This window comes from Sciurus carolinensis, chromosome 7, assembly GCF_902686445.1.
Source record: "Sciurus carolinensis chromosome 7, mSciCar1.2, whole genome shotgun sequence".
NCBI classification, from domain to species: domain Eukaryota; kingdom Metazoa; phylum Chordata; class Mammalia; order Rodentia; family Sciuridae; genus Sciurus; species Sciurus carolinensis.
Genome location: NC_062219.1, coordinates 100,820,287 through 101,108,644, shown reverse-complemented (window position 1 = coordinate 101,108,644; position 288,358 = coordinate 100,820,287). Strand labels below are relative to the sequence as shown.

The 288,358-nt window shown below is 34.8% G+C and overlaps 1 protein-coding gene across 1 annotated transcript; it reads left to right on the top strand.

Annotated features, from left to right (window-relative positions):
• Positions 1 to 180,527: 180,527 nt before the first annotated feature.
• On the top strand, positions 180,528 to 287,079 carry Hcrtr2 (hypocretin receptor 2). The gene is made up of 8 exons (XM_047559034.1): positions 180,528 to 180,750; positions 252,725 to 252,903; positions 258,486 to 258,729; positions 265,280 to 265,395; positions 280,357 to 280,577; positions 283,186 to 283,307; positions 284,665 to 284,890; positions 287,025 to 287,079. The coding sequence occupies exons 1-8, from the start codon at positions 180,528 to 180,530 to the stop codon at positions 287,077 to 287,079; spliced, it is 1,386 nt and encodes a 461-aa protein (XP_047414990.1).
• The last annotated feature ends 1,279 nt before the right edge of the window (positions 287,080 to 288,358 follow it).

The window sequence follows — 288,358 nt, the reverse complement described above, 5'->3', positions numbered from 1 at the left end:
GTGTATATGGAGAAGTGCTGGGAATGTGGCCTGATATCCAGCTTGAATATTACACTCTGTCCACTGATGGTGAAACAGGGACTGAGGACTGGCCAATAGGTCAATGACTTTACCTCCAACAATAAAATCCAGGCCAGATAGACATCATCACTCACCTGGACCCAAATTTTGACCTAAAGAAGAAGAAACTGATTCAGAGTTTGCTTCCTGTCTTCTTGTCTGGAAGTTATTAAGACCAAGCTCTTTCTACACCTCATGCTCTCCACACTAATGGTCCAGTGAGAACTGGTCTGGAAAGGTCTGGGGAGGATATCGCCAAGTTAAACCAGTTGCGCTCATGGCAGTTCTCAAAAAACTTGTCCTTTAACAAAAATGCACTCTGAGAACATGTGGCATTATCTGTAGAGAAATATCACACAGAAAGACACTTTTGAGTCAATCATTTTTAAAAATATTCAAGTTTCCATTCAATACGCTAGAAGAGATATTGAACATTACATTTCTATCCTCTTTTTGGAAAATTACATTACAAAGTTGTCATGGGAAGAGGACTTTAGAGTATGCATCCAAAGTTCAGGAAGTAAAGTTACTGATTGGTGTATCAGTTTTTGATGAATAACAATGATGCTATTTTTCTGCATTTTGTAATACTTGTGACACTTACTGGTTTAAATTCTTTTAACTTGATGAGATTTCTTGTTCCTAACACATCTGCACTTCCATTTTTTATTTCTATATATACTTTTATAATCTTTTCCTTAGAGGGTAGTCTTCCAAATCAAATATACCTTAGGCATCACACACTGGAATTAGTTTGCATCTAAGGTTGGTACCTATCTTTTGACTTGCAGTGGCATCTGGTTCAATCCTGCTTCTTTTGTAGAGAACTGGGGAAATTACATCTTCTCCATTGAAAACTCTTGCTTGTCAACTTTTCTGCCATAAATCTTTCTCACTCTGTGTTGTTAGTGATATATCTATGCCTTGTCACTTATCAATGTGTCCCTGTCTTGTTCAGAAATGACTGTGAAATGAATAATGTCAAGCTTGTATATGGAGAACATTTTACTAGCTGAGACCACAGCACCAGATCTCTCCATAGCTCATTTACAAATTATTATATGTAGATGATAATGTTTGCTAGTCCATAGAATTATGTTTAGCATTACATGAAATTATGCAAATCGAAGGCTTAGAATAGTTTCTGGTTTGTGGGAATTTTTTAGTAAAATGATATTGTGCTTGTGAGCATCAATTTTGTTGTATAGACAATGAAAGCAGGACCTGGTTTATCATTCTTTGCATATTTACAGTGCTGACAAAATCTTCATCATTGGGGATAAGTTGATAGAAGGAAACCAGAGAAACAAAAGTAAGTTGGAGTCGTGTTTGAGGAGAAAGGAATGTGTTCAGAGTGATGGTGGCACTAGAGTGGTCCCTCAACTGACTCTGAAGGCAACTCTACCTTCCATCAAGGAGGCACTCAATACATTCTGCAAAATAACAGCTTCCTGAAAGTTGGACCTTTCAAGATGACTACCTGGATAGCAGTCTACAAGCATGATTCCATATAGGGATGTGCAAGTTACACTGCCTTCCCAGGGTAAATCAGATTATAACTCACACAGCCTTATGTTTCTGCTCAGCATCCTTAACTAAAAGGTGGGAGGGATTGGTACTCATTCTTCCAGCTGCATCTGAGTGCACAAAACATAATAAAGACTGGCAGCTGGACAGGCATTGTGGAAGAATAAATGCAAGTGATTCTGAGCTCCTGGCATGAAAACAATTTTATAAATTCAAGGCAGTCTTATATCTAACTTCCTTCCTGATGTTTCTCTGTTAAAACTAGACTTGAAATATAAGAGAACAAATAATTTCTATCTGCATTATATGCAGAGGAAGTCATGGTTAATTGAATTATGTTTTGTTTAAAATTATGTCTTAATTCATAGTTATTGATAAAATGAAAAACAAATTTTTCACATGGTTGAATAAAATACTGGTAGTGGCATTAATACAGACTTTAAAAAAATCTTAGAACTCTTAGTGATGTTTGTATTATTTATTTGAATGCTTTTTTTTTCCTGTAGTATATAACTAGTAGCTACTAGTAGTAGTATTTTAGTATATCTAATTAGTATATCCTTGCTTTTTAGAAGTTACATATCTTATAGCAGGTACACTATTTGCCACATATTTTCTTCAATAAATTAAAAAATGGACAGAGACATAGCTTTCATATTTTTATGGCATAATTGTTCACATTGAACAGCATCAACATAGAATTCCAATACTGAAGTACATTGAAAACATTCAACTCACTGGGCATTTCCATCTTCCTTTTTATAAAAAGCAATTCAATTTCCAAAGAAAGAGATAATTGTTTCTTTGCAAAGCAGAATAATTTAAAATTACAGTACAGCATTTAAAATAATTTTCATAATTTCTTCCAAACATAGTTTATACTTGATATTCATAATTAAGTCCCTTAAAATCAAAGAGGGAAACTATCCCCCCCCATAACCCCATAAGGTAATTTTCTAAATTAAATAAATCTGCTATTTTCAAACCATGTTATGACTCAATAGAGGCATTTTCAGGTGATTCTTATATAACTACATGATGAGAAACTTTTGTACTATGTTAACTGCCAGATTACAGCTGGTACCCACCGTGGTTTCTTTCTTCTTCTGGTATTTTATTTGACAATAAAGTATACCTACTTTTCCTTCACAGATTAATATCTACATCATGTCATTTACCTTATTGACCTTGTTTCAATAGTTGGAACAAAATTACAAAGCAGGCACAATCTTCTAAGAGATAAATTCAAATTATTTGAACATATTTCCAACCCTCTTTTACATAAAAACATGTTCCATTACACATGGTAATTTCTTGGATTGGATTTGTTATTTATAAACTGCTTTCTTTAAAACCATACCTGCATAAGAATAAAGAGAAACCAAAAAAGATTTTGAAAGAAATATTCCTATACTGGCAAGAGTAGATATACTGAGTGGCTTGAAATATGTAGAAAAAAAAATGTTTGTTTGGAACCTTTCTACCACACAAGCACAAAAACAGTGAAGACCCTATAGAGTAGTTACTCCCAGTTTAGTCTGTGGGTACTGAATACCCTGGAGAACTGGAGAACTCAGAAAAGTGTAAATTTTCTCAATGTTAGTAGCATTCTCAGGGCTAGGGTTGACCCAGAGCCCTATGTCAAATCCCCAATCCTGCAGGCCAGCAGGAGGCAAAAGGCAAAGGGTACTTGGGAGAAAATGGGACTATGTTGAACTGGTCATGGGGCAGTAATCTTTAGTACTGAAGCCAGGATTTGATATGCTCAGTTCACAAAACTTCTACTTTACTCTATTCTCCCTAACCAGATTTTCCCGGTTTCTGTTACACCCTTTGAACTCAATTTCTTCTTCACACACCCATTTTTCCACACCTTTGCAGTCTCATTTCCTCAGTAGGCTCAGTTCTCACCTCACTGACACTTGATACTGTCCAGGAGCTATGTACTATGCCCTTTATAGAAATCACTGCAGGACTCCACAAGAAACATGAACCAGGTGCCCAGCATTTGCATAACCATATGTAATTTTCTGTGTTGGGATTTGAACTGCTGGGCTCCAGTTGCCAAATCGGTTCCCATGAAAATGGACCGGGTTAAGCCTGGGTTCCACTTGACCTTCTATATGTTGCAATTTAATTCTTAGGTTCTGACTAAGCCAGGGTCAGCAGTCAATTTTATAACACAGTTGGACAATTCCTTGCCTTGTTTCTTACTGAGATTCCAGCACACCTGAGTCATGTCTATGTAAGTTGAACATGTAACCATATTGATCATGTAAAGACTATCAGCTTAATCTTGGCAAATGCTTTGCCTCTCTTCACTCTTTCTCTGAAGCCTATGAAAAAGATCAAAAATTGATTTCAAAACTCTTTCTAAGCCTGACACATCCTTATAACTCTTCTTAACTAACTGCTACAGCAAACTACTACCAATAAATCAAAAGAGGGAAAAAAATTAAACCTTAAAAACCTATTTTCCACATGAAGAAACTTTTATCCAAAGGGCTCTTTAAGAAGCTTGTAGACCCTTCTTATAGAGTCTTGAAAATGCTGGAGGGATTAGGGAAGATGGAAAGGGACAAGAACAGACTTTTAATAAAGTGATGCAATTTAAGGCAATTCAATGATCAAAAGACTTGCAGTGTGAATCAGAATATCAATCCACTTTTAAGAAAATTAAGGATGATTCCCTTCTCTGAGCTTGAGAATAAAGAGGTGGGCAGGGTGGGGGACTGTCAGATAATGGGAGATACAGATTGGCCAAAAGGGATATCTTGTCCCTTAATACCCTATTGAATATGATGCTAAGCAATATGAATCTACTAGTACTGCTTCCAGTTCTGGCCTGGTTTGGGATTAGTTCTTGTCCCATTAGTTCAGAGCCTGGGGCTCATGCTGCTCTCACTGTATTGGAATGGAAGACAGAGACGTGCTTGGGCTTTGCAGCTGTCTGGATGCCAAGTTTGACCTGTGTGGCCAGCAGGAGCTCCTGTTGAAGTAGGAAGCCTTCTGGAGTTCTTCCATGACCTTCATTTGGCAAATGTAGACTTTGGTGACTTTTTAGTCAGCTCCCTTAATTGATACTACTGAGGATCAAGTTACTGTCTAATACTAATGAAAATATATTAAGCAAACACAAACTTTTAAATAATGGAGAGATATTATAAGATTATGTAATACCATCTTTTGCTTTATATGCCATCTAGGTCTTGAAAGGGGTATCAGGTAACTACTTCTTTCCTTACAACCAAAACTCAAAGTTTGTAACTCTTTGAATTCAATAAGGGGAGATCATTACATGACAGAGACCTCAGGGCCCATTTAGATTATATAAGGATGTCCCCAAACAAATGTCTTTCCTTGTAGCTCTTTAACCTTTTAGGACTCTTTAATCTTACTTTGCTTTCTTCTAAATCATAATAACTTGTTTTAAGCAAAGTACCTAAGCCGAGTCAGAATCTCTGCATACTGTACTTGATTATGGTGCAGTTTAGAATATCAGGGTTTTAGGGACCAACAGTGGCCCAAGTCTTTGAGGGGCGCCAGGTAATAGTGGCACACGATGCAGCCAACTGAAGCAAGAGAGGGTATCTCACCAAGTGATTGGTCCAAAAAGAAATTTGTGACTAAAATTTGACTTGAGGGGTACCACATGTCCACCTCTGTAGTAGTTCCTATGGCAATGTACTTGAATTTTGTTCTGCATTTGGGTTTTGGGTCCTATTATTGTTAGCTATGAATCAATTCCCTATTTCTCTGAGTTTGAGGAAAATAATTTTATTTGGCACAGTTGACTCTGCTTGTTTGTAAAGTTTTTATTTATTATTATTATTATTGTATGTGTGTGTGTGTGTGTGTGTGTGCACGTGTAAAAGCACATCGTGATCCATTAAAAGTATAAGGCAGATTATAACTTTGTCAACAACCATATGTCAGTTTGCTACATACTAAAATTAATGATGCTACATAAACATAAAAAATGTAAAAGTTATGGTTCTTGTTCTCAGGGAGATAATAAACTGCTTGAAAAAATAAAATTACAATATAACTATACAGAAATGATCTACAAAATATGCAAAGACATATTATTATTATAAACATAACTGGTATGCTACATTTATCCATGGGAGTAGAAAGTAATATTTATTTTCATACATTTATTTTCAAATGATAAGAGCTCCAAGAAGCAATGCTTCTTACTCTAGGATTAGACTTGACTCTTAATAAACAGTTTTTGTACTCATATCTGTAACCTCCATTCCTAAGGCATCTCTACCCGTTCTATATAAAATAGCCTGGGAGACGTGATTAGAGCATCAGTCACGCAGTGATCAGAACTGGGCCTCCTCCATGGCGACAATGGGTCATGGGTCAGATTCCCCTCTCAAGAATTTTCTCTTCAGGTACCTGGTCTCAGTTCATGTGGGAAACCCAAATCCATACAACCTGTTCTAAACACTCATACTTCAAAAGGATCAAGTATATGTTTTACTCCAGATCCTTTCTGATTTCTCCCTTATATCTAAGTAAATTACTGGATAAAAAGATGTATAGCAAGCAAAGCAAATAATACACCATCACCCAACACCAGCACCTAAGTTATAAGTCTTTGTCAAGACAAAACATATCACCTCCTTGGTGATTTATTTATTTTGCATTAGGGTAAACACTGGGATGATATTCTGGTGAAACCTACAGAATTAGGACTTGTTATCTTTATCATAAGAAAAACCTGCCAACAATACTTAAAGAACTTTTATTTCAGATAAAAATAAAATTCTGCATTCTTATTTACCCCAATAATAATCTAGTACTGAGAAATTCAAGCTAGGCAATAGTTCACGCGGAGTAAAGATTACCCGGAAAATAATCTTGGAGGAAGCCAGACCTATAGACCAGCAGATGCTTGACTGGGTTTTTAAGAAACAAACATTACAATAAACTCATGCATTTGGAATCTTGCAGCATTTCTCTGAATTCAGTATCATAAAGACTGAGACTTATATGGAGTAAGAAAGAAAAAATGGATGCTATGGGGCAGTAACACAGTACTAATGATTGCCTTGCAGTATTAATGACTGCATGCATATGAATTTCAGAGACCACCTATTTGGAATGGCAATTTTACTTGAATTGCACTTAGATCTAAGATTTTTTGATATTAAATCTTCATTTCACTCAGAGTAAATCAACTACAAAAAATGATGGTTTAATACAATCTAGGCCTGAATATAATAATAGTACTTGGATTTGTCTGTAAGAAATTTCAAGTATATGCTTTTCACTTGGAAGAGCAGTAGTATTTACACAGACCAGATGCAAGTCTGTAATTTGGGACTGGCTATGAATAATGTTCATTATGTCAAAGGCACACATTTTACTATAGTGAATCTGAATGGACAGGAGAAAAAGAATCACTACCCCTAAAAGAAATGGCATTTTCTCTCAGTATGGTGCCATAAAGTAATACCGAGGTGATGGTTTAGACTGATTCAGTAGGAGGGCTGCCTCTAGTATTCATTCTTGCAAGTCTGCCTATAGATGCAGCACCCTGCAGCATGCACATTTTAAATGTAGAAAATAACTAGAATAATTTACCATGCAATTTATTATATAGATCTAAATAATATACTTTGACACTGGGTCCAAAACAGCTCTAAGATCAAAAGACTCTCTGAATGTAATTCACAATGCGTAGCAGAATGCTACTTTTTATATGACTGCCAAAGGAACAAGGGTTTGTGGGTCCAAAAAGTATTAATAGTTCACTGCTCTCAGATTTCCCACTTACAGTCTTCACAATTAAAGATTTACTTTGAAGATTAAATCCATAACTCCTTCTGTGAGTAAATAATGCTTAGTATCTCTTTAGTAATTAATCGATACCTGATTCAGTTCTTATGGAGAATTTCCAAGACCACCCAAATGACCATATTTATTATGTATTTTTTTCTTTTTACATTTTGAATGCAGACTTTGGAAAGAGGGCAAGGAAACTAATTAGCTTCATGCTATTAGTTCTGCTTTGAAACTAATACTATGGCTTCCAAGAGAGGTTTCTCTAAGTAAAATACCACTATATGAAATTAAGGAAGAAATTTATAGGGTCACTAGTCATATTATCCAACATGACATTTCTGCAGTTTCTCAATGATCATCAGTCTTTTCTTTCTTATTGCCTCCAGCAAGCCAGGGTGGTAACAACTGCCTGATTCTGCTTCCCCTGTGTTAGATAGTTTGTCACACCTTCTGTAGGATATGATTAGAGAGGAGCTGAAAACTATCTTTCAGTTTGTTAGTACTGTCTGAACCCATAAGGCATGACTAAACATTAATCATCTACCCTAATCAAACCCTTTGCTATAAGGTCATTTCCAACTAGTTGAGAAAGCACCTCTGAGTAATGGCATAAGAATGCAGTATATTTTGATACTGAGAGGACTAAGAGAGATATTTGAAATCATCAGTTTCTTTGAAGACAGAAATAGATATGGCATCCTAATTTGAGCAGCAGGAATATTATGGTTTGAATCATGTCCCTTCAAAAAGAAATGTTGAAGTCCTAATTCCAGTACCTCTGAATGTGACCTTATCCAAATAACGGTATCTTTACAGAGATAATCAGGTTAAAATAAAACTATTAAGGTGGGCCCTAATCCAGAATGAATTGGGCGCTTGTAAAAAACAGAAACTTGGACCTAGAAACAGACATTCACAGGAAGATTAGAGTAGTACTGTCACTAGTCAGAGCATCAGGGATCCAGGCCACCTCCAGAAGCCAGAAAGAGGCATGGTAACATTTCTCTCTCCAGTTTTTGGAAGAACCACAGACCTGCCAACACCGCAGTCTCTGAAACAGTCTTCCAATAAATTCCTGTTATTTAATACCAGATATTGGTATTTTGTTAACAGCGGACCTAAAAAGAGGGAGAAAATTCCCTAATAAGAGGGAGAAAAATATCAGACATGGGGAAAAGTGAAAGGATGCTGGAAACTAAAATAAAATTTTTTTCTGATGACTAATTTTTAAAACAGCTTCTCTCTCTATTCATCTTCACTGAAGATGCTGTAGAAAAATAAATAAAATATTTTAAAATTTTAAATGAATTTATCAAAGAAAATATTCTTTGATAACTCAAAAATTTCCTTATAGTTTTTGTTTGTTCATTTTTGACATTAAAAGTTAACTATATACATAATTATATTTTGCCTGTAAGTCTTTGTCAACAGCAATTTTAGTTCTTAAATAATTGTCTATCGTGTGATTGAACTATAGGACACTTAACTGTTATTAGGGACTTTGTTTTTCTTCCATTTTAAAGTTTTCCTCATATTAAAATATGTATAAACATCTTGCCTCATATTTGGATCAAATATATAAAAATTGTAAGGCATTTGGAATTTATTGGTCAATAGCCCAATTCCAGTATATGCCCACAGAATATAATGTTTATTTTACCATACAATAGCTAGCATTAAGTGTCCTTTTTATTACTATAATTAGCACATATTAATTATACAAGTTGATGTGATTCATTGTGATATTTACATATATACATACATCATGCATTGATCATGTCTTTATTAAAATTTATTTTTATGGGCTGGGGAGATAGCTCAGCTGGTAGAGTGCTTGCCTCACAGTCACAAGGCCCTGAGTTCCATCCCCAGTACCGCAAAAAAAAAAAAAAAAAAATTCATTTTTATGAATTTGGAAAATGTAAAAATTTCTCAGTTTCAACTGGCTCAGTAGCACATGCCTGTAATCCCAGTGGCTTGGGTGACTGAGACAGGAGGATCACAAATTTAAAACCAGCCTCAGCAACTTAGTAAGGCGCTAAGCAACTTAGCGAGATCCTGTCTCAAATTAAAAAATAAAAAGGGCTGGGGATGTGACTCTGTGGTTAAGTGCCCCTAGGTGTAATCCTTGGAAAAAAAACAACAAAAACTCTCAGTGTGAAAATCGTTTGCAAATAATATCAACCATATAGAAAATTTGTAAGAATATAATTAATATAAAGAACACATATATAACTTTTATTTAAATCCATCAATGGTTATTATCCTCATTTGCTTTATAATTAGCTTGTAGAATCATTTGAGGCTAAAGAACATTAATCATAACACTTTAGACCTTGCTAGATTTAGATACGTGGTATCCCCCAAAAGCTCATATGTGAGACAATACAAAAATGTTCAGAAGTGAAATAATTAGATTTTGGGAGCTGTAGCCTAATCAGTGGATTAGGTCACTGAGACATGCCTTTGGGTTTAGATTTTGTCTCTGATGAGTAGAGTTCTTTTTCTGCTTCCTAGCTGTCATATTCTGAGATGCTTTCCTCCACTACACCCTTCTGCCATGATGTTCTGCCTCACCTTGGGTTCAGAGCTATGGAACTGGCGGCTGACCACGGACTGAACCTCTGAAACTGTGAGCCAAGATAAAGTTTTCCTCCTTTAAGTTGTTCTCTGTGAGCCTTTTGGTCCCAACAATGAAAAGCTGACTAAAACAGACCTGAACACTTTAGTGTATATTTCCATGAATAGGGACCTTGTTTTAGGTATCCACAGTCAGTGAAATTAGCCTTGGTGCAATCATTTTTAGCTAATCTATCACTAATTTTATCACTTAATTGGCTTAATAGTTTTTTACATTGGTTTCTACCTCTTCAATACAGGGTCATGTCTAAATTCCTATTGCATTTAGGGGTCATCTCTTTAACTTCTTTGAATCTGGATCATTTTAGTTGCACAAGTTTGTCTTTTATGACCTTGGCATCTTCAAATAATAGAATTTCTCCTTTTTTGAATTGAACATCTCCAAATTTTGTGTTTGTCTTATGTTCCTCATTCTGATTTCAAATTGTCTGCTGAGATGATTTTTGTGTGATGTTGTATCCTCAGAGTATCACAGTTGAAGGCAGATGATGTTTATCTGACTTTCATCAACAATGTTGATTCTGTATACCTGATCAAGGATGATCCGACTTCTTCACTGAGTAATTACTTTTCTTCTGTGTGAAAATTTTAATATCATACAAATATTCTACTCATATTTATGAAGTACTAACCATGTGGGGTTTTAATACATGGAAACATCATGTAATATTTAAGTCAGGTTAAAAGCAACTATCTCCTCATTTATCTTCATGGTGAAGACTTTGAAAATCCTTTCTTCTAGATTTTTGAAATGTGCATCATTTTTTCCTATAGTCATCCTCCTGTGCACTAGCAAACCAGAATTCTTATTCCTCTAATTATAATATATCCATTGATTAACTTCTCCCCAAAGCACCCCTACCCCTGCTCTCCCGACCTCTGGTATTGACCACTGTAGTCTCTATTTCTGTGAGATCAACTTTGTTGTTGTTGTTGTGGCAGTGCCAGCAATGGAAACCAGGGCCTTGTGCCGCCAGGTAAGTGCTGTACAACTGAACTCCATCACCAGTTTGAGATAACTTTTTCAGATTTCACATATGAATGAGATCCTAGAGTACTCTTCTTTTTGTGCCTAGTTTACTTCACATAAAAAGATGATCTCTAGTTCCATCCATGTTGTCCCAGATGTCAGGATTTCACTTTTTTTTTGTAATGGCTAAGTAGTTTACCATTGTGAATATGTCCGTGTTTTCTTTATCCTTTCATCAGCTGATGGACACAGTTATTTCCATTTCTTGCTATTTTGTGTAGTGCTGCAATGAACACAGTACTGCAGAGGTCTTGCCAACCTGTTGATTTCACTTTCTTTTGACATATATCAAGTAATGGGCTTGTTCAATCATACGGTAATTCTATTTTTTTTCTTTAAGAGAGAAGGTCTCTCTGTTGCCCAGGTTGATCCCAAACTCTTGGGTTCAAGGTAATGTTATTGCTTCTACCTTCAAAATAGATTGAACTACACATATGCATCATTGCACTTGACTTTTACTTTTTGCAGTGCTGGGTTTACACTTCCTGGGCAAGCACTTTATCACTGAGCTATGTCCCCAAGCCCAATTTTTTTGAGGAAGCTTCATAGTGTCTTCCATAATGGCTGCTCTAATTTACAATACCCACAACAGTGTACAAATGTTCTTTTTTCTCTACATCCTTGTCAGCACTTACTATTCTTTAGTCATTTTGATAACAGTCATTCTTACTGGGATTGAGGTGATATCTCATTTATTTGTATTTACCTGATGATTAGTCATGTTCATTGTCTTCTTTTGAGGAATACTTATTTAGTTCTATAGCCTATGTAAAATCACGTATATGGGGTTTTGCTATTGAGATTTTGGAGTTCTTATATATTCTGGATATTAACCCCTTATATGATCTGTAGTTTGTGAGTTTTTTCCCATTCTATAGATTGTGTTGTGTTTCACTCTTATTTCCTTTGCTGTGCAGAAGATTTTTTTGTCTGATATAATCCCATTTGTCTATTTTTGCTATTGTTTTCTGCGATTTTGGAGCCTCAACAAAAATAATCCTTGCCCATTTCAATGTTTTGCAATATTTCCTTTATGCTTTCTTCTAAAAGTTTCAGTGTCTAGTCTTGCATTTAAGTGTTGGATCAATTTTGAGTTGATTTTTGTAAATGGTAAGAGGGATATAGTTTTACTGTTCTATATGTGGATATGCAATTTTCCCAATAAATTTTATTTAAAAGACTTTTCTTTCTCCAATGCATGTTCTTAGAACTTTTGTTGAAAATCAGTTGGCCATCAATGTATAGGTTGACTTACAGGCTTTCTATCCCTATCCATTGATCTGTATGTCTGTACTTATGTCATGCCATGCTGTTTTGTTATAGATTTATTGTATATTTTGAAGACAAGTAATATAATAATCTTTTTTCTTGTCCTTTCTATTCAAGAAGACTTTGACTATTCAGAGCTTTTTGTGTTTTCATGTAAATTTTATGATAATTGTTTCTACTTCTCTGAAGAATGTTATTGATATTTTAAAAGTTATTACACTGAATCTGGACATTTTAATAATATTAATTCTTCCAATCCATAAACACAGTATCTCTTTCCATTTTTTTTTGTCCTCTTCCATTTCTTTCATAAATACTTTATTCTTTTCATTGCAGAGATATTTCACTCTTTGGTTAAATTTATTCCTATCTATTTTATTTGCTGTAGCTGTTAAAAATGATATTGCTTTAGTGATTTGCATTTCAGATATTTCCCTATTAGTATATTGCAACACCATTGATTTTTGTGTTGGCTTGGTATCCTGGGTTTTTTTTATGTTTCTAAGAATTTTTTTGGTGAAGTCTTTCTGTATATAAGATCTTGTTATCTGCAAATAGTGACAACCTGACTTGCCCTTCCTTTTGCCTCATTTTTCTGACTAGTTCTATCAGTACTATGTTGAATAAAAATGGTAAAAGTGGCCATACTTTTTCCAGATAGTAGAAAGCTTTCAACTTTTCTCCACTCAGTATAATGTTAGTTGTTTGATTTTTATAAATGGCTTCTTAGGTTAAGTATGTTCCTGCATACCTATTTGGTTCAGTACTTTTATGATGAAGAGAAATTGAATTTTATCAAATGGAATTTCTCTATCTATTAAGATGAATATGGTGTTTATCCTTCATTCTATGATGTGAATAAATGTGTTGTGTCACATTTATTAATCTGCATATGTTGAACCACCTTTGCATCTTTGGGATAAATTCTATGTGATAATGGTGAATAATTGCTTTAATATGCTGTTGGATTTGGTTTGCTACTGTTTACTTGAGGATTTTTGCATCTATGTTCAGCGAGCTTATTGGTCTGTCATTTTCTTTTTATTGTTGCTGTTGTATCCTGATCTAGTTTTGGTATCAGATAATACTGGCCTCACGAAATGTGTTTGGAAGAAACGCTTCCTCTTTTGATATTGGGAAAAATCTAAGGGGAAAACATATTAGTTCTCTAAATTTTTGGTAGAATTTAGGAGTGAAACCTTTGAGTTCTGGGTGTTTCTTTGATGGGGGACTTTTTATTCCCCATTCAATCTTGTTACTCATTATTGGTTTGTTCTGATTTTCTATTTCTTCATGATTCAATCTTGATAAAGGTGTATATATCCAGGAATTTTTCCATTACTTCTAGGTTATTGAATTCTTTGTGTAATTGTTCATAATAATCCTTAATGATCCTTGTATTTCTATGCTGTCAGTTGTAATGTCTCCTTTTTCATCTCTGATTTTATTGGTGTGAATTTTCTCTCTTTTTTTCTTAGTCTAAATAAATTTTGTCTCCTTAATCTTTTTAAAGAAACAAATTTTTTTGTACTATTTATTCAACTATTTGTTTCTGCTCTGATCCTTCTTATTTCTTTCCCTGATTTGGGGTTTAATTTGATTCTGCTATTCTAGTTCCTTGAGAGGCAGTGATAAGTTGTTTATTTGAGATCTTTCTCCTTCTCTGATGTGGACATTGATTTCTGTAAACTCCCCTCAGTAATAATTTTACTGAATCCCATAGGTTTTAATATGTTATGTCCCAAATTTCATTTGTTCAAGAAATGTTTAAATTTCTTTTTTAATTTCTTCCATGATCCATTGGTTCAAAAGTAAGTAATTTCATTATGATGTACTTGTATAGTTTCCTAAGTTTTTATTGTTATTGATTTCTAGCTTTATTGCATTATGTTTTAAAAAGTGCTAGATGTGATTTTAGTATGATTGTGATCATATTTGACATGATTTCTAAAAATTTTTGCAACTTTTTTGTTCTTCAGCATGTGGTCTATTTGACCCACCAGGACTAACACAGCACTGGGGAAAGACTAAGGACCACATTTCTGTGGACTGCCTTTGGCTAAGGTAGACTAATGGCTCAAGATTGCTATAACTAACCTGGTGCTGTTAGACTGAATAAAAGTCTCATAGACTAGGGCCATATGTCTCCCCATGGCACCAGTGCTGTTTGAGAGGCTCTGTCTACAAGCAAGCCTGAGGATGGGGGCCATTAGTAGATGGGGTTTCACCAGTACAGCACTAAATTCAAGGTCAAAGTCCCAAGTGCACTAGCCAGTGCTACCCCCAATGAATGGGGTCTTCTTTGATCTTTGCTGAGGTTGGGGTAGTATTGGTAAAGGCAACTCCTTGGCCGCTTAGGCTGAACTGTATAGCTACAAGGACCTGCACATTCTCAGGTACATACCAAGGCCCCTATCATAGCTGGCAGTAATGTAGGATGAAATTTACATTCAGTCCCCTTGGGCTGGCAGTGACTCAGGTCAGAACTGAGTGTGCAAGTTTCCACTCAATGCTGGGGTAAGACTAAAGGGTCCATTTCTGAACTCTGGCCTATCTATGGGTTCCTGGGTTTTACCCAGTGCTGCTTCTCACTGTGGTTTGTTTGGAAATGAATTCCAGGAAAAAAGTCCTGTGCTAACTTTTGCTTCCTGCTCCCTGCTATGCCACTAAAGGTTGGGAAAAGGAGTTGGTGTCAGTGCCTGAGTTGCCTGACTAATGTGCTTCCAGGACCTCAGTCATAGTAGGGGTGACGGGATTTGCCCAGTGCCAGGTTTCACCATGTTAGGCTTGGTACTGGGTTTCAAGTTGAAGGCCTGGGTTTGATTCTTCTATCCCAAGAGGGATGCATTCTAGCTGAAATGAGCTGAGGAGAGGTGGTGTGTGCGACTGTTTTCCTCCTGCTTTCTTCAGTGTCCTATGGTCTTTCAGTGGTTTCTTTAGCTCTTGTGAAGGTGTTTTGGAGAAAAACTAGCTGTTCAACTTGATGTGTCTGTGGAAAGAAGATAGCTAGAGAATCTTACTTCACCAAAATCTTCTTCCACTCTTTCAGTTTTTAAATGTATATATTATTTACTATTGACGCTATATTCCTTTTTTTTTTTTTTTTTTGTCATTTAAGTTCCTAGTCAATACATTGCTTTTCTACTTATCTACTGGAAATTTAAGAACTTTCTTACAGGTCTATAATAGCTCTCCTTGTCATGTTCATTTCAAATGTTTCAATTTATCGATTTGATTCAATTATTAATTTTTTAATGTAGAGCAGCCTTACACTCTGTGACGATGTCAAATCTAAAGATGATTTTATTTGATTTTTTTTTCAGTTGGTTTTAAACTTGATGTGTTGATTCAAGATTACTTTAAGATGTTGGTTGAGTACATAAGCTAGACAACCTTCCCTCATTAAATGCATATATATAAACATATGCTTTAAATATATATATATATATATATATAAATATACATATGAATAAACAAACAAAATTGCATATATTTGTGGGTTGTCATTTGCTTTTTTGACCATGTATTCATTGTGTAATGTTCCAATCACAGTCAAGATATCTGTCCCTTCGGCATCATTTCTTTGTGGTGAAAACATTCAAAATCCTTTTTTCTAGAAAATTTGAAATAGGTAGTACATCATCATTATCTATAGCCACCCTACTGTGAAATAGAGCACCATAACTTATTTTTTCAATCTAACTAGCAACTGTATATTTTTAAAAACCTAGGAAAGGATTGGAAATAGAAAAGTCACCCTTTCAGTGGACCAGAATGAATCACCGGAAGGTGGCAGACTGTAGAATCAGATTAAAAGAGAGAATCACAGCTCAAAAGCTATATATAAGAAAATTTCTGATGGGTAAAATCAGATGATGTGGGGACAAGGGGAAGGACTCATTTCAAGCTTAGGTGTGATGCATGTATTAAAGAGGAAGAGACTATGAGTCAATGAAGAGGAAGAGACCATGAGTCAATCTCTTGGGGAGATAGGACTTCGAAGAAAAGTCACACAAGCCTTCCATCCTCTTTCCCTTAGACCAAGTACAGGGTTTTAAGGTCAAAGTCAACAAGAACAATAGGATTGATCATGTGGGTCAGAGGGTCATGGCAAGGTAATGGAGAGATGGAGATAGCCAGGAGGAAATGGAAAACTCTATGATCAGAAATTAGCTCTTGAAGAAGACTTTCCTACAGCATCTGCCTCCCATGAGTCTGCCCAGTAAAATGAACACAGAAGAAAAAGTCTCCAGACCTGGGGAAGAGCAACTCTGTGAAAAGAGGTCTGAATGTCAAGGAAGAGAGCTAATACTTAATGGGACAGAATAAGTAGAGCAAAATGCACAACTGTAAAATTCAACAGATTATCAGAAGGGATTCAAAAGATGAATGAATTAGGTGATAAGTGAATTAGTGAATTAAAAGATCAAATTTAAAAATCCTCCCAATTCTAACCATAAAGGACAGAAAGTGAAATGCATGAAAATAAAGGTTAGGAAATAAGGAGGATGAATCTGAAAGTTCCACTATCTATTCAAAGAAATTTTAGAACACATAGGATACTCAAAATAGAAAAGAAGAAATTGAAGAAAGGCTTGCATTAATCTGATTATTTAACAGGTTGGAAAAAACTTAAGACTTTGAGATGTTGTGGTAACATTTTAGAAGGCATAGGATACAGTGAAAAGTACCATGAACTTCCAGGTGAAAGACATTAAAGACTAAAGGACAAAGCATTACATTGATATCAGAATTCTAGATAAAAACTCTGACTGCATTGGATCACACCTTTATGATCTGATAAAAAGGGATTTCAAGTTTAAATTTTCTAAACTCAGATGAATTATGTTCAAGAACTATATAACCCATTTAAAATCATTTAGAATTCAAAAAGCCTACCCCAAAATATCTTACCTAAAGAAATATTGCAGGAAAATTTAAAATTAATTCAAAAGGAAGACAAACAAAGCAAGGAGCATAAGTGAGTGAAAAAACGATAGGTGATTGAATTAGTCCATAAAACTGACAGTTCAGTTGGAAGTTTCACAAGAACAATTTTATGAAAAAATATGGGAAACATTAAAACAAACTTAAGAGTGCCTCAATATAGTCCAACCAATAAAAGAGAATCACAAGATTTTAGAGAAGGTGGATTTTGCTTGATTGAAAATGTAAATCAAAACAAAAAATGTGCCTTTTTGTCTACCCATGTGGAAAGATAAAAAATGTTATCATATGGGGAAATTGGAAGTCTTGAATATTGATTAAAGCTGATAAAGTTTTTTGGTTGGTCAGCCATATTCAGAGTGCTTAAAGTTTAATCATACATCCAGTCTATTGCTATATTCACAGGATTATCTATCTATCATCTAACTATCATCTATATAATCACTTATTATTCATGATTATGCCCTACAAAGTCACTGTGAACATTGATTTGGCAAACACTGAATTCCAAGGGGAAATACAGTCACGTTGCTGTGAGTCTGTGGTCATAACATTTTTGTTAATCCAAATGCCATTTGCATTTATCTTGATTTGTTTGCAACTGTCCTTGTTAAAAAAAAAAGTCATTGTCATTGAAATTCTGCTTTTTCACACACCCCTCTTTCTGTATAACAGTTAGCAAGCATGTTTTAATTGTCTTTCCTGTTAATTTAACATTTTCCACAAAGTATTGCAGTTTGAAATGTGTGAGTCAGCCAAGAATAGAAGGGTTTAACATTTTCTTGACTTCGGGCAATGTGAAATGTGACCATCATTTCCTTGGCTTTCAGCTTTACAGTCATGTTGACTATTACGCATTTTTCAAAAAACCATATTCATCTCCTGAATTCACATATTTAACCACTTTCCCAACTTTTGCATAGTTTCATTGTAATACAAAGCTCCTCCCCCACCCTTTCCGTTGCATCACAACCTAGCTTGTCAGTCTGAAAGCTGCTCTCCCTGCCCTTTCCGGTGCAGCCATTTTCCTTGCCTCCCAACTACTGTCAGTCTGTGAACATCCTAGCTAGCTATTGGTTCATCAGTCAGCTCAGCTTGCAAGTATCCTTCTCCATTATTGGTCCCCTGTTAGCCCTCCCCCAGGGGGGGATTCTTAAAGATAGCTTCACTGCCATCTTTTCTCTCTTACTTTTCTCTCCCCCTGACTCACTTTCTTTCTCCTCCTCGCTTTCCACTCTTTCTAGCATGCACCCTTTTTCTCTTTCCTTTCTCTTTTCCTCTCATTTTCTCTCTTACCCTGCAGGGAGACACTTGTTTGCTTAATAAAGTCCCTTAGTTGATTTCCTGTGTCTGGGGTGGTTTCTGTGGGATTCCTTACATTCATCATGTTCTATTAGAACAGCCTCATGTACACATCAGTGAATGTCCTCTTGCTCTTTCTGAACTTACTAAACTGTTGATTCATAACACTGAACTCTAAGGCTGCAACTCTGTAACTCATGCCTGAACAAAGGTTACCTAGCATACATATTTCTCCTTTAGGAGTATCACAGCTTTCTTGTGCTAATTTTAAACAGCACTTCAACCTAACACTTGGAGACATTGAACTCACTTAAAGAAAACAAAATCACAAAAATGTAAAAACATGGCAGTAAATAGATTGTGAAAGAGATTGTGAGAGATGAGACAAGAAGCTGAAACAAGAAGGCAGAGTGCTGACTTTTTTCACCTCATCTGGGGATGTGTGGGTTCAATGCTCTACACTTACCTGCAAATGGCCGCAAAAATGTGGTATTGATTTTGGGAATGCAAATAAATTTTAGTTAGTAGGTAAATTTGCAAATATGAATTCCATGAATAATAAAGATGACTCTGTGTGTGTGTGTGTGTGTGTGTGTGTGTGTGCCCATGCATGCATCCAAATGTGGAGAGATTTGGAGGATATAAGCACTCATGGAATCAAAGAAAAAGGTGAACAATGAGGAGTAAGGAAGGATATGAAACATGGCACATGGAGTCCTAGTTAGGAGAGTATCAGCAGATGTCACCATAAGTGTGAAACACTTCTATTTGTTTTTCAGTGCCGCTCTTTTTGTGATTCAAATTCCAAGAAAAGAGTCCTGTTAGTTTTATTTGGTCATGTGATTTCCTTCAGGTCAGGCAAGGGTACCTGGGCCAACAGTTCCATCAAGAATGAGACTGCAAGTGTTGACAATTGAGTCACTATTTTTAAAATAAGATGCCATAAGACTGAAAAAAGCAGCAAATAACATATGTACTACTATTTCCTTACATTTATACCAAGGGAAGAATTGAACATTTAGACTTATAGAAAATACTTATACTTAAATATTTCTGTTTGATCTATCAGATATTCGTGCCATGATTTGAAAATATGTTATTACTTTGTTTTCTGTTGCCTGCATAAAAGAGTGCCGAAACAGTAGCTTAAAACAGCGCTGATTAATTTTCTCAGGATTTCAGTGGGTGGGGAGTCCAAGGGCGGCTTGATGGGATCTACTTCTCAGCTTATCACAAGGTTGTAATCAAGGTGTTGGCTGGGGAGCATTCTTTTCTCAAGGTTCTCCTCCAAGGTTGTGTGGTAGTCAGCAGAACTCTTATTCTGTGATTACAGGAATGTTGTATATTGTTGACCTTCCACCAGGGGTGGCTTTCTGCTCCCAGAGGTCACTTGCAGTTAGTTCTGTACTATACTCTCTCTCAGTGTGGCTTATTTCTTCAAGACTTGCAGTAGAGTGTCTTTCTTCAGGGAAGGTCACACCTCTCTTTTAAAAGGACTCTCTGCTTACTTCACACTAGTTCAGAATGTTTCTTCTGATGAACTCAGTGGACTTTAATTGCATTTTAAAAATACCTCCACCCGCTATTTAATACAATTGTGGTCTTGGCATCTCATTCCTTTGTCATGTTCAAATGACTAGAATCAAACCAAAGGTTATGCCACCTACAAAGGCGACAGGGGAATATGAGGTATAATTCCAGGGACCAAGATCATGAGAGACATCTTCTAATTTTTCTACCACTTTGAAGGATATTTAATTCCTGAAATAAAGTTCAATATATAATATTTAATTTAAGAAGAATCAAAACAGCTCATAGCATATCAAAGAAGAGTAACTGTTAAAAGACAATGTAGAAATAAATATAACCTATGGTCTTTTCTTGAGTTGTGTGATTAAGAGTAATTTTATTTTCTGTTCCCAGTTAATTGCATATTCTATATTTTCTGTAGTTAGCAAATACTACTTTTATAAGAAGAAAAATTTTATCTGAGTTAAAGCATGGATGCTGGAACCAACGGGCTGAGTTTTAATCTTCAATTTTCAGACTCTCTGGTGAGGATAAATTAACCACATTGAACCTAAGTTTATTTTTGCAACAAAGAATATCATTCCATTCCTCTTTTTTGACTACTACCAGCTTTCAAGGCCATCCTTCTTTATTTCCCTCATGTCCCATAAAAAAGGAATGTGATAAGGAAGTGTGAGTGCTCCCTTCTTTGGATCTGGTGGAAAGTTCAAACTCTGGGTAAGGATGCTCACACCATGACAATCTCCTCATCACCAAAATCTGAATCTATCTCCTTTCCCAAACGTATCTTTTGTGCACATGCAGTGACATCATTCTCAATCTCTGAATCATCCCAATTGGAGGGATTCATCCTGATTCTTCAAGGTGTCCACAATTCTTTGTATTGAACTGGAGTTAATAATAGAATCTACAGAGTTATTGTAAGAAATACACTTATTAATGTATATAAGAGTACTTAGAAGATTACTTGCACATGTTATATATCATATGTGTTAAGTGTGGTCTAAATATAACTCTTTTATTTTAATGACTTATTTCTACACAAGGAAAAAGTACATGCCAATGATTATATGAGTAAATGAATTTTCCTTTTTGCTTTACTTTTTACAAAACTTAAATAACTCAGGTATAAGTTGTTTTCCTCCTTTGTGTAATGATTTTAGAACTTACAGCATCTGAAGGGAACTTTTGTGCAAATCTTTAATTTTAAGGAAAGAAGGATAGTAAATGTGAGTAATTTATTCAGATTATTTAAAAAATATATCATCCATTTAATTGAATTTTATTCAACATTAATGGGAGTCATAAATATATTGCACAAAATATTTTTTAAAGATATTAATATAGAAATAAAAATAATAAATGTTAACTATTTAATAGTAATGAGCATAGTAGAATTGTTCTTCAATAATTTAAAGAAAATTCAGTATTATTGACACTAGTAATGTCATGTCATCACACTCGAACATATTTTCATTTTAAATAATTTTAAGTTTACAGAAAAATTGAGTAGAAAATGTGAAGAGTTCTTATACATTACTTCAACATTTGTTCCCTAGATTTCCCCTTTATTAACCTCTTATAACAGTGTTGTATATTTGTTACAATTGATAAGCCAATGTTGGTACATTTATTTTTTGCTGAAGTCTGTATTTTAAAGAAGGCTAGAACTTTCTACTGATGTGTGTGGTGACATGTGTCCACTATCACAGCATCATGCAGATAGCTTCGATGCTCTAAATCTGTGCTCCAATCTGTTCATCCTTACCTCCTTCCCTCTAAATCTAGGCAACCACAGATTTTTTTTATTTTGTCCATGGTTTTGTCTTTTCCTGAATGTCATATTGTTGGAGATATACAGTTTATTGACTTTCCCAATTGTATTCATTCATTTATCAATGTGCAGTCAAGTTTTTTATGGTTTATTTTTTTCCACACAGGATTTCTGTTGTGTGTATGTACTACACCTTGCTTGTCTATGCACCTGTTGAAAAACAACTTGGTTGCTTCCATGTTTGGCAACCATGAATACATCTTCTACAAAAATCCCTAATGCCCTACATTATTTTTCTAGAATATTTCCATGATACAGTCCTGAAGAAATATGCACAAGATGATTAACAGATCTCTGTGAATAAATAAACCCTAGAAGCTGGTTAAAATGAACAAATACTTGTTTTTTAAACATGTTATTTATTTCCCAATAAAGTGAGGAAAAGTGTTTGTACAAGCATTCTGTAACTTTAAATAACAGAAAATGCATGTTTTATAATTACATAATGTTAAAAGGCTAAAGCCAAAATAATTTAAACAATAATAAATACATTTCATTTTCCTTAATTTAGGAAACCACTGAAAACACACTTTGGTTTCTAAATTAGTTTGCACTATATGGCTGTAAATGTTTCTTTATATAAAAGACATTTTAAATTTTGTTATGCCATACCATGTTACATACATTTTATTTTTTTCAATTTTTAAGTTTGTTCTACTTAGTTATACATGACAGTAGAATACATTTATGCATTTTGATAAATCATACATAGATGGAGTATAATTTCTCATTTTTCTGATTATATACATAAGATCACATTGGTCATGTAGTCATGTATGTACATGAGGTATACATTTTCTTTTGTGAAATAAATGATGACTTCCAGAATAAGCAAAATAAAGCACATGATTAGATCATCAATATTTTCATAGATGCCCACACTTGACACATGATATATACCATGTGCAAATAATCTTGTATGTACTCTTATATACATTAATTAGTGTACTTTTTACAATAACTCTAGTGATTCTATTATTAACTCCAGTTCACATATAAAGTATTGCAGTAAAAAAATTAACTCATCTGTTTCTCCAACAATATTGACTCTGTCCTTGAATTTTAGTAAATGAGGTATATTTTCTCCTTTCCCAACTTACTATGTAAATTATTTGTCTTTCGTTCAAATAATTTCAAATAGAAATGATTTATTTCTTAATTAATTTCTTCCCTGCTATAAATATGATTAACATGTCTGAAAGCTCATTTAGGAACAAAGAAACTTGGAGATGGGTATCTACATAGTGTGGGATATGTCATGGAGTACTTATGGTCAAGGACTTTAAAAAACATCACATGTGTCTTGCATGGCTGGCTTTGTGCCTTGTGTACAGCAGAAGCTTAAAAAATATTTGCTGTACATGTTGCATAACAGTAAACAGCATTCTCAGAGCTAAACCAACCTATGTGCCATATTTGCTCTGCTAATTATTATTTGCTCCATTAAATCTTTGAATAAGTCATATCACAACTCTGAGCTCAGTTTCCTCATATGCAAAATGAAAATAATAAGACCTACTTATTGGAGTTGAAATGAGACAGTATTAAAATGTAAGTTCCACAATGTCTAGAGGTTTTATTCTATCTGATTAATTTCTACAAGTCTAAGGCTTATAAAATGATTCATAGGTATTTGGTATTAAATATATTATGTATATAAATATATATAGGCTTAATGAATTAAATTTGCTTTTATCTGTTGGATCATAGACTGTTATAATAGTTTACTTTTTAGGAATCCTAAAAGGATGGTGCTATCATTATTTTATTGTGATGAAGAAACAAGGCAAAAATCAGTTAAATAATTTGCTATAATATGACATATATAGACTTCCAACCCAATGAACCAGTTTTGGTGGTCTGTACTCCAAATATGTCAACTATATTCCAGTGGTAGCATAGGTACACCACCTGGAATACAGCAATTGCTTAATAAATGATCATACTAATTATTAGATGATATCACTGAAATGAAATTTCCAATTTAACAATGCTGTATTGTTTAAAAAAGAACAAGTAAAACAAAACTTAAGATTTCCCGGATGTTCATTATTGGTTTAAACTATATGTTTTTCTGTTTTGTATTCTTGTTTATATTTTGTAACAAAAAAACTAGGCAAAGTTCTGATTCATATAAACACAACTTTTATTCTTAGGAAAAGGAGACCAACTAAAAAATATTTAATAAAATTTTATACTTTAATGGGCTGTATACAGTCAATTTTGTCATATATAGGTCATAATGTTAAATGTTATCTCCCTTAATTTTAAAATAGGAAAACAGATTCTAGTTTACAGGTAACATAAATACAGGTATACACTGACTTATATTTTGTGCATTTTTTTTCTAGATGTGGTTCCAAAGGTTTAATTTCCTGATAAGCTAAGCCTATCCCAAGTTTTATTGTTGAGGAGTTTATAGTCATTCTCACCCCATCTACCACCTTGGGCTTTGAAAATTTATGAGCTAAAGTTTATAAGTTGTTATTGGAAAATAAGGTGAAAGAAAAATAAATACATAAAGGTATTTCATGTAAATAAATTTCAAAATCAAAAACAACTTAATGATTACTTCTAGAAGAAACATTACCATATGCAGACTCATTTCCTAGGAAGAGACTCAGAACCTGAATCTGTAAAAAGGATCAAACAATAGTTAGGACTGTTTGCAGATTTTACCTAAGGTCAACTGCTATGATTTCCTATTGTTTTTTTCTTCTTTCTCCAATCCTGGGTTGGTTATAAAATATTTAAATTATAGATTAAAATTTCCAGCATTCCTTGCAGATAAATGAGGTGATTAGGAAATGAGATATGAATAGATGTAATGTGTACAACTACATTTTAAATTATTAAAAAATGTGTATATCCACTTTTTATTCTATTTATTTCTTTCAGACTAGGACATACAAGTAAAGCTGAGGATGATTTGGCTATGAAGAAGTTAAGAACTCTTAGGGATAGCAGAGTAATAATCTGAAAGGTACCTGGGTCCCTGAGTGACTGCATGGAGCAGATTTTTGTAACCTCTTTGGACTACTACCTATTTCTGAACTTGGACATTTGAGAGAAAAAGTAACTGCTACCTGTTTGAATCATGAAATATTGAGGTAGGTTTTCCCCAAGAGCTACAGATAATATGTTCCCTGGACTACACAGTGTGGATAACAACATCAACATAACTGTAACCAACAAGAAGAATAACAATTTATTGAGTATGTCATTTATGCTTAGCATTGTGCAATATATTTTGAATACATGGTTTCATTTTTTACCCAAAAACAATTAAGTGATGTGTGTGTGTGTGTGTGTGTGTGTGTGTGTGTGTTTCATGTACTATTCTGAAATTTTTCTTAAACAATTTGATTTTTTAGATATAATAAGTCAGGAACCAAGAAAACTAGGATTAAAACTCGGCTTGGTATGACTCAAAACTTTTGTGAACTTTGAGGCAAATGAATTCCACTTTCAACATTCCCAACCATTCTTTTAGTGCCTTGTCATGAAATGAAATATTCTACACAAAATCCATGACATCTTTAATGAGATTTAACTGAAAACAAAGTGTTTCTGTGTTTTTAGGATATTGAATTAACGTGTTAATTTTACTATTTTCCATTTTTGTTTCATTTATTCACAAAATATTAAATACTAATTTTGCAAAGTCTGGTGCTATCTTTTAAAAAATAAACTAGCATGGTAGGGGAAAAATGTAAATCTTTGCATAATACAGCAATATCCAATTATATGATCATAGGGTAGGGATTAGGGAGATGGTCTAAGGTTGCTGAAAAAGAACTTTGCAGAGTATGAAAATTTGATTACTTATATATTACTTTTTAAAATTTATACATAAAATTTGTGTATATATATGTACACACACATTTATGTGTATATACATGTACACACAAATGATACCATTTGATGTTTCAATATATGTACACATTGTGAAAGAGTATGGAAATTTTAAATGCCCATAAAAAATAATAAGATTTGATAAGATGAGAGAGAAGGGAATTTCAAGTTGGAGATAAACAGTATAAACAACAATTTGGAACTAAAACTAAGCCTGATATAATATAAAAATTCTGAGAAATCAGCTCAGTAGAACTGAAGATTGCCACTGAGAGAAACACAATAAAGAGTAGTCAATATAAGTTGAATCTAGAAGGTGGAGAAACTGGTGTATCAATATAGAATACTTGATTTTCAAAAAATCTTGAGTAAGGATGTCTTAAGGTCACAAGACTAAATTGGTATTTTAGAGAGACTAATCAATCTGATGTATGGAACATATTCAAAAGGAAGAACTGGAAACAGGAAAAATAGTTAAAATATTGAAGCCATTCAGGAGTGAGATGGACATATAAGTACTAATTTGCCGATGGGGTAAAAATGGAAAAAATTTAAAACATTATCAATACTACAAAGAAGGACTATGTGAGAGTTGAAAACCAATTAGTAAAAGGGATATTGCAAGCACTCTCTCTAGATCACTATTTATTACTTCTATTTTGAAATTCATGGAGCAAGGGGCAGCTCTTATTGGGTACCATTATATTTTGTGTGTGTGCTGAGAATCAAAGCCAGGGATTTCTGCATGTGAGTGGTAATTGTTCTAACACTGAGCCACATACCAGCCTGGACCAATTTTTGAAAGATTAGGAGGGCTGAGGGCTCATGGTGAGGAGTGTTGAAAGAAAGTAGGGAATAACCTTGAGGGTTAGGAGATGTGGGCATGTGGCTAAGAAGACTGGTCTTTCCTTTTTCACTTCTTTCACATTTTGTGGATGTTTGTCTCCTTTCGTAATTTCAAAAACAAATGGGAAGCTAAAACAAGATTGAGAATGGTTCTCAACCACACGTATCTAAGTTATCTTAAAATACTTAATAACTGGGTTATTTTAGTAACTAAATTCCTGACCAGTTTTTATGCACATATAGTACCTTCATTGCTTAAATGTCAGTTTAAACGTTAGAATCCTAGATGATTTTTTTTTCTGCCCTATAATTGTCTTGCCCTCATGCCAAAATAATCCATTAGCATAAATAAAAATGTTCTCCAATGCAATGTATGATTGGGTTACATAATTATCTATATTTTACTCTTTTCAAAGATTTATATATATATATATATATATATATATAATATGTACCATTGTGTACGTATTTTAACCTAATATGAAAGAAATTAAATATCTTAACCAAATATTTGCAAGTTTTCACTGTAAATTTTATTTTTGACTGCAGACATACTATGATTTTTGATGCCATTTATCAGTTGAATGCATTCAAATTTTCAACCTCTATTATCTCCATAACATATAACTAGAAATTTCATTTGCGTATTAATGTTTTTCTTAAAGTCTTCTTTCCTACTGAAAAAGTATAGTGAAAATTTCTGAAAATTCCTTCAAATCGAGATACAAGACTAATGTACCACCTTACAGGTGATACTTATTCAAATCTCTGATGTGATGGTAACATTGGGCAACAAAATCTCAGATCTCTCATTTTAAAAATAAAATGCATATTCAGAGCACTATAAACACTTTGCGTTTTTTCTTAAGTTTTGATTATTCTTCCATATGCCTATATTTGTCAAGAAGTCAAGTGTAATACTAATGAAAAACATACAGTATTGTACTCATGTGTGATTAGAAGTGAAACTGCAGAGTTGGTGAATTAAAAATAAATTTTATTTGTTTTCCTGTCTGTCCCTCCATCCCTCTCCTTCCAAATGAACCAGATTTTATGTAGCTGTGCAAATGCTCAGGATCATTGTGTCAATCCAATGCAGCAAAGAAAGTTGGAAGAAGTTTTGAAAGTCAAAGGTTTCACAGGGAGAAGGATATTGCCCTTTCTCAGGCCAGCTTGTTGAAATTTGTGCCTCCTTATCAAAAATGATAGAGGCAATAAAAATATATACTTCTTGATTATGAAGACAACGTCCTCAATTGTAAGCAGAATACAGTGGGTGCTTATTATTGAAATGTAGCTGGTGACTTTATGATAACAGTTGTTGAAATTAAATGACTTTCTTAGAAATTACTTGGAACAGAAAGAATAAAGCTAGTACCAAGTATGAGACTTGGGCATTCAGTGTGTGACACTGAATATTATAATCATAGTAACTGATTTGGTCAACTTGACAAAATAAATAAAATACATGGAAAAAGTGATAATGTGAATGATGACATTGTTGGACCAGGAAAACAGGTGCAAAGAGTAAACAAAGGACATTCAAAACCTGAGGTTGGTGGAGCATAACATATCCCCCAGATCTTTGCAAATAATCCTCAATGAAGACTATGTGTTGACAGGAATACTAGACACAATTGTGTGGTGAAAGCAAATAAGAGAATGAGAAGAATATACAAGAAATATGGAAGCCCACACATCAGGTGGGCAGGGATTCATAAGAAAGCCAAGAAATTCAAACCACAGGACAAAGAAAAAAAAATTGAGGTAGCACTAAGGTGGAAATTTTGTCATAGACACCTGTGAAAAAAGAACTCGTCCATCCTTTACCATGGAAGAATTAGTGATCTATCAGTACTTCAACTGTATTCTACCCATGGTAATTCTGTGTACATATACTTTTTAGGTAATTGTTACGCAGTCTATTAAATAACACAAAGTGATTTCTTTCCACATAATTCTTTCTGGTTTCTAATGTTCATGGTTTAAAAATCATCCTGGCATTGTAAATGAGCCATGTTTAAAATAAATTGGGCAGTTGGATGTATCTTCATTATCTTGGGGTTGAGGCAGGGGCTATTTAATGTAGGTCTTCAGAATCACCATACTGATAGATTCATATTAGACCAGGGGCACTTGCAAAAGTGTTCTCCTTGATCATCATGAATATGTGTGATTCTGAAAAAGGAAATAGGGTTATTTGCCATTTTGATGAGCTCATTCTAGCACTTGATATAACCTTTCTCAGTTTTTTCATCGACTTTGTGCTTCATTCTCAAGAAAGTATAAATTATCCTAAGTGTATATTACAATAAATGTCAAAAATTAAAGAAAAAGCCATGGTAGGTGTAAGGGAATAAAGAGGAAGAGCTATTTCCCACCTATTCCTGGCAGCATGACTTTTTTCCTCCTATTGTCTCAGTCTACTCAGGCTGTTATAAAAAATTACCAGTGGCAGGGTGGCTAAAAAAAGCAGACATTTATTTCTCACAGTACTGGAGGTTGAGAGTCTGGGTCAAGATGCTCATGGAGTTGATTTTTGGTGAAGGTCTACACCCTGGCTTGCTGATGGTCACCTTCTCCCTGTGTTCTGTGTGTTCCTGGGGTCTTCCTTGTGTGTGCTTGCGGAAGAGAGATTGTTCTGTCTTCTTATCTTACAAAGGCATTAATTTAATCATGAGGTGGGAGCCCTTGTGAATCTCCCCAAAGATCCAGTTTCAAATATCATCACATGGCGGGTGATAGGGTTTTAACGTATAAATTTTGGGGGAACACTAATCTTCCCCAATTTTTTCATCTTTTTCTAATATTTTACTTTCTACCATTTTGGTCTTATGCATGACTGTTCTGACATGCCTACATTTTGAAATGAAGAAAGATGTTTTACCCTCCTCTTTACTTTAAATTCAAACTTCAGGTTACCATTCTATAACCACAAATATTATCTGTCTCCTATTCTATTTCTTATCATTGTTTTAAAAGGTATTAAAAAGTGACTTATATCTTCTAAGATTTTCTTTAATTTCTTTCTTTAGTGTTCTGTAGTTCTCATTGCAGAGGTCTTTCACCTCTTTTGTTAGATTCATTCCCAAGTATTTTATTTTTTTCGAGGCTATTTTGAATGGGGTAGTTTTCCTAACTTCTCTTTCTGAAGATTCATCACTTATGTATAAAAATGCATTGGATTTATGAGCATTGATCTTGTAATCTGCTACTTTACTGAATTCACTTATGAGTTCTAAAACTTTTCTGGTGGAATTTCCGGGTTCCTCTAAATATATAATCATGTCATCAGCAAATGGGTATAGTTTGAGTTCTTTTCCTATTCATATCCCTTTAATTTCTTTGGTCTGTCTAATTCCTCTGGCTAGAGTTTCAAGGAGGATATTGAAAAGAAGTGGTGAAAGAGGGCATCCCTGCCTGAAAGGATAAAGAAACTGTGGTATATTTATACAATGGAATATTACTCAGACATAAAGAATAATAAAATTATGGCATTTGCAGGCAAATGGATGAAACTGGAGAATATCATGCTAAGTGAGATAAGCCAATCTCAAAAAAACCAAAGGAAGAATGATCTCGCTGATAAGCGGATGATGACACATAATGGGGGGGAGGGGGAAAGAATGGAGGAAGGAGGGACTGTATAGAGGGAAAGGAGGGATGAGAGGGATGGGAGGGTAGGGAAAAAATAACAGAATGAATCAAACAATATTACCCTATGTAAATGTATGATTACACAAATGGTATGCCTTTACTCCATGTACAGAGAATCAACATGTATCCCATTTGTTTACAATAAAAATAAATTTTAAAAAAAGTGACTTACAGAAACCTATCACTGTTTCTTTTTAAAGGACCTCTCCTGCAGACTGCAGAGAGACTGAAGCTCTTTGCAAATAAAGTTGTAAAGGAAATGTTCAATATATTGAAGCCAGATTTCTCTTTAAAATTTTATGGTAAACAGATTACTGTCATTTTCTAAATGAGACCATTACAGAAAACATGATCAGCTTTACACACATCCCTTACCCATATCTTTTCAGGCAATGACACCCTTACTTCAAACTTCTACCATCTAATAGTATCTGCTTGTAGTGCTGTAGGAACCTACTCTTCCTGAGTCCACCTCTCACAACATGCAGGAGCTTGATGACATACTGGGATCATCTTCCTCTTCTCTAAGTAATTTTTTAACACTGGCTCTCAAAATTCCCCAGAAAAATCAGAATCCAATTGTTCATAGTAGCAGTGTACTTGATAACATGACAGTTAATATCCTCTTCCTCTTTTCTGTCTTACTTCTCCACACCCTTGTATTTCTTTTTTTTTTTTTTTTTTTGCGGTGCTAGGGATTGAACTCAGGGCCTTATGCTTGTGAGGCAAGCACTCTACTAACTGAGCTATCTCCCCAGCCCTTGTATTTCTTGAGAATTCCTCCAGAATAAACTGCATCCACTCAAATTTTAGGGTCTATGTCAGAGAAATTTAAACTAAAAATGCTCTCCATATCACTTTATCCCAAGAATTTGTGGAAGTGGTGAGACAGTAACTTTGTTAGTAAAAAGAGATTCAGAAAAAAAGTGAAAGAACTCTTTATGTAAATATTCTCATATGAACATGAAAAGAGTGACTCAAAACAAGGAGAATGTTTCTATTAAACTGAGCAGAAGTAGTGATATCTTATAGTCTAAATCCTGTTATTTTCAATTGGGTTTTAAAACAATGCTCTTATTAAATTGTTCATGAGATTTCTCTGATTCTATTGATTTTTTTTTTAAGGGGAAGTTACTGGGTATTGAACGTAGGGCGTGCTCTATTTCTTCACTACACTCCCAGCCCTTTTTATTTTTTATTTAAGAATAGGGTCTTGCTAGATAGCTGGGGCTGACCTCAAACCTGTGATCCTCCTGACTCAGAGTTGGTGGTATTACCAGCATGTGCCACCAAACATGGTGTGACTTCTTTTTTTTTTTTTTTCCTTCTTTTTTCTGGTGTGACTTTTTATTTTAGTTCACTTGAATTCACTTCATTTCAGATATTCATTCAATCCATGCATAACGGACAATATCAAAACAATAACCGGCTACAAGTCACTTCCCTCAAAGAGATTATTAAGGAGTTGGAGAATAAATATCTAAATGAAACAAATTAATTATCATGAATATCATGCCCAGCCTATGAAATAATTGGAATTAAATGAAACCATAATTTTAAAACTGGGAAAACTGAGAAATTATACTTTTGGGAACCTTATTTAGGGTCATATTATCTCTCAATGTTAGGTATGATAGATTCAGTTTCCATTCAATTTCTAATGTCTTCTAAATTTATTTATCTAGCTTTGATTATGCTTCTGAAATTTAGAGTTTCATATCCTATTTTTTGCTTCCTGTCTCTACCTTGATTTATATAAGACATCATTATCCTCCTGTTTTATTTATTTTTTCTTCTGTAAAGGGATTTTTACCACTGAGCTACATACTTAGTCCTTTTACTTTTAATTTTTAGACAGAATTTTGCTAAGTTACTGAGGCTGGCCTGAAACATGATCCTCCTACCTCAGCCTCCTAAGTAGGGTTAGGGTTATAGGAATGCCTGGTCTTGCCTGGTACCCCCCAGTCTTTTCTGAAATTCTGGAAATAATCCATATATACCTCTACTTGTTAAAAAACCCATGTCTTAACTAAATGCAGCAATTTGTCCTGTAGTCTGTATGTTTGACCAATATTGTGAATGGTCTCTTTCCGTCTTCTATTGTTCCCTGACAATATAAGCCTGTATCATTCTATTATTGCTTTCTTATATGTCAGTCTCCAATGATCTTTTTAAAAGAAAGCTTAGATCATGCTTTTTCCCTTTTGAAATTTCTCCAGTCTTCCAGTACAATTAATATAAAAAACCCATAAGATTACTTCTGTCTCCAACCCCTTTTCTACTTCTGTTTTCCCCACTTACCATGGTCCAGCCATAAGGGATTTTTAATGTATCTCCAACACACCAAGTTCCTTCTTTTAAAATTGACATCTCTAATATTTCCCTCTTATCTCCAGAGGTTGACTTTTTCTCACTATGTATGTCTCATTTCAAACAACTCCTCCTTATTTAAGCTCTCTCAGAATCTAGTCTAAAAGAGTCATTTGGGTTCTCTTCATGGTCATAGATGGAGGAACACCTTGTATATTAGCTATCAAATCACTCTGTAAGTTTCACAAGTACAGAAACCTTACTGTTGTTCACCACTGTATTGTCCAGCAGCTATGTTACTACCAGGTGTCATTTAAGTCAGATAAGTGTGCAAGAAGTATCTATGGAATGAATACATTGTTAAGTAATAAGTCATCTGGCCATGAGGGTGTGTGTGTGAGAGAGATCTTTAGTAATACTGAGAAAAATAAATAAAAGCAGAAGCAAAGATAATTTGAAACAAATTAGTTAGGTAGGGCTTTCCAAATGTGATTCACATGTGAACTTGAAAAAGCATGGACTTTGTCCTAGGAAGGAAAAAACAATTTATGCATCAGACTCACCTTACAAGTATATTTAGAGATGAGCAGAAATGTTTCAAGAATACCAGAAGAGAAATATTTACTGGAGCACAGAGGACTACTATTGAACAGAAGTGAAAAGGATAGGTTGAGTACAGAAGAAACCATTATTTGTACTGATGAATGAATGGAATAAAAGTACCTGAATAACCTAGAGTCTCAACTCAGAATATAAGCCTCAGGATAGTGTTTGGCATCCCATGTGTTTTTCCAAATTGGTCCCTGGAACAAGATGTTAAAAGAAAGAGCTCTGGAGTCAAACAGATGTGAGACTGTCTGAAGGCAGCAATTTGCTAGCTGTCTGACCTTGAACACTTACTTAATCTCTCCTCCTCAACTCCAAATTGCAGTGCTTTTGGTAGGATTAATTTTAAGAATGTACATAAATCACTCAATGGCATGCTCGACACAGGAAGGATTAATAAATGTGTGATCATTATTATTAATATGTTAAGCCATAGTATCTGATGTGAGCTCCAACCCTGATGCTTAGATTGCTCATTTCACTTCAGCAGTGCCAGCCAGCTCGTTATCTTGTCTCTCCACCCACCTTCTGGATGCCGAGAAATGGTGTATCAGTGATAAAATGGTAGATTGTTACATTTAGTTTTAGAAATGCTTTCTGATGGAGAAAAATACATAGAATTATCTTGTAGGTGACAAAGTAGTGATATTTTGCATGTCACATTTTGGCATGTGGCTAAATCCTAAATAAAATGAAAAATTTAAAACTGAACCATATTGATTTTATGGTTAAGCATATTAAATGTAACATTTTAGTCATATCTTTGCACTCAACAAATAATGAAATGAATGTATTCTTGAAAAGTTTACTTATTCACTCACAAAATCTCACTGAGCACTGACATTGTGGCATCCGATGGTCTATATTCTGAGGAAAATGGTGTAGAAAAGCATAAATGATCTCAGTTCTGAGAGAGTTTATGGCATAATAGAAGGCAAAAACATTAATGAACAATTTTTAAAAATACTACATAGTGACAATCCTGTAAAAGAGTGTTACGTGATTCCATAGGATTCCATAATAAAGAAAGGTTAGTGGAAACTTAGAGTTCTGTAAAAATATTTATAAGTCCCACTAACTTGAATCATGTTTATAGACATCCCCTATAATGTCCCCATAGTAAATTAAGAACAAGGATCTGTTATAGACCAAGTTGAATTTTTAATGAGAAGCTAATAAGACTATATTTAGTTGTTTTCATATTGAACTTAATAAAACAAATTAAATATGGTAATTCATTCTTCATTTATCATTTACAGGTATATGCATGTGCATATATGTGTATGGGTGTTAGCACATTTTTGTGCTGCTAGAAGAGAGTACCTGAAAATAAGTAATTTATAATAAACAGAAATTGATTGACTGGCAAGTCCAAAATCAAGGAGCTGACATCTGGCAGGGGTATTCTTGCTGCATTCTCCCATGACAAGAGATGAGAGGCAACAGGCATCCAGATTCATCTTTCTCGAAGGCACTCACTCCGGAGAAACAAACCTACACCAGGGATAGCAGCAGTAATTCATTTACAAGAACAGAGCCCTTGTGGCTGAACAACCTCCAAAAGGTGCTACCTCTTGATACTGTTGCAATGGCAATTAAGTTTCAACATGAATCTGGGAGGATGAACATTCAAACCATAATAGTGTGTATGAATGCATTTTGTCCACATGCATTTAGTGATGTTTCATTCACTCCAAGACTTCTCACTTTACTTCCTCCAACCTACCCTTTACCTCAGTAAGAATTTTGTAAAATCCTTAATCCTTCTACAACATAGGCACTCCTGTCTCTGTTCAATTGACACTTTTGAGAACTTTCTTGTGGAGTGGATTGTCCTCTTCAGACTTTTTCAGACTTTAACTCCATTTCTTCTTCTTCTTCTTCTTCTTTTTTTTTTTTTTTTTTTGATTCATTGTACACAAATGGGGTACAACCTTTCATTTCTATAATTGTACTTGATGTAGATTCACACCATTTGTGTAATCATACATGTTCATAGGGTAATGATGTCTATCTCAGTCCATTTTTCCTTCCCCCTCTTCCCCCCCATTTCCCTCTACACAATCCAAAGTTCCTCCATTCTTTTCTTACTCCCCACTCCCATGTGTTATAATTCATTTATCAGAGAAAACATTCAGCCTTTGGTTTTTTGGGATTGGCTTATTTCACTTAGTATGATATTCTACAACTCCATCTATTTATCTGCAAATGCCATAATTTTATTCTTCTTTATGACTGAATAATATTCCATTGTGTGTATACCATAGTTTCTTTATCCATTCATCAATTGAAGGACATCTAGGTTGGTTCCACAATATAGCTATTGTGAATTTAGCTACTATGAACACATTGATGTGGCTGTGTCACTGTAGTATGCTGACTTTAAATCTTTGGGGTATAAACTAAGGAGTGGGATAACTGATTCAAATGGTGGGTCTATTCCAAGTTTTCTGAGGAATCTCCATACTGCTTTCCAGAGTGGCTGCACCAATTTCTCAACTCCACCAGCAATGTATGAGTGTGCCTTTTCCCCACATCCATGCCAACATTTTTTGTTCCCTGTGTTCTTGATAATAGCCATCTAATTGAGGTGAGATGAAATCTTAGGGTGGTTTTGATTTGCATTTCTCTAATTACTAGAAATGATTAGCACATTTTCATATATATGTTGATCGCCTGTATATCTTCTGTGAAGTGTCTACCCTGTTCCTTAGCTCATTTATTGATTGGGTTCTTTGTATTTTTGGTGTAAAGTTTTTTAAGTTCTTTATAAATTTTGAAGATTAGTGCTCTATGTGAAGTACAGGTGGAAAATATTTTCTCCCACTCTGTAGGCATTCTTTTTCACATTTTTTATTGTTTCCTTTGCTGAGAAAAATCTATTTAGTTTGAATCCATCCCATTTATTGATTCTTGCTTTTATTTCTTGCGCCCTGGGAATCTTGTCAAGGAAGTCTGGTCCTAAGCCAACATAATGAAGATTCGGGCCTACTTTTTCTTCTATTTCGTGCGGGGTTTCAGGTCTAATACCTAGGTCCTTGATCCATTTTGAGGTGAGCTTTGTGCAAGATGAGAGATAGGGGTTTAATTTCATTTTACGGCATATGGATTTCCAGTTTTCCCAGCAGCATTTGTTGAACAATATATATTTTTAAAAGAAAAACATACCATAGGTTTATGTTGCTATTTCCAATTCATATTTAAGAATATATTGTTTCTTGACTTTCAAAATTTATACTTCTTCATTAACATAATTCTTTGTCAAAAATGCTTGTGTTAGTGAGGTTTTTGTTTCTACAACTAAAACCTGAGAAAACAACTTAAGAGGAAAAAATATTGGCTTTGACTCATGGTTTCAGATGTGTTAGTCCATGGTCAGCTGGCTCGTTTGCTTTGGGAATGACGCAGAAACATCATGGCAGAAAGGCATGGTGGAAGAATGCTTCTTAGCTCATGGAAACCAGGAAGCAGAGAGAAAGGGTGAGAGGGAGGTGGAGACAAGAAACATCCTCCCAGAGCATGCTTCCAGCGACCTACTTTCTCCAATGTGCCCAACCTGCCTACAGTTTCCAACACTTCCCAGTAGTCCATCCAGCTATTAATGGAGTAATCCACTCATGAGGTCAGAGCCCTCATGATTCAACAACTTCCCCAAAGCACCACCTCTGAACATTGCTATCCTAGGACCAAGTTTTCGACACACGAGACTCTAGGGGACATTGCAGATCTAAACTAAAACCATGTTCCTATGGTAATTTCTTTTTTTTGGAGGGTGGGGGGTACCAGGGATTGAACTCAGGGGCACTTGACCACTGAGCCACATCCCCAGAACTTTTTTGTATTTTATTTAGAGACAGGGTCTCACTGAGTTGCTTAGTGCCTCACTTTTGCTGAGACTGGCTTTGAATTTGCAATCCTCCTGGCTCAGTCTCCCAAGCATCTGGGATCATAATTTCAAATAACAATATCATTAATACTAGAAAACAATGAAACTTTAAATATAATATTTATTCACATTTATTTTTTGTTTTTAGCATATATCTCCTTGAAGACATTATGATCTGTCACATAGAATTTTTCTTTCTTTTTTTTTCCTCCTCTCAGACATATTTTAATAGAGGGATAGAGGGACATTTTGAACTATACCTGACCAGTATCCAAAACTGTTAAGGTCATCAAAAGCAAGGAAATTTTGAGAAACTGTCACAGTTAAGACAGGTCTAAGGGTCTAAGAAGACCTGGTGACTAAATGTAATGGAAAGGGGTCCCATAACACAGGCACAGAAGAGAAAATAGGTAAGAACTAAGGATTTTTAATGAACTATAGATATTTAATAAGACTATCAATATAGGTTAGTTAGAATGTCAATATTGGTTGTTGTAGCAAATGTACCATACATATGCAATACCAGATTGTGTGTGCGTGAAAGAGGCACATATGGAAACTCTGTGCTGTTATCCAATTCTGCAATTCCAAATGATTCTAAACAATGTCTACTCAATTTTTTTAAATAATTTTAAAACTTAGTAGCTGTTAGTAGTAGTGAACCTGTTTTCCTTTACCTTGCATAAAAATTTTATTGCTCCATTTGAAGTTTTGTTTTTTTATAATTTGTTTAATTTGCTTGAGATGGGGTCTCATTATTTTATTCAGGTCGACTTTGAATTCCTGGGCTCAAGCATTCCTTCCACTTTGGCCTCCCAAATGCTGGGACTTCAGATGTGTGCTACCATGTCCAATCCTTTTATTGTAACTTAAATAAATAGAATATATATATAAGATATATATACATATACACACACACGCACATACATATACGAATGTATTCTAACATATATATTCACAAAAACAAATCTGAGTGAAATTGTTTTTCTCCAAATATGTTATTACTGTTTTGAAATATTAAGAAAATCATTTAAAGTGTAATAATTATTAATTAAGGCATTTAAAGTATAAGAAAATATCATAGTTCCTTCACTGAGATACCAGTTTTTTTGAAATGTCAAATGTTTAACATAAAAATTTCCATGTGTTCTTGTGTATATCTTGATTTTTAAATTCTGTTCTATTTACTACTTCTATTCATCTGCCAAGATCACCCTGCTTTAATTACAGAGACTTCGTATTATGGATTGCAATATCTTTATATATCGATGTGTTCTTACAAACCAGGATGTCATATACTTTACTCAAGTAGAACTGACAGTTACGAAGGAGTCAACATTGTAGAAAAAATAATATTTCTTTCTAAAATTTGGCACATATTTCTATGACCCACTTATTACTAAAGATTTTCGACAAAATATTCACAATGGCTATATTTAGATTTTCTGAAATACAAACTTAGGCTTTCATTTGTTCACTTATATATTTAACTTTTTAAAAAATCCCACTATCCCATTTTTTTGGTTTAGATATTAGGTGTGAGCAAATACGTGAGACAATGCAAGGACATTCAGAGGTGAAATGATTTGATTATGAGAGCTGTTATCTAATAGTGAATTAATCCACTAATATGGATTAACTGGGTGGCAATGTAGGTAGGTAGGGTGTGACTAAAAGACATAGGTCACTGGGGCCGTGTTTTGTGATATATATTTTGTCCCTGGTGACTAAATCTTTTCCTCTCTCTGCTTCTTGTTTGCCATCTTCTGAGCTGCTTTCCTCTGCCATTCCCTTCTGCCATGATGTTCTGCCTCACCTCAGGCCCAGAGCTATGGATTTAGTTGACCATGGATTGCACCTCTGAAATCATGAGCCAAAATAAACTTTGCCTCTTCTGTGTAGTTCTTGTCAGGTCTTTTGATGACAGGGATGAAAAGTTGACTAAAACACCCATCTTGAGTAAATGTGTAAAAATGCAACTTACTTTAGAAAAAAAAAATGTCTAATTGGATGTGTAGTATAATTTTAAATTACAAAATGAAGTATTAAACTCAGAAAAGGCTCTACTGATCCTCAAATTGAATAAATTAAATAATATTAACTTAATTTCTCATGTTATTAATTTGCCTTCTGTGAGGCTTAACTCTCATACCCTTTGCAGACTATGTGCTTAGAAAAAGTCTAATCTAGACCACATAAAAGCATAGAGTCTCTGAAGTAAAAAGTAATTTGAAGGAATAATTCTCTGACTTGTGGATAAATGGATTCATAGCAGCTGTTGATGTCCATTCAAAATGTCAACAGTGCCTTTTGAATGTTGGAGAACAAGCGTCATATTCATGATGTTAAAAGTATGTAAGTAAATTAAAGGTGTGCATGTGTTTAGCAATTAGCAGTGTTGTGAACACATATTATTGGTTTAAGTTTCTCCAGTATCATGTATTTTATCTAAAGTTTTACATTTTACTATTGATGTTATTCATCTTTTAATTTGCCTAAGGTAGACTTTGGAATGCATATTCTCCTTCTCATTATGTCATAATCTTTGATGTCAACCAAGCTGGAGTTTTACAAACTCATATAATTTCAGGAACCTAAGGTCATGGCATGGCATGTTCATTTTTTAAAATTTTATATATATTGGCCTTCCAGTATTTAATTTAATGAAAACATAAGCCAGCTGGAAGTCCTTAGTGTTTTTCAGTCAGAAAAGTCAGCATCCTGGGCAGAGTTTTATGGAAAAGAGTATGTTCTTGCAGCACTATCCCAGAGTATCTTGAAGTCCTATCCCTAGACTGTAATCTAGTATAAGAAATTGGCACCTGATCTAATCTATTAATAAACAGAAAGACCCAAGTCACTTATGGAGTGGAAGAACATGAAGCACAGAGAAGGTGACAAAAAAATGGGTATGAGAAGAATGCATTAAAAAGACACTCCTGTCCTCCTCAACCCCACTTATTCCTAAGGTGTGCCTTTTTCTGCTCCTAGAGCAGGCACTAAACTCATTATCTTGCTCAGGGTTGCTGTAATGAGTCAGTGAGGTGACAAGACAGCAGATGGAATGAATAAACAATTACACAGCTCCTTAGCAAATGTGTCCCCTCTGCCTCTTGAGTGAAAGGAAATTTAGTCAGGGTGAGATAATGATTTAAGGTGGAAAGATGTTGCTAGATAGCATCTGTATTCATCACTTGCTGGTCCCTGACGCCACCCAGGTACAAACACAGAAACTCTGCTCTCTTTTCTCCAGCATGAAATAAAACTTAATTACAAACCTTTATTGTTTTTCACTTTGTGACTTGGATGCAAAAGAATTTTGCAGGACTTTTTTGGTATTGACAAATGTAGAAAAGAGCATTAAATGTTTCATACATGTGAATTTTGATAGTTTATTTAAAGCATCAGTGTATGTTCACTACAAAGACGTGTATTAAAAATAGTTACTACAAAAGAAAATTTGGTTTATTTTCGAGATTTGTCAGAAAATTGTTTTAATATCCAAGTCAGTTAACATTTGGGTTCCTATTTAAATAAATAGTTACATTTAAATATTTAAATAAATATGCAAATTAATAGTTTATTTAAATAAATATGTATTTGAATAAGTATTTTGATAAATGCCTACTTAATTGACTAGAACAACATTCAATTATAGAGTGAATTAAGTGTCTCCTGATGATATTTGTCTGAAGGTGTGAAGTTGGCATATGTGAACAGATACCAGGAGTAATTAACACTGCCTTCATCCTATGAAAATTGCAGATATTAATCCATTGAAAATGTGTTGCATTTTAACCAGCAACAGATATTTGGGTCCATTTTAATACCTGATTCTAAAAAAAAATCTAAAGCATTATATTTTCTTAAATCTGGTGTACAATTTTTTAAAAATATTACTTTGTATGTATTACTTTTCCTTATATATTTATACTAAAGTTTCCATACAGTCAGTGTAAGGAAGAAAATTTGTTATGGACCAAATAAAACATTTTACTGTAAATTGAATGCTGGTTAGCTGATAAATAATACATGTATTTATATCAAGTCACTGTGGAGTCATTATGATTTTGCCCTCTTGCACTGTGAAAGACAAATCAAATGTTGACATTATTTCTCTGAAATACATTTACTTGCCTTTTGTAATTTTAATTCATTTAAATATATATAAACAACAATTATACACCTTTATTGAATACCATGTGACATTTCAATCTGCATTGATAAAAATTTGAAGGAAAAAATTAGGAGGTTTTGATTCCTCTCAGAAATTATGGCAACGCCATTGATGTTCCCTGTATATAAACCTCTGGTGCAGGAGATAAAGACCTTCTCCTTGGCCCAAGGTATCAACAGTTTTTGGAACAAATCCTTCTAGGCTCTCTGGCACATTCCACACCCCAAACTGGAAAATGCTCAGAATTACAAAGGTCAGTGCACTCTGAGGCTTTGAATATTCTTTAATTAGATGAAAGTAGAAAAATCAAAAGCAGATTAAACATACTGTCATGGAACCAATTTTCTTTGTGAAACAATGGTGATCCAGACCTTTAAATTCATCTGAGAAGCACTTTCTATATGCAGTTCAGACTGATAAAAACTAACTAGATTTTCCTCTCCAGAGGTTAAAATCCGTTGGCAGACAGAGTGTATCTCACACTTGAATCCTCCTATTCACTTGTTAAGCACTCCAAAATGAATATCTCCAGTCTGGAAATCTTCCCTGAACTTTAGACTCAATATCCAGCTATCTATTTGACATTTAAAAATTTAATAGCCTCAATTAGTATTTTTTCATATTGCCCCCAAATTTTGTTCACCTTTGAACTTCCCCATTCTGGTGATGGCAACTCCATACTTCTGGCTGGCTCAGGCCAAGAACTTTGGAATCACCCCTTGGTCCTTGCTTTCTCTCATTCTGCACACTTGTTCTATCAAACATCTTGTTGGCATCATTATCTCTCACCTAGCTCTTCTGAAAGCTTCCTGGTAGCATTATTGCTTCCCTACCCCAACAATCCTTCTCTGATTATGTCATTCCATATTCAAGACTCTCCACTAACTCTCATAGAACTAGGAACAAATGGCACACTGCTTAAAATGGCCATGACTTAATAAGGTGACTCCTCATTTCCTCTCTTAACTTGGGAAGATAGTATAGCTTCCCTAGGCCTCACACTCAGTTTTCCTTATTGTTAATATCATACATTACTATGATACATTCAATAAAATTAATTTATAAATATTGATAGAGTTATTCACTATGATTCATATTTTACTCACATTTTCTACATTTTGACCTTGCACTCTTTTTCTGTTTCAGGATCCCATCCAGCATACCACATTACATTTACTTGGCATGTTTTATTGTATGGATATACTATAGTTTTTATATTCTCCTCTAAAGGACAATTTTTGCTGCCTGCAGTTAGGGTGATAATGAAGAAAGCTCCTGTAAACATTCACATGCATATTTCCTATGGATATAAGTGTTCATACCAGTTAGAAAAAAACATAGTATTATGATTGCTAGACCATATTGTGAAATTATGTTTAGAAATAAGTTGCCAAATTGGCTATGACATTTTGTGTTCCCACCAGCAATAAATGAGACATCTTATTACCCCACACTCACAGCAGTGATTGGTATTATAAGGTGTTTTTGTGCCTTTATCATTCTGGTAGGTGTGTAGAGGTATCTTGTTTTAATTTGCAGCTCCTTAGTTGCAAATGATTTTTGTTCATCTTTTTTATATGCTTATTTGCCATTTGTTTATCTTTTTTGGTGAGGTACCTATGGAGATTTTTTTTTTTTTGCTACTTTAAAAAACTGGTGTGTCAGGTGTAGTGCCCTGCCTGTAATCCCAGTCACTCAGAAAGCTGATGCAGGAGAACTGCAAGTTCAAGACCAGGGTGAGCTACTCATAAGACCTGACTCAAGGTAAAAATTTTGAAAAAAACTAGGGATGTAGTTCCAGGGTAGAGCACTTTTTCTAGCACATGTGAGGCTGAGAGTTCAGTCCTCAATACTAGAAACAAATCTATTTTTAAGTGGTTTTTTTTTTTCCTTTTTAGGTATATTTTGGATACAAGTACTTTATTAGATATATGATTCACAAATATTTTTTCTCAATCCATGACTTGGTTTCTCTTGTCTTAAAATTGTTCTAACAGAATCAAAATTTCAATTTAAATCAAGCTAAATTATCATTTTTCTTTCTTCTGTCATCCTAATATTTTATCTAAAAACTAATCCTCAAGCCCAAGCTCACATAGGTTTTCTCCAGTGTCTTTTATGGTTTTGCATTTTACATTTATGTCAACAGTGGGTATTGTCAACAATGTCTCTAAGGGGTAAGTGGATAATGTTTTGCTTTATAGTAGTCAAGTGGCGCAAGTGTAAGCAGTTTACATATATTCCCACATTTGTGTTTAAGTTATACAAGAATAAAATGTAATTGGACATTGGAGTTTTATATAGTTTTTCCCCTGTTAAAACAGATGCATGCATCATTTGAATTTGAGAAATATGATCCTGAGAGTTTTGAGGAGCAGTTCTAAATCCACTCATGTAGTATATTTTTTGCTTTGTAAATGGTATATTTTTCTAATCATATCACCTGGTTCTGCACATCCCCAAAACAGAGTCATGGTCCAGTGCTTTGCTTTAAGGACTTCCATTCTCTAGCATAAGGACCACTGTGCACCCTGTTCCTTCAATTCCAGTTTTCTGACTTTAGCATTTTTCTAGGATCCCCATGACTGAAAAATTGTCAAAAGGGAGATGAGGAGGAGGAGGAAGGAAGGAGTGAGGAAGTACAGGAACAGTGGCAAGATAATCTTCCTGTTTCCTAATTAATGCATGCATCTGGGTCAATGGGTCAAGAGGCAAGACAAAAACAACTTCCTTTCAATTAATTGACTTTTTTTGTGAAAATATTTAATTAGTCCTCTTAATTATATGCAGATTTTTCAACTTGTTTGCTTGATAAAATTGGGTTTTATTATATATGTGTGTGTGTGTGAAAGATAACTTTCACAAACTGAATACAAGTGTACCTATAGGTTGCAACGTTTTCATACAGATGCATATATGTACAAACAAATATATTCATTGTTAAGTAGGTAAAGACTTTTAAGGGTAGATAGCATGTTAGAACCTACCAATAAAAGGCTGGGTCACACTCTAATTCATGAAAAAAAAAAAAAAAAAAAAAGGAATCAGAACAGAGAGAAGACCTCCCATAAACTAGACAATTTCCCAACAACAACAAAAAAAAAAAACCAAACAACAAAACTTGTAGTGGATGAGGTGAAAAAGGGATGACCATTGTTGAATCCAAAATTCACAGCATGGAAGTTCAAGTAGAAGGAATATTTTCTTATAAACAGAGAAAAATAAGATGAGAGAAAAATATAGGAAGCTTATTAAATAACTGTATCTAGAAGAATCAAAAGGTAAATAACAGAGGCTGGGGCTGTAGCTCAGTGGCAGAGTACTTGCCTAGCACATGTGAGGCACTGGGTTTAATCCTCAGCACCACATAAAAACAAACAAATAAAATAAAGTATTGTGTCCATCTACAAGTACAAAAAAAATAAAAAGGAAAATAACAAAGTTCAAAAACTGAGTATATTATATATTAAAAAAGGATCCAAAGGCAAATTAAAGCAATAATGAGACAAGAAAGAAATACAGAAAGAAAGAAAAAAATAAATATTTCTGAGATAAATAAAACCAGAATTTGGAGGCTGAAAGGACTTGCCAAGTTCCAGGCAAATTTGTGATTAAATCACTGTGTGGAGTGAGAAATCCTTTGCTCCCTTACAGGAAACATGTATTAGGGAGTATACTTATTAACATGACATTTAGAATATTAATTCTGATTGTAGGTATAAAACAAAAAAATTGAACACTGAATACATATATCAAACATCACACTGTATCCTATAAATATAATGAAATTTTGATGAGACATTTAAACAACATTAATAGTAAAACGAAAAAAGATACTTTAGGCCATATTTTAAAGTAATTATTCAGAAATAATTTAGAAATAATATTAAAGTAATAAAATTTAGAAATACTTTTAAAGTAATAAAATAATACAGTAAAATAATAATCATAAATTTTATAATGTAAGAAAAAATGACCAACTGGTAAATTAGAAAGCAATATCTTAAACTATTAACTAAAAAAGAAATAAAATAAAAGTAGCATATTTTGTAAAAATGAGAATGAAAAACCCAATAACTTCCATATCATAGATTTTTATGTTATTGTATAAGTTCAAATGCTTTGAATCTTAAGTAAGCCTTAAATATTTTAATATGAGAAGACTGATAAGATTAAAAAGTTTAGTATCCATTACAGAAATTTTTTAAAAACTAAAAATAAATAAATGAAAACACAAGAGCTGAATTGAATGAAACAGATAACAAGAGTAAATAATTCCAAATGTGGTATTTTTGCAAAGAATAAAAATTATCTTTTGATTTCATATACATATATATACATATATAGGGAGTATATATTTATATGTGGTCTTGATTTAATATATAGAAAGAAAATAAATGGAAAATATTTCATTTGGAAGAGTGATGATACCTGTGAAAACCTTAGGAATAACTTTAACAAAAATAACAAGCTTTATAAGAAGAAACTGATAAATCAATAGAAAGTATATTAGGTTATTAGATATAAAGGCTTAGTGGCAAAAAATAAATAATTTTCTATTACTTTTGGGAAAGGTGGACAATGTTAACTTACAATTCTTATGAAAACATCATGAGAATAGCATAAAAATCTGTAAACCTACAAATAAAACAAGCATAATATTGTCCTATGAATAGATATACCTTGCATTAGAACAGTACATAGAATACAGATTTGGAAGTCTTAAGGGAATCAAATATATAAACACATACATATGCTTTTTTTACTTCAATAATAAAGGGATGAAATATGCAATAAATCATCTTGGTAAAGCTCTTTTTCTATATGAAATAAAATTAAATAATTTGTATACCATATAAAAAATTGATTCCATGTTAGCTAAGATTTAAATAAACAATGCAGCTTTGGTAATAAAATTCCAGAGACTAGACTGAAGCACACAAATGCCATAAAACTGCACTTATTAACTGTATGAAAGTTACCATAATTCAGGTAGTATGAAAAAAATATTTGGGATGTAATTCCTGATATACAGAAGACAGACAGAGGGCTAATAGTTATACTATACTATAAAAAAGAAAAGATGTTAAGATATGCTAATTTCACAAAAGTTTCATGGAAGAACAATGGGCCATGAACACAAGAGGATCACACTCAGTAGGGTAAAGGAAGTGAACATTAACATAATTACGAAGCATTATTTTATGAGACAAATTTAAAAGACTAATATTGATTTCTTCAGGAAATGTGGGAGAAAAGTGTATTGGAGCACTTGTGATACAAATATAAATTATTGCAGTTAGTTTTGTTTGTTTTTGAAGGTAGGGTATTGGGGATTGAACTTGGGGGTGCTTTACCACTGAGGTACATACCAGCCATTTTTACCTTTTATTTTGAGACAGGATCTCCCTAAGTTGCCGAGGATGATCTTGAACTTGAAAATCTCTGCCTAACTCCAAATCATTGAAATCCTCTGTGCCTGGTTGTTGCAGTCTTTTCTAAAACCTCTCAACTATGTGCTGAAATTAATAATACATATATATTAAGAAGTCCCACATTTGGGAATCCACATACATGTATAACACTTAGAATAATGACTGACATATGGAAAATCTACTGCAATATTATGATTATTATTGTCATGGTTTATGTTGGCTAAACTTGGAGCAAAACAAGAACTATCAGAGGACGGATAATAAATTATGATACACCCACAACATGGAATATAATGCTGTCATTAAAAAAAAAAGCTTTTCCAGATGACATTGTACAATTTCTAGAAAGTACTATTGAGTGACAAAAATAAGATTCAGAGCAGTGTGTATAATGTAATTATAGCTTATCAATTAAACAAGGGTGGAAACCTTCACATGACAGATAAATATTAGACTGTTAAATTGCAAGTTAGAGGAGACAAGAAGGAGTAGGAAAGAGAAAACATGGGAGAAAAAGAAAAAGAACTCTCTTATAAAGATAATTCATGGTATGATATGATCAGGTTTAAACTATTGTGTTTCAGAATTTTACAGCTGAAATAGAAAAATGAATAATATACAGTCTTGACCTAACTTGAGGAATGGTAGAACTGTAGAAAATAGATAGTACAAAACTGGGAGGACAGTTTAGTTCCTCAGAAAGGCCTTTCTCTAGGACTTGGGAGTTAAACTGGGTTTTGAAGAACTAATCGGAGTTTAGCAGGTAAACAGGTGGAAGAAGGTCTTTTGATGATATGAAGAACTACACACAAACCACATGATGGAATATATTATGAGCATCAACTTCCAAAAGCACCTTTTAAAGGCTGACTGTGGTGGGAGATGAGATTTGTTTTGATAATACACAGCTGTCAAATTACAAATAAGTCCCATGTTGGTGCTTTTTTTCAAGAAGATAGAAATTCAAGTCATGTAATTTTATAATTTTATAGTAAGAAACATGAAGTGTTTTTGTATTTATCCAGTATTCCTCATCCATTCACCTTCTAACATGGAAATCTGACACATTTTTTTGGCCTTAAGGTCTTCCCCATTGTATGCCTATGATGTTTTGCTGAGAAAGTTTACAATTGAGTCACATAAAGTTTAATATAAGATATTTCTTACAAAATAATTTTGAATTTAATAAAGTTGTCTTTAATAGAACTCTGCCATCACAGATGTATGTTGGGAAGGGAAGAGCTTATTTCCTGTTAGCAAGTAGGATATCATAACTTTGGAGAACTTATTATTAAAATAATTTTATAAAGAATGCCACATAGATGTGATTTCACAAATTGTCTTTGCATCTTATTTTATAAGACTTTGTGCCATGCTGACAGAAGTGTTTAAATGGTAGGTAACTTGCCTTAAGGAATTAATTCTTTCAGAAAACTTCTCTTCATACCAAAGTTAAAATTCTTAAAAGAATTAAAAATAGAAAGATTTTGCTCAAGATGTTGATTTTAGAGTCCTTCCTTTATACAAGGTAAAGAATTGTCAGTGACTTGCCCTTCTACCCACGCCTGCCTTGCTTTGCACTGTTTAATTTGGATTTTCACTTATTTGTTCATTAATAACAGTCATTCCAGACTCGTGCATCATTGACTAGAATAAACAGGCATAAACAAGAAAGAAGTGGTCCCTGCTTTCAGAGTAAATAGAATGTACAGTGCCTGCCAGCACTTGCAGATGTGTTGGAGTTATGCAAGGAAGGCTGAACTTCTGACACACAAATGGAGATTGCTGGGATATGCTCCAGTCTAATCTTCTGAGTCACATTCCATCTCTTGAACTATTATTCTATTTCCATCTTTCACCTACCTATTTGTTTTTGTTGTAGAATAAAAAGATACTATAGATGAGACTTCAGGTTTTGTAATTTTCAAAGTTAAATTCAGGCATTTATCTAATTGGAGGAACTTCTGGGTTATTCTGATGGTGAGTGTACACTTTAGGGCTCTCCAGCCTAGATATTCTTCTTAGGCAATGAGATGCTCCCCAAAGAGAAAGATAGTTCGTTGCAATATCTTGTTCTTTTAAGAGTAAGGATGGATATTTGCTTTATTCTCCTCAAAAAGAATCTTTGAATATAATTTACAGAGTGTTCACCAGAAAACCTTCTCCAATACCTGTAGATCACTTGTAGTTCAAAGGCCAAAGACTGCCTCTCAATTGCAGTTGGGTTCTTCTTGTGCCCAAGCTTCAGACACACACAAACACACACACACACACACACACACACACACACACACACGAGGACTAGAAATGGGGGGAAGTTCAAAGGAGCACTTCTAGTTACTGACTGAGCAACTCTTCAGGTAAGAACATGGGTTGCTTTCGCTGTGGTTGTGGATATGGTCCAGTCAGGTGTCTGATCTTGGTATTAGGTGCAGCGTAGTAGGGCAAGCAGCAGTAGAGGTCCTACTAGAATTGCCATTTTGAGGTTGGGCACTTCTGTCTACATAACTGCACTATGCAGTCCCTGTGCTTGATTTCTCAGTATTCCATGAAATTCTATAAACTTTCTAAAACCGTGTCACAAATCTCTTCCTCTTTAAACCAGTTATTGATTCTGTTACCTACAACTGGGTGTTCCACAAATAAAATTATTGTGGAGTATTTTGCAGAACAGCTACTTAGTATCTAAAAGAATTTTAATTCACTGGTCAGAGTCGCCTAATGAGAAGGAGGAAAAATACTCCAGTTATTTTAGGGACTTCTAACCCAGACCATTGTGGGCCAGAAAAGATTGGCATCAGAACGACATTTTAAGTCTTTTGAAGAACTTATTAGGGTATTTAGTTTCTGGAAAATCTATGGATTAGGTAGCCATTGGTAATTGCTTTTCTGCTTAACTACTAGACAGAAGACTTTTCTGAGGAACTATCTCATTAATTTAATATGTGTAATTTCCACATTTTTAATGTATTAATTTAAATAAAAACATCTAAAAAATTTTTTGCATTTTTTTAAATTGTAAACAAATGGGATACATGTTGTTTCACTGTACATGGAGTAAAGGCATACCATTTGTGTAATCATAAAGTTACATAGGGTAATGTTATTTGATTCATTCTGTTATTTTTTCTGTTAGCATGATATTCTCCAATTGCATCCATTTGCCTGCAAATGCCATAATTTTATCATTCTTTATGGCTAAGTAATATTCCATTGTATATATATACCACAGTTTCTTTATCCATTCCTCAATTGAGGGGCACCTAGGTTGGTTCCACAATCTCTCTATTGTAAATAGAGCAGTTATGAACATTGATGTGGCTGCATCTCTGTTAAAATCTGCTGATTTTAAGTCCTTTGGGTATACACCAAGGAGTGGGATAGCTGGGTCAAATGGTGGTTCCATTCCAAGCTTTCTGAGGACTCTCCATACTTCTTTCCAGAGTGGTCGCACTAATTTGCAACCCCACCAGCAATGTATGAGTGTACCTTTTTCCCCACATCCTCTCCAACACCTATTGTTGCTTAGGTTCTTGATAATTGCCATTCTAATTGGGGTGAGATGGAATCTTAGGGTAGTTTTGACTTGCATTTCAATTATTACTAGAGATGTTGAACATTTTTTCATGTATCTATTGATTGCTTGTAGATCTTCTTCAGTGAATTGTCTGTTCATTTCCATAGCCCATCTGTTGATTGGATTATTTGTATTCTTGGTGTAGTGTTTTTTGAGTTCTTTATATATTCTGGATATTAGTGCTCTATCTGAAGTATGAGTGGCAAAGATTTTCTCCCACTCTGTAGGCTCTCTCTTCACATTACTGATAGTTCCCTTTGCTGAAGAAAGCTTTGTAGTTTGAATCTATCCCAGTTGTTGATTCTTGCTTTTATATCTTGTACTATGGGAGTCCTGTTGAGGAAGTCTGATGCTAAGCTGACATATTGAAAATTTGGACATACTTTTTCTTCTATAAGATGAAGGGTCTCTGGTCTGATTTCAAGGTCCTTGATCCATTTTGAGTTGATTTTTGTGCAAGGTGAGAGATAGGGGTTTAGTTTCATTCTGTTGCATATGGATTTCCAGTTTTCCCAGCACATTTGTTGAAGAGGCTATCTTTTCTCCTTTGCATATTTTTGGCTCTTTTGTCTAGTATGAGAAAATTGTATTTATTTGGGTTTGTGTCTGTGTCCTCTATTCTGTACCATTGATCTACCTGTCTATTTTGGTACAAATACCATGCTGTTTTTGTTACTATTGCTTTGTAGAATAGTTGAAGTTCTGGTATTGTGATACCTCCTGCTTCACTCTTCCTGCTAAGGATTGCTTTAGCTATTCTGGGTTTCTTATTCTTCCAGATAAATTTCATGATTACTTGCTGTATTTCTGTAAGGTACATCATTGGAATTTTAGTGGAATTGCATTGAATCTGTATAGCACTTTGATAGTATGGCCATTTTGACAATATTAATTCTGCCTCTCCAAGAGCATGGGAGATCTTTCCATCTTTTAAGGTTTTCTTTAATTTCTTTCTTTAGTGTTCTGTAGTTCTCATTGTAGAGGTTGTTCACCTCTTTTGTGAGATTGATTCCCAAGTATTTTATTTTTTTCGAGGCTATTGTGAATGGGGTAGTATTCATAACTTCTTCTGAAGATTCATGACTTATGTATAAAAATGCATAAGATTTATGAGCGTTGATCTTGTAACCTGCTACTTTACTGAATTCACTTATGAGTTCTAAAAGTTTTCTGGTGGAATTTCCCAGTTCCTCTAAATATATAATCATGTCATCAGCAAATAAGGATAATTTGAGTTCTTCTTTTCCTATTCGTATTCCTTTAATTTCTTTGGTCTGTCTAATTGCTCTGGCGAGAGTTTCAAGGAAAATGTTGAACAGAAGTGGTGAAAGAGGGCATCCCTGCCTTGTTCCAGTTTTTAGGGGGAATGCTTTCCGTTTTTCACCATTTAGAATATTAGCCTTGGGCTTAGCATAGATGGCCTTTACAATGTTAAGGAATGTTCCCACTATTTTTTTTTTTCTAGTGTTTTGAGCATGAAGGGATGCTGTATTTTACTGAATGCTTTTTCTGCATCTATTGAAATAATCATGTGATTCTTGACTTTAAGTCTGTTGATATGGTGAATGACATTTACTGATTTCCGGATGTTGAACCAACCTTGCATCCCTGGGATAAAACCCATTTGATTGTGGTGCACTAGCTTTTTAATATATTTTTGTATGCAATTTGCTAAAATTTTGTTGAGAATTTTTGCGTCGATGTTCATTAAGGATATTGGTCTGAAATTTTCTTTCCTCGATGTGTCTCTGTCTGGTTTAGGTATCAGGGTGATATTGGCTTCATAGAATGAGTTTGGGAGGGTTCCCTCCTCTTCTATTTCATGGAATACTTTGAGGAGTATTGGAATGAACTCTTCTTTAAAGATTTTGTAGAACTCAGCTGAGAACCCATGTGGTCCTGAACTTTTCTTTGTTGGTAGGCTTTTGATGACTTCTTCTATTTCATTACTTGAAATTGATTGATTTAAATTGTGTATGTCCTCCTGGTTCAGTTTAGGTAATTCATATGTCTCTAGAAACTTGTTAATGTCTTCGAGATTTTCTGATTTGTTGAAGTATAGATTTTCAAAATAGTTTCTAATTATGTTTTGTATTTCAATTGTGTCTGTTGTGATATTTCCTTGTTCATTCCGAATTTTAGTAATTTGTGTTTTCTCCCTCTTTCTCTTTGTTAGTGTGGCTAAGGGTTTATCAATTTTGTTTATTTTTTCAAAGAATCAACTACTTATTTTGTTAATTTTTTCTATTGTTTCTTTTGTTTCATTTTTGTTGATTTCAGCTCTGATTTTACCTATTTTCTGTCTTCTACTACTTTTGGTGTTGGTCTGTTCTTCTTTCTCCAGGGCTTTGAGCTGTAGTGTTAAGTTGTTTATTTGTTGATTTTTTCTTCTTTTGTTGAATGCACTCCATGAAATAAATCTTCCTCTAAGTACTGCTTTCATAGTGTCCCAGAGATTTTGATATGATGTATCTTTGTTCTTGTTTACTACTAATAATTTTTTTATTTCCTTCCTGATGTCTTCTGTTGTCCATTCATCATACAATAGTGTATTATTTAATCTCCAGGTGTTGGAGAAGTTTCTGTTTTTTATTCTGTCATTAATTTCTAATTTCAATCCATTATGATCTGATAGAATACAAGGTAGTATCTCTATCTTCTTGTATTTGCTAACAGTAGCTTTGTGGCATAAAATATGGTCTATTTTAGAGAAGGAGTCATGTGCTGCTGAGAAGAAAGTGTATTTGCTCTTTGTTGGATGGTATATTCTATATATCTCAGTTAAGTCTAAATTGTTGATTGTGTAATTGAGATCTATGGTTTCTTTATTCAATTTTTTTTGGAAGTTCTATCCAGTGGTAAGAGAAGTGGGTTAAAATCACCTAGTATTATTGTGTTGTGGTGTATTTGATTTCTGGAATTGAGAAGAATTTATTTGACGTACATGGATGAGTCAATGTTTGGGGCATATATATTTATGACTGTTATGTCTTGCTGATTTATGCTTCCCTTACGCAGTATGAAATGTCCTTCTTTATCCCTTCTGACTCATTTTGGCTTGAAGTCCATATTATCTGAAATGAGGATGGATACTCCAGTTTTTTGCTGTGTCCATGTGCATGGTATGTTTTTCCCCATCCTTTCACCTTTAGTCTGTGGGTATCTCTTTCTATGAGATGAGTCTCTTGCAGGCAGCATATTGTTGAATCTTTCTTTTTAATCCAATCTGCCAGTCTATGTCCTTAGGTTGATGAGTTCAGGCCACTAACATTCAGGGTTATTATGGTGATATGATATGCATTACCATTCATTTGACTCATTTTTTTTACATGACTTGGTTTCTCCTTTATTTAGCTATTCCTTTAGGCTAGTTCCTCCCTTTACTGATCTACATCATTGTTTTTCATCTCTTCCTCATGGAATATTTTACTGATAATGTTTTGTAATGTCAGCTTTCTTTTTGTAAATTCTTTTAGCTTTTGTTTATCATGGAAGGATTTTATTTCGCCATCAAATATGAAGGTAAGTTTTGCTGGATATAAGAATCTTGGTTGGCATCCGTTTTCTTTCAGGGCTTGGTAAATGTTGTTCCAGGCCCTTCTAGCTTTTAAGGTCTGGGTTGAAAAATCTTCTGATATTCTTATTGGTTTCCCCTGAATGTAATTTGATTCTTTTCTCTTGCAGCCTTTAATATTCTGTCTTTATTTTGTATGTTAGGTATTTTCATAATAATGTGCCTTGTTGTGGGTCTGTTGTAATTTTGTGTATTTGGATCCCGTAAGCCTCTTGTACTTGTTTTTCCATTTCAGTCTTCAGATTTGGGAAATTTTCTGATATTATTTCATTGAATAGATTATTCATTCCTTTGGTTTGTTTCTCTAAGCCTTCCTCAATCCCAATAATTCTCAAATTTGGCCTTTTCGTGTTATCCCATGATTCTTGTAGATTCTGTTCATGATTTCTTACCATCTCCTCTGTTTGGTCAACTTTGTTTTCAAGATTAAATATTTTATCTTCAATATCTTAGGTTCTGTCTTCCAGGTGTTCTGTCCTGTTGGTTATACTCTTTATGGAGTTTTTAATTTGGTTTATTGTTTCCTTCATTTCAAGGATTTCTGTTTTTTTTTTTTTTTCAGTATCTCTAACTATTGAAATGATCTTTTGCTTCCCGTATTTGCTCTTTTAACTGTTGATTGGTGCAATCATTTAATGCCTGCATTTGCTCTTTCATCTCCTCCTTCAATGCCTGCATTTGCTCTTTCATCTCCTCATTTGCTTCTCTGATTGTTTTAATTATGTACATTCTGAACTCCCTTTCTGACATTTCTTCTGCTGTGCTGTCATTGGGTTTTATTGATGTAGTATCTAGGTTTGTTTGGGACATTTTCTTCCCTTGTTTTCTCATATTGGCCAGATATCATTGGGACTCTGAGATATTGCAGATTTCCTCTATTGGCTTATAGTGTCCCTGTAGATTTCCAGTATATCACCTCCCACTTCAGTAGCCTGTAGTCTTGGAGGAACTTGATAATGTAGTGCTTCTGAAGAAAGCTGCCCCTAGCCCACTGCTGGGTGCAGGGTTTGGTGTTGGCTCTGTGTGGAAAAACTCTCACTGGGCGTGCCTGCTCAGAGAAGCTGGCTGTGGACCGGCCCTGCTGCTGGAGGGAGCCGGGCTACTCCGGGAAGTCTCTCACTGCTCTGTCCTGGTCTAAGAAGCTGCCTGTGGGCCGGGCACATCGCTGGGCCCAAGGCTGGGGGCTAGTTTTGCGCGGGGACAACCTCTCACTGGGCGGACCTGCTCTGAGAATCTGGCAGTGGACCGGGGCTGACACCAGAGGGAGCAGGGCTGCTTAGGGAAATCATTCGCTGCCCTGCCCTGCTCCAAGAAGCTGCCCAGTTCCCGGCCTGCTGCCCGGGGGGATCTTCACCCAGTGGGAGAGACTCACCCAGTGGCTCTGTGTTGGTCAGAGTCTCTCAGTACCTCCCTTCTTGAATCCTGAGTTCTGGAGCGACGGGAGATGCAGTCACCCTCTAGTCTGCCATCTTGAATTCCCCCTAAAATTTGTTTTAAATATGGTTTTTAATGTGGAGCAGTGGCAGGGTGGAAAAGATACTAAACCAAGTGGAGATCAAAAGGGATGTAGTCGCCAAAGATGCTGAGAAATGAGAAAGGGCAGGTGACCAAAATAAGTTTTGTATATACCAAAACTTTACCCAGAACAGATGTCCAGGGGGCGAAGAAGAGCATATCTCTTGCTCCAGCTATGGTTTTGCAGTATATCTGAGCTCAGTGACAGTTTTTATCATGTATAATTTGAATATTAAAAAGTACAGTAGTAACAACACTACATTTATTGAGTGCCTGCTATTTAGCAATCCCTGTTCTAACCACCTTTTAATATATTATATTTTATCAGAATAATAAGTACACGTAGTAGGAACTACTATCCCTATTTGTGAAAAAAAAAAAAATGAAAATCAGAAAGGAGAAGTAACTTGCCATAAATTGCCTAGCTAACAAACTGTCCTACTACAGTTTTATCTCAGGTCCATCCCGTTTCAATATCTCCCATTCATTACTAATATTACTTAAAACAATCTAGCAAGGTGACAGCTGAGGAGGCTGCAGTATGAATGTGGTTACTACACAAGATCAGGATAGTAAGGAAGAAAGTCAGGGTTTGAATTTTGTCTGTCTAATCCCCAAGCCCATGCTGCCTCTCAGGATGTGCCAAAGTATCAAAGAGTTGAATCAAGAAGAACACAATTATATACAACAAAGGAAATAGAATGAAGAGAAAAATCTATGAAATGGGAGCAAAAACTTAGAAACCAGGCAACTTATAAGGAATTAATATACAAATATATGTGAGGAATTTATAATAAGGAGATAGGTACTACAATTAAAGAATAGACAAAGAATCTGAGTAGGTATGTCTCAAAAGAAGACATAAGAATAGTCAGCAGATTGATGAAAAGATGCTCAACTTTCACTAAATTTCAGGAAAATGCAATTTAATACAATAGTGGCTAGATTTGGTGATTCATACCTGTGATCCTAGGCACACATGAGGCTGAGTCCAGAGGATTCTAAGTTTCAGGCCAATCTCAGCAACTTAATAAAATAAATAAATAAAATGATAAAAGCTGGGGATGTATCTCAGTGGTAGAGAGATTTTCTAATTTGTATAAGGTCTTGGATTCAATCCCCAGTACTACACCTATATAAAAAATGAGATGTAACCTCTCATGGACATTATAAAAAAGATAACAAAATAAAAGATAAAAATGTTAGTGAGGATATCAGGTAAAGGGGAACACTTGTGTATTCTTCTTGGAAATATAAGTTAGTGTACACATTTTGGAAAACAGTCTAGTGGTTCCCCAAAAATTTAAAAATAAAACCACCATACCATCCAGAAATCCCACTAATAGGCACACATCCAATAGAAGTAAAATCATTATGTTGAAAAAATATCTGCACTCTCATATTTATTAAAGCATCATTCACAATATCCAAAATACGCTGTAACAGTACTTATCAATGGAAATATAAAAGCAAAAAATGTAGTATATATACAGACTGAGTAATACCTTTTAAGAAGAAGGAAATTCTGTAGTGTATGATATGAATGAACTTGGAGGACATTAAGTGAATGAAAGAGGTCACACATAGAAAAGTAAATACCACATGATCATACTTACACACATAATCTAAAATAGCTAACTTGTCAAATCAGAGAGTAGAATAGTGGCTACCAGGACCTGAAACTGGGGTTGTGGAACTTGGGGAGATGTCAGCCAAAGAATTCAAAATTTCAGTTGGATTGGAAAAAGAAGCTCATGGAATCTATGGTATAACATGGTGACTATTTTTTAATTTTTTTTACTTTTACAGACTGTATGTTGATTCATTGTACACAAATAGGGTACATCTTTTCATGTCTATGGTTGTTCACGATGTAGATTCATATCATTTGTGTAATCATACATGAACATAGGGTAGTGATGTCTGTCTCATTCCACCATTTTTCATACCTCCCCTCTCATTTCCCTCTATGTAATCTAATGGTGACTATTGTTAATGTATAATGTGTATTTATTGAAAACCACAACTATTAATACAGTAGATTTTAAGAGTTCTCACAAAATTTTTAAGTGTGTGAGGTATTGCATATTAATTAGTCATTCCACAGTGTATATATGTGTTTTGAAACATTGTGTTCTATATGATCTATATACACAATATTTATTTGTCAATTGAAAAAACAATTTAAAAAGAACAGAGGCATGTCCAGCAGAAGTCTCAGCCAACTCTAATCTGCTCTGGGTAGAAGAGGATGCTTTCAAGTATCTATGATGCTGTTGTTCTTGGCTCTCTCACACCCAGCTCTGTTGCAACTCTTGGATGTCCCACTAAGACACAGCAGCATGGCTAAATCACTAACGATGAGGTGCTGTGAGGCAGTCTTGTCACCACTGAGGCTGTGAATGTAGCCTCAGAGTTCTGCCATCTGGGGTATGTAGGATGGGTGAAAGTAAGAACAGGCAGCCCAGCAACCATTGCTACTAAAGCTAAAGTGAATTGGCCCCACTAGGTGAGACCACAGACCATCTATTGTGACAGCTTTGTCAAGAGTAGAACTGTCAATGTCAGGAAGAAAATAGGACCAGAGGCCAGACTGAGGTGTGGCACAATCAGATCAGGATTTATCTACATGGTTTAATATGGGGTTGCAACCACAAAGTATTTTCAGCACTTTGTGCTCTTGGCAGTATCCATATTTTTGTTATTTCAATTAATATGTACATAAAAGCACTAATTTGTCTGAGAAACTGGGTACTCAGTCAGGATAATGCCACTTTAGAGATTAGAATATCAAAAGTAAAAATCACTGTGAATAGGAAAGAGATGGTTAGTTAATGACCTGCTGTATAGACTCAGGAAACATTTAATCAAATTAGATTCAGTGGAAGGTCAATACAGAAAGGAAACTTAAGATAGATTTACATGAAATCATTGTACTCTGCCTTTCTGAAGGAAGAATGTTTGGTGTTTTCTGCAGAAAGTAGAGGAAAGAAAATAACTTTTAAAGGGTTACTTCATTTTTAAGACAATGAGAGAAAGATACCCTGAAAAACAAACATAAGGTATACATTGTTCATGTTTTATGTTAGTAGGGCAGAGTGATAACAATGAGCTAAATTCATATTAAAGATTTCAGTTTTCTGTTCGTTTAGTTTTTAAATCAATTAAATGAAAATATAATTTTTGTATAATAAAATGCACTTGCTTTAAGTGTAGAATGTGATGAGTTCTGATGAATGCATTATTTTTGTAGCTAATGCAACAATAAAAATATAGAACATTCTGCCAGGTGTGGTGGCACATGTCTATAATCCCAGAGACTTGGGAGGCTGAGGCAGGAGGATGTACAGTTCAAAACCAGCCCCACCAACTTAGTGAGGCACTTAGCAACTTAGTGAGACCCTGTCTCTAAATAAAATACAAGAAAGGGCTGGGATGTGGCCCAGTGGTTAAGTGCCCCTGGGTTCAATCCCTGATACCAAATTAAAAAAAAAAAAAAGATAAAGAATATATCACTCCCAAAATTCCTGTGTCCCTTCAGTCAGTACCCACCACCAGTCCTACCCCAAGAAACCACTGACCTGCTTTCTGTTACTAAATGTTAGGATTGTCATTTTTAGGGTTTCAGATTTAGTATCATATGTGAAGTTAGTAGTTTAGTATAAGTATCCACTAAATAATAATGTGTGTTTACTTCTCAGTGTATTTGATACATTGGCATACTAATCAAACAACCAGTCTCATATGAGTTTAAAAAATCTGAATCTGTCCCTCTGTACTTGATCACTTTAAAGGAGTTCTATTATCAGTCTTTTAAGAAACACTGTGCATATCATGTATTCATTCATTTGCTCAATAAATCATTCGGCACATATTTATAGAACACCTATATGTGTCAGGAGCATTTAATTGTTAAGACAAATGAATGAAGAAGAAAGCTTTCCAGATCTTTTAGTGAGCTTGCATCAAAATGTGGTAAATAGATAACAAGCATGATAAGAACAAAAAACTATGAGAATTTAGAAGGTGATGAATGCTATAGAAAATCAGAGCAAATGAAAAGGCATTGAGAGTGGTGGTGGGGAGTTAGATTTTAAATAGGGTAGTTAGGATAGTTCTCGCTTAGAAGGCGACATTTGTGCAAATCCTGAAGGCTTTGAGGAAGGGTGGATTAGAAGATCTGGGTGGAATTTGTTCCAAGAAGAAGAAAAATTTGATACAAAAACGCAAGAATGAATGAGAAAACATAACTCATAATGCATACTGACTCACAAAATACAAGAGAAGGGAGAGACTGACACACAATACAAATTAAATTCCAATTGTTTGAACATCAACCAGTTCAGACTTGCATATTCCGAGATAAAATCGAAGACAAGCTGAGTTAATAGGACTCGTGGGTTCCAAAGGCCACTGACTGGTTGAACAACTCACTTCATTTATAAACTCACCAATTTCTGCTCAGACCTCGCTTACTAACTTTTGCCCTAAGACAACTCTATGTGCCTAACTCCAGCCTTCAAATCCTTGACTTCCCACCTTGAAGACACTACTGAGATTTTAACAAATCAGTGCTATCCTACATTTACAAGGATTAACAAATTCAGCTTCAGATCAAAACAGGTGAAAGTGGTGGTACTTGTATGGAGGAGGCATGAAACCTGAGGCCTTATTGGCCTTTGAAAGATTGGATGTTAGCTTAAGTGAAAAGTGAAGCACTGGAAGATTTTGGTAAGAGGAGCTATGCACTCACTCTGTTTAACCAGCATCATTCTAGCTGTTCATTTAGGAACAGCGTAAAGGAAGACAAAGGTAAGAGAACTGGACAATTAGGAAACTACTGAAATAATCAAGGTAAGAAATAATGATAGCTTGATCAATGTAAAAACATAGAGATGGTGAGAAAAGATTAAATTCCGGATTATTTTGCAGTGAGCCAATGGTACTTGCTAATAGATTAGAGGTGAGGATAAAAGAGAGAGAAGTGTCAGGGATGATTCCAAAGTACATAACCAAAGCAATGAGAAGAATGGAACTGCCACTTTCTAATTAGGAAAGAGAGACACGATGCAAGTTTATAGGAGAAACTGAGTAATTTAGTTTTAGATTTTACTATGGGATGAATTGTGTCCTTTCAAATTTATATCTTGAAACTCTGAACCCCAGTACCTGTGATTGTGTTTGAAGAAAGGATTTTACAGAGGTTAATTAAATGAGGTCATTAGAATGGGCCTCAACACAATGGGTTATGACCTAAGAAGAGGATATTAGTCCACAGACATAAACAGAAGGAAATCATGTGAAGATACAAGGAGAAGATAGTCATCTACAAGGCAAAGAGAGAGGTCTTAGAAGAAATGAATCCTGTTGACAGGTTGATGTCAGACTTCTGGTTTTCAGAATATAAGGAAATAAATTAGTATTATTTAATCTATCCAGTCTGAGGCATATTGGTATATTATATGACAGACCTAGCAGACTAGGGATTCGTTGTCATAGAAGGTATTTAAGGATATTCCATTGGGGGAGATCACAAAGAGAATGACTGCAGATAAATAATAGAAGAGATCCAAGAACAATCCATGGAGAAGTTCACTTTTAGAGGCTGGACATGGGCGGGACTGAAGCATATCAACCAAAGACACTGAGAGTGAGCAGTCAGGAAATTTAGAGTGTGTGAAATCCTGGACAACATGTCAAGAAACTGTTTCCTATACAAGGCAGTAGAATGGTTTCAGATGATCCTGAAGGTTCAGAAGTTTGAAGATTGAGAATCAGCTATTGCGTTTAGCAATGTAGAGATAATTTGTGACATCATCCAGAACACTTTTGATGAAAGGGGGAAAGAACATAAAAATATAGTTGGAAAAGGCTTAACTGCGAAAATGAGATGGGGAATTGAGAGGAATTTTTCTTTTGTTCTGTGCCTAGTACAGAAATCATATATAATCTGCTTATGAGATCTTTGTTAAATAAAAGGATGATCCAACCCTATTTCCAAGTCTGCAAAACTAAAGCACAAAACTTTCATGGAACTCATTCCTTGAAGTACCTTGAGAAGTTTCCTACTGTTCTTCTTGGAAATTTCTCAAAGCAGTAGTCATTCTGTGATTCTATAGGAAGATTCATGAGTAGAAAAGCCCCAGTAATAATGCAATCTGAAGGCATGCCTCTAAAGTTTTACATACTAAGTTCTTCAGAGAGTTAACTACTGTTTTTTATTTGATAGCATAACAGGTCTCCTAAATATACAAGAAATTGCATTAAGTATTTCAACTAGAGGATTATTTTTATAAATTAAATTTCCTGATGAAACCTATTAATAAACCCTTTTATAACAAGACATAAGGGGATTATTTTAGAGATACAGTCTTTCTTAGGAATGCAAATGTATTTAATGGCACATAGAATTTTTCCTTGATCAGGTTGATTTAGAGATATGTTAGTTTATAATATTTGGTTATTTAGGACATATGAATACCAGACACTGAACATTGAAGCTTTGGTGAATGCAATTTTCAATTAACAACACAGCTATTCATTGATTATTTGTAGTTTTTTTCTTAGAAGTTATAATTCAGGAGAATTGTGAGTTCAAAGCCAGCCTCAGCAACTTAGTGAGGCCCTAAGCAACTAAGTGAGATCCTGTCTCATAATAAATAAAAAGGGCTGGGGATGTGACTTAGTCGTTAAATGCCCCAGGGTTCAGTCCCTGGTACCAAAAAAAAAAAAAAAAAAAAAAAAAAAATAGAAAGAAATTAACTCTTAAGAGATGGATAAAAAGAGAGGAGAGGATTATTTAGGGTATTTAGGGAGGAATGAGGCATCCATGGTAGATAGTATTAATTTATATTCAAGATTATTCCTTCACTAAACATGTTTTATAGGTGTCTGTTTTGGCACTACACTATACAAGCTGCTGTAGGTAAACCAGTGAACAAAAGTTATGGTCTCTGCCTCTCAGATCTTATATTCTAATGAAAGAGACAACTAACAAGTAAGCCAACAAAAATAAAATTTGAAATGGCCATGGTAATGGTATGAGGAGTGTGACTTCTAAGATCAAATTTGAAAAGGTAATTGCTACCAGGAATGCATTTTATGAAAAAGAGACTAAAGAAAAAATCAATAATACTGTATAGAATGTAAAGGAGAACACTTTAGACAGAGTGACCTAGAAGTGAAAGATGATAACTGATTTGAGAGGTGAATGATAAGAACATCTCTGAGCAGAAAACGGAAGACAAAGTACTCCTAGCAGAAGTCTTGAGTCAGAAAAGAGAAACTGAAAAGAGGACGGGGTGGGGGAGCTTACTCAGTGAGGGCTTAATCAGGTATGAAATAAAATTATAGATAGGGAGAAAGATCTTTCTTGGCCTTGTAGGAGTTTGTGCTAAATGCAGTAGGAGACCACATTAGTGTTTTAAGGAAAGGAAAGAATATTTTAGAAAGGTCACTCTGCTTTCGGTGTGGAAGAAGAATTAAAAGACTGTAGCTACAGGGACCAGTTAAAAAGGTGTTTCTAAATATTCTAAAGGTAAAAAAATCATGTGGAGAAAATACTGATAAACTTAATAGTGGATTCAACCATTTTGGGAGATAGATTTGAAAGGACTACTGATAAATTAGATATGGGGCATGTGGAAATAAAATTACATTAGAAATTGACAAATCTTCCACTGAAGAACCCCATATTTTATGTGCCTCTCCAGTTCCTTGTTCTCCTGGAATCTTTCCAAATAAGTGAAAACGCTATTTATGATGTTGGTGGCTTGATCCCCAAATGCTACATTCTCACATTCAAAACTCCTTGGAACATAAGGAATAGAATTCAATACAACTGAGAAATAAGGGTACATCCTATTAGTGAAAACAGTAAAGGATGCTGAATAAGGGCACTATTTAAAAACAGTGCACACACACACACACACACACACACACACACAGTCCTTTAAAATTTTATTTTCAATCATAAGAAAAATATAAATTTCTATTTTAAAATATATATATTTCTATATTAAATTTCTAGTGTATTGTCTGGTTCAATCATGGTGCTCCAAATGGAAGTCATAGCTGAATCATAAATAGCAGCATTATTAAAAACTCTCTTGTTGGATTTCAGTTGTGCCTATTTAGTTTAAATATTATTAAAAACTTAGATCCATCTTGCTGTATTATGATGAGAAACTATATTCCTTATCTACATAATTTGGATTTCACTCTAGTTTAACAGATTGTAATTGTAAAACTGCATTTTAGCTTCTTTCTTAAGATCTTCTTTTTCCCACCAAAGTCTGAAAATAATAAATCAATTCTCTCATTTTTCCCATCTTAGAAAGAAAATTAAAATTGGCACCTTCTGAGAAAAGGCTGTGGAAAAAGCAGAATGGATAACACTGATGTTCTCTCTGCCTTCAAGTTGATCTCTTACCCAATTCAAGGGAAGAACAACTGTGTGGAAATCTGGACATCACACGAATACCATTTCCCTACAGTTTATATGACTTCTTTTACATGCTACAACCCCATGGAAAAATCTAGTTATGTCTTTCTTCTAAAAATATATTTATTGTTGGGCTGGAGTTGTGGTTCAGTGGTAGAGTGCTTGTCTAGCATATGTGAGGCACTGGGTTCAATTCTCAGCACCACATATAAATAAATGAATAAAATAGAGGGTCTATCAATATCTAAAAAAATGTATTTATTGAAGTTAGTTTTAAATTTTTCATCGGTTGAGTAATAATGTAGAACAGTGGAAGATGTAAGAGATTTTAAAATGGCAGAGAAATTAGTGTTTGCTCTAGAAAACCTGATACACATTTCAAAATACCAGGAACAGTTTGTGGGAAAAGTGAAAAAAGAAAAAAAAATGTTGGTGGTGCTGGCAATTGAATACAAGGCCTTGTGCATGGAAAATGTTGTATAAGTTTCCTGATTATAGAAATACTAAAGTTTTCATAAAGATAGACATCAAATTGTAATTACTTTTTTACTATTTTAAATTTAACTAGAAAATAAAGAAAAAAAAAAACCAATATATTTTTAGAAATGCCAGAGAGTAGATTTATTAAGAATCGATGATTTGTCATTTTTTAAATAATATTTTAAAAGATAGCTACCATTCTTTCACCATGGTGAGAGGAGAGGTAGTTAAAGTCTCAAGTAGAGGAAAGACAGTCAGAATGTTTTGTGACAAAACTTGTCTGAAACTCTAACCTCATATCTCTAGGTCATGGGAAAGCAGAACTTGGTGGCGCTAACCTGCCTGAATTTCCAATAGGACTACCAATGCAGAGTAAATAACACCAAGCTGACAGTGAGTTGAAAACTTGGTCTTATGAGAAGATAGTTAATCACAGGACAAGGTAGGATATTGAAAGAAGTCAGGGTTTAGCCACTGTCTAACATACTATGTACATAGTCCCAAGTTCTGCAGGGCTCCCAAAGCATCCAGGTGAAATTCTAGGCCAGCTCAAGAGTAAGACCATCTCAATTTCAATGTGATTACTTCTAACAGTGACTCTGGTTCACCAAAATCAGAGGCCAATTATTAGTGTATACTAATTTTACCAAATAATGGATTTCATTGTGGAATATTCTTACATGCATATAATAAATTTTGAAAATTTCCACCCACCCATTTCTTCCTTTCCTGACCCTCCCCTTGACCCTCTTCCTCTTTAGAGGTCAAATTTTTATCATGTACACCACCTGATCACCAATTGTAACACCCCCTTGGCACTCGTAAGAAATATAAACTCTTGGATCCCAGTCCAGACCTCAGTCAGAAACTTGGGGTTCAGGGTCCAGCAATTGCATTTCAACAAACCTTGAGTGATTCTAATGCAAGATAGCATTTGAGAAATGCTTATACAGAAATAGTTTATGACCTCTGCAGCTTCAAATAATATTAATTCATGGGTCTCACTTTCAGACAATTTGATTTTGTTGTTCTTACGTGCATTCGGGGCTTTGAGATTTCAAAACTAACCTGAAAGTTTTCTCATTTTTAAGAAAGTTGGAGATCACTGAATAAAGGACAATTTGAATATTATAAGGAACACTTCAACTGGATGGGTCTGTTCCCGTAGGTAACTACAGTTAAGTTTTTCTCTACACACACTATTTTCACTTCCAGTCTGGAAACCTACTGGTGCAAAACTGTGCAGAATGAGCTCCTGGGAAATGATGTGTAATTTCTCACAGATTCAAAAAGGAAGGTGGCAGCAAATTTTACAGGTCCTCAGAACTCTTTCCGGATTAAGACTTTCCCTTATTCTTAGAGCTTTTTTTTTCATCCCAAGTTGAAGTGACTCAGAGCTGAATCAATTGCTGGAATCTTAGTTCAAGTGCATTAACGGGTTCTCTCATATGAAGGTTGTGTGAACTTCAGGGAGTCACCTTTCAGTGATATTCTATTATGTATCTAGGAAATCTGGCACTAGATAAAATGATTCATCCTTCTAAATTTTTACTTAAAATATTAAATTACACCACAGTCTGTGGTGTTCTGTGGCATGCTTTTCTTCTCAGAGGTGACTGCTAGCTTTTATATCCCTTATCTTTGACATATTATTTTTATATTCTTTTAAATTGTCCTTGGTTCTACATCCAATGCTTCTTTCAGTTCATGAAAATTACCAGGTTTTATTGATCATTTCTATTATGAATGACTCAGCTATTCAAACAAATGTGATTGCTTTGTTTCAAAGACACTTGTAAAAATGACATTTTGAGATAATGAAATACGAGTAGATAGATGGAGGTGTAATAGTGTGTACATATTGCAGTGACCTCTCTTTTCCCCTTTGCACCTTCCAGGAAAGATTTTGAGAATGTATAGAGGATCTACGATTAACTGGAAGATTGATTTCCTTAAAAAGTCAGTTATCGTAAAAAAAAAAAAAAGTAGATAGTTTAGGGATTCAGAGTGAAGAACATGGAGCCAACCCAGGGAGTGAGAAGCCCAGCTTTGTCCTCCACTGATGTGTGACCTTTGATAACCTCTTAATCTTTTAGTGCCTCTATTTCTAGTCTTTAAACCAGGGATGAAATTATATTGTTCCTTATGTCAATCTTACAGTTTAAGTCATTAAAATGGGTAAAGAACTTAAAACAAGGCTTTTCACATACTGAGATCTCAAAAAATCTGATTATGTGCATAAAGATCTTGCTATTCTTAAAATCAGATTTATGAATCCAATGTCTTAAAAATTGTAATTGTTGAATGAGACTACACGTGAACTCAAATTATTTTGCAATCTTTTTTTATGACTTTGATATCTTAAAAAAAGTAATTGAAAATCTTGATTTTCACTGATGTAAGCTTGACTTTCTTGATCCTGCAGCAGGCTGGCCAGTGTGATTTCCTCTGTGCTCATCCTGAATTCCTAGACAGATGTGAGCCTCCTGTGAGGTGACAGGGAGAGAGCTAATAAGAGTACACAGTTCTGCCTCAGATTTTAAGCACTGGTTATGGACAGTCATTACAATAATGGAAATTTAAATGCCAACAGTAATAATTGAGAATCACCTGTCCAACAAGAACAGAAATTCATAGTTGAAATTATATCCAAAGCATTAAGCTCATTTATAGTTATATGAAATGCTGAAAAATGATAATGCATTTCTTATGAGGCTTCTAGCTCCTAATATATTCTTTTTATAATAATAATAATACATTTTATTTCTAGAGAATATTATGGTTTATAAGTTATTTTACATATTATTTTATTTAATCCACTTGACAGCAATGTGAAGGTAAAAAAAAAATGTATCATACCTAGGTCAAAGGGTGGTACCAGGATGGGACATCAGCTCCTGTGGATCTCAGCTGCCTTCTTCAGCTGAGTACATGAGAGCCATCAGTATGGTGGTCCATGGAATACTGGTCCTACACATATGTAACAAAAAAAAAATTGGAGGTAATTGATCAACATTAACATTACAGATTTGTATTATACAATATATCTTTTCTTATTATTTATAATCTGTTTTTAAATGTATGTATGTAGTATTTGTTGGTATGAACTGTTCTTTAAAGAAAGTAAGAAGAAATTTAAAAATTTTTGTTTCTACCATCTTAAAAGTATCTTTATTAGTCTTGCAGTTTTTCAGGAGAAGTCATTGATCTTGGGAAAAATAACAGAAACTTACAAAGGACAACAAAAACCAGTGACTACACATTGGCTCCAGAGTAACCAAATCTCTATCTTCATATATATCTTTAGGTATTTCTTAGATGTTAAATTTGATAGTTATTGCTTCAGTTTACTGCTTGAACTACTGAATTTCTCCTCTGCTACCCACCTCTTTCCAGTACAGGGATTGAACCCAGTGACATTTTCATGCTAAACAACTATAACCACTGAGCTACATCCCCGACCCTTTTGAAATTTTATTTTGTCATAGGTTTTTGCTGAAGTTCAAGGCTGTCCTTGAACTTGTGACCTTCTTGTAACAGACTCCCAAGTTGCTGGAAACTTCACAAGTGTGTGAATCATGTCCAGTCAGCAGTTTACTTCTTTAAAAGAAGGGATCTTGTGGCAACAGCTAGTTGGATTTTCAGTAGATTTTTTAAATTGGCTGTTGAATCAAGTAACTAAAGTATTTGGAGGGTGGGGAGAGAGAGAAGAGAGAGAGAGAGAGAGAGAGAGAGAGAGAGAGAGAGAGAGAGAGAGAGAGAGAAGGTAGTTGTTTCTTTCATAAACATGTGGATGAAAATGCAAAGGTATATGAAAAGGCGATCATATAAACAACTAGGGACATGCTTTATGTTAAGCTATCCTGTGACTTTCTGGTTGGTACCAAAGAATCAGATCCATCCATGTGGATGTGGGAGGGAGATTGAGCTACCACAAAGAAAACAGATGCTTTCATTTTCACTCCTACTGGGAAGAGGTTGGCAGTAAGGAAGAATTAAGTAGGCAGAATTAAACTGTGACAGTTAAGTGAAGAAATGGAGCTTGAACTCAGTGTCTTTGGGCAGTGTTATCTGACTTTGGGAGCAGAAAGACCTAATGTCCTTGGAGATGATAGTGATTGCCACCAGCTATGCAGCCAGACCAGGAACCAGGCCGGGTTCTGTGCAGGGGAACAGGGGAACCTGTGCAGTGATGGTCACAGATAGAAAGAACTTTGACCAACAGAAACAAAGTCAGCATATTAGCAAGACATAGAAATGAGTCTTAAACACCAAGAGTCTTATTTCAAACTCATAAAAGAAGAGAACCTGGGGCAACTCCAGAAGTAGCTTAATTAAGCATATTTTGATGGGAACTAAATTTTGTCTTTACCGTTTCATTTGTCTTTACCATGTTTCAATGATCATTTGGGTATATAAACAAAAATGAGATCTGACAGGTTTGTGGTCCTGTGTCACAGGAATTCTAACCCATTCAAGTTCAAGTGAGCTTTGCAAATCTAGTAGAACAAACAGTACCTTTTAGGTTAGTTTCATTTTAGGTTAGTATGTAAAGCTCTGGCTGTACATGATTATTTCATACATTACTAGAATAATTAGCAAAAGATACAGCATTTATACACCCCTCTTCAACTGGTGTTTAATATGTATGTGTATTTGCTATTAAAAAAAAAGAATCTAAGAGATGAAAATTCAAGGCCTAGAGGGGTTAGATTATTTACTCAATTTCAAGTCAATTAAACTAAATATTAACCAAAATACTCACTCAGGGAAAGAGGAATAAAGAATTTGTTGCCTGCTGAGCTTGGTGGATACACCTGTATCCCAGTGGCTTGGGAAGCCAAAGCATGAAGATCATGAGTTCAAAGCCAGGCTCAGCAAAACTGAGGTGCTAAGCAACTCAGTGAGGCCCTGTCTCTAAATAAAATTCAAAATAGGGCTGGGTTGGTGTCCCAGTGGTCGAGTGCCCCTGAGTTCAATCCCTGGTACTGCCTCCCCCAAAAAAGAATTTGTGGCCTGATTTTTCTTTTCCAATATTATATAATGTTATTAATTGGTCCCTAGGACATTGTTTCACTTTTGAAAGAAATAATTATTGAAACCTACAGTATTTTCCAGAAAACAAATCTTCTAAATAGACCTTAGATTTATTTTCTTAGTCATTAGGTAGTGAAAAAGGAAGGTTAAATAGGCTATTATTAGCTGGGTAGGCAGGAAGATGACTGACCTGGATTTGAACTGATAAGTTTCAATTTCTTGTAAGAGTCCCTCAGGTATCTTAGGGCCTTATATGGGATATTCTCAGGAGACATGAGTCACATTGAATTTTAAAGTATAATTCTTCAGAGAAACTCAACCATAAGATGATTGGTCTCTTGGCTTCATTTCACAATCTCTTCTGCTTGTAAACTAAAATGCTAGAAAAATCTGATATACACTAGAATAATCTTTCTTCCCCTCTTCTCCATCCCTCCTTCCTTCCTGGTTTCCTCCCTCCTTCCTTCTTTTCTTCCTTGCTTTGGCTCTCTCTCTCTCTCTCTCTCCTGTTCTTCTTTTCTTCCATCTGAAAGACTGTTGGGTAGTTATAATGTCCCTATACTGCTTTAGATGGAAACAAACAAACAAATGACAGTGATAGTGTTATCAAGATAGGAGAATGATATATAATGGGGATGAGGGGTGGGGAGTTACAGAAGAATAGGGGAACTTTAGATTATGTAAAAGGAAATGAGAGGGAGGGGGATATGAAAAATTATGGAATGAGACAGACATCATTACCCTATGTACATGTATAATTACATGAATGGTATGAGTCTACATAGCATACAACCATAGAAATGAAATGATATATCCCACTTGTGTACAATGAATCAAAATGCAGTCTATAAAAAATTAAAAACTACAAAAATAATTTTTAAAAAGATGCATGAATTATTACACTAAACAATATTATAATACAAAACTATGAAAGTATATATTAAAAGAACATTGAGTGACACATACAGTGACCTCTGAAGTCTTCCATTTTTCCTTCAGCTGTATTACACATCTTAATTTACAGCAGTATCATCTCTCACATATAATTCTTCAAATAGTCCCTTAATCATTAAGTCTACCATATTTTCTGCTCTCCTATCAAACTGACTTTATAAATACTTAAATAACAACAGTTAGAATTTATTCTGTACTCATCTTGGACCAGATAAATAGCTTGAAAAATACCCTATGAAGAAGTAGTATTTGCTCTTTTAGATGGAGAGCATGTCATGTGGAGAAATTCAACATTTTCCCAATGTCACCCAAGAACTGAGGCAGATAGGAACAAGTCCAATTTATGGAATTTAGAGTTACTTACTGATCTCTAAGGATCCTTTAGACCCTTTCTAAATATTGCTTTGACCTTAATTTGAAGTTATGATGCTTCAAATACAAACATCTGGACTTACAGAATGGCTCCCACTGTACATGTTTAAAGGCCCAACTTGTCTTTATGGTTCACAATTCACTGACCCCTGCCTTGCCCATGACTTACATGTCCTCTTCCTAGCTTTATTCCCAAGTCTCTTCTCTTTCTTTTCTCTCTCATAGTCTAACTCCATTCACCAAGTGCATATCTACATGCTACCTCCTGCCTGGGAGAGATTTGACAGTGCTGTCTGCTCTGGTTAGAGCATCCTATTGTCATCTCACTCTGGCTAACGGACATGTGAGCTCAGCTAGAATGTACATCCTTCTCTGGAGCTCTTTCCCTTCTTCTAGAGAGCATATTCTGACCAGGGTTTAGCAGAGTCTTCCTATAGTATCACCATGCCCTGTGTCTGCCCTGTCGTACCACTTAATTTACCTTACTGTGCTATTAATATTAAGCTCAATATCTGTCTTTACCACCAGACTGTGGGTTCATGGACACTGAGATGCAAAGAGAATTGGAAACTAATCTTAAAGCAATATATAAACTATGTAGATCACAAAGGAAGTATTTTTACCAAGTGGATTTTCAACTGTGGTTCTTAAAATTCTCTGGCTTCCTTCAGAGATCTCTGAGAATCCATGAAGAAGAGTTTAAGTTACAGAAGGAATCAAATGAAGGAAATTGTGTATTTAATATGATTAAATCTCTTTTTAAATTATAATTTTAAAAATAGAGTATCAAAAATAATTTTAAGAAAAAATGTGCCCAACCTGGTGGCACACAACTACAACTCCAATAACTAGTTGGGAGGCTGAGGCAGGAGGATCATAAGTTTCAGGCCAGCTTCAGTAACTCTGTGAGACCTTTAGACCCTTTCTAAATATTAAAAAATAAATAAATAAATAAAAAGAACTAGAGATGTAGCTCAGGGATAAAGTACCCCTAGTTGAATCCCGGGAGAGAAAGAGAGAGAGAGAGAGAGAGAGAGAAGAAAAAAGAGAGAAGAGAGAGAGGGAGAAAGAGAGGTGCACACAATTACCTTAACTCTCTAGGATTAAATTATTAGAAAAAATTATATTTGGAAGAAAGTAAGACAAATTTTTGTCCTGTTCCCTCTTTGCCCATCATAGTTTTGATGACAAGAGTACTCTATTATAGGTCATAGAGATTTAGGAAAAAGACAATTTCTGGTGAGTAACACTTGAAGAAGCAAAAGCTACAAATGAGAAGATCAGAATAGCATTTACTAGTATGGTACTTAACTTTAACTTAATTCTGTACAACTCCCTTCTATTGTGACTACCTTCTCATATCTGGGTTAGGGCTCACTTTACAAGTCTGTACCTTCTGGAAAGATCTAAACTTAAACATGATGCTAAGATATCCTGGAATTCCTGCAAGAAGTATTAGGAAAGCCATGACAAAATACCAGACTGGTGGTTTAAATGACAAAAATTTAATTTCTCATATTCTGGAGGCTGAAGTTCAAGATCAAGGTGCTAACAGGTTTGGTTTGCCCTGTTTCTCCCCTTGGAGTGCAGATGGCTATCTTCTGGTGTACTTGCCCTCAATATCCCTTCTTCTTTTAAGAACCACAGTGAGATGAGAGAGATCCAAGATGGCGGATTAGAGGGTGACTGCATCATCTCCCGTCGCTCCAGAACTCAGGATTCAAAAAGGGGAGGTATTGAGAGACTCGGACCAACATAGAGCTGCAGGGTGAGTCTCTCCCACCGGGTGAAGCTCGGCCAGGGCGGCAGGCCCGGACAGTGGGCAGCTTCTTGGAGCAGGGCAGGGCAGTGAGGGTCTTCCCCAAGCAGCCCTGCTCCCTCGGGCGGCAGTCGCAATCCACAGCCAGCTTCTCAGAGCAGGCCCGCCCGGTGAGAGCTTTTCTGCACAGAGCCAACCCCAAACCCTGAACCCAGCAGTGGGCCCGGGCCAGCAGGCAGCTTCTGGGACCAGGGCAGGACAGCAAGAGGCTTTCCCGAACAGCCCAGCTCCCTCTAGCAGCAGCAGGCCCTGTCTACAGCAAACTTCTTGGAGCAGGCCTGCCAAGTGAGAGGATTTCCACGAAGAACCAGCCCCCAGCCCTGGACCCAGTAGCAGGCTAGGGGCAGTTTTCTTCGAAGGCACTGCATTATCAAGTTCCTCCAAGACTTCAGACTACTGAGGGCTGGGAGGTGATATACTGGTAATCTACAGGGACACTATAAGCCAATAGAGGAAATCTGCAATATCTCAGAGTCCCACTGATATCTAACCAATATAAGAAATCAAGGGAAGAAAATGTCCCAAACAAACCTAGATACTATATCAATCAAACCCAATGACAGCACAACAGAAGAAATGTCAGAAAGGGAGTTCAGAATGCACATAAATAACAATTAGGGAAGCAAACAAGGAGATGAAAGAGCAAATGCAGGCATTGAAGCAGGAGATGAAAGAGCAAATGCAGGTATTAAATGATTGCAGGAATCAATAGTTAAAAGAGAAAATACAGGAGGTAAAAGATCATTTCAATAAAGAGTTAGAGATACTGAAAAAAAAAAAAAAACAGAAATCCTTGAAATGAAGGAAACAATAAACCAAGTTAAAAACTCCATAGAAAGCATAACCAATAGGATAGAACACCTGGAAGACAGAACCTCAGACATTGAAGATAAAATATTTAATCTTGAAAACAAAAGATGGTAAGAAATCATGAACAGAATCTACAAGAATTATGCGATATAATGAAAAGACCAAATTTAAGAATTATTGGGATTGAGGAAGGCTTAGAGAAACAAACCAAAGAATGAACAATCTATCCAATGAAATAATATCAGAAAATTTCCAAATTCTGAAGAATGAAATGAAAAACCAGGTACAAGAGACTTATAGGACTCCCAATATACAAAATTACAACAGACACACACCAAGGCACATTTTTATGAAAATACCTAACATACAAAAAAGGAATTTTAAAGGCTGAAAGAGAAAAGAATCAAATTACATTCAGGGGGAAACCAATAAGTATATCAGCAGATTTTTCAATCCAGACCCTGAAAGCTAGAAGGGCTTGGAACGACATTTACCAAGCCCTGAAAGAAAATGGATGCCAACCAAGAATCTTATATCCAGCAAAACTTACTTTCAGATTTGACGATGAAATAAAATGCTTCCATGATAAACAAAAGCTAAAAGAATTTACAAAAAGAAAGCCGGCATTACAGAACATTCTCAGCAAAATATTCCATGAGGAAGAGATGAAAAACAACGATGCATATCAGCAACGGGAGGAACTAGCCTAAAGGAATAGCCAAGTAAAGAAACCAAGTCATGTCAAAAAAACAAAAATGAGTCAAATGACTGGGAATACAAATCATATCACAATAATAACCCTGAATGTTAATGGCCTGAACTTATCAATCAAAAGATATAGACTGGCAGATTGTATTAAAAAGAAAGATCAAACAATATGCTTCCTGCAAGAGACTCATCTCATAGAAAGAGACACCCACAGACTAAAGGTGAAAGGATGGGAAAAACATACCATGCACATGGACACAGCAAAAAAGCCGGAGTATCCATCCTCATTTCAGATAATGTAGACTTCAAGCAAAAACTAGTCAGAAGGGATAAAGAAGGACATTACATACTGCTTAAGAGAAGCATAAATCAGTAAGACATAAAAATCATAAATATCTATGCCCCAAACATTGGCTCATCCATGTACGTCAAATAAATCTTTCTGAATTCCAAAAATCAAATAGACCACAGCACAATAATACTAGGTGATTTTAACACACTTCTATCACCACTGTATTCAACTTCCAAACAAAAATTGAATAAAGAAACCATAGATCTCAATAACACAATCAACAATTTAGACTAAACAAACATATATAGAATATACCATCCAACAAAGAGTGAATACACTTTCTTCTCAGCAGCAATGGATCCTTCTCTAAAATAGACCATATTTTATGCCACAAAGTTACTGTTAGCAAATACAAGAAGATAGAGATACTACCTTGTATTCTATCAGATCATAATGGATTGAAATCAGAAATAAATGACAGAATAAAAAACAGAAACTTTTCCAAATCCTGGAGATTAAATAATACACTATTATATGATGAATGGATGACAGAAGACATCAGAAGGGAAATAAAAAAATTCTTAGAAGTAAACGAGAACGAACACATCATATCAAATTCTCTGGGACACTATGAAAGTAGTACTTAGAGGAAGACTTATTTCATGGGGCGCATTCAACAAAAGAAGAAAAAATCAACAAATAAATGACTTAACACTACAGCTCAAAGTCCTAGAAAAAGAAGAGCAGACCAACACCAAAAGTAGTAGAAGACAGGAAATAGGTAAAATCAGATCTGAAACCAATGAAATTGAAACAAAAGAAACAATCAAAAAAATTAACAAAATAAAGAATTGGTTCTTTGAAAAAATAAACAAAATTGACAAACCCTTTGCCACACTAACAAAGAGAAAGAGAAAGAAAACACAGATTACTAAAATTCGCAATGAACAAGGAAATATCACTACAGACACGAGTGAAATGCAAAACATAATTAGAAGCTATTTTGAAAATCTATACTCAACAAAACAGAAAACCTCAAAAACATCAACAGGTTTCTAGAGACATATGAATTACCTAAACTGAACCAGGAGGACATACACAACTTAAATAAATCAATTTCAAGCAACGAAATAGAAGAAGTCATAAAAAGCCTACCAACAAAGAAAAGTCCAGGACCAGATGGGTTCTCAGCCGAGTTCTACAAAACCTTTAAAGAAAAGTTCATTCCAATACTCCTCAAAGTATTCCATGAAATAGAAGAGGAGGGAACCCTCCCTAACTCATTCTATGAAGCCAATATCACCCTGATACCTAAAGCAGATAGAGACACATCGAAGAATGAAAATTTCAGACCAATATACTTAATGAACATTGATGCAAAAATTCTCAACAAAATCTTAGCAAATCGCATGCAAAAATATATTAAAAAATTAGTGTACCACGATCAAGTGGGTTTTATCCCAGGGATGCAAGGTTGGTTCAACATCCGGAAATCAATAAATGTCATTCACCATATCAACAGACTTAAAGTCAAGAATCACATGATTATTTCAATAGATGCAGAAAAAGCATTCAATAAAATACAGCATCCCTTCATGCTCAAAACACTAGAAAAAATAGGGATAGTGGGAACATTCCTTAACATTGTAAAGGCCATCTACGCTAAGCCCATGGCCAATATCATTCTAAATGGTGAAAAACTGAAAGCATTCCCCATAAAAACTGGAACAAGGTAGGGATGCCCTGTTTCACCACTTTTATTCAACATAGTCCTTGAAACTCTAGTCAAGCAATTAGACAGACCAAGGAAATTAAAGAAATACAAATAGGAAAAGAAGAACTCAAACTATCCCTATTTGCTGATGACATGACTATGTATTTAGAGGAACCTGGAAATTCCACCTGAAAACTTTTAGAACTCATAAGTGAATTCAGTAATGCATATTTATACATAAGTGATGAATCTTCAGAAAGAGAAGTTAGGAAAACTACCCCATTCACAATAGCTTCGAAAAAAATAAAGTACTTGGGAATCAACCTCACAAAAGAGGTGAAAGACCTCTACAATGAGAATTACAGAACACTAAAGAAAAGAAATTAAAGAAAACCTTAGAAGATGGAAAGATCTCCCATGTTCTTGGATAGGCAGAATTAATATTGTCAAAATGGCCATACTACCAAAAGTGCTATACAGATTCAGTGCAATTCCAGTTAAAATCCCAATGACATACCTTAAGAAATAGAGCAAGCAATCATGAAATTCATCTGGAAGAATAAAAAACCCAGAATAGCTAAAGCAATCCTTAGCAGGAAAAGCGAACAGGGGGTATCGCAATACCAGATCTTCAACTATACTACAAAGCAATATTAACAAAAACAGCATGGTATTGGTACCAAAATAGAAAGGTAGATCAATGGTACAGAATAGAGGACATGGACACAAACCCAAATAAATACAATTTTCTCATACTAGACAAGGGTGCCAAAAATATGCAATGGAGAAAAGATAGCCTCTTCAACAAATGGTGCTGGGAAAACTGGAAATCCATATGCAACAGAATGAAACTAAACCCCTATCTCTCACCCTGCCCAAAAATCAACTCAAAATGGATCAAGGACCTCGGAATCAGACCAAAGACCCTGCATCTTATAGAAGAAAAAGTATGTCCAAATCTTCAACTTGTCGGCTTGGGATCAGATTTCCTTAACAGGACTCCCATAGCACAAGAAATAAAAGCAAGAATCAACAACTGGATTCAAACTCAAAAGCTTTCTTCAGCAAAGGAAACTATCAGCAATGTGAAGAGAGAGCCTACAGAGTGCGAGAACATCTTTGCCACTCATACTTCATATAGAGCAATAATTTCCAGAATATATAAAGAACTCAAAAAACTCTACACCATGAATACACATAATCCAATCAACAAATGGGCTAAGGAAATGAACAGACACTTCACAGAAGAAGATATACAAGCAATCAACAGATATTTGAAAAAATTTTCAACATCTCTAGTAATAAGAGAAATGCAAATCAAAACTGCCCTAAGAGTCCATCTCACCCCAATTAGAATGGTGATCATCAAGTACACAAGCAACAATAGATGTTGGCGAGGATGTGGGGAAAAGGGTACACTCATACATTGTTGGTGGGGTTGCAAATTAGTGCTGCCACTCTGGAAAGCAGTATGGAGATTCCACAGAAAGCTTGGAATGGAACCACCATTTGACCCAGCTATCCCACTCCTCGGCCTATACCCAAAGAACTTAAAATCAGCATACTACAGAGACACAGACACATCAATGTTCATAGCTGCTCAATTCTCAATAGCCAAATTGTGGAACCAATCTAGATGTTCTTCAGTTGATGAATGGATAAAGAAACTGTGGTATGTATATACAATGGAATATTACTCAGCCATAAAGAATAATGAAATTATGGCATTTGCAGGCAAATGGATGAAATTGGAGAATATCATGCTAAGTGAGATAAGCCAATCTCAAAAAACCAAAGGCTGAATGATCTCACTGATAAGCGGATGATGACACATAATGGGGGGTGGGAGAGGGCAAGAATGGAGGAAGGAAGGACTGTATAGAGGGAAAAGGGGTGGAAGGGGTGAGGGGGAAGGGGAAAAATAAGAGAATGAATCAAACAACATTACCCTAAGGAAATTTATGATTACACAAATGGTATGCCTTTACTCCATGTACAAACAGAGAAACAACATGTATCCCATTTGTTTACAATAAAAAAAAAAAAGAACCACAGCGATATCAGATTGAGGTCCAAGCCTTATGACTTAATTTAATCTTAATTACCCCCTTAGAAGTTCCAGTTCCAAATTCAGTCATGCTGTGGTTTAGAGCTTCAACATGAGTTTAGAAGGGGCGAAAATTCAGTTTATAGCAGAATAAATAAAATTCTCTTTGAAGAAAGCAACTTCAACTCAGGGCTTGAACATCTCTGTGAATTTATTCCAAACAGTTAAATAAATTCTCATATGTGGAAACTAGAGGGAAAGAGAAAAAAGGAATAAAAAAGGAAAAAAATGAATATTCTGAACTAGAAGGTTGACCATTGGAGAAGAGGAAGGTAATAAGTGGGAGGGAGGAGGGACAATAAAGGGAAGTAGTGGGGAATGAAACTGATCAAATTATATTGCATGCATGTACAAATATGCCACAATGAAACTCATCACTCCAAATAATTAATACACTCCACTAAAAAAAATTACAAAATATATTAACAAACTAAATGAGTGGGAGTAAGCAGAAACATAACTGTCGAAATAATTATCCTAAGGATTTTACATACTAGAATCATAGGGCATATATAGGATATTAAAAATAAGATTTAGTGAAAATATATAAATAAACTTGAAAACAAGTGAAGATAGTAGCAAGTAGTAAATGAATCTAAGGAAATTAGAAACAAAAACAAAATGTTATTTGGTTTTTAGTTTATATGTTAATAACTGATAATAATTTCAAACTTACAAATAATTAATACGTGGAACACTCTTATAACCTTTACCCACATTTATGTATTAACATTTTATCCTGCTTAAGATAGATATAAAGGTATATGATTCACATATACATCACATGAGAAAAAGTTATATGTGTTTCTCTAATGATTAGGAATTGCCGGTGACTTTTTAAGCAGGAATCCTTAGATTCAAGAATTTTAAAGAATTTTAAGAACAAATAATTGAACTTTGCTTGTAGGACTTTCAGTGAAACTGCAGACTAATAAAGAAACTAATAACTGATTGAATAGAACTATTACCAAGTGAAGAGTGATAATTAGGATTACAACTGATTCCTGTGCATCAGCAATGAAAGCCAAAGACAGTGGAATAACTTCCTTTAAATTTAGAGAAAGTAACTTCTAGATTCTATACATGTCTCCAGACAAATATGTTGAGTGAAGACAAAATGAAAAACATTTTCCAAAGCAAAATTAAAATAGAAATTTTCAAAGATTTTCCTACCTAAAGAATTTCACTATGGGAACTTCTAAAGCATACAATTCAGAATGGAGGAAATTAATCCCATAAGAAAGACTTAGAGTGTAAGAAGTAAATGGAAAAATATTAGTAAACCTCAATCAATGTGTTTAAACCTTGAGTAAATATTAACTGCAAAAAAGAAAAAAAAAAGTAATTAGTGAGAAGTGAAAAAAAAAGGCAGAACAAAATTACTGTAGAGGAGCTTTATGTAAGGTGGGAAAAGATGCTTGTAATGGGTGAAAAGCTGGAAGAAATAACAAAATGAAAGATTAAAGTCTACTATCAGAAAGAAATAATAATGATTAAACTTAAGCATGAATATGAACCCACATTCAGCAATCATTTGTGAATTTTCTTTCAGTGAAATAAAGGCAGAGTCAATTGTTTTCTTCAAAAGATGTATGTTGAAGTCTTAATTTTTAGTATCTCAGAATATGAAGTTATTTGGACATAGGTTTATTACAGAGATAATCAGCTAAGAGGAGTTCCTACTGGAAAAGGGTGTCCAGTATGACAGGTTCCCTTATAAGAAAGAGAGAAAAGATGTAGAGAGACATGCAGGGAGAATTTCATATGAGAATGGAAGCAGACATTGGAGTGATGTACCTACAAGCTAAGAAAAACTAAAGATTACTGGCAAACATCAGAAGCTGAAAGAGAAAAGGAAATATTCTCCTACAGAGTTCAGTGGGAGCATTATCCTCCCAAACCTCTATTTCAGACTTCCAATCTCTGTAACTGTGAGAATAAGTTTTTGCTGTTTTATGCCATCTTGCTTATGGTATTTTGTTACAGCAGTCATAGGAAACTACTACTCGAAAAATAGAAATATCAAAATTAATGTGATAAATCACATATGCCAAAATCTACAGCATGATTACTAATGGCACAACACAGTCATCATTTCTTTTGTAATAAACCTGGATTCTTTCCTTATACCATACATGAAAATCAATTCCAAGCAAATAAAGTCACTAATGTAAAAAGAAAACCTTCAAAATTTTGGAAGAATACTCCGGAAAATATCTTTATGACCCCCTTTAAAAAGATAGAAAAGAGTATATTTTTAAAAGACAAACTCTGTGAAAGGAAATTATGTGAAGACACATGAATTATAACTTTTCATAGCTATAATATCTATCATAACCTCAAACTAAAAATATGACAATAATTGAATTGTGACATTTTTATGCACTACACTAGTTTATAGTTATGAAAATATATGAACTAAATCCATACTTACCCATTTGGAGAAATTTTGAAGTATAATCTCATGGATGTAATAAGATGAAATTTGCAAAATAATACAGAATATATAATTGATATAGATGTTTAAAACATTCAAAACTTCTGGGCTGTGATGCATACTGTGATCCTAGTGGCTCAGGAGGCTGAGGCAGGAGGATTGCAAGTTCAAAGCCAGCCTCAGCAACTTAGTGATGTCCTAAGCAACTCAGTGAGACCCTGTCTCTAAATAAATAATATAAAAAAGGGATGGGGATGTGGACCAGTGGTTAAGCACCCCTGCATTCAATCCCTGGTACAAAAAAAAAAAAAAAAAAAAAAAAAAAAAAAAAAAAAAAAAAAAAAAAATCCGTGTGTGTGTGTGTGTGTGTGTGTGTGTACTTTTAATACAAATTTATGTAGAGCATGTATAAGTAAATGATGGTAATGATAGTTATCTCAGTTGGAATAAGGCATTCATGTCCTTCTTATATGTATATATGTTTTTATTATTTTTAAAGATGTGTCTACTTTGTCCCATTGTGAAGATTTCAAATGACTTGAGAAAACTCATTAGTTTTCTAGCACATTTTTATTTAGTAATTTCCTTACATGGCAATTGTGTTGAAATTCTCCTACTTTCCCTTTCACCTGGCTCAAAAGTAGTCTTCATTCATTGGTCATGTAGAAAGGCTAAGTATTTGAGGCAATGTGTATTTGTCCTTTAGGATAGTTTCCTAAAATAAATGACAAGCTTAGACTTTTCTCTTTTGGAGTCACAAAGCAGTGATTCTGTTCAATCGACCATATGGATATAGAGCATTAGATTACCATTCCAAATGTGTTTTGCTGGTGGTCTTGCCTGCCATGCTTAGTATCAAATGACTGAACAAGGTATCAGATAATGAGGTCCTGGAGTTGTCAATCTGTTCACTGGCACTTAAGATAGTTCATTGTTCCTCAGATTCACTGTGCTTCTCTTGTGGGGAGGAAGGCTACAACAAATGGTGGCTGTCTGTACATCTTTGGAATAATCCAAAGAAGGCCAGTGGAACTGATGTTATTTATATACAATGAGGTTCAGCTTACTGAACTGCCATTGAGAGACAGTAATGTAATTTATGTCGTCATAAGGAAAACATTCTATCCATAGAGTAAATTCTGACATTACAGGGAGCTATAGATTTGCAATGAATCAACACAAATTATGTCAAAGATTAATGGATGACCCTGAGACAGATAAGGTGGAAAGGAACTCTGAGGAATTGACCTACAAATAAAAACAATCAGAACCTCAAGGTGTTGGTGTGTGTGTGTGTGTGTGTGTGTGTGTGTACATGTGTGTAAGATATATAGTTGACACTATTCCTGAAGGTAGTTTAGGCAGTAATTATAAAGAAGGTCAAAGTCATTCGTCAAAGACAAATGCATAATCATTTAGTTTGACAAGTACTTTACCATTCCTCCCTGGCTTTTTTAGTTACATTTGTACTTGCAACAGTCATTCCTTCTATTCAAACCACATTTGAGGAGGTTACTGTCATAGCTTTTTGGTTGAATGCTGCAGGTCAACCCACGAACAAATTCAGTAGTCAGACAAGGAAAAGGGTCGACCAAACCTAACACCTAATATTCTAGACTTGGCAGCAGGCAGGAGGACAGGTGGCAGAAATCTTTCATGCTGAAAAGAAGCCTGAAAGGTGACATTGAACATGGGTAATAGAGAAAGGTTTAACTGTCCAATTCCCCAATTTAGAAATGCTACTGAGAACCCAATGTTCTATAGAAAAAGGATCAGAATTCTCTGTTGAAGGCGGTTTGTATGAAGAAAGAAAAAGGGCATTGCTATAAATATCAGGTGGTTCATTGCATGTCATGCCAGAGAGAAGATAACAAAAGCGGTATCATATTCTCCAAGGGTGAAAATGAATCTGGCATAAATACCTCTACCAGAATCCAGTGGCGTGGATGTTAAAACACAAATGTGGGGTCTTTAGCACTTTTCAAGTGTAATTGTCTTTAAAATTCAGAAAAACTGTGCAGTACTGATAACACAAATGTATAACATAGGGAGAAAAGTGTTCAGATTTTAGAGTGCTATTAGTGACCTTTGGGATTTTAAGCAAGTGAGTAAATTATTCTAGGGCTTTGAAAGGAACTCTAGGAAACCACAGAGAGAAAAATTAGTAATAGTCATCTGAAAGAGGAGGAAGGAGGATGACAAATTCAAGTAACAGAGCCAACTGCCAACCCAAGAAATCTTTGGAATTAGAAACCACTGAAGGATAGACTGCGGAGATGCAGAGGCTTGGAGGGAGGTGAGAGGAAGAAATCGAACTATTCTAGGATTCCAAATGTCAGTATCCACCCCAAAATTCCAGATTGGCCACCCTTACATACAGGAACAGGAATTCCAGATCAGTGTTTAAATGTTGCCAAATAGTCACTGACTGATATAGCTTTTCCCTTCCGTCTGGCTCTTTTTCATGCCCGGTTACTATTCTTCTTCAATCATAGCTTGGGACATTTTTAGGATTTCATATGCTTCACCTCCTTCCTCCATTGTTATCACTCATTATGTTTTTCTCTTTCCTTTATGATCACTACATGGGGTTTTGAGTGAAACATCCTGAAATCCCTTTTTGGACTGTGGCATTTCAGTGGCTTACAATTCTGTAATTCTTTATATTTATGAAATTTCTCTTCCAAGAAATGTATTCATTTTTATTGCATAAACTTGAGGTAAATAGCAAGGAAATTTTGTATATCTTCATCTATATACACAGGACGAGGTGATTAATATTAATATGTCTAACATCTTATGTAGTTAACTTCTTTTTTATCATGGTAATATCTACATCTATTCTCTTGGCAAATTACCAGTATACAATACAATATTATTAACTATAGTCCTCAACCTGCACATGGATATGTAGATTTATTCTTTCTGTACAACCACGACTGTATGTACTTTGACCCATATCTTGCCTTTCACCTCCCTGCTGGTAAACAGCATCCACCATTCTACTCTACTGTTTCTATATAAGTGATTATTGTTTTTAATTGTACATATGAGATCATAAAGTATTTTTTTTTCTGTGTCTGCCTTATTAAACAAACAGTTGCACACATGTATATCACAATTTTTTATTCTTTCATTCATTGACTGAACTGATACTTTGGTTGTTTCCATATCGTGTCTAGTGTCAATAATATTGCAATTATTCTAGGAAAGCATATTAAATTTATGAAGTGGTAAATTTATTCCTTTGAATATGTACCCAGAAGAGGTATCTCATATGGTAGTTCTATTGTTAATTTTTTGAGGACCCTCTATTCTGAAAAAAAAAAAAAAATACCTGGACAGTTTGAGAATTAAAAGTCCATGTTACTTAGTTGTCTCGCGTTGCTTAGTTGTGCTCATTCTTTGTCTCAATGTGTGAAATTTCTGGCAGTAGATAGGAAGAGAAAAAGAATTCTGAACATGTCAAAAGGATTTGGGTAAAGGCCAGTTTCCTGAGGGTGATAACTGATGGAAGACACATTTTTCTATTTATATCCATGACTTAGGGAGTTTTAGCCATGTAATACATATTTCTTATAACTCAGTGGACATAATGGAGGTACCCAAACCTGCTTAAACTAGATGTTTGAACTTCAAGTCATGTTCAAAATATCTCACTCGAACTAATAAGAAAAATATTCCCTTTAATTTTACTTCTATGAATTTTTGAGGGATATTTCAACAAGTATCACATAATACTTTTACTAAGTACAGTGTCACTTTGAATATAGTAACTTTTAAAAAATTAACTTTCTAATTTGTGAAAATCATGATACTAATGCATATTTTTATTTTCATTTTTTTGCACCAGAATGTAAATCAATTTAATCATACCACCAGTAGATTAAGCTGAGTTTGGGGGGATGTAGGAAAATTTTCTTTTTTTCTTTTTTCTTTTTTACATACTGCAGTTTGAGTCATTGTACACAAATGGGGTACAACATTTCATTTCTATGATTGTGCACAATGTAAATCATGCCATTTGTGTAATCATACATGAACACAGGGTAATCATGTCTGTCTCATTCCACCATTTTTCATACTCCCTCCCTCTCATATCATATTTATGATTTCCGTGTCATGTATTATTCAAATGATATAGAAGTTAGTTTAACCTTTGAGTTTATACTAATTCCTCAACTCTTAGTTTTGTATTATATAAGACATACAAGTATATGCAGGCTATGTGTAATTCAATAACTAAACAGCATTTTAATTAAAAAATTTGAAGTCAACCTTGGAAGAAATGTGTCCTCTAACACTAGGGTATATCAAACTTTATTTCTTTTTTTGGGAGGGATGGGTACAGGGTATTGAACTCAGGGGCACTCGACCACTGAGCCACATCCCCAACCTTATTTTATATTTTATTTAGAGACATGGTCTACATTGAGTTACTTTAGCACCTCACTTTTGCTGAGGCTGACTTTGAACTCAAGATCCTCCTATCTCAGCCTCCTGAGCTGCTGGGATTACAGGTCACTGTGGCTGGCTTCAAAATCCACTTCTTAATCAAGTTGTAGCAAATAAACGGCACGCCCCCCATGTTCACCCATATGTATCTTCCTAAGTACCTTCATTCATTTTGTTCCCAGATCCTGCAGCAGTTTAACACTTCATGTCTCTTGTCCCTGATCATCAGGATAATAATATTAGTTAACTGAATAACATTGTCACTAAAAGCTAAAAAGGAATTACCAGGGTGGGTATTAAACTTTTTTCCAAGAGGAGTAGAAATGCCACTGGACTAGTTCTCAGGAAGAGGAGAGAAGTGTTAGAATTACATTTGAGTGTGGTAATTCAAAGGAATGATTCCTTCTTTCACAGTGGTTGTGACAGTACAGATTTCATCATGGTGCTTGACTTGGGTACAGTTTGCATTTGTCAGGAACTGAGTTCTATCATCTGAAGTTTCCCTATACCACATCCTTATTCTTCAAACCCTGGAACTTTTTATGTAATATCACTTCTTTGTTTAAGAATGTATTTCTTTTTAGTTCTAAAAAAGTGTTCAGATACTATCTTTCCTTCTTTAACTTTTAATACAAGTAGTTTAGTAAATCTACTAGTAATGACTTCATTTTCTACTTTTTAAAGATTACAAGAATGGTGTGAATCTACATTATGTACACCCATAGAAATGAAAAGTTGTACCCCATTTGTGTACAATGAATCAAATGCATTCTATAAAAATAAAAAAAAAAGATTTTAATAAAAAAAAATTTATAGAAAGAGAAATTTGTGCTGACGACATAGCCCATCCCATAGGGCGCTGGCTTTGCAAACGGGAAGGCTGGGGTTCAAATCCCAAGCACCATGGGATTGGAAAAAAACAAAACAAACAACAAAAAAAAAAAAAAAAAAAAAAAGAAAAGAAAAAAGAGAAATTTGCTTTTCCAGTTCTGGTACAAGTTAGGAGCTTAGAAATTGTCACTTCAACCTAACAAGTAAAAATGAGAATAAACTAAAAAATCAACACCTCTTCTTGGATCTATGTAAATGTTGAGGACAAGGATCAACAGATAGGAATACAAGGAGTCTCATGCTGAAACTTACGAAGCACTGTTATGGTAGGAACTGTAATTGACTAATTGTTGGAGGGTCAGTATGAAGGAACCTGAAAGGTCTGATGCGGGTGACCAGAAAGGAGTCAGACCAAAAATGGCTGAATAAGGCTTTATTGGGGTTTGGTCCTCAGGCAAGATTCACCAGTCCTCCAGGGTGGAGGCTAGGGTAGAGGTTTGGGGAATCCCCGCGCGGGGCTCCAGCTGGCGGGGTCCTTTTAAGTCCAGAATTGGCAATGGAAGGCTTGAGGGTTTAGTGTCCCCCTGGGGCTGGCTGGGGACTCTGTTGATTGATGGCTGGTTGCAAGACAACACTAGGGTTTATCTGCCCGGCATCTGGATGGTTGTTCTTTGGCACGGGTTGCCTGCCTGATGCCCCGCCCCCATACAGCTGCTCAGACCTCCCGAACAGAACCCAGGAGATAAAAACTTCAGGAACTGAGCCATGGGCAGATTCTGACAGTTTTGTGGGTTTTATCTCCTGAAACTCTACCAGTTTCTTGCAATGAATAATGAAGAGAAATCCCCCTCCTTCTTCCAGGAGGGGGAGTGAAAAGGAGCTTTTTACAAACACTCCAGTGCATTCTGTTACTTAACAAATTTGCCCTCAGGAAAAACTACGGCAGTTTTGGTATCCAAGGGAGATTGATTCCTGTCCCCCCTGTGGATACCAAAATCCGTGCATACTCAAGTTCTTCATATAAAATGGTTTAGTTCAATATAACCTCTATATATTCTCCTATGTACTTTCAATCATGTCTAGATTACTTGTAATACCTAATTGTTTTAGTCAGCTTTTTTGCTGCTGTGACTAAAAGTCCTGATAAGAACAGTTTTAGAGAAGGAAGTTTATTTGAGGGCTCACAATTTCAGAGGTCTCAATTCAGAGACAGATGGCTCCACACTGATCAGATACAACATATATACCAAAACCATGCCTCCAAAGACTCACCTCCTCCAACCACACTCTACCCACCTTCAGTTACCAGTTAGTTATTCCCATCATGAGATTAATTCACTCATTGAGTTAAGGCTTTCATAATCAATCATTTTTCCTCTAAACCTTCTTGCATTGTCTTACACATGAGCTTTGGGGGACAGTTCACATCCAAATCATAACATTAATATAACTAATATAAATACCATGTAAATAGTTGCTATATTGTATTCTTTAGAGAATAATAAGAAAAAAGTCTGTTCATGTTCAGCATAGATGAATTTTGTTTTACATATTTTTTAATCTTCCATTAACTGAAATCATAGATGTGGAACTACAGATGTGGAAGGTTGATTGTATCTGAACTTAGTAACTGATCCAGCTAAAAGAAAACATCCAATTACAACTGACTGTAGGCTTCTATACGGGATAAAAGAAATACTAAACTCTGCCTACTGTAGCTATTTGGTTACGCCAAAGGTCAGGGGTAGCAGGATTGTGAGTTCACAATCCTGAGGCCAAAGGCATAGACTCATGAAGGCTGACACCTAATCACAGGACTACAGAATGGTCCTTACTATTACGTGACTAAAGTTCTATTTACAGCTATTCCTTTTACCCTGTGTGTTATACCTGGCTATATAGAAAAAAATTTTAAGGCATACTAAATGGAAATAAAAACAGCTTGAAGATACACAGCAAACATCAGGAGATTCAGGTGTGGCAGGGACGTTAAGATAATCAGACTGATCTCTTAAAACGATTATGATAAGTATGTTAAGGGATCTAATGGCAAAATAGCCAGAATGCAGAAGCATATGGGCAATATAAACAGAGAGATATGATTTCTAAGAAGGAACTCAAAAGAAATGCTAGAAATCAATCACACTGTAAAAGAAACAAGGAATGTCTTTGATGGGTTAACGAGCAACCTGGAAACTACTGTATAAAAAAATCTCTGAAATAGGAGATATCTCAATAAAAACTACCTAAACAGAAAAGCCAAGGAAAAAATGTTGAAAAAACAAACCATAACAGGCTCTCCAACAACTGTAGGACAACTACAAAATGTACAACATATATGTGATAGGAGGAGAAGGACAAAAAAGGACAGAAATATACTTGAAACAATGACTAAAACTTCCCCAAATTAACGTTGGACTCTGCATCACAGATCCTAGAAGCTCAGAGAATGCTATGAAAGAAAAATGTTCCCAAAACGCTATACCCAGTTATATCATATTCCAATTGCAGAAAGTGAAAAATAAAGAAAAAATTCTGAAAGAAGTTGGAGGGAAGAAAACCCTTCCTTTTGCAGATAAAATTTATATCTGACTTGTCAGAAAGCACACAAGCAAGGAGAGAGTGGAATAGTAAATGGGCTAAGGAACTGAACAGGCACTTCACAGAAGAAATACAATCCATCAACAAATATATGAAAAAATTGTTCAACATCTTTAGCAATTAGAGAAATGTAAATCAAAACTACTCTAAGATTTCATCTCACTCCAGTCAGAATGGCAAATATCAAAAATATAAGCAACAATAAATGTTAGTGAGGATGTGGGGAAAATGGTATACTCATACATTACTTGTGGAGTTGCAAATTGGTGCAACCACTCCGGAAAGTAGTATGGAGATGCCTCAGAAAATTTGGAGTGGAGTTGCCATGTGACTAGCTATTCTACTCCTCAGTTTATACCCAAAAGACTTAAAATCTGCATATTACAGTGATGCAGCCACATCAATAATTATAGCAGCTCAATTCACAATAGCTAAACTATGGAACTAACCTAAATGCCCTTCAACAGATGAATGGATAATGAGATTATATATATATATATATATATATAAAATTATAGTACACATACACTTATATATATACACTTATATATATAATATATATATATATATAATGGAATATTACTCAGCTTTAAAGAAGAATGAAATTATGGCATTTGCAGGTAAATGGATGGAGTTGGAGAATATCATGCTGAGTGAAATAAGCAAATCCCCAAAATCCAAAGGTTTAATGTTTTCTCTGATATGCAGATACTAATTCACTATAAGAGGGGGCACTAGGAAAGAGTAGACTTACTTTAGATTAGGTAGAGAGGAGTGAAGGAAGGGGAGGGTTATGGGGGTAGAAAGTATAATAGAATGAAACTGACATTATTACCTCATGTGCATATATGACTCCATGACCAATGTGATCCTACAACATGTACAATCAAAAAAATTAAAAATTATACTCCATTTATGTATGACTTATCAAAATGCATAAATGCATTCTACTGTCATATAGAACTCATTAGAACAAATTAAAAATAAATAAATAAAATGTTGAAGAGAAAAGTCTACCAACCTAGAATTCTGTATTCTGAGAAATTATCCTACAGAAGTGAAAGATAAGTAAACTCTTTATTAGACATACAAAACTTGAGAATGTGTTGCCAGTAGACCTGAATTTCAAAAAATGTTAAAAATAAGTTCTTTAGAGAGTGACAGAATGATAAAAATCTGAAACATATCATAAAGAAATGAAGATCATTACAGAATAAGAATAAAATGGACCTTTCAATTTTATTAATCATAATTGAGCTAGTAAAAACTAATAGCAACAATGTATTTGATTAAACATGCTTATGTATATATCATATCTATATGCTTATATATAAGTTAAATGAAAAACTTTCATGATATAGGAAATGGGAGAGAAGAATCAGGATTGACCTTTTATTCTAAAGTACTCACACTAATTGTGAAGTTGGTATAATGTTTGAAAAGACATGAATTATTTGTAAGTCTATATTGTAAATTCTAGAGCAACTGCCAAAAAGTCATTTAAAAGAAAGTACAATGGATATGCTAAAAATGGAAATAAAATTAAATCATATAAGGTACCCAAGACCACAATAGGCGAAAAACATAGAATACAAAAGTGAGAAAAAAGAACAAGGGCAACAATAAGAAATAACAAAAGTAATGGATACCACACAACTATAGCAATAATCACTGTGAATATCATTAGTCTAAATGTACTCACTAAAATAAATTGTCAGTGTTAAAAAAAAAAAAAACATTGATTTCACTATATAGTGTCTACAAGAAACCCCTTTAAAATACAGAGACCCATAAAGATTAAAAGTAAATAGAGAAAGATATGTAATGCCAACATTATTTAAAAGAAGTAAAGAATATTTATGGTCATTTCACACAGCAGACTTTGGGGGAAAAAAAAAAAAAAACTACCAGGAATTTAGGAGGACATTATGTACTGATATGTGGGTCAATTATCTAAGAAAATACAGTAATTCTTAATGCTTTATGTCCCCAAAGTGTTAAAATACATTAATGTCAAAACACATGAGGCAAAAAATTGTAGAACTACACCGAGAAATAGATGAATCCATTACTGGAGATTTTGTCTTCCCTCTGATTAGAAATGGACAGATCAGCAGGTAGAAATTCTGTAAAAACTTAATTGAATTCAACAACACCATCAATCAATGGGATATAATTGACATGTATAGACTACCTCATTCAAAAACAGCAGAATACACATTTTTCTCAAGCTCACATGGAACATTAACCAAGATAACCCACATTCTGGTTCATAAAGCATACCTGGACAAATTTAAAAGAGTAGAAATCATATGTCTTCTTTCAAACCACAATGAAATTAAACTAGAAACTAATAACTAAAAGAAGGATGAAAAATCCCCAAATACTTGGAAATTAAATAGCACACCTAAATAATACAGGGTTCAAAGAGAAAATTTAAGACTTTTTACCAATTGAAAATGAAAATACAAAATATTAAAATTGTAGGATAAACTGAGAGCACTGCTTAGAATGAACTTTATACCTTTGACTGTATATATGAGAAACAAAGAAAGATTAAAATCAGCAATTTAAACTTGCAGTTTAGGAACCTAGAGAAAGAAAGGCAAATTGAATCTAAAATACTCAGAAAAAGAGAAATTATAAAATTAAGAGCATAAATCAATGAAATTGAAAAAAGAAGTGTGTTTGAATGGTCTTTAAAAAAAACAATAAAATCAATAAACCTGTAACTGGCTTAAAAAGGAAAAGGAGAAAAAAACAGATAAACTTGTACTCATTATCCACATTTTCATTCTTTTCAGTTTCAATTACCATGGTCAAGCACATTCTAAAAATATTACATTGAAAATTCCAAAAGTAATTCACAAATTTAAGAGGGTGTGCTACTTTCAGTAATCTGATGAAATCTTCCCATCCCATTCCATCCTGCCTGGGGCACAAATAATCTCTCTGTCCAGTGCATTTATGCTGTATCTGCCCAATAGCATTAAGGAGCCATCTCTTTTAACAGATTGATGGCTGTGGTGTGGTAGCGACTTTGTTAAAAGTAACCCTTATTTTATTTAATAAAGTGCACAACTAGTGCTATTGGCAATTTAGACTTGCCAAAAAAAAAAAAAAAAAAAGACATGAAGTGCTTTCTTTAAGTAAAAAGGTAAAAGTTCTCAAAAGAAAAAACTATTTGCTGAGATTGTTAAGATCAATAAAATATCCTGAGGGTAAGGGAGAACACATTCACCTCTTCTATTATAGTATATTTTAAAAATTATTTTATTTTATTATTTGTTATTATTGTTAATTTCTTATGGTATCTAATTTATAAATTAAACTTTATCATAAGTACAGAAAAGTAGTATGTATAAAGTTTAGGAGTATCTATGATTTCAGTCATCCACTGAGTCCCCCTGCCCCCAGTATTGAAATGTATCCTGCATGGCTATGTGGGAAACACTGCATCAGAAATGAAAGATAAGACATCATTATGCACTTCAAAAACATTAAGAAGATAATAAATAAATGCTATAAACAACTTATGAGCTTGACAACTTCAAGCTCATAAATTTGATAACTTGCATGTAATGGATGAATTCTTTGAAAGACAATCTGTCAAAACTCCTACAAGAAGAAATGAAGAGTTTGAATATAACTATATTAAACACATTGAATTAATAACTAACAACTTTACAAAGGAAAACACCCAACCCAGATGGGTTCACTAGTAAATTCTACAAAACATTTACAGAAAAAATAATTTAAATTCTTTGTAACCCTTTTTAAGAGATAAAAGCAGAGGGAATATTTCCTACCCTTAAGAGATCAACTATAGACAAATCTTACAAGGTAAAACAAAACAGAACAAAACAAAACAAAACAAACAAACAAACAAAACTGCAGACCAGTATCTCTCATGAACCTAGAATAAAACATTTTCAACAAAATATTAGCACATGAATTCAACATTGCATGAAAACTTTTGTACAAAATGAGAGGATTTATCCCAGGAATGCAAGACAGATTCAGCATTCCTGAACTAAGGTAATCTACAACCTTAATGGGCTAAAGAAAAAATTATCATGATCATATCAATAGATATATAAAATGTATTTGACGAAATCTAACATCAATTCATGAAGAAAACTTTTCAATAAAGTAGAAACAGATGAAGACTTCAATTTACTGAAGAATATCTGCAAAAAACTATAGCCAACACCATTTTTAATGATGAGAAATGAAGTTTTTCCACTAAGATGAGGAATAAAGCAAGACTATCCTCTACTATCTTTGGTTTTTTTTTTTTTTTTTTTTTTTTTAACAGCATACTGGAAATGCCAGTTAATTCAATAAGACAAAACAAGAAGACGGATATAGGTTGGAAAGGAGAAATAAAACTGCCTTTGTTTACCTTTGTTTGCAGCTGCCATGATTGCCAATTAAAAAAAATGACTAAAATTTTAAAAATATCTTCCTGGAACTAATAAGTGATTATGTGAAAGTTGCAGGATACAAGGTTAATCTATAAAAGCCAAGCACTTTCCCACACAAAAGCAATGAACAAGTGCAATTTAAAAAGAAAAACATGGTACCATTTAAATAGCAGTCTTCAAAATGAAATTCTTAAATACAAGTTTAATAAAATATGCATATATCCATATAAAAAGATCTACAAAACTTTGATAAAAAATCAAAAAAGAACTACAAAAAAGAGAGAGACTCAATTTCATCAAGATGTCAGTTCTTCCCAACTTGATTTGTAGATTTCATTCAATTTCAATCAAAATCCCAGAAAGTTATTTTGTGGATACTGACAAATTGATTTTAAGGTTTGTATGAGAGGCAAAAGAACAGTCAACACAATGCCAAAGAATAACAAAGTTGGAGGATGGACACTGCCCTCTATGAAGACTTACCAGTACGCTACAGTAATACAGTGTGGTATTGGTAATAAAGAACAGATAAGCAGATCAGTAGAATAGAATAGAGAGCCAGAAATAGTTACATAAATAGAGTCGTCTTGTCTTTGGCAAAACAAAGGCAATACAATAGAGGAAGACAGTCCTTTCAATAAAGGGTGTTTGAACAACTGGACATCCATCTGCCTAAAAAAATAAAAATGTAGTCTATTGGTAGACTTCATATTCCTTACAAAAATTAACTCCAGATGGATCATAAATTTAATATAAAACACAAAACTATAAAACTCCTAGAAGATAGCATAGGAGAGAAGCTGATGATGTTTGTTTGGAAATGACTTTAAACACATCAATGATAAAAAGAGTTGGTAAGAAGAGTTGGTAAACTGGATTTCATTAATATTTAAGTTTTTGTTGCTCTTCAGGAGACAGTGCCAAGAAAAAGAAAAAAAAAAAAAAAACAAGTCACAGATTGAAAGAAAATATTTGCAAACAACACACCTGATAAAAGGCTGCCATCCAATGTATACAAAGAACTTTAAAAACTCAACAATGAAAATTTTAATATTTAAAAATGATAAAAGACTTGAATAGATATTTTATCACAGAAGGAATACTGATTTCAAATGAGCCTCTAGAAAAGATATGCTACATAATATGCCATCAAGGAAAAGCAAATTAAAAACAAAAATTTGGTACCACTACACTCTATTAGAATGGCCAAAAATCTAGAACACTGAATTCTCCAAAGTCTAGTAAAGATGGGAATTGGCGAGAACTCACATTCACAGCTAGTGGGAATGCAGAATGGTAGATATGCTTTGGGAGAATTTTCACAATTTCTTGCAGAACTAAGCATAACCATACTCCCTGGCTCAACAATCTGGAAAGGCAATTCTTTGTATTTACACAAAAGTGTTCAAAATGAATGCCTCTGCCATGAACTGCCCAAGAAAATTTATAGCAGCTTTATTCATAATTTCCCCAACTCGTTTTTAAATGGAAAAATGGATAAATAGACTATGACACGTCCAGACACTGGAATGTTATTTAGTGCTAAGTGCTAAGAAGAAATGTCAAGCCACAAAAAGACATGGAGAAAACTAAAGTGCATGCTACTAAGTGAAAGGAACTAAGCATAAGAAGCCACAGACTATGTAATTCCACCTATCTGATATTCTGGAAAAGGTAAAACTATAGAGAGCTTTGTCACCAGGGTTCGTGATAGGGATGGATAAAAAGGTGTAGAGCGCAGAGGATATTTAGGGAAGTGGAAGTCCTTTGAATGATACTGTAATGGTGGATACCTGTCTAAATATTCATCCAAGCCCATAGAAATTATACCACCAAGACTGAACCCTATTTTTTTTTATTTTTTTTATTGTAAATAAATGGGGTACAACTTGTTTGTTGTATGATCTTTGGGCAATAATAATGTATCAATTTAGGTTCATCAGTTGTAAAAAATGTCACACTTGGATGGAGTATGTAGATGATTCTCTATAATGCAGGCTATACATGCTCCAGGCAGAGAATACATAGGAGGAATTCTCTGAATTCTCTGTTCCTTCCTCTCAATTTTGCTGTGAATCTAAAACTGCTCTACAGAAAAAAAAAAAAAAAAAAAAAAACAGAAAAGAAAGAAAAATGTAAAAAAAAATTTTTAAATTCATGACAATTTTTCATTAAAATATGCTAGGATTCTTCTCTGACAATTGTTTTGTAAACTTCCTGAGCCACACAGTCCTCATTGAGAGCAGTCTGAGAAAACTGAGGTTTGATTTTCTAACTGCTTCATGAGATCTGACATTAAACTGCCCTACTTCTATTATAACCCAAAGCTAACTTTCCTGTGTATTCAACCCTGTCATGTAAAAAGGGCTTTTTAAATATTTTTTTTCTAACTATACTTGTAAAATAATTGAACTCTGAGCAAAGGACTCCATGGAAGGTTTCAATAGTTTCAGTTGAGAAGACTAGAGAGTTGTTCTTCTTTTCGCATGATTAGTGGGTCCTTGTTGTGGATCACAGAACTTGACAAGCCATCTCTAGCTCATAGATCATGCTGCATTGTCATCCTACAAAAATGCCGGATTTCTCTCTCTCTCTAGTGGTTCTATCATGGTGCAGTGCATGCTTGAAAGTTCCTTGTTATCTGAGCATTCAGATGCCTGGTGTATACATTTGGGAAAGTTGCCAGAAAAGGTTAACTCTTGGAAGTTCAATTTAAAGAGATAACTAATGTAGGACTTCAGAGCAATTTGTAAGTTTTAGGTAATTAAGATAAATATATGAAGAAAGTTATGCTAAAACTATGCCCACTAGAAGGGAGAGAAGAGTAGACGTTCATTGGATTAGACAAAGAGGAATGGGAGGAAGGGAAGGGAGATGGGAATAGGAAAGACAGTAGAAGGAATCCAACATAACTTTCCTATGTTCCTACATGAGTACAGGACTAGTGAAACTCCACATCATGTACAACCACAAGAATGGGATCCTAATTCAAATAAGTTTTACTCCATGTGTGTATAGTATGTCAAAATACACTCTACTGTCATGTATCTCTAAAAAGAACAAGAAGAAGAATAAGAAAAACTACTATGCCTACTAGCCTGAAGTTTCTGTGAGGACAGGAAAGTTGCCTCGACCTTCTCCCAAAGTCTCTGATCACCTTGAAAGTGCCAAATATACATTAGCATTTAGTAAATATGGGTAGAATGTGTTACTGGTTGATTAGGAAATTGATGACTGTGGGGTTTTATGTGTGTGCTTATTTACAGCTTTCTTCCAAAAAATAAAAAATAAAAGGCAGGTAAATACCTCTGAGAGATTCAAGCAAATTAGAGCTCTTGAACCCTGAGACCTGGGTTATTTGTTCTCATTCCAGTTTTATACAATTTGTTAGATTGGTTAAAGACCCACAGGTAATGAACATAAGGGAATTTCTGAGTCCTATAAATGATTGTTAAGTAAGAAAAGGGTACAGAAACACAAGAATCAGAGAATAAAGACAGTAAAATGACAGAACTTAAATGTATTTGTGATGATAATTTTAGTGTAGCTCCTTTTTGGTAGGATCTTAAGGCTCAATGCATTTGTTTCTCAATATGGAATTTACATAATTTGATGTCATTATTCTGAACCCAACAGGCAAACAAGAAGATAAGCATAAATAGTACAAAATGTTCTGAGCAAAAATATTAGGTAGTGTCCAGACATCTATTTAAATGTTTATACCTAGAAACTAATGCCATACTGCATTTAAATGGCACATGGGGGGAAAAAATAGCAAGGGAATTTTAATGGCACAGTGACAAAACAGTTTTAAAAATTAAAACAGAACACCTCTTTAATTAAAACCTTTTCTTGGAATATAAACAGCATGTGAATTTAGTAAATTACATAGTTTCTAAAACTAATGCAATTTAATTATAATGTTCCCCTTTCGTGTAATAATTCACGTAATTCACCTCGCTTCACATGTTTTTCTATTACCTACTTAGTGACTATTCTTACCAAGATTGCATTGATTTTTACTTTTTATTTGTTATTTCCACCCTTTACTTATAAAGGCAGTTTCATTCCTCTATGCCTGTTTAAGCTTATTATACTCCTGAAGCAACGTGTGCTCTGCAATTGAGAACCTATTTTCACTGTGGGACACACTGAAGAATATTGATCGAAAACAATATCTTTTAATATATGACAAACTGTCTGAGGTTGCAAGGACTCCAAATACAAAGATATTAAAGAGATACTGACCATTGGTCATTGCAAATAGAACAGTGCCTATTTGGATAAATACTTTCTATGATTTCTTGTCAAACAGAAATAGTTTAATCTTCACGTAAAATATATATATATTTCCTAGTCAGAAAATATGGGTGTTATTTCAACTTTGTCTCCATAAATACTGTAAACAGAAAAGAAATCAGACAAAAACCTAACTCAAGATTCTGGGCATTACACATTGTTTTGCTTCTTGATAAGACAGCAGTGCTATTCTTTACTAATATCTCACTGAGTGACAGAGAAATGCAGGTTAAGACAAAGAATTAAAGTAAGACATATAAATCATTGTTAGAAATCATCTTAAATCATAATAAAATGACATGAATAGAAAAGATGTGGTGCCAAATGGAAATGATCATTCTAATATTTTGATATATGGTCAATATTTTTATTTCTGATGTTTCCAATTTATTTTATATAATGGAATCATTTCCCAAAAAGTTAGAGCTAATAATGGCATGCTTAAATACATTTCAGTCTTTCAATAAAGAAAGGAAAGCAAATTTGAAAGGCACCGTGTGTAAATTGTGATAACTCAAATGCTTATAGCATCCTTTCTTCATTTAACCCTTACAGTTAAAATGCCTAAACTTCTTTTCCTTCATTTCATCCTCCACATTAACACCATATATATTTTTCAAACATTGGCTATGTTATATTACTGCTTATTAATATTCAGTAATTAAAACCAACTTTAGTCATAAACTAATATTGTTTTTTTTAGTTTTACATAACATTAGGATTCATTTTAACAAAATTGTAAAGGCATGAAATATAATTTGTTCTAATTCAGTCCCCAGTATTTTCCCTTTCCCATCCCTCTTACCTTCTTTTAAAGATTGAAAATTAACATTTTTACTTACTCCTAGAAAAAATCGATAATTCTGTTTATATGACACTTTCGATGATACCATTGTGTATATTCAATATTTATGAGGCAATATATAGGAAAGATAGGACTCCCCAGTACTAAATTGGCTGGGTACTTTAGAATACACATTGTCCAAAATGTCTTGATGCATTGGTATATTATTATGGAATGAATATTCCATTAAGGAATTAGAATAATAGGCAATTTCATAGGACAGTGAATATTTCTATGTCCCTGACTTTTTTTTTTTTATTATTGTAAACAAATGGGATACATGTTGTTTCTCTGTTTGTACATGGCATAAAGGAATATCATTTGTGTAATCATAAATTTACATAGGGTAATGTTGTTTGATTCATTCTGTTATTTTTTTCCCTACCCCCCACCCCTCCCACCCCTCTTTTCCCTCTATACAGTCCTTCCTTCCTCCATTCTTGCCCCCCTCCCTAACCCTAACTCTAACCCTAACACTAATCCCTCCCACCCCCCATTATGTGTCATCATCCACTTATTAGCGATATCATTCATCCTTTGGTTTTTTGAGATTGGCTTATCTCACTTAGCATGATATTCTCCAGTTTCATCCATTTGCCTGCAAATGCCATAATTTTATCATTCTTTATGGCTGAGTAATATTCCATTGTATATATATACCACAGTTTCTTTATCCATTCATCAATTGAAGGACATCTAGGTTGGTTACACAATCTGGCTATTGTGAACTGAGCAGTTATGAACATTGATGTGGCTGTATCTCTGTAATATGCTGATTTTAAGTCCTTTGGGTATAGGCCAAGGAGTGGGATAGCTGGGTCAAATGGTGGTTCCATTCCAACTTTTCTAAGGAGTCTCCACACTGCTTTCCAGAGTGGCTGCACTAATTTGCAGCCCCACCAGCAATGTATGAGAGTACCTTTCTCCCCACATCCTCACCAACACCTGTTGTTGCTTGTATTCTTGATAATCACCATTCTAATTGGGGTGAGATGGAATCTTAAGGTGGTTTTGATTTGCATTTCTCTTATTACTAGAGATGTTGAACATTTTTCCATATGTTTGTTGATTGCTTGTAGATCTTCTTCTGTGAAGTGTCTTCATTTCCTTAGCCCATTTGTCGATTGGATTATTTGCATTCTTGGTGTAGAGTTTTTTGAGTTCTTTATAGATTCTGGATATTAGTGCTCTATCTGAAGTATGATTGGCAAAGATTTTCTCCCACTCTGTAGGCTCTTTCTTTGCATTGCTGATAGTTTCCTTTGCTGAGAGAAAGCTTTTTAGTTTGAATCTATCCCAGTTATTGATTCTTGCTTTTATTTCTTGTGCTATGGGAGTCCTGTTGAGGAAGTCTGGTCCTAAGCCGACATGTTGAAACTCTGGACCTACTTTTTCTTCTATAAGATGCAGGGTCTCTGGTCTGATTCCGAGGTCCTTAGTCCATTTTGAGTTTAGTTTCGTGCATGGTGAGAGATATGGGTTTAGTTTCATTCTGTTGCGTATGGATTTCCAATTCTCCCAGCACCATTTGTTGAAGAGGCTATCTTTTCTCCATTGCATATTTTTGGCCCCTTTGTCTAGTATGAGAAAATTGTATTTATTTGGGTTTGTATCCGTGTCCTCTATTCTGTACCATTGATCCACCTTTCTACTTTGGTACCAATACCATGCCATTTTTGTTACTATTGCTTTGTAGTAGAGTTGAAGATCTGGTGTTGCGATATCCCCTGCTTCACTCTTTCTGCCAAGGATTGCTTTAGCTATTCTGGTTTTTTATTCTTCCAAATGAGTTTCATAATTGCTTGCTCTATTTCTGTAAGGTACATCATTGGGATTTTAATTGGAATTGCATTGAATTTGTATAGAACTTTTGGTAGTATGGCCATTTTGACAATATTAATTCTTCCTATCCAAGAACATGGGAGATCTTTCCATCTTCTAAGGTTTTCTTTAATTTCTTTTCTTTAGTGTTCTGTAATTCTCATTGTAGAGGTCTTTCACCTCTTTTGTGAGGTTGATTCCCAAGCACTTTATTTTTTTCGATGCTATTGTGAATGGGGTAGTTTTCCTAACTTCTCTTTCTGAAGATTCATCACTTATGTATAAATATGCATTACTGAATTCACTTATGAGTTCTAAAAGTTTTCAGGTGGAATTTCCAGGTTCCTCTAAATACATAGTCATGTCATCAGCAAATAGGGATAGTTTGAGTTCTTCTTTTCCTATTTGTATCCCTTTAATTTCTTTGGTCTGTCTACTTGCTCTGGCTATAGTTTCAAGGACGATATTGAAAAGAAGTGGTGAAAGAGGGCATCCCTGCCTTGTTCCAGTTTTTAGGGGGAATGCTTTCAGTTTTTCACCATTTAGAATAATATTAGCCATGGGCTTAGCATAGATGGCCTTTACAATGTTAAGGAATGTTCCCACTATCCCTATTTTTTCAAGTGTTTTGAGCATGAAGGGGTGCTGTATTTTATCAAATGCTTTCTCTGCATCTATTGAACTAATCATGTGATTCTTGACTTTAAGTCTATTGATATGGTGAATTACATTTATTGATTTCCGGATGTTGAACCAACCTTGCATCCCTGGGATGAAACCCACTTGATCATGGTGCACTATCTTTTTAATATGTTTTTGTATGCGATTTGCTAAAATTTTGTTTAGGATTATTGCGTCGATATTCATTAAGGATATTGATCTGAAATTTTCTTTCCTCAATGTGTCTCTGTCTGGTTTAGGTATCAGGGTAATATTGACTTCACAGAATGAGTTTGGGAGGGTTCCCTCCTCTTCTATTTTATGGAATACTTTGAGAAGTATTGGAATGAGCTCTTCTTTAAAGGTTTTGTAGAACTCGGCTGAGAACCCATCTGGTCCTGGACTTTTCTTTGTTGGTAGGCTTTTGATGACTTCTTCTATTTCATTACTTGAAATTGGTCTATTTAAATTGTGTATGTCCTCCTTGTTCAGTTTAGGCAATTCATATGTCTCTAGAAACCTGTTGATGTCTTCGAAATTTTCTGTTTTGTTGGAGTATAGATTTTCAAAATAGCTTCTAATTATGTTTTGTATTTCACTCGTGTCTGTTGTGATATTTCCTTGTTCATTCCGAATTTTAGTGATTTGGGTTTTCTCTCGTCTTCTCTTTGTTAGTGTGGCTAAGGTTTATCAATTTTGTTTATTTTTTCGAAGAACCAACTATTTATTTTGTCAATTTTTTTCTATTGTTTCTTTTGTTTCAATTTCGTTGATTTCAGCTCTGAGTTTAACTATTTCCTGTCTTCTACTACTTTTGGTGTTGGTCTGTTCTTCTTTTTCTAGGGCTTTGAGCTGTAGTGTTAGTTCGTTTATTTGTTGAATTTTACTTCTTTTATTAAATGCGCTCCATGAAATAAATTTTCCTCTAAGTACTGCTTTCATAGTGTCCCAGAGATTTTGATATGATGTTTCTTTGTTCTCATTTACCTCTAAGAATTTTTTAATTTCCTTCCTAATATCTTCTGTTATCCATTCATCATATAATAGCATATTGTTTAATATCCAGGTGTTGGAGTAGTTTCTGTTTTTTACTCTTTCATTTATTTCTGATTTCAATCCATTATGATCTGATAGAATACAAGGTAGTGTCTCTATCTTCTTGTATTTGCTGACATTAGCTTTGTGGCATAATATATGGTCTATTTTAGAGAAGGATCCATGTGCTGCTGAGAAGAAAGTGTATTCGCTCTTGATTGGATGGTATATTCTATAAATGTCTGTTAAGTCTAAATTATTGATTGTGTTATTGAGATCTATGGTTTCTTTGTTCAATTTTTGTTTGGAAGATCTGTCCAGTGGTGAGAGAGGCATGTTAAAATCACCTAGTATTATTGTGTTATGGTCTATTTGGTTTCTAAAATTGAGAAGGAATTGTTTGACATACATGGATGAGCCACTGTTTGGGGCATAGATGTTTATGATTGTTATATCTTGCTGATTTATGCTTCCCTTAAGCAGTATGAAATGTCCTTCTTTATCCCTTCTGACTAACATTGGCTTGAAGTCCACATTATGTGAAATGAGGATGGATACTCCAGCTCTTTTGCTGAGTCCATGTGCATGGTATGTTTTTCCCCATCCTTTCATCTTTAGTCTATGGGTATCTCTTTCTATGAGGTGAGTCTCTTGCAGGCAACATATTGTTGGATCTTTCTTTTTAATCCAATCTGCCAGTCTATGTCTTTTGATTGATGAATTCAGGCCATTAACATTCAGGGTTATTATTGAGATATGATTTGTATTCCCGGTCATTTGGTTCATATTTAAAATTTTATTTATTTATTTATTTATTTATTGACACATCTTGGTTCCTCCTTTATTTGACAGTTCCTTTAGGATAATTCCTCCCTTTGCTGATTTGCTTCTTTGTTTTTTATCTCTTCCTCATGAAATATTTTGCTGAGAATGTTCTGTAATGCTGGCTTTCCTTTTGTAAATTCTTTTAGCTTTTGTTTATCATGGAATGATTTTATTTCATCGCCAAATTTGAAGGTAAGTTTTGCTCGGTACAAGATTCTTGGTTGGCATCCATTTTCTTTCAGTGCTTGAAAAATGTTGTTCCAGGCCCTTCTAGCTTTTAGGGTCTGGATTGAAAAATCTGCTGATATCCAAATTGGTTTCCCCCTGAATGTAATTTGGTTCTTTTCTCTCACAGCCTTTAAAATTCTGTTTTTATTTTGTATGTTAGGTATTTTCATTATAATGTGCCTTGGTGTGGGTCTATTGTAATGTTGTGTATTTGGAGTCCTATAAGCCTCTTGGATTTGATTTTCCATTTCATTCTTCAGATTTGGGAAATTTTCTGATATTATTTCATTGAATAGATTGTTCATTCCTTTGGTTTGTTTCTCTAAGCCTTCCTCAATCCCAATAATTCTCAAATTTGGCCTTTTCATGATATCCCATAGTTCTTGGAGATTCTGTTTATGATTTCTTACCATCTTCTCTGTTTGTTCAACTTTGCTTTCGAGGTTAAATATTTTGTCTTCAATATCTGAAGTTCTGTCTTCCAGGTGTTCTATCCTATTGGTTATGCTTTCTATGGAGTTCTTAATTTGGTTTATTGTTTCCTTCATTTCAAGGATTTCTGTTTGGTTTTTTTTCAATATCTCTAATTCTATATTGAAATGATCTTTTGCTTCCTGAATTTGCTCTGTTAACTGTCGATTGGTGCGATCATTCAATGCCTGCATTTGCTCTTTCATCTCATCGTTTGCTTCCCTAATCATTTTAATTATGTACATTCTGAACTCCCTTTCTGTCATTTCTTCTGCCATGCTGTCGTTGGATTTTATTGATGTAACATCTAGATTTGTTTGGGGCATTTTCTTCCCTTGTTTTCTCATATTGTTTAGGAATCAGTGGGTCATTAAGATATTGCAGATTTCCTCTATCGACTTATAATGTCCCTGAAGATTGCTAGTATATCCCCTCTTATCTTTCAGTAGCCTGAAGTCTTGGAGGAAGTTGATAATGCGGAGCTCCACGAAGAAGCTGCCTCTCTAGAGTTGGTGACCCTCAGGTGGGGTATATTCCCTGCTAGTGGGCAGAGGTGCCTCCACTTGTTGACCAATGGTCATCCAACGGGGAACTAGGCTGCGGGCTAAGGCAAGGCCTGTTTGTGCCTGTGTCTCTGGTTTTATCGTTCCTGTGGGAAAACCTCACCCGGCAGGGAAGACTCACCCGGTCGGGAGGTCTCGCTGGTCAGTTCCCCTCCTAGAGGTTCCCCTCAATCTACAACCACCACCTGGGCTGGGCTGTCTTCCTCTGCCACGTTCCCAGGGGCCCGGACCCACCTCCTGGGCCTGGGAGCCTCACCCTTTGCAGGCGAGTCTCCTTAGGCTGCCTCTCCCAGAGAATCTGCCAGCTGTCCTGGAAACTTCGCTCCGCCCCTAGGCGTGTCTCTGTGCGGCTCTTCCAGCAAGAAGCCACCCAGCTCCTGGGACCCTGCTCTGCACCTAATCGCCTGGCTATGCAGCCCCTCCTCTGAGCCGCCACCTGGAGCCCCATACAATAGCTCCGAGACCCAGAGACCCACCACACACCTCCTCCTCCCGACAGCTGCCCAGTTTCCGACGCAGTCACTAGGAGTGCAAGCAACTCACTTCGTGTCTCCTCCTCCTGCCAACCGCCCGTAGCCCTAGGCAGTCACTCCAAGTCGAAGTGACCCGCCCTGTTCCTCCTCCTCCTCCTCAGGGTAGCCCCCCGGGTGTTCAGGAGCGGTGGCTCCGAGACCAAGTGACCCACCGCGCTCCTCCTCCAGGCAGGCCACCGGTGTTCAGGAGCGGTCGCTTTTAGTCCAATCAACTCACCACTCGCCTCCTCCTCTGGCAACCGCCTGTGGTTCTGATGCAGTCACTCCTAGACCAAGTGACCCCTGTCCCTGCCTTTTTTATTGTTCCTTCCTGTATTTTGTTTTTTGTTTTTTTTTTTTTTTTTTGGTTGCAGTATATGAAAGCATATGGGTTATAGTTATATTTTATAGTCAAAACCCAATTGGTTCATTAAACTTTTTATCCTAATCAAGTTTTAATTTGTATTTCCTAGTGAATATTAGATTACTTTAGTTACACCCTTCAACTTAAGGGAAAAATGCCTTATGAAGTCCCGCTGTTTCTTTGGCTAAGTGGCCAACGTATCCAATACTTGCTCTTTGCAGTTCATTTACCCCTGAAAGTTTTACCTTTACATATAATCTGTGGATAAAAAGTACTGCCATCAAAATAAGCCCTACACACTGAGGAAATGTGAGCAGGTGATTAAAGATTCACTCACTCACTCATTCATTCATTTAATAGACATTTTAATGCCTACTTCACATCACGCATTGAGCTAGGAATTGAGTGTTAAAGTGTGACTGAAAGACAGACAGCAGGTAGACATCTCATGAAGATGATTAAAGAATAAGTTGCTTTTTTTTTTAATTTTAAGAGAGAATTTAGAATTTATTAGGAAGTATAGTACAGGTAGGTACAAAGCATAGTATTTTGTCAAAACAGTGAGCCATAAAATGACTTTGTCAAAAGAAGGATGATATCAGGAATATTTCCCAGAAAAGTGCACATTTGATTTGCATCATTAAATAGCCATGTTTAAGAAAAACAAAAAATGAACTAGATGGCAATTACACCTCTAAAATTACACATTTATATCATTCTATTAGGAGAAATTAGTGTGAGCGGGCTAACAGCAGATGGCTATTGAACACTTACTACTTTCCAATCACCATGCCAAGAATTAAATGATTCCATGTAATCTACATTTTTGAACTGAATTGAGTTCCTTCTCCAAATTCTTATGTTGAAGACTTGACCCCAGATGTGACTTCATTTGGATATATGCTTGGTCTTTAAGGAGATGATCCAGTATCATAAGGGTTGGGCCCTAATCCTGCAGGTCTAGAGTCCACTAACACAAATTTTTAAACCCCGATTAACATACCTCAAAACCATCACTTGTGTTCATTATTATTGTACTCGTTTTCAATATGAAAAATCTGTGATGCCAGGAGTTTCACTAATTATCTCTAATCACTTAGAATTACAACCCAGAGATTATGACTTCATAATCGTGTATTTAAGATGGCCATTTTTTTCCTTCTATTTTAGTTCCTAAATTCTTATTTTATCATATCGTGATCAAATTATGTAATTTGAGTGCTTTTTACTTTGGAGACTAGTTTAAGGTCTTTTATTCTGACAAATTTCCACTAATAGAATTTCAGTGTAAGCATCTATGGAAACAAGTTTGCTAATCATATTAAATCTTCTTACATCCAGTTCTAGGTTTCATTTACTTTGTTTTGTGCACTTCATGAATTTTGATGCTGTTTATATGTGTATAAATATTCATGCAAGTTAGTTATTTAACGTACTGTGTAAATGTTATCACTAACATCTTGTTCTGTTTATTTCTTTCTGTCATAATTTTAATTATTTTCTGATAATAATGATACCACTGCTTTAAAATAATTGCATTTTGTAGTTTTTTAAAAATTGTTTTGGCCAATACTTTATATCTTATTTTTATTTATTTTAGAAGTTTTTCTCATGTATCTTATATTTTGGGTTTTGCATTTTTTTAGTACAGAGCATTTTTCTTTTAATGAGCATAAATTTTTTTTTTTTTTTTTTTTTATGGTACTGGGGACTGAACCCAGGGTCACTCTAAAGAACTGAGCCACATCCCCAGCCCTTTTTATTTTTTTTATTTTGAGACAGGGTCTCACTAAGTTGCTTAGGGTCTTAAGGGTCTGACTTTGAACTTGTGATCCTCCTGCCTCAGCCTCCTGATTCACTGGGATTACAGGCATGCCACGGTACCAAACAATTCATCTTTATTGATCTCACAAGTGTCTTAGTTTTTTATTTGTTTTGTTTATTTTCATATTAGAATTTCTGTTTTTAAAGTTCTCATTACTTAAAAAAACAAACAAAAAACACTTTGTGGCCTACATTTTCTTATCGTTTCAAAAAATGTATCTAGTTTTTTTTTTTTTTTTTTTTCTTCTGATTTTTGGAACATCTATTGCTGTTTTTCTCCTTCTGATTATTAACTTTAAACCCTTAGATAATATCTTTATTATAAATATTTGATTTAACAGCTGTAAGGATATCTTTGAGTCACGCCCTACTACAGGAATACAGCCAAATACCACAGAATGCACCTTACTACTTCCGACATGTCAGTAATATGATTGTTTCTGCATTATCATGTTTCATCTCATTTATATTATTTTCTGTAATCACAATTTGCATAATTTTTTTTGCTTAGAGATTCATTACCATAAATACTCCATTCCTCTATTTCTATTTTTTTTGTGTGTATGTGGTTAACATTTCATCATTAAATAGCTTTTCATGGAGGATAAATCTGAACTACTTGGGTTCAAACATGCTTGCAACAGTCTGACTTAGGCTTTAAACTGGTTAACATTTCTTGCATTTTTACAACGTGCAAGTCATTGCTTGGAAGATGCTATACATATGCAAGGATTTAATTTTATATGGGATACTTATTTCAATTTTTAGAAATGAGAATACCAGAGTAAAAGAGGCTAAGAGAGTTAAAATGCAAAGCTAGAATTTATGAACCTGGGTAACAACTTTTCTGAGTATAGAATTAAAGCATAAGGAATCGCTTTGTTTCTTTGAGAATATTGAAGTAATATTTAACTGTTCTCTAACATTAAACACAGCTATGGCGGAGTCTGAATATCCTCGCTTACAGATAACTTTATTTACTTTTGCTTGAGGATACATAATATTCTTTTTTAAAAAGTATGGTGGGAGATACTTTTTAAAATAAAAAATATCCTGTCTCTATCATTTTATGCATGTTTTACTATAAACTCCAAGAGTCTTTTATTTTATGTCCCTTTTATAAATTTACTACCCTCATATTACTCTTACAAATTGAAAGCACACACACAAACACAATAAGAATATGAATGAGAGATAAGAAAATGAATGTAATCGAAGTTCCACCCACTATCTCTTTCTCCACCACTATCTCTCCTCCTCCTCTTTCCCTCATTTCTCTCTCTCTCTCTCTCTTCTCTGAGAAGTGTCCTTTGGTAATTCTTGGCTTCTGGCTATGTAAATCCCAATCTGTTTTTGTCTTTGAATGGCTTTCTCCTTTGTTTTCTGTATCTCAAAATCCCCTCTCCTTTGTCAAAAGGCACCAGTTACTGATCTTGGAAACTACCCTGAATTCAGGATAATTTAATTGCATAATGTTTAGTGTAATTACATCTGCAAATACCCTATTTTCAAATAAGACCATTCATAGGAAGTAAGGTTCAGAAATTAGGTATATATTTTTCTGAAATGACTCTATCCATTACACACTGTAAACATTATTATTATTATTATTATCTTTCTGTTTCTATAGTTCAGTCCTAATTCAGGACATGTCTCAGTCATCATTAGTCTATACTGAAATTTCTTGGCACAATATAACATCACTCTGAACATATATATTCCACCATAATGCAGTAAAATGCTCTGTTTTATATCATGATTGAGTTGGTTATAACTATTCGTGATATGTAGTTGTATAAAATAAAGTGAGCACACTTTATGTTTGCAAGTTTTATCACACATACACCCTCATATAACCAACCCAATCATGAAATAAAACATTTTCATGTACAATAGTTTCACTTATGCACCTTGCCAATCAATTCTCATCCTTTGATACCCATTTTTTCTCCAGGAAAGCACTCTTCTGCTTTTTGTCACTCTAGATTAGATTTTTCTTTCCTATGTTTCATGTGACTGGAGTCATTCTGTATGTACTGCTTTCTGTCTGGGTTCTTTTACTCACCATAATGTTATTATATTTTGTGCATGTTATCTACCAGAAGTTCATTCTTTGATACTGCAGAACATAGCCTATTATATTGATGTACTACCTGTTTAAAATCCATTCCATTTGGGAGCTATTATGAAAAAAAGCTTTTAGAGACATTTTATAAACAAAAGGCAGGAACATAGGATTTCATTGCTCTTGAATAAAACCTAGAAATGTAATTGCTGGGCCATATGCTAAGTGCCTATTTAATTTTACAAGTTTTTGCCTATGCTGAAGATTCAAAGATATTCTCATATTTTAAATGCTTTTATTAGTGCATTAAAGTTATAAATACTAGTGGCATTCATTTTGACATATTCATAAATCCATATGCCACAGTTTGCTCCATTTCAGACCCAGTGCTTCCTCTTTCCCTCCCTTCCTCCCTACCTCTGATGCCTTCTACTCTATTGATCCTCTTTCTATTTACTTATGTACTTTTTTGGTGTATTATGGGTACATATATAATATTCTCATATTTTTATAAAAGCTTTACGTTTTCAACTATAATATATAAGTTTATAATCCATTAGGTGGATTTTTTTGAATATGGTTTATTGTGAGGGTTTAGGTTCAGTATGACATTTGGAATTTCAATTATTGCAGTATCATTTGTTGAAGATTATTGTTCTACATATACCATCATATCATTGTTGAAAATTAGTCGACCATATGTTTGCAGGTTCTGGACTCACTACTCTTTTTCCATTGTTTTCAAATGACATCATATACTTTCATTAATATTGTACTATTATAATAAACGTTGAAATCAAGTATTTTGAATTTTCCAAATTAATTTTTCTTAAAAAAAAGGTTTGACTCTTTTAGGCCCTTTACATTATACACACACACACTCACACACACACACACGCACACACACATGCAGAAATGCATACATACACCTATAGACACATACATCTACATATATACATAACACACATATATGCATGTATGTGTATACACACACACACACACACACACACACACACATATATATATATTGTTTTTTCTATTTAAAAAAATCTGCTTACATTTTGAGTGAGCATGTGTTGAATAAGAATTACTAACAATCTGAAGTGCCAGACCCATGAACATGGCATATTTCCCTATTCACTTAGGTTTAATTTTCTCAACAATATTTTATCATTTTCAGTGCATAGTAACTACATATGTAGTCTTGCACTGAATAACTACCTTTCAGTTAAGGATGGACAGTGATTTTTGTAAGATTAAGTAGCCTAGTCATGTAATGATTTTGGTTTGTGTAAGTGGACACCGATGACAAAATCACCTACAGACATATTTCTCTGTGAACATACCCACTGTTAAGTTAGGCAAAACTATTCAGTTGAAATTCCTTTAAGTGTGAGTCTACTGTAGTTAAATTTGTCAGTTTTTATTTGCCTCCCTAAAAAACCTTTATTCCACTTGAATATTCAAAAAATATTTTACTGGGTATATAATACTGTTATTAATTTACTTTAGTATTTCAAACATGCCAATCTGTTTTCTTTGGGCTTATATAATTTCTGAAGGGAAGTTTATTATTATCTCTGTATGTAGTGTGTGCTTTATGGCTGCATTTAAGATTTTCTGAGTTTCAAGAAATTTGGTTATGATCTATTTTAATATGATTTTCTTTACTTAAGTTTCATCAAGTCCTTTGTATCTGTGAGTTTATTACTTCTATCAAGTTTGGAAGAGTATGGATGATGTTTCTTCAAATATTTTTTCTGTTATACCTTTCCTTTTTGGACTCTAGTGACACATATGCTAGATTAGCTGAGAATATTCTATAAGTCTAATACTATCATCCATTTTAAAAAATCATTTTTCCTCATGTTTAATTTTGTATAGTTTATATTACTATGTTTTCAAACTCACCACCCTTTTTCTTATAATCTTTTCCTATCTGTTAATCTTACCAGTGAACTTTTGCTTTAGATATTATATTTTTCATCTCTGGAATTTCTATTTGTTTTTCTTTTATGGTTTCCATTCCTAACCTCCCTACATATCTCCCCATATTCATGTTTTTGTTTCCTTGTTTGAATACAGTTACTTTAATAGTTGTGCTAACATCTTTCTGTACATATTCCATCATTTCTGTCATTTCTGAGTCTCTTCCTATTAAGTAAATTTTCTCATGTGTTTCAGCCACATCTTTGTATTTCTTGACATACATATTCATTTTAATTGGATCTTGAATATTACAAATTTTGTGCTATTGAGTTTCTACTTTTCTTGTCTTATTTTTAAGAAGGTTGAACTTTTATACAGTTGACAATTAAATGATTTGCTGTTTGATCCTTTTGTATCTTGTTTTTAAGTTTTGTTCAGAGCAGTTCCAGATAGCCATGATGCTAAAGAGGGTTTACATGGTCTTATCAGGTTGTCATGAGTGGCTACTCAACATCTTACCACGCTGACTGGTGAAGATTCAAAAGAATTCTGGTTCTGTGTGGGTGCCAAAGATTATACATCTTAAAATTCACTGGTTGCCCCTTCCAAGCTCTGTGGAACTAAACCCACTGTGTATATTTTATGGTATGGCAAGAATTCCACAGGATTCCATGCAGACTTTCAGATTTCAGAGTTTTGTTTTGTTTATCTAACTGCCTCCAATCTGTAACTTCACTCTGCAACATCCAGTTGCCTCAGATTCCCTGAAATCTGATCTCATCTCTGTCTCCTCAACCTGGTGAGACCAATTTGTTCTCAGGCAGGAAGCAGAAGTGATGTAGGTCTTCAGCTTTTTATTTTTTTCCTTAGAAATCACATTTTTTGCCTCGGTTATTATCCAATAAGTGAAAAATTATTTCATAAATCTGTCTAATTCTCTTGTTAAGATGAGATGATAAGTTTATTTTCTGTTGTCTTATAAGTGGGGGAATATAGAAAATCCTATGGTCCCTATTATCTACTCTGATCTTTTTATTTTCTTAATGTTTAAAGTATCTTCAAATTCTATAGCTGTTTACTTATGTCTTCATCTCTTGAGTTTGTTTTCACTATCTTTATATTTCTCTTTCAAGAAACTTTTTCTAAAATTCATCTGCTTGTTTTTGTTGTTATGTTCAATAATTATTGTTTTCTACTTTTGGGAGGAACAGGTGGGATAATAGCTTTTAGGCTTTTATTTAATGTCAGATGCTTGGTTTATAATTATAAAAAATATTCTGTTGGGGATTCCATTTTTTTCCAAACTTGTGTAATGATGCCCAGAGGCATGACTTGGAGTAGTGTGGCCTATTTGGTAAATCAGTCCTGAAACCCTTTTAAAATAACTGTGTCAGAGCTGGGGAGATAGCTCAGCTGGTAGGGTGCTTGCCTCAAAAGCACAAGGTCCTGAGTTCGATCCCCAGTACCGCCAAATAAACAAACAGACGAAAAAAAACCTGTGTCATATTCTCTACCTCTTTTTTTTTTTTGCCATATTTATTATTGGCACCCTATAATTGTTTGTAATAATGGGATTTGATATTACCCTTCCTACATGAACATAATGTTCTAATGTAATTTGGTCTGTATCATTCTCCAGTATTTTCCCTTTTCTTGCCCTCCTTCCTTACCCTGGTCACTTTCCTCACACTACTGATTTCCCATTTTTATGAGATACCTACTACCGTTTTTCCCTTTATCCTTTCTAACTTTCACATGAGAGAAAATACAGAACCCTTGACTTTTTGAGGTTGGTTTATTTCACTTTATTTAATGCTCTCAAGTTCCATTAACTTTCCTCAAAATGACATAATTTCATTCTTCTTTATGTCTGAAAAAAACTCCATCATGTGTGTTTGTATTATATATACATATATATATATCACATTTTCTTTATCCATTTATTTGTCAATGAACACCTGAGCTGGTTCTATAGCTTGGCTATTGTGAATTGTGATGCTATAAACTTGGATATTTAGCTATCACTGTAGTGTTATGACTTTAATCCTTTAGGACATACACTGAGAAGAGGGTAATATGGTGGTTTCATTTCTAGTCTTTGGAGGAAATTCCAACTGATTTCCATATTGGTAATACTAATTTCTAATTCCACCAACAGTGTATAAGTGCTCCTTTTCCTCATAGGCTCTTCAAACTTTATTATTGTTTGTATTCTTGAGGGCTACAGTTCTAAACAGACTGAGATGAAACCTCAGTGAAGTTTGTTTTTCATTTTTTTGTTTGTTATAATTAATTATACATGACAGTAGAATGCACTTTGATATATCATACATAAATGGGGGACAATTTCTCCTTTTTCTGATTGTACAGGTTGTAGATTCATATCAGCCATTCAGTCATATATGGACATAGCTAATATGTCTGTTCCATATCCCTGTATCTCCTATCCCATATCCCTTCCCCTCACATCACTCTCTTCTACCTAATCTACAGTAACTCAATTCTTCCCTAAAGTTCTGCTCCTCCCTTATTGTGACTTAGCATCCACATATCAGAGTAAACATTCTGCCTTTGATTCTTTAGACTTGGCTAATTTTGCTTAGCATGATACTCTCCAACTCCATCCATTTACCTGCAAATGCCATAATTTCATTCTTAATTTAAGACTGAGTAATATTCTATTGTGTAAATGTACCACATTTTCTTTATCCATTATCTGTTGAAGGGCACCTAGGTTGGTTCCACAGTTTAGTTATTGTTAATTGATCTGCTGTAAACATTGATGTGGCCATTTCACTGTAGTATGCTGATTTTAAGTCTTTTGGGTATAAACTGAGGAGTGGGATAGCTGGGTCAAGTGGTGGTGACATTCCAAATTTTTTGGGGAATCTACATACCACTTTCTATAGTGGTTGCACCAATTTTCAGTTCCTCCAGCAATGTATGAGTATACCTTTTTCCCCACATCCTCACCAACACTTATTGTTGCTTGTTTTCTTGATAATTGCCATTCTGACTGGAGTGAGATGAAATTTTAGAGTAGTTTTGATTTGCATTTCTCTAATTGCTAGAGATGTTGAACATTTTTTCACATATTTGTTGATGGATTGTGTTTATTCTTCTTTGAAGTTCCTGTTCAATTCCTTAGCCCATTTATTGATTGGTTTATTTGATTTTTTGGTTAAGTTTTTTGAGTTCTTTATATATCCTAGGGATTAGTGCTTTATCTGAGGTATGTGCAGTAAAGATTTTCTCTCAATCTGTAGGCTCTCTCTTCACATGATTGTTTCTTTTGCTAAGTAGAAGCTTTTTTACTTTGAAGCCATCCCATTTATTAATTCTTGATTTAAATTCTTGCGCTTTAGGGGTCTTGTTAAGGAAGTCAGATCCTAGGTTGATATGGTGAAGATTTGGGCATACTTTTTCTTCTATTAGGCTCAGGGTCTCTGTTTTAGTGCCTAAGTCTTTGATTCACTTTGAGTTGATTTTTGTGCAGGGTGACAGATAGAATTCATTTTGCTACATGTGGTTTTCCAGTTTTCCTAGCACGATTTGTTGAATAGTATACCTTTTCTCCAGTGAATATTTTTGGCATCTTTGTCTAATATAAGATAACTGTATTTATGTCAGTTTGTCTCTGTCTTCTATTCTTTACTGTTGATCTCCGTGTCTGTTTTAGTGTCAATACCATGTTGTTTTTGTTACTATAGCTCTGTAGTATAGTTTAGGGTCTGGTATTGTGATGCCTCCTGCTTCACTTTTCTTGCTAAGGGTTGCTTTGGATATTCTGGCTCTCTTATTTTCCAAATGAATTTCATGATTGCTTTATCTAGTTCTATGAAGAATGTTGTTGAGATTTTAATAGAAATTGCATTAAATCTGTGTAATGCTTTTGTTAGTATGGACATTTTGACAATATTAATTCTGCCTTTTCAGGAGCATGGAAGATCTTTTCATCTTCTAAGGTCTTCTTCAATTTCTCTGTAGTTTTCATTGTAGAGGTCTTTCACCTCTCAAGTTAGATTGATTCCCAAGTATTTTATTCATTTATTTTTTAGGCTTTTGTTAATGGGTAGTTTTCTTAATTTTTCTTTCAGTGGATTCATTGCTGATGTATAGGGATGTGTTTGATTTATGGGTATTGATTTTATATCCTGGTACTTTGTTGAATTCATTTATTAGCTCTAGAAGTTTTCTGGTGGAATTTTTTTGATACTTTAAGTGTAGAATCATGTCATCAGCAAATAGGTACAGTTTGAGTTCTTCTTTACCTATTCATATCCCTTTAATTTCTTTCTTCTGTCTAATTTCTCTGGCTAGAGTTCCAAGGACAATGTTGAATAAAAGTGGTGAAAGAGGGCATCCTTGTCTTGTTCTAGTTTTTAGGGGGAACACTTTCAATTTTTCTCCATTTAGAATGATGTTGCCTAGGGATTAGCATAGATAGGTTTACAATGGTGAGGTAAGTTCCTACTATCCCTAGTTTTTCTAGTGTTTTGAACATGAAGGGATGCTATATTTTGTCAAAGGCATTTTCTGCATCTATTGAGATGATCATATGATTTTTGCTTTTAAGTCTATTGATAAGATGAATTATGTTTATTAATTTCCATATGTTGAACCAACCTTGCATCCCTGGGATAAACCCAACTTGATTGTGGTGCACTATCTTTTTAATATGTTTTTGTACATGATTTGCTAGAATTTTGATAATTTTTATATCTATGTTCACCAGGGATATTGGTCTGAAGTTTTCTTTCCTTGATATGTCTTATCTGGTTTTGGTATCAGGGTGATTTTAGCCTCATAGAATTAGTTCAGAAGGGTTCCCTCATTTTCTATTTCATGGAATACTTTGAGGAGTATTGGTGCTAATTCTTCTTTGAAAGTCTTGTAGACCTCTGCTATGAATCCATCTGGTCCTGGGTTTTTCTTGATCAGTAGGCTTTTGATGGTGTTTTCTATTTCATTACTTTTAATTGATCTGTTTAAATCATGTATGACCTCCTACTTCTGTTTGGGTAGGTCATATGCCTCTAGAAATTTGTTGATGTCTTTGGTATTTTTAATTTTATTGCAGTATAAATTTTAAAAATAGTTTCTAATTATTTTCTCTATTTCAGGTGCATCTATTGTGATATTTCCTTTTTCATCACATATTTTACTAATTTTAGTTTTCTCTCTTTTTTTCTTCATTAGCATGCCTAGGGGTTTATCTATTTTATTTAGTTTTTCAAAGAACCAACTTATTGTTTTGTCAATTTTTTCAATTGTTTCTTTTGTTTCAATTTCATTGATGTCAGCTCTGAATTTAATTATTTTCTGTCTTTTACTATTTTGGGTGTTGACTTGTTTTTCTTTTTCTAGGACTTTGAGATGTAATGTTAGGTCATTTATTTGTTGACATTTTGTTCTTTTAATAAATGAACTCAGTGCAATGAACTTTCCTCTTAGTACTGCCTTCACAATGTCCCACCCAGAGATTTTGATATGTTGTATTGGTATTCTCATTTACCTTTATGTATTTTTCATTTTATATTGATTTCTTCTACTATTCATTCATCATTCAATAATGTATTGTTTAGTCTCCTGGTATTATAGTAACTTCTATTTTTTATTTTATCTTTGATTTCTAATTTCATTGCATTATTATATGATAGAATGCAGGGTATTATTATCTTTGCTTATTTTGTATTTACTAAGAATTACTTTGTTGTATAAGATGTGATCTATTTTAGAAAATGATTCATGTACTTCTGAGAAGAAAGTATATTCACTTGTTGATGGATGAAACATTTTATATATGACTGATAAGTATAAATTATTGATTGTATTATATAGTTTGGTAGTTTCTTTATTTAGTTTTTGTTTGGAAGATCTGTTCAGTTGTGAGAGAACTGTGTTAAAGTCACCCAGTGTTATTGTGCTGTGATCTACTTGATTCTTGAAATCGAGAAGGTTTTGTTTGATGCACATAGATGCTCCTTTGTTTGGGACATATATATTTATAATTTTTATGTCTTACTGATATATAATTCTCTTAACTAGTATGAAATGTCCTTCTTTGTCCATTTTGCTTAACTTTGGATTGAAGTTCACTTTATCTGAAACGAGGATGGAAACCCTTGTTCATTTATGCAGTTCATATGAGTGAAATGTTTTTTCCCATTTTTTCACCTTCAGTCTATGAACACCTTTGCCTATGAGGTGGCGATGCCAGCAGTAGTGGTGGAATTCCAAGCTGGTGGGAGACAGCATATTGTTGGGTCTAGTTTTATAATCCAATCTGCTAGACTATGTCTTTTGATTGATGAGTTAGGCCATTAACTTTCAAAGTTATTATTGAGATGTGATTTGTATTCCCTGTCATTTTGATTTATTTCTGACATTTAATTTTACTTACTTTCTCCTTTGATTGACTATTTCTTTAGTGTAATTCTTCCCTTTGGTGGTTTTACTTTTTTTATTTTTTGTTTACTTCACCCTCATGAAGTATTTTGTTGAGAATAGAAAGTGTGTGCTTTCTAGTTGTGAATTCTAATAACTTTTGTTTATCATGGAAGTTTTTTATTTCATCTTCAAATCATAAACTTAATTTTGCTGGATATAAAATTCTTAATTGGATTCTGTTTTCCTACAGAGATAGAAATATCTTATTCCAGGACCTTCTAGTTTTGAGGGTCTGGGCTGAGAAATCAGTTAAGATCCAAATTGGTTTCTGATATTATGTCACTAAAAAGATTGTGGATTCCTTTGGTTTGTATCTCTGCTCCTTCATCTACCCGACAACTCTAAAGTTTGTTCTTTTCCATAATTCTTGGAAGTTCTCTTCATGGACTCTTACCATCTTCTCTGCATGATCAACTTCATTTTCAAGATTACATATTTTGTCTTCATTGCCTGAGGTTCTGTCTTCCAAGTGTTCTAGTCTATTGGTAACCCACTCCATTGAATTTATAATTTGGCTCATTTTGAGGATTTCTGCTTTTCTTTCTTTTTTTTTTTTTTTTTAGAATCTCTAATACTTTATTGAAGTGATCTTTTAATTCCTCTATTTTCTCTTTGATTTCACTCTTTATACCACCATTTACATTCTTTTTTTTTTTCTTGTGGGGGACATTTGTATTTATTTTCTATTTTTTAATTAATTTTTATTGTAAACAAACAGGATATATCTTGTTTCTCTGTTTGTAAATGAAGTAGAGGCATACCGTTTTTGTTACCTATGGTAATAGTTTTTGATTCATTCTGTTATTTTTTTTCTTCCCCTAACTCCTCCCACCCCTTTTATCCCTCTATACAGTCCCTCCTTCCTCCATTCTTTCCATCCTCCCACCCCCCATTATGTGTCATCATCCATTTATCAGCGAGATCATTCATTCTTTAGTCTTTTGAGATTGGCTTATCTCACGTAGAATGCTATTCTCCAATTTCATCCATTTACCTGCAAATACCATAATTTTATTATTTTTTATGACTGGGTAATATTCCATTGTATATATATACCACGATTTCTTTATCCATTCATCCATTGAAGGGCATCTAGGTTGGTTCCACAATCTGGACATTGTTGTGACTGTATCTCTGTAGCATGCTGATTTTAAGTCCTTTGGGTATAGGCCAAGGAGTGGGATAGCTGGGTCAAGTGGTGGTTCCATTCCAAGTTTTCTAAGGAATCTCCACACTGCTTTCCAGAGTGGCAGCACTAATTTGCAGCCCCACCAGCAATGTATGAGTGTACCTTTTTCCCCACAACCTCGTCATCAACTACCATTGCTAGTATTCTTGATAATCGCCATTCTAATTGGGGCGAGATGGAATCTTAGTGTAGTTTTGATTTGCATTTCTCTTATTACTAAAGATGGTGAACATTTTTTCATATATCTGTTGATTGCTTGTACATCTTCTTCTGTGAAGTGTCTGTTCATTTCCCTAGCCCATTGGTTGACTGGGTTACTTATATTCTTTATATATTCTGGAAATTAATGCTCTGTGTGAAGTATGTGTGGCAAAGAATTTCTCCCACTCTGTAGGCTCTCTCTTCACATTGCTGATAGTTTCCTTTGCTGAGAGAAAGCTATTTAGTTTGAACCTATCCCAGTTATTGATTCTTGCTTTTATTTCTTGTGCTATGGGAGTCCTGTTAAGGAAGTCTGATCCTAAGCCAACATGTTGAAGATTTGGACATACTTTTTATTCTATAAGATGCAGGGTCTCTGGTCTGATTTCAAGGTCCTTGATCCATTTTGAGTTGATTTTTGGGCAGGGTGAGAGATAGGGGTTTAATTTCATTCTGTTGCATATGGATTTCCAGTTTTCCCAGCGGCATTTGTTGAAGAGGCTAGCTTTTCTCCATTGCATATTTTTGGCACCCTTGTCTAGTATGAGAAAACTGTATTTATTTGGGTGTGTGTCCATGTCCCCTATTCTGTACCATTGATCCACCTGACTATTTTGGTGCCAATAGCATGCTGTTTTTGTTACTATTGCTTTGTAGAATAGTTGAAGTTCTGGTATTGCGATACCCCCTGCTTCACTCTTCCTGCTAAGGATTGCTTTAGCTGTTCTGGGTTTCTTATTCTTCCAGATGAATTTCACAATTGCTTGCTCTATTTCTATAAGGTACATCATTGGTATTTTAATTGCAACTGCATTGAATCTGTATAGCACTTTTGGTAGTATGGCCACTTTGACAATATTAGTTCTGCCTATCCAAGAACATGGGAGATCTTTCCAATTTTCTAAGGTTTTCTTTAATTTCTTTCTTTAGTGTTCTGTAGTTCTCATTGTAGAGGTCTTTCATCTCTTTTGTTAGATTCATTCCCAAGTATTTTATTTTTTTCGAAGCTATTGTGAATGGGGTAGTTTTCCTAACTTCTCTTTCTGAAGATTCATCACTCATTTATAAAAATGCATTGGATTTATGATCTTATATCCTGCTACTTTACTGAATTCACTTATGAGTTCTAAAAGTTTTCTGGTGGAATTTCCCAGTTCCTCTAAATACATAATCATGTCATCAGCAAATAGGGATAGTTTGAGTTCTTCTTTACCTATTCATATCCCTTTAATTTCTTTGGTCTGTCTAATTTCTCTGGCTAGAATTCCAAGGACAATGTTGAATAAAAGTGGTGAAAGAGGGCATCCCTGCCTTGTTCCAGTTTTTAGGGGGAATGCTTTCAGTTTTTCACCATTTAGAATGATATTGGACATGGGCTTAGCGTAGATGACCTTTACAATGTTAAGGAATGTTCCCACTATCCCTATTTTTTCTAGTGTTTTGAGCATGAAGGGATGCTGTATTTTATCAAATGCTTATTCTGCATCTATCAAAATAATCATGTGATTCTTGACTTTAAGTCTGGTGATATGGTGATTGACATTTATTGATTTCCTGATGTTGAACCAACCTTGCATCCCTGGGATAAAACCCACTTGACCGTGGTGCACTAACTTTTTAATATATTTTTGTATGCAATTTGCTAAGATTTTGTTGATAATTTTTGCATCAATGTTCATTAAGTATATTGGTCTGAAATTTTCTTTCTTCGATGTTTCTCTGTCTGGTTTAGGTATCAGGTGATATTGGCTTCATAGAATGAGTTTGGGAGGGCTCCCTCCTCTTCTATTTCATGAAATACTTTGAGAAGTATTGGAATGAGCTCTTCTTTAAAGGTTTTGTAGAACTCCCCTGAGAACCCATCTGGTCCCTGACTTTTCTTTGTTGGTAGGCTTTTGATGACTTCTTCTATTTCATTACTTGAAATTGTTATTTAAATTGTATATGTCCTCCTGGTTCAGTTTAGGTAATTCATATGTCTCCAGAAACTTGTTGATGTCTTTGAGATTTTGTATTTTGTTGAGGTATAGATTTTCAAAATAGCTTCTAATCATGTTTTGTATTTCAATTGTGTCTGTTGTGATATTTTCTTGTTCATTCTAAATTTTCATAATTTGGGTTTTCTCTCTCCTTCTCTTTGTTAGTGTGACTATGGGTTTATCAATTTTGTTTATTTTTTCAAAGAATCAACTATTTATTTTGTAATTATTTTCTATTGTTTCTTTTGTTTCATTTTCGTTGATTTCAGCTCTGATTTTATTTGTTTCCTGTCTTCAACTACTTTTGGTGTTGCTCTGTTCTTTTTCTAGGGCTTTGAGCTGCAGTGTTAAGTCCTTTATTTGTTGATTTTTTCTTCTTCTATTGAATGCAGTCCATGAAATAAACTTTCTTCTAAGTACTGTTTTCATAGTGTCCCAGAGATTTTGATATGATGTATCTTTGTTCTTGTTTACTTCTAAGAATTTTTTTTTTAATTTCCTTCCTGATGTCTTCTGTTATCCATTCATCATACAATAGCGTATTATTTAATCTCCAGGTGTTGGAGTAGTTTCTGTTTTTTATTCTGTCGTTTATTTCTAATTTCAATCTATTATGATATGACAGAATACAAGGTAGTATCTCTATCTTCTTGTACTTGCTAACATTAGCTTTGTGGAATAAAATATGGTCTGTTTTAGAGAAGGATCCATGTGCTGCTAAGAAGAAGGTGTATTCACTCTTTCTTGGATGGTATATTCTATAAATGTCCATTAAGTCTAAATTATTGATTGTGTTATTGATATCTATGGTTTCTTTGTTTTAATTTTTATGTGTCCAGTGGTGAGAGAGGTGTGTTAAAATCACCTAGTATTATTGCATTGTGGTCTATTTGATTTCTGGAATTGAGAAGGATTTGTTTGATGTATATGGATAAGCCACTATTTGGGGCATAGATATTTATGATTGTTATGTCTTGTTGATGTATGCTTCCCTTAAGCAGTACTAAATGCCCTTCTTTATCCCTCTGACTAACTTTAGCTTGAAGTCCACATTATCTGATATGAGGATGGATACTCCTGCTTTTTTGCTGTGTCCTTGTGCATGGTATGTTTTTCTCCATCCTTTCACCTTTAGTCTGTGTGTTTCTTTTTCTATGAGGTGAGTCTCTTGCAGGCATCAAATTGTTGGATCTTTCTTTTTAATCCAATGTGCCAGTCTATGTCTTTTCATTGATTAGTTCAGGCCATTAACATTCAGGGTTAATATTGTGATATGATTTGTATTCCCAGTCATTTGGCTCTTTTTTTTTTTTTTTGACATGACATAGTTTCTCCTTTATTTGGCTGTTCCTTTAGGGTAGTTCCTCCCCTTTGCTGATTTACATCATTGTTTTTCATCTCTTCCTCATGGAATATTTTACTGAGAATGTTATGTAATGCCGACTTTCTTTTTTTGTAAATTCTTTTAGCTTTTGTTTATCATTAAAGGATTTTATTTCGTCGTTAAATCTGAAGGTAAGTTTTGCTGGGTATAAGATTTTTGGTTGGCATCCATTTTCTTTCAGGGCTTGGTAAATGTTGTTCGAGGCCCTTCTAGCTTTTAGGGTCTGGGTTGAAAAATCTGCTGATATTCTTATTGGTTTTCCCCTGTATGTAATTTGATTCTTTTCTCTTGCAGCCTTTAAACTTTTTTCTTTATTTTGTATGTTAGATATTTTCATTATAATGTGCCTTGGTGTGGGTCTGTTGTAATTTTGTGTATTTGGAGTCCTATAAGCCTCTTGAACTTGATTTTCCATTTCATTCTTCAGATTTGGGAAATTTTCTGAAATTATTTCATTGAATAGGTTATTTATTCTTTTGGTTTATTTCTCTGTGCCTTCCTCAATCCCAATAATTCTTAAATTTGGTCTTTTCATGATATTCCATAAATTGTAGATTCTGTTTATGATTGCTTACCATCTCCTCTATTTAATCAACTTTGTTTTCAAGATTAAATACTTTTTGTTTAATATCTCAAGTTCTGTCCTCCAGGTGTTCTATCCTATTGGTTATGCTTTCTATGGAGTTCTTAATTTGGTTTATTGTTTCCTTCATTTCAAGGATTTCTGTTTGGTTTTTCTTCAATATCTCTAACTCTTTATTGAAATGATCTTTTGCTTCCTGATTTGCTCTTTTAACTGTTGATTGATGCAATCATTAAATGCCTGCATTTGCTCTTTCATCTCATCATTCAATGCCTGCATTTGCTCTTTCACCTCCTTGTTTGCTTCTCTGATCGTTTTAGTTATGTACATTCTGAACTCCCTTTCTGACATTTCTTCTGCCATGTTGTCATTGGATTTTATTGCTATACTATCTAGGTTTGTTTGGGACATTTTCTTCCCTTGTTTTCTCATATTGCTCAGGTATCTACCCCTCTACTAGTGAAACTCTGGAATTTGCAGATTTCCTCTATTGACTAATATTGTCTCTGTAGATTTCCAATAACTCACCTCTTAGTCTTCAGTAGTCTGAAGTCTTGGAGGAACTTGATAATGAGGTTCTCCACTAGGAAGCTACCCCTCTATGGGTGGTGGCCTTTAGGTGGGGTATATTACCTGTCAGTGGGCACAGGTGCCTCGACATGTTGACCGATGGTCAGTCAATGGGGGACTAGACTGCAGACTGGGGCATGTCTGATCTGGGTCTGTGTCTCTGGTTCTACTGCTCTGGTGGGAAAGCCTCACCCAGCGGGAAAGACTCACCCAGTGGGGAAGTTTCACTGGGTAGCTCTCCTCCGAGAAGTTTCCTTCGGTCCAGAACACCTCCTGGACTGAGAAGCCCTCCTCTGCTATGTTCCCTGGGGACAGAGCTACCACCTAGGCCTCAGACCCTCACTCTGCGTCCAAGCCTCTAGCGGTGCGACCCTCCTCTGCAATGCTCCTGGTTGACTGGGTTCTCAGCTCCAGCAGCGGAGTCTCACTGGGCCACTCTACTCCACGAATTTTCCTGCATTTCTGGACTACTGTCCCATCTGGGGAGCCTGACCAGTGGGAGAGGTTCACCTGGTGACTCTGAGTTGGTCCTGAATCTCTCAATACCTCCTCTTCTTGACTCCTCGGTCTTGTCAAAGGTCCTCTAGTCTCCTGTAGGTGTCTCAGGAAGGGACCTGCCCTTCCAATGATGATGGTCACACCCTCAGGAATAATTCAAAATGCCTGCACCAGCGTATAAAGAAATCTCTGGCTAGCTCTGCAATGCAGGTGGGCTGGCTTGTGTGCCACCTTGCTACACAATGGCAACAGACCTCGGCCTGCTGGTTGGGTGGGGTCACTCAGTGATGGTGTCTGTCTTTGGCCTGGTGGTTGGGTGGGTTGGCTGCCTGCTGCCTAGCTCTGCAAGGCAGGCCGGTTGAGTGCCCGCCTGCTACCTCCAGGATGCAGGCGGCCAGACTCACCCGCTAGCTTGCTCCGCAACTGCCACCCACCAGTGATGGCGCCCTGCTGTTAGTTTCTAATTTCACCCACTATGATCTGATAAGATGCAAGAAATTATATATTTCTTTTTTTTATGTGTATTTGCTAAGAGTTATTTTGCTGATTAAAAATATGATTTATATTCAAGAGGGTTTCATAAGCAGCTGGAAAAAAAAGTGAATTTGATGGTTTTTGGATGAAACAATCTATACACGTCTGTTAAATCCATTTTATTTATAATATCTTCAGGTCTCAATTGACTTTACTGAGTCCATATTGCAATGATCTATCTGTTAGTGTGAGAAATGTATAAAACAACCCAGGATCACTGAACTGGGGTCTACCTGAGTCTTTAAGTTGAATTGTGTTTAATTTGTATAATTAGGTACACTGATGTTTGGGATGTAAATATTTGCTATTGTTTTATCTTTTTGTTGGATTGATCCTTTTGCCAGTATGAAGTGACAGTCTTTGTCTCTTATTAATTTTGGCTTGAAGTCTGCTTGACTGAATATGAGAGTAACTACCCATGCTTGATTTGGGGATCCATTTGCATTTCATGGTATAATTAATTCCATTTTTCCCATCTTTTCACTTTTAAGCTGGGGATGTTTGTTGATAAGTTGAGGTTTTTGTTTCTTTTTTTTTCCTTTTCTTTTCTTTTTTTTGGGGGGCAGGGGGGCTGAGTTTAAACCCATCAGTGTTTAACCATTCAGCAACATAATCTTTCCTTTGTCTTTTTTTTTTTTTTTTTTTTTAATCTTGAGACAGGGTCTCACTAAGTTGCTTACGGCCAAAGTTGCTGAGGCTAACTTTGAACTTGTGATCCCCCTGGCTTAGACTCCTGAGCCACTATGATTACAGACCTGTAACACCACACCTGGCTTAAGTTGAGTTTCTTGCAAATAACATGTAGTGAGGTCATTTGTTTTGATCCACTCTGCCAGCCTATGTCTTTCAATTGGAGAGTTGAGACAATTTACATTCAGTGTTACTAAGAGAGATGTTTATTAATTCCTGCTATTTTGATTTATTCCTAATGTTCAATTTGATCCTGTTTCTCATTTGTTTAACTACTCTTCAAATGAGATTTGTCCATTTTCAAACTCTGGAGTTTGTTTTTGATTTCTTCTGTGTGTAGCATTTCATTAAGTATTTTCTGTTGTGCCAGCTTAGTATTCATGAATTCTTTTAGTTTCTGCTTATCTTGGAAGGATTTCTTTCTCTTTCAAACATGAAAAATAGCTTTGCTAGATATTACAATATTGATTGAGCTATTTTCTTTCAATACTTGGAAAAAATCATTACATGCCCTCCTGGATTATAGAGTTTGTTCTGAGAAATCAGAAGTAATACTTCTTGGCTTGCCTCTAAATGTGACCTAAAGTTTTCCCTTGAGGCTTTTAAAATTCTATCCTTGTTCTGTATATTAGGCTTTTAATACAATGTATTGTGAAGAGGTTGTTTTTTGATCTTGTCTTTTTGGGGTTCTGAATGCTTCCTGTATATGGATGACCACCTCATTCCCAAGATTTGGAAATTTTTCTGTTATTATTTTCCTGAAGAATTTAACCATTCTGTTAAACTACCTATCATAATGCTATTTGATCCCAGTGATTCTTAAATTCTTGAATTGGGTCCCCCCGACTTTGGTACTGGGTATTAACCCCAGGGGCACTCCACCACCGAGTTACATCACCAGTTCTTTTTTATTTTTACCTATTTGTTTTTGAGACAGCTCACTAAGCTCTTTAGGGTGCCACTAAGTTTCTGAGACTGATCTTGAACTTTTGATTTTCATACTTCAGTCCCCTAAGTTGCTGGGGTTACAGGTGTTTGCCATTATGTTCAGATAAATTTAGTCTTTTAATGTTGTCCCAGAGTTCTTGTAAATTCTGGTCATGTTTATGTATTTTCATTTCTTAAATCCTGTCTGAATGTTCAAGGCCAGTCCCTTTGTCTTCTAGCTCTGAAATTCTGTCTTCTTCCTGTTCTACTCTATTGTAACTACTTTCAACTGAACATTTGATTTGATATATTATGCTTTTATTTCAAAGATTTCTATTTGGTTCATTTTTAATATCTCTATTTCCTTATTGAATTTCTCATTTATATCCTATACTAACTTTCTTAATTCATTCAGTTGCTTTTTTGTGTGTCTGTTCTCCTGGAATTATTTATCATTTTTATAGATACAGTTTTGAATTCTTTATCTGATATTTCATCCACTTAAATATCCTTTGAGTCAGATGCTGGCAAACCGTGATCTTCAGTAAGAGTCGTGTTACCTTGTTTTTCAACATTTCTTGTATTCTTGTGGTGGGTTTTATGTATCTGTTGAGATGAACTTCTCTTTCTTATGTGTAGGCCTTTGTAGGGTACAGCCTTCTGTTGCCAAAGTGTTCTGGGATATCAGGTGTTTGCAAATATTTCAGTATATTTCCTAGTGGGTTTTATAGCATAGTTTCCCTGCTGTTTCTCTGGTGATCATCAGTATATTTTAATACAATGTGTAAATTTTGTCAGAGCTTGAGGATCCTGCTTTTCCTCTAAGTCTCAAAAGAATAGGGTACTTTTTGTTGACCTGCCAATCATGTTGAATACAGTAGAGTGGAATGTGTGGGGTGTACATTCTGTTATTGTCCTTCTATGCTTAACAGCTCTGCATATTCTAAAGGGGTATGGGAGTGATCAGGTTTGAAAAATCTTTTAGGTTTGATGTCCACTGTTTTTGTGTTAATTCTCTCTGTTACTGCTATAGAAGTGAATAACTGAGGACTGGTCATTATTTTGGGAGTTTGGTCTTCCCTACTAAGGTTTCATTGAAGTTTGAGCATGGTCAATTTGTGTATGGAGCAAGGTGCTCTCTCTCTTGGCTGGGTTCAGATCAGTAGCAGAGTCTTTTCCCTGTGAACTTATAGTGTCCTAGTAGATTCCCAGTACTTCACCAAAAAGAGGGAAGCAACCAACAGCAACAATAGCTGTGAAAAATATACAGCATTAAAATAAACATGCAGTGCCTATTGTGACATCTACAACATTAATTAATGCAAAAACAGGAATGGCAGGGTCAACAACTGACAAGCAATAATGATAAACAGCCATGAACTACATCTGGCATTAATCAGTAGGTGTCAACTCCACCATCTACAGTATTAATAACCATAACAACATGAATGGTGGGGGCAGGGATTATATAAACTAAATAATTCTGAAATATGGTAAAATACATTTTATTTAAGCAAAAATAAAATGTGGTAAGAAAGTAAAGAAAGTTTAGAATGTTCAAAATGTGGACAGAGAAAACAGAAGAAAAGTAGCCAGTGATGTCTGTAAAGGAGGAAAAATGAATAGAAGAAGGAAGAGAGAGAAAGACAGAGATAGAGAAACAGAGAGAGAGAGGACACCTCTATTTGGCTATTAAAAGGAGAAGAAAGGAGAGAAAGACAAACAAAAGAAATGACACCCCTTCAAAATACAAAATAAACAGAAAACTATAACCCTCAAAGGACAAAACAAAGAAAAATAGCAAACATTTAAAAATGAGAAAAGAAGAAACAAATGTAAACATATATGTATTAGAATAGCAAGAATGAAGAGGAAAGGGGAATTCTAAATGAAAGAATTGTCTCCACAGAGGTTGTCAAAACTGTTGACAAAGATGGGTGCTCACTGCCTATCCCAGATAGTCTTCTCTCCATCTATTATTGGGCAATGTACCCCTTAGAAAGAGCAAGGGCTGGGTGTTGTTAAACCCTTTCCTTTGCATTGCTTACTGAGCTGCCATCTGGAGGGTCCTGCCACTAGTGGAAATAGCACTCAGCTTCCCTTCTCATTCGTACAAGGTGGGACAAAATGGGAAGCACCGTCAACTGGAGTTTTGCTCATACAGAACAAGTCAAAGCACTACCAGGGTGGAGCTGCTGCAGAGCTCTAAACGGGAAGTTCCAGAGGCTGGGCTTGCTCTCATCAGGCCTTTGGGATGTTGTTGGGTGGTATTTGTTCTGAAGAGATTATGTCAACACACCTCCATGGCTGGGCAGATGCCAATCTCTGCTGGGAGTCTGGATTTTAGGAGCCTCCTGAGATTTCTACTCTTAGGGCAGAGAAACCAACTCTCCACACGTCTTCCACATTCCATCCCTCACAAGTGTGGCCCTACCAGGCTCAGCCCACCTGATCAGTTTCCTGACCTTCTTCAGCTGCTCACATAAGCTTCCAGACTCAAAGGGAAAAGAGAGCTGCACTCCCTTCCTTTTCTCTGACTTGATTCCTCCTGGGTACAAGCTTCTCTATGCCTGTTTCAGTCACAGTCTCTGGTACACCCTAGGTCACACAGTAGGTGCTTGCTAGGACAATAGAGCAATATTTGCTGCAATCTCTGGTGTTCCCATAGCAGCCAGTTGTAGTGTGGCATCTTCAAGGTGGCTTGTGGTCTCAGTTATCTGCTTGCCAGTTGAGAAACCCAAAACACTTTTCAAATACCATCTCACTGTGCGACCTCTGGTTTAGCCAACTTGAAACTGTTTTTCTATTCTACATATTTTTCCATGCCAAATTATCTGCTGTGTTGCTCTATTTTTGTTACCCTTCCCCTCTGTGGTGAACTGGCACTGCTGCCATTACCACTACTGGCTGGGCTCCAATGTATTCTTCTTATCCTTTGTTCAATGCACCTGAATGTTTGGATCTTTTAAGAGACTCTGATTGTAAATGTCGGATATTGAATTTCAATAAATTCTCTTTCACCCACCTCGGTAAGAGAAAATACTCATGCTGCTTGAATCCTGAGCTATGGAGCGACAGAATGTGGCTTTCCTCTAATCCACCATCTTGACTCTCCCCACATTCTCTACCTCGATGATCACATCTTGCTTCATAGTTCCAAATTTTATTTTACACATCAGCAAATTACCCAGATAGTAACTTTTTAATAACATTAATGTCTTACATGTGATAGGTTTGTAAGTTTGTATTTTACTCATCTCTTTCCAACTCACATTGATCTTCAGTCTTAGAGCTAATTTCCTCTTCTTTTTGGCTCTCCATCTAATTTATAGACATCCAGTTTAACTGATTTAAGTGGTCAGATTTAAGAGCACAACCAGTGAAGTTCTTACTCAGTGGAATGGTAAAGCAAAATTTATGTCTTCTCCTGTCTTCTTTCATTGTTACCTGCTAGTGATTCTGTATCAGGCAACTTATTCACTGATAGGCTTATTCATAATCTCTCCTTTCCAATTCAAAGCTTATTGGTTTTGTTTTTCAAAAACTGCCTTCTTTAAAATGAATCTATATTCTATTGAATGTGAATAATTAAATACAAATTATTGTGTCTTTTTTATTTCATTCAAGTAGCTGGAAGATTTTTATTATTGTGGTATGTTGCTGTGGTTCTCTGTTGTTACCATTTGTTTGCTTCTTTGGGTTATTTCTCTTCTGTTGGCATGTACAGCTGTTCTATGCCAGCACAAATATGAAATTACACATTTGTACTGTAAGCTGTAGTGTATATAGCAGATGAGAAAAGCCAAGCTAGATAGAGACAATCTTTACGAAAATGACTAATTTTGTCTTTATAATATAATCTTTTCTGGTTCACATAGGTTGGCAGCCATGTACAAAAAAATGAAGTTAATTAATTATTCTCTTTGATTTTGAAGAATTAATGAGGTTAAAGCCCTACTCTCAAGTGAATGATATGTTTGCACGTACTGGTGTAAAGATGGGGAGATAAAGTTTTCTTCAGCTACATAAAGGATGTCAATAGAACTGTTTCTTATTTGTAGTATTATCACAAGGTAGGAATTCTTTCCTATATGATCATTTGAAACATGACAAAATTGCAATATCTCCTGTCTAGCATAACTTTTTAATCTCTTGAGCATTTCTTAATCAAGCTAACTCTGGCTAAAAAGACTGAGCACCTAGTCATTTTGAATCTTTCAATCTCTCAAAAGAATATTGTATGAGTCATGGAGCATTTAGCTGCCAGAGTCTCGGACCTATTGTTATAAAACAAAATATTTCTATGCCTCAGTTATGGGGATATGTCTTGGTCTAAGTGTTATTCATTTCCAAGGGCCTTGTTTCTTTGTTACTTTAGAGAGGCTCATAGTCTGTCCCTTTAGTGACTCTATAACACATATCTGAAATAATAAATTACCTAGATTTTATAGATAATATAGAAACATCTATTCTTCAATTCCATCTATATCTTTGTTCCAAGGGGAGCTAAATAGGTATCTTCCCATGGAGGTTTTATGATGCAATTTGTTGGATAATGAAAACACATAAAAGCCTTTATGCTAATTTTAGCAATGTTTAATTAAACAATTTTAAGGACACTGAGCAGCAATTGGGGTAGGGCAGCAAATCCAAAAGAGGTTGTGTTAATTTTTTTAAGTTAATGGATTATTTTTATTAGTGTTATAATACCATGATTTTTTATGAATTTTTATTTTTTTATTTAGCTTTTAATTTTTTACAGACTGCTTTAATTTTTGAGCTTCCTTTCAATTTTGTTTTAATTTTCAATATATTCTTATTTATTTACAGGTCTGATTTTAGAGTAAAAAATATAAATGAACACTTATTAATTTTCTTTAATTATAGTCAACTGATGTATTAAGAATGTGTGATATGCATTTGGAGTACATTTTTGCAATCTTGGTGACATAAAGTAGCAGTGTAGAAGGAGGTTTGGTGAAAGAAGAAGCAAAGGAAGAGGGAAGTATAGATGGATAATATTCTCATGTGTCATAGAAGAGTTGAGAAATTATTGACTGAGGATAATGGAACAAAAATAAAGCTATACAAATACAATTTAAGCTACATACGTAGCCAAAATAAGAACACACACATGAGCGCACACACACACACACACACACAAACACACAATGATACAAGTGTACTGTGAGAAATTCCTCAGCTTTTACAATGAAGAATTAATGTTAATTGCTTAAAACTGATGACTCAAGACAAATAAAATGAGGAGACGAACTGCTGAAAGAGCTAAATCACGGGGGTCTCATGATTGATTCTTGCCTCTGGAAGTGAGCTTTTAGCTTAGTAATGTATTATTTTAATAGAACTCTTTTGCAGTGCTGAGGATTGAATCCATGGCCTTGGGCATGCTAATCATATACTCTACCACAGAGCTGCATTCCCATCCCTAATAGAACTTTCAAAAGAGATTAAGACTGTCTGATTTTTACATTTCTCAACATTAATATGGGCCCTTAATAAGGCTGGCATCTTAGGTCTTACATAAACATGGAGATAGACATGATTCCTACTTTCTAGCTTAAGTAAGAAGAAATATTTCACAAATATTTATATCAATACATTTAACAGCAAAAGCATTAAATATAACATTATAAATTAGGTGATGTTATTAATATGCCAGATGTGAGATACAGATAGCTTGAAAAACCCAGAAACAAAGTTAGAAAACTTTACCATTGTTGCCAAAACATTAGATTATCATTTGGTAAACCCATGCTATAGGGATAAATTTAGTCATTAAGATCCTCTCCCAGGTGATGGAGAAGGGAAGGGAAAGGAGAGATATGGAGAGTGAGAATGACCAAATGATTTGTTCTAGTGTGAACATATGAATATGTAACAATAAATCCCACTATTATGTATAATTATAATGTGCAAATAAGAAAAATGGAAAAAAATAAAGTCCCCTCCCAAGTCTCCAGTGTTCACTTGATTTTGGAGTTCTAAGCATCTCAATTTTGTTACATATTTAGTACGGGTTGAAGTGCTTCATTCTGATCTCAAAGCTTCTAATGTCAAAATTAGAAATCAGAGAGCAGAATATATCAAAACAAATTCAGTTTCAGCTTCTCATAAATGCAAGGGCTCCCTTGAAAGAAAACACACCAACAGTTTGGCACATTGTTTGTCTTATGTCTTATTTCTATTAGAATGCCAACTTGATTTACTGGAAAGAAAGCAGGCATAGGTTTAACCAAACCTGAGTTCTAATACACGTTGTAACATCGTAGGGCTACTTTATGCAGTTACTGTGAAGACTGAAAAACGTGGATCATTTAAAATGACTGTTTTAGTATCCTGTAGAAGTTTCCAATTAATATTACTTCTACTCAACCAAATACAAAGTTTCTCACACTAAAGGGATCCAGTGGGACAAACATCTCCCAGTTAAATGCTGATGAAAATAAATTGCATAGGCTATTGAAGACCAACTTTTGGGGAAGGGTAAATACATTAATAATTTTGCCATTGTGCAAAAGCAATTGTAAAAAATGCAAATTATTAGTCAACAAAAACAATGCAGGAGGAAAATAACAGGTACATTTTTTCCTCTTTTAAAAATATAATTTAATACAAATGTGAATGTTTTTCTGAACATAATTTATAACTTATTATAAGAAAATTCATTTAGCCACATTTATGCAAATAAAATATTCAAATTATTCCTTTTTCATTTTAGTGCACTAAATGGATATTTTACTTGTGCCTCACAGTATTCAAAGGAAAATATCTAAAGGCACATTTAGAAAAAAACAGGTTATTTTATGAGGATATCAAGTTTAACATGGTAGAAGGATATAGATATATACATTTGGGAAGTAATCCTTTGATAGAGAGAAATAAGGACTCTAAAGTCAGAGAGAATAGATGTAGGGAATAGAATCTTATGGTTCATAATCAGAAAGTGAAAAGAACTTAAAAGTGAAGTGTTAGAAATGCAAGAGAATCAGAAAAGCTTAGGATCACAGAAACTGCAGGGTCAAAGTATTTTCCCAAGTAGGTAGAAAAGAATTGAAATATATGCTTCAGAGCCAAGTAGTGGTGAGAAGACTATGGTTAATCACTAACTTCTAAGAAAATTTCTATCAAGTCTTAGTCAATTGACTAATCTATACTCTGCTAAAGTGTTGTCCTTCTTAAAAATAACAAGTCCTGAAACAAAAGAAAAAATTAGGAAGCTTTAACTGATACACTTAGGTATAATTTTGTCCATTCCCCATGGAATTAGTCTAGTGAAAATATGATATAACAAGCATTGGGTTATTGTTGATGAAATTGCATTAATCTAGGTCCTGGCTAATGACCCTATTTTAAATTCATTGTGCGTTAAGCACAGTTCTTTGGAAAAGTAATACTGGTACTACTTAAGAAGGTAACTTGTAGACTCACTTGAGTTCATAGTTTCACAATCCACAGAAAGTGATTGCCAAACCAACAAAGAGCAGGGATATGAAGCAGCCTGTCTCAGGAATATCTATATATAGAACAAATCCAGAAGTGCCACTCGGTTCTGCCACCTGGGCAGCACACTGCTTCAGAGCTGTGCTGAAAGACAGCAAAATAAAAATAAAATAGAGAACACCATCTGTGCTTTGGAAAGCTAGGGCTAGACATTTTTATACCATGTTTATGCCAGAATTTCGGTGACAGAATAAATCAATACAAATATTCTCCTGTTCATTTCTCACTCTTCATCAGATGAACTTCAACAAATATGTGGTGCATATTTTGCATGTAAGTGTTCTCACATAAGTGTAATAGTCTAAATCTGAGGATAGCTATTTTAACTAAATTGTAAGGATAAAATGCTTAATTCTTTTTTTATTTTATTGCTACATCATGATTATACATAATAGTGGAATTCATTGTGATACATTCACACATGCACATAATTGGATAAATTTCTTTACTGTGTAATGAATCTTGTTTGTTTTTCCATTCTTTTTTACCTCCACACAGGCCTAAACCATGATTATTTCTCAGTTACCTTAGTAGCCTGGACTTTGCAGTTTTCCAGGACAGAAATCCAAATTACCTTTTACTTTTGCTTTCTACTGGGTTCACTTCTTAAGTGTGATCTGTCTGCTGCAGCAAGGAAGCCCCTGGAGTTCAGATTTACATGGTCCCTAGCATCATGTTTACTTGAATAGGTAAGCTCTTTTTTCCAGCATCCATGTCAACCCCTCAAGAACTGTTTTGCCCTCTTTGGGTATATTATTCAAGTCCTGTATAGTGATAGGCATGTGACTATTCTGGGCATCTAGCACCAAGAGGAAAAGGATGGAGTTATCCATATCCACACCACTTAGATTTGTAATAGGAGTGGGCTGGTCTCCCAAAGAGAGGAAGGATGAAATTTAAAAATATTCATTTGTCCCAAATCACTATAAGACTTTGTATACACATCTATTTGCATACATTTTTTCTTCTCTCTGATCACTTCTCAAGCAAAAGTCATTTTTAAAACTCATCATCACAATTATCTCAAAACAAAATTTAAAAATCATAAAGATAAAACATAATATGAACATATTCTTCCCTCATTTGAAGTCCTCTGCTGGATTCCTATTTTGATTAAAAATCATATCCAAAACCCTGAGTGTGTTGTAAGGTCTTTGTAGTGCACCTTCTGCCTCTTTGGATTTTCTGCATGTGACCCCTCATCTCCATGCTCCCCACTCAGTCATGCCGTCTTCTTTCTGCACCATTAAAGTCTGGTTAATGTTTGTAGAACTGGAGATGTCTCCTTAATCCGTCTCATTACTCCATTCCCGTGTTCCCTCACCTGCATCCCATTCCTTAGCCTGGAGCACACTAATTGAGTCTCAGTCTTAGAATAAAAACAGCTTTCTCAGGGAGCCCTTAACTGCTGCCTTAGATTCTCCAGATATATGCTGCCATGACATTGCATGTTGCCTCTTGAAACTCATAACGTTTATTATTATTTGCCAAATGTCTATCTTTATTTTCTTTGTCTTATTATTAACTTCATGATGTAGGAATCGTGTCTAGCTTTTCTCAGTACAATATCCCCATTGGTTAGCAGGGTACATGACACAGGGCCAAAGGTACAAAAATAATTTTTATGTAATAAATATGAATCCATTTGGATTTCTTGTCCTGCTTGTGGACATCGTCTCTAGAAAGGTTTTCACCTCCTCACATGTAGAGCTCAGCGTTGTTGTGTATGAAGGTGATAGAGTCTAACAATTTGAATTACCTTACTTTGCTTTGCTCTTCAAAGTTATAATTCTAGTATTGTAACATACTTGGTGTGCAAGCAGTACTGTACATACTCAGCACATTTGGAGGTTAAAGAGATGAACATATTCCATTCTTGAAATACCCTTGAGAAGTTAGTATTTTCTTCTGAATAATAAGTTTCAGTTTGTAACTGAGGATGATGAAATTCTGAGCTTAAGTAACAATTCCTGCCTCACAAACTGTTATGTGGTAATCAGGATAGAATCTTGGTCTATCTGAGTCTGTCTTCCTTCAACACCTAAATATGTTCCAACATCTCATTCTCTGTGCTGCTGGTTTCTTTCCCTTTTTCAAAGATTCTTTATCTTTTTCAAAAGTCAGACAGGAGGCAGTATTTATTATCTGTATAATTTAACTCAGTTAATTTCCAAAATATATTTAATAAAAATTCTTGGTTTTTCCATCACATTGCTAAACATAGAGAAGAAAACATTGATCTTACTACTTAGAAGTCTATGACTATCCTAATCCACTTGAGATATTATTTACAAATGCTGCAAACTGGGTGTTGTGTGAGCAGAATACATTGATTTCTCACAGTTATGGAGACTGTGAAGCCCAAGATCAGGGTACGGGCAGAACTGGTATCTGATGAGGGCTTTTTTCTGAATCACAGAGGGGGCTTATTCACTGTTTCCTCATTTCATAGACGAAGAAAGACAAATGTTGCAAGGTATGTTTTTGTAAGGACACCAATCTCATTCACAAGGGAGCTGCATTCATGATCTAATTACCTCCTAACAGCCCCAATCCTGATACTATCACAGGATAATCTGAAGTCCTGGATGGGTTCAGTGGTGGTATGTTTTATAGACGTGATTGGTTAGAATTAGAAATGAAGAATAAAGGTGACATAAAGAAAAAAGGATGATTGTAAAATGATTTGAGTGTACTACGGAAGTAGATGTGCTATGAACAGAAATGTCAAAATTAGATGATAGGACTTGGTAGAACAAGGGTTAGAGACTGAAATTCTTGCAAGAAAACTTCTAGCAGCAGGAAGAAGAAAGACAGCTGGTGGGAAAGAGTAGAGAGGTCAATGTGATGCAAAGCAGTCGGTTGCTACCCAGGTCCAGTGATTGGAGGATTCCAATAGAAATTGGAAATTCAGAAATACCTTTACTTGAAATGTTGGTAAATAATTCAGCTTTTAAAAACTCTAACCCTGGGTTTTCCAAAGAATATATTCCTGAATGCTTTGTGAAATGCTTCAGTCAACGCTATCTGGCATAGGAGATAAAGGCCTTTTCTTTAGGATTCTATAGTACTACTGTTAGCTCAGTGGTTTTCAGACATCCCTCTTGACGGAACTCAGTAAGTTACTGTTTCACAAATTGAGAATGCAAGAACAAAGGAAAACAAAGCCATTTACATGCTTTTTTCTTGTCCTTTGAAGTTCTAAAATATATTGCAGTTTTGAGTGGTTTTCTAGGCCTTTGTATAAAATCTCAGATGGACTATATTATATAACCTAAGATACTGAGTTATCTACTTTTTAATGTTTTTTTTGCATAGAATCATAGTTTATTCACAGAATCAGTAAAAGCTTTGATATGTATGTTTTGTGTTGATTCAAAGTATACCTTTAGTATATTCTTCTTAGTTATCTGAAAGTGCATATCCATGGTAGAAGATGGATGGTATGTTATAGAAATATTTTAAAAGAAACAAATTATGGCATGTCCTCAGGGAGGTGAACTTATTTATTAAGGAAACATTTCTTTCATAGAAAGCAGGATAAAAAGGTCATCTGGTTTATGTGGTAAAAGAAATGGTTGCTTGTTTTTCTATATTAATGGTAAATCTGAAAGAAATGCATCCATGGGAAAAAAACATTATGTCTTTAGATCATTGATTTCTCCTCCTGTGTTTCTCTTCCTGTTAAAGCCTTATTTAGGTATATGTCATCATCATATATTCTTATTAGATTCTCTTTAATACTTTATTTTACCTTTTAAATATAGCTCCAACTCTGGGGACCTATCATTTTTATAGAGTAAGGGAGATTGCTCCTTATTTTGATACTCTAGCCCAAGTTTGGGACAAACTTAGTCAAAGAGGAAGATAAGCAGCAATAATGCATCTGACAATAGCAGAGCAGGGTTTCTTAATCTTCTCCTTCAAGAAATACTAGATTATTGCTACTAGTGAAGAATGCATATTAATGAAAATTCCCTTTAAATTTTAAAAGTCATCACAAACCTGGAATATTTTGTAATAGATTGCTTACTGTAAGTATTTCATTATTAACAAACCATTGTCTTAAATTATTTACCATCAAAAAGAAAAAAAAAAGAGTTTTCTACCCTTTTTAGGGGTTACAGAGTAAGATTTTTCAAGATTCATAGTGGTTATAACAGAGCGATACTTCCTGGGCTCAAGTTAGACTTCACCAGTTATCACCTAGGGTAAGCTACTTATATAGTTGGGAATAAAAGAGTTTGCCTTACACAGGGTTATTTTCTTATGTAATTAGGAGCAAAGTAGCTTTACATAGTATTGCTCTTAAGTTTCACTGTAATGTCACATGCAAAATACTTAGCTTAATCCCTAGCAAAATACTGAACTCCCTGTAATAGGATCAGGCAAGATTTCATGCATGCTTCAGGTAACTCAGCTGCCATCACATATCATATGCTGCCTCTTGATAATTCCTATTATCTGCCTTGGTATCATAATATGTTAAGAATTCTGATGCCTATACATGCATGAATACAAAGTACATTTTTCAATGATAAATGGATACAACAATAATCACTACAGAGAAATAGTCATAATGACACATACCAAAGGATGGGTAAAGCAATATTTTAGGTTATTGTTGAAAATATCATTAAAAATATCTTTCCATTGAGAATATAGTCACACATACATGACAGAGTAAAATAGTTTTTGAGCACAGGAAACATTTTCTATTGACCCAAGGAAATCACAGGCCAAACATATTCCCCAATTAAGTTAGGTTACAAATAATTTTGGGTTTTTTCATGTGTGAAATATAAAAATTTAAATACTTACACCATCAAAAAGAGCATTCTAGACATATCTATAATTTTATTTTCATTAGAGTGATTTCATCAGGTATAGTTTAAAAAATTATTATAATACCTTATAAGGTCAAATATAAAATATTTTGGAAAAATTCTGCTGAGTTTGTCAATTGTGAGTCAGTTTGCATGTTTAAAATGCTTAAGAGTTAATCATTTCATACAGTTCTTACCCTTTTGTGCTGTTTTCCCACCTGGAAACACATAATAATTCAACCTTGAGTTTAAAAACTTACCAGCACCTCCCTCTGCTAACCCAAGCCACAGCTAGATTTCAAGGTTACTCGTCACATAATTACAAAGAGATCTCATTAAATATAATGAAAGTTAACTGCTTAAAGCATTCTTTTTCACTCAATGAAAAAAATTTAAGAGATGAACACACTGAAGTACAATATTCTCCATAAATGATACCATTTAAACATTTAGGGTACATACTTTCACTCATTTGCTTCATTTTATTTCCTATTTATTTAAAAGTCAACTCCACAAATACTTATTGAGAAAAATGAAGAGGAGGAGGAAGACACAAGAGGAAAAGGGAAAAGAGAGATGAGGAGAGAAAAAAACCCCCACAGATCTGTGGTTACTATTGAAAATATTTCTCCTTGAAATAACCAGCATGCAATTGATTTAAAAGAATCTATAGTGATGTATCCAATTAAACCTGGACATCTTCTTCCAAATGATTATATCAAAAATAGTAATTAGTCTGAATAGTGCTGTACAGTGCAAGAGTCCCTCTTTTACTCTAGTGGCACCAACTAAGAAACCCCTATTCTAAGGTCTTAATTATGAGAGGTACTAACAAGTCTAAATGATATGAGTTCCAAGTGATGAAGTCAGTTCACAAACCTCTCAGAAGTATAATATGGAAAAAAGGAAAGTGTAAAGAAGTTAGAGGTCATAGAGAGCAGATTTCCATCATTGCTTAATGGGTGTTCCTTGTTCACTAGACATTGAGCTTTAAATAAAACATCTGACAAAGGCTAAAATACTCTAACTACAGTTGTATAGAAAGAATATGTAGAATCAAGGAAGACAACTACATTGGCAGTATGACATAAGCTGATCAAATAATAATTTCACTAAATGCACTGAGAGAAACCAAGCATTATAATTATCAGAACTTTGACATGATTCTGATAAATCATGGAAGATGAATTCATTTGAACAATTATCAAAGATTATATGCTAACAGTAACGTAAATATGAATGATACTTAAGCACAAATTTATGATTCTTAAAAGCAGGAAAGTATTATGGTACACATTCCTCCCCACACACAGGATAAGATAAATGCTCAAAGAGGTTGATTTAAGCAGAACTCAAGTAATGAAGAGAATAAGAATCAGGTCTCCTGAATCTCAAATAAGTCTTCTTTTTAAAAAATAGAGGAATTGAGTTTATCATAATTATTCATCTCATACAGTCCATCTGCAGGAGGGCCACTTCCTGGTTCCTCCAAAACTGTAGTTTCTTTTGAAAGTTCCACCCCCAGGCTGCTCTGCCACTCTGTGACTAGCAACTGTCCTTGGAATAACCTCAAAATAGTAGCATAGGGAAACTCTCTTGACAGTTGCTGCTTCAGATTTTGACTCCTCTGCACAATCTTTTGGTTTTTCATTTATTCTTTCAGAGTATTCAGGTAGTTTGGTTTTTAGAAATGTTTTCACATTTTTTTTTTAAATTTGTAATCAGCAGGAACAACAGGGTGAAGTGGATTTACATTACTGCGGCACACTGGAACTACCTATTGCTGATTCAAGAGAATAATACTATCGTAAAATATTTGGAAATACTCCAAAATAACAAGAATAGATGCAAATGTCCCACACACCACACTTCCAAATCCAATGCTTCTTTTCTGCATCTAATATTGTAGAATTCTCATTTCCAGAAATTTGGGGTATTTCAAGTTTCTCTTCAACAATTCTAATCTTTGGTTTATTTTATTTTATTTTGACCATGTATTTTTTTAGCCTAATGCTTAAAATTCATGTTTCCTAGTAAACTGTCTTTGGCCCACTACTTTGTTTAAGCTAATTATATGATTCCATCAATTTTTCTACTTCTAACTGTGGCACACATGTATGTATTTTGTGAGCTCAGTTTCATTGCTCTTTCTCTGCTTTTTGGGTCCATGTTCCCAGCTGCTTTTCCTCCGCCATATAATTCTACCATGGTATTCTGAGGAATGTTCTAAGATGATCTACAGATGACTGAGGTCAGTCATCTGTAAACTGAGACCTCTGAAACCATGAACCCCATAACTAACTTTTGCTCCTCTAAAATTGTTGTTTAGTCGGCAGCAAAAAAGCTAACTAAAGCACCACAATAACTTTATTTGAGTAACTCTTACTAAAATTTCAAAACCTATTTTAGATATCAACTGGGTCAGACTTCCTCAAATAAGTTATTTTCTATTTGTCCATCAGTACTTTTACCCTCATCCATGACTAAGATATCAATCAAAACTCAGTGTCTAATATTACTCTAACTTATAGAACTCTGTGTATTTCCTATGTGATATTTTGTCATTTTTGAAACTCAAAGGCAGCACAGGTTCATTGTGACCAATATTTTGATTACATCTCAGTCCTAAAGACACACGTTCTTAATAGAACTTGAAGAACATAGCCTGGTTTTTAAATCCCAGCCTCAATTTGAAGACCCAGTATTTCCTCACACTCCTGGACTTCCCTATGTGCTCTCTGGTTTCCTTCTGTTTTATTGCTCCCCCTCCCCACACACATGTACACAGAAATGACTTGTAAACTCTCATTTATCAGGTCAATTATTTCCTCAAACCGCATGTCTGACTTGGACAAAACTTTGTGTACAAAAGGAATGACCTTGAGATACACAAATCATTACCATCGGGATTTAGCAAATTCTAGGACTGAATAAGTTAAAAATACCATTAAGTAAATGAAAAGAATTGGTGCTAAGTAAATTTCAAATTGCAAAATAAGATCTCAAGTGTTGATTTAAGCTGACAATTCAGTAGGTGTGAGGTTGACTTGAAGTGACCTAGTACCATACTATTAATCAACAAGTTTTAGGGAAAAGCTTCAAATATATCTTACAACATGATGTCAGGTATTTTTTTTTCTTTTCTTTTTTCTTTTTTTTTTTTTTTTTTTGCAATTGGTTAAGGGATTCAATATTTAAGAGTGGGCTAAGCACTTTTACATTCATTATTAGTTATTGTAAATACACGGTAATATCCTTTTCATAAGATTGTAACTTTTTGGACATTTCTTATTGTGGGAATTTATGTAGATTTTGAAGAGAAGTATGAATGTAATTTCTCTTTAAAAACATTTGTGAAAAAATTTAAATTTCAGACAGTTCTCCAAAGGTACAAGGAAGACTTATTTTATTTAGAATGGATTTGAACTCCTTTGAAGATGTTTGCAAGTCAACAATTTTGTATGAGTTTAAAAGCTTAAAAGTCTCCCAAATCCAGATAATTACTTTTATGACTTTAAGGATTATGAATATTAAAATTAATTTCATGAATAGTGTTAAGATTATAGCACTAAGGTCAGTTAATTTCATACTTACACAAGAAATAAAAAGGTATATCTTAAGGGGAAACATAAATGTAGAAATAGTCCTTATACAAAATTTCATTGGGGAAAGAAAATTAAAATGTTTTGGTAGCACTAAGAATAGAATTAATCTTATGAGAACAGAGTAATATAAGTGTGCTTGTTATAAAATAAAATATTTAATTCATTTGATGAGTTATTTATCCTATTAACAGTTATCATAGCATTATTATGTGAAAAACTCTGAATGTGGTGTTAAGAATGCAAAGAGAAATTAGGCTCTTCCACTTCCACAGAGCTGGTAAGTGAAACAAGCAATTACAAAAAGAAGATGTGGCAAGCATGATAATCAAGTGTTATAATCAAGTTATGAATCTTGGGAGCATAAAGAAAAGAATAATGCCTTAAATCCCTACTCTCAGCAAGATTTTATGTAGATTAGATAAATAACACAACTTACCCATGTGTCTGTGGCCAATTTTAAATACATCTAGATATCTGTTTAGTTAACATAACTAACAATCTTTAAATAACATCTTTGTTTCACAGAATTTTTAGTAAAGATATATAAAAGTTAATGACTGTAGTGAGGATGCCTGTTACTTTACACATACATATATATATATATATTTAATTTACTAACAAATAGTCATAATAAAAATAAAAGACTTATCATTGTATCTCCTCAATTTCTTTATTAAAATGCACATATTATAAATGAAAAAGTGTAAACTAGTTATGGCAAGTATATTTTAGCCCTTATTGACTTCTGAAGACTGTCAGAAGTACAATGGTGATAAAGATTCTAAGGATGTCTTAACAACCTGGAAAATAATGTAGTTATTGATTATATGTTCTACGGCCACAAGACGGGAATATTGACACCCTGTGTTTGCCATCATTGGAGTAGGTTAACAGCATAGATATTAAATGATTAGCCTCAAGAATAGGAAAATAGATGGCTATAACACATTGAAATTTAATGTTGTTGGGAGAAATAAAATATGAACAAGTATTCAAAGATGGACTAGTCCAGGAGGACACCCTTTTCAGACTAGACACAGTTCTTATGCCTAAGGTAAGGAAGACATCATTGAGGGTCAATGCAAAGGGACCATAGAGCCCTGCTACAGAACAGCTCTATCATTTACTTCTCTTTTATATGCATTCTGCAAATGGTAAAGGGAAACAGAAAAACAAAATTTTTGAAAGTGTTATTGCTTTATGTTAGGTTGGGATTGAATTTCATGAGTCATTCTTTAGGGGGAAAAAATACAAGCAAATAACATTTTACCTGTATACTTCAGATGCATGATGGCCAGAGCTTTTAAGTTACAGGAGACTTTTGAATAAATAATAGGGAAAAATAATGTTTTGTGCAATTATAGTCACACAATCTTTTAAAAACTGGCATATGTAATATTCACAGGTTAAGAGACTTGAAATGCTGAGTTTCACTGAGAAATAGTAGTCTTACCTTGGTAGAATGTCAATCTAGACTTAATTACTGATAGACATAACACATTCATGTTGAATATAAAATCCAATTAATGTCAGTAGGTTTAATGGTAGGACTGTTTTGAGAGTAATTCCCTCCTTGGCATAACCTATCAAGTTTGACATTTCCTGTCTCTTTGCTCCTACATTTTCAGTCCATTCCCTCATGCATTTTTATACATACAAAATTGAAGCTGACAGGCATATTTCTTCCACTTATTTTCTTTCCATAAGAGTGTGTGTAGTTTGTGTTTGTGTGTGTGTCTGTGTGTATGTGTACACACACAGTATAAGGTGCTTATAAAGTTCAGAAAGCATATGCATTGAGTTAAAATAACAGATGCCCAAAGTAAAATTATGATATCCATTTCAAAGCTTTCCTCAATTACAACATAGTGATCTGAGATTCAAGAATAAATTATTGGATCTGAACTCATGGCTAACATCCATTTTCATGCTAGTATGAATGTCTATTGGTGACGATGAGTCATTGTATTTTCTAAGAAGGAAGGGATATCTATATATTTATCTGTCTGGCAATTCTTCTAAACTCAAACATGGTTTATTGTGTTATGAATAAAAATATCATTTGGCTACTTTAAATATTTCTTTCCTAAATACTGTAATAATTGAGTGGGAGAAGTGGACCCAAATAGCTGTTTTCCCTTTTTAAAAACATTACTTGATTTTATTTCCTTACCAGGAACATAGCAGAAAAGTCAGAAGTACAAATAGCTTCCTTTATTCAGCAAACAAGAAAAATTCCAATTTAGTTAATTTGCCTAATGTCCCTGAGTAAATGTGATTGTCCTAATGAAAATCCAGGTCTCTTGGGAATAGGTAGCTCCTTTCTTTTTACTTTGACCTCACCACTTTTTATACAATTCCTTATTTCTCTACTAAAATTGCAGCAGAACAAACTAACCATTTTATTTTGATAGATATTCAGTGGATTTCACAAGTTGAACAACAGATATTTTAGTGTGAGATTGATTATACTGCTATTTTTTTTTATTTTTCCTATAACCATCCTGTCCTTATCACTTCTGTATGACATTAAGAAACCCCATACCAGAGTAAGGTTTTCCATATGTAGAAAGTACACATTCACAAAGAATACCTAAATCTCTTTGAAGACATTTGCATACTTTGTATTTTAATTAATTTGGCAACAAAACTAAATGTCTCCATGTATGAGACAAAACTAAATCCTCCATGTGAGGATGAATCATTGTATTTTCTAAGAAGGAAGGGATATCTATATATTTATATGTCTGGCAATTCTTTTAATGCCACATCCTCCAATTTTCTTTCTTCACCTAATGGGAGCCAAATTCACTACTATCTTCATTGAAGGATGTAAAAATTCATTTATGTCAGTAATGTAATTTATTTTATGTCCTCTGGTCATCAAAATATACTCCCCTTAACTTAGAAAGGTGATAGGTTGCAAATGCATGCAAAAACAAGTCTATTTTCTCCATCTCACAATAATTTTTTTGATTGAAAATTATACCATATATTATTTTGCCTATATAAGAGAACTAAGAGAAAAACAAGTTGTACTATGGCACAACATTTCACAGTTTCTAAATTGAAAAGCATGTATTATGACATTTAATTCAATTCACTATAGTTTTCTGACAACATTTATCAAGCAAAACGGAGCAAGATTTTGTCATGAATTTTGATAAAAATTAGAATACTGCATTTTCAATGAAATACCAATAGGACTTTGATAAGCAATTTTAGGTTTGTCAATTTTTTTAAAAATCTTTTATGTTTTTTCAGTTGCACAGAACTGTAATTTATAAAAATTGTACATTTAAGGTGTACAATATGATGATTTGATGTATATGTACAATGTGAAATGATTACCACAATAAAGTTAACACATCACCTCATACAGTCACTCATTTTGTGTGTGGGAAGAGTGATAATACAAGCAAATTTATTTATTCTCAGCAAATTTCAGAAAATAGAATGAAGTATTATTAACTCTAGTCACCATTTTGTATATTCAATCCCAAAAACTAATTTATCTTATAACTGAAAATTTGATTCTTTTGATCAACATCCCCATTGTTCACCCATCCTCCCCTGACAGAGAGCCCAGTACCCACCTTTCTATTCTCAGTGTCTATGGATTCAATATTTTTAACTTCCAAATATAAAGTGAAGTCATACAGTATCTGTATTTCTGCATCTAGATTATATGACTTAGAATAACATCTGCTGGCTTCTTCCATATTATTGCAAAGGGCACATTTTTCTTCTTCATCACTAACACTACTCCATTGGGTGTATATGTGTCCAACGGCATTGTCGTGGTTCAGATATGAGGTATCACCCAAAAGCTCATGTTTAAGACAGGCAAGAATGTTCAGGGGTGACATGTTTAGGTATGGGAGTGGTAACCTAATCAATGGATGAATCCACTGATTCGGATTAACTGAGTGGTAACTGTAGGCTTGTGAGCCTCACTGGTAGGAAAGAATGTAAAAAACAACCAGAGCCATAAGACAGTGGGAAGATAAGGGATTTGTGAAATGGTCACAGAAAAGGAGTGGCAAAAACTACTAAGAAAATTTAATCAGTTTTTGTTCACTGGTTGGATTTGAAAGCTGGAGGCACGCAGGATGAAAATGACCCTGAGGTCTTATACTGCAGTGGCCAGAAAAACGCTTAGAATTTTATCAAAAATAATAAGAGATAATATTCTGGAGATTTTGATCTTGGTTTAGACATAAAACATAATTTGTCCTTCTAAGTGTGGTCTTCATGAAACACACACACACACACACACACACACACACACACACACACAAATCTGGGCCCAGAAGCAATAGAGTCTAATAGACCTCTAGTTAATAATAAAGCTATAAACTTTCATAATATTTTTGCTCAGCTGCTATCACTTTAACATGTTCATGAAACCAACTCAACAACTCATTTCTCTTTCCTCCCACAAACTCCTCCAGTTTTTATAGCACTGGTTCTCTCAGCTTTGCTATTATAGCTTGGAGTTTGATTAAAAGGAAGAAATAGTATGCTTATGTGCTTACTATATCTCTGTCCTTCTAAACATTTTATATGTATGAACACCCTTCTTTTCTAAACAACTGTTTAAGTTATTGTACCCACTTTACAGAGAGAAAACAGGCATAGAGAAATTTGGTGCTCAAGGTAATGCAATAAGGGATGGAGCAAGCATTCATTTTGACCTTGGAGAGTCTACATTTAGCCACTGTCTAGAATGTCTCTCTCATGACTGCACTGTCTTTTCTTCAGTGGAGAGAGAATTTGCTTGTCAGTTTAAGGAATCACACCACATCCCTTGCATCTTCAGGTTGGAAGAAAACAAGACATGTTTACTTGCCAAGGCCCTAAAATGTAAAATGTTAATTATATGTCTGTTTCCTTCCTAGTTGTGCTCTTCCAACTAACAAAGATATCCAAAGAGTGCTCCAGCTTTGCTGGCCTTTTTGTTCTGCTGAACTGGGGAATCCAAACGAAGAATCCCAGGAGTAATAGAGAGAATGTCATGCTCTCTTAACACATAGTTAACTTTGTTCTTCACATTGTACTGAAAGGAATATAAGGATTGTCTTGATTCTCTGAGGTGCAAAGCCAGTTTCAGGAAAATTATATAGGAGAATTTGAAACAGCTCATTGTCATGGAATTGAACTTGACTCTGGAATGCCTGATCTAGGAAATCTTGAATTTAATTACTAGAGCCACAGTATGATCATAATGTGGGTTACAAAAACAAATAAAGAACACAATTCTTTGCACTCACACACTCTAGTATTATTAGTATCTATTTTGTCTGTGGGGATAGAATTTAAGACTCTGAGAAGAGAAATTCCCTCAATCAGGAAGTCACGATTATAAAGGAATAAAAAATTTGTCACCACATTTACAAATATAAATTGCAGGGTAACTCAACTTACACTATGTAATTTGATTTTTATAATCACTCTTTTAAAAGCATAGGGAATATTTGTATCACTTCTATTCCAGAAAGGAAGAAAATGAAACTCACCAAATAAGTGACTTACCCAAGTTGATGAGCCTATTAAGTTGCAAATTATCCAGATCTTCTAAATTTAATTCCTGTGTCCCTTAGGGTTTTTAATTGGCATAGGCAGTAACAAAATAACTCCCAAATCTCAGTAGTTTATGCCAATAAAGCTCCTTTCTGATTCATGCTTACTGGGTTGGCAGGATATCCTACTCCACATGGAGACCCTAGCTGATGGCTCTTCTCCCTCTTGCAGATACGCCATCTGGAAAGTGATGTCTCCTCAGTTGCTGAGTCAGGGGAAGAGAGCACCAAAGGGTCTCATTCCAGTAATTTAATGCTTTATCATTTCTGCTCAGAAACCATATTCCTGAGATACTCACATAGTGGAAAATCTCACCCTTCTTTGAGTCCAGAATTTGAGGAAAATTGAATGTGGGTAAGCACTAGGTAAGTTTTCAGTCATAATGACCTTGGATGACAAATAATCAAAGGTAAAAAAATGAGCACTAACAACATTTATTAAGTAATTCCCCATAGCTTGACTTTCTAAAATTAATTTCTGTTCTGATGACAGAAGGAATAATAAAAGAAAAACCCTTTAGAATAACTCCAAAACACATCATGCATACTAGCCACATTTAAAGGGCCAATGACCTGAAAGGCAGTCAAGGAAAACCTTTCTTATGCCCTGAAAATATCAGCCTGTATTGCTGAGATGATTGAAAGGTCTTTGTTAGAGATTGAGCTTTTAGGTGCTTCAGAGATAAGAACTGAAGTCCTTGATATCAGAACAGAGAGAAGGAATAAATATAGCAGCAAGTTTGCTTATTAATTAACTAATTAATTATTTCCCCTAAAAGCACTGCATTAAAAACTCCCTAGATCCATCACGATACTTTGGACAGGTAAAGCTGTGATTTAAAAAAAAAAAATTAAATATTTTGTAATTAGAAGTTGTGGATAAGGATAAAGAAGGATTATCGTCCAGTATTTTCCTGAATTCAGGAAACTTGAGAGAGTACCTAGTTAAATGGCTTAAACAATTTTATATCTTGGAAATCAATGAGACAGAATAATTTGATGGGAAAAGGGTGAGCTACAGAATCAGGTGTCCTTGATCTGGATCTTGATAAGCCTCAGGCAGGCTGACTATAAAGTAACACAAATATTAACACCTGTTTTAGTGGGTAATTGTGAAGAACCAATGGGATAATTTTCAGTGAAAGTGCTTTCTAAACTGTAAAGCCCCAATATTTAAAAAAATTTACTTTGTTGTGTTGATAAGAAGGAAAAGAAGGACCAAATTCTGTGACACAACAGAACCAGGGTATTACCATTAGAAATGTTATCAGAGGAACTTCTACCCTCAAGTTGCTTCATTTCCTATGTCTTACTGCTGGCATTTATTTTAAATGAATTATATTCTGTTCTTCCTTCCTTGATACAGGTACCAGAAACCTAGACTTCATCTTATGTCTAGAGCTAATCACACTTAGAAATGTTTTTCTAAAACTATTTTCCATATCAGTGAAAATACAATGTATGCAGAAAAAAGAAACTAAAAAGAAGTTTTAGGTTTTCAATCATGCTGAAAAGATGGAATGATTATTTGTTTTGTTTTGTTTTTTTTTGTCCAGAAAGATTTGTCTGTAAATATATTCCATATGATCCATATGATGAGACTTCATCTATTTTAAGGAAGAAGTAGTTTGTGTATCTGTCTCTAGCATGTGACATGAGCTCCTTTGTACAGAAGAATGTGATTTTGTGAGATTCTGTAATTTTAAATGATAAACTGGCCTTGATCAATTAAATAAGTAACAATGAAATAAACAAAGACTAATAGTTTGTTAAATTTGTACCTGTATTATATGTGAGGCCAGTGTTGCAAAACAGCATGCTTATGCTGCCTTGTATGGAGCTGGACTTTTAGTTCAAGTAGTTCAGTGAGTTGAGAAACAGATGTTGAAAAACTCCTTTTTCTGGGTGGGGGGGGGTGAAGTTATAATTGCTGCTTTGCATGAACTAACTCCTTCTGGAATATAGCTTTCATCTTTTAATTTTCGTTAGAGCCAACATTTTAATATGAAAATGAAAAACACAGAGTTAGAGATTTCCTGGAAAAACAGTGCTTGCAAAAGCAGGCAGTTACTTATATCTCCAGCACACTTAAGAATATGAGTATCCTGATTTGACTGAACTTTGTGACTCTGGTTGTTGACTACTCCTTGAAGAAGTTGACAAATTTCAAAATCTTTCAAGACTCAGTTTTGCTTATCAGTGAAATACAATGATTCCTGTCTTTTCTTCTTCATGTAATGGTGACAGGATCAAAGGTGGCAGGATTACACATTACAATGTACAATAAAAGTACTGGATAAACCAAGCTTCAAATCATGATGCTCTACAAATGGAAGGCATGATTATGCATGATTATTGCTGATCTGATTTTCAGCAAAAAACTGTTTTCTCTGGATTGGTCAAAAAAGAACCAAGCAACATCCCAGACTACAAGAAATCATGCCTAGTACTCCAAGTAAAGTAGGTAGACTCTGAAGATAATCATTTAATCTTTAGAAAGGGATTTTTGCCTTGAAATTCAGGAGGCATAAAATTGGCCAATTTGAGATACTTACAGATGTTGGAGTAACTTTTTAAAAATGTCTCTGTAAAATGTCACTGTTATAGTTGTGAAAGTGAACCATAGTGGTTTGTCTGACTATACTGAAGATTACAGTCATATCTCAGGACATTGACACACCTGTCTATGCCTGGTTACCTTGACCTCCTATTGGGACAAACTAAAAAGTGAAATGAAATGGTGCTTCTGATTTTGTAGAATTTAATCTAATCCATTCGAAGTGAAAAGAAAAACCAACAGGATGCCTCCACTGATGTCCCATCTCACTGTTGTGTCTCTTCTTTTCCCCAATCTCATTATATTGAAAACACAATGGCCTATGGTTGACATGATTGGTAAGAGAGGTCCAAACTGTTTTTGAAGAGTTCTAGTCTGTTAGGGTTCCTATGCTTTGTCATTAACTATATTTTTCCTTAGTTCTCCAAGCTCCTTGCTTAGTTTTTGTCAAGTTTTCTTGAAGGTTATTGCACAACCAAAGCCTTTTTTTTCAGGAGCAGATAGAAATGAGGAAGATAGAAAAGAGAAAATAACTTTTAAAATATTGCCCTTAGCTTGGCACTGTGCTTGGCACCTTCAGTTCCAGCTATTCTGGGAAGCTAAGGCATAATGATCACTTGGGCCCAGTATTTTGAGATCAGCAAGGTAGGAAGACCCCATCTAAAAGACAAAAAATTTTGTTCATCAAATATTTTTGACTAACATAAAAACTCATTAGTATAATCCCAGCATTTATAGATATTTAGATTTTATAAAACACTTTTTAATATTTCTTTTTTCAAAACCTAGACACACTATAAAGCCAAAAAGGAAGACAAAACAGTACACACACTGTGAAAGATCTCACATTATTTTGTGATACAGAAACAGACATACAAAGGTATTTGTTGACATTGAAATTAACTTTTCAACTTTAATTCTATTTTCTTCTACAGATTCATAACTGCCTAGGAAAGTTTGTTAGACACTCTTGTATACTTATAAGTAACTTAATATTTTATATGTAGGCATATCTGCTTAGAAGGAGATTAGGAACTTAGTAGAAAGGAGAGTTTTAGAAGGTGACTGTGCCTGGGTTGAATTCCTGCTCTTTCACCTAAGATCTTTTCAATGAGTGCCATTTATCCAAAAATACTTATTTATCATATGTCAGGTGACACATGTTGTGCTAGAAACCTGTACCAACAGCTAAGATTGTCATTTTCTAGATGAGAAAACGAGGAAAGAGAAGCAAATTACCTAAATGTATAAAGACAAGTCAGGAGAAGGAAGTCCTGAATCCCACTTAAATTCTCTCTCTATTGTCATGTGGTACTCCTATGCACTACTTTTATTGGTTTTAAGAACACTACTTTTATAAAATATTATTTACGTAGAAAAACTTATTTCTTTAAAGGAAATTGTATTTCAAATGGATGAAATTGGTTATGGAAACTTGGAATCCAGCTATTGTATATTTAAGGATCATAATATCAATTCTCCAAGAAACACAGTGAACAAATAACCACTGGAAGACAAAACAGAAGAAATAGGTAGAAAATAAGAAAAATTTTAACATATTAGTGGTGACTCCATTTGTACATACACATTCAGAACATCATAAATATGAACCATATAAAAAGAAAGTACTAAAAGAGAGTAAAATCTACTAAAGTCCATGTAAAATACATGTAAGTTTTTTTTCCTAACTTACAGGACACAGAACACCAAGAAATGGAAATTTTATTTTAAAATTTATGTCAGTGAAATATTTCATATTAAAACCATAAAAGAAAGGAGAGAAAAGTCCAATGTGGTTAATTAAATAGTAAAGTCAGGACATGATAGATGTTAAAGAGTACGTAAAGCAAATTAAATATTGATATTTACCTTCACCTATATTTAAACAATTTAATAAAGAAAATTAGTTAAAAAGTCCTTAACACAAATGATGGCATTAAGTAGAGTCATTTCAACTGAACATTTCATAACATTTTAATAGCATGTCTAGTGTTCTTGAATACAAACCTGTGTGTTAAGTACTTTAAACATTAATATGTAAGAACATATAAGTAGTTGGCAGAAAATGTCATTTTTCCATTTTTATAGCATAGTTGTATGATTACTTGATTTATTATTTTTTTTTTTTTTTTTTTTTTTTTTTTTATTTTTTTTAATTTTATTTTTTTTACGTTTACATAGGGTAATGATGTTTATTATATTTTTTCCCCTCCCCCCCACCCCTCCCACCCCTCCCACCCCTCTTTTCCCTCTACACAGTCCTTCTTTCCTTCATTCTTACTGCTCTCCTTAGCCTAACTCTAAACCTAACCCTAAACCTAATGCTAGCCCGTCCCACCCCCCATTATATGTCCTCATCCGCTTATCAGCGAGATCATTCGTCCGTTAGTTTTTTGAGATTGGCTTATCTCACTTAGCATGATATTCTCCAATTTCGACCATTTGCCTACAAATGCCATAATTTTATCATTCTTCATTGCGGAGTAATATTCCATTGTATAAATATGCCACAGTTTCTTTATCCATTCATCAACTGAAGGGCATCTAGGTTGGTTCCACAATCTGGCTATGGTGAATTGAGCAGCAATGAACATTGATGTGGCTGTATCTCTGTAGTATGCTGATTTTAAGTCCTTTGGGTATAGGCCAAGGAGTGGGATAGCTGGGTCAAATGGTGTTTCCATTCCAAGCTTTCTGAGGAATCTCCACACTGCTTTCCAGAGTGGTTGCACTAATTTGCAACCCCACCAGCAATGTATGAGTGTTCCTTTTTCACCACATCCTCGCCAACACCTATTGTTGCTTGTATTCTTGATAATCGCCATTCTAATTGGGGTGAGATGAAATCTTAGGGTGGTTTTGATTTGCATTTCCCTTATTACTAGGGATGTTGAACATTTTTTCATATATCTGGTGATTACTTGTACATCTTCTTCTGTGAAGTGTCTGTTCATTTCCTTAGCCCATTTGTTGATTGGATTATTTGTATTCTTCGTGTAGAGTTTTTTGAGTTCTTTATAGATTCTGGAAATTAGCGCTCTATCTGAGGTATGGTTGGCAAAGATATTCTCCCACTCTGTAGGCTCTCTCTTCACATTTCTGATAGTTTCCTTTGCTGAGAGAAAGCTTTTTAGTTTGAATCTATCCCAGTTGTTTATTCTTGCTTTTATTTCTTGTGCTATGGGAGTCCTGTTAAGGAAATCTGATCCTGAGCCAACAAGTTGAAGATTTGGACCTACTTTTTCTTCTATAAGATGCAGGGTCTCTGGTCTGATTCCGAGGTCTTTGATCCATTTTGAGTTGAGTTTTGTGTAGGGTGAGAGATAGGGGTTTAGTTTCATTCTATTGCATATAGTTTTCCAGTTTTCCCAGCACCATTTGTTGAAGAGGCTATCTTTTCTCCATTGCATATTGTTGGAACCTTTGTCTAGTATGAGAAAATTGTATTTATTTGGGTTTGTGTCCATGTCCTCTATTCTGTACCATTGATCTACCTGTCTATTTTGGTACCAATACCATGCCGTTTTTGTTACTATTGCTTTGTAGTAGAGTTGAAGATCTGGTATTGCAATACCCCCTGCTTCGCTCTTGCTACTGAGGATTGCTTTAGCTATTCTAGGTTTTTTATTCTTCCAGATGAATTTCATAATTGCTTGCTCTATTTCTGCAAGGTACATCATTGGGATTTTAATTGGAATTGCATTGAATCTGTATAGCACTTTAGGTAGTATAGCCATTTTGACGATATTAATTCTGCCTATCCAGGAACATGGGAGATCTTTCCATCTTCTAAGGTTTTCTTGAATTTCTTTCTTTAGTGTTCTGTAGTTCTCATTGTAGAGGTCTTTCACCTCTTTTGTGAGATTGATTCCCAAGTATTTTATTTTTTTCGATGCTATTGTGAATGGGGTAGTTTTCCTAATTTCTCTTTCTGAAGATTCATCACTTATGTATAAAAATGCATTGGATTTATGAGCATTGATCTTGTAACCTGCTACTTTACTGAATTCACTTATGAGTTCTAAAAGTTTTCTGGTGGAATTTCCAGGTTCCTCTAAATATATAATCATGTCATCAGCGAACAGGGATAGTTTGAGTTCTTCTTTTCCTATTCGTATCCCTTTAATTTCTTTGGTTTGTCTGATTGCTCTGGCTAGAGTCTCAAGGACGATGTTGAATAGAAGCGGTGAAAGAGGGCATCCCTGCCTTGTTCCAGTTTTTAGGGGGAACGCTTTCAGTTTTTCACCATTTAGAATGATATTAGCCATGGGCTTAGCGTAGATTGCCTTTATAATGTTTAGGAATGTTCCCACTACCCCAATTTTTTCTAGTGTTTTGAGCATGAAGGGATGCTGTATTTTATCAAATGCTTTTTCTGCATCTATTGAAATAATCATGTGATTCTTAACTTTAAGTCTGTTGATATGGTGAATGACATTTATTGATTTCCGAATGTTGAACCAACCTTGCATCCCTGGGATAAAACCCACTTGATCGTGGTGCACTATCTTTTTAATATATATTTGTATGCGATTTGCTAAAATTTTGTTGAGAATTTTTGCATCGATGTTCATTAAGGATATTGGTCTGAAATTTTCTTTCCTTGATGTGTCTCTGTCTGGTTTAGGTATCAGGGTGATATTGGCTTCATAGAACGAGTTTGGTAGGGTTCCCTCCTCTTCTATTTCATGGAATAGTTTGAGGAGTATTGGAATGAGCTCTTCTTTAAAGGTTTTATAGAACTCGGCTGAGAACCCATCTGGTCCTGGACTTTTCTTTGTTGGTAGGCTTTTGATGACCTCTTCTATTTCATTGCTTGAAATTGGTTTATTTAAGTTGTGTATGTCCTCCTCGTTCAGTTTAGGTAGATCATATGTCTCTAGAAATTTGTTGATGTCTTCAAGGTTTTCTGTTTTGTTGGAGTATAGATTTTCGAAATAGCTTCTAATTATGTTTTGTATTTCACTCGTGTCTGTTGTGATGTTTCCTTGTTCATTCCGAATTTTAGTAATTTGAGTTTTCTCCCTCTTTCTCTTTGTTAGTGTGGCTAAGGGTTTATCAATTTTATTTATTTTTTCAAAGAACCAACTATTTATTTTATTAATTTTTCCGATTGTTTCTTTTGTTTCGATTTCGTTGATTTCGGCTCTGATTTTAACTATTTCCTGTCTTCTACTACTTTTGGTATTGGTCTGCTCTTCTTTTTCTAGTGCTTTGAGCTGTAGTGTTAACTCGTTTATTTGTTGATTTCTACTTCTTTTTTTGAATGCACCCCATGAAATAAATCTTCCTCTAAGTACTGCTTTCATAGTGTCCCAGAGATTTTGATATGATGTGTCTTTGTTCTCGTTTACTTCTAAGAATTTTTTTATTTCCCTCCTGATGTCTTCTGTTATCCATTCATCATATAATAGTGTATTATTTAGTCTCCAGGTATTGGAGAAGTTTCTGTTTTTTATTCTGTCATTTATTTCTAATTTCAAGCCATTATGATCTGATAGAGTACAAGGTAGTATCTCTATCTTCTTGTATTTACTAACATTAGCTTTGTGGCATAAAATATGGTCTATTTTAGAGAAGGATCCATGTGCTGCTGAGAAGAAAGTGTATTCATTCTTTGTTGGATGGTATATTCTATATATGTCCGTTAAGTCTAAATTGCTGATTGTGTTGTTGAGATCTATAGTTTCTTTATTCAATTTTTGTTTGGACGATCTATCCAGTGGTGAGAGAGGTGTGTTAAAATCACCTAGTATTATTGTGTTGTGGTCTATTTGATTTCTGGAATTGAGAAGGATTTGTTTGACGTACGTGGGTGAGCCAATGTTCGGGGCATAGATATTTATGATTGTTATGTCTTGCTGATTTATGCTTCCCTTAAGCAGCATGTAATGTCCTTCTTTATCCCTTCTGACTAGTTTTGGTTTGAAGTCCACATTATCTGAGATGAGGATGGATACTCCAGCTTTTTTGCTGTGTCCGTGTGCATGGTATGTTTTTCCCCATCCTTTCACCTTTAGTCTATGGGTGTCTCTTTCTATGAGATGTGTCTCTTGCAGGCAGCATATTGTTGGATTTTTCTTTTTAATCCAATCTGCCAGTCTGTGTCTTTTGATTGATGAATTCAGGCCATTAACATTCAGGGTTATTATTGTGATATGATTTGTATTCCCAGTCAATTGACTCATATTTGTTTTTGACATGATTTGGTTTCTCCTTTATTTGGCTATTCCTTTAGGCTAGCGCCTCCTGTTGCTGATTTGCATCGTTGTTTTTCATCTCTTCCTCATGGAATATTTTGCTGAGAATGTTCTGTAATGCTGGCTTTCTTTTTGTAAATTCCTTTAGCTTTTGTTTATTATGGAAGGATCTTATTTCATCGTCAAATTTGAAGGTAAGTTTTGCTGGGTATAAGATTCTTGGTTGGCATCCATTTTCTTTCAGGGCTTGGTATATGTTATTCCAGGCCCTTCTAGCTTTTAGGGTCTGGATTGAAAAATCTGCTGATATTCTTATTGGTTTCCCTCTGAATGTAATTTGATTCTTTTCTCTCGCGGCCTTTAAAATTCTGTCTTTATTTTGTATGTTAGGTATTTTCATAATAATGTGCCTTGGTGTGGGTCTGTTGTAATTTTGTATGTTTGGAGTTCTATAAGCCTCTTGTACTTGGTTCTCCATTTCGTTCTTCAGATTTGGGAAATTTTCTGTTATTATTTCATTGAATAGATTGTTCATTCCTTTGGTTTGTTTCTCTAAGCCTTCCTCTATCCCAATAATTCTCAAATTTGGCCTTTTCATGATATCCCATAGTTCTTGGAGATTCTGTTCATGATTTCTTACCATCTTCTCTGTTTGTTCCACTTTGTTTTCAAGGTTAAATATTTTGTCTTCAATGTCTGAGGTTCTGTCTTCCAGGTGTTCTATCCTATTGGTTATGCTTTCTATGGAGTTTTTAACTTGGTTTATTGTTTCCTTCATTTCAAGGATTTCAGTTTGGTTTTTCTTCAGTATCTCTAACTCTTTATTGAAATGATCTCTTGCTTCCCGTATTTGGTCTTTTAACTGTTGATTGGTGCGATCATTTAATGCCTGCATTTGCTCTTTCATCTCCTCCTTCAATGCATGCATTTGCTCTTTCATCTCCTCATTAGCTTCCCTGATCGTTTTAATTACGTACATTCTGAACTCCCTTTCTGTCATTTCTTCTGCTCTGCTGTCATTGGGTTTTATTGATGTAGTATCTAGGTTTGTTTGGGACATTTTCTTCCCTTGTTTTCTCATAATGGTCAGTTGTCAATGGGACCTTGAGATATTGCAGTTTTCCACTATTGGCTTATAGTGTCCCACTAGATTTCCAGTGTATCACCTCCCAGCCTTCAGTAGCCTGATGTCTTGGAGGAATCTGATAAAGCAGCTCATTCGAAGAATACTGCCCCTAGCCCCCTACTGGTTCCACGTTTTGGAACTGGCTCTGTGCGGAAATGCTCTCACTGTGGGCCTGCACCGTGCAGCTGGCCGTGTGGGAAGAGCCCACTGCCGGAGTGTGGAAGACTACCTTGGGAAGACTCAAGCTGCCCTGCCCGGCTCTGCTAAGCCACCTCTATCTGGGCCTGCCACCCGGGCTGAGCTTTACCCAGTGGGCAGACTCACCCGTGGCTCCACTTCAGTCCGAGTCTCTCAATGCCTCCCCTTCTTAACTCCTGGGTTCTGGAGCGACCGGGGGTGCAGTCTCCCTCTAGGGCCGCCATCTTGGATCGCCCCGTGAAGAGAGCCCGCGGCCGGAGTGGGCAGAGCCGCCTGAAGAGGTCTCCAGCTGCCCTGACCTTATCCCTGAGACTGACTGCAGATCGAGCCTCTCCGCTGGTTCTTTGCAGGAGTACACTGCACTGCAGCAGCTCCGGGACTCGGAGCGTGCTCTGTTCAGACAGGCTCTCACTAGCGGGCCAGTTCCGTTCCGAGAACCTGGAGAAGCTGGCTGTGTGGGCGGGGCCGGAGTGCGCAGGACTGCCTGTGGATGACTCTAGCTGCCCTGCCCGGCTCCGATAAGCCACCTCTATCTGGGCCTGCCACCCGGGCCGAGCTTTACCCAGTGGGCAGACTCACCCGTGGCTCCACTTCAGTCCGAGTCTCTCAATGCCTCCCCTTCTTAACTCCTGGGTTCTGGAGCGACCGGGGGTGCAGTCTCCCTCTAGGCCGCCATCTTGGATCGCCCCGTGAAGAGAGCCCGCAGCCGGAGTGGGCAGAGCCGCCTGAAGAGGTCTCCGGCTGCCCTGACCTTATCCCTGAGACTGACTGCAGATCGAGCCTCTCCGCTGGTTCTTTGCAGGAGTACACTGCACTGCAGCAGCTCCGGGACTCGGAGCGTGCTCTGTTCAGACAGGCTCTCACTAGCGGGCCAGTTCCGTTCCGAGAACCTGGAGAAGCTGGCTGTGTGGGCGGGGCCGGAGTGCGCAGGACTGCCTGTGGATGACTCTAGCTGCCCTGCCCGGCTCCGATAAGCCACCTCTATCTGGGCCTGCCACCCGGGCCGAGCTTTACCCAGTGGGCAGACTCACCCGTGGCTCCACTTCAGTCCGAGTCTCTCAATGCCTCCCCTTCTTAACTCCTGGGTTCTGGAGCGACCGGGGGTGCAGTCTCCCTCTAGGCCGCCATCTTGGATCTCCGATTTATTATTTTTAAAATAAAGTATTACTAAGATAAAAGGCACATACCAAGATATAATAATAATGTATTATTTTCCAGCTGTGTATGTTTAGAGCCATAATTCTGAGTCATTCACACTATTTATATTGAAGGAAACATCTACTACTCAAGTTCATTAAATGTGGTCAACAGATAGAATGAATATTTTAGGGCAAGGTTATAATATTTTTGAAATGCATGTGCTTCTGTTTGTATACATTCCAGAATTTAGAGACAATCTTCAAATAAATAGATAGATAGAGGTAGATTGCGATTGGTGGACAGAATGACCCTTACAGTATACATAAAATATTATTCATAAAAATGACATTTATAGATAATTAGAGGAGGTTTTAAACTATTGGACTAAATATGACACTTAATAAATATATATATATATATATTTAAGTTAATAGAATGGCAGTTTCAATACTTACAAACTATCTCATCATTAAATACTATTCTGAAGAGCTTAGAAGCTCAGTCCTCAAATTCTCCTGACTTTTTACAGTATATTCTAGATATTTGACTTTTTAGTTAGGGGACTCTGTCATCCTTATTTAAAATGTCTTCTAATATATTTTCCCCTAGAAATCAGAATAAAATGCTTTCCTCCAGTTTCTGTAATTATTTCAATATAATGGACACCACACACCCACTATTTGGGTCTTGCTATTAAAAATTTTTGTCCCAAATATCTCTCCTTTTTTTGAAGGAGGGCAGAGCAGTAGGTCAAACCTTGCACATCCCAAACAAACATTCTACCTCTAAGTTATATCCCCAGCTATTTTTAAGGCAAAGTTAAAAGTAATAATAATTCTAAAGGAGAGTTTTCCTAAGACTAGAAACCTGCGGACTTGCTTAGCAAATGCTTTCTATTTCTTTTTAGATGGTATCTTATTTGGAATTGTAGGTGTGTCCCATATAACCTTAGAGGATCCTAGCCAAGTTAAAAAATTTTTTTGTAATAATAGCTAACATTTATTCAGAATCGTTCTTTGGGCCAACTTTTTCCAAATGCTTGACCTTTAGCATTCCTTTTAATTCACACAGTAATTCTATGGCAAGAGGGTAACAGTGAGCTTCATTTAATACACGGTGAAACAAGATATATAGGAGAAAATTACCATGTTCAGGATCACTTATGTTCTGTGAGAAAGATCAAGAAAAGAATCCAAGCAGCCTGGTGCCAGGATCTTCTTGCCTAATAGTCTCACTCTAATTGTTCAATAATAAGGGTTGAAGCCAAGTTTTAAGCAGCATCAAGTTAATCATTATCAGCTTTTCTGCTCATATCTAGATTTGTTTTTGTTTTAGGTAATCCTCAGACCATTCCCAAAGCAATTAAGTTTACATATTAGTCATGCATTATGTTTGAGGAAACTGAACCACTAAAGACATTTACAGGCAGATGTTTTATCTCAGTTCTCTTATAAAAATTGGCAAATGTCACCACTGTTCTTGTCCTGCCTACGCTCCACCACAGCACTTTCTCAGTGTCATTTGCAGAGTTATCTTCCAGGTACCTTTCAAACATTAGTGGTCTATAGGACCTTAGACTGAAAATCTTTCTCCATCAATGTCCAAGTGATGTGGATCAGTTAGACTCAACAATCACCTGCCTGCTTTAGTGACTTCGAAATTTCTTGTCCAGACAATGCTTTTCTTTGAATTAAGATATATCATTGTCTCTTTTAAAGTTATACTACAATCTTCCACAGGGATAAAATGGCAGAATTTAACTTACCAATATTCTCCAAATTGCCTTTTCTCCCTATTTCTTGGCTTCACCTTAGCATGTTACCACAAAGAAAACTACCTGTATACTTTGTTGTCTAACTCATTCTCCTGTTCCTGGTATTTTTCAAGTCACCAGGTCCTGCACCTGCAGACTATCCCTCCATATATTGCTGTTGTACTTTGCATTCTAATATTCTGAAATGTACACGTTGTAACAGATACCTAATTTATTTATGTATTTATTTTTAATTTTTTACAGACTACATTTTGATTCATTGTACGCAAATGGAGTATATCATTTTGTTTCCATGATTGCACACGATGTAGATTCATACCATTCGTGTAATCATACATGTACATAGGGTTATGATGTCTGTCTCATTCCACCATTTTTCATACCCCCTCCCTCTCATTTCCTTCTACATAATCCCATTTTTTTATATTTTGCTTCAACCTATTTTGTGTTCTGTTTCAAAATCAGCTGTCCCTTTCCGAAGCAAGCAAACAAAAAACAACTTTCCTGATGTTGCTTATATGTTACCATCTAACAATTTGGTACACCCATGGAAAATGCCAGGGTTTTCTGACATGGTTTTCTAAAGTTATCTTATAATAATTTTGACCAACCTCTTTTCTCACCTTCTTTACCCTTAGACCACCCTGTAACTACAGCAACTCACCTCTTTCTCTTGCAATGCCATAATGACATGACACATCTTAATTTTTCCCTCCTTGGCAGTGATGAAATCTAGTGCTTTAAAAAGTGACTGGCATGTGCTCCATCACTGAGCTTGGTATATCCCCAACTTGTTATTTATTCTTAGAAGAAACTATCTATTCTATCAAAACTCTCTTCCCATTTACTTAAACAGAGTAATCCTCTATTTTCATTCATCATATTAATCATAAACCCTCCACAGAAGAGTGACCAGCACTAGGAAAAATCCTCTTTTTTGTCTGATAGCATTTTGTTTTGCATCTAACATTGATTTTTGGGGGGATCCCCAATATTATTTTTGATTAATTTATTTTTCCAACCCTAAATTTCAAATTGAACAATGTATGGTTCAGACTTTGTAAAACCTTCCTCTGTAAAACTGTTTGGTAAATAGTGAATATGCAGTAAATATTACCACAGTCATAAACGGTCAAAGAGTGGAGAATAATTATAAGATTTGTATGAAATTGGCACATAGTCTATGTTTATCTCAAGAAAGAAAGATGTCAATATAAGATACTAGTTTGAATCCCATCATACCTGATAAAAGTACACTGGCATTAATGCAAAAGTAATAATCTATTCATATGATAGCAAAAATGTCAAATTATTATAAAATTCTTCTTACTGTACTGAAAAAGACTTGTGAACATTAATTTTCACAGTACAGATCTATAACACAACTGACATTTCAAGGTTGAAAATGGTAATTGAGTCTTGGGCAATGCAAGATGCTTTATTGGAATGAAGTTGGAATAATTAACATTGCAGATAAAGCAACTTATGTTTGATTAATAAAATCAGAATATCATTTAGGGCAAAGGTTAGTGGAAAAACAAAAGCTTTTCTTTTCTCCTTAAGATTACTATTAAGCCACTTTTGATTCTAATAGATTTGCCAAAACTTGTTTCTATATGTTATTCTGCTTAGGAGTTTTGTTTAATTTCTCTTTCAGATATCAGACAAGTTTTTCAAACTTAATCATGAATATTAATCTGTTGGGAATCTTGCTAGTAACATAGATTCAAATTAGTACGTCTGAGTTAGGCCACTGTTTTTACATTTCTAGTTGCTTCCTGATGATTCCAATGCTTTTGGTCTGTGCACCATACATTGAATAAAGTGGGTTCAGTATAATCTGAATTCTGCTGCACTGAAGAAAGAAATTGAAGAAGACATTAGAAGATGGAAAGACCCCCATGTTTTTGGATAGGCAGAATTAATATTATCAAAATGGCCATGCTACCAAAAGTTTTATACAGAGTTAATGCAATTCCTATTAAAATCCCAATGACATAGAACTAGAAAGAGCAATCAAGAAATTCATTTAAAAAAAATAAGAGACCCAGAATAGCAAAAGCAATCCTTAGCAAGAGTGAAGCAAGAGGCATCACAATACCAGACCTAAAACTATACTACAGAGCTATAGTAACAAAAAGAGGATGGTATTGGCACTGAAATAGATATGTAGACAATGGTGCAGAATAGAGGACACAGAGATGGACCCACATAAATACAGTTATCTCATATTAGACAAAGTACCAAAAACATGCATTGGAGAAAAAAATAACCTCTTCAACAAATGGTGCTGGCAAAACTGGAAATCCATATGTACCAAAACAAAATTAAATCTCCGTCACCCTGCCCAAAAATCAACTCAAAGCGAATCAAAGATTAGGCACTATAACAGAGAACCTGAGCCTAATAGAAGGAAAAGTAGGCACCAATCTTCACCATATCAGTCTAGGATCTGATTTCCTTAACAAGACTCCTAAAGCACAAGAAGTAAAATTAAGAATCAATAAATGGGATGGATTCAACTAAAAAACTTCTTCTTAGCAAAATAATCAATCGATAACATGAAGAGAGAGCCTACAAGAATGGGAAAAAATTTTTGCAAACTACACCTCAGATAGAGCATTAATCTCCAGGATATATAAGAACTCAAAAATCTTAACACCAAAAAAAAAAAAAAAAAAAAAAAAAAACCAAATAACCCAGTCAATAAATGGGCTAAGGAACTGAACATACACTTCAAAGAAGAAGATATACAATTGATCAACAAATGTGAAAAAAATGTTCATCATCTTCAGCAATTAGAGAAAGGCAAATCAAAGTACTCTAAGATTTTATCTCACTCTAGTCAGAATGCTAATTATGAAAAAGATAAGCAATAATATATGTTGGTGAGGATATGGGGAGAAAGGTATACTCATATATTGCTGGTGGGACTGAAAATTAATACAACCACTCTAGAAAGCAATTTGGAGATTGCGCAGAAAACTTGGAATGGAACCATCATTTGACCCAGCTATTCCAGTCCTTGGTTTATAACCAAAGGACTTAAAAATTATCATACTACAATGATGTGGTCATATCAATGTTTATAGCAACTCAATTCACAATAGCTAAATTCCGGAACAAATGTAGATGTCCTTCAACAGATAATGGATACAGAAAATGTGGTACATATACACAATGGAATATTACTCATCCTTAAAGAAGAATGAAATTATGGCACTTGCAGGTAAATGGATGGAACTGGAGAATATCAAGCTAAGTGAAATTAGCCCATCCCTCAAATCCAAAGTTTCAGTGTTTTCTCTGATAAGAGGATGCTGATCCATAGTTGGTGGGGGTTAGGGAAGAACAAAGGCAGTTTAGATTGGGCAGAGGGGAATTAGGGGAGGGGAGGGTGTCTGAGGTTGGGAAGGATGATGGAATGAAACAGACATTATTACCCTATATACATGTATGATTACACTACTGGTGTGACTCAGCACCATGTACAGCCAGAGGAGTGAGAAGTTATGCTCCATTTGTGTACAATGTGTCAAAATGCATCCTAATGTCATGTATAACCAATTAGAACAAATTTTAAAATTTAATTAAAAAATCATGCATAAAAACATTTTTATTAATTACACCTGCAGTTTATACATGAATCAGTATTTGTATAAAAGTATAGAATATGAGGTAACAATGAAATATCACAAAAACCAAATAAATATGTACTATATTGTGATTTTCTTCCAGTGAATGTACAGGAGGAGTAGATGCCAGCAAAAACAAGCTTAGTAAGACTACTATAAGTTGCATATACATACACATGCATATATATTTATTAATATATATATGGTATCATGGATCGAGTAATGTCTTAAGTGCTTTACATATAAATTAATACAACCTTATCATATAGGCATTATTATTATTCCCATTTTTGAGATTGAAAGTGGGGCACAGAGAAGTTATTTACTTTTCCTAGGTGACATAAGTAGCTAGAAGCCAAACTAAGATTTTTAACCCAGAAAACTCTCAGGGCCAACAATCTGCTACATTACACTATTTTTTAATAATTCATTTTCAGACTCTATCTAGTGAGTTTGATACTTCTTCATTTTAACAGAGCATCTCTCTGAAATTAGTGCCTAAAGATGATAATATACATTCGTGTGCAATAAGAAAAGATCTGATTGTACTTCACATGACTTTGTACCTGATCTGGATGCAATCAGTTGAGTTCTGGCAAAGGTGTTTTATTAAAATTATGATGGATGGTACAATGAACCTACAGGCTGTCAGAATGGCATTGTTAGAAATCTTTGTTAGAGAGTATTCTTTTTTTTAATGGAAATAAGTCATGAATGTTTCCAACAGTGGCAAGCCAAAGTTTAGAATACTTTCGTTTAAGGTAGCAAAATCCTCTAATACTATAGAACTGATTTAAAATGGCAGCAAATGATCTGATGTGTAGCTCAGTGGTAGATTGTTGGGACTAATGACACGTTAACTAACTCAGGCTGACTCCTTACTCCCTGGCAAATGAGCAAGATCAAGGCCTCAAAGGCGGTTTCAATAGTTAATGATGATAAATCGGACCACTGTCAGGGATTGGTTAACAACAGTTCCGCGAATGTGATCAGCTCGTGCTTGCCATATAGTCCTATGGGACTCTCGCCTGCGTGAACACCCCATGCCTTGCTGACCTTTAAACTGATTTGTTCCCGCCTAGCCCCCACCCTACATAAAAGTCGTGTGATTTCCTCAATAAACGAGTTCCTGCTGTGACTGGTCTCCCTGACGCATCTGATTGTCCTCCGCCGGGAGGGCTGGGAGCGGGTGGTCAGTCGGCCCTACCTATCCCGGTCTGACCTTGTTGGGGAGTGTCCCCTTCCCTTGTCGCTGGTTGAGAAGAGCAAGGGGGCTTAAGACCCCGACAGTAGATTGCTTGCCTAGAATTTGCCAGGCCCTGAGTTTAATCCCCAGTACCAAAAAAACTTAACAACAAAGACAAAATTAATTTCAACTATAAAAATACTCAAAAAGAAATATTCTTGTTTAGTCTTGTTATTGATTAGCCATCTATTGTATTTATCTATCTGTAATCATTATTTTTTGAGGAATGCCAAATAAATCACTTAAAAAATACTGACCAAAAGAATTCTGGGAGACCTATTCTAGTAAACCATGGGAAACACTCTTAATTTCTGTCCTCCAAAATATTAAATGAAAGTAACCTCTGAGGAACATAGAAATTTACCTTATCTTCAAATTCTATGTCCCCTGTCTTCAGAAGAACTCATTCTTCCCACACTATTCATCTAAAGCTCTGAAATAAAAATAAGTTTTAGATTGACAGTTATAGAGGTGGGTATTCTTTGCTCTTCTATCAATTCACTGTCAGGAAGTGACCTCCATACCTGTCCTCCACTCTTTTCTACCGGTGCTTATTTCAAACTTGCATGTACTAATTGTCCAGAAGCAAGTGGCTAGTGTACCCTATCGGTTGCTAGAAAATCTACCTCTGGGGATACAATAGAAGACAATCCCCTCCTTCTATGAAGTTTTATGAATTCCTCTTGATTTATGCTTCTAATTGCATGCCTACACACTGAAAATTTGAACTGTAAAGTTCATGGATGTATTTCAAATAGAACATGCATGTTTATTTGAACATTTCCACATGGATAGGCTCCACTGCATTTCATTCAATGCCTGAACACATATGGGAACTACCAAAGCTTAAGAACTACCACTTAGAGGAATAACTGAATTGCAATGCAATTTTACAAGGTACTTGAATTATAAGAAATTAAAATGGCCATTGCTGGTAGATACATTTCTTTCCCTCCCCGTATTTTATGCTTTAGTTATAAACCTAGATATTTTCATGAAGTGGAGAAGTTAATATCTTACAATGAAAAGACTTGCAAGGGTGCATATAACCTTAGAGTAGTTGTCTGTTGGGTTACTCTAATGTGATCATAGCCAGAGGACCTCATAGAAAAGGTAACTTCCCTGTCACAGAGAACCTTCAAATATTTCATTCCTTGTCATTTCTTAGGTTTGTAATTCTTGTAAAATTATTATTTGTTTCATTTCAAACAAATACAATTTTATTTTGTAAGAAAATATTATGTTAATGCTACTTGTTCGAAATTTGTTAGCTCATAATTGTTACTGTGTTTCAAAAGAAATCATCAATGCTTATAATATTTTATCAGGATGAACTTCCAACAGACTTTAATATTACACAGCAGGAATTTTTTCTGAGATAGTACAGATGTGATCACTCATTTTCAAGATCTTACCACAAGTGCAAGTGGACAGAATTACAGGTAAATCGTGAGATGGGCAAATCACTATTATGATTAAGTTAGCTGTGCTTTCTGTTCTTTTTATTCTATCAAGCATGAATACAAGAAAGGCCAACTGAGGATATATCAGAACATCTTGGCAAAGGCAAACAGGTTATCCAAAAATGAACTGCAAATTAAAAATTAAATGTAAGTCTTTTAATGCAGGTTTTAAATCATGTGCCAGGTAATATTTGTATTATATACTAACATTCTGAAATCAGTTCTTCAACCATTTAAAAATTTTAAAAGTATTCCAATAATAAAATGAATTTAAACATACTTAAGCGGGAATATACTTATCTCAAATTCGGATTTATCCTTAATTCTATCTACATAAAATTCAAGTCCTATTTTCAGAAAATGTTTGGAATACATTACTTAAACAAGACAGATGCATTTGACTTTCAGAACTTCTGATTAGAAATCATTTAGAATATCTGATCAGGTTAAACACATCAATGTTGCACTTCACTAAACTTAAAATTTGATTAACTTTTAATAAACTGTATATATATATATAATGTATTTTACCTGATGAATTTGAAGGTAAATATATATCTGTAAAAGCAGCACCACAATCAATGCCAAAAACATATCCATCGACTACAAAACTTTCTTCCTGATCTCTTTATCATCATCATCATCATCACTAGTATTATAATTATGTGGTAAAAACATTTCCAAATAGCTACCCTCTTGGAAAAATTTGAAGTATTCTATACAGTATTATTTATTTATTTTTTATCAGTGCATTACAATTATTCAAAATGGCAGGATTAATTATGCCTTGTTTTTATACACACATACACAACATGAGGTAATCTCATTTCCCAGTATTGTTAACTGTAGGTACTATGCTATAAAGTGTTTCTCTAGAACTTTTTCTAAGATTTTGTGCCCTTTAACTACACCTCCCATTTTCGTCTCCCCCCACCAAAACTCCCAGCTCCCAGCAGTCACAGTTCTTTTCTCTGCTTGTGAGTCTTCCTATTTTTGAGTTGCTAATATATATAGGATTATGTGGTATTTGTCCTTCTGTCTTTCAGGGTTTTTTCACTTAGCATACTCCAGATTCATCCAGACCCATTCATTATTGTGAATGACAGCATTTTCTAATTTAAGGCAGAATGATTTTCCATTGTATTTACATGACACATTTTCTTTACATATTCATCTGCTGATGAACATCTAGGTTCCCTCAATATCTTGGTTATTGTGAATAATGCTGCAGTGAACATAGATTGCACGTGTCTCTTCAAGATCCTCATTTTAATTCCTTTGGATATATAGTCATAATTAGAGTTGCTGGATTATATTGTAGTTTTATTTTTAATTTTTAATAGCATGGGAGAATTCATATTATTTTCCATAAAAATCACATCACACCAGTTTATATTTTCATTGATAATGTACAAAGGTTTTCTTTTCCCTACATTCTCACCAACACTTGTTATTTTCTGGGTGTTTATTTGTTTTTTTGTTTGTTTATTTTTCTTTTTGTTTAGAATAGCCATCTTAATTGGTATGAGGTGATATTTTATTGTGGTTTGATTTAATTTCCCTGATTATTAGTGATGTTGAACAGCTTTTCATGTACTGGTTGGTCATTCGTATGTCTTTTTGAAAAATTGTCTATTTAGGTCCTTTTTCTGTTTTTTGATTGAGCTTATATTTTGGGGGAAGGGAGTTATAATATTGTCTTATATACTCTGGATATTAATTTCTTTTCTAACACATAGTGTCTCAGTAAAATTTTGCTGATATAACAAAGTACAATGGACTGGATGGGTGATAAACAACAAAGATCTATTTTTCACAGTTCTGGAGACAGGAAGTTTGACATTAGAATGCCAGCATTGGCAATTCTGGTGATGCTCTTCTGGGTTGTATCTTCATATGGTGGAAAGAGTTAGTAAGACAACTCTCCGCCGTCCCTTTAAGAACAAACCAATCCAATTCATGAGGACAACAACCCAAATGACCTAATTACTTCCAAAGGGCCTGGTCTTAAGACCATTACTTTGGAGTATAGCATTTCAACAAATTAATTTTGAGGACACATAAACTTTTGCATATGACTTGAAAATATTTTCTCATGCTTCATAGGTTAGCTTTTCATTTTATTGATTCTTTTCTTAGCAGTTTGGAGTTTTTGTTTTGTTTTCTGGTGGTATTAAAGACTGAATGAATCCAGGGCTTCATGCATGCTAGGGAAGCACTATACCACTAAGCCCCATTCCCAGCCTAGAAGCTTTTAGTTTGATATAATCTTACTTGTCTGTTTTTGCTCTTGTTACCTGTGATTTTGGTCTTACATTCAAGAAGTAATCTCCAAAGTCAATACTAAGGTTTTTTCCTGTTTTCTTCCAGAAATTTTGTGCTTTCATGTCTTAGACAACATGCCAAAATTGATATGGCATTACACATCAACAGAGCAAAGGAAAAAAAAAACATTTGATTATCTCAACAAACTCCTAAAAAGTATTTGACAATATTCAATATCATTTCATGATATAAACTCTGAAAAACATAAGCCTAGACAGAACTTACCTCAACACAGTTAAATACACATACTAAAAGTAGATAGCTAAAGTCAGGCTCAATATAGGAAAACTGAGTTTTTCTCTAAGGTCAGTAACAAAGCAAGGATGCTCAGTCTTGATATGTCTATCCAGTAACACATATGAAGTCCTAGACAAAGCAAGTATACCAGAGGATAAAAAAATAAAAGTATCCAGATTGTAAAAGAAGAAATAAAATCACCTATGTTTACAGGTGATAAGGTCTTATATGCAGAAAACTAAAGCCTCCACAAAAATAATTACAAATAACAAATAAATTCAATAAAGTTACAGAATACAAAATCAACACACAGAAATTATTTTCATTTCTACATAATAACAACAAACTGAAAAGAAAATTAAGAAAATCCAATTCACAATAACCTAAAAAATAAAGTCTTTTCTTAAAAAAGAATAGATTTTAGCAGGGCTATGAAAGACTAGGACACTGATGAAAAAAATTAAAGATGCATAAACAAAGACATCCAAGTTCATAGATTGGAAGAACTTATATTGTTAAAATGTGCATACTACCAAAAAAGTCTTCAGATTCGATGCAATTCCTATCAAAATACCAACAATTTTCATAGAAAAAAAATTTTTTTTTTTTTTAATGGAAATAGAAAGCACAGTCCTAACACTGTATGTTTAAACCAATTAAACAAATCCATGGTTTTACAGTCAGATTATAATGGGTTTCCTTTTTTATTTCTGAATTTTCCTCTGAGTTCAAAAGTTGGTCCTTAATTGTGCCTTAAGTATCAACTTACTGAAAGCAATTAATGAGTTCTTCGCTGTTCACAATAGCCAAATGTATTTAAATAATATTTTGTGCTAGCACAGAAAATAGCCAAGGATTTCTAAATCAGCCCCAATTCATATCCTTACTAGCAATCTAAACAATCAGATAAACTTTGTTTCTGTCTTTCAGGGAAGATATTCAACCATTATTCATAAATGTTTTATGTAAGTGCATGGTACTTTATTTCAGAAACACTTGTCTGGATTGCCAAGGCCTAGGTGCTATTCATTGAAGAGTGTGCGGGGGTGGTGGTTAGATATTGTCAACATGCACACTGTTGATTCACTCAGGCATTAAAGGAAAAAAGTTTTTAAAGAAGTTAATTTCCAAGGTGATAGAAAAAAAGATATATTGATTCATTCTTATTTTAATTTAAACACATTGATTATTTCAGGAAATGCATATGGTTGCTAAAAAATATATGAATAAAGTTTGATTCATCTTAGCTACATAAATATGTGAGGTATTCCTGTATATGAGTGAAAAATGACTAATTCTGTGAGTATTTCCATGTCATGTAAGTAGCTGGTTCTTTGAAACTTCAAAGTTGTGTAACCTGGGAAAAGTTATCCAAAGTTCACTTGCCATCATCACTTGGAAAATGCAGGATAATATCAGCACTTTCATTATGGTGCTATGAACATAAAATAAGTTAATATATACCAGTGCTTGGGCCCTGTGTACTCCGTATATACAGCATTGGAAATATCAATTATATCATTAAATTTGCATTATTACCAGTGTTATTGTAAAACAACAGGAATAGTTGTGACTAATTTTGTAGATGCTATAATGGGAAACAAGGAAAATTAAGTGTAATAATTCAAGTTAAGGGACAGCTGTTTCTTCATTATTTTCTGCTGTTAGTCCTACCACCCACATCAATCCTTCTCATAATTTGATATAAATACTGTAATTTAAAGTTGATGAAGCACACATGATAATATTATTTAATCATTACCACAATTTGTATGGAGATATTAATCCAGAAATGAAGAACATAAAGTTCTAACTTATTAAGTGACTGTTCCATCTTAAAATATCTAGTCAACAGTAAACTGTATTCAAAACCAAAGAGTCCTTCTATGAGGCCAGTGTTACTCTGATGCCCCAAACAAACAAATATATTTTAAGAAAGGCAAATTACTAACCAATATCTCTTACGAATATAGATGCAAAAACAACTGAAAAAATTACTAACAAACTTAATCTAGCAGCATATTAAAAGGATTACACAGCATGGACAAATGGAATTTATCCCAGGAATACAAGACTGATTAAAGCTGGGAAAAAAAAAAAAATCAACCAATATAATATACCAAAAAAAGGGAGAAAAAAACACACAAGATTATCACAGAGAAAAGTATTGATAAAGTTTAATATCTTTTTAAAATGAAAACATTCCACAAACCAGGATAGAAGGAAACTTCCTCCATATGACTAAGGGCATCTACAAAAATTCCCCAATAAACATCATACTTCATGGTAAAAGACTGAAAGCTTTTCCCTAAGATCAGGACAAGACGGGAGGCCCACAAATACTATTCAACACTGCACAGGAATGCAAGCCAATTAGGCATGATAAAGTAGTTTAAAGGCATACAGATTAGAAAGGAAGAAGTAAAATTATCTCTGGAAGATGCTATATTACATTTAGAAAACTAAAGATTACAGACACACATGCACACACATGCACACACACACACACACACACACACACAATCACACCCCCCCCCAAAAAAAAAAAAACTATTGGAGTTGATAAATGAGTTCTGTAGAGTTATGGGATATAAATCAATGCACAAAGACACTTGCACTTTTATATAGTAGCAATGAACAATCTGAGTATAAAAATAGCAAAATAGTATCATTTAAGTAGTATGAGACAGAATAAAATGATTAAGAATGCATTTAATCAAAATTTACACATGTAGGCACTGAAAAATATATTGTTGAAATCCCCTGAATGAATTGAAACCTCTCCTGCATTTGTGGATTGGAAGATTTAATGTTTTTAATATAGAAATAAGCTGCAAATTGACAAATTCAATGCAAATCCTATAAGGTCTAGAACTTCCTTTTTTTGCAGATATGGACAAGCTGATCCTAGAATTCATATGGAATTGACAGGAATTCTGAACAGCTAAAATTCTTAAAAAGGAAAACTCAATTGGTAAACAGATTTACTGATCATAAAACATGCAAAGATACAATGATTCAAACATTGTGGTACTGACATAAAAATAGACATAGGTCCACAGAAATGAACTGAAGGGACAGAAATAAACCCATACATCTACAGTTAATTCATTTTCAACAAGAGTACCAAGATCATTCAATGTGAAATGCAGAGTTCTTTCCATAAAAGGTGGTTTGAACATCTTGACATGGAAGCCAATTAATTTGAATCCCTTTCTCACACCATAGGCAAATATTAACCTCAAATTAGTCAAATACCTAAAGAGTTGAAACTATAAAATTTTAGAAAGAAACAGACATAAATCTTCATGATTTATAGTAAGTGATGATTTATTAAAGATGACACCACAAACAACAGCAATAGAAGAAAATGTGGAGATACGGACCTCATCAAAATTGAAAACTTATTCATTCCAAAGGATGTTACAAGGGTGTGAAAAGATAACCCACAGAATGGTAGAAAATATTTGCAAATTATGTATTTAATAAGGAAGGTCAAGCATTCAGATTACAGAAGAACTCTTAAAACTCAAAAACAGAAATAAAGATGAATACTCTGATTTTTAAAAATAGGCAAAGAATTTAAATACCTATTTCTCCAACATGGATACACAAATGATAAACAAGCCCATGAAAAGATACAGTATCTTTAGTCAGTAGGAAAATGAAAATTAAAACCTCAACAAATTACTCTTTCATACTTACTAGGATAATTATAATAAAAAAATGAAAGTAACAAGTTTTGATAAGAATGTGGTGAAATTGAAACCCTCATACATTGCTTATAAAAGCAGATAGTTACCATGAAGAGCAGTTAAACAGTTAAAACATAGTGAAACATAGTTATTACATGACATAGTAAATCCGTTCCTGGATATATATATATATATATATATATATATATATATATATACCCAAGCTAATTGAAAACATAAGTTTGCACAAAACTTGAATATGAACTTCCATGTCAATATTATTTGTAGTAGACAAAAAGTAGAAATATATAAAAGATTTGTTGAGCTATAAATAAAAATGTGTTATACCTATGTGATAGAATATTATTCAGTCACAAAACTGAAATACTGATACATACTAAAACACGGATGAATCCTGAAAATACTGTGCTAAGTGAAAGACACTTGACACATACCCCATCAGTTATATTCCTCCTTGTAAAAATTTATAAGAATAGTCAAGTCCATAGAAGCAGAAAGTAGGTTAGTAGTTGCTTATATATGAGACGAGAGGGGAAAGAGGAGTTATAGGGTTTCTGCAACTAAGTAGTACTGATAGTGGCACAAAGTTGTGAATACACATAAACCATTAAAGTGTACCCTTCCAAATGCACAAAACTGTACCTTATGAGAATTTTATCTAAATTTAAAAAATAAAACAGTCAACAACAGAGATTCCCAGACAGCATGTGTTCCACAATTTTCCCAGTGCAATTCAATTACTTCATTTGTATCTGTGTAACAACTTGTCACCTTGATTTTCATGTTAGAATTCAATACAGGACTCATCTTCACTTTAACTATTTGGAACACCCAGCATGTATACTTGTTAAAATATAATTAAGGTGAATTTCACTGATGCAATAAAATGGATAATTTCTAAAATGAAAAATTAGAGCATGTGCCTTAATGTTTACATGCCAAACCTGCTGCTTACCTTACTCAGACAAATATTATTTTTAAGCAAGAGAAGGTCAGAGACATGAGCTCAAAAAAAAAAAAAATACCACAACATATATTGAAAGAACACAGAGGTATTTCAATGTGCAGGATTCCGGCAGGCTATCCTGGGTCCCAGGGATGGAGTTTGGAGATGTAGACTTCCTGCTTACAGTCCCACCATCCCAGGAGTCCCACCTTCAGAGTGCGGAGGTAGCCGGTTGGACTTATTGAAGGGGACCTCAAATGGCAAGCATCCCCAAAGGGAGTCTGCACTCCAGGAATACTTTAAAACACATTCTTTCTACTCTCTATTATGATTTTTAAATAATAATAATTTGTCATTAAAATGTTTAAAAAAAATTTGTCACAGTGACTAGGAAGAATGAACTTTGTATTACTCAAAGAGGAAATAAATTAGTAGAGTAGTATGTAAGACAGAAAGATGGCCAGTCCTTCCCAGGCTGAAAATTCAATAACAGGCAGCAATACAGTTATATATCCAGGAATTTCCTTGGTGTTATATAAACCTAGGTTACACATTTGTAATTTTTTACAAAATATTTCCCTTTTGAAAAAGGGATTCCTCCCTTCTGTTAAGACCTGGTCAATAAGCAGTGAACGATCAACAGCTACCTGTAAAGTGCTGTGCTGAATTTGCAAATATAAAAATGAATTAGACAGTATTTAAGATCTTACATGTATAATGCTATGAAAAATAAACTTTTATATCCAAGCAAGCATAGGAGGAGATTGATTTGTTTTAGAGGAGACATCATCTTAAAGAGTAGCAATTTCCCCCACAATTCTGCACTTCAACACTAAAGTATAGTAGTATTTAAAATATAAAAAAAAAGTGATCTTATAAATGTGTTTGGTAAAAATCAAAATCTTTCATTATTATTATTGTTGTTTATTATTACTGCTATTATTATTGTATTATTATTATTATTGTAATGGAAATAGCTACTTATACTGAAAACTTTTTGATTCTTTACAGTGGAAACCATTCAGGGTAATGACAAGAAGCTGATTTCTGCAATTGGACCTTAATAACTTTTCTCAAAATTCTGCATCTTTCTTAAAGCAAGTTATTTAACTTCTCTGAATCTCAAAGTCTTCATCTGCAAACTTGGAATAAAAATTCATAAGATCTACTTCCTGGAGTTGAGTTGATAACTGAGTTAATGTGTACATTGTCCTTGGCACAGAACTTGGCATGTGCAGGGACTTGATGAACATTCACTCTTCTTGCTACAAACAACTCGCTTCTTCCCTTCTGGTACCCACAGTCTTCTCCCATCCCTTCCATAATCTGGTTACTACTCCATACTCTTTGGTTCTCAGTTTGACAATATGTCCTTCAGATAGCCTTTTCCATCCCACAATGGAGGAATAGACATCTCTTCTTTTTGCACTTTCAGACTTTTTTTAGGTGTACTTCAAAGAACATTTGTTTTACTGAATGAATTTATTTCCCTGTTCTATGCTTTTCATGAAATAAAGACTGAAAAACAAGAACAGTGTCTTTTTATGCTCAATATAAAAGATAGTGTGATATTCATCTATCTATATAATATCAAGATACTACATTTATATATATACTACTACTACATTTATATCTATATAAATGACAGAATCATGAGGGGAAATCATCAGGCCTGATAATGCAGGATCAGGATGCAGGAAAGAGTAAAGGGAAAATTGCTTGAGATGAGACATAATTAAAAGGATGTGGGGGAGGAATGATAGATAGAAATGTTTTATAGTAATTTGTAACAAGTGGCTTTGATTGTTCATGGCCTCGTCTTTTAAGGCATGCGTTAGTATGATTCTCAGTACTATTCTGATAGTAACCCATGTTATCAGGGGTATGCCTCTCCCTCTAAATTGGTTTCTAGACCTGCTATAATTCAGGACTTTTTCAGAATGATTTAGCTCAAGGTCATTCTGTAAAAAATACGTGGTGTTTGAAGCCTAGAGATGTCAGATGACTTCCCGTGAGATGAATACAGTTATTTGGGAACACACACTCCCCGTACAGTCCTTAACAGGAGTGCTCAGGCTTGATTTTGTTTTCATTCCAACAGGGAGCAAAAAAGGAAAGTGACTTTTTTCAAATTCCAGGAAGTCAACAGTGGGACACTTTCCTCAGAATACAGTCTTACAGAAGTAGAGAGTAGAGGAGTGATTTCCAGAGGCTGGAAAGGGCAGAGGGCAGGAAAGGACAATGAGAGATTGATAAGTTACTGTGAGATAAGAGATAGAGGGAATGATTTCCAGGCTTTAAGCACACCACAGTGGTCATAGTTAACAAGAATCATTGTACATTCGAAAGAGCTAGAAAATGGGCTGGGGTTGTGGCTCAGTGGTAGGGTGCTTGCCTAGCAAATGTGAGGCACTGGGTTTGATCCTCAGCACCACATAAAAAAGTAAATAAAATGAAGTTTTAAAAAAACCTGAGCTTAAAGAAATGACTAGAAAAGAGGATTCCAAATGCTCTTGCCACAAAGAAATGATGAATATTTTGGATGATGAATTTGCTCATGACCCTGATTTGATCATTAGAGATTATATACATTTATCAAAACATCACAGTATACTTCATGAATATGTACAACTACCATGTGTCAATTAGAAATTAAAACTGCAGTCATAAAAATTACAAAGAGGAACAGGGAAACAAGCTTCATGAGGTCAATCTTCCTTAAGGAAGTGCTAATAAGGCTTCTACCTTCTGGAGGATATTTGTCCAGACACTCAGGCTTGTGAATAATGCCCAACACCACCCTGTCCTCACATTCACAGGCATTCTTCTGACTGCAGGTCCATTCTCTTAGGTTCTTAGTGGTCACCTTACCTCTGTCTTGATATAATGCATTCTCCATGCTTCTGCTAGAGTTTGATCTAAAACTTGACCTTGCTTCACTGCACTTTGCTTTTGCTCCATGTTTTCCCCTGCTGCCAAGTTTTCACAAAGTGCAGTTGCCCCCGATTGAATGCTTCCTCTCCTTAACCACTCAGAAATCTCCACTTTCTCCCTGAGGAGTCAGCCTGAGTGACTCTCCCTGTGGGGAAGCCGTCCCTTCTGGATTTCTCCACACTGAATGAGAACTCTTTCATGCTTTCATGATATTTTGTGCATCTCTCCACCCTAGAAACTCAGATTTTTGGAAAATCGTGATATTTTTAATTCACCAAAGGAATGAATGATCATTGAGGCTAGGCTTATTGATCTTTATGTCCCCAGTTTCTACCTAAACTCCAGGGTATGTAGTAAACACTCAGAAATATTTATTGGAATGGATCTAGAAAGTTATAATAGACCTGAAAAAAGAATGATCTTTTGCCAGGAATAAGAAAATAAAATCTGAAACAGTTCATACAACCTGAGATCTCTGAACAACCTAACTACAACCATTAAGATAGAAAAGAAATTTAGTTTTTGGTTGTTTGTTCACTCATTCTTCCTTCTTTCCTTCCTTCCTTCCTTCCTTCCATCCTTCCTTCCTTCCTTCCTTCCTTCTTTTTTTCCCTTTCCTTCTGTTTGTTTTTCACCTCATACATACACACTCATTTTTAATGTAGTCAAGTTAGTAGGAGAGCTAAAAGTACTGGAGACTGAACTTTACCACTGACTGATTTTTATTTTTATTTTGTTAAACTTTTGTGACAGGGTCTTTTAAGTTGCCCAAGCTGGCCTTGAACTGTGATCCTCCTGCCTCATGCTGGAATTACTGGCATGCATCACTGTGTCTGACAGTTACAGGAAACTTAAGTTATGTAGTTCAACTGAATTATTCAGAATATTGTAAGCTTACTCTTTTTTAAAAGTTTTAACATAGAAACATCATGTATAACAAATAATGTTTACACAAGGAGATCATGTTAAAATATTATTTAATAAATATTTCAGATTACTTTCTATGTACAAAGGCACTGTTTTAAAAATATCTAGTAATTTATTTCTCATAACAACTTTAAGAAGAAATCATGGGGCAAATTTAAAGCTTTCTTTAGAGTTTTGTGATAGTGGGTTGACTCCTTTTCCCTATATATAGCAGAAAGATTTTGAATTAAATAATAATATCTAATAACAACAAATTATTTTAAAATGTTCTGGAAGATATTAAAGTTTCTAAGAAAGAAACTATCAGTGAAGAGTATTGCAATATTTGTCATCTCTATTTTGCTTGTGAAAAGAAAGGAAATAATTGAATATTTAAGGGGAATTTTGTCTGACATTGAAGTATCAGCATCAAGTAGAGCATCTGATTAATCATGGATAGAAGGAAATGGAATATTTTTAGGCTCAAAATAAATCCAGGTTTGTTACAACATAAAGCAGATAGCAGAATAAAATCTTGAAAATATTCTCATTTCTCCTCATTTATGACTTTAATAAACAGTGATGTTGAATTAGAGTAGGATATTTCAAAAGAGAAGGGTGAACTACAGATAGGTTGAAATGTCACAAAATGGAAGCTAATGGCACTGGCTACTTGGGAAATAGCAGACTGGGATCATATGTAGATCATTAATGACAAAAAAAATCTGCAAACATTAATGAATATGGAATTAAACTAAAGTTTCACCAAGCTTTAAAGAAATCATCAGTGGAAGAGGAAAATACAGGATTAATAAGTAAGAGGAAGATATCATACCACAGCAGAAAGATAACAGGTTTTTAATCAATGAACAACAGCTCTCAGGGGATGGCTAACACCTCTGATAATGACATTACCATTTAAGAAGATCTGCTTAAACCTCAGATTAACAACATTAAATTAATATATGCATATGTCATTTGAGTCTCCTACTTATATGTCACCTGATAGATGCCTTTTGACCACTCATTTCTAATGTAACCTTGGGGATTCTCTGCTCTCCATTACTTCACCGTTTGTTTTTCACCATAGCATTTATTCCTTCCTAGTGTTTTCTTTATATATATATATATATATATATATATTTATTGGTTGATTTGTTTCTTCTCTAACTTCACGGCACAGTAAAATATAGGTGAATAGCAACCTGTTTGACTCGTATCACTAAGAATGGGATAAAATCATTATTTAGTGAAAAATCAATGCCCATTCAATCCTTCTCTTAAAAATAAATTTAAATACACAGATTGAAAAGACACAACAGTAGAATTTCATGTGAAATATGATCTATGTACATTATTTAATCACTGGGTTAGAATTTACTACTGGTCAATCACTTGGTCTTTAGTGAATCGTTTAATTTCTTCAGAAATGGTTTTCTCATTTGTCAAACAGGGCTAATCATAGCCCCTCTCAGGAGTTTTAAAAAAATTCATAGGAAAGAACTTTTAACTGTAAAGTACAAAACAAATAAGAAAATTTATGATAGATGGTAGAATTAAGGGTAGTTGACCAAAACTCACTGTAAACCATTAGTGTTTCACGATTACCTAAAAAAATAAATAAATAGATACAAACATATGTTGCATCCAAAGAATAGGATATTTTGTGTGCTGATCGGACTCAATCCAAGTTACTGTATTTCCTCCCAGTTGCATATTTTACAAGATATTGATAATTGTGTACAAAGAGACCAAAAACCTACACAGGTTTGGAAATGTGAAATTTGAAAAAACAATGAAAAAAATTGAGAGGGGTATGAACATAAGGAAAATGGAAAAGAAAGTGAGGGCTGTGATGCTTACTTTGAATACGTGAATAATTTCATTTAGAAGATTCATTATGTGTAGTACCAAGATGCAAACTAGGAGTTGTAGGGAAATTAAAAAGTCAAAGAGAAGTTTAAGACCTTGGTCAATGTAAGGAACAGTATTCTAAGCTTTATAGCAATTTTATAATGGTGGGGGTAGAAAATTGGATAATCACACCCAATGTAGAGAGGGACATAATTAGCAATGTTATCAAAAGCTTCTACTATCAAGTTGAACTTTAACTATGAAGTTGAGCCTAGGTGATTCCAAACCCCTTTCCAAGTCCCATATTATAAGCAAATGCAGTATTCCTAACATAGTTATTAAGAATGAAAGGATCATGAATTCACGTGCTGAAAATAAAACAAGAATATTTATGAGAGAATGACAGATGACATCAGCCCTGAATCAATAAGACCAATGGGGTGTGTTATTCAGCCAGAGAGATCCTGCTGTGTGTACTGGTCATCCTATTGAGACTCAGCTTAATATTGTTTAGTATTGTTACAGTGGTCTATTGACAACATAAATGGTCGCCTTTATGACTCTTGATATCCTTCAAGGATTCGCTGTTGTATTTTGTAGAAAACTTGCTGTTGCCAATACAAATTCCTGCTAAATATACCCTTCAATTAAAAAATGGTCTCTCTCATCCTCCAGTCTTGAGGAGGAGGAGAAAGAAGATGCCTTAAGACTCAGCTAGTGCCAATTTGGCAAATAATAAGTGTTAACATATGTTTTTATTAAATGTTAAACTATTTGCCTTAAGTGACTTTTGCATTGTCCGGCTTGAGGACCACAGAGGCTCCTCCTCATTACTTTTATGTTTTCATTACAAAGACAAATGTATCAACACATCCTTTATTAACCATGTGATGACCTTTTCCTCGTGTCCATATACCTACATCTCTCTATTTAGAGATAAATGCATGTAAAAAATGGAGAAAAGGGTAGAAAAGAAGGACATTTAACCCACAGAGAAGCAAGTTAAAATTTCATTGCTTTTTTTTTTTTTTTTTTTTTTTTTTTTTTTTTTTTTCCTGCTTCAGCTCAAAGCGGGAGGAGGCTGGAGGCTGCGGACTCAGTGCTGGAATGAGGAGTAATGAGCTTGTACTGAGCCCGAGGTAGCTTTCTCCTGCCGGTGTCATTGCTGCAGCCTCCGCTGCCGGGTCCCTAGTTCCTCAGCTGCCTCTCTTCCTGGTGTAAAATCGCCTACAAAGACAGCAAAGCCGCCGCAGAAGTTGCCCGGTGTAAGACTCTGGAGGCATTGGCTCAATAACTTTTCACGTCATTTTCTGCTCTGGATCCCCTTCTCGCTTCTCCACGCAGCCTTTCCCACCGCAAATCACCAGTGCTCATGGGGCAGGCGAAGAGGAGCTTGCAGCACTGAGCTGAACCGGACTCGAGCCCGTGATGTCCGGCACCAAATTGGAGGACTCCCTCCCTCGTCGCAACTGGTCATCTGCTTCGGAACTGAATGAAACTCAAGAGCCGTTTTTAAATCCCACCGACTATGACGACGAGGAATTCCTGCGGTACCTGTGGAGGGAATACCTACACCCGAAAGAATATGAGTGGGTCCTGATCGCCGGGTACATCATCGTGTTCGTGGTGGCTCTCATTGGGAACGTCCTGGGTGAGTCTCCCCCCCGGGCAGACCTCCAAAGGGCTGTCACTTCTCCCCCCGCCCCAGGCTGCAAAGACTCTGAAGACCCCTCCCTTCCCTTGGGATGCAAACAAAGAGGTTGCTGCTCTCAGTGGGGTTTTCTGATACAAAGAAAAAAAATTTTTAAAGTTTTGATTTTACGAATGGGGACTAAGCCCTGAGATGATTATTCTTTTTTCTGCAAGGATCCTGAAAAAGAAACCGTGGTTGTTTTTGTTTTTGTTTTATTCATCTGAGCACTTAGGTTACAAATACAGGGATAGGGACAGTGACAGGCATTTCCAGGTGGATTTTGTTGAGTGTAGGGGAATCAGTCATGCTTTTGTGTAACCTGGCTGGGTGCTTTAGGAGGTTTTGGGGTAGACAGAGCTTGCAGGATGCAATGCTGCGCCCCTAAGGAGTAAGGTCTCTTTGGCTGTTGAAGTCACAAAGCTTTTGTGAGCTAGGTAGCTTGCCCTCTGGCAAGGAGGCGTAGGCTACCATCAAGAAATGGTAATGAAAGGGCAGGGAACAGAAAGAGAGGCAAAGCAGGGAAGCGCACTCACTCTACAAAACTGAATTAAACAGGAATCATGCAGGGAGCAAGAAGGAGGAGGAGCATCCAAGAAAAGTACCACAGAGACCTCAATCGTTCATCCATCCATTCACTCATTCATTCATTCATCCATTCAACCAATATGTTTTTTTCTCCAGAGGGCGCTTGTTGCCAGACTCATGAAATTTTTGTAGGAACTGATTTTTTTTTTTTCAAAGAGGAGGCTAAACTTAATGCTAGACTCACCCTATTTGTCCCTGTGTGGGTTTGTATGCAAACACAGGTTTTCTTGCGCCCTCCCTATAACCCCCCTACCCCGACACTATAATTTATGAGGGTTGGGGAGGGGGTTAGGTGGCCATATGAAGCTGTGGTTAGCAGTTTGCTAGAGCAATAGGGGAATCTACTTCAAGAAGAGGAGCATTAAAAGGGAAGGACAATTTAAAATTGTGAATGGAAGGAGCATGCACCTTGATGAATGGAGGTGGGAGGCTAGGAGGCATTTCAAATGCAGAGGGCAGTGTGGAGAAAGTCTCCGCTGGAAATCACAGGAGGAGGTGGGGGAGGTTAGCAGAAGATGCTGTTGATTTTCATTTATAAGAGGGGGAGAAGGGGAGTGAGGTGAGATAGGATGGGAGGTTTGGAAGTTAAAAGCAAAAGATTTGTGACTGCGATGGAGGATGATAAGGAACTTACCAGGATTTCAGCACTCACCTGCTTTTTTACCTTTTCTCCCTAGTGTGTTGGTCTGGGTAGGAAACATCCAAAGTAGTCTCTCATCAATTCAGCAGGCAGACTAGCTCACAGTTTGAGACTGAGAAGGATTCTCTGGAGAGTTGATAGAATATTATTTGATGAGATAAGAACACTTGGAGAACTTTAGTTTGCTTTCTATATTATTTTTAGATTGTTTTGCTTTTTGTTGATTTCTGTTAAAGGTAACAAAAAAGGGAATCTTCTTGGGATTCAGACGAAGTGGATAAAAGTATAATTTGCATGATTATGGGTCTTATTATAAGAATATCTTTAATAAAAATGCCTTTATTGCTTTTCTTCTTGTCATCCATCTTTAGATTACAACTGTTAAGACACATGACTACTAGCATAGCAACATTTTACTGCATTATGCCAACACTTACTGAAAGGTGGATAACCAAAATTGAACATATATTGAGTACCTACTAGGTACCAGATTCATTCACATATGCTCTCACTTAAAATGCAAAATCGCCTGTGTTAGAAGAAGAAACAAGATTTAAAGGAATTAAATGACTTATTAAAGGTCACAATTGAAATTCATTTCCATTTCTTCTGACCTCAGATTTAGAATTCTCCATTGTTATTCCACTCTAGATCTAGAAAGCATATAGAGAATGAATTCTGTATTACTGATTGTCTGCAAGTCGATTGGATGGGTTTCTTCTCCCCTGTATCTATGTCCTCAGCCAATAAATACCAAAAGAGATTAAGGGCACTGTCATTCCCTCCACCAAAAAACTGTCTAGGAGGAATGTGATTGCTGTGCAATGCAAAATAACATTATTTTCCTGCAGGAATAGCTACAAACCATAACTATTTTCCTTACCTGTTTTTATTTCAGGCTTAATCTTTGTGATAAAATGAACTCTGCTTGGATGCTATTTCATGTTTTCTTTGCACATACTTTGTGCCCAATGGTCTTCATATCCTAATAGCATAGTTTGGGGATATATGTTTACTATCCTGGGGAATTTTAATTTCTAAAAGGAAACATCTCTACAGTAAAAGCTACCTGTTTCATAACATCAAGGAAAAGAGCACTGTCCACAGCTCCAAGTGCTGAAAGAGCCAATTTCATTCAGCTTAAAAAGAAATATTTACCCAAAGCACTTGCTCTGAAAATACTGACAGCTATTTTCCTCAGGATTGAGTAACACTGAAACCGTCTGCAGCTGAACTGAAACTCATTCCTTACTGACATATTCCCTGAAAGTTGATGAGGTTCAGGTTTGACATTTAAACAAATGAGCAGTGTCATTACTCATACACAACTTCTTGCTCTTTGATGTCACTGTCAAATACACAAAATGGATTAGACTTAGAAATGCCTTTTTGCCCCTCTTGTATAACTAATTTTATAGAGAATACCAGAACAAGAAGTCACATTATTCATGCAAGATAAAGAGACAACGTGAGGTATGAAGGTGAAATAACAGTGTAGGCAGTAGATGTAAACACTGACCCAGTGAGTTCACTCACCATCTGAGCTTTCATGTAACTGCTTGGGAAATATCAACCTTGTTGAACTTATAAATATAATGTCACCAGTTAGAAGTAATTTCTTTCACAGTGTCCTTTGTTAAAGTGACGTAACTCTGCAGAATAATGAAGTCTTGGTCACCCCCATCTCTTTCTCTTCTCCCCACAGTATCTCTCTATCATTAAATCTACTCTTCATTATCAGATGCTTCCAGAGATAGAAAGAAGTTTCCTGAAAAACATGACAAAGTTATTTACATGAAGAAACAAGTTACTATAAATAGAATGGCATGAAAATTTGTATTTAGTAAAAAGCCATTTTCATGTCTAATTGCAGGTTGTTAGGAAGGAACATGAGTAAAAACTCTTAGGGGAAGGAGTGTTGTTTCATTACCTGCAAAATGATGGCACATATAACCTATTCATAAATTTATCTGATACACTGGTCAAGTAGATAGAGCCAATTATTCAACAGTATATTTTGGGCAATGTTTTGTTTTGTTTTTGTGTTTGTTTCAGAGACAGGGTTTTGCTGAGTTGCTTAGGGCCTTGCTAAGATACTGAGGTTGGCTTTGAACTCAAAATCCTCCTACCTCAACTTCCTAAGCTTCTGGGATTACAGGCATGTGCCACCAAACCCAGCTCAATGTTCTGTTTTTAAAATGAATGTGTATGTGAGTGAGGAATCTGGGGAAACTTGAAGAAATATATTAGATGTAAATTTTACCCTTAATTCCTTGAGTGGAAATGAGAGAGATGAGAGAGAGAGAGAATGATTTTAGTCAGTTCAAACATTAAACACCTAGGAAAATGATCAGCATGCTGCCTCTCTTTTGCATTCAAATACCCTAACATTCAGTTGGTATGTTTCTATATTAGTTATCACTCTCTCCATATGAAAAATGTAAAATGTAGACTAGTCTAGTGGTGTGTTTCTTGTTTCTTGTGTGACCATTAGCAAGTTTTGAACTCTTCAGGTCTATTTTTTTTCTAATTGAACGTTAAAATTGATAATGCTTGCCTTATAGAAATCATATCAGAATATAATAGATATCCTCTATGACGGTATATAGAAGAATACACACACATGCACACACTTTCCTTGTAACACTATTGATTTATGTCAATTTTTGTCCTTTCATTTCCATTATTGTAGTCTCTTCTCGATGTGGTTTGTAGCCAGCTTCTGCCTCCATGACCACACTGAGTCTCAGTAGCTCTTTATGTCCCCTGCCCTCCTGCCTTTCTCAATTGTGTACAAAAGCTGGAGTTGGCACACTACTCTCCTTTTACTTCCCAGCTCCATCCATCCACCCTCTTCATACTGATGTCTCAATCTTGCCTTCTGTCTCTCTCTGAAAGTCATTCCTAACTACTGGGTTCTTTTCCTTTTTCTCTCAATTTAAACTGCCAGCACTGGCTATCTTTCACTGAAAGTTTATTTAGTGCTATTGTTGCTATCATTTTATCTATCACTATCAATATTTTAAATAACATACACATAATATGTGGCTTCAACTCACTTTAAGCACATTATAAATTAAAGAATTCATCCAGAAAAAATTAACCTGTGTGTGTGGAAGAGGATAAATATCTGTAATAGTGTTGCTTTCTACAGAATTTCTACAGTCAGGTTTATGTCCTGAAGTGGAAGTAGCAGAGGTGACAACTGCCACTTCTAAGCCTAGGAGAGAGTGCTCTTCTACTTCTCTTCCTATCTAGTTCAGCAGCATGGATGTCTGTAAACCCATCCTTTCCTACACAAAACGAAGAGGGAGATCAGATACACTACACAGTAGAAATCAGGAATCATGAATGTAAAAGGTAATATAGGCCTGTTGTGTGCTTTTAGTTACAAACTTTCAAAAAATGCTTCTCTAAATAAGAATTAAACTGATACATCTGCATTTTTTTGCTAAAACTATAGCCACTTAGATTAACTGGTAAAACAAATTATGTCTGACTTGAACAGAATCTCAATGATAACTTTTCAAATGGCCGTCTCATAGATAACAGCAACATTTATCATGAGCAGATAATAATGAGAATAATGTGCTACTAATAATTAGAATATAACAGATTCATTCCATATTTGAAAGTGAAATAATGGAATAATAAGCATTTTTAAAAGAGTAAAAATATGAAAATCAAATACAAAGGTAATTCTTTAGTTTTTAAAATTTTGTACTCATTTTAGTAGGACACACATACTACATTATATCTTGTATCTGTCTGTATGAGTTTTCATTATTTCGTATTTTAGTTATATTTGAAAACTCTCACACACTGTCTATGTTAGTATTCCAAAGTCCCTGAATTCTCACTGAACTCCTCAAATTTTAGAAATATCCATTGTTGATGTTAATACACTAGTGAAAGAAAATTTCTCCACCTTCCTTCCTGTGGAATCTTGATGTTTCTCACACTGAGGGATGTTCTCTTTAATAATTAATGGCTCACTGGCATGGCTCAGCCAGTGACATGTGAGAGGTAAAACAGAGGGTGTTTGTCTCCATTTTTTCTTCTCACTGCAAAAGAAAGTGAAGAACTCAGTAGAGTTCTGTGTATCAGGTCCTATATGCCAGACTTCACTCATATGTGTTTCATTTTTGCTTCATAGTCAACTTGCCATGAGATTACTAACTTTGTTTTATAAGTGAGAAAGATGAAATGCAAAGAGTAATTTTAATATATTCCAAAGTTCAGACAGTAAGTTGCAGCACTAAGTTTCAAACACGAATTTATCAGATTCCATGTTCCATGCTTGCTTTATTACTTCATTCTTCCTCTTTCTCCAGCTTCTCACCCCAACTGGAAGCACACAAAAGAAAGGGTGGAGAAAGTGACACTCTGATGTGCCCTCTAGACAATTTACAGTTTTTCTGGCGTTTTGCCATGCTATTTTTCTGATAGACTACAGTTCAGCTCCTAGGATGAGCTCATTTGATAAGCTAATCAAGGTCATTTTAGGGTTATTGTAAGAGAGAAAATTCTAAGGTAATATGGGTGCTGCCAAAAATACTTTTGCCTTTCTGGGTGGGGTTGGGTGACTCTCTGGAAAAAAGAGAAACAGCTGTGGTCAGGAATTATTTTGTTATCAAAAATGCTTTTGACAGACATAAATTAAGACAAGGTCCTATGCACTTAAGACTTCACATAATCTAAAGATCTTTGTTTTTTTTTTTTTCCTTTTGTTTTCAAAAAGTCATGCATTTCTAAATTGTCTTTAAAAAATACTTGCTTAAACACATCACAAGTTTATATTCCTTTTGTTAAATAGGTCAGCTTTTATATCACATAATAGTGTTCCTAGACCAGAATGTTTTTACATATATATAAAGAGGCATCACCTATTACAGGACACATGAAATAAACTTCAGACACTGACTGTAGAAAACTTGAGATGCAATGAAATGAAATGCATGACATATATGACCAGTCCTTCAAATAGCTGACACTGATGACTGAATTTGTTCATTTTGTCCTGGTTCTCTGTAGCAGGTGATTTTTTTAATCAAATAAATGTGTTGGATAGATATTAAAATTACATTAAATTATTTGCCAGTGCAATTGTTTTCTCACAAAATCCTTGAATTGCTCAAAATAAGTAACTACTTTATCCTAAAATATATTTAGAGATCATTATCACTGTGTGTTTATTAGTAATTTACTTTCAACATTAGACACATAGAAATAACACTTAATATTTCTATAATCTTTTAACCTTCAGATGATATCGTTACATTTCTTTGCCTCACAATGACCTTATGAGGTAGGTATGACCTTATGAGGTAGTTCTTTATGAAGAACTCAAGTAGTTGAAGTGATGTTTAAAGTCACAATGAAAGAGAAGCATGGGCGCACACGAATATCAGATGTTTGTGTGTTTAGTGTGGGAAAAGCTTGTTGATTTCCTTGTATTTCAAGAGAACAGGAAAAGAAAATGTAATGACTTTTGTCTGGCCTTCAATTAGTTCACTTTTTCTACCTAATTTTATTAGTATTCAGGGAACAGATTCACATTAATCAAAGTCACTAATTTGTCAAAATAAAATGAAATAATAATTCTAATATTTTCATTTATGTTAGAAGTAAATCTTATAAGGACATTGGGAAACCAATGGCATTTTCGTCATCAGTCTTTCTAAGAGACTGCACTCCCCTTGCAGTTAGGTTAATATGACATGATTGGGTTTGGTCAAATGATTATGAGCATGGCCAACACATATGTCACATGACACACATGTCACTAACACATGAAGACTATATTGGTCTGAATAGCTAGGCTGTGCCATAGTAGCATTAACTCTGAATTGTCATCAGCTTAGCACCACAGAAGTTTATTTCTTGCTCATTTTAACACCTTATGTGAGCCAAAGTGTGTTTCAGCTAATGATGCATGCTGAGCATCCTCCATGTTTTATGCACCTCTCACCACTAGAGCTCTGGTAACCAGCTCCCAAGAAAACTTCCAATGATGCCCCCTCCAGGCCTCCTGATAGTCACACCATTGTTTGTTCCCTTCCACATTATGCCAGAATTGGTCTGGGTGACAAAAGCATACAGAAGAGGTAAGAGGATGTCACTTCAAAGATTACATTTTGAATGATCACAACTGCTGCCTTAAGTGTCCACTGTCTTGCTCTTGGATATATTCCTCTAGACAAGGTGAGCTGCCTTATTGCAAGCAGCCCTCTTTGCAAGGACTTGAACTTTTCATCCAAAATCATAGAGGAATGCAGTCTGTTAACAACTTCATGTGTGAGTTTAGAAGCAAATCCTCCAATTCAGGTTGAGTCTTGAGATGACTACAACAGCACCCCCAAGCCCACTCATTCCCAGATTGACTGCAAACTTAATGACCGACTCTGAGTCAAAACATCCAGTTAAGCTTCTCACAGTTTCCTGACCATTCCAAAGCTTTAACAATGCATTTTTTTGTTGTTGTTTTAAGCTGTTAAGTTTTAGAATAATTTAGTGTACAGACTCTAAAGAAGAGGAGTGAGCTGGAATACATACTGACTCTTAACTACTTTTTCCAAAATATAATGTATCAGTAATGCTTTAAAAAAAAATGTCAGTCATGCTCATTTCATTTGGCCAATCCAATCATATCATATCAACCTAACTCTAAGGGAAGCTGGAAGATATGCAATCTCTGTCACCACGAAAATCAAAAGGTAGTCAAAACTATTTTTAATTTGCATAAACTTAGAACAAAGAATCAAGGAATTCAGTACTTAATGGTACACCACAAAGACAAACTGATGGATACATCATTCACATTATCTCTGAAAATGAAAATAACTGTTAATATAGAGGGACTTTGTGCCAAATACTGTACTGAACCAAGAGCACTAAGATAATAGAATCCAAGGGAAATGCTGTTCAGTTGAAGAGACAGTCATGTAAACAGATAATCTCAGTATAATGTGGCCAGTGCTGTGATAGAGGGTGGCACCAAATGTAGTGGAAGCGTATAAGAAGGACACTTAGCTCCATCTAAGGGATTAGAGAAAAGACACGAAGGAATGACAAACCGAGTTTTAATGGATGCATTCAAGTTCCCCAGGTGAAGAAAATTGTGTAAGGATGTTCTAAGCAGAGGAAACAACATGAGGAAAATCAAAAAGGCATGAAATTGCAGGAATTATAAAGAGAATATTAAACAATCGGGTAACTCCAGTGTGAGTAGAGATGAGGAGAGTCTGGAGATAAGTGTTGGACCATGAATAACCTTGTGTACCATGCTTAAAATAGAGGCTTGGACACTGATTTAAGGGGAAGTCATGAAAGGGTTTTAAAGAAAATGCCTTCATTAGTTTGCATTTCCCATGAGATCAGTCTGAAGATGTAGAAAATAAATCCAAATAAAGGAAGACAGTGAAAGTTTTCACACTGATATTGGTGTCTTGTTTTGGCTCATTTAATGAAGATTTCTTTAATGAAAAAGAAAAGGAAAACACCTGACAGTAGAAGTCATAATATAAATTCTCTAGATAATTATTTCTGGGAGGCTTTCTACGTGCTACGTAAGGAAAGAAGAGAGGAAAAGAGATAGAAAATGGGAAAAGAATAAGAAGGAATACAGAAGGAAAGAAGGCAAAGCAAACTTTTAAATTTGAAAAGTAATATCTCTTTGAAACACTTTTTATTATTTCTTTCCTGGAAGATATGCTTATGAATCTTGCATGACATAGCTCTATTAATATGTTCCAATATTCTATACAGGTTCGCACTAACATACTTTTATAATAACTTAGTTCTTTGGGTCATTGTGGGTTATTATACTGTTAGCCATCCCTTATTTTGGACTTTAACTCAAGTCTGGGCCTCACACTGAAAGCTAAAAGATTAAAATTTTGAAATCCAATCAAATTTAAATTTTTTTTTTCTTAATTACCTTCAGTTTTCTGGGGGCTGTGGATATGGTTACTTGTAGAGTGCTTGCCTAATATGGGCAACTCCTTGGATTTGATCCCTAGGACCACAAGGAAAAAATATCTCCTTTGAAAATTGGTTTTAATTGATGTTTATACCATTAAAATCATCATTAAAGATGTTATATTGATTGATTCTAATCAATTCTTAAGGAATTTCAGTGAGTATTTCTCTATAGATTGGCATAAGAATATGCTTCAAAAATTTTAAAGATAGTTTAAAAATTTTATATACTATTCCTAATTCACAATGAGAATACAGCAGTGATTAAAAACTGTAGTATCCTTTTCTCGATTCTCAACAAACTTTCATCACTACTTAGTGACTCTAAAATGATATTATAAAGCACATGGTTTGTAACCATGGGAAGCCTTGATCTTAACTATATTGCTAGAAATGGGGTCAGAAAAACACTGACTCTAATAATTTATTTCATCGATTCAGAATGAATTTGATGAGTCATCCACTTTGGTGGACAACCAAAATGCTTACAAATACCATTTTGAAGGAAATCTGTCTTTCTGAAAATGGAAAGGTTGTGCTAATCTTTCTGAGGCAGGGGCAGGAATGTAGGGCTAAGTACTTAAGCAAGCATATTATTATTATGTGAAACTGAGTCAATTTTCATTATGAAAAAATAACCAAAATGTAATATCCTTAACTATAATATTTTTATACATAAGTTATCAATGTCAGAAAGCCTGGAAAAAATGTATTTACAAATTTTATAAGCTGATATAGAAAAAGATCTTAATTATTGGAATATTTATGTATGTGGGCTTGACTTATACTTTGGACACAGGAAAGCCTAGAAAGTCATTGTTCTTTGAAGGCATTGGAGATGATTTTGGTGACTCAGAGATTCCTGAAATATTTCTAGATTACCTTGGTTTAGCCTTAATTTATAAATTTATGTTTTTCTCCCCAGGCATACTAGTATTTGTGACTGGTCATTGACAGGAAACTGAACCATTATTTGAGGAAAGGGGAAATTAAACATTTAAGAACTTAAAAATGCAAACACAAACATGCATTTGCACATTATGCACATAAATTAAAATTGGGGGACTTAATAATATGAATAATATGATTAATAGACCCTAGTTTTTCATGTGGAATTAAGAAGTTATTTTTCAAATGTTAAATATGCCAAAAACTGGACTTAAGACCTCGATCTTCGCAAAATCGAAGGGATTTTTTTTGAACTATCCACTGTGTAAATGAACTATAGACTTTGGGGTAGTAGAAAAGTTAAATACATTGGAGATAGATAAGTCCTTGAATTAACATCCAAAGAAGGAGCACCCTTGGGTGATTGATCATTGTAGCATCATTTCTTCTCCTCAAAAGTCTCCAAATATTTGTGCTTTAGCGTCGTCCCAGTTGCTACCCTCTGACGTTCCCATGCCGCCTCCTGTTCACGTCACATTTTCACAGAAAGTCTTTCAGACTCCAAAGTCTGCATCAATACCCCTTCCTGAAAAATGAGAGCTGAGAACATTCCTTTTTTTTTTTATCATAGGACTTATTACTTTTTAAAATTATATTATTGGTTTGTTTGTTCATTTTTTGCTGTCTCCCTGAAGTAAAAGGTAAGTTCCTTAAGAGCCATTTCTTTAGTTTCCTTCTTTGCAGATGTATCTTCAGGGTCTATGACAGTAAGGAACACAGAATATTTTGAAACTACCAAATTCATTGCTTGACTTCCTCTAGGAGAAATATCTTAGAAGTACATTTTTAATATTTGATATTGCTTTAAGTTTCTGTGTAAATATCTAAAAATAAAATTTCAATGATTTGAATTATATTTGTGATTATTTTGGCCTATATCTTTACCTATTTACTTATTTTTTGGGTCTTGGGAGTTGAACTTAGGGACATGCATGTTAGGCCCATACTCTACCACTGAGCTATATACCAGGCCCATTTTGGTGTGTACCTTAAGAAGCATATATGTTAAAATAAGTGTTTTAAGTTGTTAAAATATTGATTATGAGATATGACTCCAAAAATCCCTCATCAGTGCTGTGATCTCTTTGATATTACTTAGTGACTTATAGCATGAAACATTTGCTTTTCTCATGAAGCAAATGTGATTTATAGACTATGATATTTTGCTTTTGTTTCTTCAAGGAAAGTACACCAAGTTTCTTCCAAATAATATACTGTATTTCTGCAATAATGGAGAAGAACATGTAAGGTGCAAAACCCCTACTTTATTTGTTTCAAAATAATTCTCGGTCACTTTCATAAAAGTCTAAGGAAACACTTGACCATTCACGTCCTCAATGAGGTAACAGTGAAAAACATATTTTTTTCAGTAAAAATTGTCACATGTACCCACTTAAGTCCAGGGAATCCAGTCTGCCCAAAGAGGCCCAGATTTAAGATTCCTCTGTCATTTTCCGATTTTACCAGTGACTTATACCAATTCTCTTACTCTGGCTCTGGACTGTGTAGACAGTTGAAGAAAATAAAGTTGGGGATGTAGTTCAGTGTTAAAGCACTTGCCTGCCATGCACAAGGCCCTAGATTTGTTTGATCCCCAGCACTGTCAAAAAACAAAACAAAACGATCACACTTCAAGCAGAGTTCAAGAGCAATGTTGATAAAAGCTGAATAATTGTGAAAATTTATTTAATAGGGAATAAAGGAAACAATAACCCTCTGACTGACTCTGGCCCTCAGTTTCCTCAAATGTCAAGCAAATTATAATTTTTAAAATCCAAGGAGCAATCTTACTCAGATAAGTGTCACATTGTGAATTTTGGCAGAACTTGGAACAATCAAACCAAGTTTATCAATATTTGTTATTACTGTGAGTCAGTGAATTGCAGTAGAATTTACAGGATAAACACATCAACAAAAGTCTTTCTCATAGATTGTTCTAGTTAATCTACAATAACTGTTGTGATAGGGATATTATTTACTCCTTTTCCAAGGTAGTGAAATTTTGTATTAATTAGAGAGCTGATATTGTATTAATTGTCTGTATAGCTTTATATGTGTCATTTGGCATTTCTAGTCTTTTATTATTATCATTAGTGTAATTTTATCATTATTTTTTTTTTTTGAATTTTTAAAAGCTTTTATTGTGAAATAATTTTAGATTAAAAAAAACTGAAAAATCAGTTCAGAGAATTTCCTATACTTTTCACCCACCTTCCCCTAATGTTAACATCCTATGTGACTGTTATCACCATTATGCTTTAGATATTAGGTCTCCCGTTCCTGTGTTAATGGAGAAATATTCAGAGTTGAAATTATTAGATTAGGATATGTGACCTACTCAGCCCATCCTAGTTTGGATGGACCAGTGAGGTGGTAACAGTAGGCAGGTAGGGCATGGCTGGAAGAGGTAGGTCAAAGGGGGCATACCCTGAGGGTTTGTTCTTCACTATGGCCCCTTTTCTTTGCTCTATCTGCTCCTTGGCTGCCAATAATGGAGCAGCACTCCTCCGCCTCACTCTTCCACCATGATGTTCTGCTTCATCTTGGGCCCAGAGCACTGGAGTCCACAGAACATGGACCGAATCTCCAAAACTGTGAGCCCAAAATGAACAGTTCCTCCTCTAAGTTATCCTTGGCAGCCATTTTAGTCACAGTGACACACAACTGACCAACACAATCACCATCACCAAAAATTAAGGAACACTGGTACAATGTTATGACCTCAAGTATGGCTTTTTTTTTTTATTTATTTTTTTTACGTTTACATAGGGTAATGATGTTTATTATATTTTTCCCCTCCACCCCACCCCTCCCACCCCTCCCACCCCTCCCACCCCTCTTTTCCCTCTACACAGTCCTTCTTTCCTTCATTCTTACTGCTCTCCTTAGCCTAACTCTAAACCTAACCCTAAACCTAATGCTAGCCCCTCCCACCCCCCATTATATGTCCTCATCCGCTTATCAGCGAGATCATTTGTCCTTTAGTTTTTTGAGATTGGCTTATCTCACTTAGCATGATATTCTCCAATTTCGACCATTTGCCTACAAATGCCATAATTTTATCATTCTTCATTGCGGAGTAATATTCCATTGTATAAATATGCCACAGTTTCTTTATCCATTCATCAACTGAAGGGCATCTAGGTTGGTTCCACAATCTGGCTATGGTGAATTGAGCAGCAATGAACATTGATGTGGCTGTATCTCTGTAGTATGCTGATTTTAAGTCCTTTGGGTATAGGCCAAGGAGTGGGATAGATGGGTCAAATGGTGTTTCCATTCCAAGCTTTCTGAGGAATCTCCACACTGCTTTCCAGAGTGGTTGCACTAATTTGCAACCCCACCAGCAATGTATGAGTGTTCCTTTTTCACCACATCCTCGCCAACACCTATTGTTGCTTGTATTCTTGATAATCGCCATTCTAATTGGGGTGAGATGAAATCTTAGGGTGGTTTTGATTTGCATTTCCCTTATTACTAGGGATGTTGAACATTTTTTCATATATCTGGTGATTACTTGTACATCTTCTTCTGTGAAGTGTCTGTTCATTTCCTTAGCCCATTTGTTGATTGGATTATTTGTATTCTTCGTGTAGAGTTTTTTGAGTTCTTTATAGATTCTGGAAATTAGCGCTCTATCTGAGGTATGGTTGGCAAAGATATTCTCCCACTCTGTAGGCTCTCTCTTCACATTTCTGATAGTTTCCTTTGCTGAGAGAAAGCTTTTTAGTTTGAATCTATCCCAGTTGTTTATTCTTGCTTTTATTTCTTGTGCTATGGGAGTCCTGTTAAGGAAATCTGATCCTGAGCCAACAAGTTGAAGATTTGGACCTACTTTTTCTTCTATAAGATGCAGGGTCTCTGGTCTGATTCCGAGGTCCTTGATCCATTTTGAGTTGAGTTTTGTGTAGGGTGAGAGATAGGGGTTTAGTTTCATTCTATTGCATATAGTTTTCCAGTTTTCCCAGCACCATTTGTTGAAGAGGCTATCTTTTCTCCATTGCATATTTTTGGCCCCTTTGTCTAGTATGAGAAAATTGTATTTATTTGGGTTTGTGTCCATGTCCTCTATTCTGTACCATTGATCTACCTGTCTATTTTGGTACCAATACCATGCCGTTTTTGTTACTATTGCTTTGTAGTAGAGTTGAAGATCTGGTATTGCAATACCCCCTGCTTCGCTCTTGCTACGGAGGATTGCTTTAGCTATTCTAGGTTTTTTATTCTTCCAGATGAATTTCATAATTGCTTGCTCTATTTCTGCGAGGTACATCATTGGGATTTTAATTGGAATTGCATTGAATCTGTATAGAACTTTAGGTAGTATAGCCATTTTGACGATATTAATTCTGCCTATCCAGGAACATGGGAGATCTTTCCATCTTCTAAGGTTTTCTTGAATTTCTTTCTTTAGTGTTCTGTAGTTCTCATTGTAGAGGTCTTTCACCTCTTTTGTGAGATTGATTCCCAAGTATTTTATTTTTTTCGATGCTATTGTGAATGGAGTAGTTTTCCTAATTTCTCTTTCTGAAGATTCATCACTTATGTATAAAAATGCATTGGATTTATGAGCATTGATCTTGTAACCTGCTACTTTACTGAATTCACTTATGAGTTCTAAAAGTTTTCTGGTGGAATTTCCAGGTTCCTCTAAATATATAATCATGTCATCAGCGAACAGGGATAGTTTGAGTTCTTCTTTTCCTATTCGTATCCCTTTAATTTCTTTGGTTTGTCTGATTGCTCTGGCTAGAGTCTCAAGGACGATGTTGAATAGAAGCGGTGAAAGAGGGCATCCCTGCCTTGTTCCAGTTTTTAGGGGGAACGCTTTCAGTTTTTCACCATTTAGAATGATATTAGCCATGGGCTTAGCGTAGATGGCCTTTATAATGTTTAGGAATGTTCCCATTACCCCAATTTTTTCTAGTGTTTTGAGCATGAAGGGATGCTGTATTTTATCAAATGCTTTTTCTGCATCTATTGAAATAATCATGTGATTCTTAACTTTAAGTCTGTTGATATGGTGAATGACATTTATTGATTTCCGAATGTTGAACCAACCTTGCATCCCTGGGATAAAACCCACTTGATCGTGGTGCACTATCTTTTTAATATATATTTGTATGCGATTTGCTAAAATTTTGTTGAGAATTTTTGCATCAATGTTCATTAAGGATATTGGTCTGAAATTTTCTTTCCTTGATGTGTCTCTGTCTGGTTTAGGTATCAGGGTGATATTGGCTTCATAGAACGAGTTTGGTAGGGTTCCCTCCTCTTCTATTTCATGGAATAGTTTGAGGAGTATTGGAATGAGCTCTTCTTTAAAGGTTTTATAGAACTCGGCTGAGAACCCATCTGGTCCTGGACTTTTCTTTGTTGGTAGGCTTTTGATGACCTCTTCTATTTCATTGCTTGAAATTGGTTTATTTAAGTTGTGTATGTCCTCCTCGTTCAGTTTAGGTAGTTCATATGTCTCTAGAAATTTGTTGATGTCTTCAAGGTTTTCTGTTTTGTTGGAGTATAGATTTTCGAAATAGCTTCTAATTATGTTTTGTATTTCACTCGTGTCTGTTGTGATGTTTCCTTGTTCATTCCGAATTTTAGTAATTTGAGTTTTCTCCCTCTTTCTCTTTGTTAGTGTGGCTAAGGGTTTATCAATTTTATTTATTTTTCAAAGAACCAACTATTTATTTTATTAATTTTTCCGATTGTTTCTTTTGTTTCGATTTCGTTGATTTCGGCTCTGATTTTAACTATTTCCTGTCTTCTACTACTTTTGGTATTGGTCTGCTCTTCTTTTTCTAGTGCTTTGAGCTGTAGTGTTAACTCGTTTATTTGTTGATTTCTACTTCTTTTTTTGAATGCACCCCATGAAATAAATCTTCCTCTAAGTACTGCTTTCATAGTGTCCCAGAGATTTTGATATGATGTGTCTTTGTTCTCGTTTACTTCTAAGAATTTTTTTATTTCCCTCCTGATGTCTTCTGTTATCCATTCATCATATAATAGTGTATTATTTAGTCTCCAGGTATTGGAGAAGTTTCTGTTTTTTATTCTGTCATTTATTTCTAATTTCAATCCATTATGATCTGATAGAGTACAAGGTAGTATCTCTATCTTCTTGTATTTACTAACAGTAGCTTTGTGGCATAAAATATGGTCTATTTTAGAGAAGGATCCATGTGCTGCTGAGAAGAAAGTGTATTCATTCTTTGTTGGATGGTATATTCTATATATGTCCGTTAAGTCTAAATTGCTGATTGTGTTGTTGAGATCTATAGTTTCTTTATTCAATTTTTGTTTGGACGATCTATCCAGTGGTGAGAGAGGTGTGTTAAAATCGCCTAGTATTATTGTGTTGTGGTCTATTTGATTTCTGGAATTGAGAAGGATTTGTTTGACGTACGTGGATGAGCCAATGTTCAGGGCATAGATATTTATGATTGTTATGTCTTGCTGATTTATGCTTCCCTTAAGCAGCATGTGATGTCCTTCTTTATCCCTTCTGACTAGTTTTGGTTTGAAGTCCACATTATCTGAGATGAGGATGGATACTCCAGCTTTTTTGCTGTGTCCGTGTGCATGGTATGTTTTTCCCCATCCTTTCACCTTTAGTCTATGGGTGTCTCTTTCTATGAGATGTGTCTCTTGCAGGCAGCATATTGTTGGATTTTTCTTTTTAATCCAATCTGCCAGTCTGTGTCTTTTGATTGATGAATTCAGGCCATTAACATTCAGGGTTATTATTGTGATATGATTTGTATTCCCAGTCAATTGACTCATATTTGTTTTTGACATGATTTGGTTTCTCCTTTATTTGGCTATTCCTTTAGGCTAGCGCCTCCTGTTGCTGATTTGCATCGTTGTTTTTCATCTCTTCCTCATGGAATATTTTGCTGAGAATGTTCTGTAATGCTGGCTTTCTTTTTGTAAATTCCTTTAGCTTTTGTTTATCATGGAAGGATCTTATTTCATCGTCAAATTTGAAGGTAAGTTTTGCTGGGTATAAGATTCTTGGTTGGCATCCATTTTCTTTCAGGGCTTGGTATATGTTGTTCCAGGCCCTTCTAGCTTTTAGGGTCTGGATTGAAAAATCTGCTGATATTCTTATTGGTTTCCCTCTGAATGTAATTTGATTCTTTTCTCTCGCGGCCTTTAAAATTCTGTCTTTATTTTGTATGTTAGGTATTTTCATAATAATGTGCCTTGGTGTGGGTCTGTTGTAATTTTGTATGTTTGGAGTTCTATAAGCCTCTTGTACTTGGTTTTCCATTTCGTTCTTCAGATTTGGGAAATTTTCTGTTATTATTTCATTGAATAGATTGTTCATTCCTTTGGTTTGTTTCTCTAAGCCTTCCTCAATCCCAATAATTCTCAAATTTGGCCTTTTCATGATATCCCATAGTTCTTGGAGATTCTGTTCATGATTTCTTACCATCTTCTCTGTTTGTTCCACTTTGTTTTCAAGGTTAAATATTTTGTCTTCAATGTCTGAGGTTCTGTCTTCCAGGTGTTCTATCCTATTGGTTATGCTTTCTATGGAGTTTTTAACTTGGTTTATTGTTTCCTTCATTTCAAGGATTTCAGTTTGGTTTTTTTTCAGTATCTCTAACTCTTTATTGAAATGATCTCTTGCTTCCCGTATTTGGTCTTTTAACTGTTGATTGGTGCGATCATTTAATGCCTGCATTTGCTCTTTCATCTCCTCCTTCAATGCCTGCATTTGCTCTTTCATCTCCTCATTAGCTTCCCTGATCGTTTTAATTACGTACATTCTGAACTCCCTTTCTGACATTTCTTCTGCTCTGCTGTCATTGGGTTTTATTGATGTAGTATCTAGGTTTGTTTGGGACATTTTCTTCCCTTGTTTTCTCATAATGGTCAGTTGTCAGTGGGACCCTTTGATATTGCAGTTTTCCACTATTGGCTTATAGTGTCCCAGTAGATTTCCAGTGTATCACCTCCCAGCCTTCAGTAGCCTGATGTCTTGGAGGAATCTGATAAAGCAGCTCATTCGAAGAATACTGCCCCTAGCCCCCTACTGGTTCCACGTTTTGGAACTGGCTCTGTGCGGAAATGCTCTCACTGTGGGCCTGCACCGTGCAGCTGGCCGTGTGGGAAGAGCCCACTGCCGGAGTGTGGAAGACTACCTTGGGAAGACTCAAGCTGCCCTGCCCGGCTCTGCTAAGCCACCTCTATCTGGGCCTGCCACCCGGGCTGAGCTTTACCCAGTGGGCAGACTCACCCGTGGCTCCACTTCAGTCCGAGTCTCTCAATGCCTCCCCTTCTTAACTCCTGGGTTCTGGAGCGACCGGGGGTGCAGTCTCCCTCTAGGCCGCCATCTTGGATCGCCCCGTGAAGAGAGCCCGCAGCCGGAGTGGGCAGAGCCGCCTGAAGAGGTCTCCGGCTGCCCTGTCCTTATCCCTGAGGCTGACTGCAGATCGAGCCTCTCCGCTGGTTCTTTGCAGGAGTACACTGCACTGCAGCAGCTCCGGGACTCGGAGCGTGCTCTGTTCAGACAGGCTCTCACTAGCGGGCCAGTTCCGTTCCGAGAACCTGGAGAAGCTGGCTGTGTGGGCGGGGCCCACCGCCGGAGTGCGCAGGACTGCCTGTGGATGACTCTAGCTGCCCTGCCCGGCTCCGATAAGCCACCTCTATCTGGGCCTGCCACCCGGGCCGAGCTTTACCCAGTGGGCAGACTCACCCGTGGCTCCACTTCAGTCCGAGTCTCTCAATGCCTCCCCTTCTTAACTCCTGGGTTCTGGAGCGACCGGGGGTGCAGTCTCCCTCTAGGCCGCCATCTTGGATCGCCCCGTGAAGAGAGCCCGCAGCCGGAGTGGGCAGTGCCGCCTGAAGAGGTCTCCTGCTGCCCTGCCCTTATCCCTGAGGCTGACTGCAGATCGAGGCTCTCCGCTGGTTCTTTGCAGGAGTACACTGCACTGCAGCAGCTCCGGGACTCGGAGCGTGCTCTGTTCAGACAGGCTCTCACTAGCGGGCCAGTTCCGTTCCGAGAACCTGGAGAAGCTGGCTGTGTGGGCGGGGCCCACCGCCGGAGTGTGCAGGACTGCCTGTGGATGACTCTAGCTGCCCTGCCCGGCTCCGATAAGCCACCTCTATCTGGGCCTGCCACCCGGGCCGAGCTTTACCCAGTGGGCAGACTCACCCGTGGCTCCACTTCAGTCCGAGTCTCTCAATGCCTCCCCTTCTTAACTCCTGGGTTCTGGAGCGACCGGGGGTGCAGTCTCCCTCTAGGCCGCCATCTTGGATCGCCCCGTGAAGAGAGCCCGCAGCCGGAGTGGGCAGATCCGCCTGAAGAGGTCTCCTGCTGCCCTGACCTTATCCCTGAGGCTGACTGCAGATCGAGCCTCTCCGCTGGTTCTTTGCAGGAATACACTGCACTGCAGGGGCTCCGGGACTCGGAGCGTGCTCTGTTCAGACAGGCTCTCACTAGCGGGCCAGTTCCGTTCCGAGAACCTGGAGAAGCTGGCTGTGTGGGCGGGGCCCACCGCCGGAGTGCGCAGGACTGCCTGTGGATGACTCTAGCTGCCCTGCCCGGCTCCGATAAGCCACCTCTATCTGGGCCTGCCACCCGGGCCGAGCTTTACCCAGTGGGCAGACTCACCCGTGGCTCCACTTCAGTCCGAGTCTCTCAATGCCTCCCCTTCTTAACTCCTGGGTTGTGGAGCGACCGGGGGTGCAGTCTCCCTCTAGGCCGCCATCTTGGATCGCCCCATTTTATCATTATTGAATGATAGATATATATAGTAGGTAGGTTCATTTTGACAAGCTCATACATGGAATTTGATTTAAATCCCACTTGTCTCCCCTTTTCCTTACCCCTTCCTCCCCTCATTCTCCTTCCTCTACTCTACTGATCTTCCTTTTGTTCTTTTATTTCCTTTTGATTGATGCTTTGTACCTATACATAAAAGTTCAATTTATACACATATACAACATGATTTTGTTAAATTCATTTCATGTTCCTCCTCTTTCCCATCCCTCCTTCTTCCCTCTCAATCTTCTGATTCTATTCCAGTAATTATCCTTATATCTTTATAATATCTGATTCCCCAATCTTTTTTCTTTTATTTGAGCTAGCTTCCACATATGAGAGAAAACATTCAGTTCTTGATTTTCTGCACCTGGTTTATTTCACTTAGCATGATTTCCATTTCCATCCATTTACTGGCAAATGCCATGATTTCATTTTTCTTTATGACTGAGTAAAATTTCATTGTGTCCATATACCATATTTTATTGATCCATTCAAATATTGATGGGAAATTAGACTGATTCCATAATTTGGCTATTGTGAATTGTGCTGCTATAAACGTTGAAAAGGTTGTATCAGTATACTATGCTGATTTTTGTCCTTTTGGACAAATATCAAAGTGTGGAATAGCTGGGTCACTCAGTTGTTCCATTTTTTGGAGGAATCTACATACTGCTTTTCAGAGTGGTTGTACTATATTGCAGTCCCACAAAAATTGTATGAGTGTACCTTTTTCCCCACATCTTCAACAGAATGTATTATTTGTGTTCTTGATAATTGCCATTCTGACTAGAGTGAGATGAAATCTGAGGGTAGTTTTGATTTGCATTTCCCTTATGGTGAGAGATGTTGAGCATTTTTTCATATATTTATTGGTCCTTGATGGTTTTTCTTTGGAGAAATATCTGTTTAGTTTTTTTGCCCATTTACTGATTGGATAATTTACTTTTTTTGTGTTTTTTGGGTTCTTTATATATTCTGGACATTAATTCCCTGTCAGAATAGCAGTTGGCAAAGATTTTTCTCCCACTCTGTAGACTCCCTCTTCATGCTCTTAATCTTTCCCTTTACTGTGCTGAAGCTTTTTAATTTGATGGCATCTCACTTCATTGATTCTTGGTAATATTTCTTGAAGTGTAGGGGCCTTATTGAGGAAGTTGCTGCAGGGGTGATGCAAGTTTGACCTGTTTTCTTTAGCAGTTCTTAGAATTTCTAAGTCTAATTCCTAAGCATTTGATTGATTTTGATTTGGTGAGAGATAAGTGTCTAGTTTCATTCTTCTACATACAGATACTGTTTTCTCAGCACCATTTGTTAAAAAGTCTATCTTCTCTCCAACATACATTTCTGGCACCTTTGTCATATATCAAATGGCTTTAAGTATGTGGTTTTTTTCTCTGTGTATACTGTTGTATTCTTTGGTCTTTGTGTCTATTTTGATGTCAATGCCTTGCTGTTTTGGGTATTATAACTGTGCTGTACAATTTGAGATGGGATAATGCAATGCCTCTTAGCATTGTTTTTCTTGCTCAGGATTGTTTGGCTATTCTAGGTCTTTGTTGTTGTTGTTCTTAAATATATATGATAGTAGAGTGTATTTTGACGTGTTATACATATACGGAACATAACTTATTCTAATTAGGATTCCATTCTTGTGATTGTACATAATTTAGAGTTTTACTGGTGGTGTATTCATATATGAATATAAGAAAGTTATATCTGATTAATTCCACTGTCTTTTCTATTCCTATCCATACACCTTTCCCTTATTCCCCTTTATCTAATCCACTGAACTTCTATCTTCCCCTCCCCTCCCTTATTGTGTATTAGCATCCACATATCAGAGAGAACATTTGATCTTTGGTTTTCGGGGACTGGCTTATTTCACTTAGCATTATAGTCTCTAGATTCATCTTTTTACAAATTCATCTTTTTTTACAAAAAGAATGGCAAAAGTCATTCTTTTTTGTGACTAATAATCCATTGTGTATATATACCATGATTTCTTTATCCATTAGTCTCTTGAAGGGCACGTAGGTTGGTTCCATAGCTTAGATATTGTGAATTGAGCTTCCATAAACATCAATGTGGATGTGTCACTGTAGTATGCTGATTTTGAGTCCTTTGGGTACAGGCCGAGGAGTGGGATAGCTGGTCAAATGGCAGTTCCATTTCAGGTTTTCTGAGGAATCTCCAAACTGCTCTGCACAGTGATTGCTCCAATTTGCAGACCCATCAGCAATGTATGAGTGTACCTTATTCCCCATATCCTTGCCAACATTTATTTTTGCTTGTATTCTTGGTAATTGCCATTCTGATTAGAATGAGATGAAATCTTAGTTTTAATTTGCATTTCTCTAATTACTAGAGATGTTGAACATTTTTTCATTTATTTATTGATCAATTGTGTTTCTTCTTCTGTGAAGTGCCTGTTAAGTTCCTTTGGCCATTTATAAGAGCTATATACTTAAGCCCAAGGCCAACATTATTCCAAATGGAGAAAAATTGAAAGTGTTCCCTCTTAAAACTGAAACAAGAGAGGGTTGTCCTCATTCACTACTCTTGTTCAACATAGTCCTCAAACTCTAGCCAAAGCAATAAGACAAAAGAAAGAAATTAAAGGGATAAAATGAATAGGAAAAGAAGACCTTAGGGTTGAGGGTGTAGCTCAGTGGTAGAGCACTTGCCTATCATGTGTGAGGCACAGGGTTTGATCCTCAGCACCACATATAAATAAATAAAAAAATAAAGGTTCACTGACAACTAAAAAACAATTTTAAAAAAGGAGAGCTCAAACTATCCCTATATGCCCATGACATGATTCTATGTTTAGAAGACCCAACAACTCCACTAGAAAACATCTAGAATTCATAAACAAATTCAGCAAAGTAGCAAGATATAAAATTAACACTGATAAATCAATTGTACTCTTCTACACAAATGATGATTTAGCTGAAAGAGAATTAGGAAAACTATCCTATTCACAATAGCCTATAAAATAAATAAATAAATATTTTAGAATCAATCTAATAAAAGAGGTGAAAGACTTCTACAATAAAAACTATAAAGAAAAAAATTGAAGAAGACCTTAGAAGATGGAAAGATCTCCCATATTCTTGGATAGTCAGAATAATTATTGTCAAAATGACCATACTACCAAAAGTGCTGTACAGACTTAATGCAATTTCTATTAAAACCCAGTAAAGTTACTCATAGAAATAGAGAAAGCAGTTGTGAAATTCATTTGGAAAAAAAGAGGCCCAAAATAGTCTAAGTAATCCTCAGAGAAAAAAGTGAAGGAGGACCCATAACAATACCACACCTTAAATTATACTACAGAGCTATAGTAACAGAAACAGCATGGTATTGGAACAGAAACAGACGTGAAGACCAAGGGTACAAAATAGAAGACACAGAGGCAAACCCACATAAATACAGTTAACCTATACTAGACAAAGTCATCAAAAACATCCATTGGAGAAAAGATAGCCTCTTCAACTGGGAAAACTGGAAATTCATTTGTAATAGAATGAAATTTAACCACTATCTCTCACTCTGCCTAAAATTCAACTCAAAGTGGATCAAGGACCTAGGCATTAGATCAGAGACCCTGTACCTACTAGAAGAAAATGTAGGCCCAACTTTTCATAATGTTAGTTTGAGAACCAACTTCCTCAAAGAGACTCCTAAAGTGCAAGAAGTAAAATCAAGAATCAGTAAATGGAATGGTATCAAACTAAAAAGCTTCTTCACTGCAAAGGAAACAATTAAAAATGTGAAGAGAGAGCCTACAGAATGGGAGAAAATCTTTACCACCTGTGTCACAGCTAGAACATTTATCTCCAGGATATATAAAGAACTCAAAAAAACTTAACATTAAAAAAAAAAAGTAGTCCAATCAATAAATGGGGGAAGAAGCTGAGTATGCACTTCACAGAAAAAGAAATCTTCAAGTTATTTTAGTCTTCCAAATTAATTTAAGGACTGTTTTTTCTAGTTCTATGAAGATTGTCTTTGGCATTTTGATGGGATTGCATTTAATGTATATATTGCTTTTGGTAGTATAGCAATTTTGATAATATTAATTCTGCCTATCCAAGAACATGGGGGTCTTTCCATCTTCTAATGTCTTTTTCAATTTCTTTCTTCAGTGTTCTATAAGTTTCATTTTAGAGATCTATCATGTCCTTAGATTAATTCCAAATATTTTAATTTTTTGAGGCTTTATTAAAGGGATGGCTTATTACCTCATTTCCTTCTGAGTAGAATTGGTTTGGAGTATAGGAAAATTATTGATTTATGGGTGTTGATTTTGTATACTGCTACTTTGCTGAATTCATTTATCAGCTTTAGAAGTCCTCTGATGGAGTGTTTTGCATCTTCAGGATAAAGGACCATGTCATCAGCAAGCAGAGACTGTTTGACTTATTCTTTTCCTATTTGTATTCCTTTAATTTTCTTCTCTTGCCTGGTTTCTCTGACAAGATTTGTAATATTGAATACAAGTAGTGATAGTGGACATCTTGTCTTGTTCCTTATTTCTTTAAAAATTTTTTCTTTCAGTTTTTCTCCATTTAGTATGATGTTGGCTTTGGGTTTATCATATAAAACCTTTATAATTTTGAGTTAAGTTCCTTTTATCCCTAGTTTCTCCAGTGTTTTTAACATGAATGGTTGCTGGATTACATCAAAAAGGCCTATTCTGCATCTCTTGAGATGATGATATGATTCTTGTCCTTAATTATATTTAAGGGGTGAATTACATTTATTGTTTTGCTTATGCTGAACTAACATTGTATCCCTTGGATGAAACCTATTTGATCATGTTGTATTATCTTCTTGATGTGTTTTTTAATATGGTTTGCTAATATTTTGTTAAGGATTTTTTCATCTATGTTCATCAGGGATATTGGTGTGTTGTTCTCTTTCCTTGAGGTTTCTTTGTGTCTTTTTGGTATCAGGATTATACTGGATTCATAGAATGTATTTGAGAGTGTTCCCTCTCTTTAAATTTCATGAAATAATTTGAGAAAGACTGGTGCTAATTCTTCTTTGAGGTCTGGCATAACTCAGCAGAGAATCCATCTAATCCTGAGCTATATTTTGTTGGAAAACTTTTAATTGCTGTTTTAATTTCATTCTTTGATATTGGTCCGTTTAGATTTTCTATATCATCCTGGTTCATTTTGGGAGGTCATATGTATATATAAATTTGTCAATGTCTTCTAGATTTTTCAATTTATGGAAGTATAAACTTTCAAAATAGTTTCTAATGATCCACTGAATTTTGGAAGTCTGTGATGATACCTCCTTTTTCACCTCTAATTTTGTTTATTTAGTTCTCTCTCTCTCTCTCTCTCTCTCTCTCTCTCTTTCTCTCTCTCTCTCCCCCTCCCACCCTCCCACATTTGATTGGTTTGGCTAATGATTTATCAATCTTATTTGTCTTTTCAAAGATCCAACTCTCTATTGCACTCATCCTGTGTATTGTACTTTTATTCTTAGTTTCATTCAACTCTGATCTTAATTATCTCTCATCTTCTACTGATTTTGGAATTAGTTTGTTTTTCCTTTTCTAAATCTGTGAGGTAGGTCAAAAATTTATTTATTTGTCAGCTTTCCCATTCTTAAGCAGTAGATAAATGTAATGTTCTGTTCCCGTTTCCATTCTTCTTTTGATGGTGTATCTATGCTAGTCTGTAACAAGTTTAAAAAATTGGGAAATTGTAGGAAAATGCAAATTCTCCTACCTGATTTCTGATAAATTCAACTGAAAGGGACTTGAGTTCCCTGATTAATCACCACTGCCTCAGTAATCTATAACTCATTGTAGGTAGCTGGTCACAGGTACAGAAGCAGTGAAGAGTGAGGAATTCAAGAGCAAGGGTCAAGTCAAGCATAGATGTTTTTCACTTGGTAAATAGGACTCAAACACATGGCTCTGAGTGCTGAGTTACTTTCAGTAACAATGGAACTACATGAAGATTGTTGATTTGAAGGTATGCAAACTCATCTTTCCCATCTACATGGAGGCAAAAGCAACAGAATAGCAGAGGGCTCAGTATTAACTCTAACAACAAAAAGAATACAGAAAAATAAGGCATCTTGAGCTAACACACTGACTTTCTAGGGCTTATCTAATTTGGAACCATTTCCTTTTCTTATTTCATTCCGCCAATATTTATTGAACACCCACAACATGTAATCTGTTCTATTGCATTCTGTGGAGGAAATACAGAAGTGAATGAAGCATGGTCTTTACCTACAAAGAACTGCTGATCTTGTGAGCTGGACTGACATGTAAACAATAGGTAACGGTATGGAGGACATTGAAGAGGCATGTGTTAAGTACTAGATCATCAAAATATGAATTAGATCTGACTTGGAGTAAGAAATATTCCTTCATCAAGGAAGTAACACTTGAGGTTGCATTTGCTCACATGTGAGTATAATTTTGAAAAGTTCTAGAGAGTGAAAATAATTTCCACCTAAATTGATAAAGTATCAACTTTATGATAGTTTAAAAATACAGAAATAATTGTATACAAACCATACCAAAAAAGTTACTCAGGAAATTCCAGTAAAACATAGGCTTTTATGTTTATTTCAAGCTATTAAAATTTAAAGATCCAATTTTCATTCCAATAAGCTTTTCTGAGGAATTTCAAGAAAGAACAACCTAAGCTTCTCTGAGGATTTGCATGAATTCTATGACCTCCTTATTTCGTGGGTGCCTGGCCCCGTCTTCTCTATCTTGTCATTTCATGGTGATTGAATTAACAAATGTTGAAATTCCTGGAATTGTTTCTCAGTGACTTTATTCTGATATCTTAGAGCTTTCAAAAGGAAGACTAGTCTGGGACAATGGTAAGAATGGGTTGAAGTTATAAGTACAGACACTGAAAAAGCAGAAGCTTATTGAGACTCTTCAGTACAGTGATTATTAGGTAAAGTTAATAATAGAATTGAATATGGATAAAAATTCAACAAATTGAATAGAAACTCTGGAAATGGAGATTGGCAATCCATCAGAGGTGGGGAATTAAAAGGAACAGAAAGCACCTGATGGTTAACAGAAGCTTTTAGCCAAAGAAACTACAATGATTTATTTGTCTTTTTCTTAACATTGACAGTAAATATGGAAAGAAAATCAAGTGTGGTAGAGGGATCGCATTGAATTTAGCAAAGATGAGTTGTACTGGAATTGCTGTAGTGGTATTTGTGTCCAACAGAACTGCTCCCTACAGCCCTACCACATGCTATTCAAAGTTAATTTGCTTCTCTAAGATCTTTTTTTCTCTGTGATTACACAAGTGCACTTCATTATTGTATTAGGCGAACAATATGCTTTTAAATAATACATTTTTAGCACCCCCCCCCCAGAAAAAAAGAACATCTCAGAAGTCTGGAATGATAAGTAGAACTGACTACACAATAGAATTAGTGATGCAAAATCTTGTTCTATATTTTCTAGTTCATGATTTTCCATATAAGAAGTCAGTCTTTCAAGATTAAAACTTCTTTTTACTATGTGTTCCTTGAACCATTAAACAAAATCCATGCACACTTTTTTATATATAATAAATGCAGTTAATAATGTCAAGGAAAGAAGTGAAGGGGTGGTATGAAAATTAAAGGAGTTTCACCATCACTCAAAAACATTGTGAAAGTCTGACTCAGATTCAGACCTAGTAGTTCTGGTTTATTAAATTATATACGTCAGAAGTTGTTGGTCATAAAGTAGATATGAGGATTACATGAAAGTTGAAAAACATCAAAAACTTTAGCAATAATACGGTAGATAGGAAAATACTGGATGAATAGGGTTACAGCAAGGAATAAAACTCTCCTCTAAGGACTTGCCTATACTGATTTTAGAAATGCAATTTTCACTGAAGAATCCTTAATCCTCTGTATGAAAAAAAGGAAGAAACATAAGACTCTAGCAAGCTTCATCTAATCCATTGCTGACAGATGGTTTTCTACCTTTTTTCTTCAAAATTTTGGAGGTTGTAAATATTTTAGCCCCAAAGAGTAGGGTTACCAAAATATTGTGAAAAATTTATAAGACTTGAGATATATTTGGCTATAGCAGGTTAGAGAAGAGACATTTTCATTTCAAACTAAAAGTTAATTCAGATTCTGACTATGTAAGCCTAAATTTGTGTATACATTGCTTAAGTGGTGTTTGTGTATGTGCATGTGTGCAATCTTATGTATACTCTTGTATTTTATATTCTTTATCAATGGATTTGTAAAGAAATTTGCATCTCTTTTATGTTTATTTCAAGCTATTCGAATTTAAATTTCCCATTTTTCATTCCAATAAAAATATTTTGGATCTATTTTGGCTTTTATTAAGAAAGTCATTATTTTAAACACTGGGAATATTCATTTTCGAATACCTGGATCCCAAGTTACTGCTTTGTGTTTACTTACCAGTATTGATAAGTAAGATAACTGCTGACTTGTAAAACATTTTAAACTCATTCTTCCCTAATTCTAATTGCCTTCTTCATGTGTTAATCTACATACTCAGAATACAATACAGGAACTGGATAGATGTTATATTTTTATTGTTCATTTTCTGTTCGATATTATGATTAAGCACTTAACATTCTATCTTTAGCACTGAGCATTAATACAAGCACACATGATCTGTGCTCAAATTTAAGAAGTGCTCAGATTTGCAGAAGTCTCTTGGATAATGACTGCAGGATCAGAGGGACCAATTCTTTCAGAACCTTTGAGACCATTTTCTCGAGAGAAAAAGTCAACATCCTTCAGTCTGCATCCCGATGTTCTGCTGAAATCTAATCTGGGTTGTGTGCCACTGTTGAATAGGTATAATTTAAATATACATAATGAGAGAACATTCATTCATTCATTCATTCATTCATTCATTCTTGAAATGAATATGAAAAATCTTTTAATTGCCAGGCACTCTTTCCTGACTCTGGAAGGATCAAAGATCATAAACATGTCAACATTGACCTCAAGTACTTACCAATCTTATGGAAAGGACAGAAATACAATATACTGAAGTAAAACTCAGTGTCTACTATTAAAGAGATATGGACACAGAACTGAGATGTGGGATCATATACATGCACATACATGTGTATATGTTCATTTGGATATGTATATCTATCTTTCTCATTTATTCAATGAATGACAAGGAAACATTAACACAGGAGATCAGGATGTTAATAAATGAATGACAAGGGAAGGCAAAATATTTTAAAAGGCAAAAGGTTTTATAGAAGCAGGACATTAAAAAGTCAGACTTTTGCTACTTTAGAGAATGACACAAACATTTGTATTTGAGAGATTTTTCCCCTCACTCCAAATTTGCAAACCGTAAGACATAATCACCTTTAGGATGTATATGATATTATTGGGAGCATCGATTATTTGCAAGTTCTATCTATTTAAAATCCTATTAGGAGAAAATATTTTATGTTGCTAAGTAACCATTCATTTACTTTAAAAGAACATGATGATTTACTCTGAATTAATGGTAAAAGAATAGAGTTCATTTTAAGCATGTATTTTCATAGTATAACTCATTCAGTTAAAAAAAAAAAAACAGATAGGTCATCTAAAAACTCTGACAATTTAGTGGAATTTAGGAAATATTCTCAAATATTAATATTCGAGTTTAATTTTATAATAAACATGAACAAATTCATACAAAAATTGAGATTTATTTCAGGATGTTGTGTTCTGTTTGGTTTCACAATATTCAGTTTCTATAAGTTTGATATTTAATGATATATCTGTGTCACTGAGTGGACTGGGATTATGGCTCCTGTAGAACACCAAAACAATGGGATATTAGTGACAGCTCTTTATCACTGAATCTGGTTCCTTTCAAATATAAGAGCTGTAAACCTCTTGGATTTCTATAATATAATATAATATAGAATGACTTTTAAATACAATGCAATCATATGAAAAGACAAAATAAGATCAAAAGACAAACATGGAATGATTCATACACAATATATTAGAAACTAAATTACAAAGACACATTGCTTCCTCTATATACCATGTCTTCCAGTCCAATTATTACTAAAACCACTATGATATTGAAAATTTCAAATCATTTGCTGTCAGAATTAAGGGCAGGAAGAGGAAAGAATGAATAAAGAGGAAACTCAGTAACAAAGGAGAATAGAAAAAGTGAATAAAGATGTAATGAAAAGTCAATAGGATATTGACTTTTTAAAAATGACAGAAACATTACAAAATAAAATACCTCAGGGAGGGAAACATAAAAATAACAAAATTAAAGGGAAAGCATATCAGAATGATTTGAAAATTGACTCAAACTTTTAAACTGCATTTAGAGAGAGATATGATAAGAAACATAACACATCACGTAGTCTTAGGCAACCCTAAAGATAAAACCAGAGGAAATCAATGAAAATCACAGAGAGAGAGAGAGAGAATAACTGAAATAATCTTAGAAAGAATACAGATGATGAGTGGAACACAGCCCTGTATACCTCAGTATTGATTAAAATGTCAACCATTAAAAACGTCACTCTAGCATAGGGATCTGTAATTGATGCTTGTTATCTTTATCTTCTCTACAAACTCCCTTTCTTCACATCCCCCCTCTTTGTTTTATTCAGCTTTTTTGTTGCTGTGACCAAAAGACTTGACCAGAGCAATTAGAGGAGGAAAATTTATTTTGGGGTTCATAGTTTCAGAGGTCTCAGTCCATCAATGGCCAACCCCATTCCTCAGGACCCAAGATGAGGTAGAACATCATTGTAGAAGTGAGTGGTGGAAGAAAGCAGCTGGGAACGTAGCACAAGGATGCAGAGTGAGAGAGCTTTGCTCAAGATGGGTGAAATATAATCCTCAAGGCAAAGCCCCAGGGACCCACCTCCTCTAACCACACCCTACCTGCCTATAGTCACCACCCAGTTAATCCCTATCAGGGCATTACCTGCACTGACTAAGTTAAGACTCTCATGACCCAACCATTTTACCTCTAAACTTTCTTGCATCGTCTCACACAGAAGTTTCTGGGGAACACCTCACCTCTAAACCGTAACACCCTTCTTCTAACAGCACATCCTTTTCTTTTAGGAGACTATTCATTTGCCATTCCATGTAGACTGCAGGGGAAGAGAAATTTTGAATCACAATGCTCCAGCTGTTGGGACCAGAGGCAGAAATGCCTGATCATCTTCCATCCCAGGGAGCAAGAACCTAAAAGGAAATACTTAGTTTGCTTGGGTTTTCATATCTTATGACAGACAAAAGAATGTTTTCCCCCTAAGATTTTAGACCCAAAGATGATTAAGATCTTTCCCTTTTCCATATTGAAAAAAAATCTATGGTTGTCCTTCCCTTATGTGCAGGGGTTTTATTTCAAGACCCCCATAGATGACTGAAACCACAGACAGACAAATAGTATCAGATATATATGTCTACATTGGATATATAGATGTATATCAATAGGTATATACTGTTTCTTCCTATACATACATACCTATGATAAGATTTATAAATTAGGCGAAAGGCTAACAATGATAACTTACCACAGACCTTGGCAACCTCAGCATATGATTCTTTTTTCTTTCCTTATTACATCAAGAACTTTCATCTATTTACTTAAAGCAAGCACTTTGTGACTTCTATTTGGCATATTGTATTTGCCAAATAAATACTATTGCATCTTGGAGCCATAATTAAGTAATGGTTACTTGACAATGAGTGCTGAGATACTGCCACAATTACTCTGATAACCAAGATGGCTACCAAATGACTAATGAGTGGGTAGCATATACAACCTGTGTGTACTGGACAAAGGGGTATTTCATATCCCAGGTGGGACAGAGCAGGATGGTGTCAGATTATACCATGCTACTGAGAATGAGGTGATTTAAAACTTACAAATTGTGCATTTCTGGAATTTTCCATTCAAAATTTTTGACTGGCAGTTGACTTCAGGTAAGTAAAACCTGAAAAATGAAAAACATTGGATGAGTGGGAACTATTATAAAGTAGGGGCATTTGAAACCAACTTCCAGATCTATAGAGAAAGAGATGGAGAGAACCCTAATGATACTGTTTGAATTCCTAGACCTAGTAAGACCAAAAATTTCTTCCCCTTTGCCGAGTTGCATGTCCATTATTTAGTTTACATTTATTAGATTCAAAGGGTTGTATTTCAGAGCACCAAATAAAACAAGATCCAACCTGTAGTGAGAAGGAAGGAGGGAAAAGAAAACGAGGATAAAAGGGAAAAAAGGAAGGAGAAGGTAGATTAGAAGGAAGATTAGCTCTCACTCATTCTTCCCTGACATATTTTATTCTCCTTTGAGATTGTTTCCTATGTTGATGAAGAGGCGAAGATGACATATGCACTGGTAGCCTGGTTGGTCTTTCAGGGAACTCCAACTAAATAAGTGTTACTGGAATGTTTTACTGCCTCAGTAATCTCTAATATACATTTAATCCAATCAAAACTGTAACAATAACACTAAACTCCATCCTACCTATAGCCCTAACCACACCCTAACATTAGCAACACGACCTTTAAACTTAACCCTGAACCTAAATTTACCCCCCAAACTGACTCTAATACTAATTTTAATCCTAAGAACCCTGAAAGCAACCCTTCCTCTAAACCTAATCCTAAAATTAACCACAATCCTATCTCTGTACCCAACCACAAAACTAATGCCAAACCTTTCTAACCTTGTCTCTAACCCTAATATTAACATTAACTCCTAAACTACTTCTGACATTAACTCTAATCCTAACTCTAATCCTAACCTTGAACCAACTCTAACTCTAATTATAACCCAATTCCAGCCATTTCTTTAAAGGAAACATGTCACAAAGGTGGAGATGTCTTCACATTTTTGTCTTTGAAAATTTAGAGATTACTTAATAAAGATTTCTACAAAGGGAAGGACTAAATACTTGAGACAATGTACAACAGTGGGCTTTTGATTAAGGCAATGTAAGTGCTTACTAGGAAAAAAAGAAAACTTAGTCATGACATTATTTTCTTTCTAATTCATTAATATGAATTATTGCAATCTGTAAAGTTATCTCCTGTCTTTTCCTAGACTATCCACCCAGAGTACAAATATACAATTCATGTATTTTACTGTTTTTTCTGACAATACATTCTGTGTATTAAAAAAAACAGCAATGGGAGGTAAATACACAATACAATTATGTATTTAGGGAAAATTGTGTTCAATTTCCCTCATGTGCATTTCAAAATAATTGCATTTGTTTTATTTTAAAAAATAACAAGTGATGTAATTTGGGGTTAATTTAAAGCTGAAGGGAAAAAAATACCCTTCACTATAATGGATGATTTGAGAACAATATTATATTAAAATTCTACATTTATCCCCTGTTTGCATGAATGAAATGAAAAATTCATAAGGGAAGGATTTAATCAGTCAGTCAAAAATCTAAATCCATCAAAACATTATTCACTGCATACTATCAGTGTGCTCAGTACTCGAATGAATACATTAAAGAAATCTACCTCTTGTGTTCTGAATGTGATTGAGTAAGAGCATAATAATTAAGGGTTGTTCTTGGGTATCTGATGGTCAATCTGGGCTCCACCACACCCTGCCTAAGGGAATTTTCCCATCCATCAGATTTCTCCATTTGAAAGGCAATACATGTTGTAGCAATCAAGGTGAAAATGCACATTTTAAAATCTTTTAAAAAATTCCTAGATGAATCTAGACTTTTTGACTGTATATTTCCTCAATCCTTAAAATGTGCTTTTACAATTTTTATTATATATATCATTATATTATATATAATTATATATATTATATATATTTTATTATATATATACATTATATATAATTTTCTTATATATTATATAAATTTTATTATATATAATTTTATTATATATAATATATATTTTATTATATATAAGATTTTTATTATATAATAAAAATTATATACATAATTTTAATTATATATAATTATATATTATATATAATTGTTATTATATATACACATATATATATACAATTTTACTATTACAGATTATTAGCAGTACATAAACAGAGCCCATTTTGTTAGGTATTTTAAAAGCATTTTATTGTGATTTGTAAGATAGGACTCATATATTCATTTCTACTAATTGTTGCCTTGAAGTCTATCAATGTCCCAGTGAAAACATCCACTGTTCTTTCTCTTTTGGCTTTGGCCTTGCTTATCATTTTCCATGATTTCATATTCCTCTTTATAATTTCCTTGGTCTTTATTCTTAAAATTTAAAACTACAATTGCAGATTTTTGCTATTCATGAGATATTTAGCATAATTTCATCTTATTTTTGACAATGTATTTTATACAATATTGTTACATATTCTATAAGTGTTATTTTCTACAACAGTTTTCAGCATTTCCTTTGTATTCTGTATACATATTTACCAATTATTTTGTTATTCTTTAATATAATTGGTTCTGATTGCAGTTCATTCATACTTTGTTTCCCAGTGTTGTCTTTGATTTTGATAGCTGCATTGATTTTTGTGGATCCAAATTGGCCTTTCCTATCAGATAATTAGATTCACTAGTTTTGCAAACAGACTTAAGGTTGATTGGACATGAAATTCCTTGCTCATAAAAATTTTAAATTTTATTCTGTACACATTTGTTCCAAAGTGTTTGCATTTTAATACTGTGGGGAGATAATTTTAATCAAACCTGATACTTTTGCTCTTAGAGAAGAAATTTGTGTTTCTCCCTCCTTAATCACTTTTAGTATCTGGAGTTGTGAGCATTCATTTTATCTGATTTTGAGTCTTACATTTAAAAAATATTTCTATTCTTTACTTAGTGCTGAAATTTCTTCAATATTACATATAATTCTTACAGTGTTTTTGGTCTGGTCTATTTATTCTCTGATGTAGTTACATTTCATTCTTTCTTTTTCTTATGAATTCTGGAATGCTTCTCTGCACACTGTTGGTTCCAGTGCCTGTTACCTCTAATGTCTCTTTTAATTCCTACCTTGAATTGTAAGCCTTGTGGTACTGTTTTATTTTTAATTCATCTGCCTTTTGTGATCTGCTTTTATCTTAGCTCATTCATGAATGAGACTTCCACACCCTTTCATTTTTGAGAAACTTAAGCAAAATCCTAAAATTTTTATGTTTCTTCGAATAAGTTTTGACTATGTGCTATCTTTGTCTTCAGCCCAGATTTCTTTTGTGTTTACTCATGTGTCTTCCCCTTGCCCCATCATTCATATTTTTTTATTTCTAAAATTTTTATTCTACTTAAATTAAGATGAATGATTATAACTAATATTGATAAACATTGCTTTTAAGAATTTTCATTTAGTCTTTTATTTTTACAGACTGCATTTTGATTCATTGTATGCAAATAGGGTACAACTTTTCATTTCTATGGTTATGCACGATGTAGATTCTTACCATTTCCATCATTCATTTTTAATTGAAAGAGAGATATGCAGACCTAGCATTTAACTTATTAAGACAATCAGTTTGGACTGCTACAAGAAAATGCTGTAGACTAGGTGGCTTATAAATAATAGCTATTTATGACTATTCTAGAAGCTGAGAAGTATAAGTTTCAATCTGGCATCTGGTGAGGGACATTTCCTGGTTCATAGAGCAGTCTTACTGTGTCCTCACATGGCAGAACTCCTTGAGGTCTCTTTTAAGGACACTAGTAATGCAAATGGAGGGATGCACCCTTGTGACTTAATCACCTTTATAGTGTCTATCTTTAATTACCATCATTTTGTCAACACGAATTTTGGGAGTAATAAAATTTCAGTCTAGAGTGGTACCTAACATCAGGATGTGACCTGTGGAAGTGTGTGTGTGTGTAACCCAGGGCTTCGCACATGCTAGGCAAGCACTCCACCAATGAACTATAACCAGCCCAGCGCTATATCCAGCAATACATAATATTTAATTTCACACCAAAGTTGTTAAATATATTTGCAGTGCCTTAAAAATGTGAAAAACTCTGATTCAGAAAGAATATTCACTGTTTATTATTCACAATTTTCCTTATGTTATTGTTATATTAAATTCAGAACCAGAAACTACTACATAATTAGGAACTCCCTCTCTCTAAGTTCAAGTATATGCCCTAAACTTCATTAAAACTCAACTAAAAATAACTGTATATGTATGCCTAAAATAAAGTTCTCTGCAGTACAGGAATTTGTCCCTAGTCTTATACACAAAATTTCATTTGAAAAATAACATGCATAACTTAAAGAAATGGTTTAGTTTTTTCCTGATTATTTTCTATCTTTCTTATTAAACAATGATATTCAGCATTATAGTCATTGTTTGGGAGTTTTTGTTTTTTTATTGTGCATTGTTTATAATGTGGGCCTATTACATACCCAGTTTTGTTAAGAGTATAAGGGAGAGAGAAATAAAAATACAGAAACAAATCCCTACTCTTCTGGAGCTAATTTCTGTTGAAGGCAGCGGGACAATAAACATAAACAAAAATAAAATATATTCATTAAAATGTTAGGTGAAATTAGATTCTATGGGAAACAGTCAATGCGACAGGCACTTTGGAATGCCTTTCGAAACGTGTTTACTTTACAAGTGGATGGTCACAGGAATTCTGAGAAGGTGGCATTTGAATAAAGGAGAATGCCAGGCAGCTATCTTAAGGAAGAACATTCCTAGCCAAGGAAATGGCCAGTGCAGCAACCCTAGTGTAAAAGCACACCATGAGTCCACAAGGACAGGGAGAAATTAGTGGCATGTAGAACAGACACAGTTGGAAGCCAAACAGAATATCTGATAGGAACTTGTGAGCCTTTGTAAGGACCTAATACTTTTTCTCACAGTGAGATATGGATCTATTTGAAGCATTTGAGCAAAAATGTGACCTGATCTGGTTTACAGTTCACAGGACTACTCTTTTGCTGGGTAAAAAATGGAGCAAAAAGTGTGTATCAGATCCTGTGATGACCCTACCTTTATCACAGGACAACCTAACTTCTAATTGACAAATCCTGTGACTCTGCACAAAAGCCTTCTCATTGCTTTTTCATGAAGGCTGTGAGAGCCTAAACAACCCACACATTCAGCAGACTATGAGACACAGAGCACTCACCAGGAGCACCCATGCTAATGTGATTCATGGGAGTTAGTGGGTAAACGCTCCAGCTCTCACACTCCCCACGTGGGGGAGCTCTGAGCTATGAGTTCTGTGCTGTCACCTAGAGGGCCTTCTCTAAGCTGTTATTACTTTTCTCTCCCTTTGACCTCACTTCTCAACTTCCCAGCAGGTGTTTCTTCCCAAATAAACTACATTTACTTGTATTTTTTTTTTTTTAATCTGAGAATCTGCTTCTATAGGAACTAGAGTTAAGACCAATGCTATGAATAGAAATGTGGAAGTACTTTGGAGACTACTGCAGTAGTAAAGTAAAGGAGAGAGTCTGGTGGCTTGGACAAAGATGGTAGCAATGGAGGTCATGAGAACTATCATGATCTGGACATATTAAGGGGAAAGTCAACATGATTTATTGACAAGTAGATTGTGATTGTGATGAGAGGGAGAGAGGTCAAGGATGTCCCCAAAACTGTTTTCCTAAGTAATTAAGTGGAAACCTGAATTTGAGAGAATTCAAATCCAAGAATATCAAAATTATATTTTCAAATATTTGAGTTTGATAAGTTTATTATATATATATATGTACTAATGAAGTATACAAACAGAATCTTAATATGTGAGGGGAGTACTAACAGGGAAATCCAGAGTGGAGATACATACTCAGGAAATGTCAAAGAAAAGTTAATGGAAACTGCACGAGGCTATTAAGAGTTTAATAAGTATTTGATGTCTTTAAAAAAATAAGTGCAAGAAATATGTTGAAAGTCAGGATCTACCTATCAGGATTTGAAAAAATCAGATTTGTAAAAATTATTAGCATAACTCAAATGAAGGTCCCATATCCTTAGTTTATCCTAACTAGCTCAAAAACAATGAAAGCAAAATTTAAACATGACATTCATTGAAAACACAAGGAATTTTAGATGTATTAATATTGATAGGAAATTTTTATCATTTAATTAGAAACTTCTCAACATGACCTGTTTCTCTTGAAGAGATCACATGAGAAAAATAAACAAAAATAATTAAATGACTATTGTAGAATAATATGGGGAATTATTATTATTGACTGTGTTGACTTCAAATTTTAGGATTTATTATGCAGTTAAATAAAACACTTGTTGAGAGGACAGGAGAGTTCATTATATTCCTGCCTTTACAATTAATTGATATGTGACCATATAAAATAAGCTTAACCTTTTGGCATTGGTTTACTTTTCTATAAAGTGAGAGGATTGAGATAACTTTTGAATTATCTTACAAGTCTAAATGCCTGTGCATTTAGAGATAGAATTAATAGACTTTTGAGGTTGAGCCCCCTTATTATCATTCATGATAGAACTAGAAATAATTTATGTATTTTAATGAATTGATACTGATCAATAATTTAATACATTTTACCAATAAGGTAAAGAAAATTTATTTTACATGAATGCATTCCTAGTTTGTAAAATAAAGACATTGAATAATGAAAGCATTTGCTGGAATTCTGAATGGAAAATGTAACATGAAACAGAATGTTTTCTTTGCCAGGAACTCAGTCAAACATAAAAATGGATAGGTTGAATAATCTGCCCTTTCTGTGCACTTAGTAATTAGTATATGTCTTTTCAATCGTGTTCATATGAAGTCTGTGATTTCATTTGTTTTAAACCTTGGCATTTGAAATGAATATAAAAATTTGATTTGATTATGAGCATACAGGATACAAGAACCACATTCATACTTTTGTGGGGTTGCGTTGGAGCAAAAGTGTTGAAATAATAGGGAGAAATTGACGTTAAAAATAGGGAACAACTTGTAAGAATATTGTAAAGTGATAGAACAGGTTGAAATAATGATACAAGTTTCTAAACACATCAAATGTTCAAGCAATTCACTGTGCAACTTGCCATTATAACCACAGATATTCTTCCAACAGCTATATAGTTTCTCCTAATATGAAAATAGCACAATTCATCTTTTCCTATCTTTTGAGAGTATATATTATTAAAAACCAACATGCAATCATCTGTTGCATGTCAAAATATAATCTAAGTTCATTAAAAATCCTGCTGTAACAACACATATTGAAACAGTTTGTAGTATCTGTGATCCTAGAAGCAATCTGGCTTTTAAAGTTAGGTCAACCTTTCATGTCTTAATATACCTTCCTTGGAACTAGCTGTACTTTAATGACATTATCATGTGATATGGCTTTTACTTATATTTGGATAGTCTTTGAACAAGCATGGATTTCACACTAATAAGAACATGGTCAACCTTTATAAAATGAACTATTTCTTTGTTTAATAAAATAAGCAGAATTCTAAATTTTACCTGTAGACCACTCTGTTAAGAATCTATTACTCTTAAATTTGTCTTATTTATGTGTAAATCTAATCATGTGATGACATATCTTTTGAGGAACGTTTACCCAGAGTGTCACCCCAGTCATGTATTGATTTCTGCTCTGATTCATATGGATGAAGTTGAACCTCACTCTGAGGTGGTGTCCATCTTCCCATTTTCTGATGTGATGACATTCAAGATCTCCTTCAGATTAAATCTATAATGGGATGCAGTCATGATGAATATTTTAGGTACATTTAGATTGACTCCATGATGAGTTATGTTTTAATCAGCATTGGACTTAGATGAACTACATAAATAAAGAAACATGCATTGAAATGACATTTGCTTAAAAGCATTATTTATTAGAGTTCACACAGGGCTGAGCAGAGGACTTGAAATCAAGGACTATTTTGAATTGCATTGTGGTTTAATCATGACTTCAGGGCCTTAAATCAAGGTCTAGATGTAGATACTGTTGCTGAGGCAGCTCTTAGTAAAGAGATGTGAAGTACTAAAAATATGTACAAATTTAAAATTTATTTATTTTTTACTTATAACATTTTTTTCTTATAGATGTTTTGTTATTTAACAGTTGCATACCACTATGGGCTATGATAGTATAATTACAAAGTAAACCAGAGTTTTCTAAATCCATTATAGTAGAGACCCCTGAGGAAGTTGTAAACAATTATGTTCTACCTAGTGTACATTATCAGCATGCTTCAGGAAATATGATTTAATCTCTAGGCTATCTGAACACTAGTGAGTCATTTAATAATGGAAGCTTTATCAGGTTACTTAAATATCACAGAAGAAGTTTTATTGATAAAAACGATAACTTGGGAAAATGTTATAGAGAATCCCATTGAATGGAACAGTTCTCCCACAAGATGTCCTCTGATTTCTCTTTCAAAATGTCACCATTCCAAAACTATTTCACTGAACATGACACTCTTACATTAATAATAAGCCACAAATATAAAGAGGCTTATTAGAAATGTGTTAATTTTAAAGAAGGTATAATGAGATAAAATATTTGAAATTACTAAAAACATAATTACTAGCATTACATTTTAGTTTGTTAATAATGTAATGAACTTTTGGGGATTTTCCTACCTCAGAGTGACACTCTTAAAGCTGGGAGCTGGCTCTCTGAACACAGAGGACTGGATAGTCAGACTGTGTGCTGCTGTCATTTTGACCTTTACTGACTACAGCAGGAGTGGACAACTGCTCTGAAACCACTCAGATTTTTTCTTAAAATTTATACTATGAACTTAGAACCTGCAGCACTTTTCTGCCATAACTTAGATTAAAATAGGATGGATATTCCTACTCCACAGCAACAGTGAGAAACTCAGTCCACCGAAGAACAAGGGTGGAGAATAAAATAAATAATCAAGGGCAGGAAAAAGATCAAGACACACAGAGATAGCCTAGATGGTTTTCTATTTCCTACTTAGTGTCTCTTCCTGTGGCCAAATATAGTCCTATCTTGGCTCTATAAAATATGCGTGCATCCTTACAAATATGCGTGCATCCTTACAAAGTATGTCTGTATCTTTTCATAAGTTAGAGCTGGTTTCTTTTACTTGCAACAAAACAACCTTAGTGGGCACAACCTAATTTTGCTACCTTCCCCTGCATATAAAAACCCTTCTGAACATGATCGGCATTGCCTCCAGTTCTGAAAAGTATTATCAAGTCTATTTATTCCTTATCATTAGATAACAAGTTATACAAAAATAAATAAAATACTTACAAGTATAGTAAATGTCAAACCACAAGCATCCTGGACCCTCAGTTTTAAGTATTTCACATGTATTTTACAAAACATCAAATGGTATAATTCAAATCACCGTTAAAAAAATCTATAATTAATATACTTCTTAGTTCTGGAAAAGGCAGGTTGTCTAAATATTGATGGGAGAATACAGACTTTTTCACTATTCTTACAATTCCCATTTTATTCAATATGTCATTTAGTCCAGGGATATTTGCTGTCTATGCTATTTGTGTGGAATAGGTACATTTGGTTTTAATAAAAGCCCCTCATGATCTGGCCCATCTTTTATGACTTTTCCTTTCCAATTGAAGGAAAAGTTCTGGAGGGAGCATTCTTGTCCCCTGTTTAACACACGTCCTCTCTATAAGTAAGTGCTCAAAAACAAACAAACAAACAAAAGTATTACATTAAAAGACATGCACACAGGGACACACATAGAAAGAAACACTTGTCTTGATTGATAACCCAAGAATATGCTGAATGCTCAGCATTCATTAATAAATTCCTGGTCCAGGATGAGGATGTAAACAAATACTGTGCTTCCTAAGAACCCCACCATGGCTGCAGTTCTTTCCTGAGAGCCAGGCTCGCTGCTGGGGTGAAAGGAAGAGTTTGGCTCCTTGGGACTCCATCCATTTGGAAATGACTCTAACTAAGGCAGATGCAACTAGAAAACTGTATAAGTCATTCCTCCTTTTCTCCTTACTATAGGAATCCCAACTTTTTTCAAGTGGAAACATGCCCAGATTCAAGGATAAGTCATGTTTACTCTAAAGAGACCATATGATCCTCCACCCTTTCCCATGTCTGGTATGGAATAGGACATGTCAACAAGTTCTAGCCGAAAGGATTTAAAGAGAATCCAACTTTGGAGCCTCAGACAAAAAAAGAAAAAAAAAAAAATTCTCTAATATAAAGCAAAAGCAGCACCAGGTGGAGCTCCCTTTAGGCCTCTTTCCCCTCTTCCTGGCTTGGATGCAGTTATGAATGAGTGTGGTACCTGGAGAGGAGACATTTTGTAATCATGTGGTGAGAAAAGGGAGAATGAGGGGCCACATGGAAGAGTGGAGAAAGATCCTGCTCTTTATTTCATAAAATGCTGAACCAACCCTGAGAAAGGATTTTGTCTGGATTCTTGTTACATAATAAGCACCCTTTTGTCTTAAGCTGTTCTTTGCTGATGAATACCTCATGAGTAATGCAATCTTCCTTGGATCCAATAAAAATTGCACCTGATCAATGACCACTTAGTTTGTTTAAACTTCTAACTATGCGTCCCCAAAGAAAAAGAGAAGGTATAAAAGAGCTAATGTGTTCGACTGGGAGAGCTTCCTAGGCTATTTCATGGGCACTGTAGCTGTGATTGTTGATTTTCATTTTGGTATGTACCAGATAGTGGCAGGGTGACTCTTAAGACAGAAAAGGAAATTAAAGTATAAGATATAAAAGAGAAGTAGGATGAGAGAGGGAAGATAAGAGGGAAGAATAACAGGACAAGGTCAAACCCTGGGTAGGAGTAAGAATGAGCCAACACAGAAAATAAATGTGTGAGGTTTTGAAAAAAAATGGAAAAAAAGAATGGAATGAAAAGAAAAGAACACCAATGACAGTAAGTAGCATCTTAGGGGTGCAGAAAACACTTGGAGTTTATTAAAAAAACAGGTTTCAGTAAGTGACAATCTACTTTGTGACATCTTAAAATAACCAACATATAAAGTGAACAATTCCTATTTGAATGATTTGCTATGGGTCCATTTATTAAAAATTTGGGGGAGAACTTAAAGAATATATATCAGCAAGATGGAGAAACGGAAGCCCCCAGAATCTTCTCCCCATGGAGACACCAATTCAAAAATAATGAACAAACAAATTCCTTTCATAAGAATTTAAGAGAGCAGGTAAGAGGGTCTTGCATCCGTGGTGAGTATAGAATCAGCTGCATTGAAGACAGAAGGAAGCTTGGGCAATTGCTCACCAGTCACTCCTCCTGGCATAGCACAGTGTTATCTGGAAAAAGGAAACCTCCTGGCTACTGGCTCCTTCCTAGGGAATAAAAGAGAATACTGTTCATATGAACAATAATGTGACCTTTCTGGGGAATACACAAGGGGTAGCATTGGTTTTGCTTGATGTGAGTGCAAGCAGAAAAGGGAAAACAAAGACAGCAGAGTGAACCAGGATGCCTTTGTTTGCCATAGTTCCTTCCCCAGCTCAGCACAGAATATGCAGGAGGAAACCCTCAGCTTCCATCTTGTTCTGAGGAGAGAAAGAACCTGGGCACACATCTAGCATTACAGTTTTTGGGGAAGGCTACTGGAGGGTTGGTTTTCTACCTCACTTGTCTCAGAGTGCTTGTGGAACTCAGAACACTGAAGAGGGAGTATTTCTAAACTCATTTTATGAGGCCATCATTACGCTGATATCAAAATCAAACAGAGTCACTGCAAGAAAGGAAAACTATAAGGCAATATTTCTGATGCACATGAATGCAAAAATCCTCAGCAAAATAATAGCAAGCTGAATTCAATAAAACATTAAAAGGATCATACACCATGGCCAAGTGGGATTTATTTCAGGATGCAAGGATGGTTTAAAATAGGCTAATCAATCCATGTGATACACTGCATTAACCTAGTAAAGGACAAAAATTGCATGGTGATCTCTATAGATGCTGATAAAGCACCAACAAAACCTAACACTCTCATGCTGAGACACTCAATAAACAAACAAATAAGGGTTGTACCTTGACATCATAAAAACCATAAATGTAGCACCCATAACTAACATCATTTTAAAAGATAAAAAACAGAAAACTTTTCTGCTAAATTCAGGGACCAGGTAAGGACTCTTACTCTTGCCACTTCTAACCAATATACTAAAGTCCCTGCTAGAGAAATTTGGCAAGCAAAAGAAATAAAGGACACTGAAATCAGGAAAGAAGTAAAAGTGCCTCTGCCTGCAGATGACATGACCTTACATGCAGAAAACCCTAGAATTTACGCAAGGAAACTCTTAGAACTAATACATTCAGCAAAGTTTGTAGAATGTAAAGTCAACAGGAAAGTCTGCTGTTTCTCTATAAAAGGATAACAAACTATTTGAAAAAGAAATTCAGAAAACAATCCCCTTTACAATACTGTCACAAAATTTTAAAAAAGAATGGTGAGGAATAAAGTCAAACAAGGAGGTAAAGTGTTGTTATGGTTTGGAAGTGAGGTGTCCCCCAAAAGCACATGTGTGAGACAATGCAAGAAGGGTCAGAGGAGAAATGATTGGGTTGTAAGAATCTTCACTCAGTCAGTGATTTTATCCCCTCATAGGGATTAACGAGTGGTAACTGAAGTGGTAGGATGTGACTGAGGTGGTGGGAATTGGGGGCATAGCTTTGGGTATATGTTTATATTTGGCCAGTGGAGTCTATCTCTACTTCCTGATCACCATGTGAGTTACTTCCCTCTGCCACACTCTTCCGCTACGATGATATTCCACCTCACCTACAGCCCCAAGAAATGGAGCTGGCCTTCTATGGATTAAGACCTCTGTGCGCCCTCAAATAAGCTTTTCCTCCTCTACAGTTGTTCTGGTCAGATCCTTTAGCCACAGCAGCAAAAATGCTGACTAAAATATACTAAAGAGTTAATATACTAAAAACTACAAAACATTGCTGAAAGACACAAATATATGAAAAGACATTCCATTTCATGCAGTGGAAGACTGAAGGCTGTGATAATGCTCAAATTACCCAAAGCAATCTGTAGATTATGTGCAGTCCTTATCAAAATCCTAATGTCTTTTTTTTTTTTTTTGCAGAAATTTATTTAAAAATCCTAAAATTCATATGGAACCAAAAAGTATACCAAATACCAACACAATCTTGAGAGCAAAATATAAGCAAGAGGTCTTATAAGTTCCAAAACATATCCCATTGCTATAGTAATCAAAATAGTATAGAATGGCAGGAAAAAAAAATGCACACACGCACACAGTGGAATATTATTCAGCCTTTAAAAGGAAGAAAATTCTGTCTTTTGCAACAACATGGGTGGACTTAGAAGATATTAAATTAATTGGAATAAATCAGACACAAAAAGACAAAATACTTTATGATCTTACATATGAAACTTTAAGAAGTTAAACTCACAGAAATAGAAAACACACTATTGGTTAGAGGCTGAGGGGTGTGGTTATGTGGGGCTGGGGAGAAGTTTTCAAAGAATACAAAATTGTAGTTAGATGTATGGAGTAGGTTCAAGAGAGGTATTGTAACTTGGTGACTGTAGTTAACAATAGCAGTCAAAACAATGCATTGTATCCTTGAAAATTTCTAAGAGTAAATTGCAAATGTTCTCACTACAAAAAGTGATGAGTATAAGAAGTAATGCATATATTAACTAGCTCAATTAAACCATCTCACCGTGTATGTGTGCATATATACACATACATATGTAGTTCATATATATATATATATACAGTTCATGTATACAGTTCAAAATATCATGTTGTACACAATAATTATATAAAATTTTTATGTCAATTAAGAACAAATACAAATAAGAATACAATTTTAATATAGGTAGATGAAATAAAATTAGGAATTAGGAGGTAAAATTTTATTCATAGTTTATATTAATGGCCTAGGTTCACATAAGTGTTTCTTTCCATGATGGCATTACTCAGATATCTAATAGAAAGATGGCTTTGGGAATGGTATAAATGGGCTTTTTATCTCCCTACTTATGATTTTTATCCCCATGATTTTTTGGAAAACAAAGCATGTTCTGCTCACGCAGGCCCTCTCTTCTGGGAGTTGGGTTACTGACTGTTCTAGAATAGTGGTGGAGAGCTCTGGTGCCAAGTGGGGGGAAAGGCCTATGCTTTGCTGAACATGGCTCTGCATGGGCCAAGCAAATAGCCCCACAAGTGATTCTTGAATATTCCACTATAATATATGTGGAAGGCAAATGTGCACACAGCAAGTCACCCCCAAGTCATTCATTTGGCAATGTTCAAGCACATGACAGTGGTAACACAGTGTAATATAATTCCACAAGCATAGGCTAATAATTTTAAGCACATGAAAAGCAGTGTTGCAATTATACATCATAAATGCATTTCAAAGATTGACTCTGATCCAATTGAAATTGTAATTTAGTATTATCTTAATCAGCAGAAACCAAAAGTATGATATCAGTTAAATATAACTTCTTTTAAGTATAACTGCTATTAAATGCCTTTGATACTCTTTGCTTTGTATAAGGATTTTCATTCTTAAATGTTTGGTAAGTCCTGTTTCATATGCTTATCACTGATAAGACATTTTCAAGATCTTTCCATTTGGTCCCCACCACAGTTCTGTAGGAAAGACAGTCCAGGCTGTTTGGAGCATCTTTCCTAGTTGGGCATCCCTGTACTATGAGAGGGGCAAAAAGTTTAGCGGCATCGAGTTGCAGAATCTTTGGGAGATTTATAAGAGCAGCAGGCATTAAATGTCACCAACAAAAAATTCTGTCCTAATGAAAATCATTAATATTTTAAGATGTGTGTTTTACTGGGTAATTCTGTACCACACATAAATTGTTTCTATAGATCTTGCACAGTTAAATATTTGACTTTTGGTAGTCCTCATCTGTTCTAATTTTATTCTGACCCCACAAAAAATACTATTATTATAAGGGTAAGTACAGTATCAGATGCATCTCTATTTCCTACATTGTACATTGTACTTGATTTAAAGTGGATGCTTTTGGTTACACTTGGTGAGGAGAATAGGGGCCACCAAACCTGGAGAGTCAACTTCTCTTGTAAATGAATACAAGAGAAAAAGAAAAGAAATGGAATTAAAATGAAATGGAGGTTCGAGAATACAGAAAAATCTAGCTAATGAAGATACCGATATCCTGGGACAAGAGTGATAATAATAACAATTATTATTTATCCCCATAACTGCTATCTTGGCAGTCAGGAGACAGGAGATTATTGAGGCCCTGATCAGAGTCTGGAAGATGATTCAGTAGGTTGGTTTATTTGGCCTTAAAGCATGGAGACAGACCGTGAAGGAGGAGTTAATTAAGACTTGATCAAATGCAGAAGTCATAGGCAAGATAGTGAGAGAATTACCAGGACCATGATGGGTAACAGAATCTCAGCAGAAAGAGCATGAGAACTCAGAGCCTAACATGAATAATGACGGGACTGGAAAAAATCAGTCAAGCAGAATGGAGGCAGAGAAGAGGTTTGAATATTGTGCGTAAGAGTTGAACAAGAAAATTAAAATCTGGAGAACAAAGAATGTTTACTTGTAAACTGAAAAGAAAATAAGAGTTTAATAAGAAATCAAAACATTAAAGTTTAGTGTGTAATATTGTAGTTTGACCCCCAGAGCCTGTGAATTCAGTATATGATGCTGCTTCATAACCCCTTTGGCTGGAAAGGTGGTTTGGAGTATAAATCTCTGCCATGACTCCTGGTTAAGTGGGGGCCACAATACCTACCATGCACATTCACTCTCTCATTGGAACCACCGGGGCTTCTCCAGTGAGCATGCTGACAGACATTATGAATAAAGCAAAAATTTCCAAAAACACGCACTAACATTTTGTAGTAATCAAATAGCCTCTAAGATCACAACAAAATCCATTTTGCTTTAGAGTTCTCATCTAACTTTCTATATGAAATTCCTTAGACAATTAGTAAGCTCTCTTGTATTCTCCTAACATTTTAGAGTGAACAATTTAGTTTCTTTACTTTTTTTTTCTTAAATGTCTTCTTGCATAACATTTTCAAGTTACCTTTAATTTTTTTTTTTTTTTTTGGACAAAATAACTAACATGTCAATGAAAGTAAGCTGAGAATATAGAAACAATTTACTAAAATTCTATTCACAAATTTTTAGCATTTGTTTTGGAGACAGAAACAATTATCCATTCATTTTAATCCACTGTGTAGGCCCACTTCACAACTTTGGTCACTGTGTGTGTGATGAGGTTGATTTTCATGGTGGGGTTGTCAAGGAAAGAATTTTTGCAAATCAAAACCACAATGAGGAGATCCAAGATGGCGGACTAGAGGGAGGCTGTGTTCCTTGTCGCTCTGTAACTACGGTTTCAAGCATAGGATATCTGTTTTTTGGTGAGGGAGTTTTTGCTGCTTATTGATCCCCTGCTGTTTACCCCATTTGTCTGCTGGAATCACCTGCAGTCTGCCAGCATATCAACGCCTTTTTTGAGTGCAGATTGCTCACTGTCAGGAGCCTAACATCCGCCATTTGCCTGCCTCTCACCTATCCATCGCCTGCCTTACACCTATCCATCACCCAATGCACAAGGTTCACCCCCGATGGTCCAAAAACAGTCAGCAAACTGATAGCTGACCGCCAGTGGAGCACCAGCTGCCTGCTGTTGCCTGGAAGTTCACTGTTACAGTACCTGCAGGTTTGATTACACATGGTTTCTGCCATTTTGAGACAACAGCCAGGCCCCATAGGACCCGTGCCGGGACTGACTGAGCCCCGTCTCCAGGATCCCTCAGTCCGACCGATCACTCCATGCCTCTGGGGCCCTCACATCGACTGACTGCTCCCTGCTGCCGGGACCCCCAACCAACTGACTGCGCCCTATCACCGGGACGCTAGACCGATTGATTGCACCCAGCCTCCAGGATCCCACAACCACACCAAACACACCTGACCTCTAGGACCCCTGCCTGACCAACCACATCCCATCTCCAGAACCTCCAGCTGACCAAGTCCACACCCTGAGATGCAGCTCCCCATTTGCCAACACATTTGGAAGCCAGAGCGGCCATCAGGGATAAACCTGGAAGCCTTAGCTCCGATCTTTAGGTGGGGCAAATCCCATCCTGAAACGCCTACTGGAGACTTGAAGCTCATTGTCAGAAATAGAGCAAGCAATCATGAAATTCATATGGAAGAATAAGAAACCCAGAATAGCTAGAGCAATCCTTAGCAGGAAGAGTGAAACGGGGGGTATCACAATACCAGAACTTCAACTACACTACAAAGCAATAGTAACAAAAATGGCATGCTATTGGCACCAAAATAGACAGGTAGATCAATGGTACAGAACAGAGGACATGGACACAAACCCAAATAAATACAATTTTCTCATACTAGACAAAGGTGCCAAAAATATGCAATGGAGAAAAGATAGCCTCTTCAACAAATGGTGCTGGGGAAAACTGGAAAACCATATGCAACAGAATGAAGTTAAACCCCTATCTCTCACCCTACACAAAACTCAACTCAAAATGGATCAAGGACCTTTAAATCAGACCAGAGATCCTGCATCTTATAGAAGAAAAAGTAGGTCCACATCTTCAACTTGTTGGCTTAAGATCAGACTTCCTTAACAGGACTCCCATAGCACAAGAAATAAAAGCAAGAATCAATAACTGGGATAGAGTCAAACTAAATAGCTTTCTCTCAGCAAAGGAAACAAACTATCAGCAATGTGAAGAGAGACCCTACAGAGTGGGAGAAAATCTTTGCCACTCATACTTCAGATAGAGCACTAATTTCCAGAATATATAAAGAACACAAAAAACTCTACACCAAGAATACAAATAATCCAATCAACAAATGGGCTAAGGAAATGAATAGACACTTCACAGAAGAAGATCTACAAGCAATCAACAAACATATGAAAAAATTTTCATCATATTAATAATAAGAGAAATGCAAATCAAAACTACACTAAGATTCCATCTCACCCCAATTAGAATGGCGATTATCAAGAATACAAGCAACAATAGGTGTTGGAGAGGATGGATGTGGGGAAAAAGGTACACTCATACATTGCTGGTGGGGCTGCAAATTAGTGCAGCCACTCTGGAAAGCAGTGTGGAGATTCCTCAGAAAACTTGGAATGGAACCACCATTTGACCCAGCTATCCCACTCCTTGGTCTATACCCAAAGGACTTAAAATCAGCATAGTACAGAGATACAGCCACATCAATGTTCATAGCTGCTCAATTCACAATAGCCAGATTGTGGAACCAACCTAGATGTCCTTCAATTGATGAGTGGATAAAGAAACTGTGGTATATATATATATACAATGGAATATTACTCAGCTATAAAGAATAATAAAATTATGGCATTTGCATGCAAATGGATGAAATTGGAGAATATCATGCTAAGTGAGATAAGCCAATCTCAAAAAACCAAAGGACCAATGATATCGCTGATAAGCGAATGATGACACATAATGGGGGGTAGGAGGGAGGCAAGAATGGAGGAAGGAGGGACTGTATAGAGGGAAAAGAGGGGTGGGAGTGGTGGGGGGAAGGAAAAAATAACAGAATGAATCAAACATCATTACCCTATGTAAATGTATGATTACACAAATAGTATGCCTTGACTCCATGTACAAACAGAAACAACATGTATCCCATTTGTTTACAATAAAAATAAATTGAAATAGTAAAAAAAAGAAGGAGTAATCTAGTTAGTGGTCCCTACTGTTCCCACTATATAACAGCAAGTGAGACATAAACCTGATTGCACAGAACAAAACAGAGAGTCCCCTGCCCCATCTAAGTGTTCTTGGAAAAAAGAAAAGATATATTTGCCCTGATAATTCCTGACTATAAGCCATCCTTAAAACATTTTTACAATCTAAATTCACACTATTTCTGTGACCTGGGGGAATCAAATTAAAAGGAAAAAAAAAAAAACACAATGAGATATCACCTCATATCACAATGAGATATGAGGATTGCTATGATTAAAACAAAATATATAACCCAAAAGATAACATGGAGCAAAGGATGTAGATAAGTTATAAGTTTTGTACACCATTGTAGGAATATAAAATGATGAAGCTTTATTTTTAATATTTTCAGGAAATCTAGCAAATCTGATCTAGCAAATCTGTTTTGGGAGTATATAGCTAAAAGAATTGAAATCAGAAGTTCAAAGAGATATCTGTATTCCTATTTATATTATATTGTTGTTTGTAAAACAACTTAAATGTCTATATGGATAAATGAATAAAGAAAATATTGTGTGTATGTGCTATGGAATACTACTCAGTCTTGAAAAAGAAGAGAATCCTACCATGTACAATGACACGGATGAACCTAAAGGATATTATGATCAGTGAAACAAGTCAGATACAGAAGATATTAATTTTATCTTACTTTTATGTGGGATCTAAAATAATCCAACACTCATAGAAGCAGAATAGAATAGTGGTTTCCAGAGGACCAGGGGAGAAATGGAGATTTGCTATCCAATGAATATATGGTTTCAATCTTACAAAAATGAGTAATTTCTAGGTATCTTGTCTACTATGTTGTACCTATAGTTAATGATACTATAATATGTACTCAAAATTCAACAAGAGGGTAGATGTAGAAGTGTCCTTACCATAATAAAAATAAAATAAAATATAGCAGCACTTACATATGCTGCTTCACAGAGGAGAGCTAACTGGGAACAGAATTGAAGTCTCTAGAGTTCCACGAGGGAAGCAGGGTGTCACAGAGAGTCAAATGACAGCAACTGTAGTTCTCTGACTAGTAAGGCACCAACCCAAATAACACTCATGTCTTTAATTATAATTGACTGGAGAGATGATTAGAAGGGAAAGTGCATATCTACTAGCCAGGATATAGCTGAACCAAGGAAATAAGTAACTTTCTTTTAATCCCACCAAAAAATTATTTGTTCTGTTTTAAATTATTAATTATAGATCTAGATGTGACAAACTACTAAGATTTGACTAACAAATATGCACTTAATAAATGGTTTGTTGTAAGGGTAGTATGATACTAAAATCTGAAATAATAGTAATGTCAACAGTAAAAAAAATCAAATCAACAAAATGTTTAATACAACAGGAGACTTAGAAATTCATTGTTCAAAAATATAATTCATGAAGCCACCATAGCCCATCATCTGCCTGAGAGACTTCTCTCCTTTCAATATTTTTTTATAATATTTAACAGGAATTAAAGAAAACATGAGTAGAAACATATTTCTCCTGAAATAAACAATTCTGGGGTGTATTAAAAAAATACACCCCAAAATTTTTCACTATGACCTAGCCTAGTGACTGACATGTATTAGTTACTATATAAATTTCCATTTTATATGCATTGGTGTATTTTATATGCTTTGGTGAAAAACAGATCAGAAGGGTTCAAGTCACAGTACAGTGTATACTTTTCACATGCAAGAAAATTGTGGTATATTCAAAACTTGCTTGATTGTAAACTTGAAATAGTCTCTTCAGTAAACATCTGTTGAAAGAGTGGATTAAAGAAGAAGAATTCAGGCAAAATCTCAAAAAGTGTGGCTCAGTCATCTGAATGTCATGATCCAAGGAAACAGTTCAAAGATTCCTTTTCCAGTTTGTTTCTAGCTAACAAGGCCAAGACCCATTCGCTTCACCTCTGCATGGAGTACTTTATTGGGAACTGGGAGACAGTGAGAAGGATTAGTTCATTTAATCATCTCCATACCCAGCCCAGGTAATTACTATTCCCCGTAGCTCTAGGTCCCTGTGCTCTTGCCAGTTTTAGACCAGTGTGTCATTCAGAGATATGGTCTGGGCAAGCACTAGGAAATACATGCTGTGTTTCTAAAAATTAAGGTTCAAATAATATCAAGCTTATACTTGTCATCTGCAGACATTTCAGTAGTTAAGCAAAAATGAATGAAATTTGTAAAGAGTACTCATCTATTTACGATGGGCACAGACTTGGATATTCTATTAAAGGTTCTTTTTAACTTTGAACCACAAAAATTTCAATATCCATTTTCATTATTTTTTGTTATTGTTACAAAAGTAGACATGCATGGAAAGAATCATACTCTCTTTTAAGGAGAGCAAGAATAAAATACCGAGATATAATCATACACTAACCGATCACCAGCAGGAGCAGGGGGACTTGTTGGGGATAGGAATTACATTAAGTGAAGAGATCAATAAGTATGAGGAAAGCAGGAGCATTTTCAAGCCAACCCCAAGTCCAGCAGCTTCCTGAAGACAGAACGCCACAAAGCAAACAGTAGGGCTGGTCATCCTTTGGAAAAGATCACTGTGGAAGTCCCAGTGACAGGATGGGGAGGGTGATGGAGAACGTGAGCCCCCAACCAGGAGAGAGTGGAGGCCCAGAAGAAGCTGATCACTAACCGCCATCCTCCCACCAAGACAAATCCTTTGTTCTCGGACGAACCTTGCTCCACAAAAATCCCCCAACCTCCTGGCTCCTCAAAGATGGATGGCTGCCCTCCCTGTCTGTCCCGAAGGCCAGAATCCCTCACCACTTCTACTCACTCGGTGCCACCACGCAGAGCCTAGCAAAAGTAAATCCCACCAAAAGCAAAGCTCCCTGCTTCTTCAGTAGAGAAAAGTACATCACCTCCCCTCTGCCACTCACTAGTTCATGTCACAGAATGCCTTTCACAGTCATACACAGTGTTTTCTGACAGATTCTGCACTCCAGCAAGGAGGTCTCTCATGAAGCATTTATCCAAGATGCCAAAACCTTCATAACCTCCAATCACAGAGGGAAATTAAAGAAATAACCCCCTACCAAAGAAATCCAGCCATGTCAAAGCATGAATGGAGATGAAACAGAAGAGAAAAGATGGAGATGACATGCATGAGAAGAGAACTTTGAACCAGCCAGTGTTACTTTCGATGAGCTCTCATACTTTTCCCTTCAAGATGTACCAAGTCAAATCCCAGGTTCTTTCTCCTGTCGTCTCAACAACCAGAGCATTCTCAAAAACTCAAAGTTCCCCACAATACCTGTCTGTTTCTCAAGGCCCTAGCAACAGATCATCTCTCAAAGCTTAAGGCAAAAAATTTCCCCTGCTTCTTCCAAACAAGCCTTAGCTGTCATGCCCTGGGGATGAAGAGAACTCATTAAACAGGACAGCTACATTTCTTCCGTTACCTGATCAGATGCAGCAATTGCTCTTTGACACATAAACCGGAATGGCACTTTCCTAGCTAGAGACAGCTCTACAAAACAATAACAATTTGTATGCTTCATGATGTTGCATGAAGTTTGCAAAATCCATATCTGTTTTTAAGAGGAAAGTCAAATACACTTCCTGGACACCGAACTCCAAAGGAAAGAGGACTTTGGGTACATATCATATATTGATTACATCAGGGAAATTTTACTTCTGCTCATTGATGGGGAAAACCAAGCTTCCAGATGCCAGTGCATTCACACAGGCTGCAGGGTACCCATAGCAAGTTGTCAAGCAAGCAAACCATCCTTCCGCCTCTTTTGCCAACATATGGAGTTCAATATCCACCTTGGTGAGCTGACAAACATTTCAGACAATCAGATGCCTTCGTGTGGACACAAGAGTTTTTTATTTTTTAATTTTTTTTTTTTTAGTTGTAGATGGACACAATACCTTTATTTATTTATTTATTTCATGTGGTGCTGAAGATTGAACCCAGTGCCTCACACGTGCCAGGAAGCACTCTACCACTGAGGTACAACCCCAGCTCCGACATGAGAGTTTAGTGCTTTCCTTTAAATGCAATGTTTGAAAAAAGACTGTCAAATATCTCTCAATTTATTCTTTAATATTTATAGAGTGCATATGCAATAACATTGACTCTTCAAATCTCATAGTGCACTGTAATAATTCACTTAATAAAGCAGATTTTTGGATACCCATGTCAAAGTACAGTTTATACAGCTACAGAAATAACTTAGAGCAAGTTTTAAAACACTTTAAAACAGTAATAGTTTTTAGTAACACAAAAACTTATTTTTTTAAATAGCCAAAGCTTTGTCAATTAAAGGAATCATCAGTTTTATTGCATAAATATGAAAATGACTGAAATTCATTTACTCTGCAGCAACAGTTTAAAAAGTTTCAAAAATATAATTTTAACTTTTCTTAGCTGGAGTTTTCTCCTGGGGAAATTTTGTGTGCTTTTTAACAAAAAGTTAAATACATGTTGAAATAACTTACTAGAATTAAAATTGTCTTTTGTTTCAAAAAATTACACATTGAATCATTTTCTTTGTTTTAATGGAGAACAGAATTTAAAAGAATAACTCACTTTATTTTAACTGAACAACTAAAAATGCCCAGGTTGTTAATTTCTGAAATAAAAATATGGTAGATACATTGTTTTTTTAGGAAAGAAAGAAAGGATTTTTTTTTCCATTATTGTTTTCCTTCCCCCCCACCCCTCCCACCTCTCTTTTTCCTCTATACAGTCCCTCCTTCCTCCATTCTTGCCCCCCTCCCCCCATTACGTATCATCATCCTCTTATCAGTGAGAAAGAAAGGATTTTTAAAAATTAATTTCTATTTCATGTGTCTTTTCAAATTAGAAATGAATGACTCAAATGTGGCAGAGTCAGTTGGTATAAAAATTTATTCAACCCTTGAAAAACAAATGAAAGAAAAGAATGAAGGAAAAAGATTTTCTAGGTTTGTAAAACTGTATGGTGTTAGGCTACTTTCATGAGCCTTGTTTTAATAAATTGCTCCATCGCCCCAATTTAGTCTTTTATAATTTTTTTTTATTTTTAATGTTTTTATTTCATTTGTTCTAATTAGTTGTACATAACAGAATGCATTTATACATTTTGATAGATCAAACATAAATAGAGTGTAATTTCTTATTTTTCTGATTATACATACTGCAGGATCACATCGGTCATACAATCATACATGTACATGAGATAATAATGTTTCACTCTACTATCCTCCTATCCCCATACCCCTTCCCCTCCTTTCACTCCCCTCTACCTGATATAAAGAAACTCTATTCTTCCCTATGTCCTTCATTCTTATTGTGAATTAGCTTCCACATATTAGAGAAAACATTCAGACTTCGTTTTCTAGGATTTGGCTTAACTTTAATCATATACTTTGTTGTTGCTCTAAATTTAACTACAACTTACTACGTATCCTGATGGATGTTCTGTAAGTAAATGAAATTTAACAGGTTCAAAATAAAACTCATGATCTCTTCACCTCCATTCTGCTCTTCCCACTGTGATTAATTTCTCCCTTTTTGATAATTGTCCATCATCTTCCATGGAACAGATGTGTCCTAACCCATTTTCCTAAATGCATTTTTGTACACAAAATGATTCCTTTTTTATATCAAATATCTATTCTGACAGACACATTTGGCCTGAACATATAATTAAAAACTTAACAATACTAATAGTTGCTTCAAAGAGCATCCTGTCTTTGTCAATGTGCAACTATTTACATTCATTTGCATGTAATTCACTTTCATGCCCATTCACTGGGGTATGGATATTACTTAGTCAAATGGACAATTAATTAATATAATCTTTACATATTCACTTATTAAAATGCATCACACAATTCCTAATTCCTTGGGAGTTCTCACTGAATCCATGGGATGTGAATTTGAAGCAGCTGTGGCTGTTTATGCCACTGCTCTTGTTGTTTAATGGAGCCAGGTGGACACGCTCTTTTTTTTTTTCCTTGCTTAGAGTTGAAATTGAAACTCGGTGCAAACTCTAACACCAGGAAGTGTTTGTTGATATCTAGGGAAAGAAGGTTGGGGGATTTGAATGTCATCAAGACATAAGGAAGATGAATGGAGGAGAAGAAGGAGAATGAGAGGGAGGGAGGGAAGGATGGTAGGAGGAGGAAATAAGGAATGAATTTAATAAATTCATGTTATACACATATATAAATGTACCAAATTTCTTTATGTATATGTAGAAAGTACCAATCAAAAATAAATAAATAAATGAACAAAAGGAAAATCAGTAGAGAAAGAATAGAGTAAGAGAGGGGGAAGAAAAAGTTAGGGGAATGGGATTAAAACCAAATTCCTTGCATATATGATTTTGTCAAAATGTATCCAACTACTAAGGATAACTATAGTGCTCTTATAAAAAGTATGCTATAAGCATGTATGAATACGGCATAATCAATCCCACTATTATGTATTTATAGCAATAAAACCTTATTAAAAAATTAAAGTATTTTTGTACCTTTCCAGAGTCTTTTTTTTTACCCCGAGGATCTTAACAATTGTTTGGAAAGATGAATGTTTTAGGATCCAAGAAAAGTAAAATATATTCTATAAAGTAAAAGATCAATAAAGCTATTTATTGAAGATCAATAAAGCTATTTCTGAAAGAAGCCATTATATATTATTATCAAATTTCAATTGAATGTCATAATACTGGACAAGCTTAAAATTAGTAATATCTGAAAGAGATGCATATAGTCTTTGTTTCACATTATTTACTCAGTCATTGCTACTACATTCAAAGGCAGCAAGCCAAACATGATTTTAAATTATTTGGTAAAATTAAATATGTAGTAATAGAGTAGTAAATCCACATATGTTCATTACATATAAATTTCTGTAAAATAGAAATCAATAAGATTTGTAGCAGAGACTGAACTTTTTTAATTGCAGTATATCTGTACCATGACAGAGAGGTTTACTTTCAGTCTCTAGATTAGGTGCAAATATTTAATGCTATCTATGCCTTATTTAGAAGGTCATTCTGTTTTTTTCAGCCTCCATCTGAGACACTTTCAGATACTATTTCAGGAACTTATGTGAGCAAAATGATATAAGGTGCAAAATTCGATGTAGGTTCTATGTTTTACTTATAGTGAATAGTTTTTCTATACAGGACTAAATATTTGTGATAAATTCCCTAATGTCAAAAGTAAAATTTCAATCATGTAAATTTCTTTCTTTTTTAATTTCAGTTATGTAAATTTTATGTCATGTCAGTCACTTGGCAATCACTTATTGGGCATCTACTATATTCAGAAATAGAAAAATTGACTAAAGAAAATAAATGTTTAGAGATCAATTGTATAAAGTAATGATCAAATTTGAGGAAAGATAGACTATGTGAGATAGAAAAAATATACAAGTGTGCCAAATACTATAGGAAAAAGGGAGAGAAATGACTAGATGAGTTTAAAGGATACTTAGTTTTAAAATAGATCCAAATTTAAACCAAATAAAACATGTTAATTCTGAAAGAATCACATACTAAAGTTGTCCTCAAATTGCCTGATGTATTTTTAATAATACTTCTGGAAATAACAAAAATCCTAGAGAATAATGGTCTATTCCAATTTTCAACAGTCAATAAATATATGCAATATGTTAAACTTAACACAAAAGAGTATCTAATATGGAAAAAAAATTCCCTGACAGTACTAAGTTTTGGCAAAAAATGTAGAGCAACCAGTGCAGTCACACCTGCTGATAAGATAAAAGTTGGTACTTGCAGCAAGCACTTTGGAAACCTCATTGGCTATAGGTAGCATTGTTGGTCATATTCATACTCTATGATAACAATTTTTCTCTTAGATTTATAACTAATAGAAATCCACACATAATGTGTATCAAAAGACATACACAAGAATGTAAGTAGTAGCCTATTCACAATATTCCAAGTTAGAATAAACCAAAATGTTCATCAACCATAGAGCAGATCAATGGTACATTGAAAAACTGTACAGAAATGAAAATGATAGACCTTCAGCTATTCAAGCAAAAGCAACATTGATGATCTTGTAAACATAATTGTGAGTGAAAGTAGTCAGATACAGAATAAAACATACATTTGATTCCATTTAGATTACGTTAAAAAATAGGAGAAAATTAGTCTATGTTGGTATAAATCAGTATGTAGGTTTTCTTTTGGCCATAGTGGGGATGTTGGTGGAGAGGAAATATTGGGAAGCTTCTGGCTGCAAATTATATACAATTTCTAGGTCTGACCTGTATGAACAAGGGTATGTTCATTTCGTGGAACCAGTGACAAATTTAGAGTTTGTGTGTATTATACATGTATCATCCCATAATAAAAAGTATCTTAAAAGCATCATCAATAGCAGAAAAAAAATTCATTAGTTACAAGAAAAAATATGCAAACTGACCTGTTTCAAATAAATATGCCCTAATTAACTTCTTTCACTCCATGGCATGTATTTTTATACTCTCTGTATTTAATGTAATTTTAGGGTTGTTTAATTTGTTGAGCATTTTCTTTATGTTTAATATTTTTGAGGCAATCTGTTCAAGAAATGCTTATGTACCACAGAGTCAAAGCAAATGGAAATTTATTTTTTATATTTTATATTTAGATATGTCATTGACCTAGAATTAATTGTTGTATAAGATGTGATAAAGAAATCGTAAGTGGGAATAAATTTCCTAAAAATCATAGGGAGATCAATAGAGAAAAGGGACCAAGGTGTGGTAGGTGTGGAGAGGGGAGAAGTGTTGGGGAGTGATTTTGGTTAAATTATATTGTTTGGACATGTATGAATATATAACAACAAATCCCATAACTATATGCAACTAAAATGCACCAATAAAAAATGTGGGGGGAAAAATAGGAGATGATGATGATGTTTCTGAACTAACTGATCATTTATGTAATAAATATTATTACAGTGATGGTGCCAAAAAAAAGAAATTAAATTTTAGTTTTATCCCATAGAATCAGTTTACCACGTATCATGTATAGAACAGAGTTTCCTTTGATAGTGCAGTTCAAGGCCATGTCATACATCAAGAGTCCCTAAACCTGTAACTGTGGCTCTCAACTTGTGGTTCTGTTTCTTTGATTAATTTTGCTATCTTCATGTCAGTACCATACCGTTTTATTTTCTGAAGCTTTATAATATTTGTGGTTGATAGTGGGAATCTTTTAAATTTGTCCTTTCAATATCATACTGACAAATTCATCCTATGTATTTTCATATGAATTTTAAAATCACCTTTCAATTTTGATTGGGACTATATTGAATCTATAATTCAATAATTATAATAATCATTCTTTTATTCTATGATTTCTCTTTCTAAAGGTTATTTTTAGTATTCATGACATTTTATTTATTTTATTTTTTTTATTTTGATTCATTGTAAGCAAATGGGGTGCAACTTTCATTTCTCTGGCTATACAAAGTAGAGTCACACCATTTATGTAATCACACATGTACACAGGGTAATGATGTTTGATAGAATTTGGATGCATTTTTAATTAATTTTTCCTACATATAGAATGTCTTTCTGTTATTATCAATGACATCAGATTTTTAAGTAACATTTTCTCATTAATGTTTAAGAAAAAAAATTAATTATATACAAACTTTACATATTGATTTTATATACTTTCTATAGTATGTTTTTGTGTTTGTGAACTTTCCATTACTATACGAAATACTTAAGATAATCAATTTATACAGTCACAAGGCTTATTTTGACTGAGAGTTTCAGATTCCAGTCTGCAATCTATTGCTTTCTTTGCTCTGGGACCTGTGACAAGGTAGCACAACAAGGCAGGAAATGCTTAGTGGAGTAAAACCACTCATCTCATGTTACAGCTTGAAAGAGAAAAAGAAGGGATCAGAATTAACTTTGAGGCCACTACATCAGTGCCCAAACAACCTCCCACCAGTCCCCCCTTCTCAACCTTCTCAGGTGACACCACCTCGAAACAGTGACACCATGGGGAGAAAGGCTTTTATCACATGGGGGTGGGGGGCAGGCAAGACCCAAACTACAGCAGTGTTGCTTTGTATTCAGCAAATGTGAGACATTTATTCATTAACAGAGTTTATATAGAGATTCTCCCAAGATCACCCCCAAAAGAATGCTCTATATGGGTAATGATATTTTTATTTAATTCTTTCCAACCTGAATGTTTTTTATTTCTTTTTATTACCTCATCTCAATTCAATATGCTGAAAAGAGATGGTCATAGGCAGTGTCTTGGTAAGCTTTTTCCTTGCTGTGACTAAAATGATCTGACCAGAAAAATTGTAGAGGAGGAAATGTTTATTTAGGGCTCACGGTTTCAGAGTTCTTAGTCCATAGAAGGTCAGCTCCATTCCATGGGGCTCCAGGTGAGGCTGAATAACATGGCCGAAGAGTGTGACAGAAGGAAGCAGCTTACATGGTGATCAGGAATTAGAGAGAGAGACTACACTCACCAGATACAAATATATACCCAAAGCCATATCTCAATTCCCACTTCCTTCAACCACACCCTACCACTTCAGTTACCACTCAGTTAATCTCTATCAGAGGATTAATTCAATGATTGGGTTAAGACTCTCACAATTCAATCATTTCTCCTCTGAACCTTTTTGCTTTGTTTCACATGTGAGCTTTTGGGGGACACCTCACATCCAAACCATTACAGGCAGCACTGTTTATATATTTCTGGATCTTCCCCTAAGGGGAAGACTTCTTGTGAGAATTAGTCAAATATTTGTAGATTATGTTTTGAGAATTCAACTGTCAATTCCATTATCACATAATTTGAAGATGATGCACGTTGCATGTTTTTCTCTTGCTTGAAGACTTTCCTCTTTCACTGGTTTTCAGAACTTTCATATTGTACAATACAGTATAATTTTCTCTTACATTTATGATGGTTGAGATTTGTAGCACTTTTTAAGTCTGTGGATATATACCTTTAATTAGTTTGGGGAACTTCAAGGGTAGTACCTCTTCCTAGTTAATAGCTTTCTAAAATATTGCTTGTTTTATTCTGTTTTATATATAGAACATCGTGCACAACCATAGAAACGAAAAGTTGTACCCCATTTGTGTACAATGAATCAAAATGCAGTCTGTAAAATAAATAAATAAATAAATTTTAAAAATTAAAAAATAAAAAAAATCTACTTACATGTATATTAAAATTTCACTATGTTACACATATTGTTTTCTGGGTTTTTAATGTATTTCTCGGTTGTTTAGCTTAGATATTTTCTACTAGTGTGGATATTCCTATTAGAAGATTATTTCTAAGGTTAAAATTTCAAATATTAAATCCATTTGTTGTATTGCCAGTGAATAAATTCTATAATTCTTAATAATAAGAATTAAGTTCTATAATTCTCTGATTTTTTCCAGTTATATGTCTGATATTCTCCATAACAACATCTACCTTAAATTCATTAATCTAGTCATTTATTTTCTGAAAGTTTCATTTTTTTTTTCCTTTGGTCATGTGGCATTGTCTTCTTATACACCTGTACGTTTTATTTTATATGAAAAAAATGTAGAAAATATTTGATGCTCTAGATAATGTTATCTCCTTTCATAGAAAATTTACTTTTGTTCTGGCAGTGAGTTAATCTTGGGACACAGAACCTCTGTCCAGTCAAGAAGGGAGGTATTTAAACCTGTGCTTCCTCTTGAGGAGAGCTGATGTATTTCGGATTCATCCCTATCAGAGTTCATCCCCAGGATGTGCAGCTGATGCATAGACTTGATCTCAATTGTCGTCTTCTCAGTTCTGGACCACTCAGGTTCCTGCTGGACCACAGCCTCAGTTACTGCTCTGTTTGTCTTTTAGGTTCATTAACTAGTCCTTGCAAACTGCCAAAGCCTTCGGATAAAAGAAGTACTGAAGGCTAGAACATCTTTCCTGTTCCATTTCCTCCAGGATATTGGTGCTTGAAGTTTTTTGCTGCCTTCATAGCTTTCCCATGTCTTAAAGAAATGTGCAATGTTCTGGTTGTTTTAGGTCAAACTTTTCTTCTGCAACAATCTTATCTGTCATTACCAGAAGTATAAATTATTTTGTGACCGGACCAATGTATGCTTTGATACTGTAGCATGTAGTTTAGAGGACAATTGGAACTTCTGGCATATTTCCCAATCTGGGGAATGCATGTTTGAATCTTCCCAGATTTGTGAAGCTGACTTAGGTCCCTTCTTACTTTCATTCCTTCCTTGGTTGATTCTAGTCAACAGGTTTTAATCACTATCTCTATTCTGATGAATCTCAAGTATTTATCTATAAATGAAATATATCTCCTGAAATATAGGTCATAAATCCAAATACCAACTGGATTTTGTAGTCAGATAATTCACAGTTGCTTCAAACACATGTACACATAATTGAATTCTTCATGTTCTATCCCTTCTTCCAAACAAAGCCGGCTCCTTCTCCTTTATGTGAGTATTATGAACCTCCCCCAACCATAGACCTGCTGATCACCTCAATTCTTCTCATTTCCTAACTCTCATATCTAATCCCTATCCAATTCCTCAAATTTTATCCTCCTTATTATATTTTTTTGAATTTTTTCACTTTATAGCACCATAAAATGTGAGCTCTTTCTAACATCTTAATGATAGTTAGAAATTATGATATGGAAATTGAGAGAGGGCCAAGAACTAGAGTTGAAACTATAGGTTATAACTGTGAGTTAGTCTCCTAAAGATAATGGTTGCAGTTTTGAGAGTTAATAACAACAACTAAGGAAAGAACATGGAAGAAAAAAAGACAACTGAAGATATACATGGGGTGAAAAAAAGAAAGTATCTCTGCAAAAATACTCCAAAATAAATTCACTAGGCAGTAAGATGAACAGGAATCAAATAGTATGGGAAGGATCCATTGCTTGGGTGAGTTAATTGTATTAATGAGTGCAAAGTGGTCAAAAATGAGGACTGACCATATTCCCCCAAATAACTCTGAGAGGAGGGCAGAAATCCAGGTACAATTCTGAGAGGCCCAACTAAGAACAGGGACTTGTAGTGATTTACCTGCAAAGAGTCAAAAGACCTAGATAACCAGGAAGTTGACATTTCCTCAAAACCAAATTCCATTGAAGTGGAATTATAATTCTGTACTAGTACAACCATAATTAACTAAGGATGCTTAGACCGTGGAGCATTCCACCTTCCTAAGTTTCCCTTAAGGACAGCATTCAGGCCTGTGGATACCTATTAATAGCCATGCTTTTTGTTCTCAAGCAGCTCCTGCATAGGAGGTTGATCCAACCATCCCTGTGAGGAGTCATGCCACTCAGAGGCCATTGATACTCCTATTTTCCCACTTCCTTTGCTGTATGTTTTTCCTCTCTAAAGAATTTGGTTTGGGACTTGATTCCTCTGGATTATTATCTCCCTTGAGTATCAGTTTTATAGCATTCCTCTACGCATCTCTTCCCTGCACATTTGCATGTGTAAAGATACTGTCTCTCTAAATCTCTTCCCAGGCGAATTATTAGTTGTGAAATCTTAATTGCACCCCATACCGCCTCACTGGTTTCAATAGCACAATGACACTATTAGATTCCACGAGAATTCCTGCCCACTTTCACATAATGAGCGGGTGCACATGAGAGACATTTATCAAATTACAGACTTTCATATTTTCTTGAGCAAATAAAAATTGAAACAGGTTTTAAACATATATAATAATAGCTTGTTTTTAAAGGTTTTTCTGCCATTTAATATCAGATAAGCTCTTGGGTGGGTCATTTCATGACAAGGGTATATTTCTTGGCAGTGTCCTGCCTGTCAATCATGTAGTGGAATATTCATGGGCTATGCTTCCAAGACAGAGAGATTCATAGAAAACTTCACCAAGATGTGGAGATGGAGAGTAGAAGATTGAAAGCAGCATGTTGACCTGGGAAGAGGAGGGGGTAAAACTAATGGTAGAAATAAGGACGCCATAATGCCAATGCCATAATGGGGTGCTATGAAGATGAGACAAAGGAAAATGCCTTGTTAATTGAGGGAAGCGCCTTCTATGCTTTCAGAATTTTACTGATGGTGAACTTCCTAGGGTCTGAAGTCTATATCCACAATAATTCTGGATTACTCCAGTCTATGATCTGTTTCAAATGGATTGTTTTTAAAGAAGTTACCATAGACCGTCTTCTAAATGTATTCACTTGTCTTCATTCTCTCTTTTCTTTTTCAAACATTCATTTATTTGTACTTAATTTAGAAGGCATTGGCAATTTCATCTTTTCTTGATCATTCTTTTGGGTCCATAAAATCCAATTGGAAGTAAATAAATTAATTTCCACATTATAACGAAAACTACAATTGATTCAATGCTTGAAACGTCCTTGAAGTGGCAAGGTAAATGGTTTCAAAGGCTTTCACTGACACTTTGTGGCAAAGGGTGGAACTACAGTTTATTTTGCAAAATTTCCTGAAATGAGTATTATTTTATATGTGCAAAATTTAACAAATAACAATCAATAAATTGTTACTTTACATATCTGGGTACATAAAAATATATACATAGGTAGACAAATTAAATAAAGAACCAAGAAATTGCAAAGTATTTCATTAGCATACTAAACTGCAATATCATTACTTAGTATAAATAATTCTTTGGTTTCACACATGGATAACTAAACTTCTCTGGGAAAATCAGATGACTGCTTTCCTTGATACTGCATTAATATATTTGAACTACTGTATTTTCGGAGTTTTTTGTTATTTTCTATATATATATAAAATATATACATTCATAAAATTAGCTATTAAGATTATCCCAGAGCATTTCCATTCATTGCTAAGATTTTTAAGGAAAAGTCTTACCCAGTTAGAATGACTATCATCAAAAAATGAAAAATAAAAAGTGCTAATATATTTAGTATAGAACATTGAAAACATACGGTAATATATACAATTCACAGTCACATCTCAAAATCATGTTTTATGGTTAATTATTACATGATATTTCAAGGTCCAAATACATGTTTAATAAGATATACAATCTTAGTCGTACAGTTTATATGCTGTTAATGAAGTCAGAATACCAGTAGATTAACAGTGTATCACCTTACTCTAAGTTTTTCTAAATACAGTTATTGGTTTTGAAACATTAACTTTGCCCTTATGTGATCTGATAGATTTTAAAAGGTAATTTATTACAAAGCCAATTCATCTTAAGTGTAGACTATAGAGGTAAAGATCTTTAATAAATTTATATTTTGTTTTCCCTTGTAAATGTCAATTTAGTCTTTAGTTTTAGGTCCACACAGTACCAAGCAAAGAGATCAGTTCATTTCTAAAGATTATATTTATGTGCTCTTTTAAAACTCCCTCTGAATCATGGTCTGTGGAAGTTTTCATGCAGCTTGAGTCACCTCCAACTCTTTGTCTTACAGACAAGAAGCAGGAATCATATTCTTAAAAAGAAAGAAACAGTAAGCCAGATGATGGGGTAGAAGACAGGGAAGAGTAGATTTGCATCTTCCTGGCACTTCTACATTTCAGAAATCTCTTTGCAACAAAGTCCTTGTTAAAGGCAGAGCTTCCTGGGATCTGCATTCTGGCCTCCTATTATCTTCTTTCACCTCTATCGTTTCAATTTCTTTCACCTATTCCTGGTTGAGAGCTGCAGGTTTTTAATTGTAGAAACTACAAACGGACCTTAATATTGGTGTATAATGTCATTCACAGAACTGATGCAAATGTACTATTAAATTCAGGCCTTGGGACTTGCCCAAGTTCATCAGAAGGCAGTGTATGGAGAATTATGGAACATAGCTTACTTATGTCAAAAGAATATTGAGAAGCAACTGAGTTCTCTGTCAGCTCTAATTTCTCTCAAAAGGAGTGGAGAAAGTAAATACTCCTTTCTGTCATTTGGGTTTTCCTCTCCTTTTAAAGAATTTTCATATGGGAGAATGTGCCATACCAAGGTACCAAACTATAATTTTATGAAAGTCAATTTAATTAATAGTTATTGCAATAGTTTTGTTCTAGGCAGCATTTGGGGGTGGAGACAGGGATTGTAGAAAATTTTAAAAGTAAGGAAAAGCGAATGGACAGGTTATAATGATAAAAAGTCTCTGTTCCAGTCGGGAGATGGAAAAAAATACCAAAAGGCTCCATAATCATCCATAATTTTAGAATGTAATTCATTACCATAAAAGGTGAATGAGTGTTGCAAAGAAGAAAGAAAGCCTGGTGAGTTAGGCTAATTAGGAGATGGTTTGTGAATCAGAAACTTCTTTGTTTGATTGGTTGTAGATAGTTTGGGGAAGCACTTAATTAGTTATAAAGGGGATTGAAATAGACTGTGGGCAATGACCTGTACATAGAATATATTTGATTAACAGTGAGGTATCAAACTTATCCTAATGGTCTGAGTATTTTATAGGGAGCACTGCAAGATACAAAGGGAAGTTTCAACTAGACCCTCATTGGTAGAAAAACCTGAAGGTTTTATACCTTGTTCAGAAGAAAAGGAACATTCTATAAAAATAATATAATTTTAGTGAATGGTATTTTTTAATAAGACACACAGTAGTAAAGATAGATAAAATAGAGAGGAAAATATTAGTTGGTGTCTGTACTATTGCAGTTAGTGGTTCCAAGGATCGGACATAGGGTATTTGCAATAGGAAAGGAAGATTGTGATAGAGGTTGGAGATATTTTGAAGATTTTAAACATTGGCCAATGGAAAGAAAAAGAAAAAAATTAAACTTCCAAGTTCAGGAAAAGACGATTTTAATTTTGCACTTTTGCATCAATTTGATATGCTATCAGAAGAAGAAGGTATTCACTTTGTAACTTCTGCACTTGAATGGGTGAGTTAAAAAATAAACGTTAGAATGTTAGCTTAACAAAAATTTAGGAGATTTGCACCTGGAGATGTGTGTGCAATTTTGGATATGTCATTTAGAAGAAGGTACTCAATCTGGAATGTGTTCATGATAGATCAGGTGACAAGAGCCAAAACTCTGCTTTGTATATGTGTCTGCTTTTCTCAATGTAACAGAGCCCTGGGAAGTAAGCATAGCTACAATATATAAATATTTGAAGGAACGTAGTATAAATACCACACCTAACCTATTTTAAAATGACACAGTCATATAATCTAACATAAAATCTAAATTCAGTTTTCTCCAATTGTTCCAGTAATATTCTTTATAGATTATTTTTCCTTTTTGCCTCCTAAGGATTCAAAGGTAAAGATTTAATCTAAGATTTACACGAGAAAACCAATTTCTAGTAATTAGAAACACATATGATCCAAAGAAGTGTGACTGGACTGTTAAGAAAGCTGATAAGACCTGCAGCATCTTAATGGGGAGTGACCCAAGAAATCATCCCGCTCTTTGCTGCTTTGGACAGATCTCACCTGGAAATGCGGGTGCAGTCACAGATGTTTCATTCAGAGCCATTACTGATCCTCTGAAGTATGTTCAGAATAAAAGGACCATGGTGATATGAGACACAAACTCCCTCTGGTGCACACAATTCTGGAGATTTTTAAACTCCAGAGCAAAGGCTAGGGGAATGGACATAACTGTGGTCTTTAAATATTTGAATAAATTTATTGTAATTTGAATTGTGCCCTTCCCATATTAAAATGATGAAGTCCTAACTCCATTAACTCAGATGGTGACCTGATTTGAAAATGGGGTCATTATAGGTGTAATTTTTAAAGATGAAGTCATATAGGGTGAGCCTATCCAGCATGACTGTTATTATTCTAAGATGGCCATGTGAGGATAGAAGCACAGGCTGATGCACAACTGACCATCAGAGTAGAGACTTCAATTAGGCAACTGTAAAAAAATGCCAGATTTGCCAAGATAACCAGCAAACCACAAGAATCTGAGGAGAGGCAAAGAAAGATTTCCCTGCAGATTTCAGAGGGAGCTTAACCTTGCTGATACTTTGGTTTCTGAAGTATAGTCTCCAGAACTGTGAGATGATAAATTTCTCCTGTTTTAAGATGCTCAGTTTTTGAAGTAGCCCTAGAAGACTAATGCAGGTACAAATTAAAAATTAGGTAAAGTCTATTCCTTTGGTTCTAAGAAAGAATTAAGAACTAGTAAGCAGAAACAAAAGGGAAGCAGATTTCAACTGAACATGAAAAAGAACTTGTGAGTTGTTAAAGTTACTTCAACATCGTTATGGTTTGGATGTGAGGTGTCCCCCAAAAGCTCTCATGAGAGACAATACAGGAAGGTTCAGAGGAGAAATAATTGGGTTGTAAGAGTCTTAACCCAATCACCGAATTAATCCTTGATGGGATTAATTGAAGTAGTAGGGTGCAGCTGGAGGAGATTGGAATTGGGGCACGGCTTTGAGGTATATACATTTTGTATTTGGAGAGTGGAGACTCTCTCTCTGCTTTTTGGCCACCGTGATGTGAGCTGCTTCCCTCTGTCACTCTCTCCTGCCATGATGTTCAACCTCACCTCCAGCAATAAAGTCAACCTTCTCTGGACTAAGACCTCTGAAACCATGAGCCCTCAAATAAACCTTTTCTCTTCTACAATTGTGCTGGTCATATCATTTAGTCACAGCAGCAGAATAGATGACTAAAACAAACATGAACTCAAGGGCTTCAGGATGCTTCTCTATATTTATAAACATTTGAGTGGATGGATCAGAAGTGTCACAGAGCTGATTATTTATAAATTGGATGGCAGGTTAGACTAGTGATCTCTAACCAAAAAATTCTGTAGTCCTGTTAGAGTACTAGCAAATAGAAACTGATAGCTTCCTTTCCTTTTTCTGCTTCCATCAATAATACATTAGATTAGTGCAGAAGAATAAAATTATGACATTTGCAGGTGAATGTAAGGAGTTGGAGAATATCAGGCTAAGTGAGATAAGCCAATCCCCAAAACCCAAAGACCAAATGTTTTCTCTGATAAGTGGATGCTGACATATAACAGGGGGAGGGCAGGGGGTAAGGGAAGAATGGAGGAACTTTGGATTGTGTAGAGGGAAAGGAGAGGGGGAGCAGGGGGTAATAAGGATGGTGGAATGAGACAAACATCAGTACTCTACATACATGTATGATTACACGAATGGTGTGACTCTACATCATGTACAGCCAGAGAAATGGAAAGTTGTACTCCATGTGTGTACAATTAATCCAAATGCAGTCTGCTGTCATGTATAACTAAATAGAACAAACAATTTAAAAAACCTGCATATTTACTTTCAAAAAAAAAACAAGAATACATAAGAATGACCAAGCTTGGGAGCTGAGATTTAAATAGACGTTCTAGCACTTATTAACTATCTTTTCTAAGGTAGATGAACTTCTCTAAGTTTCTCACCTGTTTAAAAGAATGTTCATAGTATTCACTTCATGGTCTTATTGCTGTGAAACTGTTTAATAATTAAAGTGCCTTGAACAGGTATGGCATACATACTAAAGGAGTGCTTGTGGGACAGAGATTTCCTTCAATATTGTTTAGATGCAATGCATTACCTCTGTCTTCCCACCTCTGCCTTTCCTCATCTCCAAAATGAGGAGAGCTGAAAGTCAAACTGAAACTAGTTATACTTTTTAAGGCCTATGTTCTTTTTTAGATCCAAGTTTCCACCATTTAGACCATATGTTGAACAAATACCAGAAATATGATGTTTTTGCCAATTTTCTCCTTACAAACTCTGATAATGTGTCAGTTGCTAGGATGTAGGGTGTACGTGTGTGTGTGTGTGCGTGTGTTTCAAGTTTCAAGTGTTTATGGGAAATAAATTATTCCACAGCATCATTTTCAAATATTAAAGACTATAGTTTACCTAGTTAAGGCTCAGCTGTGTTTCTAGGTATTGCTGGGCAGGTGTAAGAGGAAGAGGTGAAGAATTCAAAATGAAATCCTCAGAAATCTAAGTAGTTTATTAAATTGACATCAACTGGTAGCTAATGGCCAATTTCAACCTTGGAATCTGATAAAAGCATTTTCTACCATATGAAACTCTTAATAAATGGCACATAATTATCAAAAAGACAATCTTACTCCATGACATAGGCTTAACAAAATGTGCTTATATTTCTACACTATCTAAGTTTACTAATCACTGTGTCATTTGGGCACATGGGTGACATCTCTGACTGGTTAATAATATCCCAGACACAATCACAGTTACTTTCAGTAAAGCAAATCCATCAATCGATATGGACAGCAGTTCATACACCTATGTAATTTTGGAGTCAGTGGTTTTGTAACCTTTGCACACACCATACAAGCAGAAGACTGAGAATGAGGGAACTGGATGTTCTTTTAGGAAAGAGCAACTGAATGAGATAGCACAGCTTTTAAACTGGGGAAGTTCTACAAGGCAATGAGGGAGGCCCGCTGTGAGAGTATTGAAAAGCATGTTTGATTTGAGAGTAATGTTTGGAGGCCATCAAGAGTAATAAGGAGGGGGGATAGAGTTTCCAGAATTTATAGGTGCTTTGTTACAGCTCCCTCGTTTTCTTGAAAGAAGGCAGCCTGTGCTGTGAAAAGGCCAGCTTTTCACTTAGAACTAAACCCCAATTGTAACTGTACTTTTATATTTTATGAGCCATGTGTTCTTAGACAAGTCTCATGAATTCACTATGTCGCAGTTACCTCACAATTACACGTGGGTGACATCTTCCCTTAGGATTGTTGTGAGGATTAAATGACATAAGTATATGAACAGTCCAGCTCAGTATTTGGCAATAGTAGGAGTTGAATAATTGTTGGCTCTCGACTTTTAAAGACAAGACTCTTCCTCTTGTAGAAGTTTCAAATGCAGATTTGGGGAACAGATTTGGGTAAAGATCTGGATGTTTACTACCTGCGTTTGGATGTTGCAAACACAATAGTCAGTTGAAAACCGCTGTCTGCTAATTCATCTAAACTCATCAACTATTTTTTGAGGTCCTTCTGCATTGCTGAGTGCTGACAGAATAGAGGATAAAGAGAAGATCGTCCTTTAAGTTCTGGTAGGTGCAATTTGAACTCAAGTGAAAAAAAGCACAACTTCGTGATTCATTGAGAAAAACCTAGCAAGGCAAATGAACGGATGTTTGAGCAAGTAACTCAGGATCCATACAGACCGACTGGTTCAGGGACAACACACAGGCTTAATGACCTCGCCTTTTCATTGTAGGGACTTTAAGGGGTGTCAGCCTGACAGACAGCACTGCCCCATCAACCCCTGCTTCCTTTGCTTGCTTACTGTTCCCTCTCCTTCTCATGTTAGTTTGCGTGGCTGTGTGGAAGAACCACCACATGAGGACAGTGACCAACTACTTCATTGTCAACCTCTCTCTGGCTGACGTGCTGGTGACCATTACCTGCCTTCCGGCCACGCTGGTTGTCGATATCACGGAGACCTGGTTCTTCGGACAGTCCCTCTGTAAAGTGATCCCTTATTTACAGGTAATTCTTTTTTTTTATATTTATTTTCCATTCAGATACAGAAACTACCAAAAAAATATTTTCAATAGTAGGTAGCCATGGTCCTTGGGTAAGTTCATGGGTTAAGAAAGAAATATACTTTACTAGGAACTGCCAGACTTAAGGAAGACAATACTTGAGATTTTTCCAGAAAAACAAGTTAAAGTCTGAGTACAGAATAGAGGAGCAAAACTGTTAAATTATCTTATAGTGTTACCCAAGTATTTGGCTTCTTTAATTTCTAATCTCACCCTTATTAAATAAGGAACTTGAAAAAAATTAATGATTGAGTTTCTTCCAGTATAAACAATAGAATATCTGTTTTTAAAGTGGGTTCTTTTCACATGTAAGAATTAAGAGCTGTGTGGTCAAGCACTACAGTGAACAGGTTTTGGTGTTGTTCTCGGGCCACCTGGTTTGGAAACTGTTCTGTTCACAGATGGCAAGCTATCAAGTCAAAGACTGTTTGCAATTCACTCATTTTAAAAGGATAAAAACTTTAACAAGATCTAGCTCGTATGTTGTTGTGACAGTTTGCTTAGATAATTTACATAAATCTCTTGGCACAGTGATTACCCTCTGCTGATCTTATAAACATAGTACGTTCTCAATAAACCTCAGTTATCAACATCATCATTACATGTTTTATTGGTCAATAATGAGGGCAGCTTTTCTATATTTAATTGTCATATAAGGACTTAAAGATAAAAACTTTCAGAGAATTATCTTCTAATTGTACTTGTAGGTCTGAGAACTTCGGGAAAAAATTTCCCACGATAGTGGCCACTACTTAGACATAGATTCCCTTGTAGGAACTGAACATAAGTGAAATCTTGGTGACTCAGCCTGTCTTCCATAGTCATCCTCCACCTCTTATCTTATTCTCTCCAGTTTCCAAGGCAGGGATAATATTTGCAGGAAGAGAAAATAGACTTCTGATAACAGAAAGTTGGGGGAGACTACAAAGAGCCCATTACTGGAAAATTATTTGGTTTGATCTTTTAGAACTGAAACGTTAAAAAGGGATTTTCAGCTCAATAGTTCTTCAATGACCTCTTATAAAGAGAAGTGATAATTTTTAAGGTCAGATGTCATTTGCAGAATAATGGAAAATGCCCTACAAGTTGTAAGCTTCATGCACATGTTACGTTTAACTGTAAGGTTAGTTTGGGTCAACCTGCTGAAAACCAAGAGCAGATTACAAAAAAATGAACTGTAGCAAAATTTGTGAGAGACATAGTAAAATGAACAACAGATAAACAAATATCTCTGACAGTGTTTGCATGGAAGCACTGGGAAAATTCTAAGGAGCAAAGAATTCCAATATTTCACTGCCTGTGGTACTTCCAGAAAACTTTTATTCCTTTTGGCACCAATAACCACGAGGAGGAAATATTAGGGATCCTTGTAATTTTCAGAATGGTTCCAGGTATCCATATTCTTCAACTGGCTAAGAGTGCTTTTGTGTTTTCTCTGTGAACCAGAAGTTTTGGTGGGGAGTGGAGTGATGAGGAGGGGTGCATCACCTTGTGGCAGGTGCAGCCCTATTCTGATACCTAGTGATGCCCTGCTATGGAGCAGGTGTTTCAGATGTCCTGTGAGCACTAAAGGACAGACTGAGGGCAGCATGGAACCAGTAAGTGATGCAAGCAGGAGTCTCTCCTGAAGTCGCTGACAGTGGTCATCCACACTACACACTTAACTGCAAGTCCTGCAGTTGAAGAAGCATCCTCAGCTCTACTTCTGCATGAACAGTGTCAGTTAGTTAACTCCACAGTTGCTTCTCTTCTCCACAAGCCAAGGAGAAAAACAAATGAACAACCATAGAATAGAAATAATTCAGTCCATCCATTAACTCATTCAGCATCACTTCTTAGCACACAAAGAGTTTCACTCACTGATTAAACTAGTGTCTGAATTCTCAATATTTATTGCTTCCTTTCCATAGAATTTTTCCGAACATCACAAATAGTAATGGATAATAAGCCTTGAGTAGTTTTCTCCTAGTTGTAATATTCTGAAGCTAATGACTCTTATCACTGAAGCGATATTTATGTCCTATTTAATATTTAAAAACATTACATAATTTCCAGCCACATTTTAAGGTTATTCATTCGTTGCACTTTAGATTCATAGGACATTTACTAATTTTCTATGATTTATATGTTCTTTTTCTTCTAAATACAATACAACCTTTAGATTTATGAGTGATGTACTGTAACACTTTGGCAAAGGCTCAAACAACTTAATAATCTCACAAATGTAATAAAGCTTAGCTGAATAATTAAAATGACCCTTTTAGATGTTTAATAATTCTATAATTCCAAGACCATTAACATTTAGTAAGATATTGACTGAAAATTATTGTGCATGTCACTCAATGACAGGAACAGATGGTTACTTTTTCAGAGTGATTTTTTTTGTTTGTTTGTTTGTTTGTTTTAAGAAACTGCAGAAGAGGCTCTGAAAAGAACCTGCCAGGAAAAGAACAAAATTCAAGTGAGATGTAGGTGGTACGTGCTGGGTGGTCAGACAGGCTTTCTTTTTCCCTCAGTTGTTATATTTTACTACCTTCCAATCTATTAGTGCCTATCATTCAAATTCACGATTTGGCAAAATTTCCATTCCTACTTGTTATGGACCTTTGAGATTCTTTTGGCATACCTATGTGCTAACATAAAACAGGATCTTTTTCTACCAAAGGAAGTCCCCAAGCATTGCCCTCTGCATCAGTGCCCCTAGCATGAGTGACACCAAGAAACTGAAGGCAGAAGCTGCTCCCATCATCTCATGTTCACAACATTTGTAATCCACCCTGGACTTATTTCTCAAATGACTTATTATCAGAATGACCCAAGCTATTATCGGAATGTAAATGAAAAAGGCACCCAGAAGTATACTCCTAGAAGTGAAAAGCAGCAACACAACTCTCATTTATAATCACTTAGGATAGGATGAAATTTTATATCCCCTCAAGAAAATCTTGTAAATTGGATGTTAATTGCATACTGATGTGCCTTATACACCTGCAAATATAGATGTTGAAAGATTGAATATTAAATCACTGATTGTCAAGGGTATATTCAATGAATTCTACTGTGAGAATAGCACTAGCATATTCTCTCCCTTCGCTATACAAAACAGATGGCACTACACCCTGGATCACTCTTGGCACTGGACATAAGTCTTTCAAGTGAACTGATACAAATTGATTATTAGTATATAATAGTAGTGATAAATACTAGAAATGACAGTTGAGTTTGAAGTATGCTACTTCTATCTCATTCATCCAGGTTGATTAAAATTCATGAATAATAAATTACTAAGCCTTGATGAACACTTTATACTTCTAATTCCTAGAGAGGATAAATATAGCCCTGATCCAGTAGATGTGAAAAAAATCAACTGCAGATCAGACTGCCATAGTAGGATTCCTGGGTTAGCAATGGAATGGAGAGGCTCTAGGTACTTGATTCAATTTTAGTAAGTCAAGGGGGGAGGAGTTTAGAGTGGGTAGAGAGTGAGAATGGTTTGAGAGAGAGTTGAAGGTATTCTAACATAGCACAAAAAATTCTCAAGAATCATCAGCTAACTTAAGATCACTCTGGTAGAGTTCAACTCATTAAATTTACAATTAGAATAAAATTAGCCTCTACGTATTTAGCAAGGCTTAGGATTTTATTTATAATTTCTATGACTGTTTTCCCTGAAACATAGGCTGTTCCAATTCAAATGTAGAATTACAGGCTCTAGAATAGAAAAAAAATAATAGTATAATCATCATTATTATTGCCATAATCATAATAAGTAATAGCAAACACATACCACTTATGTGACCGTCTTGGGCTAAGTATTTTATATCTCAACTAACTCTCTCTGCAATTCTATTTTTGTCTACTACAATCATCCACATTTTATAGAGGAGAAAACTGAGGAATAGAGAGGTTGAGTAACTTACCCAATATTACCAGTGAGTGAGATGAGATTTGTGCCTAGGAAACCTAGGTCTAGAATTGGTCTAATTACAACCTTCTGCTTCTCCCAGAAAGACTCCAAAGAATCAGAGTTGATAGAAATCTCATCTTGCAGATTTCCTTCATTTAACAGACAGATGCACACATATACATCCCCAAGGTGTAGAATATTGTGTGACCTGGTATTATGCAGTTCACTGGTGGGAAAGTAAGAAAAGACCAGTCACCCTGACAGTAAACCCAAAGCCCTTTCTTGTGTTCTGCACACAATCTGAGATCCCTTTCATTCATTTGTACCTGTAGTAAATGCATTAACAATGAGGGTCCTTATGTATGAAGCAACTATACCTACCCTTGCCACATACTGTGGGATCAATAGAGTTGAGACAGAAAAGAGAAGAAGATTGGATTGTATCTATTACTTTAGATTGAGGCTTTTCACTATTAATAGAGTAAAAAATATTCACTAAGTACATAAAGCACTTTAAATGCTGTGCCAGGTTTTCAGGACACAGCTGTGAAAAAAACAAAAGTAACTCCTGCCATAGGGTTTTGTTGCAATAGAGAAAACACATAAAGTAACAAATTAAATAAGTAATCCAACATGGGACAAGTGCTAAGAAGAAAATAAATGGAAATCTGTAATAAAAATAAGAAATGAGAAGGACTCTCCACAGTAAGGGTGAATTTTGAGACTAATATAAGAATCAATGTTTCATTCAATATAGAAGAATCCATTAAACATAATTATGTTTTGTGATTAAGTAGAAATAGGCTTAATGATTATTATTTCCTTAAAGCTCCAAAATAAAGAATCAATTGTGGTAGTAGTATTTAGAAATCTGAACTGCTGGACTGGGCGAACCTAATCTAATTTTTAGAGACAAGTTGTTTATGCTAACAGTGAGCAAACTATAGTAAGGAGATCCATACACAGAATTCTCTTTTAACATGACTCATACCTTTCTTTGGATACAACATATTAGATATCAACTGAAGTACAAATATCCCTTATTATTTGAAAATGTGAAATGAGGGACCCAGAATTCATGTACGAAAATTGAATGTAATTTCATTCAAATCCCTACATGATGATTTGTGTTTAAATTTTTTAAATCTTTGATGGACCTTTATTTTATTTTATTTTATTTTATTTACATGTGGTGCTGAAAATTGAACCCAGTGTTTCACACATGCTAGGCAAACTCTCTACAATTGAACTAAGTCACACTCCAGCACCCCTACATGATGATTTAAAGGAAAGACATATTATATTATTCTCTTTAGGTGAAAGAGAATTTTCCAATTCAAACCAAATATATGTGTTCTATTTCTGTCCATCCAAGGATGTGATTTCTCCTGTCGATGGCTAAGTGAGAAAACAGAATCATGAGAATAATCATCCTAGTAATGTTAGTAACAGAATTCTAATTTTTTTTCTGTTTTACATAGCTTTCTTTATATAGAAATCACTTATGTGAACTGCTTTTTGGCAACCTTGGTTGTGCTACCTTTGTAATATGGTAAATATGCTATGAGCAATGTGTTTGACACTTGGTGCTTCTCCTCTATTTTGTTCTCTTCCTCTAGACTGTGTCAGTGTCTGTGTCTGTCCTAACACTGAGCTGCATTGCCTTGGATCGATGGTATGCAATCTGTCACCCTTTGATGTTCAAGAGCACAGCCAAGAGGGCCCGGAATAGCATCGTCATCATCTGGATTGTCTCCTGCATCATAATGATTCCTCAGGCCATTGTCATGGAGTGCAGTACCATGCTCCCAGGCTTAGCTAATAAAACCACTCTATTTACAGTATGTGATGAGCGCTGGGGAGGTAAGCTCAGTATGGCCCATGAGCTGATATGAACATTACACCTGAAAACTGAAAATAGTCAATATAAAACTGGGCATATGTATCTCATTGGTATTTGTTAATTTGGTTTTGCACGAGTGTGAAAACCAAGTTGAAACCCAAAACAAGTTTACAGAGTAATTCCACCTTAGTCCTTTGAAAATGTTATATGCACTATTTTCCAGTGTCCAAATTTTTCAGAAAGAAAATGAAAAAAGGCTTATTCTCTAGTTCAAATTTGGTTATGTTAGTTTCTCTTAAATTCTCCTAAAAAACAGTTAAATAATACAAACTAAAAATATATTCTAGAATGATTAGCATCTTGTAAGATGGTTCAACATCATGTTGTCTCAAGTGTCAGATTCCCTCATGGACCTCAAATGTAACTGCTGTTTATTTTAAAACCACATCCTGGAAACATGTCCTTGGAACATGACCAGAGGAGACTATGTGGACTTGTATTGTTCTGAGTCATATTATCCCAATTTGCTTTCTCTCTTCTCAGCACATCAGTTGATGAGTTTTATCGCTGGAATAACTGCTATCTGATCAAGGAGTTATGTTAATTAGGACTCATTTCCGGTTTTCCATCTGACATGTACCATAGCAAAATTTAAATAGGCAGAAGTTTGGAGGCCTTATGTTACTTTGGTTCAAAAGTAGAAGGAATGGGAACACTTTTATCCATACCTGGTGCTGGCACAAACCTAGGGGTAACAAAGAACAACAGAAAGTAATTCTGCATTTCAGCATAGCATCTAGCAGTGACAAAACTATCAAGTGAAATTTGAAAAAACAATGTGACCTCCTTTGGATAAGAGTATGGCAATGCCTCATATTTAGGAAACTTGAGAGTGCTTATTTGTGAGATAAAGGCATGGTTATGCTTATTAAAAAGATGGATCAAAAGGCAGGGTACCACTAGGATTGCTTATAAATATTTTATTTTCAAATGTTTGAATATTTGAATTTCTGATAATTCTGACTTTGGTGCTTTTTTGAATACAACATGAGAAAAACCAGTAACTGAGAAATTAGAATATGCTTTCACTACAGTAATATCAAATTAAAAAATACATGGGATTATTTCATACTTTGTCATAAGACCTGCAATAACAGCAATTTCACCCAAATTTAAATCTTTTTTAAAATTTAGATTTACCCTTCCTTTATTAAATTGCAATTGTTTTGCCATATTCTTTTTTCTGAATCATCTTCATCTTGCAACTTTCCCCTGCAATAATACAGACAAAAAAAAAATGAATGGCAAGTTCCAGTATGGTAGGTATATTTCATAAGTGTCTCATTTTCCATTTATTTAATGTTCAAACAATGTTATGAATATTTAGAGTGTGCCATGCATTTTGCTAGCCTGAACAGAAATAGTCTCTCCCTAATAAAGCACATTCTATATTGTGAGGCTGAAAAGCAAATAAACAAATGTTTATCATGTGATCACTATATTAATCTAGTTATATTCAAAGTGGTAGGAACACAAATGAGAGAACAAACTTCGTCCTAGCTGTGTGGACAAAAGTTTACAAGGAGTTGCTAACATTTCAGCGAAGCATTAAAGATAAGCAGGAATTCTCAAAGAGAGGAAAGGGGTGTGCCAGGAACCAGAAAAACCTACCTAAGGGAGCTGCATCTTAGGGAAGAAAGAGGAAGGACAGAATTTATTGCATCTGAAACACAGGGTGGGTAGGCTATAGAACCAAGTTTAGAAACAAGGTATGCTGAGAACAGATTGTGACATTGTGTTTCCTATACCATTCCTTAACAATAAGTTACATTTGGAAAACTGCTTAAAGTCACTTTCTCAGAATCTTTTAGTTAATTTATGACTAAATTGAGTGCTAGAGAGATAAAACTATTTGTTTAAGATTATTAAATAACATGCATGTAAATCTAAAGCTTTCAACTCAAAATTTGGAATACTTGAAGATTATGAAGATTATAAATTATGATAAAATACTGTTATTATTCAACATAGTCAATACTATCTTCTCTATTTTGGTACTTAGTTTCGTTATATGTTTATGGTCTATTATGTAAAGTTCTTATGTGGTCCTATAGTAATCAAGGAGCATTAATTCCTATTAACAAAAAGGTCATAAAGCTACAAATTCTGAGAGTTATTGTTTTTGTTATCAATTTGTTATTGATATAACAAATAGGCACATTATTTTTTGATTACCTTTAAGCAATAAACATAAATACAAAAAGTTCATTTCTACCTCTATATTGTATTACCTAACTCTTGAATGAATATTTTCTTTCATAAAAGACATTATTGAATACCTTCAGTAGTCATTTCAGAAAACTATTTGAAATTGATTTTTAAAGAGTCCAACATTACTTAAAATGCTTATAAAGGTCAAAATTAAGTGATATTGAATTTAGTTGAACATCCACAATATCAAAAATTACTTAAAACGGTGAAATAGCTTTTCAAATATTTAATGAAGTTGCTAATCACTTAATTTTTCTAGATGAATACAAAATAATTCAAAAGGTTCTAATCTTATTGTTCATTAGATACAACCTTTACTATAATGATTCTTATATTGCATGAGTCCTGTTCAAGTAGGCTATTTATAATTCCATGTTCAAGTTAAGATGTTAAAATGTGGGATATGCCTAAGAGTCATAACCTAAAAACATCATAGGAAATTATACATATATTTTTTGGTTGGGCGGACAGTACTGGGGATTGAACTCGGGCACTCATCCACAGACCCCCATCCCAGTCCTATTTTTGTATTTAATTTAGAGACAGGGTCTCGCTGAGTTGCTTAGTGCCTCGCTGCTGTTGCTGAGGCTGGCTTTGAACTCACGATCCTCCTGCCTCAGCCTCCTGAGTCACTGGGATTATAGGCATGGGCCACTGCACCCAACAAGAAAGTATATTTTATAATGTCACTCTTCTGAATTCAAGCATCTCTAAAAGTCCAATACATTTGAATCCAATTTAAAACATTTGGTGTAAAACATACTATCTTATTTGAGATTAATTCATGTTTTTTCCTTGTCTTTCTCTTACATTCAACAAATAATGTAATTATAAGAGTAGACAGTGATATTTGATTATCCTATAACCAATATCACAATGGAGAAAAAGTCAGGAAAACCATGTGGTCAATTGATTTATCTCCATCAAATTGCTTTTGAGAAAGTCCAGCAAATCCTGTTTCACATGTGTTAAAAAATAACTTGGAATTGTGTCTTAATGGAAATATTACCCAGAACACATACTTGTTTATGGGTAAACGATTTCTGAAACAAATAATAGCATACCAATAGTTTTGTTTTTTTTTTTAAATTGACTACCAACCACATCTTCTGGTAGACAATCTAACACTTAAAAACACATGAATTATGTTAATAGTACTGATTTTATGATCTTTAAATTATGTCTTTGTATGTGTTCACAGCTTCAGGCACATGAACTCGCACTTCTAAGATTAAAAAAATTGTTTCAGGATTATATTCCCACTTTCTGGAATGCTTCATTTGTAAATTCATGACTCCACACAATAAAATCCATTGAGAAGAAAGTAACTTTCTTTTTGCACAGTCAGAAAAATAATCATTTCACTATTCGTTTATCAAATGTTTAATGGGAATGTACCATTTGTCAAACATGGTTCTGAACACTGGGTATTGGTGATATCTCCTCTCTTGAATATTACAAATTATTCTTCTGTTGTCTGAGGTGGCACTCTTCTATAAGAGTAATTATGAAAGGTGGCTTATTATGAGGCTTTGAAAATGTTTAAATATGTGCATGTGTGTATTAATTGGAACATTTATTAAAAACATTTATTAGAGGAGAAGATAATAAAGCATATTAAAGATTCAGGTACATTAATAGACCCATTAGCTTTGAAACAATGGTCAAATTTAATAATATGCCATGACTCTTTAATCTCTGATTTCAAAGAAGGCATAAAGATCTTCATTTGTTCCTTATTTGTTGGATATGTATATGTGTATACAAAACATACATGCATATGCAAAAATTTATTTAGATTTTAGCTGCCATCAGTTGAGTAGAAACAAAGATTTTTAATGGTTATCAGTCTTTGAAATGCTGTTTTCTAAATAAAATAGTCCTTCAGTGAAAGAAATTTTATACAGTTACATTCTAGGTTATGTATAAGTGTCATAAAATATGTAGAAGTCATTGTGTATCAACTGCAGAAAGGTTTCAGAGATACTTTCAGCATACATTTTAAATTTTCAGTGGCTTATCTGGGTTTTCGATTAGCCTGTACTCAAAGCATGAAATGAGGAATTTAAAACTATCATGTTTCCTCCATTATCTATTATAATCTCCTTATTAAAACAATCTATCCTTGCCTGGAAATATAATTTTGCTTGATCAACTGCTCTCTGAATGAGTGCTCATTATCATAATATGCATTTACTAGCCAATTACATATTTTTCCAACTATTTATAAATACACTAACTGCAGAATAAGCTTTTGCACCCATCTGTTCAAAACCCACAACTGTTATCACAGTGATGGTATTAAAAAAAGTTACCTATCAAATCTATTTTCCTTCGCTCACTCAATTTAGTCTGATACAGACATCAGGGCTTCACAGGTATATAAGCTTCAAAGGTAATTTTTTTTTTTTTTTTTAATGTAGAAAGCTCATGTGACACTTTCTTCCAAACAAATAAAAGTTCAAAGCCGCTCAGGTGCCTGGCAAGTACTGAGGTCACCTTCCAGTTCCTTTGAAATTGGCCCACCAAACGCATCTCAGGCTGTAGCACTTCAAAGGAAAATGCTATTTGTTATTCCTCCAGTCAGGCTGCTTGAATCCTATCACTTTTTATGTCACTGGCCTGTTTTACAGGATAAACTTGAAAGGAAGTTAGAAATTGATGAGGTAGGTGGGTGCCTTCTGGGCCAGACAGAAGCTACAAATGACACCTCAAATTGGTCTCTTAGACCTCCTAGCAGCACATGCACCCTGCTGTCCCTTCAGATGATTACAGTGAAGAAAAAAATTGAGAAATAAGACAATTTTAGAAGAAAGAACACAGAGAATATTTGACTCAAATTCAACCAACTTGAGACAACAAACTATGGAACTGAGACTATGGAGAATATTAAACTCATAGAACTGTTTAAAATATGTTCAGTAAGAATAAAATGATTCCCAAGTAAATGTTATTCATTATTATGGTCATTATCAGAATTATTATTGGCAAATCCTGACTATAAATTTCCCTTATCAGAATTTTCATCCCGTAATTAATCTTCCATCATTCATACCCTTTCTGAAATAATAAAGAAAATATTGCATGGAGGTGATAGCATTACCTCTCTGTAATAGTATGGAACTAACTTCTTTGCCAATACCAAGGACAAAATTAGGCATGTGGTTTTAGAAGGAAACAATAACTTTGTTTTGTTAGCATCCAGTTACAATTTTATTGAGGTTTTACATTTAATATCAATCTTTTTGGTATAGAATATGCTATTTCATTTTACATTACAGTTAAAGTAGATGGACTTCTGTGATATGCCCAAATACTAGTGTAGGGAAAATATCATCTACAGCATTTTAAAAATCAGTGATAAGGCAAAGTGCTTGTGCAGCATGTGCAAGGCCCTGGGTTTGATCCCCAGTGCTGCAAAATAACAATAAAATAAAATAAAATGTCAGTGATAGATATATTTTAGAAACGCTATAACATTAACAGTAAACCACAATGCCATGAGATAATTAATTAATCAATTCTTCAATGAAGTGCCTACTCAGTAATAGGCATCATTGGTGTATTTAGATTAAGGATAAAGTGAGATGGATATAATAAAGAAAAATCCCATGTTGGATTAAAAATTAACTTTAAAAAGCCCTAAAATTCTCATTTTCATTCAATGTCCATGCATGTACCCTTCTACACACAGAGACAGATGTTCTATGTTTAAAGAGATGTTTTGAATATGTCGCAGTAAGTAAACAAACAGAATCATCAAATGTGTATTGTATTTGTTTTTCCAAAAATTTTTGATGTTTGTATTCAAAAGGAAAATGGGAAACAACCTCCCAATTTTTCAGCGAATTTATATTCTAATGAGAAGGAATCAATTGAGCTTTTATTCTCTTCCCACTTTAACCAAAGATTTCCTTATTAGTCTTTGATCGAGTCAAGTCCATTTTTGTAAATGCAAACATAATAATTCTAATTAATGCTTTAGTAATTAGTCAGCCAAATACAGGCCTTTTGATAAAGGAACACTTGATTTTGGATAGATTATGGTAGCACAAATTAAGAATGGCTAACTGCTATTTTTCTATGACTACATAAAATGAAATTAAAACTTCACATTTGGTGCATGTAAATTTAAGTAGTTAAATATTGTCGATTATTTTTCTATATCTGTATGCCATGTGCTAATGAAACCATAAGGAGAATAAATGTATACTTTAAAGGAAAAATGTTGACAGAACTATATTTTTAAAAATTTATCAGTTTTAACATAAGATTTTATTATTTTAACTTTCATCCCAGGTGAAATTTACCCCAAGATGTATCACATCTGTTTCTTTCTGGTGACATACATGGCACCGCTGTGTCTTATGGTGTTGGCTTATCTGCAAATATTCCGTAAACTCTGGTGCCGACAGGTATGTAATGTCAAATAATTTGCTTGAGTTTTCTTTAGGATGTGCTTAAAACTTAAGAATGCATACAGTCAGTATAACATGCTGGGCGAAGGATCGTTTGTTCAAAAATAATGGGGTTTTAGTTGTGAAACTATGTCTTGACAAATTTTAGAGTGATATTTAGAGAATATCTTAAGTCTTGCCTTAAGGAATTTAAATTTATGACCAAAATTTAACCTCAGTGATTGAGTTGATTTTTGTCTAGGAATAGCATTATTAATTTTGTTCTTTATGAGAAGAAGCAAATAAAATTCCTTTAAATTTTCCTGAGACTGTAAGTCTAGAAGGTAAAATTTTAAAATAAGATTTACATTTTAACATATGGGTTAAATTTCCAACATCAAAGATCTAATTTTTAAAAGGGTAGAAGAATCAGGTTGAATTTAGAATTTTAAAAACTTTTATAATTCCCAGTTGAGTTATTGCAATCTGTAAGATAATTCTGCTGTATCAATGAAGGCTTGTATTCATTCACTGACTTATTCACTCACCAAACATTCATATGGATCTTTCCCACATTTGTCTTGCAAAAAAGCAGAAAGCTCCATTCTATGTCACTGAGGAACACATAAGAAGGGGCACAGTCAGATGCAGGATGAAAATCACCTTAATTATGTAAGTATAGAGAACCAGAGCAAGGCATAGTGGAGGGGTGTGGAATCCAAGTCCTGCAACATATAAGTATTGAAGTATTAAGTTTATGATTTGAATGAAATCACTAACATATACCTGTAATGACTTATAAAGGCACAGGAAAAGGATATGGCTCAGCCTCTTATATTTTGTAAGTTTTATCTTAAAATGCCACAGTTCTTAAAAATGTATTTTTTCCTTCTCTAAAATGATTGTCATTGCAATCAGGTTTCATCAGGTTATCAGGAGTTTATCAGGTTAGTGGAAAGCCATGCTGTTATTCTGTTTTATTTGACATATTTTATTGAACAGAAAGAACTTAACAGGACCATCTTAATTTGTTAAGTGGATTTCACAAACCTATTATTTGGTCATTGGGATTGGGTCTTCATTTGTGTCTAATTCAACACTTGTTATTCAAAGTATTTTTTTCGAGATCATCTTTTTACTAATTGGATATGAGCAATACTTGCATTTTACAAATATGTTGTATAATTTCAAAGAGTTTTCTTTTTCTCAATTTTTTTTTGTAAAGAAACCTTTTTTTTAATGACCTGCAAGTGCAACCAGTAGCAAAGTTTATTAGCATTCTATTCCCCAGCCTTTTTAACTAAAAGAACCAAATGTGAACCATTATAAAACATGAGTGGTAATTTTCTTGATCCCAGTGAGTTTCCTCAGCATTTTCCCCTGGCCCATGAAGTGAAGGTCACATATTTCATGGTGTTTTGTGACTGTAGCATCCCACTTCCTGGTGCCTATAATTGTGTTGGCCAGTTTTCACCAGTTATTGTGCTATAAAAAAAGGTCTATGTGGTTTGCAACAACAATTCTGTATCACTCATGTTACATGTCAGTACTGGGGATCAGCTGTGGCTTTCAGCAGAAAGCTGGAAGATGTGGAATGTCGCTTGAAATTTCTGCTGTGAGCTGGCATATGTTATGCCTCCTTACTTTTTAATAGCTAAACATGTTGTCTGTTTAAGCTTGATCATGAATGGAAGCATTCCTGACAAAAAGATACAGTAGATCACAGTGCTATGGGGATCTTCTTGCAAGCTGGGGATGGATAATCTGGAATAATACAATATAGAAAAGTAAAAATTACAGACCCAAGGATCAGACAGTATGAACTTAAACTCTCACAATGTCACTTAGTAGTTACATGATTTTGTCAATGACTTAAATTTTTGTGCCTCACTTTCATCTTCTAAGTGGGTTTGTATAGTATCCACCTCACATATTGGTTACATGCATTAGACTAATTAAGGACCTAAAGCATAGAGACTGCTCATTAAATAAAATACATTAATAGTATATGCTGTTATTTGGCTTTTCAGAAATTCTTCTATTTCCAAAATAACAAGTATGTGTTGAATTGTTGAATATGACTGCTTTTTTTAAAGGACCTCTTTCATAGCACTTGTAAATTGTTTTTTAATGACTCTTTTATTATCTATCTCCTCTACTGTATTAAATTAAGATAATACACTCTAGCCTTTATGTTCGTATCACTACAATTAACACATGCTCAACACATAATCCTTGTTCAGTAAATGCTTTAGTTAAAAAAAGAGAAAAAGAATATGAGAAAACACTGAGAGTTTACATGAAGGAGGAAGTAGAAGAATTCATTGCCCAGTTACTCAGAGAGAAGTTTTAAGAAAACCTATAATTTGAAAAAAATCACTGAGGAAGAAAATAATATTCAGTGAGCACAGAGGGATGAAGACATTTTTATTTAGATTAAGATTCTGAAAATGTTCAGTGTTAAGAACATACCATGACACATTTTTGCTGATCAGTGTGCATAATGCATAATAGAAACTCATATTTGTTTATTTATTTGTAAATTAACATTCCTTTAAAATACCTTAAGGATGGTACATGGCTCTGCCTCGCTAGCATTGTATACCCATCCCTTATGTGTTACCCTCACATAGAAAGTATTCAAACACCATTTTTAAATAGACTACCAAATCCCAATTTATGTCTTCATAACTTAATTAAGTTTGTAGTTCTCAATTGCCCAAACTCTAAAATAAGTTCAAGATTGTATTATAGGTTTAGAAATAATCCACATTCGTGTTGATGAATTGTCCTGGTTAGTGTGAACCACATGATTCAGAAGATTGCAGTAAAATGCCTGGGCTGTGAAAGTAAAAACATTTACAAAACAGATTGGAATGGAAAATGGCAAATTCAGCTGAGCTCACTTTAGCAGCCACAATAAAGTAAATTAACCCCAAATGGGTAATTACGTAGAATTCTGCTTGAGCAACTCTCAATTTCCAACTGCTAGTGTCTATAAACAGAGTTGTAAGGCATTATGTGTGCCATAGGCTATATCAAGTGAGCCATCAAATGAAGGCTTGTCCTATTTGTTTTAAATTACGGAGATGCAGGGAATCTGTTATATACTTTTGAATTAGTAAGCATAAGATTATTAGTAAGTGAACTGTATGCCCTTGTTCAACTTTCTCAAGAACTTTAAGTTTCATTAAAAGAATTAGCTATTGTTTTGTTGAAATCAATTACTTACATTTTTTCCCCACAATATGACTTAGACAACTAAACAGACTGTTCTCTAGAAATCTTCTTTTTAAGAACTTCTTAACCTTGGCTTGCTTGGCCCTGTGTGCATTGTGTCAGCATTCTTTCCAGTTCTGATTCTTCAGAGAGTTCAACAACACTTAAATCTTAATGATTGCGTGAACTTCTGTTAAATCATCTCATAAATATTTATTAAGCATGCACTGTTTCTGGTACTGCAAGAGGCATCGGGGATAAACTATAATGTATATTTGGTTCTGAGACTATATTTCAACTTTCAAAAGACTTTGAAAGAACATCTAGTTCCCAGTTCTGTCTTAACCTCTTCTGTTTCTTCTTATTTTTTAATATTCTTCTTGGACAATTTAAAATTAACACAATAATGCTAAGTGATATCAAATAAGTCTAGTGGTGAGAAAATCATAAATCACAATTGCAGGGCAGAATCATGAAGGCAGTAATTGAAGTCCACACAAAGAAATAAAGAGCACCAGTAATGGTGAATACATAGGTGAATATAAAACATTGTGTACCTGTACTTTTATTTGTAATTATTTCTTATATCTAAATCAAAAGACAGTTGCATAAAATAATAAAGATTCAATTAATGATGTATAAAGATGTAATTGAAAGGAAGGAAGAGCAGGAATGTAGCTATATTGGAGCAAAGATTTTTGTATATTATTGAAATTAAATTGGAATTCATTCATACTGCTTGTTTAGATTAAGTTGTTGATTGCAAACTGAAAAAAATCTAGTGAAATAAACAATAGGACAATTAAAGTGGCATACTAGAAAATATGTATTTAACAAAAAAATAAAGCATTAATGGAGGAATAGAGGAGCACAACAGATATGATACATATAGCAAACAATGATAGAAATAGGAAAGAGAGTAGAATTAATCTGATATAACCTTCCTATGTACATTTATTAGTACACCACTGTGAATCTCAACATCATGTACAGCCACAACACTGGGATCCTAATTAGAATAAAACATACTCCATGTTTGTATAAATATGTCAAAACTGACTCTACTGTCATGAATAACTAAAAAGAACAAATAAAAATTAAAAATATATAAAATAAATAAAACCCTCAAAAAAGAAAACAAGTAGCAAAATGGTAAATACAAATTGCATCTTCTTGAAAAAATAGACCCAAATCTACATCATGTCTGTTTAGGAACAGACTTCCTTAACAAGACTCCTAAAGTACAAGAAGTAAAATCAAGAATCAGGATTCCATCAACAGGATGGAGTCAAACTAAAAACTTCTTCACAGAAAAGGAAACAGTTGAGAATGTGAAGAGAGAGCCTATGGGATGGGAGAAAACATCTGTCATCTGCACCTCAGACAGAGCAGTAATGTCCAGGATATACAAAGAACTTGAAAAAGTCAACACCACAAAAAACCCAAATAACCCAATTAACAAACGCACAAAGGGACTGAACAGGCATTCCACAGAAGAAGAAATACGATTGGTCAACAAATATATGAAAAAATGTTCAACATCTCTAGCAATTAGAGAAATGCAAACCAAAACTACAGAGGATTTTATATCACTCCAGTCATACTGGCAATTATCAAGAATAGAAGTAACAATAAATGTTGGCAAGAATGTGGGGAAAAGGTACACTCATTGCTGGTGGGACTACAAATTGGTGCAACCACTCTGGAAAGCAGTATGGAAATTCCTTAGAAAACTTGTGATGGAATCACCATTTGACCCAGTTATCCCACTCCTAGGTTTATACCCAAAGGACTTAAAATCAGCATACTACAGTAATGCAGCCACATCAATGTTTATAGCAGCTCAATTCACAATAGCTGAACTATGGAACAGATGAATGAATAAAGAAGTTGTGGTATATATACACAATGGAATACTACTCAGCCATAAAAAAAAAATGAAATTATTGCACTTGCAGGCAAATAGATGGAACCATGGAATATCATGCTAAGTGAAATAAGTCAGTCCCAAAAAACAAAGGCCAAATGTTGTCTCTGATATGCAATGCTAACTCACAATAATCGGGTAGGGTAGGGAAGAGTAGAAGTACCTTGCATTAGACAAAGTGAAAAGAAGGGAAGGGGCAGGGGAATGGGAGTAGGAAAGATAGTAGAATGAATCTGACTTATTTTCCTATGTACTTATATGATTACATGACCAATGTAATTCTACATCAAGTACAATCAGAAGAATGAGAAGTTATACTCTATATGTATATTTCAAAATACACTCTAATGTATAACTAATTAGAACAAATAAAAAGAATTAAGAAAATTCTTCTTTAGAAAGTAAATAAGTTAATCATATTGCTAATCTCTACTTTGAAAGCAAAATTATCTAATTATGCCAGCCATAAGATACTCCAATAAGTTTGCCAATGAGAGTTTAAAAAAATAAATTGCATCTTCTCAATAATTGCATTAAGTATAAATGGGTAAAATATTCTAATCAAAAGGTATAGAATATTAGAGTAGATAAAATCAACCAACCAACAAACAACTTACTGCATCAAGAACAGATACATCTCATGTTCAAAATAAAAGTAGGTTAAAAGTAAAATAGTGGAAAAACCATGTACCATGCAAAAGAGAACTGAAGTGATTATACTAATATTAACCAAAATAAGTTATAAAATATTACAATGGATAAAGAGAAATAATTCATGAAAATAAAAGAACAAGTTCATCAAGAAGATATAAAAATTATCCACACAAATGAATCAAACAACTGAAACCCAAATAGACCAAGCAAAAACTAATAGTTTTGGTGGAATAAATAGATAATTCAACAATTATAGTTGAAAATTCCACTATTCCACTTACTCTAATGATTAGAAAAAGAAGGCAGAAGACCAGAATGGAACTGGAAGATCAGAGCAAGACTATCAATTGCTAGACTGAACAAATATCTATAAAATAGAGTACACATTTTTCCCAGATGCATATAGTACATGCTTCAAGTAAATCATATGATAGGGCTTCATAAAACAAGCCTCAGTACTGTTAACAGACTAAAATAATAAAAAGTACAAGTCCTACCACAATAGAATTATATTATAAATTAACCATTAAAAGAAATTTGGGAGCTAAAGATAATGCTCAATGGTTAGAGCACTTGCTTAGCATGTGAAAGACCCTGGGTTCAATCCCAAGCTCTACCAAAAAAAAAAAAAAAAATCTGAAAAGTTTACATATATAAGAACAGTAAATGTTATACTTTGAAATAACCACTAGTTAAGACATTACAAGGAAAGCCAGAAGTTATTTTGAAATCAATGAAAATTAAAACACAATATATCAAATATGTATATGGAGTTTAATAAAATATGTAGAGAGAAAAATGTATATCTATAAGCATCTATATTATAAAAGAAGACAGACACCAAAGCAATAACCTAACATTTCACCTTAAGAAACTAGAAAGAGAAAAAAAAAATGAAAAAAAATAGTTTAAAGAAAACAGTAAAAATTAGAATGAAAATAAATGAAGCAAAAAATATAATGGAAAAAAAAATAAAACTGAAAGTTGATACTTTTAGAAGAACAGAGAGAATAACCACCTTTTACCTAAATTAGTCAAGAAGTGAAAGACAACTCAAATTCCTAAAATCAAAGGTGAAAGAGGGATCCTCTCTACTGATATTATAGAAATCAAAATAGGAAAAGGGAATATTATAGACAATTTTATGAAGTAAATTAGAAAACCTAGATGAAACAGAAAATTTCATAGAAAGGCATCAAATGTAAAACTGACTCAATGAGAATTACAAAATCTGAATAGACTTATACTAAATTACTAATCAAGAAACTTCCTACAGAGGAATTCCCAGGAGGCTTCTCCACTGAGTTCTGCCAAACATTTAAAATGTTAATATGAATGCTTTACAGACTTTCAGAAAGTAGAAGGCAAGGAAACTCATCCCTTAAGGCTGAGGGAACTCATACCCTGCCACCAAAGAAAACTATAGCCTAATTAATTAATTATTAACATAGATGTGAAAGTACTCAGGAAAATACTATCAAACCAAATACAATAATATATTAAAAGGGTTACACATGATGACCAAGTGTGATTTAAAAATATAAGGTGGGTCCAATATATAAAAATCAATCAACATAATGCATTAGATTAATAGAATAAAGTGAAAGACTCACATGATCATTTCAATAGATGCAGTAAAAACACTTGACAAAATACAACTTTCATGATCAAAGTTCTCAAACAACTAGGTTAAAAGAAAGTTGTGGATATGATAAAGAGCAAAAAGACTGAATATTGGTTAAGATAGAAATTATCACCAAATTGGCCCATGGAGTCAATATAATCCCTATAAATTTCTAGATGTCTTTTTTTTTTAATTTACAAAATGGACAAGCTAATACTGAAATTAATATGTAAATACAAGAAACAGAAAATAGCCAAAATGATCCTGTCTAAGAAAAACAAGCTGGAAAATTCACTTCCCAATGTCAAATCCTAACATAGCACTATAGTAATCAAGACAGTATAGTACTTACACATAGACAGGCATATAGATCAATAGAACAGAATTCATCATTTACAAGTAAACCTGAGTATTTATGGTCAATTTATTTTTGGCAAGTGTTTTAGTCAGCTTTTTTTCTGCAGGGACTAAATGATCTGACCAGCACAATTACAGAGGAGGAAAAGTTTATTTGAGGGCTCACGGTTTCAGAGGTCTTAGTCCATAGAAGGCAGGCTCCATTCCTCAGGGCTCAAGGTGAGGTTGGACATCATGGTGGGAGAGGGTGGTGGAGGAAAGCAGCTTACATCATGGTGATCAAGAAGCAGAGAGAGAATCCACTTGCCAGATACAAATATATACCCCAAGCCATGCTCCAATTCCCACCTCCTCTAGCCATACAGTACCACTTTGGTTACCACTCAGTTAATCCCTATCAGGGGATTAAATCAATGATTGGATTAAGATTCTCACAACTCAATCATTTCTCTTTTGAACTTTCTTGCACTGTCTCACACAGGAGTTTTTGGGGGACACTTCACATCCAAACCATGACAGCAAGGGTTACAGCATAACTCACTGAGGGGAATCAGTCTTGTCAGCAAGTGGTAGGACAACTGTACAACTATGCACAAAGGAATGGAATTGGAACCTCCTCACACCATATACAAAATTTAGCTCAAGTAGAATCATAGGCTGAAATATAAGAGCTAACACTAAAATACTTTTAGAAGAAAACAAAGGAGTAAATCATCATACAGTGGTTCAGGAGATGATTTCTTAAATATGACACCAAAACCACAATCAAAAAATGGCAAATAAATTAGACATCAAAATTAAAACTTTTGTTCTTCAAAGTATATCATTAGAAAGCAAAAAGTAAATCCATAGAATGTCAGAAAATATCTGCAAATTATATATCTGTTTAGAGATTGGTATCTAGCATACATATAGAATTCTAATGAATGAACAATAAGAAAATTTAAATACCGAGGCTGGGGCTGTAGCTCAGTGACAGAGTGCTTGCCTACCACGTATGGGTTCAATCCTTAGCACTGCTTAAAAAAATAAACAAATAAAATAAAGGCATGATGTCCATCTACAACTACAATTTTTTTTAATTTAAATACAATTTTCATATACTCAAGGATTTTAATAGAAGATATACAAATGAACAATAAACAAATGAAAAATTGTTCAACTTGAGTAGTCATTAGAGAAATGCAAGCCAAGCCCAATAGCTATGTTGTCATAATCATTGGGGACAGCCAAAAAAATTTTTAAAGGATAATTTTGATTGTGAAAATGTGGAGAGATTAGACCCTTTGTGGGAATGCAAAATAGGTAGTTACTTGGAAAAACATTTTGATAATTCCTCAAAATTTTAAAGAACTACTATATGACCCACCAATTCAATCCTACATACACAACCAAGAGAACTGAAAATACATACTTAGACAACAATTTTCACAGCAGTGAAATCATAGTAGCAAAAAAGTGGGAAAAATCCAAATGTCCATCAATGAACGAGTGGATAAACTAATTTTCATCTATACTCACAATGGAGTATTATTTAAGTTATGAAAAGAAATGAAGTTCTGACGCATACTACAGCATAAGTGATTATTGAAACATGATGCTAAATGGAAGAAACCAGGCGCAAAGGCCACCTATCATATGGTTCTTTCCATTTATATGAAATATTGAGAGTTGGTAAATTTATAGAGACAAAATGATTTGTGCTTGCCAAGCATTGGCAGGAAGGGACAATGGGGAACGATTATTGATGAGTTCAGAGCTGTGTTTCAGGATGAGGAAAATGTTCTGGAATTAGGTAGTGATGATGTAGTAGTTGTACAACTCTGTAAGTATACGCAAAACTACTTCACTCCTTAAAAGGGTCAGTTTATGGTATATTAATTATATCTCATCAACCTTTTTATGAAAATAAAGGGGGAAATGATATTTTAAATAAAAAATTAAAAAGATAGAATTTCTTTTAGAAAGTTCTGCTAAAAATGTAAGGAAAGTAAAAGGGTTAAATACAATTTTACATGTAGATGTAATGAAAGAGTCCAATTGAGAACTACTCAAGGTTCATTTGTGAGTAAAGACTATCCCTGGAAGTGCAGAAGAAGAGAAAGTAAATATCAGTTGCCAGAAAGGAGAAAGGAAGTGCATTTCTTACAAGGAAGAGCTAGTACCCTGAATGATGGATCATGTAGAACCAATGGATCTGGAGATGATCAGGGGACCAGAAATAGGTTTGGGGTTAGCTGAGAGGATCAGTTATAGCAGTTGTAGTCCATAAGGATGTAGGCTCTGAAAAGTGGGTAATTACTGAAAAAATAAAGTTAACAGAGAAGGGACAATAAAATGGTTACCATCCTTGTAACTTAGCACATGGATCTTGATGCTAATGCAATAGTGGCAAGGTTTTAAAAAAAAAAAGTTACAAAAAAGTAATAGAGTTTAATGGGAAAAAGTCACTGGGGTGTTGGAACACAATCATTCTCAAATGTTGTCGAGTGTGAGGAAGGAGAAAAAGTCCCATTTTCCCTGCCAAATAGAGAACTACATGGTTACTGTTTCATGGAAGACAGCCAGCACCTCTCAAGTGTCTGCTGCACTCTGTGCTGATGAAATGGGTAATGAATCAGGGAGTAGGGTAAGGACAAATGTGGCTTGAGACACCGCCTCCTAAGGCAGGTATTTGTTACATGCTAAGAGAAAGCATCATCCAAATTCTCAGACCCTTCCAGCTACAATTTTAACTCTTTGCTTTTTTTCCACTTGTCTTCCTTTTCTAACTCCCAACAACACTGGTTTCTCAGGCCCTTTGTTCCAGTTTGAAGTTCTATCACTGTAGTGAAACAGCTTTCACTAAAGTCACCAATGATTCCTACAGAATAATTTTCTAAAATTTTCTTGCTGGTTCCTTTTACAAAATTAAGCAATTATGTTCATGATTTTACTGTCCATATAGTCCCCACCCTGCCCTCCTATATTCTTTCTGTGTCTCTTTCCTTTGAGAGGTTATCCTCTCTTTTCTGGCCATTGAATGATACTGTATTTCGTTTGTGCACTTTTTAAGATGTCTCTTTCCCAGGCACTTTCTTAATGAGGTAATTGAAAATGTGTAGATCAAACTATTCCTCTGGATACACACACTTAATACATACACATAAGCACACATTATGCATTTATTATAAGCTTTGAAATCAGATGATATCAGTTTTCCAATTTTGTTCTTTTTTAAGAAAAATGTTTTGACTATTAAAGGTCCTCTGCATTTTTTAATCTAAAAATTTCTTTTATTGATATACTTCACAATTAAAATTTAAATTTTTTAAACATTTAATTTAAAATATTACTTGAAATTAAAAAAAAAAACTAAAAAGGAATTACTATTTGGCTAATGTTACATAAATGTTACTATTTATGCAAAACTAAACTTTATTTAACAGTATTTTTTGGTGGTGGTAGGGATCAACCCAGGGCCCTGTACATGCTAGTCAAGTGACCTATATGCACAGTCACAAAATTAAACTTTATTTATTATACACAGCATGCATAATTTTGTGAAGTGATTATTACTCTGGAGCTTTCTATACCTTTACCTAAACTGTGGGTACATAATAATAGTTTTTTCTATTTGTATTCTATAATATGAGACAAATAAGCATATTAGGTCCTTTGCATTTTTATAAGAAAACTTAAAATCTGTATTTCAATTGCTAAAAAATCATAAAAGAGTGTTGTGATTTTCGAAAGGGATTTTTGCATTAAGTACATGGATCAATTTTGAAAAATTGCCATATTAACAATACTAAATCTTCTAGTACATGAATGTCTTCATTTAATTAGGCCTTCTAACCAAATTTAATATTTTCAGTATACATATTTTTTCTACATTTTATGTATGAATGTAAAAACATTCTTTTGCTATTGAAACTTGTATTTGGTAATTAAATTTTCCATTTTTTATTACTAGTATAAATATATAACAGTTGATTTTGTATTGATTTTGTGTCCTGCGTCTTGCTAAATTCATTTATTAGTTCTGGTGTGGTTTTGGCCATTACTTAGGATTTTCTTTGAAAGCAACGATTTCTTCTCAATGGAATCAATGTGTTTGCCTTTTATTTATTGTTCTTGTTTTCTTATATTGGTCCAAACTCTTATACAATGTTGAGTAGAAATGGTACAAGAAAACTTCATATCCAGTCCCTGTTTTATAAAAATATACTTATCTTTCACAATTTAGTAAGGTGATAGCCAAAGGCTTTTCATATATATATCCTTTATAAGATTAAGAAAGTTTCCTTTCATTTGTTACTGAGAGTTTTTTAAATCATGAACAAGAATTTTTCAAATTCCCATGTTGAATTTTTCAAGTGCTTTTATCTATTGAATTTATCTTTTCTCTGCCATTAATATGACAAATTTAAGCAACTGATATTTGAATATAAAGTCAAAACTGTACTGATGGAAACATTCCAGGTGAGCAAATGGAATCATCCTATTTACACATTGCTGACTTTGATTTGATAATGTTTTTAAGGATAATTTTGTCTCTATTCATGAAGGATATTTGATTAGTAGTTTTCCTCTATTATCATTTCTTTGGCTATCAAGGTAACTGCAGTCTCACAAAATTTACTGCAAAGTGTTATCTGTCTATGAATTTTGTAAAAAATCAAACAATATATGTGCTATTTTTTTTCTTGTTGCAAAGAATTCATCAATGAATCTATTTGGACTTGCACATTTTTTGTAGCAAGGTTTGTTAAGTACTGTACAATGTCCAGTTTGGTAATCTGTGTCTTTTAAAAAGGAATCTGCCCATTTCATAGCAAACTTACTAGTTGTTCATAAGAGTTCTTATTCCCTTTTTAATATCTGTAGCATGTTTTCCCTTTTCTTATAACTTCATTCTGGTCACAAATACTTCTTATGATGGTATAGCATCCAAGGTCCATCATTTACATGATAGTTTGAATTCATAATGGTGAATTCCTCTTTCAGGACATATTTTCACATAAAAGATGGTTTGTGATGTTTATAATAGTGCTACAAAAGTGTTGTGTTTGTCCATGTGCTACCCACAGCCAAAGACTGTGAAGTCCTCACCACCATGGCAGGGAAAGACCTTCCCACAAGGGCAGCCTCTCAGGATGGAACTGTTCAGGACTTTTGTATCATTATTACTGCTTTCATGTAACTAATCATGTATTAAAAACTTTACCAATTCCCATATCACATCGCACAAGTTTACAGATAGAAAACTTGCATCACAATAGAAAAATATGAGTTTTGAAGTTTGAAAGACTTGACTGCAAATTCTCCTTTCACACATTCAAGATAGGGACTTGGATATAATCCTTCTCAGTATCTGCTTAATCAAAACCTATAAAATGAGATCTAAAATCTGGTTTAGGGATGCATTAAGAATTACTCACAATTATTCATAGTTCCTGAAGCTCAGTTAATGTCAGTAACTCCTAATTAGTTTTATGCCAAGTTTCTCTAGATACTCAATTTCTTTGTTCAGCTTATCAATGGAGAAAGGTATGTGTCCTCAAAATGAGTTGCAGGATTGAACATTTTTTTCTGTCCTTTATTTAGGTTATGATCTGAAAGGGGCATCACTAACCCTTTTTTTTTAATGACTGCTGGGACCATAACTGTGCTCCCAGTGGTAGTTTCTCTTTATGGGAACTGTTTCTGATAGTTGCTAAAATCATCAGATGCAGATTGTTGGTTCTCTCCTTCAGGGGAACACTCAATAATAGAATCACAGAAGTTTAAATGATCTCTCTGAGATCATTTAGAAAATAGTTCAAGACCATTTAGCAGGCATTTTGGGGGCTTTCATGCTACAGTTCTGAAACTTTCCAACTTTCATTGCTGCTTCACTTCAATTGCTTAAAAAGTTAATGCTTAGAGTCACAAAAGAGGAATGATTCTCAACTGCTATCTTCCTTTAACCAATGGAAGAAAAGACTGAGCTGTCCCACCACAAAGCAAAATGAATAGTCTACAGAACAGAACATATAGAATTAGGAGGAAAATCATTTATTAGATGTTTTCTATTTAAATTCATATTTTCATTAGCATCATTTGCCTCTTCTTCAAGAGAAGATGGTCAAAGGGAGCATCATATTATTTCTGCTGTGTGGACATCAAAGTAAAATTCTGTTCTCCAATTAAAGATTATCTAACAGACTTTGATCTTCTGGTGTAAAAAGCAACAGAATCCATCTAACATTCATTCTAAGAGACCACAGGGACACATTGGTCTGTCCTGGCGTGCAGCACAGAGATAAAAGCAACAGCTGAATAATCTTAATAGAACTAAGACAGCCGTATGGTGCGCTTGTTGGCACAATTTCCTCTTTAAAAAAATTATGCATGCTGAATTTTATTGTTTTGCTCACTAAACCCTATCAATCTTCATGAGCTTATAATTAAGAAAATATTGTACTTGGCAGAACTCCCTGGTATTATCAAATAACTTTGAAAAGAAATGGAAAAGTACAAGTTGTGTAACTGTTGTTTCAAATTCTAGCTGTTTCAAATGTTAATATAAGACCACAAAGGATTCTCAGTGTTTTTTGTGTGCATTTTAAAAGGCTGAACCAAAAAATTGGTTTCAAACAATTCCAAAACTAAAAATAGTAAACAACAGAGAATAATTTGTTTTCCATTTTTCCCAAAGATTTGCTTTGTCCAAACCTGAGAAGCACAAAAACCTAACAAAACCAGTAGGTAATTAAGTCCTCTCTCTCTTTCTGGCAGCAGATGGCAGTATTGATGCATGAAAAACCCATTCAGGTTACTTTTTCCTTTACCTGCTAGGTTTTTCTCCTCTTTAAATTTAGGCAAGGGATCTGAATCTAGAAATCCTGGTGGGATGATATGGTTGCCCTTTCCTTAGCATTCTTACCCCCAGTTTTTATTTTTCCTCTTATAAAAAAGATATGTTTTCCATTTGCTGTTCTTAGTACACCTCGACAAAATTATTTTTAATTTTTTTTCCCACCCAGACACCTATTTGGCATTCGATTAAATGAATGCCAAGAACATACTCAACCTAGCAAATTCTCTAGAGAAATAGGCGCTCAAACTTCCCAGACAGCCAACGTCTGGGACACTTTCCTGTGTCTTCTAATGACTTCTCCAAAGTGGAACTTTCCTAAACCAAGTAGCAATAAAGGATTCCCTTTCCTTTCAGATTCCTGGAACATCATCCGTAGTTCAGAGAAAATGGAAGCCTCTGCAGCCGGTTTCACAGCCCAGAGGGCCAGGGCAGCAGACCAAGTCCAGGATTAGCGCTGTGGCCGCCGAAATCAAGCAGATCCGCGCCAGAAGGAAAACTGCGAGGATGTTGATGGTGGTGCTTTTGGTGTTTGCAATTTGCTATCTTCCAATTAGCATCCTTAATGTACTAAAGAGGTAAAGGACATCTACTATTTGAAAATGAAGTGACTTGACATTTTAATTAAGATTTTTTTTTTTTTTTTTTTTGCAAAAAACAAAATCTCACCTGTCTGCCTAGATACCTTGTCAGGCCAGATGACTTAATTATGTTGTTGTTACCAGCAGGTAAGGCGAATATCCTTTGAGAGTTCTTTGACATGTGCTCTTGTTCATGCAGACTCTCAGTTGAATGGCAGATATAAAACAGATCTTCCTCTAACCTCCTCAAGCTAATTGCTAAACCTTAGATGTAGAAAAAGTTCTAATGCCAAAAAAAACCAAAAAACTCATTTACAGCTTAGAGAACAACTGTTTTTTGCAAAACCTTATTCTCAAAGACATAGATGATCATGATTAAATTCTCTCACAAGTATAAAAAGATAAGCTTTTGTTTGAGGCACTAAACAACAAGAGAAAAGTAAAAGCAGATATTATATGCTGCATGTTTAACCTCCAAAGAGAAAATCCATTTAAATCAATTGCTCAAGTTGAATATTAATAAAAAAATTAGCACATATTTTTCAATGGGGAAAAGTATAGAATTTGTTATACTGCAGACACAACTATTAGGTTGAAATAATGGACCAATGACATGAAAAGTGAATGCAGAGGCAGTGGTCTACTATGAACTTCATGACCAGTCAACTTTATTGGGAATTAGCAAAACTATTGCAAATAGACAGGTCCCAAGGCTATACTAATTCTGTTTATAATAGACTTCAAACTTAACCTTGAATTGCTGCTCTTTTTCCTGCTTCAGGGTCAATATCATATTCCTCACAGCTGGAGACTCTGGAGAGCAGCAGCTTTGGCTGGAGCCAGACTGAAGGTGGTAGAACCAGCTGCAAAGATTTCTCATTCTCTTTGGCCCTTGTTTTTGATTGCCTAATGGCTTTTTCAATAGAGAAAAAATGGAAAATAAACTTTTGTTCAATAATATTATTTACAGCCATCACAACCTTAAATGTATAAGATTTTGGTGGCTTTTCCTTGAGTCATATGCTAGCTTATGAAAATTGTTTTGACTTCCATATCTTTTCATATCCACCCCCTCTTATTTTTCTTGCTCAGAGAAATCCCATACAAATTTATTCTGAACTTTTGCTCGATGTTGTGTTCTGCTGTTAAAAATGTTATAAGCAAATGTGCTGTGATAATGGATGGGCTTCTCTCTCTCTCCCTCTCCTCTATTACCCAGTCAAAATTCAACAAAAAGTGGATTTACTGCTCTCTTGGTTGTTCATTTGAATTTCCTATATCTCAGCACTTGTACCTTTTCCTTTCATTATTTCCAAATACTTACTTGTCAGTAATATTTATCTTATACTTCTGAGTTAAATATCATCCTATCCAAGGAAAACAAATAGCTTTCTAAGGAAAAAGTCCAAGTTCAATTTAAAATATTTTCAAGTTTTCGAGCGTTTTCTTTTCCACAAAGTTAAAATGTTTTAAAAAGAATCTTGAAAATCGTTCTTCTCTTCACCACATACATTTTCTTAAAATACTTAGCTCTAGGCTTGCCCTGAATATTAAATGATTTTTTCTTTCTCTCTCACATACAAAAAAGTCCTAGCTTATTTTCCTTGAAACTTAACTTTTTGCCTGATAAGTCGAAACCAACTTCTTTAAAGCAGTTTGATTTGTCTAACCCTGCAAAGATTTTGAGGTAGAGGGTTGTAATACGTTATGAATTCCTTTTGTTCATATTATTTTACCCTTTATTGTGTTTTTATAAAACTCCAATACAATGCAGAGCATCACTTTGTTCTAGAAACACATTTCTATCATATACCTTCTCATGGAAAAGAAAACATGGATAGGACACAAGTCACAAATTAATAATGGCTCCTCCAGCAGTAAATACATCATAATCTTTGACCTGTATATTTACAGTAGCTGAAAGTTGTAGGCAAGTGAATAGAATTGTTGGAGGAGATAGTTCTAAAAATGGAACAAATCTTAAAATAGCCCCTTATGAGATGATAATGAAATATTTTTCAGGGTTTTAGAATACATAAAAAAATATAAAAAATCATGAATCTTAAGAAATTATCAGAATCTTGCCTACCATAAAATAGTTTTCGCTCTGAGTAAAAGGAGGTCCCAGAAGCCAAATTTCAGCAAGGGTTGGATTATCAGAGTTGAAGAAATACAATACTTTGATCAAGGCACAAATGCAAATAAAAAGTAGTACTTAAAAGGAATGCTTTTTAAATCATACTATAGTGAATATCAACACAACATTGTTCAACTGTATTTAGAAACAAAATGAAATAAAGGGAAATATATTTAACTTCTGTATTTTTATCCATAAAATGTATTGCATTTGCTGTTTGCAGGAAGGAGAGACCCCCTTTCTCTGATTCTACTTAGTTTTTCATTTACTGATTGTGCCATGGTGTCTCTGTTCAGGTACTGATGCTGTCCTAAAGGGATTCTGCTGTCATAAAATTATCCGTGGTCAATACCTGCTCAGAGGACTAGGAGTTAGGCCTCTACCAAGAGCCCTGTTCAACTTGGAATTGATTATTTAAAATGTGCCTGCCAGAACCACTCTGGATTTTCTGTTTTTCTTTTCCTACAGAGTATTTGGAATGTTTGCCCACACTGAAGACAGAGAGACTGTATATGCTTGGTTTACATTTTCACACTGGCTTGTATATGCCAATAGTGCTGCAAACCCCATTATTTATAATTTTCTCAGTGGTGAGTTTTCAACTATTTCTTCTATAAACCATAATTCTTATAGAGGGTGAGGGATTGATAACCAAAAGGTTTGGAACAATCTTGAAGTGTATGAAGAGTTTTGTTGCTACTTGAGACAAATTTTTCTCTGACCTAATTTGCTTGAGTTTTAGATAAAATTATCTGAGTGATTTTTTCTTTTTTTCTTTTTTTTTTTTTGGTAAAACTTGGAAGAAATGTTGAAATGGGAAGGCAGTGAAATTTGTTATGAAATTAATAACACAGAATCTTGTGTGTCATACTTTAAACTTCTGATTTACAATCATACAAAATACTTTTGTATGTTTTACCTTCCCTATTGTTCCTTTGCTGAAATGTGTGGTCTCACTGACCACAAAACTATTTTTCATAAGGTAAACAATACACACATACATGCATCTATAAATTATTCACTCTATGTCTATGGAATCAATATAATTATAAAAATTATTTTAAATAACTATTGTTTTCTATTTTACCTACCTTTTAGAATTGTGTTTTCATTGGTTACATTGTCTTCTTCTCTACCCTGTTGTCTAAATATAGGATATTTTTTACATGGAAAAATAATAATTCATTTTATTGCCATGTCAATGTCCTGGTATGGGTTTAAGATTGAGTTAGGGAAGACAGCCAATAATTGCTGAAAACTTTGGGTGTCCTGATACCTTAGCATTCATCTTCTCATGTAACGACTTGGTAACCTAGCAGAGTAACTGAGGCTCAGAGAGAAGAAATGATGGTTCCCAGCACTATCATTCACTCTAATAAAAGGGATTGTTTCATTCATAACTTTCCATTTACCCATCAGTAATTTAGATATGGAGATACTACTTCTAAAGATTTTTCCCCCTTTTGTACTTTGTTCTGTCTAATGTAAGTTATGAAACTTATTGTTTTAGTATAATTTTCTGGATATTTTGTTGAATTTTTGTGTGTTAGTAGTATGTTCTTTAGAATATAATTGCAGAGGTCATTTCTGTATAGTTTGGGCAACGCATTACATAGCATTTATTAGTTTTGAATTATCAGGTATCTCTGGTTATGCCTCTATAGGTGATCGTTTTTATTATAATTATATCATTCAATACAATTAAATTCACAAATACATGAGGTATGAGTAAAAAGAATGAAACAAATTGTGAGCGTCACATTGAAAAGTCTCATTGTTACAAGAGTCTACCAAACTTCCAATTAAATTAATTTCCTTTTCCCATTTTCTCCATCTTTGCAAAACTTTGCACGTCGTTTGGTAGTTTGGCTCAGGGGAATCACTTGGTTGTACCTTATGAATTATTTGTTGAAACGTTTATGCATAATTCCTTTCTCTTTCATTCAGGGAAATTTCGGGAGGAATTTAAAGCTGCATTTTCTTGCTGTTGCCTTGGAGTTCACAATCGCCAGGAGGATCGGCTCACCAGGGGACGGACAAGCACAGAGAGCCGGAAGTCCCTGACCACCCAGATCAGCAACTTTGATAATGTTTCAAAACTCTCAGAGCAAGTTGTGCTCACCAGTATAAGCACACTCCCAGCAGCCAACGGGGCAGGACCGCTGCAAAACTGGTAGAATATTTATTCATATGACGAGGATACCTGAGTCAAACTATTCTTTTTTAAAATATCTGTAAACAGAAATTTTATTACCATAATGATCTAAAGCTAAAATTATTCATTGATTCATTTTTTTAAAAAACAACTTATTGCTCTTTGGAAATAAAAAAAAGTGAGTTTAAAATAATTTCTCAACTTTTGACTTGAACGTGTTAGCAGTTTAATGTTGCTGAACGTATTTCAGGTTATTTGACTTTTAGCTTCATGTATTAGCACTTGTGTCAATTAAATGTTTGAACATTTCTAATTCTTTTTTATAATCCCTTGTTATTTTAATCTCACACATTCAGATTGACTGTTAAAAATCACCAAATATTATCCAGTAATTTTCTTTTAGTTACTTAAAGAAGTAGCAATTATTAACTCTCAACTAACAACTGACATATGTTAATTGACTTCATATTTTTAAGTATTTTTTTAAAAACTCACAAAATACTATCAATACAACGTGTCATCTGAAAGAATATATATAAACTAGAATATTACATTAGAAAATTTTAAAACTATCAAAATCACATAAAATAATGTTAAACTCATTTAAAAAAACAAAATACTTCAATGTGACATCTAAAAGAATATATAGAGTATTACATTAAAATTTTTAAAATATCTTTCAAAACCACATAAAATAAATACTATTAAATTTTATTTTCTACTAGTTTACCACGCATTTATACAATTTCCTCAGGTTTATAACCTTACCATTGAAAATATTTCTTCCCCAACATATGGACAATAAAACCATAGATTAATATTTTAAAATTGTAGTAACTCCTAATACGTAATAATTTCCATCTCTTAGGTAAAACTTAACATTCACCATAAGCTAAAATCTAGTGACAGGGAATGTGGAAGAGGTGGGTGCCTTCAACAGAGCTGTAGTCTAGGCAGGAGACATGCCGAAGAGTACAAAGGACATATCACTCAAGGGGATGCTATCCAATGTTTGGCACAACCAAGGAGGAGGTCCTCATCAGAAAATGGGCCGTACATTTAATTACACTATGTCAGTGCTTACCACTGAGCCTGGTAGTTAGGAGAACAGAGAGCCTTCCTGTTAATTCACACACAAACTAAAGGAGTAGAGCATGTGTAGAGCATAGATAATAGACCTGCAATACTCATTTTAAATTTGTTCTTTTTCAAAAATCTTCTGATTCAAATATTCATCTTGAAATTACATTAAAAGTGGAAGAAGGGTTCATGAAATGATGTTCTTCATCTCATAATATAGCAGATCTTCTGATTGTATTAAAACAAGATATTTGAGAAAGATTTGGACAGAATATTTTCTTAGAAGATAATTGGTATTTTATTATCTTCTCTCTCTCTCTTTTTTTTTTTTTTTGCCCTACTCATCATTTTCAAAGAAAAGCAGTGCATCCAGATGTGTTTTATAATCTTTTGAATTTAGAATTCTGTTACCTTGTGCCTTTTCCTACTCAAAGCAAAAACTACCCTTTTATACAGATTTACAGAAGTTACATTGCTAAATACCCCTCCCCCCATTAACAGTGAAAGCAGGTATTTTGTACGTGTGAGAATTTTTTATCTTACGTTTGCTGCATGAAAGGAGAGTTGCAATTTTCAGATTGTGATAAAAGTTAGCACTTTAGTTTGAGAATAATCTCAAATAACTTTGGTAATATGCCTTAATAGCAAAGTAAAGCTCAGAATAAGAATGAATATTTTAAACTCTATTACCTAGTTCTTACCATTTAAAGGAGATTTTTAAAAAAATGAGAGAGGAAGGAAGATGGATAGTCAGACAGAGAGACAGACACAAATTTTGAGAGGTGGCATTTGTATGACTGATCGGAAATCAGAATTTCTTTGCTCTAAATCAGTCATTCTCAAAAGTGTGGTTCCTGAGCCATCAGCATCAGCACCTCCTAAGAACTTACTAAACGTGCAAAACCCAAAATTACTGAACCAGAAACCTTGGGGGTGGTACCCAGGAATCTGTGTGTTAACAAGACCGACAGGTGACTTTCAAGCACCTTAAGATTTGAGAACCACTGCTATAAATGATACCATTTGGCATCAATTTATTAGCCCATGTGAAATAAAGTCTCTTACTGCACAGGTATCTACAACAGGGACCATCTTCGTCACTACTGTCAACCTGGTTGGAGGTCTGAAAGAAGAGGCTGAGTGTCAATGCTGAACCTCACCAGTGTCATCTCACTCAAAGAGATAATGGTTTATAAAACAAATACCACTGTGTTATAAGTGCAACCTGAAAGAAGACTGGTATCCAGGCACTTCTATGCATTAAAGTGACCTGGATGACTTGTGTTCTTAACTAAAACTTTCAAATCCCCTGTTTTACTTATTAAGGTTTAAGTTTTGTGAAAGCAGATGATTTTTAAGAATTACCATTGTCTCGAAGGAAAATCATAAAATAAAGCCAGTACTTAAACTCTGGGAAAGGAATAATGGACCATGTGTGTATCTCTCAACATGTGGACCCTGGAATTTCCTAAGACAGCTGGACTTGTATGGGTACCTTAAGAGGACAAATGGTAAAGAAACAGGTGTTCCTAAACCTTATCAATGTGATGGAATAAAGGGTCAACTACTTACCTCATTATGTGCTAATGACACAAATGAGAAAATTTCTTATGAAGATTGTGTTGGAACCATTTTATGCTATACAATGAATATGTATCTCTCTTTTTTCTGCTACATTTCCAAAACTTAATGTGGTAACCTGTGTCATTGAAATTTTGTTTTCAATAGGGATAGTAATTTTACCTAATATGGATTATGTTTGAACTTCATTATTTCTGAATTTCTACAAAACCGTGAAAACCTAGATATTTGATTCAGTCACTCAAGGCAAAAGATTATACCCAGTTTGTAAGAAAAATTACTTCTAAATTTCACAAAACATGAAGAGTTTCCTGGATATTAAATACCTGTCACAAATTATTGATAAGTTAATTGCAAAGCGTTAGACACAATGATATTGAGTTTCACTCCCAGTGTACATTGTTGTAATGAAGATTAAGATAATCCTTATAAAATGTACTCTGAATATTCTTAAATCTGAAACTTCAAAATGGCAAATCCCCAAACTTGTTTGATCCAAATTGCAAGGAGGGTTATTAGTATTTTGATACTGGTGTAATAATATCATGTTTTGCACTTGATATTTATGTAAATCATAATAATAATCAACTGCTTTTCAAAAATATCTGGCTAGTTATTACAATTTAGAAAGCTTTTAAATGAAAGTTAGTTTCACAACTAATGACTTTTCTACTTCCTCCAAGTCACAAGACAAAATTCAAACAAAAACATAATAATTCCATTAGGTTATGTTCAAATGGTTCTCAAATTGCATGAAGCAAAATAATAGATTTTTATAGCCAATATATAAACAGGGGACATACTGTTAATTTGTCAATTTTATTA

Excerpts from the sequence above, each read along its gene's own strand:
- Hcrtr2 (XM_047559034.1), top strand. The coding sequence starts at position 180,528 with ATGTCCGGCACCAAATTGGAGGACTCCCTCCCTCGTCGCAACTGGTCA. Across the intron at positions 252,904-258,485 it reads AAGTGATCCCTTATTTACAG|ACTGTGTCAGTGTCTGTGTC; the intron begins GTAATTCTTTTT and ends CTCTTCCTCTAG. Across the intron at positions 283,308-284,664 it reads TATTTATAATTTTCTCAGTG|GGAAATTTCGGGAGGAATTT; the intron begins GTGAGTTTTCAA and ends TCTTTCATTCAG.